This window comes from Bos taurus, chromosome 6, assembly GCF_002263795.3.
Source record: "Bos taurus isolate L1 Dominette 01449 registration number 42190680 breed Hereford chromosome 6, ARS-UCD2.0, whole genome shotgun sequence".
In the NCBI taxonomy this organism is placed as follows: Eukaryota; Metazoa; Chordata; class Mammalia; order Artiodactyla; family Bovidae; genus Bos; species Bos taurus.
This window is the reverse complement of record NC_037333.1, coordinates 87,826,318-88,114,675: the sequence shown is the minus strand read 5'-3', so window position 1 is coordinate 88,114,675 and position 288,358 is coordinate 87,826,318. Positions and strand designations below refer to the sequence as shown.

General features: G+C 39.6%; 2 long non-coding RNA genes and 1 other non-coding gene across 3 annotated transcripts; all 3 read left to right on the top strand.

Moving 5' to 3' along the window:
- The first annotated feature begins 22,892 nt into the window (after positions 1-22,892).
- LOC112447164 (uncharacterized) lies at positions 22,893-25,573 on the top strand. Its single transcript, XR_003035274.2, has 2 exons — positions 22,893-23,405; positions 25,285-25,573. It is a non-coding gene; the product is annotated as an uncharacterized lncRNA (long non-coding RNA).
- Positions 25,574-65,835: 40,262 nt separating this feature from the next.
- LOC132345524 (uncharacterized) lies at positions 65,836-253,522 on the top strand. Its single transcript, XR_009494914.1, has 2 exons — positions 65,836-66,016; positions 253,376-253,522. It is a non-coding gene; the product is annotated as an uncharacterized lncRNA (long non-coding RNA).
- On the top strand, positions 186,816-186,883 carry LOC112447182 (small nucleolar RNA SNORD42). Its single transcript, XR_003035288.1, has one exon. It is a non-coding gene; the product is annotated as a small nucleolar RNA SNORD42 (small nucleolar RNA).
- Positions 253,523-288,358: the final 34,836 nt, after the last annotated feature.

Below are 288,358 nucleotides of genomic sequence, written 5' to 3'. Positions count from 1 at the left end.
TATGGAACAGACAAATAGATCAGTGGAAATCAATCAGAACAATCAGAAATCAAACTGTGCATATGGAGGACTTATACAACTGACACAGAGAAGGCAATGGCACCCCACTTCAGTACTCTTGCCTGGAAGATCCCATGGACAGAGAAGCCTGGTAGGCTGCTGTCTATGGGGTCGCACAGAGTCGGACACGACTGAAGCAACTTAGCAGCGGCAGCAGCAGCAGCATACAACTAACAGATAAAGTGGCAAGAGAATTAAAGAACAGATTATTTTAGTGGCATTGGAAAAATTTTCACTCATAAATTTTCACTGTATACAGAGGTAATTCAGCATAAATTAAAGACATCATTGTGAAAGTTAAATCTTGTAAATCTAATAGACAAAAGTATTCATAGAAAAACATCAGCATAAACAAAAAACAATAAGAAACTCAGGGAAGAAATGGGTTGGGACTATGTAAAGGCAATGTAGAGAGGGAAATCTGAATGGCTAACAAGTTCACAGAGTTCGCAAATGCTTTGATCAGAGAAATTAAAGCAACAGTGAGATGCCATGTTAGTGCTATCAAAACACAGACATTAGAAATATGCATGCAAAGTGCTGGTCAGGATATGTAGTGGTAAATACTGTTATGTTTTTCTATGGATCTGTGAAGTGGCATGTTCATTGTTGTTATGCCCTGTGGCCTAACTTATTCTTGGGTTTTTATCTCAGAGAATTTTTTGCATGTATCTATGAAGATACACAAAAGCAATGTTAAAACATGAAATAACGTGTGTCTCAGAACTGATGAAAGTATGAAATATTTGAAGAGAGGAGAAAGTAGGGTAGATTGGTCTGATGCCAGTAAAATTATCCTTTCTTTGGGGTTTGAGTCTTGTGGGAAGCCCATAAAGCCATCTGGATAGGTATGAGGGAATCCTGAAGTGTCTGGATTATTTGTGCAGGTCGTTACGCAAAGCCTTGCTTTTTGGCTTGAGCCACATCTAACATGAAGAGAGAAGGAAAGAAACACAAGTGGAGAACAGTGTCTGGAGAAATAAACCAGAGGTACGGTGCCTTGTTCCACAGTGCAGAAGGCAGTGAAAGGACTGGAGACTGGACTCAGGAAAAAGAGGCAGCCCTGTGTGGGGACTTTTTGAGGACAAACCAATGACTGTGTCCACTGGCTTCAGCAGTGGGTGCCCACGTGATGCTCCATGGGGTTGGAGTGACTGGCCACATTTCAGTAGACGACATCATAAAATGCCCAGGGCCAAACCATGTCCAGCTGCATCACAAACCCAGGTATACCAAGAAGAGGCATGTGTGAAGTGAATGTCAGTTGCTCAGTCGTGTCTGACTCTTGGTGACACCATGGACTGTAACCCACCAGGCTCCTAAGTCCTCGGAATGCTCCAGGCAAGAATACTGAAGTGGGTAGCTATTCCCTTCTCCAGGGGATCTTCCTGATCTGGGGATTGAACCCAGGTCTCCCACATTGTGGGCAGATTCTCTACTGTCTGAGCCACCAGGGAGGCCCCGATAAAAAGCCTAATTAATACAAGTGAGGAATGTAAGCCCTCTTGCTTTTGATGGTTAAAATCACATGAGTTCCCTTATACTTCCAGAAACTGGAGAGGAGAGAGGGGAAGAGGAGATGTTCTAAAAAGGCAGAAAACTTACCAAAAAGAGAGTTAACTTGAAAGAAATAGTTAAACAGGAAGAAAGGAGATACCTTTAATTGGCATGGAAGATTAGATCAGTTTTAAAATAAGACAAAGCTGTATTTCCCCCTATACACCTGACATAAAGTCTGTGGCATGTTCTTGCTATATTGCCATATGCATTTTCATTGTACAGCATTAAATATGTGATCCAGGCAATTCTTTTTCACATTCGATCTAGACAGATGGAAACCCCATGGAGTAAATTACAGGATGATTCAATGCAGGAAACACACTTTCACAAGGAAACAAGAATCATGAGGCCATGGTATTCATGTGTAATGGGTTCACCCACAACTTATTAAACAGAAGTCCTTCTGGAATAAAAGCAACTTCCATAAATCCTAATAGTTTTGACAAGCTGGGAAGCTTGAGTCAGCCTCACTCAGATGAGTTCAGGGTTCCATAAGCTTGTCCCCATTAAAAAAAAAATTGTCCTGACAGAGGCTGTCCTTTGCTTAACAATCCTAATTTAAAGTCTTTATTTTCCATTCAAATGCATGCAACTCAACTTAATGTTGATTTAAAGCAATTTTCTCCAACAGAGAGAATTTATTGTAAGATACCTGTTCTTAATTTTAATTAATCAAAGATATGGAACAGTTTGGGGCTTCCCAGGTAGCTTCCCACCACCAGGGGTCAAGAACCCACCTGCCAATGCAGGAGACATAAGAAATTCGTGTTGGATCACTGGGTGGAGAAGATCCTCTGCAGGAGGGCATGGCAACCCACTCCAGTATTCTAACCTAGAGAATCACATGGACAGAGGAGCCTGGTGGGCTACAGTCCATAGGGTCACAAAGAATTGGACACAAGTGAAGCAACTTAATATGCATGCATGAATGCATAAACAGTTTAAATTAGAAATTTTTGTCGGCATCTTGAGCTAGCTCTTATCACTTCACTTCCTTGGTATTCTCCAGGCTAAAATTACCTCCGCCATACACATTTACCGCTTCCAACGCCTCTAAAATGGAGGCAGAGTGAACTAAGAAGCTAGTATTGTGCAGTTAGAGGGAAAGGACGTGGTTAGTTATTGAATCAGGTCACATCCTAGCTTGGGACAGGGACGCCTGGCGTGCTGCAGTCCATGGGGTTGCAAAGAGTTGGACACGACTGGGTGACTGAACAACAAGATCTTAAACTGAGTCTCAGTTGTGTAAAGAGGATAATAGGACTTCCTGCACTGTCGTGGGGAAATTTTTTTGGTTCAATATGTGTAAATGTTCCTTATATTTCATATAGTTTGTCATAGTTATTCTAATTTCAGGAGTTGTTTATAAGAAAGTGGCCTAATATATGGAGACATTTATGTACACAGACCTATTTGGTAAGCATTATTTATGTATAAGTACAGTATTTCAGTTTTGCCCTATTTTTATTTAACTCTACTGCTGGAAACAAGTGTTAGTTGCTCAGTATGTCCAACTCTTTGGGACCCCATGGACTGTAGTCCTCCAGGCTCCTCTGTCCATGTGATTCTCCAGGCAAGAATAATGGAGTGAGTTGCCATTTTATCTTACAGGAGATCTTCCTGACCCAGGGATTGAGCCCACATCTTCTGCATTGCCGGCGGATTCTTTACCATTTGAGCCACCAGGGAAGCCCCGTTGTAAACAAGGAGGCTCTAAATAAGAATAAAAGCTAAAATTAGTAGTTATTTAAGAAGATTTGGTGAATTCTTTGTTGAAATTCCTCCCAGAAATTGAGACAGTGAAGGACTCTAAAGTGGGTAACAATGTTTTTCCCAGTGAACTACTTTCCAATTCTTTAACTAATCAGCTGACAGATCATTTAACAAATTTTAATTATAGAACACTATTAGTTTCCTGGGCCCACTGTGACAAAGTACTACAAACTGGGTAGCTGAGAACAGCAGGAAGTGATTGTCTTACAGTTCTAGAGGCTAGAAGCCTGATATCAAGGTGTGAGTAGGGCCGATCCTCTCTTAAATCTGTCACTGAGAATCCTCTTGGCCACTTCTAGCTTCCGTTGTTTGCCAGCAATTGCTGATATTCCTCGGTGTGGAGACGCATTGCTCTAATCTGTTGTCAGATGGCTATCCTCCTCTCATGTGCCTTTTCCTCATCTTCCCTCTGTGAGTGTCTCTGTCTCCATTTCGCCTTTTTGTAAGGGCACCAGTCATATTGGATTGGGCTTCCCTGGTGGCTCAGACAGTAAAGGATCTGCCTGCAATGTGGGAGACCTGGGTTCAATTCCTGGGTCAGGAAGATCGCCTGGAGGAGGGCATGGCAACCCAGTCCAGTATTCTTTCCTGGAGAATCCCCATGGACAGAGGAGCCTGGCAAGCTGCAGTCCATGGGATTGCAAAAAGTTGGATGTGACGGAGCGACTAAACACAGCACAGCATATTGGATTAGAGGCCCACCCTGCTCCAGCATGACCTCATCTTAACCTAACTGCTCCTGAAACAACCCTATTTCCAAATAAGGTCACATCTTAACATACTTGCAGTTAGAACTTCAACATATGAATTTGGGGGAGTAGAGAAGGCAAGGGGCACCATTCAACCCAGGGTTTCCCTGGTGGCTCAGATGGTAAAGAATCTGACTGCAATGAAAGACCTGAGTTCAATCCTTGGGTTGGGAAGATCCCCTGAAGAAGGAAATGGCAACCCACTCCAGTGTTCTTGCCTGGGAAATCCCGTGGACAGAGGAGCCTGGTGGGCTACAGTTCATGGGGGTGCAGAGTCAGATGCGACTGAGAGACTAACGCACTAACATACATTAACTATTCAACCCATAATAAGAAAGTTAGAATTTTAGAGGAAAGAAATTGCCAACTCATAGCCAGACGATTGACCAAGAACCTTGATAATTCTGTATGTTTTATGTTTTTTTTTCCCAGGCTTTGAGTCAATAAAATTTGGGAGTTAACTGAGTCCCTGGTTGGAGAGCTCTTTGAAGGCTGTAGGTCCATCAGAAGCATAATTCTATTCCAAGGCAGCTTGGTATGGACCCCTCATGGTTAAAGGCAGTGGTAACGTGTCAGCGAGTCAGCAGGAGAGGTGGATGAGTCCAGACACAAGTTGAAAACGATCTTTCTACTCCAGTTTCACTTCCCAGCACGTCACAGGAAGAAATTCCCACCAGACCCAGGGAAAGCAGCTATCCTTTCAATAGAATGGTGACCTTCTCCTTCCAGAGTCTCAGATTTATGAGTTTTTCTGTTGATTTCTTTATTTTCATTTCCCTAGTTGCCTTAGAGGAAAATTGGGATAATTTTGAAAGTAGAGCTTTCAACCTAAGGTCTTTTATTGCTCCTGAGTTTGTGGTTTTGTGTATTACTCATACATTTACATCCACAAAGTAAGCCTGAGTTGTTGAAATGTGGTCATTAATTAATCAATTAATCTAAGTAAAACCTTCCTTGTTAAGCATTTCTTATATCATCTTTCTAGTGAATTTGAAACCAGGTTTCCAATACTTTCTGATCATGAAGTATCCTCTGGCTTAGGACTCATGGTGGAGAAGTTCATGGAAAGCCTAGGGTGTTAGCTTCTTTCCCGGCTACATTCCAGCTGGTTTTAAATCCCTTTGCTTGCTTTGGCTTTCCCACATTACCTCTTTATGTGGGTGTTATTGGAACCTTCCTCTCAGTGTCCAATAAAACTCACCCCTTCCCTTTTGATCTTGCTACAAAAGGTTGGAAAAAACCCAGTGATGATCTTACCTTAAAATTAAGGCCAAAGGATAGGCAGAGGCAACTAAGAGGGTGAAGTTAGGAGTGGTTATAATTTTTCACACCGAACTGTTTGTGAGCAACAGTTAGGAAAGGGCCCCACAGAGAATATGGCCCTTTATGTAATGAGTTCTTTGGAGGAAATATGAGTCTCATGAGAATTAGAGGTTCGCCTAGAGGTTTAAGAAAGGATTAGCAATTTGTATGTGCTACCGGTCAAAGGCAAAAGGAAGTTGTTCTTGGGTAGTGGGTGGTCAAATGTCCTCAGAGCTGTGGGATTGTCCAACAGAGATAAACAGCAAAGGAGAAAAATAAGGAAGGGATTTCTTCTAAGAAGATAGCTGGACTATTAAGTCATCCAAGCACTGAGCACTGAGGGCAATGCTTAAATGTGGAGAGCACCACACATTCCCAGGAACCCCAAGGACTGGGCTTTTGTGTCTGTTCTGCCGTTAAGTAGGTGAAAGATTGAGTGCAATCCCTTCATGTCTTTGAATCTCACTTTCTGAACTTAACACTCTTGACCATTGGCTCTGGTTCAAGTAACTTTTTCATGGATCTGTCCTTTTGCTTAAAAGCTCTTTCGACCTAAATTTTGTTTCAGTTCAGTTGCTCAGTCGTGTCCGACTCTTTGAGACCCCATGAATCTCAGCATGCCAGGCCTCCCTGTCCATCACCAACTCCTGGAGTTCACTCAAACTCATGCCCATTGAATCAGTGATGCCATCCAGCCATCACATCCTCTGTCGTCCCCTTCTCCTCCTGCCACCAATCCCACCCAACATCAGGGTCTTTTCCAATGAGTGAACTCTTTTAAATACACATATATGCATTTGGGAGGAATACTATTAATATTAGTGCTTTTTAAAAAATGCTATTACTGGTATTGAGTCATGAGGGCAACTCTGTGACAAGCACCACAATTTGAGTGGTTGATATATGCCACTTTCTTTAATCCTAATGGTAATCCTAAGAAGAGGTTGTTGTTCAGTTGCTAAGCTGTGTCCAACTCATTGTGACTCCATGGACTGCAGCATACCAGGCTTCCCTGTCCTTCACTATCTCCCAGAGTTTGCTCAAACTCATGTCCATTGAGTTGGTAATACCATCCAATCATCTCATCCTCTGTTTCCCCCTTCTCCTCCTGCCCTCAGTCTTCCCCAGCATCAGGGTCTTTTCCAGTGAATTAGTTCTTCGCATCAAGTAGCCAAAGTATTGGAGTTTCAGCTTCAGCATCAGTCCTTCCAATGAAAACTCAGGACTGATTTCCTTTAGGGTGGACTGGTTTCCTTTAGAGTGGACTGGTTTGATCTCCTTGCAGTCCAAGGGACTCTCAAGAGTCTTGTCCAGCACCACAGTTTGAGAAGCATGATCATCCTTTACAGCTGGCTATTAATGCATTCAAGTGGAAATGTTAGTTAAAAAGCACCCAGCCAGTCAATAGGTCCAGTGGAAATGGGACTCAGGCTGATGAGACTGTAAAGGGGGGGGGAAGGCCTGTGATGAGGCTGGGGCAATAGGGGCTGCCTTGCTCAGGGAAGGGGCAAAGAGAAGTGTTTGGAGGACGTGACGGTGCTGAGCATCTCAAGAAAGAACCAAAAAACAGGGCAAAGTACAGGAAAGGAAGATGCTAAAAGACAAGATTTTCATTAAAAACCATTTCCCCCTTTTTATAATTATGAAAATAACATATGCACATTGAAGAATAATCAGATGATACAGAAAAAATTAAGGAACTGAAGAAAAACATACTATAGACCTTCTTCCACAATTATTTTCATTGTTGTATATTACCTTATCCTGTGGATGATACCACTCTAATTGCAGAAAGCAGAGGAGCTAAACAGCCTCTTGCTGAGGGTGGAAAAGGAGAGTTAATGAGTCGGCTTAAAACTAAATATTAAAAAAACTAAGATCATGACATTTGGCCTCATTGCTGCTGCTGCTAAGTCACTTCAGTCGTGTCCGACTCTGTGCGACCCCATAGATGGCAGCCCACCAGGCTCCCCCTTCCCTGGGATTTTCCAGGCAAGAACACTGGAGTGGGTTGCCATTTCCTCCTCCAATGCATGAAAGTGAAGAGTGAAAGTAAAGTCCCTCAGCCATGTCCGACCCTCAGTGACCCCATGGACTGCAGCCTTCCAGGCTCCTCCATCCATGGGATTTTCTAGGCAAGAGTACTGGAGTGGGGTGCCATTGGCCTCATTACTTCATGGCAAATAGAAGGGGAAAAGGTGAAAGTGACATATTTCCTGTTCTTGGGCTCTAAAATCACTGTGGATGGTGACTGCCGCCATGAAATCAGAAGACATTTGCCTCTTGGCAGGAAAGCTATGACAAACCTAGACAGTGTGTTGAAAAGCAGAGACATTACTCTGCCGACAATGGTTTGTATAGTCAAGGCTATGGTTTTCCCAGTTGTCACATACAGTTGTGAGATCAGGACTGTAAAGGCAGAGCACTAAAGAACTGAGGCTTTCAAACTGTGGTGCTGGACTTCTCCAGCACCTGAGAGTGCCTTGGACAGCAAGGAGATCAAAGCAGTCAATCTTTAGGGAAATCAACCCTGAATACTCGTTGAAAGGACTGATGCTGAAGCTGAAACTCCAGTATTCTGGACATCAGATGGGAATAGCTGACCCATTGGAAAAGTCCCTGATGCTGGAAAAGATTGAGGCCAGAGAAGAGGGCGTCAGAGGATGAGACGGCTGGATGGATGGCATCACCAATGCAATGGATGTGAACTTAGGCAAACTTTGGGAGATGGTGAGGGACAGAGAGACCTGGTGTGCTGCAGTCCATGGGGTTGAAAATAGTCAGACACGACTGCGTGACTGAACAACAACAACAACATATTACCTTCTAATTTTTGTCTAACATTCTAATTTTCCTCAGGTTGCAATCTGCTTAATATTAAATCATAAACATTTTCCTATGTTGTCATATAATCTTTATTATCAATATTATCATTGTACATGGCGACATACTAGTTCATATTATATATAAAAAACCGTTTCTCCATGGTTGGATAATGGTAGCGATGCAATTTTTTATGGGTAACTTGTGTGAAATGAAAATATCTCCTGCCATGTCAATAAACAAGAAATGTCACAGCCATCAGCGATTTCTGGCCTCCAAATGTGAATGAGGGCTCTCAAAACTGCGATCCAGCAGACGCCACCAGCGCCCAGAGATTGCTGAGGAGCTGGGGGAATGCAAGAACCAAGGTGAAAAAGGAAACAGGACGGCCCTGATAGCTGAGTTGCATATGAAAGGAATAATCTTCCCATACACAGGATGCTAAATTCTTCAGATATTTGATCTTTGAAGCTCAGACTTCCTGCTCCCTTTGTTGCAAACTTTTACATAGCCTGACTTCCCCTCCGTCTCCTTGGAGCAGTTTTCTCAGAGCTGCTGATATGCTGTCTCCTGGGCTGGGAGTCCTAAACATTCCCACCAAATAAAATAATGCCTTTCAGGTTGTGACTATATTTTTCAGTTGACACTTGAAATAAATTTTTTCATAGGTGGTACTTTGATTCATTACATTCGGAGGAATCTGGTTTCTAGGGACACTCTTGGGTTCAATGGACCTATGAATTTATTAAAAATGAGAGTTACCCAGTATCTATTCTACTGGCTGTTTGTAGAAAATAAATATTGGAAAGTTGCTAGCAGGGAATTAGTATTCTAAAAAAAGATTAAGAAAGAATAAAGGAGTGGAAAGTGCTCCTTGGGTGTCAAGGAGAGTCAAAGAGTAATTTAAGACATCAATAGAGAGATTAGTGACTGTAATAATGTATTTCTGTGTTCCGTATAAGAAGCATACAGCATAGTCTGTGCAAAATGAAGCCAGAATTCCAAGCAGAAATGGAATAACTTTAAGAAAACTTTTCTTGGCACTGTAAGCTCACACATGTACTTTTATATGCTACAAAGTTGAAAAAAAAAGTTAAAAAATTCTGAAGTATTGAGGCCATAGCTATAAAAAAATTAAGGTTTTAAACTAGATTTGTGAGAGTAAGAAAATATGTGTTCTGGTATGCTGCTATTCTGTACAGTACTTTTTCATGCTGGCAAATATTCTGTTTCTGCCGATGTGAACAATTATTTTTTCTGGCAAAAACAGTTTGAATAAAAATAGTAGCAAGCCACCATTTCTTAACATAGTAAAGTTGAAAATTTTAAACATTTAATGGAAATTATTTACACATTTATTTCATTGCTATTCAAAGGAAGTAGTAGGAATTCCATGAAAGTTTGTGTTATGAAAAAAGTAAATTGCTAGTGTAAAGGCATTTGGAAGCTAGAAGAATGATAAAAAGGAGATGATTTAGAAAGAAACAAGTGTATCTATTTTAAAACATTGTTATTATTAGCTTCAACCTTCTCTGACTTGACAAGACTCCCACAGACTGGAAAAGATAGGGCAAGTAGACTACCAAATATGTATTTCTTTCTTCTTTGTATTTAACAGAAACTGAATTTTGCTCAGTACATCCATGGTCCAGGTAAAGTACTTTCCCAGACTTGTTTGCAGTTACGGGTGACTATATGACATTTTCAGCTGATGAAATAATGGACAAAACTTGCTAGGTTCTGCCCCTTTGCTCTTTCTTTCTTCTTGTTCTTGCCTGGAAAGCAGGTAGTGAGGTTGAAGGTAACGCCCAATCTGAGACCATCTCACAGCAAGGATGAAGAATTAAGCTACGCAGTGAAGACATGTGCTTAGTTGCTCAAGCCTGTCCGACTCTTTGCAGCCCCATGGACTGTAGCACCTCAGGTTCCTCTGCCCATGGAATTTTCCAGGCAAGAATATTTGAGTGGGGTGCCTAGGGGATCTTCCCAACCCATGGGTAGAACCTGTGTCTCTTTCATCTCCTGAATGGGGAAGTGAAAAAGAAGTAGAATCGTGTGGCACTGATGAAACCATGGAACCACTGGGTCACTCTTCTCTGCACTTTGCTTATGAGGCCAATTATGTGAAGCTATTTAGTTAAGCCACTGTCATCAGATTTCCGTGACATCCAGTGCACACAAATCCTAAATAACACAAGAGCCCTTGATGTAGTCTCTGTTTGTAACCTGTACTTTTATTTATAAACTGCCCATTATGATGGGTTCAATGATTTATGTTCTCAAACCGTCTGAGCTATTAATTACATCAGCAAGTTAACATTTATTAAGTATTCCCTTTTCCTCATCCTTGTATTTAATACCAAAAAGTATCTGACAAGTTGTGTGCAGTTAATAAATATTTACTTACCAGCAATTTGGAAAGTTGTTTTGACTCCAAAGTGCGTGTGTATGTATATACATACATGCACATATCTTTACATAAACATGTAGATGAGTAAACACTATATATAGTTATAAATTATGTGTGTGAAAATACTTATATGGATTTTAAATACTCAGATATTAACGAATTACTCTATGAGAATCAGTTCAGTCGCTCAGTCGTGTCTGACTCTTTGCAACCATGGACTGAAGCACGCCAGGCTTCCCTGTCCATCACCAACTCCTGAAGCTTGCTCAAACTCATGTTCATTGAGTTGGTGATGCCATCCAACCATCTCATCCTCTTTCGTCCCCTTCTCCTCCTGCCCTCAATCTTTCCCAGCATCAGTGTATTTTCCAATGAGTCAGCTCTTTGCATCAGATGGCCAAAGTATTGGAGTTTCAGCTTTAGCATCAGTCCTTCCAATAACACCCAGGACTGATCTCCTTTAGGATGGACTAGTTGAATCTCCTTGCAGTCCAAGGGACTCTCAAGAGTCTTGTCCAACATCGAAGTCCAAGGGACTCTCAAGAGTCTTGTCCAACATCACAGTTCAAAAGCATCACTTCTTCGGCGCTCAGCTTTCTTTATAGTCCAACTCTCACATCCATACATGACTACTGGAAAAACCATAGCTTTGACTAGACAGACTTTTGTTGGCAAAGTAACGTCTCTGCTTTTAATATGCTATCTAAGTTGGCCATAACTTTTCTTCCAAGGAGTATTTAATTTCATGGCTGCAGTCACCATCTGCAGTGATTTTGGAGCTCCCAAAAATAAAGTCTCTCACTGTTTCCATTGTTTCCCCATCTATTTGCCATGAAGTGATGGGAACGGATGTCATGATCTTAGTTTCTGAACGTTGAGTTTCAAGCCAACTTTTTCACTCTCTTCTTTCACTTTCATCAAGAGGCTCTTTAGTTCTTCTTCGCTTTCTGCCATAAGGGTGGTGTCATCTGCATATCTGAGGTTACTGATATTTCTCCTGGCAATTGTGATTCCAGCTTGTGCTTCATCCAGCCTGGCATTTTGCATGATATACTCTGCATATAAGATATACTGTATGAGAATAATTGCCACTATTTCCTTTCCAGTTAAGATTTGTATAGGGCTGTAATAATCGACACTTTGTATTGCAGTGAACTCTAAGGTCTCAGAGAGAAACACAAGAGAACTGATGTGGTAGAAAGGGGGATAAAGAAACAATGACTTTAGATTCCCTCTAACAGCACTTGTCAGACCACCTGAATAAGCATTCTTTGTACAAACGATACAAAGGGGCTTCCTGGGTGGTGGTGCAGTGGAAAAGAATTCGCCCAGCAATGCAGGGGACATGGGTTTGATCCCTGGTCCGGGAAGATTCCATGGGGAAACCCCTGAGCCACAACTGAGCTCTGCACTCCAAAGCCCACAAACTGCAGCTAATTAGCTCTCTGTGCCGCAATTACTGAAGCCCGTGCGCCCTAAAGCCTGTGCTCCTCAACAAGAGAAACCACCACAGTGAGAAGCCTGGGCACTGCAACAATGAGTAGCTGCCGATCAGCACAACTAGAGAAAAACCTATGCACAGCAACAAAGGCCCAGCCAACCAGAAATAAATTAAAAAAGAAAGACGACATGAAGTTTGGAAAAGGGAGGAAAACTTAACACTTTCTACAGAAGACAGAAATTCTTATTTTACCATGAGGGTGAGACATTTATTTTGTTTCCATTTTATTTTTGGTGGCCAGAAAATCTATGTAACACGTAAGTGCGCATCCTTGGTGGAAAGGATGGCCTGACGAAGAGAGGAAATCTCTTGAGAAACTAGCACCCCAGAGAGAAACACCAGGGTAAAGCCATTCAAGAGCCATGACTTAATGAGCTTTCTAGAGATTTGAATATGCCGCACATACGGCTTTTTCTCCAAATTCTTGCTGTTTGGAGTTTTGATATTTTTAAATATCCAGTGATAGAAAATAAATACTGATGGCTATTAATTAAAATCCTTCTCAACATAGTACTCCAGGGAACTGCTAGCAATTGATTAGAGTAGACAAGAGACCTTATTTCTATCTGTAATATAAGACTTAATATTCTTTTTTCCAGGTCAAGTAACTTAAAATTGTTTTGTAATCACCAGGGGCTTCCCTGTTGACTCAGAGACTCGGGTTCAGTCCTTGGGTTGGGAAGATCACCTGCAGGAGGAAATGGCAACCCACTCCAGTTTTCTTGCCTGGAGGAGTCCATGGACAGAGAGACTGGTGGGCTACAGTCCACAGGGTTGCAGAGTGGACATGACTGAGCAAAGACACCATAAAATCAGCAGAATCACTTCCCTAGCATTATCCGAAGACAGGTGATTTTTTTTTTCTCCTCAAATACTATTGTGGTAGTTTTAAAATAGTTTCAAATTCTTTGATATTCCTCCCTTTGGTGGAGGGGAAGGAAATTCCCTTTCCATTGAGTATGAGCTGGAGTGGACTTAACGAATCTCCTTTTTAAGCTCTTTTTTTCTTTTTTTTTTGGTAAGGTGTTTTTTTTTTTTTTTTTAATCCTTTAAATAAAATGTTGTTTATTTATTTATTTGGCTCTACCAGGTCTCAGTTATGGCATTTGTTGCAACATGCAGGTTCTTTTTTATTTTCAGTTGCAGCATGTGGAATCTAGTTCTCTGACTAGAGATCGAACCTGGGCCCCCTGCATTGGGAATGTGGAGTATTAGACCCTGGACCACCAGGGAAGTCCCATGAATCTCATCTAATAAAAAGAATATAATGAAAGTGACAATGCATGGCTTTGAAGACTGGGTATTTCTGCTAATTCTCTTTCTCTCTCTCTGTTAGATGATTTGCTGTGGGAAAGCCATGTGGCAATACACCAAGGCCTCCTGCAAACAGACATGTGCATGAGTCATCCAACAGTGGCTCCTCCAGCCCCAGCCAGGCCTTCAGGTGGGACTGCAGCATCTGCCAGCATCATAATTACAACCTTATGAGAGATTGAGCCAGAGTCGCCCAGCTAATCCACTTCCAAAATCCTGACCCACAAATAGTAACTGAATATGTGTTTACTATTTAAACCATGAAATGTTGGAGTAATAGTTCATGCATAAATGGATAACAATGTTGTTGTTCAGTCACCAGTTTTGTCTGATTCTTTGTGAACCCATGGACTACAGCACACCAGCCCCCCTGTCCCTTACCATCTCCCAGTTTGCCCAAATTCATGTCCATTGCATCGGTGATGCCATCCAGCCATCTCATCCTCTGATGCCGTCTTCTCCTTCTGCTCTCAATCTTTCACAGCATCGGTGGCTTTTCCAGTGAGTTGGCTGTTCACATCAGAGACGAAAATACTGGAGCTTCAGCTTCAGCATCAGTCCTTCCGATGAGTATTCAAGTATTGATTTCCTTTAAGACTGACTGGTTTGATGTCCTTGCTATCCAAGGGACTCTCAGGCATCTTCTCCAGCAGCACAGTTCGAAGGCATCAATTCTTTGTTATTATCTGGATAATAATGGTTTGATCCCTGGGTTAGGAAGATACCTGGAGGAGGGCGTGGCAACCCACTCCAGTACTCTTACCTGGAGAATCCCATGGACAGAGAAACCTGGCAGGCTACAGTCCAAAGGATTGCAAAGAGTTGGACACAACTGAAGGGACGTAGCACATAGCCATATTAAATTTTTTTTTTAAAGAAATAAAACTCATTTACAGCCCCTTTTAATACTAACAGGGGCTGTTAGTCCCTGTTAAGACTATTCCCAATTTCACTACCTTGGTATTGTCAAGTTAGCTACTTACCTATCAATACTTGCTTTTTTCTTTCTTCTGCAGAAGGGTCAGAAAACCTTTTTTATACAGGGCCAGATAGTAAATAGTTTAGGTCTTATAGGCCATGTGGTCTCTGTCACAACTACTCAGCTCTGCTCTTGTGGCAGAGAGCAGCTGTAGACAATATTTAAATGAATGAATGTGGCTGTGTTCTAATAAAAGTTTATTTATGGATACTGAAATTTGAATTTCACATAATTTTCACATCATGGAATGTTATTATTCTTTTGATTTTTTTTCAGCTACTCAAAAATGTAAAAACCATTCTTAGCTTGTAGGTCACTTGAAACCAAGCCTTGGGCCAGATTTGGCCCACGGGTGTAGTGTGCTGATTCCTGTACTAAAGTAATGGAATTCTTGATATTTAGCTGGCACGTGGATGCCCAAATAAAGACTTTTTTTTTTCCACATTTTTTTTTTTTCAGACAGTAGCCATGTAACCACACTATGATTAATGAAAAGTAGTTGATAAGTGCAAATTCTGAGTCACGCTCTTAAAGAAAAGTAGTGTACTCTCCTCTTTTATTCCCCCATTTTCACTTTTCACTGGCCAGGATGAAGATCACCTTGGACCATGCAATGGCAGAAATATCCTTGGTATGGTAGAAAAAATAGAAAGAGCTCAAATTCCTGCCTCTGGACCGTGTGTGGTCATACTGCTAAAAGAATGAAAACTAAGACTACAATCATTTTGTAAAGGGACCACTGTTTTAGGGCCTTTTCACACTTTGCCAAATCTGTATTCTAACATCAGCTGGTTAGACTTTGGCTAACATCTCTAAATGTAATAACAGGCTAATGTGCTGTACTTTCAAGAAGCACTGCAGAAACTTTCAAGAAACAGCTAAGTGTGGAGTTAAAAAATTCGTTCTTGGCTCCTTATCAAGTCAAGACAGTCTGGATGTAGGACAGCTTTAACTTTTTATTTAAAATCAGAATTTCTAAATATTGCAGGTGTTTTGCTTTTTCTTCTGATTGTTGATTTCCTGCAGTTTGGAAGTGAACAGCGGTGTCTTTGTATCCTTTTGCTCCTATCTCCATCACACTTACAGCCAAAGAGAGAACATTATTAATTGGGAGAAATAAACAAATTTGCTTCTTATAATCTCTGATGAATAATTAATTCACATTGTCCTTTGTGGATTTTATTTATATAAATGAATGGATTTAAAATCTAGCCTCCACTCCTACTGCCCACAAGTATCACATGGTCCTATGGATTTTCTCATTTATATGATAGCTGAAAGAAACTATAGTTGTAAGAGACATACTTATCTTGTGAGCATATTTTATTTTCCACAGCAGAACTTGGGGGGTCCCAGGCTGTAAACAGCAGTGGAAAAATGATCCCACAAACTACTATAAGAATCGTCAACTACCACTCAGCCGCACCGGAGTATCAGGCATTGTCCAAACACGGTTGTTTGAGGTCTTGTGCTGACCCACAGTATTTCCCATTCACCTCTCTCCCCCTGTTCTCTCCTTGCCAAAAACCAAACTAGCTTTAAGTAGGCACAGTCTTTCAAGTCCTGGCTGCTGTTGTCCCAGGAGATTTCAGGGAGAAGCAGTCTTGGCTGATCCTTAGAGCCAGAGGTGGAACTGTGAGGGGAACAATGTCTGGCTTTTGAGAACAGCCGGAGCTTCGGCAGGAGAAAGCAGCTTGGCGAATGAGGAAAGAATGTGCTTGTCACTTCAAGAGGCCAGAAACTTCCATTCCCCCCTGCCTCGGCCAACTAGTGTTTATTGGAAAGGACAGAGTGGTGATGATGGCAGGTGACTTTGGTTTGGATTTTATGGAATTTTTCATGTTTATTTTACCTTCTCAAAGAGCAGATAAATGTAAAAATCCCACAGTTAACTATTCTGAATCCTGCTTGTGTTTTTATTGGAAAACTGAGTGTTGTTCCTCAGATATGTTGAAGAATGCCACTCCTGGCCCATTTTAAAATGCTTCCCTTGTATGTAAGTTAATATTTGTTATAGGGGTTTTGGAGAGAAGTAGCAGAGGGTATTTAAATGGAAAGTGAAGGCCCAAGGGAGACAAGATCCTGCTCTGAGAACACGAGAGAATTTATGGTTGAGAGGATCAGGTGGGTCCATGTAGACAAAATAGTTTTAGCTGAAACCAAAGGTGAGCTTATGAAAAATTTGACATGGTGGGGGGGAAAAATTTTTTAAGGTGTCATACTCTTTGGTCATGTTTTGATTTCTTGTTGATTTTCTTGGATTCTTATGGAAATGGATAGAACAACAGAGACTATTTTCCCATTCTGAATTCTGTTTGTTAGACTTGGAAAGTATGACCTGATTTTGAATATCACTTTAAAAATGAACAAAAAGACATTCCAATATTAATATTTGAAAAATAATGTTGCCATTTTAAAATCTCTTTCCTCTCTCTCTGAACTCTCAACATTTTTGCCTGCTTCCAGAATTCTCCCTTTAGTTGTACCTAACTTTTATTTATTTATTTAAGTTTGGCAGTAGGAATGTTAGTTGGATCTTGGGACATAAATACATCTAAAAGTTAAAATGGGGAATAAGGTGGGAGTATGGGGAAAAAATATTTCTTGGGTTCTGCCTGTGTGATAGACCTCTTTACTAGGTCCTTTCCTTGTTAGAATCTGTGAAGTAAGAATTATTATGACCATTTGGTGGCTGGGGGGGGGGGGCTGCACCTTGAGGCTTGCAGGATCTTAGTTCCCTCACCAGGGATCAAACCAGGGCCTTCAGCACTGAAAGTGCAGAGTCCTAACCACTGGACTTCCCTGCCAGGGAATTCCCTATTACAAGCATTTTAAAGAAGGGAGACCGAGGCTCTGTAAGGGTCTTTATAACTAATATTACCTGATATTCTGTTAATAGTAAAGTCAGGTTATCTGTGTTTAAACACTGTTTTGGTTCCATATTCTTTCTACTGCTCTTTGTCCACATAATAATATCTACATTGATTATGTTAAAATCGATTGTTGTTTAGTCACTAAGTTGTGTTTGACTCTGCAATTCTATGGACTGTAGCCCACCAGTCTCTTCTGTCCATGAAATTTCCCAGCAAGAATACTGGAGTGGGTTGCCATTTCCTTCTCTAGGAAGTCTTCCTGACCCAGGGATCAAGCCTGTGTCTCCTGCATTGGCAGGCAATCATTAAAAATTGATTGATCAGGTACTTCCCTGGTGGTCTAGTGGTTAAAATTCTGAACTCCCATTGCACGGGCCTCAGATTTGATCCCAGGTCAGGGAACTGGATTCCACATGTCTGAACTAAGACCCAGAGCAGCCATAATTTTAAAAATTGACTGATCAAAAGAAACCTGTGTATAATTATTTAGGACTCCTCTTTTGCTGGTGTACTATGATTTTAGGGAGTAAGACTTTGTTACAAGGATTCAAGGGACCGTAGAGTCAACTACATAGTTACTTTGCACCTCCAAATTTCCAGGACTAGAGTTAGTACTTCTCAAGACAAAAATAATCTGATGTGGTCTCTTGTCATTACCCGTGATGAAATTCCTGGCCTGGCAAGGTTCACCAAACCACTTCCGACATGGTGGCCTTCTACATGTCCTGTGTGGTAACTTTCCTTGACCTTGGGCACTCTTCATTGAAGACAGAATAGAAGTTTCACAAGGCATGTCTGGTGTGAATCATTACAACTTCTTTGTAGAAAGTATCTCTCAGAGATGCTGTTTGTAGAAGTAGATTGTGAGCAAAGCAGGAAGTTGAAATTTCATACTGTTTCTCAGAACACATATAAAGAAATGAACTGGATGTAAAGAAGTCAATTAAAGAAGTCAGTGAACCTCAGAGATTATAGCAAAAGAAAAATCTATTACAGTCTTCTTTATTCACCAGCATCAAGAGCATCTCCAATGGGATGACACATTTTTCTTTTTTTTTGAGTGTCTGATTTGTGCTAATTGTGCTGAAAATATTAAGAATACTTTCAGAAGTTAGAAAAATTCTTTACTCAGAGAAATCATTGCTTTGCTGTGTTTACAAATAAAATCAATTAATCACAAACATGGCTTAAGGAGTGTCTCAGTCACTCTGGAAATGTAGAAGTATTTCTTTTAATCCAGAATATTTAATGAATCAGAACTTCTAGTTCCCAAGCATTCCAAGTAATTAGTATTTTCCTTTGTGAGTGTCAGCTGAAGAATCATTTGCATGATGATGACACATCTAGGTTGTTTAATACACTTTCTTCTGAATCTTTCTTTAGCATGATGTGGGATATACATAGGAAATGTACATTTAAACAGTCACAGCAATGATTGTAATGATTTCCAAGTGGGACTGCATGCTCTAATGCCCATGAATTGAGGGGTAATAATTTTATGTTACTGTTTTCTATAATAAATCCTAAAACCAGCTGCATATATCTGGCAATTCAGAAGTTTCAATACTGATGTATTTCTCCTAAAGATTAAATAAGTGGAATTAGAAAAAAATATTTCTTTTATTGAAGGATAACTGCTTTACAGAGTTTTGTTGTTTTCTGTCAAACCTCAATATGAATCAGTCATAGGTATACACATATCCCCTCCCTTTTGAACCTCCCTCCCATCTCCCTCCCCATCCCATCCCTCTAGGTTGATACCAAGCTCTGTTTGAGTTTCCTGAGCCATACAACAAGTTCCCGTTGGCTATCTAAAGTGGAATTTTTATTCTACAACTATTAATGCTCTTTAAAATAGTGTGTAATCATGTAGAACCAATGCTATTGATGTAATGGAACTTTGCTATTAAGTTGATTGAACAAAACAGGTAAAAATATTTTCTCTTCGCCAGTGCTCTCTGTTACAGGGCAAAGTGGATCAGAATAGTTGTCCAGGATGATGTAACTTCACAGGTTTCACACTGCTACTGTCTTTTTTGTAAAATTGAAAAAATTTAAATATACATACTTCTATGGGGTTCCCTGATAGCTCAGCTCCTAAAGAATCCACCCACAATGCAGGAGACCCCAGTTCCTCTATCGGGAAGATCCCCTGGAGAAGGGATAGGCTACCCACTCCAGTATTCTTGGGCTTCCCTTGTGGCTCAGCTGTTAAAGAATCTGCCTGCAATGTGGGAGACCTGAATTCAATCCCATGATTGGGAAGTTCCCCTGGAGAAGGAAAAGGCTACCCACTCCAATATTCTGGCCTGGAGAATTCCATGAACTATATAGTCCATGGGGTCACAAAGAATCAGACAAAAATTTGACAATTTTTAAATATGTATACTTCTGTGTGTGAAAATTGAAGAACCTATTTCTAGATATTGTAATCTGATATTTTAATGATTCACTAAATAAATTAGTAAATTAAAATATTTATTAAGGGGTAATTTTTTATAATTTTTCTAGTTTAGGTACATTATGTTTAATGTTTTAAAAGCTCAGTTCAGTTCAGTTCAGTCACTCAGTCATGTCCGACTCTTTGCAACCCCATGAACTGAGGCACGCCAGGCCTCCCTGTCCATCACCAACTCCTGGAGTGCACTCAAACTCACATCTATCAAGTCGATGATGCAATCCAGCTATCTCATCCTCTATCGTTCCCTTCTCCTCCTGCCCCCAATCCCTCCCAGCATCAGGGTCTTTTCCAATGAGTCAACTCTTTGCATGAGGTGGACAAAGTATTGAAGTTTCAGCTTCAGCATCAGTCCTTCCAATGAACACCCAGGACTGATCTCCTTTAGGGTGGACTGGTTGGATCTTCTTGCAGTCCAAGGGACTCTCAAAAGTCTTCTCCAACACCACAGTTCAAAAGCATAAATTCTTCGGCGCTCAGTTTTCTTCACAGTCCAACTCTCACATCCATACATGACCACTGGAAAAATCATAGCCTTGACTACACGGACCTTTCTTGGCAAAATAATGTCTCTGCTTTTTAATATGCTGTCTAGGTTGGTCCTAACTTTCCTTCCAAGGAGTAAGCGTCTTTTAATTTCATGGCTGCAATCACCATCTGCAGTGATTTGGGAGCCCCAAAAAATAAAGTCTGACACTGTTTCTGCTGTTTCCCCATCTATTTCCCATGAAGTGATGGGACCAGATGCCAAAAGCTCATATGATTAAAATTAAAGAACAACTGGATAGAAAACCAGTCCCTCCTAAGGAGATCAGTCCTGGGTGTTCATTGGAAGGACTGATGTTGAAGCTGAAACTCCAATACTTTGACCACCTGATGAGAAGAGCTGACTTATTTGCAAAGACCGTGATGCTGGGAAAGATTGAGGGCAGGAGGAGAAGGGGATGACAAAGGATGAGATGGTTGGATGGCATCACTTACTCAATGGACATGGGTTTGGGTAGACTCTGGAAGTTGGTGATGGACAGGGAGGCCTGGCGTGCTGTGGTTCATGAGCAAAGAGTCGGACACGACTGAGCCACTGAACTGAACTGAACTGGATAGAAAACATTGTCTGGGTATATCAACTAGTCAATATGCCCAGTCTGGGATTTTCCTAGGATTGACTCTGGGCTAGTGTTACCACTGGACATGATCTGGCCTCATCTTTTGGCCTGGGTGCTCAGATTTTAAGGGCTTGAATTACCAGGCATCAGAGAAACTAAACAGAGCTTCAGTTCATTTCATTCAGTTGCTCAGTCGTGTCCGACTCTTTGCGACCCCATGAATTGCAGCACACCAGGCCTCCCTGTCCATCACCAACTCCCAGAGTTCACTCAAACTCATGTCCATCGAGTCGGTGATGCCATCCAGCCATCTCATCCTCTGTCGTCTCCTTCTCCTCCTGCCCTCAATCCCTCCCAGCATCAGAGTCTTTTCCAATGAGTCAACTCTTCGCATGAGGTGGCCAAAGCTTAGCACACCTCTATTTATGCATAGCAATTTAGCTCTATTTAAAATTTTAGCAATTTAGTAGAGAGGTTAATCACATAGGTTGCGAGAGACAGACTGCTTGATGAAACCCTGGCTTTGCTTTTTACTATATCTTCACTCTGACCTCTGTCAGTCTCAGTGTCATCATCTGAAAAATTAGGAAGAAAATAGTACCTCATCTGTTACTAAGAAGCATGAATGAAATGATGCTTGTCAAGCACTTAGCCCAACTCCTGGCAATACTAAAGACTTAATAAATGTTGGATGCTATCATTGTTGTTGATGATGATGTTACTATTGTGGTTCTTCATCTTCTTATTACTAGCATGAGGGTTTTTTTAAATTATATAAACCTGAAAGTTAATAAATGAATTTATAATGAAGCATGAGATAGTGCCTGGAATGCTTGTATAACCTTTCTTCATTTATAGATAATTTAGATATAGAATAAATAGTTAGAAAGCTGCCTGGTTAATGAGGAGAAAATATCAGTTTACAGACAAATTAAAGCATCGTTTTTTTTTTTCTTTTTTTTTGCTTGAATTCATCTTACAATAGAAATCCCTGCCTCTGTTGATAGAATGCAGGTTGTCAGTATATTTATTTTTGATTAATTCTTTTTATTGAGGTGAAATTCACATAACATAAAATTACCATTTTGAAATGTACAATTCATTGGCATTTACGACCTTCACAGTGTTGTGCAAATGCTCCCTGTGTATAGTTACAAAACATTTTCATCACCCTAAACAAAAGATCATACCCATTAACCAGTCACTTGTCATTTTCTGCCCCCTCCACTGCCCCCCCCAGCTCCTGGCAGCCACCAATCTGCTTTCTGTCTTTATGGATTTACTTATTTTGGGTACTTCATATAAATGGAATCATACAATATCTAACCTTTTATGTCTGGCTTCTTTCACTTAGCCTAATATTTTTGAGGTTCATCTACATTTTAGCATGGATCAGTATGTTATTCCTTTTTATGGCTGAATATTATTCCATTGTATGTATATATATATATATATATATATATATATATTTATCCACTCATCTGCTGATGGTCTTTGATTAATTTTTAAAATGGAAAATTACTTAATAAATAGAGCTCAATAAAAAACACTTTCAACATGGGATTCAAAAGGGAAAATATTAGGATTAGGAGATATAAACTCTACATTTACATAGCAACCACTGGATCTCCAATGACTAGTATAGTTTGTGGCACATAGTAGGTACTCAAAAGATATCTATCGCATGAGTGAATGAATAAACCACTGTAATATGATGTTAAAAACTGACATATATAGAATCAATGCTCTCTATCACACAAACCCAACTGAAAGGCAGAGGGCAAGGAAGTTCCATGATAGCATTCAACCAGGTCAATCATAAGGGTACAGAGCAGAATGGAGAAGGGTGGATCTGGAACTGCAAGCTGAGAAAGCCAGCATACACACCAAGAATCACTCAAGTCATGTGTGGGCAAGTGGCAGCATCTCCTCTCATTCAGGTCCGTGTAAGAATTAGTGTTAAATACCATGGACATGGGGCTTCCTTTGTAGTTCAGTTGGGAAAGAATCTGCCTGCAATGCAGGAGACCCAGGTTCAATCCCTGGGTTGGGAAGATGCCCTGAAGAAGGAAATGGCAAGCCATTCCAGTATCCTTACCCAGAAAATCCCATGAATAGAGAAGCTTGGTGGGTTGCAGTCCATGTGGTCACAAAGAGTCAGGCACCACTGAACAGCTAACACTTTCAATTACTTCCCATAGACATATGGGCTTCCCTGCTGGCTCAGTGCATAAAGAATCTGCCTGCAATGCAGGAGTCATAGGAGACTCAGGTTTGATCCCAGGGTTGGGAAGATCCTCTGGAGGAAGGCATGGCAACCTACTCCAGTATTCTTGCCTGGAGAATTCCATGGACAAAGGAGTCTGGTGGGCTACAGTCCATAGGGTCACAAAGAGTCAGACATGACAGAAGCGACTGAGCACACATGGACATCATAGACAAAACACCTCACTCTTGTGCTTTCCCTCATTAAACATCTTATGTTCTGGTTATTAAGGTAAGGAGTTTAAAAATAGCATAGAAAAACTAATGACTTTGATTGATATTCAGTTACATTTTTGGAAACTGGGGAATTTTAAGACCCACAGAGTGACAGTAATGTGAAACTTTAAGAAAAATGGAAACTTACTACAAGATGAACATCATATGTCCTAGATTGAATTTCAAAGAAGCAAAATGAAATCAATAGAAATTTTGCCAGTTTAAGAAGTCCGGGAAGAGATCTTGTGCTGAAAGAACTCACTACATAAATCAGCCTTTAAAAAATTATTTATTTATTTGGTTACGCTGGATCTTAGTTGTGGTACACAGACTCTCTAGTTGCCCCACAGCATGTGGGATCGTAGTTCCCCTACCAGAGGTTGAACCCTTGTCCCCTGCACTGGGGGCTTCCCTGGTGGCTCAGATGGTAAAGAGTCCACCTGCAATGAAGGAGATGTGGGTTTGATCCCTGGGTCAGGAAGATCCTCTTGAGGAGGGCATGGCAAACCACCCCTGTATTCTTGATTGGAGAATCCCATGGATAGAGGAGCCTTGCAATTGAATGACTAAGCACGGCCCTGCATTGAACAGTGGATTCTTAACCACTGGCCCACCAGTGAAGTCTCCATAAATCAGCTTTAAGACATAATTTTCCTTGAATGGCTAAAGAATAAATGTCCTTCTTAGCCTATTTTATGGGCACAATCAGGATACTTTCATCACCCAAAACACTCTTTGGTTATTCTGAAGATTGAAATAAATTTGCTCTGCCTTAGAATTGCCCAATGTCCCACATGGGCTTCCCTGGTGGCTCAGATGGTCACATCGACTAAGCACGCATGAATGTCCTACATTCTATAATTTTGTAAGCTTTTATTTAGCTAACTTAATTCAAGATTTAAACATAAATGCTTTTATATAATTTTTTAATACTAGTTTTGTGATTTATGAATTTTCCAGGAATTAGATATAGTCTATATACAGAGCAGATTGACGTGTTTCATTGAGAGATAAAAAGTTAAGAGGTTGGGGGAGAAAAATATACATGAGTAAAAGACAGGAAAATAATAAATGGGAAATGGCTAAAGAAATGGATATAATTTAACTTAAATAAGGGATGTTTGAAAAAGAATTAATATGGAAAATGCTGACTAGCTAGATCATTCTCTTTATTAAGGACACAGGGTAATGAACTTAAAAAATATAAATTAAGGATATGAATACTGGATTCAAAGAGACTTGGGTTAGAGTCCTATCTCCAAACACTTACTAGCAGATTATAACTTGGAATTAGTATAACTTATCCTTTATTGTTATAACTTATTCCTTAACTTATATGACCTTCAGTTTTCCCATAAGAAAATCACAAATAATAACAGTAATTACCTTATTGAGAGGATTAAATGAGCTCAAACCTGTACCCTGATGCACAGTAAATAATCCTGTAAATGTCAGCTACTTTTATTGTTCAAAGTCAAGGACAATTTAAATATTGGAGTAGATCATCAAAGGAGTAAATCCTTCCCTTGAGAACAGCTGAGAATATGAGAGGGTCATCTCTGTCTGAAAGTGGATTTCTTCCTCAGATGACCCATTTATGTATTTCTCTAGCCCACAATCCTAGAACTAAGCTATAAATAAGAAGCAACTGTTGTAAAAATCCTTTTTATACTCTTTCAGTATTGGCTTGCTATCTCTTGGAAGAAAAATTTTGCTGCTGAAATTTCATGTTCATCATTCTGAAACTGGGATAGAATCTGATGGGACTGTACCGCAGCTTCCAGCTGGTAGTCAGTGTCGGAGGCATAGGCTGCCATTTGTGGCATACTCTCATTTCTTGGGCAAGCCCTGCTATTTCAGTGAGACCAGCCATATCTTCCCAATGTTTCTTCCAGAGCTGAGGACATCTACTTTGCCGGGGCATGTGGCATGTGAATGGCCAGGGAAGTGACACTACAGAGCAGCCCTCACCAGTGCCTATTGGAGTTGGTAGATGAGCTCTTCTTTTCGAGTGAGAAAATACTCATTTACACTGTTTTCTCATGGGAGCCAATCCCAGACACTCACACAGGATTGCCTTGATAATTCATCTTTATTGGCTGCCTCATCTTCCTTGATTCTTTTCCCCTTCCTCTTCCTCTAGTGTTTGGGGTCATCTCTCAAGTAAATTGCTTGCATTCAAAATCCTTGTTTCAGAGTCTGCTTTTGGGGGAGCCAAACTGAGGTGGGGTGTCCGTGACTTTTGTAATTTTATTTATTAATTTTCTAGCTTGAGATATAATTGACACAATTGTGTAAGTTTAAGGTGTAAAATGTATTGATTTGACACACATACATATTGTATCTTTCATGTTTTCATTACAATACAGATTATAAGAGATTTGGTGGAATGGTAAAGGACAGGATTTATGGGGGGATTTGGAAAGATGAACGTCCATTTATTTTAATTACAAACATCTTATTTAATACAGGCATACCTTGTAGATATCTCAGGCTTGGTCCCAGCTCACCACAATACAGTGAGTCACACAAATTTTTTGTTTCTCAATGCATATAAAAGTTATGTTACATTATAGTCTATTAAATGTGCAATAGCATTATGTGTAAAAAGAACATACATACATTAAAAATTACTTTATAGCTAAAAATTGCCAGCCGTTATCTGAACCCTCAGTGAGTTCTCATCTTTTTGCTGGTAGAGGGTCTTGCCTTGATGTTGGTGGATGCTGACTGATTAGGGTGGTGGTTGTTGAAGGCTGGCCTAAGCTGTGGCAATTTCATCAAATAAGACAACAGTGAAATTTGCTGTCATGATTGACATTTCCTTTCACAAACAATTACTCTGTAGCATGTAATGCTGTTTGACAGAATTTTACCCATGGTAGGACTTCTTTCAACTTTGGAGCCAATCCTTTCAAAATGTCTGCTTTATCAACTAAGTTTATGTAATATTCTAAATACTTTGTTATCGTGTCAGTAATCTTCACAGCACCTTCACCAGGAGTGGATTTTATCTCAATAAACCACTTTACTTGCTCATGCTCCTCCATTAAAATTTTCTCATGAGATTGAAACAATTTAGCCACATATTCAGTCTCTTCCTTCAGTGGAGTCTTGAACCCCTTAAAGTCATCAATGAGGGTTGGAATCAACTTCTTCCAAACTCTTGTTAATATTGATATATCGACTGGTTCCCAAGAATCACAAATGTTCTTAATGGCACCCAAAATGATGAATCCTCATTGGAAGATTTTCAGTTGACTTTGCCCACAGCATCCAAGGAATCACTTTTTATGGCAGCTTAGCTTTAAGAAATTTATGACTTAATAATAAGACTTAAAAGTTGAGGTTATTTGTGGATCCATGAGATGCAGAGTGCATTTTTATTTGTTGATATTAATAGACAGGAAAACAACAATAATCCATCAGAGCTCTTGGGTGATCACAGAATTGAAAAGAATTAGGGCTTTGCTCTGGATAGGCTTTGGCTTAAAGAAATGTTCATGGCACCCCACAAACAATTCCAATATTTAAATCAGACTCAGTGATCACAGATGACCATGACAACAAATACAGTAATACTGGTCAACTACTTGTAAAAGAATGAAACTGGAACACTTTCTAACACCATACACAAAAATAAACTCAAAATGGATTAAGGATCTAAACGTAAGACCAGAAACTATAAAACTCCTAGAGGAGAACATAGGCAAAACATTCTCCAACATAAATCATAGCAGGATCCTCTATGACCCACCTCCCAGAATATTGGAAATAAAAGCAAAAATAAGCAAATGGGACCTAATTAAAATTAAAAGCTTCTGCACAACAAAAGAAACTATAAGCAAGGTGAAAAGACAGCCTTCAGAATGGGAGAAAATAATAGCAAATGAAGCAACTGACAAAGAATTAATCTCAAAAATATACAAGCAACTCCTGCAGCTCAATTCCAGAAAAATAAACGACCCACAAAAAAATGGGCCAAAGAACTAAACAGACATTTCTCCAAAGAAGACATACAGATGGCTAACAAACACATGAAAAGATGCTCAACATCACTCATTATCAGAGAAATGCAAATCAAAACCACAATGAGGTACCATTTCATGCCAGTCAGAATGGCTGCTATCCAAAAGTCTACAAGCAATAAATGCTGGAGAGGGTGTGGAGAAAAGAGAACCCTCTTACACTGTTGGTGGGAATGCAAACTAGTACAGCCACTATGGAGAACAGTGTGGAGATTCCTTAAAAAACTGGAAATAGAACTGCCTTATGATCCAGCAATCCCACTGCTGGGCATACACACTGAGGAAACCAGAATCAAAAGAGACACATGTACCCCAATGTTCATCGCAGCACTGTTTATAATAGCCAGGACATGGAAGCAACCTAGATGTCCATCAGCAGACGGATGGATAAGAAAACTGTGGTACATATACACAATGGAGTATTACTCAGCCATTGAAAAGAATACATTTGAATCAGTTCTAATGAGGTGGATGAAACTGGAGCCTTACAGAGTGAAGTAAGCCAGAAAGGAAAATACCAATACAGTATATTAATGCATATATATGGAATTTAGAAAGATGGTAATGATAACCCTGTATGTGAGACAGCAAAAGAGACAGAGATGTATAGAACAGTCTTTTGGACTCTGTGGGAGAGGGAGAGGGTGGGATGATTTGGGAGAATGGCATTGAAACATGTATAATATCATACGTGAAACAAATCGCCAGTCCAGGTTCGATGCATGATACAGGATGCTCAGGGCTGGTACACTGGGATGACCCAGAGGGATGGTGTGGGGAGGGAGGTGGGAGGGGGTGCAGGATGGGGAATACGTGTACACCCGTGGCAGATTCATGTTGATGTATGGCAAAACCAATACAATATTGTAAAGTAATTAGCCTCCAATTAAAATAAATAAATTTACATTATTAAAAAATACACAAAATGAAAAAATAAAAAAAATAAAATAAAAATACAGTAATAATGAAAAAAATTGAAATATTTTGAGAGTTGCCAAAATGTGAGAAAATGCTGTTAAAATAATGGCACTAATAGACTTGCTTGCCACATAGTTGCCATAAACCTTTGATTTGTTAAAACTGAAGTACAATAAAGTGTAATAAAATGAGTCATGCCTTTACCAAGTCCCAGACACTGGTCTAAACCCTGGTGGCATAAGAGATGGGTCCTGCCCTGGAGAGACACACATTCAACTGGGAAAGACTGACATAGCAATTTATTAAATCTTAAGCAAACTGAGGGCAAGGTACTATGGGAGTACAGATGGGAGAGAAGCTCAGAAGGCTGATGGAGGTGTACTTCAAAGTCAGTGATATTTGTACTAAAGGACTAGTAAGACTTTGGTAGATTAAGGTTGAGAAGAGCATTCTAAGCAGGAAAAACATCTTGCATAGAGTTTGAAGTTGCATGGAATGTTTGGGTGGAAAGTTGGAGAAAAATTCATCGTGGGGTGGAAAAGTTCATTGTGGGGTGGAAAAGTTCATTGTGGGGTGGAAAAGTTCGTTGTGGGGTAGAAAACCCAGGAGATAGAGTTGAGGAAGTGGAAAAGCCTGAATGTGAAAAGTCTTCTTAAATTGTAGAACAGATGATAGAATGGGGAAGTACTGGATGCAGCAGAAAAAGCAAGTGTGATTATGCTTTGTCTTAACACTTCCTTTTCTGTACCTCTCCAGGGCAAGGAGAAAGGGAAGAGAAGAAGAAACTCAGAGAGAGGGTGTGTATTTTCAGCTACCATTCATGACAAGTAAAATCGCTCAGTCGTGTGCAACTCTTTGCCACCCATGGACTGGAGCCTACGAAGCTCCTCTCTCCATGGGATTTTCCAGGCAAGAATACTGGAGTGGGTTGCTGTTTCCTTCTCTAGGGGATCTTCTCGACCCAGGGATTGAACCCAGGTTTCCTGCATTACAGGCAGACACTTTACTGTCTGAGCCACGAGGGAAGGCCATTCATGAATGATGATCATTGCCAGGTCCATCCCAAAACTTATCCCACTTCAATCTCATGATAAACCTGTGAGTGAAGTGAAGTGTTAGTTGTTCAGTCATGTCTGACTCTTGGCAACCACATGGACTGCAGCCCACCAGGCTCCTCTGTCCATGGGATATTCCAGGCAAGAGTACTGGAGTGGGTTGCCATTTCCTTCCTTTCACTTGTCATGTATGGTAGCTGAAAATATACACCCTCTCTCTGAGTTTATTCTCGTTTTCCTTTCCTTCTTGCCCTGCTACTGCTACTACTTCGGCTAAGTCGCCTCAGTCGTGTCCGACTCTGTGCGACCCCAGAGATGACAGCCCACCAGGCTCCCCTGTCCCTGGGATTCTCCAGGCAAGAATACTGGAGTGGGTTGCCATTTCCTTCTCCAATGTGTGAAAGTGAAAAGTGAAAGTGAAGTCGATTAGTCGAGTCCGACTCTTAGCGACCCCATGGACTGCAGCCTACCAGGCTCCTCTGTCCATGGGATTTTCCAGGCAAGAGTACTGGAGTGGGGTGCCATTGCCTTCTCCGCCCTGGAAACATACAGAAAAGGAAGTGTTAGGACATAGCATGATTGCACTTCTCCAGAGGATCTACCTGATCCAGGGATCAAACCCAGGTCTCCTGCACTGCAGGCAGATTCTTTACCAACTGAGCTATGAGGGAAGCCCAACCTGTGAGATAGGAATATTAATCAGTACAAATGTCACCTTTTACTGATGAGGACATTGAGGCTCAGAAAAGAGCTGTTTGTTTTTTTTAATTTTTTTTTCTTTTTTAAATTTTATTTTATTTAACTTTACAATATTGTATTGGTTTTGCCATATATCAAAATGAATCTGCCACAGGTATACATGTGTTCCCCATCCTGAACCCTCCTCCCTCATCCCTCCCCATACCATCCCTCTGGGTTGTCCCAGTGCACCAGCCCCAAGCATCCAGTATAGTGCATCGAACCTGGACTGGCGACTCGTTTCATTTATGATATTATACATATTTCAATGCCATTCTCCCAAATCATCCCACCCTCTCCCTTTCCCACAGAGTCCAAAAGACTGTTCTATACATCAGTGTCAGCCATTAAAAAGAATACAATTGAATCAGTTCTAATGAGGTGGATGAAACTGGAGCCTATTATACAGAGTGAAGTAAGCCAGAAAGAAAAACACCAATACAGTATACTAACACATATATATGGAATTTAGAAAGGTGGTAACAATAACCCTGTATACGAGACAGCAAAAGAGCTAAGTTTTTTGTTTTTAAAAAAACTCAGAGTTTATGATTGCCTGATTCCAAAGCATTATACTACTTCTCTTTTGGAAGAAGCAAGTGTGGGTGGACAGCAGTTACTGTGATTGTTATTATCTGGACTGGTACAACAGCTAAGAGGAGTCCACTGAAGGGAGAAGCCCAAGTGCTGAGTTCTGCTTACTTGGGGCATCTAAAATCAGAAGAAACCAGAAGGAGCAGTCATCATACTGAAAGTCATTTGTTTTTATTATTGACTTTGGTGAAGTCTCCAAAAAGTATTTTGGATTTGGAGTATTTTGTTCAGTAAATTCATTCTTAGCAGCTGTTAAGAGCATCCAACAGAGGAAGAAAGAATAAAAAATTAATTTAAATCACAACAATAGCAATGCCAGAGCTATAGAGTAAGTGTTTTGGCCTGTGGTTAATCATTTCCTCTAAGAGCCCCCACACAGCACCACCATGATTCTATAGTACTTCAAAGTTTATCTTTTTAAATAAAAGCCTTAAATAAATAAAATCATAGCTTTTCTGCTATGCTCCCAGCATTTTTGAACTGTTTAGTTTTTTTGAAGTTTAAATTTTTTGTCTTCATAACCTAGTTACTTGAATGAAAATGTCTGCCATTAAATTAACAGTTGGGGAGAAAGTTGGCCTAATTGGCATGACTTTTTAATTTTTTTTCTATTAACATCATTTTAAATCTAGATAGATGAAAAAATAGACCATATCTTTTTATAAATCAATAATAAAAAACTAGACATTTAAAAACCAGCATTTAAATACTTTTGGGAAAATGTTAAACACCATGCATTCTCATGTTTAAGCCAGAACAGAATAGGTAAGGAGTACACAGACAAGCTAGGAAATGGGATGTGTGTGTGTGTGTGTGTGTGTGTGTGTGTGTTTGTGTATGTGTGTGTGTATGTGTGTGTGCGTGTGTGTGTTCAGTTGTGTCTGACTCTTTGCTACCCAATTTTCTGTAGTCTGTCAGGCTCTGCTGTCCATGGAATTTTCCAGGCAAGAATACTGGAGTGGGTTGCCATTTCCTCCTCCAGGGGATCTTCCTGACCCATGGATCGAACCTGCATCACTTGCATCTCTTGCATTGTCAGGCAGATTCTTTACTGCTGTGCCTCCTGCCAGGAAATGGGATGGTCTGTTTTAAACATGTGAGCTCAGCATTAATGAAAAAGCTCTGCAAATCCCACTATAATCCATCCTTAATCTTCTTCTTATAGACTAATAGTCTTATTTATACTCAAAATCTACTATAATCAGTGCAATGTTAAACTTTTTTTTTAAATAAAACATCATTTGAAGCATTCCATTTTTATAATAGATTTAAAAATACCCACATTATCAGGGGCCCTAAAAATACCACTCCAGAGATAAAAGAAGATCATAGAATGCAGTGACTGGACGTTTTGAGCAGTGATTGTTTCAGATAACATTCTTATAATCAACTTTAAGACATTTTCCCATCAGCCACTTGAAACCCTGTTTCCCCTTTAGACCTGGAACAATGTTTACTCTATACCGCAGACTCCCAACGGTCTTTGAGAAACAACCTGGAAATGTTAACTTGCCGCTCTTGGTGATGGCTGATGGTAATTCCTCTTTAGGCTGAAGAGGAAAAAATCTGATGCATTCATCTAAAATCTTTATTTGCTATGGGAATTGCTTTGGCTAATGCAACTTTTAAGACCTGTTGGTTCACTCAAAGGTCAAGGAACATTTATAAAAGGAATCTTCAATAACATTCTTTCAGCTTGGCAAGCAGTGAATGACCTGATGCCAGTTTTTCCCTCTTCTGAGTATTAAATTTGTGTATGCCTTCATTTGAATTCCCACTAAATCGTTTTCAAAATATGCAGATAACTTCCTGTAAAGTTAGAGACAGCTGTTCTACCTTTGTTCTTTGAGGTTGTTGTTCAGTCACTAAACTGTGTCCGGCTCTTTGCAACCCCATGGACTACAGCACGCCAAGCTCCCCTGTCCTTCACTATCTCCCAGAGTTTGTTCAAATTCATGTCCACTGAGTCGGTGATGCCATCCAGTTATCTCATCCTCTGCCGCCCTCTTTTCCTCCTGCCTTCAGTCTAACCCTCCTGAATCAGTCGCTCGTAAGAGTCCCTCTCCCTGGTGTCAGCGTTGTTTGAGCTCATAGAATAAGACTGCGTTCTTTTTAGAAGCAAAGGCAATCTTTCTTCTTTAATCAGAGGATGGAGTGGTCTCAGCTTGCTCTCTGCAGCACAGCTCTGTCCCACTCTCCCTGCTCTACCTGGCAGGCCATGAGTGGGGCTGCTCTTGATGGATCTCGCGAGTAGAGTGGAGTTCTTGTGGGGCCAGCACAGCTGTGCTGCACCGGCTTCAGACAGCAGTGCCGGGTGCTGCCTCTCTGCACATAGCCTGCCGCAGCCATCTTGAATTACCACGTCATCTGCAGAGCTTTTGCACATGCCCACCAAGCCACAGTGTCGGGCATGACAGTTTTGCACTAGGAACTCTGGTTTGAACTACCCGGGGTAAGGTCTCTGCCCATGGCCTCCAAGAGCAAGTGAAACTAAGAAGCACAAAGGAAAAGGAAAAAAAAAAGAAGGTTAGGCTTTATTTTATTACTCAGGTTCTATTTTGATTTCCCGGAAATTGCTAATGGGCTTTGTTGGTGACAAATCCCCCCCACCCCCACCTGTCTTCTGTCTTGCTCTCATTCTTGAGATGCACAGTTCTTTCTGTAGCCACTTCCTGATGGTTTGGGGGTGACTGTCGTCATGACCCCAGGGAAAGAAACAGAGCTTCTCCCCAGCAGCCTTTAGATGTTTGTCCCCAGACCTCAGCCAGCCCTGATTGTTTGCATCCCTGAGAGACCACCTTTTGGAAACAGAGGACACACTGGTTGATTTAAAATATTATGGCTCCAATATTAGCGAGAGAATAATGATCACTTGATAAATTATTCTAAAAATGTAGGTATCTAGGTCTTCTGCCTGTAGGCACAAGGGTGCCCTGATGTGGAGGCTCACTGCCGTGGCTTGAAGTTCCGTGCTCACACTTCAGTTGTTTTTCAGAAGCAAAGAGAGGTTCACAGGAGTACTTCAGGTGGTCCATTGCCGCAGGTTGTTTCTCCACTGTTTGGGGCTTAGGGGCTTTCTTTCCTGGAGTGTGATGCACCCACAAAGTGAACTACTCCAACTTGAGGGCAGAATGAGCAGTTGGGATCAACAAGTAGGCTCAGTTCCCCATAGGAGAGAGCTGATCTTGGAGGCTTCCAGCTTTCCAGGTTTTTAGGTTCACTGTCTCCTTCTGGCCAGAAGTGGTGGGGAGGCAGGTCAGTGGGTGCAGGTGGCATGGTTACCAATATTCCGTGAAGGCTTTCATGGTTTCTCCTACCTGGACGGCACACTTGAGTGGTTCCATTTTGAGGAGTAAGGTGTCCCTTCTCTTGGGCTTGGGGAATGGGTCTACCATATATAAATTCAAATGCACCTCTTTTTAAAATATTTACTTTTGCTTATCTTGCTGCACTGGGTCTTAGTTATGGCCCATGAGATGTTTTAGTTGTGATATGCAAACTCTTAGTTGTGACATGCGGGACCTAGTTCCTTGACCAGGAATTGAACTTGGGCCACCTGCACTGGGAGTCGGAGTCTTAACCACTGGACCACCAGGGAAGTCCCTAAGCACACTTAACGTTAATTTATCCCTTGGGGCCAACAGTGCTCAGAGCAGGACAGTCAGCAACAATTTACACCAATTTTCTGGAGTCTTCTGGAACAGCTTGGTTAAGGCCTGTTTCAAGGTCTGATTCAATCTCTTCTTTCCTCAATTATTGGGGTCTCCAGGCTGAGTGCAAGGTTCACAGTGCTTTTAACAGCTTCAATAAACACCTGTTTATTCCCTGCGGTAAGAATACCTCTTTCTTTCCAAATAGCTCCATGTACATGTAGGATGCATATGCATACAGGAAATCTGTGAAAACATTTATAATTTTCCTTGTCCTGAGCTCTAAGGTTTGATCGGACACCATCAGCCCCACCTTTTGGGCAGAAGTCCCTGGGGGTAAGCTTCTTGCTTTTATGATTTAGTCTGGGAGGTTACTATTAATATGTATCCTGCCAGCCTTTCCCCCTCTTTCATAAAACTCCTATTGTCTCTGAAGCATTCCTCTTCAGCATCTGGGAGGGGTTCCCTTCCTAGGTTGGGGTGAGTGGAATAGATCATGTCTAAGCCTCCCAGGCTTCCCAGGTGGCACTAGTGTTCAACAATCTGCCTGCCAATGCAGGAGATGCAAGAGATGCGGGTTTGATCCCTTTGTCCAGAACATCCCCTGGAGAAGGAAATGGCAACCTACTCCAGTATTCTTGCCTGGGAAATCCCATAGACAGAGGAGCCTGGTGGGCTATAGTCCATAGGGTCACAAAGAGTTGGACATGACTTAGAGACTAAATAGCAACACTCTAGAGGATTGCCATTCTATTCCCTTAGAACTTATAGCCTGAAGCTGTGTGGAGTCTATATAATGATTGGCTGACCAAACGTTAATTTTCAGCCTCCTTTAGCAGGGTTCTAGAAGCAGCTAATGCCTGTAAGCAAGGAGGCCATTCCTTAGCAGTTCATCTAATTGTTTATGGAAATAAGCAAACACCTGAGTAAGAGGCTCCAGTTTTTGAGCTAATATAGCTAAGTTGGTAAAGAATCCTCCTGCAATGCAGGAGACCCTGGTTCAGTTCCTGGGTTGGGAAGATACCCTGCAGAAAGGATAGGTTTCCCACTCCAGTTTTCTTGGGCTTTACTTGTGTCTCAGCTAGTACAGAATCCACCCGCAATGCAGGAGACCTGGGTTTGATCCCTGGGTTGGGAAGATCCCCTGGAGAAGGGAAAGGCTACCCATTTCAGTATTCTGGCCTGGAGAATTCCATGGACTGTACAGTCCATGGGGTCACAAAGAGTCAGACATGACTGAGAGACTTTCACTTTCACCTAAAGGGCAATTGCCCTTCTCTCAATAACATAAAGGTTGAAGAATTTAGTTAAATCTGGGAGGGCTGTGATGGGGACTTGAAGTAATTGCTTTTTCAGTTCTTGAAAGGTCCTTTTGCATCCTGAATTCCATTCAAAAGGATCATGATTTTTCCTTCCAACTTTTTCATATAAAGACCTACCTATTTGACCATAGTTAGGGATCCAGATCTGGCAGACCCAGTCATCCTCAGGAAACCCCATAAACTGTCTTCTGGTTTCAGGAGAGTCAGGGCTGCGGATGGTTTCCTTCTCTTCCTGTGGTAGGCTTCTCTAACTTGCTATGTTAGAACTGGACATGGAACAACAGACTGGTTCCAAATAGGAAAAGGAGTACATCAAGGCTGTATATTGTCACCCTGCTTATTTAACTTCTATGCAGAGTACATCATGAGAAACGCTGGGCTGGAAGAAGCACAAGCTGGAATCAAGATTGCCGGGAAAAATATCAATAACCTCAGATATGCAGATGACACCACTCTTATGGCAGAAAGTGAAGAGGAACTAAAAAGCCTCTTGAAAGTGCAAGAGGAGAGTGAAAAAGTTGGCTTAAAGCTCAACATTCAGAAAACGAAGATCATGGCATCCGGTCCCACCACTTCATGGGAAATAGATGGGGAAACAGTGGAAACAGTGTCAGACTTTATTTTTCTGGGCTCCAAAATCAGTTCGGATGGTCACCATGCAGCCATGAAATTAAAAGACGCTTCTTCCTTGGAAGGAAAGTTATGACCAACCCAGACAGCATATTAAAAAACAGAGACGTTACTTTGCCAACAAAAGTCCATCTAGTCAAGGCTATGGTTTTTCCAGTAGTCATGTATGGATGTGAGAGTTGGACTATAAAGAAAGCTGAGTGCTGAAGAATTGATGCTTTTGAACTGTGGTGTTGGAGAAGACTCTTGAGAGTCCGTTGGACTGCAAGGAGATCCAATCAGTCCATCCTAGAGGAGATCAGTCCTGGGTGTTCTTTGGAAGGAATGATGCTGAAGCTGAAACTCCAATACTTTGGCCGCTTGATGCGAACAGCTGACTCATTTGAAAAGACTCTAATTCTGGGAAAGATTGAAGGCAGAAGGAGAAGGGGACGACAGAGGATGAGATGGTTGGATGGCATCACTGACTCAATGGACATGGGTTTAGGTGGACTCCGGGAGTTGGTGATGGACAGGGAGGCCTGGTGTGCTGCCATTCATGGGGTCACAAAGAGTCGGACACGAATGAGTGACTGAACTGAACTGAACTTGCTATGAGAATGAAGTCTAGGAAGGTCACCCTAGTTTGTGATATTTGAGCCTCTTTATTGGATACCTTATATCCTTTATCAGCTAGAAGGTTCAGGGTGGTTACAGTATTTTTGTCAGAGGCCTCTTTAGTATGAGAATGTCATCTGTGTACAGGAGGAGATCTGGCAGGTAGATCTTTTAGGTCTTTAGCTAAAGTTTCACCAAAGATGGTGGGGGAGGTAGAATTTTTGAACCATTGGGACAGGTCTTCTGCTGCATGCTTGGATCCTCCACTCAAAAGCAAAACATTTCTCATGACTCTGGAGCTAATGGAATGCAGAGTTATGGGTCTTTTAAATCTAACACAGATATCAGCTCCTGGTGGATAGTAGAGTGGCCAGTAGAATGTAGGGATTAGGGACTATTATATGTATGTCCTAGTGGCTTCATTAACTGCCCCTGAGGTCCTGTACCACCCAGTATTCCCTACTGGGTTTCTTTACCCTTTTGGGGTATTACTGGCTGACTGGTATGGTCTAAGAAGGCCCTGGTGAATTAGATCCTGTCTAACAGGATCCACTCCACTCCAGTACTCTTGCCTGGAAAATTCCATGGATGGAGGAGCCTGGTAGGCTGCAGTCCATGGGGTCGCTAAAGTCAGACACGACTGAGCGACTTCACTTTTACTTTTCACTTTCATGCATTGGAGAAGGAAATGGCAACCCACTCCAGTGTTCTTGCCTGGAGAATCCCAGGGACGGGGGAGCCTGGCGGGCTGCCGTCTATGGGGTCACACAGAGTCGGACATGACTGAAGCAACTTAGCAGCAGCAACAGGGGCAGTGCCCAATAGGGCCTCCTGATGGAGAGGGTACCATTTTCTATTGAGACACATATGGCTGAATTTTAGATGGACTATTATGGGACTGGCTCCATCAGCTTGTCACACCTGTTCCTGGGCCCAGGCCTTGGGATTTATTTTATATACTTATTTTTTAAACTAGTTTCAAATATTTAGTATATTAGGAAATGACTTTTTATTTGTTAGGCTGCATTGGGTCTCAGTTGTGGCATGCAGAATCTTCATTGTGTCAAGTGGTATCTTTCGTTGCGGTGCATAGACTCTCTCACTGTGATGCATGGACTCAGTAGTTGTGATGCAAGGGCTTAGTTGCTCTGTGGCATGTGGGATCTTAGTTCCCCATCCAGGGATCAGACTTTCATCCCCTGCACTGTAAGATGGATTTTTAATGGCTGAATCCCCAGGGAAGTCTCCAGACCTTGAGGTTTACTCCAGGTAGATTGACTTGCTCTATTTGTGGAGGTTTGTCCTCAGCCATTAACATTATCAGGCTTCCCAGGTAGTACAGTGGTAAAGAATCTGCCTGCCAATGCAGGAGATGTGGGTTTGATCCCTCGACTGGGAAGATACCTTGGAGAAGGAAATGGCAACCCACTCCAGTATTCTTGCCTGGAAAATCCCATGGGCACAGGAGCCTGTGTTATAGTCTGTGGGGTTGAAAACATTGGACACAACTGAACACAAGCACACACACATTAATATTATCACCTTGTGCACTTTGTCTAAGGAGATGTCCATCTCCAGTTTGTCTCCTATTAGGTGGATAGTAGTCCCCAGTTTATGTAAGCTGTCCCTTCCTAGCAACAGTAGAGAGCATTCAGGAATGTATAGGAAGGAATGGATGAGAATGTGTTCATCTGATTTGCATTCTAATGGCTCTGTGAATGCTCATTCTTGAAACTTTCCTGATACCCTCATAATTCTGTGACCGAGTTTGCCTGATCTGGTGTTCAGAACTAACTAAGCTCCACCAGTGTCAACTAAGAATTTGACAGGCTTTCCCCCAGTGTCCAGTGTCAGCTGGTTCTCCTCGAGGGTCATTTAGAGTGTCAGCTTAGGAGCCGACTGACCCATCATTCTTCATCTGTTTAGAACATCTGCCATCAAGGCTAGAGGTTGGGATTGTAGAGGTCTGCCATTTACATCCTTCTTTGGGGCCACTGAGGACATTCTCTTTTCCAGTGTCCCTCTTGTTTATATGGGGTCCACTGACTTGGTCCTTGGTTTGCTATCCCTTGGAGGGGACTGGGGGTCATTCACCAGAGTTGAGAGTCTTTGTGAGCAATTAGTCCACATTCCTGCACCAAGGAAGGCAATAGCCGGTAGGTGGGCTTGCTGCTGAGCCTTTTTATCTTCTACCTTTTTTCCCTCTACATCTTGGTTATTGAATACCTGGTAAGCAACCTCAATTAAGTAAGATGTAGGTTGTGTTATCTGGGTCTATTTCCAGTTTCTGAAGTTTATGCCTAATGTAGGGGGCACCTTGGGAAGTGAAATACAACCTCAGGATTGTATTCCCTTCCAGTGACTCAGGTCAATGGTAGACCAACTTGGTCTGTTAGGTAGTGGCACAGCTGTCTGAACAGGGTCTTCTCTTTCCTCCTTTTGGACAAAAAGGAGGAGTTTTCAGTCTTCCTGCCAGGTGAGGGCTAAAAGCACGAGGGATTCTCACCAGGTAACTCACCAGATTGCTGGGACAGCTGGTATTCCATGCTGATAGCAGGAGAGGAACCCATGGAATCTTGGTTGATAAAGAATCACCCAAGGTTCACCAGACAAGCATAAAGGGGAGGGGAAGTCGGGTGGTGGGTGTTTCCTGTTCTGTTCACCATCTCACAGGGCTTCCTGAAATGGGGTTCATAGTCTTGTGGGCGGTTCATAGGGCTTCTCAGCTCATTTCAGAGAAACTAGTGTTGACAGGAAGAGGTCAAGTTGCTACATTAAAACACTTCTGCACTTAGGTGTCCCAGATGCTTTTTCCTGAACTCAGATCCTGCAGCCTCATTCATTCATTTTGTCTTTACCTGGACCTTTTCACTGTTTGGCTTCTTGGCTCAGGGGTGGCCTTTTTTCCTTACCAAACAGAAAGTGACTGTGGAAAATGGTACTGTTGACCCCTAGAGGTCAGAAAGAAGAGCAAAAAGCCTTGTAAAAAGTGTGGCTGCTGCTGCCTTGTACAGGGATCAAGAGGATGGCCCGACTGGCAAGAGAGCAAGCAGCACCACCAGGGCTCCCTCTTTTCCATAGGTGCTACCATCCCTGAGCATCTGGCGCCATGAGAAGGCAGCAAGAGCAGCAGCAGACATGTACGATTTTTAGTTTTAGACTCCCAGTGATGCCCCAGTGTGATCTCCTTGGGGGGCATGGTCCAGACTGCTCTGGGAGCTATACTGTGGGTGTACCACACCCAGGTACTGCATGCTGGGTTGTATTTGGTTGAAGGGTGTTGCTGTTCTGCCTCATCAGAGCGTCCTCAGAGAACAGAGTCAATCCTCACCCGAACCTTCCAGAGCCTCTACTGTCCTCCTGCTAGAGCAGGGGCAAGTCCAGACTTTAGTGGATAGGTGCTAGTGAAAAAGGCCATCTGGCTTGCCAAAATTTGTTATTAACCTGCTTGAGTTGGGCACCCAAAAGGGTCCTCCTGCCTGGTGTTATTCCAGGCAATAAAACAAGACTGAGTTCAGTCCAGAAGCCAAGGAAATCTTTCTTCTTTGATCAAAGAATAGAGAGGTGTGAGTTCATGCTCTAGAGCATACATTCTCCCTGAAAGGCCATCAGCAGGGAAGCTTTATAGGGTTCTTGTCAGCAGGGAGGGGGAAGGGCAGAATTCTTGCAAGTCAGGTGCAGCTATTTTTCTCACAGCGCAGCACTCCAGATTGCAGAGATGAGTATACCATCTCTGTACAATCCTGCCAAGCTAAAGTATTAGGCACAGTCATTTCACACTAGAAACTCTGGTGTGAAGTGCCAAGTGCAAGGCCTCTGTACACGGCACCCAATGAGCAAGTAAAATTAGACTCAGCACAAAGGAAAAAAAAAAAAAGATTTTATTTTATTACCCAGATTCTATTTTTGTTTCCTTGGAATTGTTAATGGGCTTTGCCAGTGACACATTTCACTGATTTTCTTTCTTTATCAAAAACATTTGCTCTTGGACATTGATCACAAGAAAAGCCTGCTTTATATTTATTTCACCCAACAAATCACTTTGCATTAAAGATGCTCCTTAATGGAGTGCTTAGTTGCATATCCCAAAATATGTTCTGCAAATTTTAAATTCTGAACCCTGGTTTTTAGGATGGGAATAGTTTTTATTTAATGACTTCCCTAGTGGCTTAGATGGTAAAGTGTCTGCTTACAATGTGGGAGCCCTGGGTTCGATCCCTGGGTCGGGAAGGTCCTCTGAAGAAGGAAATGGCAACCCACTCCAGTACTCTTGCCTGGAAAATCCCATAGATGGAAGAGCTTGGTGGGCTACAGTCCATGGGGTCGCAAAGAGCTGGACAAGACTGAATGACTAAACTAAAAAAAAAAAAAAACACCTAAAAATGAAGACCTTTTATGATTAAGTAAGTTTGAGTGATTCTAGGAATGTAGAATGTCTTTCTCCTACTTCCAATTTAAAGTTACTTAGGTCTCTTGAGCCAGGTATCTGTTGGACGTGTGGGTCCTGGGGTGCGGGTGAGGCTTTAAGCACTGTTCGGTCCTTTGGTGAAAACTGGTTCAGGGTTTGCTTGGATTACAGAGTACTTTGTAAGTACTTTGTCTGAAAGTCAGGCACTCAACCCTGGAAAATTTGGGGGGAAGATATACCTTAATTTCAGGTGAGTGTGCTAAGTCTCCCCTCCCTAAGCGTCCACAGAACAAGAGAGAGCTAAAAGGCTAATCTGCACCAGACCTGCCATTCAGGGCAGGAGGTTGCAGAGAAATTCCACATGGCTAGTGCCCTGCCTTTTCTTTTCACTACAGGCCCCAGGTCTTAAGAACACTTTGCCTCTCACTGCCCATGAGTCTCACTGTCCTTTATGGTATCTCAACAATAAAATCTAAGTCCCAAAAAAAGCTACAAAGAAAGATAGCAGCCCAGTCAAGAGGGACCAGCTGCCCAAGAGGGAAGGAACAAGTTGAATCATCAGAGCACATGCCATGGAAATATAGAAATAGAAATACTAGGGAGGAGATTTCAGTTCAAGATGGTGATGTAGGAAGATCCCAGTCTCACTTTCTACTGGGAGGATACAGGAAATCTGTAACTATATATGGAAGGGCATTCTCTGAGCAACTGAGCAACTTCTACACATGTAGCGAATGAAGGAGGGCCCATATTAAAGCTGGTAGGAGAAGCTGGAACACAGTATTGCCATGAGCCCCATAGCCAGTACAGCAACCCACAACTGGGGAGGAACTCAGAACCTGGAGTTTTCCCCTGAGGAGTGAAGGCTTTGAACCCCACTTTCAGATCAGATCAGATCAGCCTCTCAGTCGTGTCCGACTCTTTGCAACCCCATGAATCACAGCACGCCAGGCCTCCCTGTCCATCACCAACTCCCGGAGTTCACTCAGACTCATGTCCATCGAGTCAGTGATGCCATCCAGCCATCTCATCCTCTGGTGTCCCCTTCTCCTCCTGCCCCCAATCCCTCCCAGCATCAGAGTCTTTTCCAATGAGTCAACTCTTCGCATGAGGTGGCCAAAGTACTGGAGTTTCAGCTTTAGCATCAGTCCTTCCAAAGAAATCCCAGGGCTGATCTCCTTCAGAATGGACTGGTTGGATCTCCTTGCAGTCCAAGGGACTCTCAAGAATCTTCTCCAACACCACAGTTCAAAAGCATCAATTCTTCGGCGCTCAGCCTTCTTCACAGTCCAACTCTCACATCCATACATGACCACAGGAAAAACCATAGCCTTGACTAGATGGACTTTTGTTGGCAAAGTAACGTCTCTGTTTTTTAATACTGTCTGGGTTGGTCATAACTTTCCTTCCAAGGAGTAAGTGTCTTTTAATTTCATGGCTGCAGTCACCATCCGAACTGATTTTGGAGCCCAGAAAAATAAAGTCTGACACTGTTCCCACTGTTTCCCCATCTATTTCCCATGAAGTGATGGGACCGGATGCCATGATCTTCGTTTTCGGAATGTTGAGCTTTAAGCCAACTTTTTCACTCTCCTCTTTCACTTTCATCAAGAGGCTTTTTAGTTCCTCTTCACTTTCTGCCATAAAGGTGGTGTCATCTGCCTATCTGAGGTTATTCATATTTCTCCCGGCAATCTTGATTCCAGCTTGTGTTTCTTCCAGTCCAGCGTTTCTCGTGATGTACTCTGCATATAAATTAAATAAACAGGGTGACAATATACAGCCTTGACATACTCCTTTTCCTATTTGAAACCAGTCTGTTGTTCCATGTCCAGTTCTAACTGTTGCTTCCTGACCTGCATACAGGTTTCTCAAGAGGCAGATCAGGTGGTCTGGTATTCCCATCTCTTTCAGAATTTTCCACAGTTTATTGTGATCCACACAGTCAAAGGCTTTGGCATAGTCAATAAAGCAGAAATAGATGTTTTTCTGGAACTCTTTCGCTTTTTTGATGATCCAGGGGATGTTGGCAATTTGATCTCTGGTTCCTCTGCCTTTTCTAAAACCAACTTGAACATCAGGAAGTTCACGGTTCACATATTACTGAAACCTGGCTTGGAGAATTTTGAGCATTACTTTACTAGCGTGTGAGATGAGTGCAATTGTGCAGTAGTTTGAGCATTCTTTGGCATTGCCTTTCTTTGGGATTGGAAGGAAAACGGACCTTTTCCAGTCCTGTGGTCACTGCTGAGTTTTCCAAATTTGCTGGCATATTGAGTGCAGCACTTTCACAGCATCATCTTTCAGGATTTGGAATAGCTCAACTGGAATTCCATCACCTCCACTAGCTTTGTTCATAGTGATGCTTTCTAAGGCCCACTGGACTTCACATTCCAGGATGTCTGGCTCTAGGTCAGTGAGCACACCATTGTGATTATCTGGGTTGTGAAGATCTTTTTTGTACAGTTCTTCTGTGTATTCTTGCCATCTCTTCTTAATATCTTCTGCTTCTGTTAGGTCCATACCATTTCTTTCCTTTATCAAGCCCATCTTTGCATGAAATGTTCCTTTGGTATCTCTGATTTTCTTGAAGAGATCCCTAGTCTTTCCCATTCTGTTGTTTTCCTCTATTTCTTTGCATTGATTGCTGAAGAAGGCTTTCTTATCTCTTCTTGCTATTCTTTGGAACTCTGCATTCAGATGTTTATATCTTTCCTTTTCTCCTTTGTTTTTTGCTTCTCTTCTTTTCACAGCTATTTGTAAGGCCTCCCCAGACAGCCATTTTGCTTTTTTGCATTTCTTTTCCATGGGGATGGTCTTGATCCCTGTCTCCTGTACAGTGTCACGAACCTCATTCCATAGTTCATCGGGAACTCTATCTATCAGATCTAGGCCCTTAAATCTATTTCTCACTTCCACTGTATAATCATAAGGGATTTGATTTAGGTCATACCTGAATGGCCTAGTGGTTTTCCCTTTCTTCAATTTAAGTCTGAATTTGGCAATAAGGAGTTCATGGTCTGAGCCACAGTCAGCTCCTGGTCTTGTTTTTGCTGACTGTATAGAGCTTCTCCATCTTTGGCTGCAAAGAATATAATCAATCTGATTTCGGTGTTGACAATCTGGTGATGTCCATGTATAGAGTTTTCTCTTGTGTTGTTGGAAGAGGGTGTTTGTTATGACCAGTGCATTTTCTTGGCAAAACTCTATTAGTGTTTGCCCTGCTTCATTCTGTATTCCAAGGCCAAATTTGCCTGTTACTCCAGGTGTTTCTTGACTTCCTACTTTTGCATTCCAGTCCCCTATAATGAAAAGAACCCCACTTTAGGCACCCCAAATTTAAGACCTACACCTAAGAGATGAGCCCCAAAGCATTTAGCTTTGAAAATCACCAGAGCTCATGTTCAGAAGACTCACAAAGCTACGATGATCTATGAAACAACCCTTAAAGGGCTGGCACACTTGGGCTCATCTGCACCAGGACTCAGTGCAGAGGCAGCCCTTTGAGGGGCCCTGACTGTGTGAATGAGGCTCATTTAGTAACTTTGAAGTGTCAACTTGAAGGGCAGACATCTAACTCAGTACACATCTAGGGGCCTGCTGGCTGGTGGGCACCATCTATATGCTCTCCCTCTGCTTCATTCCAGCTGATAGGCACCTCTTTACACTCTCCATCTGCAGCTCTCCCATGCTCCAAAATACCAGTATCTCTCAGAGGGGAGATTTATATGCTTCTGGTGCCTTGGTTTTGTGGCTGCCACTCAGGGAACAATTTTTGATTGCTTGTGTTTGGAGGCCAGGGGTATTATGGTCTTGGGTCCCACAGGACTGTAATAATTGGAGAGACAGTTCTTGACAGACTACCATACCATTCATGGCACTGCATAGATTGCAGACTGAAACACACTCCCAGTCTTTCTGTGAAAGAGACTTATTTGCTTGTCCAGAATCTTGGGTCTGAAGGGTAGGCTTCTGGTTTACCATACATCTAGAATTCTACAGAGGTGCCCTCAGGAAACAGAGGCTGGGGGACATAGTTTCTGAACCCTTCCTCTTCTTAAATACAGCTCTCTAGTCTTTCCAGAAAGGAGCTTACGTACTCACTTGTAGCCCATGTTTTTGCAACTGCTAAGCAGGTGATGTCACCAGATTGCCTGGGTCTGGTAGCCGACAGTTCCACAGGATTGTATGTAATATTTAAAGTTGCTGCCTAAAAGTTGGGTTTCCTTTCAGTCTTAACCTAGATGCTGACTGAGATCCTCTAGCTTTGGGACATTGATAGGTCTTGGCCTTCCTCAACTACTGGGAGCTATTAAAAAATAAATTAGGCTGCTTGGGAAATCACAAAGGTTTGAGAGACAGCCAAGACCAGGGCAGAGTTGAGTAATAAGGTTCATCTACTACAAAAGGCCAACCCTTTAAGACTGGGCAAGGTGACAGTGTTAGCTAATGCATAGAAACCAACACAGAGAGTTAAACAAAATGAAGATGTAGAGGAATATGTTCCAAAGGAAAGAACAAGATAAGACCTCAGGAGAAAAAACCTTAATGAAAGTTAGATAAGGAATTAACCTGACAAACAGTTCAAAGTAATGGTCATAAAGATGAACACAGTGTGAACTTCAACAAAGAGATAGAAAATATAAGAAAGTACCAAGTAGAAGTTACAGATATGAATAGTACAATAATTGAACTGAAAAAAATACACTGAGTGGTTCATTAGGAGACCTGCTGAAGCAGAAGAAAGAATCAGTGAACTCAAGAACAGGACAGTGGACCTCACTCAATCAGAACAGCAAAAAGGAAGGACAGATAAGTACTAGAAAGGAGATAAACACCTGAATTAAATTATTAGGGTATTTTAGGTGATCCATATGCTATATAGAAAATAATTTTATAGCTTAAAAATATGACTTAAAAACAAAAATATTCAGGACTTCCCTGGTGGTCCAATAGTTAGGAATCTGCCTGCCAATGCAGAGGAACAGGTTTGATTCCTGGTCTGGGAAGATTCCACATTCTGTTGGTCAGCTAAGCCCATGTGCCACAACTACAGAGCCTGCACTCTCGTGCCCACGAACCCACTACTGAACCTACGTGCTGCAACTACTGAAATTCACATGCCCTCACAATGGTGTGATCATTGACTTAGAGCCAGACATCCTGGAATGTGAAGTCCAGTGGGCCTTAGAAAGCATCACTACTAACAAAGCTAGTGGAGGTGATGGAATTCCAGTTGAGCTATTCCAAATCCTGAAAGATGATGCTGTGAAAGTGTGGCACTCAATATGCCAGCAAATTTGGAAAACTCAGCAGTGGCCACAGGACTGGAAAATGTCCGTTTTCATTCCAATCCCAAAGAAAGGCAGTACCAAAGAATGCTCAAACTACCGCACAATTGTACTCATCTCACACACTAGTAAAGTAATGCTCAAAATTCTCCAAGCCAGGCTTCAGCAATATGTGAATCGTGAACTTCCAGATGTTCAAGCTGGTTTTAGAAAAAGCAGGGGAACCAGAGATCAAATTGCCAACATCCGCTGGATCATGGAAAAAGCAAGAGAGTTCCAGAAAAACATCTATTTCTGCTTTATTGACTATGCCAAAGCCTTTGACTGTGTGGATCACAATAAACTGTGGAAAATTCTGAAAGAGATGGGAATACCAGACCACCTGATCTGCCTCTTGAGAAATCTGTATGCAGGTCAGGAAGCAACAGTTAGAACTGGACATGGAACAACAGTCTGGTTCCAAATAGGAAAAGGAGTACGTCAAGGCTGTATATTGACACCCTGCTTATTTAACTTATATGTAGAGTACATCACGAGAAACGCTGGACTGGAAGAAACACAAGCTGGAATCAAGATTGCCGGGAGAAATATGAATAACCTCAGATAGGCAGATGACACCACCCTTATGGCAGAAAGTGAAGAGGAACTAAAAAGCCTCTTGATGAAAGTGAAAGTGGAGAGTGAAAAAGTTGGCTTAAAGCTCAACATTCCGAAAACGAAGATCATGGCATCCGGTCCCATCACTTCATGGGAAATAGATGGGGAAACAGTGGGAACAGTGTCAGACTTTATTTTTCTGGGCTCCAAAATCACTACAGATAGTGATTGCAGCCATGAAATTAAAAGAGGCTTACTCCTTGGAAGGAAAGTTATGACCAATCTAGATAGCATATTAAAAAGCAGAGATGTATACCTGTGGCAGATTCATTTTGATATATGACAAAACCAATACAATATTGTAAAGTTAAATAAAATTTTAAAAAAAAGAAAAGAAAAAAAAAAAGCAGAGACATTACTTTGCCAAGAAAGGTCCATCTAGTCAAGGCTATGGTTTTTCCTGTGGTCATGTATGGATGTGAGAGTTGGACTGTGAAGAAGGCTGAGCGCCGAAGAATTGATGCTTTTGAACTGTGGTGTTGGAGAAGACTCTTGAGAATCTCCTGGACTGCAAGGAGATCCAACCAGTCCATTCTGAAGGAGATCAGCCCTGGGATTTCTTTGGAGCGAATGATGCTGAAGCTGAAACTCCAGTACTTTGTCCACATCATGCGAAGAGCTGACTCATTGGAAAAGACTCTGATGCTGGGAGGGATTGAGGGCAGGAGGAGAAGGGGACGGCAGAGGATGAGATGGCTGGATGGCATCACTGACTCAATGGACTTGAGTCTCAGTGAACTCCGGGAGTTTGTGATGGACAGGGAAGCCTGGTGTGCTGCGATTCATGGGGTCGCAAAGAGTCGGACACGACTGAGCGACTGAACTGAACTGAACTGAACTGAGAGGCCGTGCTCTGCCACAAAAGAAGCTGCCACGTTGAGAAGCCCATTCACTGCAACTAGAGAGTAGCCCCCAGTCACTGCAACTAGAAAAAGGCCGGAATGCTGCAACAAACACCCAGCACAAACAATAAATAAATGTTAACAAAAAACAAAAAAATATTCAGCACATGAATAATGGTCCCTGTTGAGACACAGGTTAGTGATCCAGAAAACCAAGTGCAAGAACTAATATCAATACATAGAGTAGAAAGCTAGATGAAAATTATGAAGAAAAAGATAAGAGATTGGAGGGTAAATCTTGAAAAATGAACATATGGATAATAAGCATTGAGAAGGGGAAAATCTCTTCTCCTTTCCCCTTCTCAATGCTTAAACAGATGGAGGAGAAGTAGGATCCTCCTATGTCTGAGATCCTCCCCTTTGGGATATTGATAGGTCTTAATTAAATTCTAGGGCTAAACTAAGTCTTTTAAGATTTAAAGCATGCAAGGTTCCAGGATGGACTTATAAGAAAAGATATTTATCCCATTTTTTTCTGATAAAACTCCTGATACTTTAATAGATAAAGAAAAACTTTTTATAATCTTCCAGGAAGAAAGATTAAATAATAATACGATCTGTAAACAGAGGAAACTAAAAGACAAATGAGTGACATCAGAGGAAAATGATAGAACCTCAAGAATGCTATATCCAGCAGAAGTATTTACCTGCATAAAAATATTCACAAATAGGCGACAAAGCAGAATCATTCAAGAAACTCCTCTGAGCAAAATACTTGAGCTAATCTGAATACAATATAGATGAGTTCAAATTAAGAACTCAAAGCAGAGAAAAGATGAAGAGGATGGAAATAAAAGATGAACAATGAGTTTTGCCATATGAACAGATTCATTCAGTGACTATTTATTGTGTTCCTAATATATGCCAGCATGATTCAGCCACTTGGTGGCTCAGTTGGTAAAGAATCTGCCTGCAATGCAGGAGGCCATCTGCAGTGCAAGAGACCTGGGTTCAATTCCTGGATTGGGAATATCTCCTGGAGAAGGAAATGGTAACCCACTCTAGTATTCTTGCTTGGAAAATCTCCTGGACAGAGGAACCTGGTTGGGCTGCAGTCTGTGATGTCACAACAGTTGGACACAACTTAGAGACTAAACCACCAATATATGCCAACATAGTTTCTGACAATTAGGATATTTTTGTGGATAAGATAGATAAGAAATAAATCTTAATGGATGAAAGTGATTTGTCTGGGAATAAAGTAATGTTAATTGAGGATGACTGAATCACAGGGAACACGCTATAATGAATATTTAAATAAATGCTAAGATATGCCTGTAAAGCATGAGAAAAGGGGTGGGGATGAGTGAATGCGTTCCAAAAGCTTTGTGGAGGAGAGGGAAATGACAGGTGCTGAGGACTGGAGAAGTGGAATTAAAAGTATTCTAAAGAACGTTTTCGACTGGGGAGAAGTGGAAGAGTAGTTGCTTTACTTGCAGACATCAGCTGTGGTAGGCTGAAATCCAAAGATGCCCCCTCACAATTTCTTGCCCTAATCCCCAGGACTTTGAATATGACAGGATATCATGCAGTTATCTTGCATGACCAAGGAGTTTTGCAGAGGTACCTAAAGTTACCAATCAGCTGACTTTGAGTACCTCAAAAAAGAAATCATGGGATAGACCTAATCTAACTCCTCGAGTACCACAAAAGCAGAGTTTTCTGTGCTGGTGGCAGAAGAGGAAGTCATTCAAAACACAAGAAGGATTTGATGCACTGATGGTTTTGAAGATGGAAAGGGCCACATACAAGAACTGGAGAGTGGCTTCTAGTTATTGAGAGCAACCTCTGAGGAATAGACAGAAAATAAATGAAGATCTCAGTCCTACACATGCAAGGAACTGGATTCTAAAAGTAATGTGAATGAGCCTGGAAGTGGATTCTTCTCAAATCCTTCAGGTGACTCCACTATGGCCAACCTCTTGATTTTGGTCTGTGAGTGATTCCAACTGCCCAGACATCTGACATACAGAACTGTGAGCCAATAAATGAATGTTGTATTATACTGCTGAGTGTGTGGTAATTTGTAGTACATCAATACAAGACTAATACACCAGTTTCTGAAAGGATTAACTGACATTTGATTTTTATTACACATTTGAATGATTTTAACTAATAATTTTCTAGTTAAAATTTAATAGCGTTTAAATAATTAGTTTGTAATAACTAATATCTAAACTGAAATAAATACTAAAGTATTTGGAAGCCCTTTGTAGATCAGGGAATGTAATGTATTCTGTAGAGTGTATAGAGAACTTTAAGGCATGAATGCAGAGCATTATTCTTCAGTTCGTTGACTCACTCCTCAGTATGTCTCTTGTTAACATTAAATGTGTTAACTCAAATAGAAAATGACCTTTGACTAAATTAATATGAGGTTTTTTTAATGCAAAACTTTAACACAGAAAGTTGCTATATGCCTTTTGCAGACATTTGTCTGGTTAATAGATTTTTATCATGTTTTATCACCGTAACCTTTTATATTTAGGTATATATTTTTTAATTTAAATTTTCATCATGTCATTCTCTTATCTTCAGCTTTGTTTTCACTTTTATTGTTTATATCCTCCTCAACTTTTACAGGGACTTCCCTGGTGGCTCAGATGGTAAAGAATCTGCTTACAATGCAGGAGACCTGGGTTTGATCCCTGGGTTGGGAAGATCCTCTGGAGAAGGAAATGGCAACTCACTCCAGTATTCTTGCCTGGAGAATTCCATGGACAGAGGAGCCTGGCAGGCTACAGTCCATACAGTCCATGGGGTCACAAAGAGTTGGACACAACTGAGTGACTAACACTTCCACTTTTCTTTCAACTGCAAATTAACTGTGTTATTCTTGTCTGTGGAATATAGAATATAGTATTTCTCAAATAACTAAGATACTATTTCTGGGTTTACTTAATCTCACAGTTTCTTACTTAGAAGATATTTCAAAGTTATACAAAGCTGGAGAGGCAGTGTGGAACAGTGGAAAGAATGTTATACAGTATTAGAAGATGGAGAACTGAGTTCAGTCTTCAGACTTCCATTAGCTAGTATTGAGTACTTTTGACAAATTTCTTCTCTTTCCTCTCAGGCTCTACCTTTTAAATCTGAAACTCAAGGGAATGGTTTTCATGCTGCAGAACCCTGATTTCCCCCAATTTTGCTCTAGAGATAAGAAATCAGGAACCAGCAGGGTGGCTTTGGGTTGGCTACTCCTATTTTAATTGATGTTCAGTTCAGTTGCTCAGTCATGTCCGACTCTTTGCAACCCCATGAACTGCAGCACACCAGGGCTCCCTGTCCATCACCAACTCCCGGAGTTCACCCAAACTCATGTCCATCGAGTTGGTGATGCCATCCAACCATCTCATTCTCTATTGTCCCCTTCTCCTCCTGCCCTCAATCTTTCCCAGCATCAGAGTCTTTTCCAATGAGTCAGCTCTTCGCATCAGGTGGCCAAAGTATTGGAGTTTCAGCTTCAACATCAGTCCTTCCAATGAACACCCAGGACTGATCTCCTTTAGGATGGACTTGTTTGATGTAATTTTTAAAAAGCTATTTCATATAGTGGCTTCTGTATCCTATTGGCTTCCCATAGCTCAGTTGGTAAAGAATCCACTTGCAATGCAGGAGACCCCAGTTTGATTCCTTTGTTAGGAAGGTCTGCTGGAGAAGGGACAGGCTAACTACTCCAGTATTCTTGGGCTTCTTTGTGGCTCAGCTGGTAAAATATCTGCTGCAATGCAGGAGACCTGGGTTCGATCCCTGGGTTGGGAAGATCCCCTGGAGAAGGGAAAGGCTACCCACTTCAGTATTCTGGTCTGGAGAATTCCATGGACTGTATAGTCCAAGGAGTCACAGAGTTGGACACGACTGAATGACTTTTATTTGACTTTGCTTTTCTGTATCATATTTCATTTCAAGAAATAGCTGTATGGCTTATTAAATATGAACACCTGGGGATTAAATGGTTTCTAAGATTTACCCTAGTTTAAATATAGATTTTCTTCTCTACTGAAATCTCTTTTTAGAATTCAGTAAGTTGAACAGATCAAATGTAAGGAAAAACAATATACTATGTATTAGTCATACTCCATAGGAATAGACCCAATGGGATATGTTTATTTTAAGGATTTGACTCATGTGATTGTGGAGGTCTTTAAGTCCAAATCTTCAGGGTAGGTAGGCTGGAAATTAAGGAAAGAGTTCCTTTTTTAGTCCAAAGGCAGTCTGCTAATAGATTCTCTTCATGGTTTTCATGGGCTGTTTTTGGTGGTGGTGTCTGCCTTTGTTCTATTAAGGCCTTCAAATGATTGGATGAGGCCCACTCATATTTTGGAGGGTATCACAAAGAAAGGCAATGCCAAAGAATGCTCAGACTACTGCACAACTGCACTCATCTCACACGCTAGTAAAGTAATGCTCAAAATTCTCCAAGCCAGGCTTCAGTAATACGTGAACCGTGAACTTCCGGATGTTCAAGCTGGTTATAGAAAAGGCAGAGGAACCAGAGATCAAATTGCCACCATCCACTGGATCATGGAAAAAGCAAGAGAGTTCCAGAAAAACATTTATTTCTGTTTTATTGAGTATGCCAAAGCCTTTGACTGTGTGGATCATCACAAACTGTGGAAAATTCTTCACGAGATGGGAATACCAGACCACCTGACCTGCCTCTTGAGGAACCTATATGCAGGTCAGGAAGCAACAGTTAGAACTGGACATGGAACAACAGACTGGTTCCAAATAGGAAAAGGAGTACATCAAGGCTGTACATTGTCACCCTGCTTATTTAAATTCTATGCAGAGTACATCATGAGAAACGCTGGGCTGGATGAAGCACAAGCTGGAATTGAGATTGTTGGGAGAAATATCAATAACCTCAGATATGCAGATAACACCACCCTTATGGCAGAAAGTGAAGAGGAACTAAAGAACCTCTTGAAGAAAGTGCAAGAGGAGAGTGAAAAAGTTGGCTTAAAGCTCAATATTCCGAAAACAAAGATCATGGCATCCGGTCCCATCACTTCATGGGAAATAGATGGGGAAACAGTGGAAACAGTGGCTGTTTTTATTTTTCTGGGCTCCAAAATCACTACAGATGGTGACTGCATCCATGAGATTAAAAGATGCTTTCTGCTTGGAAGGAAAGTTATGACCAAGCTAGACAGCATATTAAAAAGCAGAGACATTACTTTGTCAACAAAGGTCCATCTTGTCAAGGCTATGATTTTTCCAGTAGTCATGTATGGTTGTGAGAATTGGACTATAAAGAAAGCTGAGTGCTGAAGACTTGATGCTTTTGAACTGTGGTGTTGGAGAAGACTCTTGAGAGTCCCTTGGACTGCAAGGAGATCCAACCAGTCCATCCTAAAGGAGATCAATCCTGAATATTCATTGGAAGGACTGATGTTGATGCTGAAACTCCAATACTTTGGCCACCTGATGCGAAGAGCTGACTCATTTGAAAAGACCCTGATGCTGGGAAGGATTGAGGGCAGGAGGAGAAGGGGACAACAGAGAATGAGATGGTTGGATGGCATCACCAACTCAATGGACGTGAGTTTGAGTAAACGCCGGGAGTTGGTGATGGACAGGGAGGCCTGGTGAGCTGTGGTCCATGGGGTCGCGAAGAGTCCAGCATGACTGAGCGACTGAACTGAACTGAACTGAACTGAATCTGCTTTACCCCTAATCCACCAATTTAAATGTTAATTTTGTTCAAATCACACCTTCACAGAAACATCCAGAATAATATTCGATCAATTGTCTGAGCACTGTGGCCCAGTCAAGTTGACACACACAATTCATCTTCATATATTATAAACAGAAATAAAAATTGTAGCTCTACAGTTATTCTTATGCCATTAGACGAGAATATGTACTGATTAGATAAAATACTAAGTGGGTTTTATTTTATGGAAGATAACAGAATTAGAAAAAAAATCAAAGTTTTTTCCAGGAAGAAGTAAAGCACACTATTTTGTGAAGCTAAAACAGCTTCAGATTTTTTAGGTAAGTTGCTTTGAAAAAAATTTCTGTCCTTTGAGTAAACTGTGGACATAGTATTTTAGAGAAGCATCTGCTCCCAAGTGAGACCTACTTCTTCAACCAAAGAAATATCTCATGGTCCTTAGAGGTCCATGGATTCAATTGCCCAGTCTTAATCTCTGCTCCTTTCTGAATCTTTTCTTCTCAAATCTATTTACTGTTTCCCTTTGTTTTTGTTCATATGTTGCTATTATCCTCATAACATTTTACAAGAAATAATAAACATGATCTTGGTAGATTGTGCTATATAAATAGTATATCTTTAAAAATATGAATTTATTATTTATTTGGCTGCACCTGGTGTTAGTTGTGGCACTCAGGATCTTTGATATTCGTTTTGGCATATGGGGCGTTCAGTTGCAACATGTGAGACCTAGTTCTCTGACCAGGGATTGAACCCAGGCCTCCTGCATTGGGAGCTCAGAGTCTTAGCTACTGTACTACCAAGGAAGTCCCAGTTGGAAGTATCATTTTTTACATTTTTTTCATCTGGTAATTTTTCAACAGGAAAGGGCAAGGTAATTCATTTTATAGAACAGTAGAGAAATGAGGAAGTTGTTCAGATTTACTGATAAACATTATGAATAACGACGGTTCCCATTTCTCTGAGGTCCAAATGAAATTTACATAATTTAGTAACATGTATCATAAAATAAAAATAGCTTGTGTAGTGCTGGAGTTTCCCTTGAAATAGATATTTCAGTAGTACATTTTTATTGCTTATTTAATCATCTTGTTATCTGTGTCTTAAGAATTCTAGAGCTATCTAGATGTTAATATACATTTTTTAAAAAAGGAGCATTTCATTGTGAAATGACATGCATGATACATTTGCTTATAATCACACTATATTGCCAAATTCCCAAAGCAGCAACAGCAAAGTTTCTCAAGCCCTCCTAACAACTCATTTGTATTCTTTCAACATGAATTCTTGATTAAGCACTATTTCCTTGTGTTGGGCCAAGGTTTTAACTGATTTATAACAGATTTTGCAGCCTCAGGAAGAAAACTGTATTTTATCACTTGGAAAAAAAAGATGAATGAGAGTTTCAATATTTTTTAAGACTTAAAGATCTGACATAAAACTCTGGAATAGAGAGTAAAGATTTTTCATGCTCCCAAAGTAACTAAATTCAAGGAAAAAGGAATTGGTCAAAATGAGAAGTGAAGACAACAACCTGGTGAGCAAGAGTGCCCCCTCCATCTTTCAGGAAGTGGTCAAGCGGTGCTCCAAATATCACCAGATTTTTGGAAAAACATCACCTGCTAACCACCCTGGTTTGAGTCACTTTAGAAAAGAGAATAGTGGCTCTGAGTTGCCCTTGAAATTGTTCTAGAAAAAACATTCACTTACTGCCAGAGGTTAAAGGAGAAAGGAACAGATTTAAAAAACTTGAATATATAGTGTTTTACACTTGTACTTCTCTGGCAACAGGAATATTTCCTTCCCTTCTGCTTCCCAGATTTATTAAGACAAGGACTGTGTTTTACTTATTGTTGTGTATCTGGAACCTCACATTGGTGTTGGGATAGGATTGAATGCTAAAGAAACATTTATTATGAGCAGACCAAACTAATTTCTTACTATTTGTATGTTATATTTTTTCCAAATTTGCTTATTCTGCTCTACTGAGGGATCATAGAATCACTATGTCATTCTTTTAAAACTCAGAGAGAAGCAACTAAACAGCAGTGTCATCTAAAGTGACATCATCTGCTTTTATGAATCAACATAGAGAAGAATACTTAGAGGCAAACTTCAGGTTTAAATATAGAATGTTCATTTCCATTGAGTTCAGTCCATTACTTCCTCAGAATTTCTTTCCTAAACTTTCTCTTAAAGCCAACTAACGAATAGCTATGCTCCTCTGTACTTCAGTTCAGTTCAGTTCAGTCGCTCAGTCATGTCCGACTCTTTGCAACCCCATGAATCGAAGCACGCCAGGCCTCCCAGTCCATCACCAACTCCCGAAGTTCACTTAAACTCACGTCCATCAAGTCGGTGATGCCATCCAGCCATCTCATCCTCTGTCGTCCCCTTCTCCTCCTGCCCCCAATTCCTCCCAGCATCAGAGTCTTTTCCAATGAGTCAACTCTTCGCATGAGGTGGCCCAAATACTGGAGTTTCAGCTTTAGCATCATTCCTTCCAAAGAACACCCAGGACTGATCTCCTTTAGAAGGGACTGGTTGGATCTCCTTGCAGTCCAAGGGACTCTCAAGAATCTTATCCAACACCACAGTTCAAAAACATCAATTCTTCGGCGCTCAGCCTTCTTCACAGTCCAACTCTCACATCCATACATGACCACTGGAAAAACCATAGCCTTGACTAGACAGACCTTTGTTGGCAAAGTAATGTCTCTGCTTTTCAATATGCTATCTAGGTTGGTCATAACTTTCCTTCCAAGGAGTAAGCGTCTTTTAATTTCATGGCTGCAGTCATCACCTAAACTGATTTTGGAGCCCCTCAAAATAAAGTCTGACACTGTTTCCACTGTTTCCCCATATATTTCCCATGAAGTGATGGGACCAGATGCCATGATCTTTGTTTTCTGAATGTTGAGCTTGAAGCCAACTTTTTCACTCTCCTCTTTCACTTTCATCAAGAGGCTTTTTAGTTCTTCTTCACTTTCTGCCATAAGGGTGGTGTCATCTGCATATCTGAGGTTATTGATATTTCTCCTGGCAATCTTGATTCCAGCTTGTGCTTCTTCCAGCCCAGTGTTTCTCATGATGTACTCTGCGTATAAGTTAAGTAAGCAGGGTGACAATATACAGCCTTGAGGTACTCCTTTTCCTATTTGGAACCAGTCTGTTGTTCCATGTCCAGTTCTAACTGTTGCTTCCTGACCTGCATACAGGTTTCTCAAGAGGCAGATCAGGTGGTCTGGTATTCCCATCTCTTCCAGAATTTCCCACAGTTTATTGTGATCCACACAGTCAAAGGCTTTGGCATAGCCAATAAAGCAGAAATAGATGTTTCTCTGAAACTCTCTTGCTTTTTCCATGATCCAGCAGATGTTGGCAATTTGATCTCTGGTTCCTCTGCCTTTTCTAAAACCAGCTTGAACATCTGGAAGTTCAAGGTTCACGTATTGCTGAAGCCTGGCTTGGAGAATTTTGAGCATTACTTTACTAGCATGTGAGATGAGTGAAATTGTGCGGTAGTTTGGGCATTCTTTGGCATTGCCTTTCTTTGGGATTGAAATGAAAACTGACTTTTTCCAGTCCTGTGGCCACTGTGGAGTTTTCCAAATTTGCTGGCATATTGAGTGCCGCACTTTCACAGCATCATCTTTCAGGATTTGGAATAGCTCAACTGGAATTCCATCACCTCCACTAGCTTTGTTCGTAGTGATGCTTTCTAAGGCCCACTGGACTTCACATTCCAGGATGTCTGGCTCTAGGTGAGTGATCATACCATCGTTATTATCTTGGTCATGAAGCTCTTTTTTGTACAGTTCTTCTGTGTATTCTTGCCACCTCTTCTTAATATCTTCTGCTTTTCTTAGGTCCATACCATTTCTGTCCTTTATCGAGCCCATCTTTGCATGAAATGATCCCTTGGTATCTCTAATTTTCTTGAAGAGATCTCTAGTCCTCCCCATTCTATTGTTTTCCTCTATTTCTTTGCATTGATTGCTGAGGAAGGCTTTCTTATCTCTTCTTGCTATTCTTTGGAACTCGGCATTCAGATGTTTATACCTTTCCTTTTCTCCTTTGCTTTTTGCTTCTCTTCTTTACCCATATATTAATATCTTGCTTTATCACCTGCATTTGGTTATTTATAACATTGACCTTATGAGCAGATAGAACTAGAATCAGAAGTTGCAAACTGATGGTCTGCACCCAAATGTGGCTCTCATAGTTGGTTTGTTTTGTTTTTTTAAAAATTAGTATTTGTGTTTGGAGGGGTTCCTGAAACCACTCTCTGGTTCTATGAGTGATTTACTAGGATTTACAGAACAAAGAAAAACTGTTATACTAATGGTTACAGTTTACTACATCAAAAGGATTAAAGATTAAAATCAGCAATGAAAAAAAGTGTGTAGGGCAAAGTTCAGGAGACACCAGGCCCAAGTTTCTAGTTGTCCTATCCCAGTAGTCATGAGGACAGTGTTCAGTTCTTCCAGCAACAACTTATGACAGCCTGCTTGGTATATTGCTTTGTTGTTGTTGTTTAATTGCTCAGTCATGTCTGGCTGTGACCCCACAGACTGCAGCACACCTTGCTTGCATGTCCTTCACCATCTCCTAGAGCTTGCTCAAACTCATGTCCATTGAGTCAGTTATGCCACCCAACCATCTCATCCTCTGTTGTCCCCTTTCCCTCCTGCCTTCAATCTTTCCCAGCAACAGAGTCTTTTCCAGTGAGTCAGTTCTTTGCATCAGATGGCCAAAGTATTGGCGCTTCAGCTTCAGCATCAGTCCTTCTAAAGAATATCCTTTAGGAATGACTGATTTGATCTCCTTGCAGTCCAAGGGACTCTCAAGAGTCTTTTCCAACATCACAGTTTGAAAGCATCGATTCTTTGGTGCTCAGCTTTCTTTATGGTCCAACTCTCACATCCATACATGACTACTGGAAAAACTATAGCTTTGACTATGTGGACATTTGTCAGCAAAGTCATGTCTCTGCTTTTTAATATGCTTTCTAGGTTGGTCATAGATTTTCTTCCAAGGAGCAAGTGTCTTTTAATTTCATGACTGCAGTCACTGTTCACAGTGATTTTGGAGCCAAAGAAAAGTGTCACTGTTTTCCATTGTTTCCCCGTCTATATGTCATGAAGTGATGGAATCAGATGCCATGATCCTAGTTTTCTGAATGTTGAGTTTTAAGCCAGTTTTTTCACTCTCTTCTTTCACCATCATCAAGAGGCTCTTTAGGTCCTCTTCACTTTCTGCCATAAGGGTGGTGTCATCTGCATATCTGAGGTTATTGACATTTCTCCCGACAATTTTGATTTCAGCTTGTGCCTCACCCAGCCTGCATTTCGTATGCTATACTCTGCATATAAGTTAAATAAACAAGTTGACAATATTTAGCCTTGACACACTCTTTTCCCAATTTAGAAGCTGTCTGTTGTTCCATGTTCGATTCTAACTATTGCTTCTTGACCTGCATACAGGTTTCTCAGGCAGCAGGTAGGATGGTCTGATATTTCCATCTCTTGAAGAACTTTCCACAGTTTGTTGTGATCCCCATGGTCAAAGGTTTTAGTGTAGTCAATGAAGCAGCAATAGATTTTTTTTCTGGAATTCTCTTGCTTTTTCTATGATCCAATGTTTCTTGGCAATTTGATCTCTGGTTCCTCTGCCTTTTCTAAATACAGCTTAAACATCTGGAAGTTCTCAGTTCACTCTTGGTACTGTTGAAGCCTAGCTTGGAGGATTTTAAGCATGATCTTGCTATCATGTGAAATGAGTGCATTGTGTGGTAGTTTGAGCATTCTTTGGGCATTGCCTTTCTTTGGTATTGGAATGAAAACTGACCTTTTCCAGTGCTATGGCCACTTATGAGTTTTCTGGTATTTTCTGGTATTTGCTGGTATATTGAGTGCAGCACTTTCACACCATTATCTTTTAGGATTTGAAATAGCTCAGCTGAAATCCATCACCTCCACTAGCTTTATTTATGGTGATGCTTATCAGCATAGTTATCTGAACCTTGGTATCTAGTGCTTTTCTTGGGTGGTCATGTAGGTATGACTGACAACCTATGTGGCAGGCCTTATTCTCCATTCTCTCTAGAGGTCAAGCTGATATCACATGACCCTAAGTCCCTATCATAAATCATATTGTTAGCATAGACTCTCTGATGTGGTCCAAGGTCCTTAGATAAACAAAGTAGTCCTATCAGACACGGTATTCCAAGGCTTAGAGGTTACTTTCTAGGAGCCAAGGGAAGCCAAATTCTTTTTTGGAAGGTAAAGAGTATATAGTCAACTTAGATCTGTTGAGTCAATACTCTGCTGCACAGTATTAATTATAAACATAGGAGCTTCAAGAGATTTCACATTAAGTATGGATTTTTGTGCTCTCTTGAAAAACCAGATGATCTGGCCCATATGTTAATCTGGATGCCACTGACGGGAGCTGAGCCACATTCTTTGCTTTGGAAAAGGCATGTGCTTTCTAAAGATTACCAGAGTCCTTCAGTATTACACCCAGTTTGTTTCACAGAACAGTATTGTAACTGAAAGTGGGGGCTGACTGCTCACTACTCAAAAAGCAATAAAGAGGCAAGCTTGGTGGAAAAGAAAGTTTGCTTTATTTTGGAGGCCAGCAATCAGTGGGGAGGGAAGACTTGTATCCAAGGCTGTTCCCGTACCTGATAATCACTGGGCAAGAGCTTTCATAGATTGAGGGAGGGGGCCACATACAGAAACAACACAACCAGTTCTGACAGTCATCTTGAAATTGGTCATCGGTGGTCTGACCAGCATCACCTGATGGTTTTAAGTACAGTTAATATTCAGTTCCATGGTTGCTGTGTTCCCATTTCTTTGAGGCGAATTTTCATAATGGTGGCAGCTTATGTGATGGCTCCAGTCTGGTCATCATGTAGTTAACTTCTTCCACGTGGTAGGGATTTCAGTATCCATCCAGGATATGGATCAGAATGATATCTATTGACCTTGGGGAGGAACTAAAGGTCCTTGACTATGCTTAATGATTGCTGCTTCTAAGTCACTTCAGTCATGTCCGACTCTGTGTGACCCCATAGATGGCAGCCCGCCAGGCTCCTCCGTCCCTGGAATTCTCTAGGCAAGAACACTGGAGTGGGTTGCCATTTCCTTCTCCAATGCATGAAAGTGAAAAGTGAAAGGGAAGTTGCTCAGTTGTGTCTGACTCCTTGTGACCCCATGGACTGCAGCCCACCAGGCTCCTCCATCCATGGGATTTTCCAGGCAAGAGTACTGGAGTGGGGTGCCATCACCTTCTCCGATGCTTAATGACTACACTATTATAATTTAGTCTTGCTGAACTGTTTTCCTTTGTTTCTGCATTTTTTCACTTCTCTGATTAAATTTATTCTTTGGCTATAGTTTTTCCACAGACTAGGCAGGAAGAGGACTTGGGGGAAGGACCAGAGGGTCTTATTCCATTTCAAAATGACTTGCATGGCTCTTAAAAGCATTGGGTTATAGATGGTTTGCAAACTAAGAGATTTGTTGAAGACTGAGAATCATAAAAAAAAATATTATTCTTTTACCTCCTGGATTTGTCATGCATCTCTTCGGGGTGCTTTTCTATGTTACTCTGTTCATCATTTCTTTGCTTAACCCATGGGGTAAATTGTTATTCTGAGAAACATTGTCATTATCCAAATAAAAGAATCAGAAGATTAGAGTAATAGTTTAAATTTCTTGTTTTAATCTGCAGACTAAAAATAATTTCTTTGCAGTTGTCTATTTCTTATAAACTCATTCATTCCTTTCTCTTACTACTCTTACCAGAATTAAAGAAATCAATATTGTTGTTTATTTTAGTCAATATCACGTAAAAGTTTTAGCTTGGGAACCAGGACATCAATTTTAGATTGCATATGACTACTTGTAACACTTTTTGGGGAGAACTGTCATAAGTTCAGTTCAGTTCAGTCACTCAGTTGTGTCCAACTCTTTGCGACCCCATGCAGCATGCCAGGCCTCCCTGTCCATCACCAACTTCCGGAGTTCACCCAAACTCATGTCCATTGAGTCGGTGATGCCATCCAACCATCTCATCCTCTGTCGTCTCCTTCTCCTCCTGCTCCCAATCCTTCCCAGCATCAGGGTCTTTTCCAATGAGTCAACTCTTCGCATGAGGTGGACAAAGTATTGGAGTTTCAGCTTCAGCATCACTCCTTCCAATGAATACCTAGGACTGATCTCCTTCAGAATGGACTGGTTGGATCTCCTTGCAGTCCAAGGGATTCTCAAGAGTCTTTTCCAACACCACAGTTCAAAAGCATCAATTCTTTGGCACTCAGCTTTCTTCACAGTCCAACTCTCACATCCATTCATGACCACACATGACCACACCATAGCCTTGACTAGACGGACCTTTCTTGGCAAAGTAATGTCTCTGCTTTTTAATACGCTGCCTAGGTTGGTCCTAACTTTCCTTCCAAGGAGTAAGCGTCTTTTAATTTCATGGCTGCAATCACCATCTGCAGTGATTTTGGAGCCCCCCAAAATAAAGTCTGACACTGTTTCCACTGTTTCCTCATCTATTTCCCATGAAGTGATGGGACCAGATGCCATGATCTTAGTTTTCTGAATGTTGAGCTTTAAGCCAATTTTTTCACTCTCTTCTTTCACTTTCATCAAGAGGCTTTTTACTCTCCTGCAATCTGGCTGCTGCTGCTGCTGCTGCTGCTGCTGCGTCGCTTCAGTCGTGTCCAACTCTGTACGACCCCATAAACGGCAGCCCACCAGGCTCCGCCATCCCTGGGATTTTCCAGGCAAGAACACTGGAGTTGGTTGCCATTTCCTTCTCCAACGCATGAAAGTGAAAAGTGAAAGTGAAGTCGCTCAGTCCTGTCTGACTCCATGGACTTGCAGCCTACCAGGCTACCAGACTACCCCATGGACTTGCAGCCTACCAGGCTCCTCCATCCATGGGATTTTCCAGGCAATAGTACTGGAGTCAGTTGCCATTGCCTTTTGCAGAACAAAAATGCCACACATTCAAGTATTTGTTAAATAGGCATTCTTCAGAAAATAGGCACAAAACGATTGTTTGGTAAACTTGATGAGTCCCAATCCTGTGTTCTTTCAGATTCTTTTGTTGCCTTAATCATAAGAACATTTTGTTAAGGCACACACCCATCAGTACTGAGGCAGGAGTAAGGCAACTGAATTCCTTCTAATCCAAGGCATCCAAGCAGGACCTTTAGGGAGCAAGCCTGAGCCCTACTCATAAAGGTGCAGGCCAGAAGCTTCCAAGATTCTCAGTCTCTGTTCAAGTATGTTTGAGGGTCATGAAAATAATTCATTTAATACACGTCTTGAATACCTTGAGCTCATTTCTAACATTTGTCTTGCGAATTAACAAACCAATAATTTCTCCAATAAAAACCATTTCCGATGCTTACTTCACTAGTTAACAAAGCCTCAGCTGTTGATGGAGATGTGGCTAACCAAATTGCCTGTAGTGGAGTGTGGCTTTTCTGAAATAACACTGACTGACTCTCCTTATAGTTTGAATTTTACAGAGTGATTGTAGAATTGAAGCTTGAACTGACTGGCACATTCATAAGCGCACACTGTCTCTGCTGAATTATTGTAAAATAAATTACAAATATCTTAACACCTTTCCAGATTTCTAGTGGTAATGATTTCTATATTACTCCTTGAAAAAGAGATATGACCTGTCCCCTACTCTGAAGCAGGAGTTGCACTTAAAATATTCACATCTATAGATGTCTGTCATATTCTTAAACTCTGGGATCCTTGTGAAGAAAGGAGAGACTGTGTTAGTGAGTTGGTGGCTTTTACAGCTTAACTCTTTTGCTGATACTTATTTTAAGAAAAAAAATGCCAAATTTTAAACTTAAAAAGTAATGATTAATAAAGGAATATGACTTATATTACATAGAGCTTAAGGTTGTTAAGCAATAACTCATAATGAAAAATTAGCACCCAGAATGTAAGGTAAAAAAATCACAGGTTGCAGCAGCTTATTTGACTGGCTTTGAGATTTGCTCTTCATAACAATGGGCAAAACAATTATTAAAAAATCTAAGAAATATTGTGTTAATCTTAGTGCAGTAATGTAAAAGCAAGGTCTTTCCCTTGAGTTAGTAATTATCAAGAAGTGAAAGTTCCCTTTATAGCTATGTCCTTAGAGCCATTAAAAAGTCAGCTTTATTACTGAAAGTCCTGCAGGAAAGTTAAATTTGTTATTAAGGCTCTGGAATTCTCTCTCAATCTCTTTTTCCCTCCATTAAAACCATTATTTTTACAGCATGGTTTTGGGTAATTGTTTTTTAGGAACATAAGGATCACATTATAGTAGAAGAGATGGTATTTAATGCAACATTAACAGTATATATAGGACTAGAAAGAGGAGGAGGATTTCTGAATATTTGAGTCATTTCCTTTAAACCTTGTGATTTCATCTTTCAAGTAGACTTTTATCTTATTTATGGTTCATTCTTTCGATGTTTAAAAACAGAATGATTTTTCTTTCTTAAAACTTATATCACACAATGGGTACTTGAGCTTACTGTTTGTTATAAACACAATATTAAATATTACATTTTGTATATTTGTACAGTCAGTTGTGTATAATACACATATGGTTATACCCTTGCATATACCCAGTTGTGAATCTAGTTTTCTTCTCCAAAGAGTTCTTCCTTCACATGTTCAAATTAAATCCATTTTAGGATTTCTCCTCTTTGCCTGCTCATTCAACAGCATTCACATTGAAAGATAAAAGTGATTTGGAACATATATAAAATACAGTGGGTAAAGGAGCAGTGAAAAAAAAAAAATTGGAAAGAAATTCTGTCAGGAAAAGGGATGTTTTATGTGCAGGAACTCCAGAAGGCAGTAAGACGTTGGGTAGTATTTCTCCATCATTTGAAGGAAAGTCATAAAATGTGTTCATCATTAAGGGAACCAAACCCTTTTGGATACCTCATTCATGTGCTATCTTTAAATAAATCTGAAGCTGGTGCTTGTTCTGTTAGTGATTTCCTGTCTACAATGGGGAAAAGAGGTACTATTTTAAATTATGTTATAGTGAAACCCTTGTTGGTAGGGCACATTGCCTTCGAGAACCACTTTGCTATTTTGATTTCAGGGATGTTAACAGTGTATTTTATCAGTTTTGAAAGGTTTCCAGTTAAAGGTTTAATGAGGGTGAGGCTGAAGGGTGAAAGGGACAAAATGGAATAGGTCCCCAAATTCTCTTTCCAACACTAGCTAGAAAACGCTCTGTACTTTGAATTCTCCCTTTAGGAAAAAAAAAACAAAAACAGAGAAACTGTGATGTGTGGTTGTTTTTTTTTTTTTAATATTCATCAACTGAATAGGAAAAAACAGAATTCCAGGTTTTTTTTCTTTTTTTTAAATTTTATTTTATTTAACTTTACAATATTGTATTGGTTTTGCCATATATCAAAATGAATCTGCCACAGGTATACATGTGTTCCCCATCCTGAACCCTCCTCCCTCCTCCCTCCCCATACCATCCCTCTGGGTCGTCCCAGTGCACCAGCCCCAAGCATCCAGTATCGTGCATCGAACCTGGACTGGCGACTCGTTTCATATATGATATTATACATATTTCAATGCCATTCTCCCAAATCATCCCACCCTCTTCCTCTCCCACAGAGTCCAAAAGACTGTTCTATACATCAGTGTCTCTTTTGCTGTCTTGTAAGCTGGAACAAGGAACTAGCCAGTTTTTTTTCATATAAAACTGTAAAGTCCCAGTATTTAGAAAAAAAGCCTCCAAGTTCATATTTAGATTAAGCCCAATGAATATATATCCATTGTTTGTATATTAAATTTTATTACTCTCCCAAGTACATCCCTTTACATAACCAGATACATTTCCTGAAAACTTCTGGCACATACATATAACTGGTAGTCATCTGTAGGATGATGATGGTGATGATCTGAAATTTTATTTTTGTAGGTGATCCATTGTAGAGTCTGGTGGTTATTAAATAGGTGATCCACTGTAGAGTCTGGTGGTTATTAAGCTACTTATCAGTTTCACAAAGGTTGCGGAGAAGTGAACAAAACTGTGAGCTCTGAGATCTTCATCATCTTCATCTTTGTATGACGAAGGTACCCTGGTATGGTTCCTGGTATTTACATAGTAGGGATTCAATAAATGTTTTAGATTGAGTAACTGGAAAAGAGGAATTCATAAACGGTGATCGACACCAGCATGAGACAAAAGCTTTGTCTCATTGAATGCTCAAACCTTTGAGGCAGATAACATTTTTATCTCAGTTTTATTAATGAGGAAACCTTGACTGGTGAGTTTCTGTAGCTTGTGCAGCATCACATAACATAAGAAATGGTGGAGCTGAAATTTGAAGGTACATTCTCTAACTGCCTGTTACACTAAATTGCTTTTGCCATGGCATTCTGAATACTTAAAAATTTTTAGAAGGAAAAAGTGAAAGTGGAAGTTGCTCAGTCGTGTCCGACTTATACAGTCCATGGAATTCTCCAGGCCAGAATACTGAAGTGGGTAGCCTTTCCCTTCTCCATGGGATCTTCCCGACCCAAGGATCAAATGCAGGTCTCCCTCATTACGGGTGGGTTTTTTTTTTTACCAGCTGAGCCACAAGGGAAGCCCAAGAATACTGGAGCAGGTAGCCTATCCCTTCTCCAGTGAATCCTCCTGACAAAAGAATCAACCGGGGTCTCCTGCATTGCAGGTGGATTCTTTACCAACTGAACTATCAGGGAAGCCCTTAGAATGAAAGGGGAATTTCAAAGTTGGCCCTGAGAGTACTTTTGAGACCTAGTGGTTCTGCTATCCCAGCACAGTGATTGGTGCATAAAGATTTTAAATGATGTTTGAATGCTTTGAGTTCTTGCTTTGGGCAGGAGATTTTTTCTTTTTTTCCTTTTTTAATGCAAACATTTCCAAATGGGAAAGGCAGAAAAAAAGTCTAAGAAATCTTTATCCTGTCTTGAAGAGTCTTTTGGAAACATGGGAAGAAAATTTCCAGCCCTGTGAGGCAGGGGCTTGCATGTAGATACCAGCAATTGTTAGAGCCGATTACCACATTATGCTAATAACGACATCAACTTATTGTCTTTCAAATTTCTACGCAATTTTCAGTCTAAGTTTAGATTTTTGTTACATTAAACTGTTTCTGAAGCAGTTTCTAAGGAAACCGCCCAGGCAAGGCACTTTAGTTAATAATTAGAAAGTCATATTGTGTAAATTCAGTGAAACAGGCTGTGTGCCTAGAGGAAAATAGACAGAAGGGGCAGTTTCAAAGGTATCAGCTAGAGGGGCTACTATGTTTGATCCCTTTCCCAACAACCCTCCCGATAAACAAGTTTTCCAAGGTCCCCACGAACCTTTAAGGTCAAAACATAGGAACAGTTTTTCAGTTATCAAAATTTGCGTGCCAGCTCTGACCCCCAGCGATCTTGGAGCCTCGCTTCATCCCTGAACCCTCTCTCTTTCGGTCACCCCCTTCCTCCCCACCTCCCCACCCCCACACTGCACACAGGTGATTTCAGTGGTGGGATGGGGAACATGTGAGAGTGTCAGGGCTTGGATATTCTCCAAGTATGCCAGCTCTGGGATTATTTTATCTGTTAAATTTCACTGAAATGCATGCAATCCCCCATTCTTTAACCTCACATCTTATGTCTGGTGGGTATGCAAAACAGTTCCTAATATTTTGGGCAAAATAATTTTTTTTTTTGTTATCGGGCAACGGGATAGAGGTTGCAATATCCCTGACCACCCCTAGCTCTGAATTCCTGCCTCTACCCTTCTGAACTCTCTCTGCTCTATATTTTGCTGTTCTCCATTCTATTCTTTGCTGACTTTCCCCAGATCAAAAACTACATCCTATTCTGTGATTCACAGCAATTCAATTTTCTGCAGCCATGACTGTGAATGTAACTCTAGACCTATTTATGCATATTTAAAAAAAAAAATCAACAAATCTTGCTAAATGTAACTTCTGCGCTGTTAGCAGCATGAAGCACCCTCAGAAGCTTTGAAATCACAGTTTTTCCTTTATCTTGGGCCAGCCCAAGTTCTTGGGCAGGACTTTCTCCTCCCTAGGAAGGCAAAAGGCCACAGTCCGTATTGTTTATTTTGTTAATAAAGAATACTCATTTCCCACGTTTCTTGTTTCCAGGCATAGAAACATTCAGTACTGCAGGGGAGGAAATTTTTTTTCCTCTCCCCTTCTTTGGCTGGTGTAATAATCAAATTAACAGAACAGTTTGGACTGATTAACAGGACCAAACCAATTTAATTACATATGTACACGGCCTCATAAAAATATATGACCCTCAGGTAGTCAGACAGTTGAGGCTTATATGACATCCGGAGTTAAGGAAAAGTAAGTAGGGGTCTGGGACTTCAAAATGGAAGAAGACAATTCACAGGGAGATGGGAAAAGTAAATGTTTGGTCAACAAATATTTACCATGCATGCCATGCAGAGACAATGGAACACAGAGAGAAATTTGATCTTGAGACTTAGCCAGCTCCCCTCCAGCTTACCACATCTAGCCCATATTCTTAGTATTATAGCTATCTATGGTGATAGTGCTTTTCCTGGATGAGGCCTTCTATCTAAATTCTAGGCAGTTAAGGGAGAGGTAAAAGTTTTTCTCAAATCTGCTGGGTCTTGGTTATTTTCAGCTCAAAATAGTCTACATACCAAAGTGACACATTTTGGGGAGACTTGTTCGGATCCTCATAATTATGGTAATACATTTGACCTCTCTTTGTCCCTTCATTTTGTTCTTTGGTGAGTCTGGGACAAGCGACTGGGCTTGAGTGGCCCACATCCTTCCTCTGAGTCTTGGTGTTTGTGTTTGCCGGCCTAGAAGGACTGTACATCCCGCATTGGTCCCTCACCACCGCGGTCATGTTCCATTATTACCAATATCCTAAATCCCTAATGCCTGTTCCTCTCCCCTTGCAGTCTCAGAAGACAGTCTAATCTCTTTCTTTTCTTTTTTTTTTTTTAAATTTTATTTTATTTTTAAACTTTACAATATTGTATTAGTTTTGCCAAATATCGAAATGAATCCGCCACAGGTATACCCGCGTTCCCCATCCTGAACCCTCCTCCCTCCTCCCTCCCCTGCCCTCCCTCTGGGTCATCCCAGTGCACCGGCCCCAAGCATCCAATACCGTGCATCGAACCTGGACTGGCGACTCGTTTCATACATGATATTATACATGTTTCAATGCCATTCTCCCAAATCTCCCCACCCTCACCCTCTCCCACAGAGTCCATAAGACTGATCTATACATCAGTGTCTCTTTTGCTGTCTCGTACACAGGGTTATTGTTAGCATCTTTCTAAATTCCATATATATGCGTTAGTATACTGTATTGGTGTTTTTCTTTCTGGCTGACTTCACTCTGTATAATAGGTTCCAGTTTCATCCATCTCATTAGAACTGATTCAAATGTATTCTTTTTAATGGCTGAGTAATACTCCATTGTGTATATGTACCACAGCTTTCTTATCCATTCATCTGCTGATGGGCATCTAGATTGCTTCCATGTCCTGGCTATTATAAACAGTGCTGCGATGAACATTGGGGTACATGTATCTCTTTCCCTTCTGGTTTCCTCAGTGTGTATGCCCAGCAGTGGGATTGCTGGATCATAAGGCAGCTCTATTTCCAGTTTTTTAAGGAATCTCCACACTGTTCTCCATAGTGGCTGTACTAGTTTGCATTTCCACCAACAGTGTAAGAGAGTTCCCTTTTCTCCACACCCTCTCCAGCATTTATTATTTGTAGACTTATGGATTGCAGCCATTCTGAGTGGCGTGAAATGGTACCTCATAGTGGTTTTGATTTGCATTTCTCTGATAATGGGTGATGTTGAGCATCTTTTCATGTGTTTGTTAGCCATCTGTATGTCTTCTTTGGAGAAATGTCTATTTAGTTTTTTGGCCCATTTTATGATTGGGTCATTTATTTTTCTGGAGTTGAGCTGTAGGAGTTGCTTGTATATTTTTGAGATTAGTTGTTTGTCCGTTGCTTCATTTGCTATTATTTTCTCCCATTCTGAAGCCTGCCTTTTCACCTTGCTAATAGTTTCCTTAGTTGTACAGAAGCTTTTAAGGTTAATTAGGTCCCATTTGTTTATTTTTGCTTTTATTTCCAATATTCTGGGAGGTGGGTCATAGAGGATCCTGCTGTGATGTATGTCGGAGAGTGTTTTGCCTATGTTCTCCTCTAGGAGTTTTATAGTTTCTGGTCTTACATTGAGATCTTTAATCCATTTTGAGTTTATTTTTGTGTATGGTGTTAGAAAGTGTTCTAGTTTCATTCTTTTACAAGTGGTTGACCAGTTTTCCCAGCACCACTTGTTAAAGAGATTGTCTTTAATCCATTGTATATTCTTGCCTCCTTTGTCAAAGATAAGGTGTCCATATGTGTGTGGATTTATCTCTGGGCTTTCTATTTTGTTCCATTGATCAATATTTCTGTCTTTGTGCCAGTACCATACTGTCTTGATAACTGTGGCTTTGTAGTAGAGCCTGAAGTCAGGTAGGTTGATTCCTCCAGTTCCATTCTTATTTCTCAAGATCGCTTTGGCTATTCGAGGTTTTTTGTACTTCCATACAAATTGTGAAATTATTTGTTCTAGCTCTGTGAAGAATACCGTTGGTAGCTTGATAGGGATTGCATTGAATCTATAAATTGCTTTGGGTAGTATACTCATTTTCACTATATTGATTCTTCCAATCCATGAACATGGTATATTTCTCCATCTATTAGTGTCCTCTTTGATTTCTTTCATCAGTGTTTTATAGTTTTCTATATATAGGTCTTTAGTTTCTTTAGGTAGATATATTCCTAAGTATTTTATTCTTTCCGTTGCAATGGTGAATGGAATTGTTTCCTTAATTTCTCTTTCAGTTTTCTCATTATTAGTGTATAGGAATGCAAGGGATTTCTGTGTGTTGATTTTATATCCTGCAACTTTACTATAATCATTGATTAGTTCTAGTAATTTTCTGGTGGAGTCTTTAGGGTTTTCAATGTAAAGGATCATGTCATCTGCAAACAGTGAGAGTTTTACTTCTTCTTTTCCAATTTGGATTCCTTTTATTTCTTTTTCTGCTCTGATTTTGTGGCCAAAACTTCCAAAACTATGTTGAATAGTAATGGTGAAAGTGGGCACCCTTGTCTTGTTCCAGACTTTAGAGGGAATGCTTTCAATTTTTCACCATTGAGGATAATGTTTGCTGTGTGTTTGTCATATACAGCTTTTATTATGTTGAGGTATGTTCCTTCTATTCCTGCTTTCTGGAGAGTTCTTATCATAAATGGATGTTGAATTTTGTCAAAGGCTTTCTCTGCATCTATTGAGATAATCATATGGTTTTTGTTTTTCAATTTGTTAATGTGGTGTATAACATTGATTGATTTGCGGATATTGAAGAATCCTTACATCCCTGGGATAAAGCCCACTTGGTCATGGTATATGATCTTTTTAATGTATTGTTGGATTCTGATTGCTAGAATTTTGTTAAGGATTTTTGCATCTATGTTCATCAGTGATATTGGCCTGTAGTTTTCTTTTTTTGTGGCATCTTTGTCAGGTTTTGGTATTAGGGTGATGGTGGCCTCATAGAATGAGTTTGGAAGTTTACCTTCCTCTGCAATTTTCTGGAAGAGTTTGAGCAGGATAGGTGTTAGCTCTTCTCTAAATTTTTGGTAGAATTCAGCTGTGAAGCCGTCTGGACCTGGGCTTTTGTTTGCTGGAAGATTTTTGATTACAGTTTCAATTTCCATGCTTGTGATGGGTCTGTTAAGATTTTCTATTTCTTCCTGGTCCAGTTTTGGAAAGTTGTACTTTCTAAGAATTTGTCCATTTCTTCCACGTTGTCCATTTTATTGGCATATAATTGTTGATAGTAGTCTCTTATGATCCTTTGTATTTCTGTAGTCTAATCTCTTTCAAAGGGAAAATCAAGCCAGTTGTGTCTTCCTTTGCCTTAAGTCATAAAACTCCTTCCCTTCTTTCTGCTAGCCTTCAAAGAAGGAGCTGCTCCACTCTTGGTGTAACCACTTTACATTGTTTTTAAATGAGGTTATTGATTGCTTTAAATTAATATTATTTAGAGCAATAAGTTAAAGCTAAGGTTATTGATACTGCTTCTGGAAATCTTGATTCCAGCTTGTGCTTCATTCAGCCCAGCATTTCTCATGATGTACTCTGCATATAAGTTAAATAAGCAGGGTGACAATATACAGCCTTGATGTACTCCTTTCCCAGTTTAATATTTAGAAATTTAATATTTATTGCTTTAAATAACCTCATGCCCTCAAGCTTGCCCTCAATAAAAGGACATTACTCCATCAAGACAGTATATTAAAAAGCAGAGACATTACTTTGCCAACAAAGGTCCATCTAGTCAAGGCTATGGTTTTTCCAGTGGTCATGTATGGATGTGAGAGTTGGACTGTGAAGAAAGCTGAGCACTGAAGAATTGATGCTTTTGAACTGTGATGTTGGAGAAGACTCTTGAGAGTTCCTTGCACTGCAGAAGATCCAACCGGTCAATCCTAAAGGAAATCAGTCCTGAATATTCATTGGAAGGACTGATGCTGTGAAACTCCAATACTTTGGACACCTGATGTGAAGAACTGACTCATTGGAAAAGACCCTGATGCTGAGAAAGATTGAAGGAGGGAGAAGAAGGGGATGACAGAGGATGAGATGGTTGGATGGCATCACTGACTCGATGGACATGAGTTTGAGTGAGTTCCAGGAGTTTGTAATGGACGTGGAAGCCTGGCATGCTGCAGTCCAAAGAGTGGACTAGGGTTGCATGCTGGGGTTGTAAAAAGTTGGACACAACTGAGTGACTGAACTGAACTGAATGCATTTATTCTGATAAAAGTCTCCACTGAATTCTTAATTACGAAGTCCAGTGAATCTTTTCCATTAATCATTCAACTTTCCTCTTTGCATCAACTCATTTATCAACTCTTTCTTGAAATCCCTTCTTGGGTCTCATGGCACTACTCCACTGTGTATTTTCTGGAATCTATTAGACTGGGGTTTCCATTCTACCTCTACCACTTGTTGTGAGGCTTAAACTTGCAAAAACTCAGTTTCACCATTTGTAAAATAGTGGTAACAACAGTATCCTTCTAATAGAGTTGATGGGAGAATAAAATAGAAAACAGTGCATGCTAAGCTGTCACCTAGTCCATGGTACTAAAAATCTTCGGTCCTACTGCTCCACTGAAATGGTACAAGGTAGGGCTCTGTGTCATTGAATCCCACACATTTTTCATGGTTATCATTTTGAATTATCATAATATTCAATACTTTTGTAAACCTTTAAAACATTCTCTTCTCTTGGTTTCCTGGATACCATAAGCTCTTGGTTTTCCTCCTATCCCTCTGCCCCCACTCCCACCTTCCCCTTCCAGTCATCTTTTCTGACTCATTTATTTAATATTCAAGTGGTTAGAGTTTCTTTTTTTGAATACATTATTATTATCATTTTGGCTGTTCCGTGTATTTGTTGCAGCATGCAGGCTCTTCATTGCTGTATGTGGGATATTTCTAGTTGTGGAGAGGAGGGGTTACTCTCTAGTTGAGGTGCAAGGGCTTCTCTTGCTGCACAGGCAGTAGGGTGCGAGGGCTCAGTAGTTGCAGCACACAGGCTTAGTTGCCTCATGTCATGTGGGATCTTAATTTGTGGACCAAGGATCTACTATGTGTTTCCTACATTGTCAGGTGGATCCTTAACAACTGGACCACCAGGAAAGTCCTTGCTGCTACTGCTGTTTAGTCGTTAAGTTGTGTCTGGCTGTTTGCAACCCCAAGGACAGAGGAGCCTGACGGGCTACTCTAGCCCACCAGGTCCCTCTGTCCATGGGATTTCCCAGGCAAGAATACTTGGATGGCCATTTCCTTCTCCAGGAGATTTTCCTGCCCCTGGGATTGAACCCGGGTTTCCTGTGTCACCTGCTTGACAGGCAGATTCTTTACCACTGTACCACTTGGGAAGTCCCAGGGAAGTCCCTAGAGTTTCTTAAAACCCTCTTGTCTTCCCATGCTGTATTCTCTACCTAGGTGATTTCATCCATATTCATAAATTCAGTTCTCATCTATCCACTGATGACTCTTAAATTTATTTTTTCTAGCTAGCCCTGTCCTCTGAGCTGTAAAGCTATATATCAATCCATGTACTCCTGTATATCACAGGGTGTCCACAGACTCTCCACGTCTCAAACAAAACTGAAGTTGTTCTCTTCCCTCACCAAATCCTGACTTATCCAGAGTTTTCTAATATCACTGTTTTTCCCCAGAAATCTTTTCCACACTCATTAGTCTAGATCAAGCTCCCTGTTTCAGTGTTCATATCATCCTCTGTTTCTCTATCATAATATCATTACAGCCTTAATTGCATAAATAGTCATGCGGTATCTTCTTTCCCAGATAGTGCAAGCTGTATGACAGCTAATGTGTCTTCTTGTTAACAACTAAATAAACAGCTTGCAGCCTTTTACCTTATATAAACAGTTTTTTAAATTTTAAGGATAATTCAATTATCTGATAATTGCTTTACAGAATTTTGTTGTTTTCTGCCAAGTATCAACATGAATCAGCCATAGGTATACATATGTCCCCTCCTGCTTGAACCTCCCTCTTATCTCCCTCTCCATCCCACCTGTCTAGATTGTTACAAAGCCCCTGTTTGAGTTCCCTGACTCATACAGTGAATTCCCATTGGCTGTCTATTTTACATATGGTGTTATACGTTTCCACTTACATAAACGTTTAATAAAGAGGTGAAATAATAATATGTGAAAAGAAATTTAGTGTTTCCTGACATACAGCTATTACTCAAAAATGTTAGCTATTACAATTTTAGCCCCCATCCTTTTTTTAGCCCCCAATTTTTAACTTCTCTTTTCTTCTCTAGCCCTTTAAATATTGGCATTTTCCAAAGTTTTTTTTTTTTTTTTTTCTCTTATTTGATACTTTATATATCCTTTCTAAGCAGTATACTCTGTTCTGTGGTTTTTAATCTGTCCTCATTGTGCTGATGTTATGATAAGGCACTTAATTTATACTAAAAGACCAGGGAGAGATCTCTGAGGAGTGACAGTAAGTGTTGAGACCTACAAGCCAGAGGGTGTACAACCACTGTGGGAATTAGTAGCTCTGGAAAAGGCTGCTTTGATTTTAAGTCAGCCACAAAGTATGAGGATCTGAAACTCGGCATTCCAAATAAGTCCCCCACGTACTACTACCGCTGTTTCTCCTTGTATTAAATTCCCCTTCTCTCTAATTTGCTGAAGCAGTGCCACTCAGCTTGACTCTGGCTTCATCTTCTGTTGCCTTCCAGGCAGGTCATTCATTAAACTGCAGTGATTCTTCAAGATGCTGAGAGGAAGAATGCATCTCACCCAGGTTCAGTGTTGTAAACAGTTAAGATGAGACACACCTATATGGTTCTGGGCTCCCACTGTTAAATCTCTTTTACTGAAAGTCACTCATTCAACCCTTTTTAACAAAGCAAAAATTATTAATAATATTTCCTTTCACTCTCAAAAATGTCTAGATTTGAATGATGTGCTATATGACCACTGTCCTTAAAGTCCACCCAACCTAGAGTGATTGGGTGATTGAAGAAAGAGAAAGGGTTCTATTTCTAGCCACTTAATATGCCCAAACCTAACCTCCCTCATACAACTGAGGTCCTGGCATTGAGCCAAGTTCATCAATCTTTGACCATCTCTTTCATCAGTTTGAATGCCTTATTCAGAACCTTTAGTAAACTTTATAGACAGCTGGCCTCATCAGGGACCTCATTAGTGCTGTGGTTCTCTGTTTACATTGAATCCTAAAAGATGGGGAATAAATTTCAATCTCTTTCATACATGGGAGCTCTCAATCTCCTAAAGTGAATTCAAGCACTTTTTTTTTTTTTTTTCTGGGATCCTTTAATTCTGCATACCTGGAAGCCTAGAAGTTCTAATTTTACCTTTTACTTGTAAAACATGATTAAAGTAGTCCACTGATAAGATTCAGCTAAGAATGAAGATCTGTCCAAGGTTACAGATTATCATTACAGAGAGACTTAGAAGTGACTTACAACTTTTAAATAGCAAATTCTTGAGATTTTATTTATGCACATATATTTATATACCATACATGCACACACTCATGTATATAAGTATAGAAAGATGCTTCAGAGTTATTTATGAACTGGTAAACTGGAAAAGCTGTTTTCAAGTCAAACTGAAGAATAAAGGCACACATAGAGATCATCCTGCTTACATTTTCCTCAGCAAACATTTTCTGAATACCAGCTACATGATTGCTAGGCATTGTGTGAAGAACTGTCTTTTAAATAATATAAGCAATAAAATGCTGTAATTTGGAGAAAAGTTGATCTTTCTTGTAGTTTGTAGTTCCTTGACCAAATTCTGCTGCTGCTGCTAAATCACTTAAGTCCTGTCCAACTCTGTGCGACCCCATAGATGGCAGCCTGCCAGGCTCCCCTGTCCCTGGGATTCCCCAGGCAAGAACACTGGAGTGGGTTGCCATTTCCTTCTCCAATGCATGAAAGTGAAAAGTGAAAGTGAAGTCTCTCAGTCGTGTCTGACCCTCAGCAACCCCATGGACTGCAGCCTTCCAGGCTCCTCCGTCCATGGGGTTTTCCAGGCAAGAGTTCAGTTCAGTTCAGTCGCTCAGTCATGTCCGACTCTTTGCGACCCCATGGACTGCAGCCTACCAGGCTCCTCTGTCCATGGGATTTTCCAGGCAAGAGTACTGGAGTGGGTTGCCATTGCCTTCTCTGTCTGACTAAATGAATTGCACATTTATTTTTCTGCCATAGAACATCATACTCACTCCCAGGATAACACACATCACAGTGTATTACAGCTATTTGCTTCCATTTCTATCGCCTCTGACAGGCTGATCTTCTTGAGTAGAAACTATCTTTTCATCTTTATAATGCCAACTACTGGCTCAATTTCTGGACTATAATAAGTGCTATTTTTTCCTCTTGATGCTAGATTCTTAACTCTTCTTTATATAAATCAATTTACAGCTAAAATAACTGAGTGGAGTTGAAAACTGTGTGGAATAACTTTAGCAGCAAACTAAGAAAAAAGACACCAAAATAACTTATTAAGTTAACTGAATTGAAAATAAACATATAAACCTTGATTTAAAATTAGTTTGGAGGACAATGTGTAAGTTTCAAAATAATGATGAAAAGTGAAAGTGTTAATTGCTCAGTCACATCCAACTCTTTGTGAACTCTTGGTCTATAGCCTGCCAGGCTCCTCTGTTCATGGAATTCTCCTGGAAAGAATACTGGAATGGATTGCCCTTCTCTTCTCCAGGGGACCTCCCTGATCCAGGGATTGAATCCAGGTCTCCCGTAGATTCTTTACACCAGGGAAGCCCCAGAATGATGACAGGTTCCAACACATTTATTAGAATTGGCATATGATGAACTTTATTTTGAGTAAGAACCATGTTTTATCATATCTGTTGAGTCCATTTAGATAATACCTTAGGGTAGGTGCTAAATAAATGCTCATAGAATTGGCCTACATGTAAAGAATTTGCATTAAATGTTCTGCTACAAGTAGCATTTGTTTTGGTGTTAAATACTTATCTAATAATAAGGAGTGCTAATGTTGAACTCCGGGAGTTGATGATGGACAGGGAGGCCTGGCGTGCTGCGATTCATGGGGTTGCAAAGAGTAGGACATGACTGAGCAACTGAACTGAATTGAACTTAACTGAATGTTGATTATTAAAAGATGCTTACTCCTTGGAAGGAAAGTTATGACCAACATAGATGGCATATTAAAAAGCAGAGACATTACTTTGCCAACAAAGGTCCATCTAATCAAGGCTATGGTTTTTCCAGTGGTCATGTATGGATGTGAGAGTTGGACTGTGAAGAAAGCTGAGCATCGAAGAATTGATGCTTTTGAACTGTGGTGTTGGAGAAGACTCTTGACAGTCCCTTGGACTGCAAGGAGATCCAACCAGTCCATTCTAAAGGTGACCACTCCTGGGTTCACGACTGAGTGATTGAACTGAACTGAATGTTGATTATAAATAAAGCATATACTTAGAAGTTAATATTTCCTTATGAGCAGAGCAATTATTAAGCAATTATTTGGCAAAATAAAAATATCAATTGACCACAGTGCTCTTCTCTGTGACTGGTCTAGCGAAATTGGGTATTTTTCCTATTGTTGTTTCTTCATTTGTATCTGTTGTAGTTTTTATTTTTATGGCCAGGATTGCTTATACAGTAGTCCCCTCATTATTCATAGGGGATTATTCCAAGACTCCCAGTGAATGCTTGAAACCTTGGGTAGTACAAACTCTCCATATATTTTCGGTTTTTCCTATACATACATACTGAAAGTTTAATTTATAAATTAGGCACAGTAACAGATTAACAACTGATAAAATAGACCAATTATAACAACATACTGTGATAAAGGTTATGTGAATGTGGTCTTCCTCAAAATATCTTATTATACTGTACTCACCCTTCTTGTGATAATGTGAGGTGACAAAATGACTATGGGATGAGACGAAGTGATGTGAATGGCATAGGCATTTTGACTAGTTTTAGGCTACTACTGACCTTCGGAAAATGTGTCAGAAGGAGGATCATCTGCTTTGAGTGATCCTGGATCATCACACCATGACAGTGTAAATGGGATGTCAGGAGCTGACAACGTTAATGGTGGGGAACCCTGGACAAGACAGTGGGAGAGCAAGAGATTTCTGCACTCTACTTAGAATGGCATGTAGTTTAAAACATATAAATTGTTCATTTCTGGGATTTTCCACTTACTAGTTTTGAACTGCAGTTGACTACAAGTAACGGAAACCTTGGAAATTGAAGCCAGTGGATGGGGTGGGGAGGAATCTGCCATAGTTGGTTTTCTCACCTGTTGACCTTATTCACTGTGGGCCCTTCAAGGGGCCAGTGTGCAGCTGCCTGAGACTGTGGCCCAGCTTCATCCTGGCTCTACGTCCTTTGATTCATTATTCAACTTCTGAGAGTCTCAGTTTCCTTGTCTATAAAGTAAAGTAAATAATACCTTACCTCATAGGACAATTTTGGAGATTTATTGGGATTTTATGAATAAGCTGCTTCATGTCACCTAGATTTGAAGATATGTGAAGTCAGGTTTTCTATTAAAAAAGTACCGACTCCAGTCAGATAAAGTAGGAAAACCAATGCCTTCCTAATATTTCTGTGGATTCCCAAGCAATGTTTGAGGAGGAGCTTCCATTCTCCTCCTGACACTTGAAGTCTGTGCTCGAGGCTTTTCCCCTATCACAACTTCAGCTACTATTTCCTGTCTTTTTCCTCAAGTTGCTGACCTCTCTCCATCCCTATATGAACATCTTCCCTTTTCTCCAAAACACCATTCATATGTCAGTATTGCAAATACCAGATTTTCAGTGGTTTTCTTGCTGATTTGGAGATAATAGAACTGGGGTATTAATTTCCATGCAGAACAAGAACAGCAAATTCAGTATCAGTTTTCACTTCCTAGACTCTGATCACCTTTGTTCACCCCAGAAAATGTCTGATATACTATTCCTGCCTCTCTTTAGGTCCTGATCTTTCACCAAACCACAGAACCCACAGCTAGGAATTGTGTATATACGTGTGTGTGTGTGTCTGTGTGTGTTGGGTGTGAGGGAAGGAAAGGATGACTTGTTATCTTTTAATGATCTCAGACTTGGAATTTAACTCTGCCTTTATATAACCTTTAAGGAAAATTATTCTTCTTCAGTGTGTAGTCTCATATACTGTTGCTTTAATCTTCTTAGGTATTCTGTGAGTTCCAAATATTTTTTACAAAAACATTTTCAGTTCAGTTCAGTCGCTCAGTAGTGTCTGACTCCTTGTGACTCCATGAATCACAGCATGCCAGGCCTTCCTGTCCATCACCAACTCCCGGAGTCTGCCCAAACCCATGTCCATCGAGTCGGTGATGCCATCCAACCATCTCATCCTCTGTTGTCCCCTTCTCCTCCTGCCCCCAATCCTTCCCAGCATCAGGGTCTTTTCCAGTGAGTCAACTCTTCACATGAGGTGGACAAAGTACTGGAGTTTCAGCTTCAACATAAGTCCTTCAAATGAACACCCAGGACTGATCTTTAGGATTGACTGGTTGGATCTTCTTGCAGTCTAAGGGACTCTAAAGAGTCTTCTCCAACACCACAGTTCAAAAGCATCAATTCTTCTGCACTCAGCTTTCTTCACAGTCCAACTCTCACATCCATACATGACCACAGGAAAAACCATAGCCTTGACTAGACGGACCTTTGTTGGCAAAGTAATGTCTCTGCTTTTGAATATGCTGCCTAGGTTGGCCATAACGTTCCTTCCGAGGAGTAAGCCTCTTTTAATTTCATGGCTGCAATCACCATCTGCAGTGATTTTGGAGCCCAGAAAAATAAAGTCTGACACTGTTTCCACTGTTTCCCCATTTATTTCCCATGAAGTGATGGGACCAGATGCCATGATCTTTATTTTCTGAATGTTGAGCTTTTTCACTCTCCTCCTTCACTTTCATCAAGAGGCTTTTTAGTTCTTCACTTTCTGCCATAAGGGTGGTGTTATCTGCATATCTGAGGTTATTGATATTTCTCCTGGAAATCTTGATTCCAGCTTGTGCTTCTTCCAACCCAGCGTTTCTCATGATGTACTCTGCATATAAGTTTAGTAAGCAGCGTGACAATATACAGCCTTGATGTACTCCTTTTCCTATTTGGAACCAGTCTGTTGTTCCATCTCCAGTTCTAACTGTTGCTTCCTGACCTGCATACAGGTTTCTCATGAGGCAGGTCAGGTGGTCTGGTATTCCCATGTCTTTCAGAATTTTCTACAGTTTATTGTGATCCACACAGACAAAGGCTTTGGCATAGTCAATAAAGCAGAAACAGATGTTTTTCTGGAACTCTCTTGCTTTTTCCATGATCCAGCGGATGTTGGCAATTTGATCTCTGATTCCTCTGCCTTTTCTAAAACCAGCTTGACATTTTTATTGAGGTGTAATTTACATTCAGTACAATTTATGCATTGTAAGCTTACAGTTGTTGAATTTTAACTGTGTACCTGTTTGTAATCACCAACATGATCAAACTATAGATCTGTGATCCCCAAAATTCCCTTGTGCCCCTTTACAGACAGACCTCTTCCACCAACCCTCAACTCCAGGCAACCACTAATCTGCTTCCTGTCATTATAGACTAAATTTCCCTTTTTAGATATTTATATGAATGGATTTTTCTGGCTTTCTATCATTTTTGAAATTAATCCACAGGGTTGCATATATCAGGAGAGCATTCCTTTTTATTCCTGCATAGCATTACACTGTATGACTATACTAAATTTTATCTATGCATTCACTTTCTGATGGACATTTGAGTTGACAATTTTGGACTAATATGAACAAAACTTCTATGAACATAAACTAGTATAAGTCTTTACATAGCAAAATGTTTTTATTTCTCTTTGTCAAATATCTAGGCATAGAATTGCTGAGCTATATAGTAAGTATATATTACACTCTATCAGAAACTTTTTTTCCACAAAAGTGATACCATTTTAAATCCTCACTAGCCACATATGACAGTATGGTTTCTCTGTCTTCTCACCAATCTTTGATATGGTTAAGCTTTTAAATTATAGACATTCCAGTGGGCATAGAGTGATATCTAATTTAATGGTTTTAATTTGCATTTCCTGACAACCAAAGATGTTGAGCAGCTTTTCATATAGTTACTGGTGAGTCTACATATTCTGTTGTGAAGTGGCTACACAATCTCTGTAAAAACCAATTGGATGCTTTCATGTGTCTGTCTGCTAATTCCATTAACTCTGTTATTTCTCTATTTGTTTCTGTTGATTGTTGATTTTCCTGCTTATAGGCCATATTTTTCTGCTTCTTTCTATGTCTGGTCAATTTTTTTGTTGTTGTTAACGTAAGACATTGTGAATATTTTGTTGTTGGCTGCTGGATTTTGTTATATTCTTTTAAATATCAGTATTTGGGGGCTTTGTTCTGGAAGGTAGGTAAGTACTTGAAATCTATTTGACCCAGTTAAAACTCTGTTTGGGTGTGTCTAAATATAGTCTTTGGAAAAATAGCCTATGGACTGAAAGTGAAAGAAGTGGAAGTGTTAGTTGCCCAGTCATGTCTGACTTTTTGAGACCCCATGGACTATGTATAGCTCACCAGGCTCCTCTGTCCAAGGAATGCTCCAGGCAAGAATACTGGAGTGGGCAGCCATTCCTTTCTCCAGGGGATCTTTCCTACCTGAGGACTGAACCAGGGTCTGCTGCACTGCAGGCAGATTCTTCACCATCTGAGCCACTGGGGAAGCTCAGTCTATAGACTAATGCTATAAAAATACACTTATGAGGATTCTACCTGTGGACCCCTTTATTATGAAATCGTTTCAGTCTGTCTTGTGGGACAAAAATCCCCCTAGCACTGGGTGAGATCTGAGAATTGTTAGATTGTGTTAGAACCACTGCTTTTCGGTTGTCCTTTACCCTACTTATGGAGTGTGAGGGTTCCCTGGTGTCTCAGATGGTAAAGAATCTGCCTGCTATGCAGGAGATGCAGGTTCAATCTCTGGGTCAGGAAGATCCCCTTGAGAAAAGGAATGCAACCCACTCCATTATTCCAGCCTGGAGAATTCCGTGAACAGAGGAGCCTGGCAGACTATAGTTCGTGAGGTCGCAGAGTTGGACACGACTGAGCGAATGACTAACTATGGAGTGTGAATCCTAGTAGGCACAGACCAATAGTCAACAAAAGAGTTAAGGTGAACTCCCTCCTCTGCTGTACTCTGTCCCACAAATTTTAAATGCTTTCATCTTCTCATATTCTGATCTCTATTTCCTCAGCTTAGTATGGTGGCACTCTGTCTGTGCTTCCTCTCCCTGTGCTGAGGCATGGAGACTTTTCCAGGCAGGAAACTAGGGCTTATTTAATTCATTTCTGTTCCATCAGAGATCTCAATGGTGTACTCTCTGTTCCCCAGTGTCTGAAAGCATTTGTTGATATAGTCTGTCTAGTTTTCTAGTTGTTTCTTGAGGAAGGGTAAATTTAGTCACTGCAGTTTCTTCATCGCTAGATGCAGAGGTTTATGTATCAAGATCATTGACAAGCTTGAGGGCTATAATAGGATTAACAGATTAAGAATTTTAGCATATGCATTTTTAGATTGTGTCTTACGAATGTAAATTTTAATGTGGTGCTTTCTTTTGTAAAGATCATTGAATTATTAACTCCGTAACTGAAATTTAAAAATCATTTCCAAATATTTTATATTCACAATAAAAGTCTATTTAAAAAAAAGAATTTTTAATTTTCTAATTAAGCAGACAAAAAGAAAATTTATACTTATTATCACCATCATTTTATGAAAGAAAGTATATTTAATGGTAAAAAGATAAGAAACAGTTATTATCACTATGTGGGATAATCCTTTCTATTAATATTAAATAAATGAACTTCATGAAAAAATTACATTATTAATTTCCCTCATTTTGTCACATGGGGGTAGAGTTTACTTATTAACCAGCTATGATCTGTGTGATTTACGTTCAGAAACCACTGATCCAGGCCAGGCCATCCTTTTCTTATATTCACTTTATAGAAAAAGCACTGAGATTCAGATAAATTAATGAGAAAGTGATAAATGTTGAGCAATATAGCCAAGTCTAAGACTCAGATTTCCTAGGTCTTAGTTCAGTCCTTCTTTTCTTGCATCACAGTGAGGCCTTCCTGTATGTGTAAAGATAGTAAAATTGAACTGCTGGACACTCTAGATATTATCTTTCCATTGAAGTATAACATCTCATAAAATTATCTTGATCCTTTGTTACTATCCTTTAATCTGAGTTAAGTACAGTTACTATTATGATAAAAATGCTATCTATTATTGTGTAGTGCTTTATACTGCTTATACTGAGTACATGTTATTTTTGGCTTCTAGAAAGTATGCTCAAGGAAGCAATTAAAATAAGAACATTAATACTGCATAAAATGCTTAAACATATTCAGATAATATTTACTGAATTGAATTGCATTTGATAAACACCAAACTGAAGACTATTAAGCTTGAAGAAAATAATTCACTAAATTCTATTCTTTTTTTTTTTTTTGACTCTGCTGGATCTTTGATGATGCACATGCAGGCTTTCTGTAGCTGTGGTGGGAGGGGGTTACTCTCTAGTAGTGGTTCATGGGCTTCTCATTGCAGTGGTTTCTCTTCCTGCAGAGCACAGGCTCTAGGCATGCGGGCTTCAGTAGTTGCAGCTCGTGGAACACTGGCTGGAACTTGCAGCTCTGGAACACTGGCTCAATAGTTGTGGTACATGGGCTTAGGTACCACACGGCATGTGGGATCTTCCTGGAGCAGGGATCAAACCCATGTCCCCTGCATTGGTAGGCAATTCTTAACCACTGAACCACTAGGGAAGCCCTCTACCCCACATATTCTATTTAATAAATTACTGAGAAGTTACCTAAAGAAATGGCTTTATCTTACAAAGCACTTGATGTTTTTACTTGGATATGTCCAGGAAATTAGGATTTATTTTCTGAAACTAAATTCATTTTTCCCTTCAAAAATCTCTTTTTTTGCCACTGCTCAATTGCTCATTTCAAGATCTTAGAAAGTATACTTGATTCTTCCCTCTCCCTCAACTTCTACAATCAAGTCTCTAAATTTTGACAGCTTTACATTCAAAATGCATATCAAATCCTTGTATTTTTCGTCTTCATTACAAACCACTATCATTTCTCACTCTTAGATGGACCTCAACTATTGTTTGATTTCATCACATCTATGTTGGTTCTTATTCTTTACTCAGCAGACAAGGGGATCTTTAAAAGATTCAAAACTGTTCATGTAGCTGGAGTTCACAAAACCCTCCATCTGCTCTCTAATGATTATTAGCTTCCCAGATTTAGACCCTGATGCTTGAAAAGATTGAGGGCAGGAGGAGAAGGGAGACAGAAAATGAGATGGTTGGACAGCGTCAGTGACTCAATGGACATGAGTATGAGCAAACTCCGGGAAATAGTGAGGGATGGAGAGGCCTGGTGTGCTGCAGTCCATGGGGTTGCAAAGAGTCGGACGTGACTTAGTGACTGAACATCAAGAGTTAGGGAGGCCATGTGACTAGTTGTAGCCAACTGACTGTGGGTAGAAGTGATGTGTCAGTTTTAGGCAGAAGAATAGAAAAACTGGAGTCTGACTCATCAGCTGTCTTTCCTCTGCTGTGGGGACCGTGCTGTCAGCACATTCCTGATGGTGAAGTTACCAGTCAGTCAGATTTCCTTCAGCCTGGATTTTTGAATGACTCTGGGGAGAATAGTCCCTATCAACCTGCAATGGACATATAGTATGAATTAAAAATGAACATTTTTTCCTTAAGCCACTGGGATTTGGGGGTTACTACAGCATAATTCAGGGCTTCCCTGGTGGCTCAGATGGTAAAGAATCTGCCTGCAATGTGGGAGACTCAGGTTTGATCCCTGGGTTGGGAAGATCCCCTGAAGGAAGGCATGGAAACCCACTCCAGTATTCTTGCCTGGAAAATCCCATGGACAGAGGAGCCTGGTGGGCTACAGTCCATGGGGTCACAAAGAGTCGGACATGACTGAGCGACTAATACAACACACAGTATAATTCAGTCTATACTGCATTCTCATTGGTTATAGGATACAGTCCTGGATTACTAATGAAGCCTTGAATGATTCTGAACATACCTGCCACTCTCCATCATCATCACAGTTTGATCACATCAGTTTTTCTCTTTTTTGTTAAATATTCTTTTCTCCTTAAGCTATTGCACACCCTGGCAACTTTGAGGGTAACCAAGTGTTATCTTTTGTATACTGCCAGTCACTGTGATTGTGCTAATAGATTGGGTTAATTATAGCATGTCAGCATACATTGGGTGAAATTTTTACTAAATAGAGTATTTTTCTTAGCTGGTATAGAATTGGTCTCATCAGGCCATGAATTGACTTAGGGGTAAATGGGAAACACGGTATAATATTAATTTTTAATCAAAAAAGAGACTAATCTGAAGTAATTTTATAAGTCAACAACATCAAGTAATATTTATTGGAAAGATATTTGGGTATCTCAGGGAAGATATTTGGGTATCTCTTAAGAAAGCCATTTGGGTATCTCCTAATGTACTGGGATAGAATCTAAAAGTACATCTTAACTTAGGCAATACTTTTCCCCTTCAGTCTCTGGTCTCTGATCTACTTACTATACTGCTTTACTTTTTTCTGTCAAGTGCAATTATCTGCTGCTTTTTGTGCATGGGGTTGACGGCTACCCCTGGTTCTCAGGTTGGCATTATCTTGGTTCTGGTCATGTAGTGGAAGCTAATTAGCTTTCTCTGAGCCTTTTCTCCAAATTCCTAAGAAAAATATGTTTAGCCTAGTTAGGGTCAGTTGTGTGTGCTTGGGAGGGGTATGTGTGGTATGGGAAGTAGTTCTTAAAGAAATGGACTTATTGTGAAGTAAGAAGAGACCCTAAAGTTATTTCCATCCATTTGAAATCTGGGAAGCAGTGTCAAGAGCAGACCAAATTGTTGGAAGGTAAAATCCACCAAGTTTTATCTAGGAAAAATAAAAAATCTAAAACCAGAAAGTTTAGTTAAGAATCAAGAGAATTACTATTATTTTTTAGGCTGTTTATTTTGCATTGTAGTTGATTAATAATGTTGTGTTAGTTTCAGGTGTAAGGCAAAGTGATTCAGCTACCCATATACATGCATCTATTCTTTTTCAAATTTTTTTCCCATTTAGGTTGTTATATAATATTAAGCAGAGTTCCCTGTGCTATATAGTAGGTCAAGAATAAAGAGAATTATTGATTGAAGATATGAACAGAGGATGGGAAAAATGCTAGATTTTGCTTAATTTTTAAAGGCTTATTTTGATTAGCCAAATGCTTATTAATTTAATGAGCTATAATACACAACATGGACAGCACTCAGGAAGCACTGATTAATTCCAACTCCTCTCTCATAGGTCTCCAACTTAGGTTGCTTTAAAAGAAATGCATAAATGCTGGAAGGGTTATTGGTTATATGAAGAGGAAAAATCAAGGAGATAATAAAAAGACTAAAAGTTTTCAGAATTTCCAAAAAAGGAATTCAAGGTATCTCACAGGCAGCAAGAGTGTTGTCAGAGTGAAGGAGAGCTTGATATCTTATCCAGAGGGCTCCAAAAGGCGTGCACACTCCCAAGGATAAAATGCTGGAGTGCAGAAACAGAACATAATTTTTGCTTATACTTCTTCTTTACCTAAAAGTTAAGAAGGGAATGAAACTTTGTTAATATTTCATATGCAGATCAAAGGTAGTAGCCTAACTTGAACTGTATGTTAGACTAGAGCTGCCATGTGTTATACATGATAGAAAGGGAATAGGCAGTATGGCAAATATTTTGAACTTTGCCATCGTACTCCCTGGGTTAAGTCTCATCTCTTAGACAAACTACCTGTGTGACTTACATGAATTACTTAACCTCCTTCTGCCTCTTTTGCCTCATGAGCGAAATAGAAATGAAAATAGTATCTCATAGGATTGTTCTGAAAATAAATGAACCGATAAATGTAAAGTGCTTGGAAGCATTGTTGATACACAGAAGCATGATACGAGTGTTAGGAACAAATACGAACCTGAGAGAAGAATGGGGTTCTGTGCCACGAAGAGGCTGACACTGTCGCCTTCCCTCTTCTGTTCAGTTTCAGCACCATGTGATATATTGTGATTCGGATGCATTTTATCAAAGGGAATCATACAGATTACATCATTTACTTTTAGTGAGAATAGAAGGCCCCTTGGTATCTTTAACATATAGAAATTAGCAACAGATTATTATTTTTCATGTAAATGTAGAATAAGAACTCTTGATTTTGGCTCTCAGTGACTCTAAGTTATTTTCTTCTTTGAAGTGATAGTTTCTTGGCTATTCACATCCAATTTATTTGCGCCTTTTTAAGGCCTTTAACTTAATGCAAGAAACTGACCAGAAAAGTACTATTTGATTAATTGTGTTGGGCATTGGCACTATGATGGGATTTTCAATTGGGGTCAAATTAAAGAGCCAACATCATCTTTGACTTGAAAAATAAAAACAGACCCCAAAGGTAGAATGTGTGCTCATAATTGTTATAATTATTAGAAGGCCCTGAATAGGTTGGATTGTTCAGGTTGTTCGGTCTGGTTGGGAACAGGAGCAGGTGATTGAGAGAATCTTCTTAGAGGATGGGTTAGATTAGATCAAGGAACTAATCATGTAATGAAACTTGTACAAATAAAACCCTCTGGGCACCTATGCCATTGTCGCATAGAAGGGTAGCTGAGAAAGCATTTCATGTTTTGCAGAAAAGGCAAAAACACAACTGAACTGATATTGAGAATGTTTACAAACGGTGGAAAGTGTTTTCACATGATTTCCGAGGATTTAGAACCAGGAAGACCATCCTTAGTTGTGGTCCGTTTGGCCTCCTTCTGTTTCCCTTCACTATGTTTGGAGAGTCAGAATTTGGAGAAGAAAAACAACCGCATTGAAGGATACGCTCAAATTTTGTTATGGTTAGTTTCGTGTGTCAACTTGACTGGTCCACATGATACCCAGGTATTTGGTCAAACAGGTTTTGGATGTGTCTGTGAGGGTGTTTTTGATGAGATTTACACTTGCAAATGGCAACCCATTCCAGTATTCTTGCCTGGAAAGTTCCACAGACAGAGGAACCTGGCAGGCTACAATCCATGGGGTCTGAAAGAGCAAGCATGCATGCACACACAGTTGAAATTTGTAGACTGAAAAAAGCAGGTTGCCCTCCCTAAGTGGGTGGCTCTCATTCAATCTAGAGACTTGAATAGAACAAAAAGACTGATGATTCCCCAAAATAACAGAGAACGTTTCCTACCTGAGCTCTGAGCTGGGACAATGGTCTTTTCCCTGTCTTTGGACTTGAATTAAAACATAGATTTCTCTGGGTCTCAAGCTTACCAGCTTTCAGACCGGAACTCTCACCAGACTCTTAGGAGTCTGCAGCAGAGTGCAGATCTTGGGACTTCTTAACCTTATAACCATATGAGTCAATGCCTTTATATGATAAAAATACAAATATAAGTTGGAAAAAAACTCCTATTGGTTTTGTTTCTCTGGAAAACCCTAATACAAGTTTCAATAGAATTAGGAGTATCAGAATAAATAAAAATGGCCTACATACAGGCTTAGGCAATATACACTTAAAAATTGAATTCAGTGGAGGAAAGAAATGTAAGTCAAACTAAAACAAAGTTTGTATTCATATAAAAAGTGAATCATGTATGAAACGAGTTGCCAGTCCAGGTTCGATGCATGATAACTGGATGCTTGGGGCTGGTGCACTGGGACGACCCAGAGGGAGGGTATGGGGAGGGAGGAGGGTTCAGGATGGGGAACACATGTATACCTGTGGTGGATTCATTTCGATATTTGGCAAAACTAATACAATATTGTAATGTTTAAAAAAAAAAAAAGTGAATGCATCTTTTAATAAGACAGCCTACTCTTCAGAATCATTCCTTACATTTCTGGTGTATTTTATGGAGCTGAACATTAACAATAATATTTAAAATAGGATTTTAAATTTGTGTTTGTCTTCTAAACTGTCATTAACACAGACTCCACCATTTACTTAACAGTGTGGCACTGTGATCTGGCAGTGCAGGAAATAAACACTTGTTGCATGGCTTTTTATTATTCCCTAAGCAGCCATGAAGCCAAATAAAGGAAAGATGAAACCCAGTGTTTTGAATTTCACTTCTTTTCCTATGTGCAAAATAGTCTGAGTTTGCTGAGAAAAGAGTTCCTTAAAGCCTTAAAAAATGTTTACTTGGACTGAACCTCAAGAAAAATTAGAGTTGGAAAAATGAGAAAGATGCATTTAAATTTTCTGAATTAAAAAAAAAAGCATAGGTATGATAAGTTCTCAAGTGGGACACACTGCATATTTTTGATGAGTTCTGTTATCTTGGCCTTTGAAATAAACTGGGTAGGTGCCTTGATAAGCAGGGGGACAATGGCATTAGTGAAAGTCAAGCAGCACTGAGCCTAGCTCCAGCTTTACCAGTCTGTGTTTGCCCAGGCTTTCCGCCCGTCTCAGGTATGCTTAAAATAGTTGGAGATTCTGGGATTGATTTCCCTAGGTTTCAAATAGCCAAAAGTCAAATACTATTCATATTTCATTCCCAGTTTCACCACAAGTCCAAGCTTTTGCCAAATATCCCAGTACTTGAATCCAGAATATATTCCTTACACACTTCTTCTCATAAGGTGTTTTTTATGGGACTGTCTTGGGATCGTATAACATGACTTTTGATTTAACCAAAAGGTAATAACAATGCACTAGATGCTGTTTTGAGACAGTGTCTGTATGAGAACAGTGGTCTTTTGAGGAAGAATTAGATGTGCATGTATGGGAAAGCCTGCCAATTTCTAACAATAAAATCAGAATTCTTGGCAAAACAAGTTCTGGGTAGTATGTAGCTCTTACTTACAGGTTGGAGGGGTCCAGCTCTTGAGCACTAAGGAAAATAAATCCAGGAAGGTGGAGTGTGAAGGAGATTGTTACTATTTTCCCCAGACAAGCAATTTTCAGTGCCAGTGGGAGTGCACAGTTCTGAGAACTGCTTTGGTTTCTTGGTAGGGGCTAAGAAAGGAAGGTTAGATAATGTATTTTATGTCAACATATAAAATGAAGCTTTCAGACTGAAGTTTAACAGTTAGATTAAACCTTTTGGGGAAGGGGAATCGAGGGGTTTCAGTTTCATGTGTTAGAGAATTTCAGCCCTGTCTTTAAAAGCATGATATTTGTATGAAACCAGAAACAATAAAGTCACAGGTAAAATAGTGAACTGATCAAATAATTTTCCTACACTTCCTTCTTCTTCTTTTGCCAAGCTGCTCTCTCCTTTCCTGTTACCCAAAGTCTTTATCTTTCATCATAATTACTCTTCCTGTGTCATTTCCCCTGAGGCTTTTTCAGGGTCTAATGATAAAGCTAAAAATTCTACATGGGTGATAATTCCAATGACCAATTGTTGTTTGATATGCTATCCCTCCTAGGTAATATCTGTAGTTTAAATAATAGTTTTCTGCATCTCTATCCAAAGGAGCAACCCATGATAAACAGTTCAGACTCTTTCTTGTTATTCTAAATACTACTATTTGACTCAAAAAGGCAGGTAGGTTAAAAAATCACTCTAGGTCTTGGAATTAATTCAACACATATTTAATAAAAGTCTACTACTTGCAAGGAACTGTTCCAACTCCTGGAGAACTAGAATGGAGAACACAGGAGAACAAAGATGATTAAATACAATGCTTGTCCTCAGTAAGCCACTGTTAGTGGAAGGAAAGTGTTAGAGTCCCCAGGTGGGAGGAGATCGTGAGGGTGTGATGCACCTAAGTTAGAGGTAAGACTTGGGAGATTCCAAATGCCTTGGACTGCAAGGAGATCAAACCAGTCAATCCTAAAGGAAATCAACCCTGAATATTCATTGGAAGGACTGATGCTGAAGCTCCAATACTTTGGCCACCTGATGCAAAGAGCCAACTCTTTGGAAAAGACCCTGATGCTGGAGAAGCTTGAAGGCAGGAAGAGAAGGGGGTGACAGAGGATGAGATGGATGGCGTCACTGGCTTAATGGACACGAGTCTGAGCAAACTCTGGGAGCTGGTGATGGAGAGGGAAGCCTGGCGTGCTGCAGTCCATGGGGTCGCAAAGAGCTGAACATGACTGAACAACAAAAGTGACACGCGAACCCACTCCCCTGTTTCCTGCTGTACCACCCACACCTTGTCTTCCTGACTCCACTGTGAGGTCCTTGCTCAGGAAACAAGTCTATCAGTGCTTGGAGTCAGGAAGCCAATCAACAGTTCAGATTTTGCTACTACAACTTACCGTGACCTGGAGCACATTCATTTACCTCCTCAAGCCTCAATTTCCTCATCTGTTAAAATGAGGGAATAGTATTTCTTAAATTGCCTATCTAGGGAAGGCTTTAATTGGATAATTCATGCAAGGCACATAGTGAAGTTCCTAGCACATAGTAAGCGTTCAAAAAACATTGTCAAATGTAACATAAATAAAAACTGATGTACCACAATAGAAGAAGACATTGAGAAGAGGTGGCAAGAACACACGGAAGAACTGTACAAAAAAGATCTTCATGACCCAGATAGTCACGATCGTATGATCACTCACCTAAAGCCAGACATCCTGGAATGTGAAGTCAAGTGGGCCTTAGGAAGCATCACTACGTACAAAGTTAGTGGAGGTGATGGAATTCCAGTTGAGCTATTTCAAATCCTGAAAGATGATGCTGTGAAAATGCTGTACTCAATATGCCAGCAAATTTGGAAAACTCAGCAATGGCCACAGGACTGGAAAAAAGTCAGTTTGCATTCCAATCCCAAAGAAAGGTAATACTAAAGAATGCTCAAAGTACCCCTCAGTTGCACTCATCTAATGCTCAAAATTCTCTAAGCCAGGCAATACATGGCTTCTTCAGCAGTACATGAACCGTGAACTTCCAGATGTTCAAGCTGGTTTTAGAAAAGACAGAGGAACCAGAAATCAAATTGCCAACATCCGTTGATCCTCAAAAAAGTAAGAGAAATTTCAGAAAAGCATCTATTTCTGCTTTATTGACAATGCCAAAGCCTTTGATTGTGTGGATCACAATAAACTGTGGAAAATTCTAAAAGAGATGGGTATACCAGACCACCTGACCTGCCTCTTGAGAAACCTGTATGCAGGTCAGGAAGCAACAGTTAGAACTGGACATGGAACAACAACTGGTTCCAAATAGGAAAAGGAGTACGTCAAGGCTGTATATTGTCACCCTGCTTATTTAACTTATACGCAGAGTACATTCTGAGAAATGCTGGGCTAGATGAAGCCCAAGCTGGAATCAAGATTGCCGGGAGAAATATGAATAACCTCAGATATGCAGAAGATACCACCCTTATGGCAGAAAGTGAAGAAGAACTAAAGAGCCTCTTGATGAAGGTGAAAGAGGAGAGTGAAAAAGTTGGCTTAAATCTCAACATTCATAAAACTAATATCATGGCATTTGGTCCCATCACTTCATGGCAAATAGATGGGGAAACAGTGGCTGACTTTATTTTGGGGGGGGCTCCAAAATCACTGCAGATTGTGATTGCAGCCATGAAATTAAAAGATGCTTACTCCTTGGAAGGAAGATTATGACCAATATAGATAGCATATTAAAAAGCAGAGACATCACTTTGTCAACAAAGGTTTGTCTAGTCAAGGCTGTGGTTTTTCCAGTGGTCATGTATGGATGTGGTTGGACTATAAGGAAAGCTGAGTGCTGAAGAATTGATGCTTTTGAACTGTGACGTTGGAGAAGACTCTTGAGAGTCCCTTGGACTGCAAGGAGATTCAACCAGTCCATCCTAAAGGAGATCAGTCCTGGAAGGACTAGAAGTCCTAGAAGATCATTGGAAGGACTGATGTTGAAGCTGAAACTCCAATACTTTGGTCACCTGATGTGAAGAACTGACTCATTTGAAAAGACCCTGATGCTGGGAAAGATTGAGGGCAGGAGGAGAAAGGGACAATAGAGAATGAGATGGTTGGATGGCATCACGGACTCACTGGATATGGGTTTGGGTAGACTCTGGCAGTTGATGATGACAGGGAGGCCTGGTGTGCTGTGGTTCACGGGGTCGCAAATAGTCGGACACAACTGAGCGACTGAACTAAACTGAACCACATGGCTCCACCTTTACAATGAATGAAATCAAAGGGAATCAAAGGGAATCCAATCCCAGAAGCCATGATGAATAATGTAGAGCTCTGATGTCATTTCCTTAAAGAAGCTGGTTCAGAGATTTTACAGTCTAATAAATAAAAAAAACTTCCAAGAAATACACTAGAGTATGTCTAGTCATTTGTTCCATTGTTGCCCCACATTCCATAGCATTCATGACAATTGCTAAAACTTCTCTCACTTTCTTAGGTAAATTTATCTTCCCATTAACTTCCCCCTCCTCTCTTCCCTGAAGAGCCAACTCAACATTCATCCTCATGGCCACACTTGCCACTCACTTCCCCACCCAGAAGTATGACCAGCTCCACTATGCATGCATGTGCGTGCTCAGTTGCTTCAGTTGTGTCCAACTCTTTGTGACCCTATAGACTGTAGCCTTCCAGGCTCCTCTCGTCATGGGATTCTCCAGGCAAGAATACTGGAGTGGGTAGCCATCTGCTTCTGCAGGGAATCTTCTAGACCCAGAGATTAAACCTGCATCTCTTGTCTCCTGCATTTGCAGGCAAGAAACTAACCCCACTCAGGAGGTTTTCTCTTATATGTATTTGTTTTCTCATAAGCATTAGTCCTCCTAAAACTGTGGTGAATCAGTTGCTATATCTTGTTGCATAATACTAATAACTCTATTAGTGAATGAATAACCAACTTATGTCTACTGTTGTAGCATGAAAAGAGTCCTAGATAATATGGAAACAGATCAGGTGTGGCTGTGTCCCAAATAGAAAACACATTTTAAAAAAGTAAAATCAGGTGGTTTATAGTTTACTGGTATCTGATGTAGAAGTTTGTCAACCACTGTAAGGACTTTGGGTTTTATTCTGTGGACAAAGGATAATGTTAGAGGGTTCAGGGCAGAAGGCTGGCATAATCTTACCTTGAAAAGGATCCTCTGGGTCCGTGTTGAGAATTAGCTATAGGGAAATCCTCGTATAGGTAGGGGGACTATTGCAACAGAGAATGATGGCATGAAAGTGAGAAGTTATGGGATTCTGGGGATATTTTGAAGATAAATATTACAGGATTTGCTGATGGATTGCATGTGGGTTGGTGGTTTAGTTGCTTAGTTGTGTCCCACTCTTGCAACCCCATAGCCTGTAGCCCTCCAGGCTCCTCTATCCATGGGATTTCCCAGGCAAGAATACTAGAGTGGGTGGCCATTTCCTTCTCTAGGGGATCTTCCTGACCCAGGTATCAAACCTGGGTTCTCATGCATTGCAGGCAGATTCTTTACTGACTAAGCCATACTAAAAGTCTAGCAGTGGAATGGTTGTTTAGAAAGCAGTTCAGGAGTCAAGATGAGGCCTGATGTTGGCCTGAACTAAGGCAATGGCTTGTTGACTTTATGCAAAAAGCTGGCACGGTGTAGTTTTGAAGGGGTGTGGGTGGGGCAGATATTTACTCACTGATATTCTTTTCACATGGTAAAACTATTGATCTGCCTCATTTCATGTCAACACATTTCTTCTGGGCTGCTAAAGCAACTTAAACTCAAGAGAAAATATGAGAGGTTGCAAATAACCTCCCTCCTCGCTGTGTCTGAATGGTGAGTACCTTCTCAGCCTCTAGGGGGTGATGGTTGCATGCCTAATACAAAGGCAGCGAGCTAATATGTGACTTGGTTTCTGTCTTTATTCTACAATTTATTATGTGAGAATTTGAGCCTTAGTTATAGTCCTAAGAGGTTTTCCACATATATTACCAGGTTTATAATCACCTGATTATTTAATACATATTTATTTTTATATTTTATATAACACACCTTTGTTTTTATATTTTTATTTTGTCATATATCATAAAAGGAAAAAAAAATCACTGCCATTTGAAACACCATGCTTCCCTTCACCTCAGTGGTGAGATACATCCTGATTTTAGAGCTGTTAGTCAGTCAGTTCAGAGCTCAGTCATGTCCATCTCTTTGCGACCCAAGGACTGCAGCATGCCAGGCTTTCTGGTCCATCACCAACTCCTGGAGCTTGCTCAGACTCATGTCCACTGAGTCGGTGATGCCATCCAACCATTTCATGCTCTATTGACCCCTTCTCCTCCCACCTTCAATCTTTCCCAGCCTTAGCTTCTTTTCAGATGAGTCAGTTCTTCACATCAGGTGGCCAAAGTATTGGAGTTTCAGCTTCAGCATCAGTCCTTCCAATGAATATTCAGAACTGATTTCCTTTAGGATTGACTGATTTGATATTTCTCCTGGCAATCTTGATTCCAGCTTGGGCTTCATCCAGTTCAGCATTTCGCATGTTGTACTCTGCATGTAAGTTAAATGAACAGGGTGACAATATACAGCCTTGACGTACTCTGTTCCTGATTTGGAACCAGTCTGTTGTTCCATGTCCAGTTCTAACCGTTGCTTCCTGACCTGCATATAGGTTTCTCAAGAGGCAGGTCAGGTGGTCTGGTATTCCCATCTCTTCCAGAATTTTCCACAGTTTATTGTGATCCACACAGTCAAAGGCTTTGGCACAGTCAATAAAGCAGAAACAGATGTTTTCTGGAACTCTCTTGCTTTTTCGATGATCAACGGAGGTTGGTAATTTGATATCTGGTTCCTCTGCCTTTTCTAAATCCAGCTTGAACATCTCTAAGTTCAAGGTTCACGTACTGTTGAAGCATGGCTTGGAGAATTCTGAGTATTACATTACTAGCATGTGAGATGAGTGCAATTGTGTGGTAGTTTGAGCATTCTTTGGCATTGCCTTTCTTTGGGATTGGAATGAAAACTGACCTTTTCCAGTCCTGTGGCCACTGCTGAGTTTTCCAAATTTGCTTGCATATTAAATGCAGCACTTTCACAGCATCAAAACATAGAGCTGTCAGCATGTTAAAAATATATATCTTAAAAATCAATGGAAACCGCAAAACAACAATTTAAGCTGAAAACCAAATGAATTACTCTTTTGCATTTTTGCCCTGGGCACCCACAATGCATCAGAATGCTCTTTGGAAACTCTAGTATTAACATTATCTTAATTTCCAAAATAATTAGTGTAACTTGTAAAGTCTACTTAAATTATATTTTCAGTTCAGTTCAGTTGCTCAGTCATGTCCGACTCTTTGTGACCCTATGAACCACAGCACACCAGGTCTGCCTATCTATAACCAACTGCCAGAGTCTACACAAACCCATGTTCATTGAGTCGGTGATGCCATCCAACCATCTCATCCTCTGTCGTCCCCTTCTCCTGCTCTCAATCTTTCCCAGCATCATGGTCTTTTCCAATGAGTCAGATCTTTGCATCAGGTGACCAAAGTATTGGAGTTTCAGCTTCAACATCAGTCCTTCCAATGAACACCCAGGTCTGATCTCCTTTAGGATGGACTGGTTGAATCTCTTTGCAGTCCAAGGGACTCTCAAGAGTCTTCTCCAACATCACAGTTCAAAATCATCAATTCTTCAGCACTCAGCTTTCTTTATAGTCCAACTCTCACTTCCATACGTGACTATTGGAAAAACCATAGCCTTGACTAGATGGACCTTTGTTGACAAAGTAATGTCTCTGCTTTTTAATATGTTGTTGAAGTTGGTCATAATTTTTCTTCCAAGGAGTAAGCGTCTTTTAATTTCATGGCTGCAATCACCATCTGCAGTGATTTGGGAGCCCCCCCAAAATAAAGTCAGCCACTGTTTCCACTGTTTCCCCATCTATTTGCCATGAAGTGATGGGACTGGATACCATGATCTTAGTTTTCTGAATGTTTTAAGAAAAGCTTTAAGCCAACTTTTTCACTCTCCTCTTTCACTTTCATCAAGAGGCTCTTTAGTTCTTCTTCACTTTCTGCCATAAGGTGGTGTCATCTGCATATCTAAGGTTATTGATATTTCTCTCAGCAATATTGATTCCAGCTTATGGTTCTTCCAGCCAAGCGTTTCTCATGATGTACTCTGCATATAAGTTAAATAAGCAAGGTGACAATATACATCCTTGATGTACTCCTTTTCCTATTTGGAACCAGTCTGTTGTTCCATGTCCAGTTCTAACTGTTGTTTCCTGACCTGCATACAGATTTCTCAAGAGGCAGGTCAGATGGTCTGGTATTCCCATGTCTTTCAGAATTTTCCATAGTTTCTTGTGATCCACACAGTCAAAAGCTTTGGCATAGTCAATAAAGCAGAAATAGATGTTTTTCTGGAACTCTCTTGCTTTTTCCATGATCCAGTGTATGTTGGCAATTTGATCTCTGGTTCCTCTGCCTTTTCCAAAACCATCTTGAACATCTGGAAATTCATGGTTCACGTATTGCTGAAGCCTGGCTTGGAGAATTTTGAGCATTACTTTACTAGCGTGTGAGATGAGTGCAATTGTGCGGTAGTTTGAGCATTCTTTGGCATTGCCTTTCCTTGGGATTGGAATGAAAACTGACCTTTTCCAGTCCTGTGGCCACTGCTGAGTTTTCCAAATTTGCTAGCACATTGAGTGCAGCACTTTCATAGCATCACCTTTTAGGATTTGGAATAGCTCAACTGGAATTCCATCACCTCCACTAGCTTTGTTTGTAGTGATGCTTTCTAAGGCCCACTTGACTTCACATTCCAGGATGTCTGGTTGTAGTGGATATTAAAAAAGTTATACATTTTAAGAGACATCATTTGCCGACAAATGTGTGTATAGTAAAAGCTATGGTTTTTCCAATAGTCATATACAGATGTGAGAGTTAAGTGCCGAAGATGAGGGTTATAAAGTGTGGTACTTCAGAAGACTCTTGAGAGTCCCTTGGACAGCAAGGAGATCAAACCAGTAATCAAGGAGATTAACCCTAAATATTCATGGGAAGGACTAATGCTGAGGCCCAATATTTTGGCCACATGATACGAAGAGCTGACTCACGGGAAAAGACCATGATGCTGGGAAAGACTGAAGGCAGAAGGAGAAGGGGGAGGGGGAGGATGAGATGGTTGGATGGCCTCACTGACTCAATGGACACAAATTTTAGCAAGCTCTAGGTGATAGCGGAGAACAGAGGAATCTGGTGTGCTGCAGTCCATGGGGTCACAAAGAGCCGTACAGGATTCAGTAACTGAACAGCAGCAACAACAAAGTCATGATTATAATGGCCATTTGTGTTTCAGATACCATTCTTTATGTTTTATTCCTACACTAGTGGCTTCTCTGTCTCCTTTGCCAGTTTTTTTCTCATTTTCTTATATCCTAACTTTCAAGTGCCCTGGGGCTCAATCCTTGCATATCCAGTCTTCTCTTTCCATACTTGGTCCTCAGGTGAGCTCCCTAACTTCTTGGTTTTAAACATTTTAAATATCACCATTAGCACCTCTTTCTGGACTTCTTTCGTATAACCAAATTATACAGTTTTCTCTTCTACTTGGATGCCTATTGGGCATCTCAAACCTGACATCTCCAAATGAATCCTTCATTTTCCTCCTAAAAGTTCTTCCTCTGAACTTCTCTGGTGGTCCAGTGATTGGGAATCCACCTGCCAATGCAGGGGACATGGGTTCAATCCCTGGTCAGGAAAGATTCCACTTGTCATGGAGCAACTAAGCCCGTGTGCCGCAACTACTGGTCCCAAGCTCTAGGGCCCACATACTGCAACCACCGAAGCCCACACACCCCAGAGTCAGTACTCCACCACAGTGAGAAGCCTGTGCACCATACCTAGAGAGCAACCCTCACTCTTTGAAACTAGCAAAAGCCTGCATATGGCAAGGAAGACCCAACACAAAGATAAAAAACCATAAATAAAAGTTCTTCCTCCTGCAGTCATTTTTATTTCAGCAAATAATTCCATTTTTCTGTTCGCTTAGGTCAAAAACTTTGGTGTCCTAGTTTTTGTCCTTAGGTCAAAAACTTTGGTGTCCTAGACTTCTCTGTTTCTCTCATCTCACACACCCAAGCCCTCAGTGAGCTCTTCTTACTCCATCTGCAGAATATATTCAGAAACCCACGTGTCTCCATCTCCACCATGATGACCACTGCCCCTCACTTGGCACTCAGTAGCCTCTCCTTGCTTCCACTCCTGCCTCCCTAGCACCCATTCTCTAGCTGGTGATTATTGGTAATCAGGCCTTTAAAAATGGGATCAGCCTATGTCACTTCTCTGGTTAAACCTCTCTGATGGCTTTGAAACTCTTTCAGAGTAAAATTCAAAGTCCTCACCCTGATCTACAAGGTCCCACATGGCCTTGGCCTCTGCCTCCTCTCTGACTTCATCTTCCATCTCTCTTGCATTGTCCTACACTGTTTTGTCACAGGCTTCCCTGGTGTGTTCCTAATACACTCTCCAGGCTACTGGCATATGCTCTGCTGTGGCGGGGGAGGGGGGTTGCTCTGTACATTGTAGAGTGTTTGATAGCATCCCTAGGTTCTGCAGATGGTGACTGCAGCCATGAAATTAAAAGATGCTTACTCCTTGAAAGGAAAGTTATGACCAACCTAGATAGCATATTCAAAAGCAGAGACATTACTTTGCCAACAAAGATTCATCTAGTCAAGGCTATGGTTTTTCCTGTGGTCATGTATGGATGTGAGAGTTGGACTGTGAAGAAGGCTGAGCACCGAAGAATTGATGCTTTTGAACTGTGGTGTTAGAGAAGACTCTTGAGAGTCCCTTGGACTGCAAGGAGATCCAACCAGTCCATTCTGAAGGAGATCAGCCCTGGGATTTCTTTGGAAGGAATGATGCTAAAGCTGAAACTCCAGTACTTTGGCCACCTCATGCGAAGAGTTGACTCATTGGAAAAGACTCTGATGCTGGAGGGATTGGGGGCAGGAGGAGAAGGGGACGACAGAGGATGAGATGGCTGGATGGCATCACTGACTCAATGGACGTGAGTCTGGGTGAACTCCGGGAGTTGGTGATGGACAGGGAGGCCTGGCGTGCTGCGATTCATGGGGTCGCAAAGAGTCGGACACGACTGAGCGACTGAACTGAGGCTCTACTGAATAGATGACAGTAGCAGTCCTGCATTGTGATGATAAAAAAAAACATCCCCAGACTTTGCCAGATGTCCTCTGGGCGTGGTGGAGCGAAACAACCCTGGTCAAAACCCACTGCTTTGACATATCAGGAATGCCTCTTCCTCAGGACCTTTGTATCTGTTCTTTCTGCCTTCTCCCAGGTACCGCAGGACTAGCTCCCTCACTTGGGCATGTCTGTTTCAAGCACCATCTTAAATAAACTCACTGTTCCCACTCTCATTCCTTATTGACCTCACTCTGCTTTATTTTGCTCTGTTCCACTTACTGTTGCCTTATTTTAACCATGTGCTTTACCCAGGGGTTTCCCTCAATGTGCAAGAAGCACAATTAGTAAAGCTCTTGGCCTCTTTGTTCACTCCACCCCAGGAAAATGGATTGATTTATCTGATTGGCCTATTGGGTAAGAACAAAATGGGTGTTTTTGGCTCAGTGCTCTTTTTTTTTTTTTTTTTTTTGCCTCTTGGAGGTGTATCTCCCTCCATGGCAGGTGAGAGGACCTGCTTCACTTATGCTGTCGGTGACAGTGTGGGTAAGCTTTCCTCAATCTGAAGTTCAATGACGTTTAATGTTTTTAGCTAGACTCTCCTATTTAGCCTTTATCAGTAACAAAGGTGCTATTTTGTGCTCTTTATTCTATGTCATCTTACATTTCAATTTATTCAGAACTGAGAGATGCAGTTTTGATCTCTGGGTTGGAAAGATCCCCTGAAGAAGGAAATGGCAACCCACTCCAGTATTCTTGCCTGGGAAATCCCATGGACAGAGGGGCCTGGTGGGCTACAGTCCATGGGGTCACAAAGTATCAGGGACGACTTAGAGACTAAACAAACAAACGAGAGATCCCTGTGCCCTTGCTGAGGCCCAAGAAGCCCTGGCTCTCTGAGGCCCAGAATCCACAGTCTTGACCCTGTAGAAACAGAGTGGACTATGGAAACATCTGTCCACAATGAAGTCATCACCAAGGGTAAAATATTGCGTGGCCAAAGGCTTAAAGCCTCTTGCCCAGGCCGCAGTAATTAAAAACTGCCCAAGTATAATCCTCTACAAATGGCTAAATTCGGTATACCTACCCTCACAATAAAATCTCAAACCAGAAGCTGTATGCTCTCACCACACCAGAATCCTGCCTTGCTCACAAATTATTGCACTTCCCCAACTTCCAATCCTTTCTTTATTTCTCAGTGCATCAATCATTAGGGCCTCAAGGGATCTGGTAAATATCACTCCTTTTCCCTAGTGAAAGTGAAACTGTTAATTGCCCAGTTGAGTTTGACTTTTTGTCAAAGTGAGGTCTTTCTCACTATGTTGTCTTGAGTTGATTCTTGATTGGTTAATTTTGTATGAGAGAGAAAATGACAGGAAGCTAGGTTTTTAGGTCTAAACAATCTCTTGATGAGTAGGAGAAACAGCCATTGTAGCCGTGAACCAAGAAGTAGCTATTGTAGTCTCGAACCACATTCACATTCCAAGGGAGTGTGAGCCTGATGATCCTGAGTAGAGCCCACACTCATTTTACAAATGGAGTGCTGGAACAGAGAAATGGAAATTGGATAAGCACAGTGGAAATGTAAGGATCCTTGACAAAGAACTGGTGAGTGGTGCTCTTACCAATGTGAAATTTCAGTCTTGTAAGAAGAGAGCAACTTGTCAATGCTACGTACTGAAAGGAGACACAGGAGGGAGGTGGAGTCCTTCCTCCACTGCATGTTGAATGTTCAATTAAAGCTAACTTCTTACTGAAATGAGTGAGTGAAAGTCACCCAGTTGTGTCTGACTCTTGAAACCACATGAACTGTAGCCTGCCAGGCTCCTCTGTCCATGGAATTCTCCAGGCAAGAATACTGGAGTGTGTTGCCCTTTCCTTCTCCAGGGGATCTTCCCAACCCAGGAATCAAACCCAGATCTCCTGCATTGCAGGTGGATTCTTTACCAACTGAGCTATGAGGGAAGCCCTATTCTAATCTTAAGTCCGCAGGCTTCTCTGATGTCTCAGCAGATAAAGAATCTGTCTGCAGTGTAGAAGATGCAGGAGACTCTGGTTCGATCCCTGGGTTGGGAAGATCCCCTGGAGAAGAAAATGGCCGTCTCCACTCCAGTATTCTGGCCTGGAGAATCCCATGGACAGAGGAGCCTGGAGGGCTACAGTTCATGGGGTTGCAAAGAGGTGGACACAACTGAGCACAGCACAGCAGCAAGATGAGTCCCGAGGTACTGGGCTTTGGGCATCTGCTTTAGACTGACTGACATTCTGGCAAAGCTAACTATCCCCAGTTTTTAAAAAAGATAACATTGAGTCTCTGCAACACTAAATATTTGGTTTAAGATACATGGGTTTTCCTGAGATAATAGTTTTGGAGGGACTTGTTTATCTTCTAATTTAGTGGGTGCTGGCTGGTTCTGTGTCATACTTATGTGTCCAATTAACTTTTTGGACTCTGTAATAAGGGAACTGCATCAAAGACTTGGCAGTGGACTTACGTAGCCCCTCGGCAACCACTTCTTATAAGAGACAGCACACACTGCAGCTGATTAAAGGACCCCCAACTATACCCTGACCACTGAGAACCCCTTTCGAGCAGAGTAAGAGACTTTGGTGAAAAAATTTGGATCTGAATTTTATTGACCTTTAACTCTCATGGGCAAGAGTGTTTGATTCCATTGAATTTTAATCCTTTTGGACATTAAATTGCAGAGATTTAACCTTTGAGCTTTTAATTTTTCTCTGAAATTACATAACAGAAGAGAGTTTGTATCTAACCACAGATCATCTTTATTGGGCATGTTATTATAGACTGTCTTAAATTGTTTATTTTTACTACAGAATCTCTGGTATGCTCTTTAGGACAACATGGTTTATCACAGTTGGGCGGGAGAAATAGGTTACCAACCTTGGTATAGACTGACCTTGGAGTTAGTTTAAATAATTTAGGGTGCCAGTAGCTATCTCTTGGCGGTATTCTTAAACACCAATACAGTATACTAACGCATATATATGGAATTTAGAAAGATGGTAACAATAACCCTGTGAACGAGACAGCAAAAGAGACAGTGATGTATAGAACAGTCTTATGGACTCTGTGGGAGAGGGAGAGGGTGGGAAGATTTGGGAGAATGGCATTGAAACATGTAAAATATCATGTATGAAATGAGATGCCAGTCCAGGTTCGTTGCACGATACTGGACGCTTGGGGCTAGTGCACTGGGACGACCCAGAGGGATGGTATGGGGAGGGAGGAGGGAGGAGGGTTCAGGATGGGGAACACATGTATACCTGTGGTGGATTCATTTTGATATTTGGCAAAACTAATACAATTATGTAAAGTTTAAAAATTAAATAAAATTTAAAAAAAAAAGAAAAACCTTTTTATTTTATATTGGAGTATAGTTGATTAACAATTTAATGGAATATATTTATGGGCAAGATATCTTTACCCCAAATATATTTACCTATCCACCTTCCTGGGCACCCAAGGACTTTCTGAACTAATCTAAGGGAATCAATTTTAATGACAAAAGTATTTTAGGGTTTTTGGGGAGCAAACTCTAAACCTCCCAAGAATATACTCCCTAAAGAAGTCAGGGTAATAGAGCAGTTGCTTCAAGAAGACAACAGCAGGATTATTCTAATAAATTGCTTTCCTCTCCTCTGAGATGGATAGCAAAACCCATGTTTAGTCATAAGCTTAATGGTTAAGCCCAATGGATTAAAAAATCAAAAGGTTGGTGAATGTTGAAGAAGAGGGTAGAAGTATCTTCAAGGCTTCCAAGTGAGGGAGTTAAATAGGTGTAATACTAATGGTGTCTCCTTAATCCTTTTCTCAGTGTCCACCTAAGGATGAGAAACTGACTTATCTAATTTAAATGTTTGGGAAGAATACATTGTGCACACTGGTGTTCAGTTCTTCCATTTCTCTCCTGAGTGGTCGGTGTCCTCCTGGTTCTACATGCCAGAAGTCTTAGCCCAGGCTGTTCCTCATAAGAGGTCTTCCTTGTCTAGCATTGCCTGTGACTGGGTGGGAAAGTTTGTCCAAGTGGTGGGTTCAGAATTACGGGTTAACATACTTGTCAGGCACATCCCTCAACCAAACCTTTGTTAGTAATAAAGGTAATACTCGATCTATTCATCTCTCTTTCATTTTAATCTTATTTTTCAGTTTGCTTGGAATCAGAGCAGAGAGATGTTATTTATTGAACTCCCCTGTGAATTCCCTTAGTTAGCACTCCCTGTTAAACAAACTTTCTTTCTTTTAATGTCTCTCCCTGGTAGAATCCAAGTTCCATGGTAGGAATGTGTTTTAGTCTCTGGCATATACACAGTGCCTAGGACTGTGGATAGGTGTTCAATAAATATATATTTATGAGAATATCAACTCTTATTCCATAACAAACTAGGGTGCTAACCTCAGGGATGGCTGGGGTATTTCTGTATTAAATTTCTCATTTGTATTGTGGATTGTTAATCTTCTATCTCTGTTCTTTCTCATGAGTAGTGTGAAAGTACATTCTTGCTCCCTACCATCTTATTATTTTCTAAACTTTTGTGCACTTAGAATAAATAACTTTAAAATATGAGCCTAACAATCTTTCCTTAGTAAAGTACAAGGACCTAGTGTATTAACTGAGGCTATTTTGTAGTAATTCTCTTTCTGACATTTAGCTGAGTTTCAGTGACTTCAATTTGCTGGGTAAATGACATCTGGATAAGTGAGTTGCTACATTTCATTATTATGAAATTAATAATGGTGTATACATGATTTGAAGTCGACAATAAGGAGTTTCTGTTTTGCCTCCATCAAGGCCAACAAGCAGTCATATTATCATATTTACATATTTGGCTTTAGTTCACGTTGGGCTTTGTCTTTCAGATGTCCTATTCAAACTCTCTTTATTCATAGGACTCATTTCTTCCTTTGCTTTCTGGATTTAGGCATGTATACATTTGGGCACTCTCGTGTTCATTCTCAGGCACTTTCATTTCTCTGGTTTCCTTTCTTCCTATGTGGCCAGCCCTTAGCAATGTTAGAGTTTTGAATTAGGAGTGATTATGAGGCAAAACCACAGGCTTAAACTTAATTTCGTGTGTGCATGTATATGGGTTTCAATTCAAGCCCAGTTAAGAAAAAAAGGTTTGCATTGCCTTTTTGTTGTTGTTGTTGTCCCTCATGCATACAATTCCATTTGGAACCTCAGGAAAGGGGTAGCTCTGTTAGAATTCTGGTATCCCTGCATTTCAGTGGTCATAATGCTAACTTAATATCATCAAAACTTCACGGAAAACTCAATTAGAACTCTTTCTGTTAAAGGCAACAGAAACCAATCTGTGGTAGGCAACCGCTGAATGTTCCCACGGACCCCATCTCCTGGCCTTTGTACCTTTCTGTGGTCCCTTCCTTCCAAGATCAGGCTAGTTCTAGTGACTCACTTCTAATGAACAGGATGACAGAAATAGTGGGAATCACTTCTGAGATTAGATTATAAAAGACTGACTTCCACCTGCCACATTCCCACTCTCTCCCCTGCTCACTCTGGTGAAGGCAGTTGCCATGTTAACAGCTGTCCTGTGGAGAGGCTCACAAAACAAGGAACTGAAGCAGCCTCTGGCCGACAGCCAGTGAAGAACAGAGACCTTGAGTCCAAGAGCCTGTGAGTGATAACGTCTTGCCAATAACCACTAACTGAGCACAGAAGTGGATTCTACCCCAGCTGAATTTTGAAATGACATTAGCACTGCTGATACCTTCATTGCAGCTTCTTGACATAGCTTCACTTGGAGGATCTAACTAAGCTATGCTTGGACTCTGAACCATAGAAACCATGAAGGAAGAAATGTGTGCTGTCTTAAGCGACTAAGTTTTGATGAAATCCGTCACCCAGCAATAGATAGAATATACACTCTAAATCTACTGTGGAAATTGATATTTAATGATTTATTAATTTGCATCTTCTTCAATTTTAATTAAAAACAAAAAAAAGGAAATCATTTGACTTGTAAAAGGATTTGTTAATCATTAGAATAGTTTACTTTCTCACTTTCTGGGAATCATACCAAAATGGTTTTAGTAAGACTTAACAAATAATTATGGGTAATATGTGCTGCTTTTTAATTTAGAAGCTCCTTGTTTAATTCAATATACTAAAAAAAGGTGGGAAATTTGGAATGGTTATTTCTTAATCTTTGTCAGTTTAGCATTTTTATATATATTTTAATCTTTTAACATTGCCTTAAGTATATTTTTTCTCAAAATATTGAAGTTGCAAATTTAGTTCATTCAAGTTATAGAATATATCTGCCAAAAACCTAATTTCCAAAGTCATATTTTATGTTCAAATTAATGAAGCAAATTGGATTTATGATCTGTTGGAAAGAGCCTGAATTTATTTAAAAATTTTAAGCATGAAAACACACTTTTTAAGATTATATAAACCATTAAGAAGTAAATTGTGTTAAACATTATTTAAGATCCTCTTCAAGAACCAACTAAAGAGTGCTGGGTTTATTTTTGTCTCAAACAGCAGAAAGATAGTCTCTGATGGAAGAAAGAAGAAAATATGTTTTCGTCAGGTGTTTACCTGGAAAAATGGGCTCTGGGAAGAATTTCTCAATTGAGTAGTAGAGAAGATTAAGTTTCATTCCTTATGACAAGTGTCTCAATATATAACTTTCTTAGTGAAGCTCAAATCTCATTTCTGGGTTTAGGGAAGATGAAATTGTTGTGTAAAAATACTCTTATTCATAAAATTAAATTATTAGAGTTATTTCATGGAGAAAAATATCCTCCATAGAATAGAAAGACATCCTCCAGAAAACATATATATATATATTTACATTTTTTTCACATTAGGTCATAGGAATTTGATGGGATGCTCAATGTGAAGTTGTCTCATTAAGTCCTAACACTTTGTAGAACCAGTTTTGTTTCATTTTGTTTTTTAATTCATTGATTTAAGGCCTTTAGTTTGTGTTCTGCAAGTAAAGACAAATGGCAGAAAGTGATTAGGATATCTAGAAAACAAAGGTTTTGAACAAATCTTAGAAGTTGCTGATGATATTTCAACTTTCATAATACATATGTGTTTATGTTTATATATAAACATATAAGTATATGTGCAAACATATAAACATATTATCTATCTATCATGTCAGGAGCCTAGACTTTTCTTTACTAGAAAGAACATAATACTCGCTCTTAAGACAATATGGGAGGGAAAGCTGGGTGACCCAGGGGACTGCTTAACTTTGGAATGGACTACTAAATGAGATTGTGAAATCTCTTCCTCTGGCTGCCTACAGAAGTAGTGTTTTCTCAACTGTCTGGTATGTTAAGACAGAGATGGGATATGCTTGCAGGAAATGGAGATGACCTCTCAAGGTCCACTGAGTCCTAAAAGTGACTAATTTTGCAAAGGAATGCATGGTGTTGGGTAATGGGGAAATAAAAACATCTATCTAGAAAGCATGTTATGAATTAGAATTTGTAATTCTTGGGAATTTTCTTAGGAACTGATTAGTAAAATTTTTTGTAATCTTAATTTTAAAATGATCGTGAGACTTTCCTTGTGGTCCAGTGGTTAAGACTTCGCCTTCTAATTCAGTGGGTATGGGTTTGATACTCAGTTGGAGAGCTAAGATTTCATGCGCCTGTCTGCCAAAACAAACAAACAAACAACAGAACATAAACAGCAGAAGCAATATTGTAACAAATTCAATAAAGACTTAAAAAAAGGTTTCTTTAAAAAATAAAATGATGGTGCCTACCTTTACACTTTGTACATTTTATATTTACATATGATTTGTATATAAATATAAAATTTCTTCTCAGTTGGTGCTAGTGTTAAAGAATTCACCTGCCCAATGCAGCAGACATACGAGACACGGGTTCAACCCTGAGTTCGGAAGGTTCCCTAGAGGAGGGCACGACAAACCACTCCAGTATTCTTGCCTGGGGAGTCCCAAGGACATAGGAGCCTAGCAGGCTACAGTCCATGAGTCGCAAAGAGTCAGACACGACTGAAGTGACTTAGCATGCATATATATGATTTGTATAATGCATCCTTTTGTAAGCAGTATATACACAGATCCCTTTTGTCTATTAGCTTGTGTGCCCTTCTAGGCAGACATCGTGTGAACTTTATCTTCATGTGCCTAGAACCTGGCATGGTGCTGGAACTTAGTAGGGCCTAAATGAACTTTTGATGGACCAGCTGACCCGGACAGACCTCTCCTGCGCCTACCCCTTTAACACTCTGTACCTTTCCTCGTAGCATTTATTTTACTCATATTGGGGCACTGTCCTTTCTATTTACTTTACCTTCGGCATTAAGTTTGCTCTTCTTTTGTCTAAGAGAAACAGTGTCTTTTAGTGGCAGAGGCACATACTCTACCAGACTAAAAAATCTTCTCAGGTAATCTGCTGTGTAACCAGTGGCAAATTCCTTAATCTCTCTGTGCTTCAATGTCTTCATCTGTAAAACGAGGGTGTTGACAATAGCCATTTCAGGGTTTCTTTTTCTTCTTCCAGCTTTATTAGGCTATAGCATACATACAGCACTGTGTAAGTTTAAGGTGTGCATTGTAAGAATCTGACTTACACACATCATGAAATGATTCCCAAAAGGAGTTTTTAGTAAACATCAATCATCTAATATACATATAACAATAAAGAAATAGGAAAAAAATTTCCTTGTAATGAGAACTCAGGATTTACTCTTAACTATTTTGTTGTATGTATATAACATACAACAGTGTTAATTATATTAATCATGTTGTTCATTATATCCCCAGTATTTGCTTATCTTCTAATTGAAAGTTTGTACCCTTTGACTACTTTCATACTATCCCCTCACTTGGCTGCACCTCAGGTAACCACAAAACCTGCCTTCTTTTTCTATGATTTCTTGTTTGTTTTATAGTATGACTGACCAGTAACACTGTGAGTTTCTAGTATACAATGTATTGATTTGGTATTTCTGTATATTTCAAAATGATCATCATGTTACTTCTAGTTGTCATCAATCACCTAAAATGATATGACGTTATTATTGACTATATTACCACATGGTATGCTTCATAACTGTGACATTTATTTTGTAACTGAACCATAGAGTTTTGTGGAAGACTAACTGAGATGCTTCCCAGGTGGCACTGGTGGTAAAGAATCCACCTTCTGATGCAAGAGATGCAAGAGACAGAGGTTGAATCCTTGGATCGGAAAGATCCCCTGGAGTAGGAAATGGCACTCCACTAAGTATTCTTTCTTGCCTGGAGAATTCCATGGACAGAGGAGCCTGGCAGGCTACAGTCCATGGTGCCGCAGAGAGTCAGACACAACATGACTGAGCACCTGATGCTGATGCAGTATGTAATGCATTTAGCGTAATACCTGCAGGTGGTAGTTCAGTTCAGTCGCTCAGTCGTGTCCAACTCTTTGTGACCCCATGAATCACAGCAGCCAGGCCTCCCTGTCCATCACCAACTCCCGGAGTTCACTCCAACTCATGTCCGTCGAGACAGTGATGCCATCCAGCCATCTCATCCTCTGTTGTCCCCTTCTCCTCCTGCCCCCAATCCCTCCCAGCACCAGGGTCTTTTCCAATGAGTAAACTCTTCGCATGAGGTGGACAAAGTATTGGAGTTTCAGCTTCAGCATCAGTCCTTCCAATGAACACCCAGAACTGATCTCCTTTAGGATGGACTGGTTGGATCTCCTTGTAGTCCAAGGAACTCTCAAGAGTCTTCTCCAGCACCACAGTTCAAAAGCATCAATTCTTTGGCGCTCAGCTTTCTTCACAGTCCAACCCTCACATCCATACATGACCGCTGGAAAAACCATAGCCATGATTAGACGGACCTTTGTTGGCAAAGAAATATCCCTGTTTTTTAATAAGCTATCTAGGTTGGTCATAACTTTCCTTCCAAGAAGTAAGCATCTTTTAATTTCATGGCTGCAATCACCATCTGCAGTGATTTTGGAGCCCCCCAAAGTAAAGTCTGACACTGTTTCCACTGTTTCCCCATCTATTTCCCATGAAGTGATGGGACCAGATGCCATGATTTTTGTTTTCTGAATGTTGAGCTTTAAGCCAACTTTTTTAGCATGTGAGATGAGTGCAATTGTGTGGTAGTTTGAGCATTCTTTGAGCATTTTTGAGCATTCTCCACTTTCACTTTCATCAAGAGGCTTTTGAGTTCCTCTTCACTTTCTGCCATAAGGGTGGTGTCATCTGCATATCTGAGGTTATTGATATTTCTCCCGGCAATCTTGATTCCAGCTTGTGTTTCTTCCAGCCCAGCATTTCTCATGATGTACTCTGCATATAAGTTAAATAAGCAGAGTGACAATATACAGCCTTGAAGTACAGCTTTTCCTATTTGGAACCAGTCTGTTGTTCCATGTCTAGTCCTAACTTGCCTCCTGACCTGCATACAGGTTTCTCAAGAGGCAGGTCAGATGGTCTGGTATTCCCATGTCTTTCAGAATTTTCCACAGTTTCTTGTGATCCGCACAGTCAAAAGCTTTGGCATAGTCAATAAAGCAGAAATAGATGTTTTTCTGGAACTCTCTTGCTTTTTTCATGATCCAGTGTATGTTGGCAATTTGATCTCTGGTTCCTCTGCCTTTTCTAAAACCATCTTGAACATCTGGAAATTCATGGTTCACGTATTGCTGAAGCCTGGCTTGGAGAATTTTGAGCATTACTTTACTAGTGTGTGAGATGAGTGCAATTGTGTGGTAGTTTGAGCATTCTTTGGCATTGCCTTTTGTTGAGATTGGAATGAAAACTGACCTTTTCCAGTCCTGTGGCCACTGCTGAGTTTTCCTAATTTGCTGGCATATTGAATGCAGCACTTTCACAGCATCATCTTTTAGGATTTCAAATAGCTCAACTGGAATTCCATCACTTCCACTAGCTTTGTTTGTAGTGATGCTTTCTAAGGCCCACTTGACTTCACATTCCAGGATGTTCAGCTCTAGGTGAGTGATCACACCATCGTGATTATCTGAGTCGTGAAGCTCTTTTTTATACAGTTCTTCTGTGTATTCTTGCCACCTCTTCTTCATATCTTCTGCTTCTGTTAGGTCCATACCATTTATGTCCTTTATCGAGCCCACCTTTGCATGAAATGTTCCCTTGGTATCTCTAATTTTCTTGAAGAGATCCCTAGTCTTTCCCATTCTGTTATTTTCCTCTATTTCTTTGCATTGATCTCTGAGGAAGGCTTTCTTATCTCTACCTGCTATTCTTTGGAACTCTGCATTCAGATGTTTATATCTTCCCTTTACTCCTTTGCTTTTCTCTTCTCTTCTTTTCACAGCTATTTGTAAGGCCTCCCCAGACAGCCATTTTGCTTTTTTGCATTTCTTTTCCATGGGGATGGTCTTGATCCCTGTCTCCTGTACAATGTCACGAACCTCCATCCATAGTTCATCAGTCAGTCTATCTGTCAGATCTAGTCCCTTAAATCTATTTCTCACTTCCACTGTATAATCATAAGGGATTTGATTTAGGTCATACCTGAATGGTCTAGTGGTTTTCTCCACTTTCTTCAATTTAAGTCTGAATTTGGCAATAAGGAGTTCATGATCTGAGCCACAGTCAGCTCCCGGTCTTATTTTTGCTGACTGTATAGAGCTTCTCCATCTTTGGCTGCAAAGAATATAATCCATCTGATTTTGGTGTTGACCATCTGGTGATGTCCATGTGTAGAGTCTTCTCTTGTGTTGTTGGAAGAGAGTGTTTGCTATGACCAGTGCGTTCTCTTGGCAAAACTCTGTTAATCTTTGCCCTGCTTCATTCTGTATTCCAAGGCCAAATTTGCCTGTTACTCCAGGTGTTTCTTGACTTCCTACTTTTGCATTCCAGTTCCCTATAATGAAAAGGACAATTTTGGGGGGTGTTAGTTCTAAAAGGTCTTATAGTTCTGCATAGAACTGTTCAGCTTCTTCAGTATTCCTGGTTGGGGCATAGGCTTGGATTACCGTGATATTGAATGGTTTGCCTTGGAAATGAACAGAGATCATTCTGGTAAGTACTCAAGAAATGATACCTAATTTTACCTTACTGTGTAGCCTCACAAGCATCTAATTCTCTGGGTGAGAGACATGCAGTGCAAGCTGCATTGAAGTAAGTCAGGATTTGGAGGAGGAATACCCAATGGCAGGAGAGGGTAGATATTTGTAAGAGATGATTACTAAGTTAATGTTTGACTTAGTATTCAACATATTTTAAATAGATATATTTTCATTATTATCATAATTGTTATTTTTTTTTAAAAAGTTGACCTTATGTAAATCCTTATCAGTCTTCTACATTTTGCGGGTTATGTACAACCTCATTTAATGTCAGTGTTTCCACATGAGTTTTATGAAGTTAGTACCTTATGAATTAGGGAACCCATTCTCAGAGGCTATCATGGGATGCAAGGATTTCATTTCAGAAAAGCATAATTGCTATAACATATGGGATACACTTTTGATGGTATATTAATAAAAAGTGCTAGTGTACATGTTCTCATGGCTGCACTCTGGGAGCAGCTTTAAAACAGTTTTTGTTTCTAAATTAGGAATAATTCATTTAGAAGGACTGCTACTATTCATCCATTAATCTTCAAATGTTAACACAGCTCTGTATGTCTCATTGCATTTTATTGTCCCCAAAAGCATTAAAAACAAAAACTGTGATAGTAAGGTGAGATTTATACCATGAGAATATTATCAATAATGAGCTACTCAGAGTGGCTTATTTGCTCTCAGATCCATTTCCCAACTCCTCTCCCACTCTATTTTTTTGGACTGTCTTGAAAATGCTTTCTGGCTAGGTTTGGCCAGTGGAAGATCTTGGTGGGAGACCAGGAGACAAGATGCCTTTCACTTGCTTGAATTCGAAAGTCTTATCTGACAGTGGCTGTGTCTCATCATGGCCCTCCATCATTGTTCAGCTGGCATTTCAGTTCTTGCCTCACAGTTTGGCTTTTGAGGTTGGTCCCCTCATCTCCTCCTCTTTTAGTCAATCTAGACCTAGAAGTTATTAAAGATTCTGTTACTCATTACTAGATTGCTCCAAGCACCCACATTTGGTTATTCAGCTCTTTCAAACACCTTTCAAATCTTTCTGTTAAATTATCTGACATGAACCTTGATGTTCACAGTAGGCTATTCAGGGACTTTAGCAATTTGGATAGTTAAACAGAGACCTTTGAGTGTTTATCTATGTGTAGCAGATACATAGTCAATGTCTTGGTCCATTTGGGCTGCTTTAACAAAATGCCACAGATTGGGTGGCTTATAAAAAAACAGAAATTTATTTTTTACAGTTTTGGAATCCGCAAAGTCTGAGATGGTCCTGCATAGTCATGTTTTGATGAGAGCCTTCTTCTAGATGGTTCATAAACTAATACCTTTGCATCATGTCCTCATGTGGTGGAAGGAGCTAGGGAGCTCGTGGAGTCTCTTTTATGCTCAGACACTCAGTTGTATTTGATTGTTTGCGACCCTATGGACTGTAACCTGCCAGGCTCCTCAGTCCATGAGATTTTCTAGGCAAGAATACTAGAGTGGGTTGTCATTTCCTTCTCCAAGGGATCTTCCCAACCCAGGTATCGAACCTGGGTCTCCCACATTTCAGGTAGATTCTTTATCAACTGAGCCACCAGAGGGTCTCTTTTATATCAGTACTAGTCCCACTCATGAGGGTTCCACCCTCATGACTGCAGCACCTTCCAAAGGATCCATCTCCTGATAGCATCACATTAGGCATTAGGATTTCAACATATGAATTCTGGGGGTACACAAACATTGACCCTACAGTTACCCTACAGTTGGCATTGCAAAAGTTTCTGGAATCTTGTTCCTTAGAGTGCAGGGGATAAAATTTTGTTTCTTAGATCCTTTTCAAAGGACTTGAATGCTTTAGACAAAGATTTATTAGTCTGTAGTTCTTCCCTTATTGAAATTCCTGTACTACTTCTTTGTAGCTAAAATTTGCATAACCATTTTTTTTTTAAGTTGAAAAGCAGAAGGACAGAGGAAAGAGAATGTGGAGGCTCTATACATCCCTCCTGTCAGCTCAGAAAAATTTATTTCAACCTCAGGCTCTTCTGTGCTGATCTTTAACTTCCAGTGAATAAAGAATAATTCTTTTCAAAAAGGGAAAGGAGGGATTTCCCTGGCAGTCCAGTGGTTAAGATTCTGTGCTTGCATTGCTGGGGGCATGAGTTAAATCCCTGGTTGGGGAACTAAGACCCCACATTGCTGTTCTGCATGGCCAAAAGATTAAATAATAATAATAAGAGTAGTGCTGATGGATTGGTTGGTGCTGGTGGGTGTAATACCTAGGGAACAGGCTCATCATAGATATGAGATATTTCTCTTCCTGCTCTGTTATTCCCTTTCACAGGGAGGAATATTAAAAGTATTGACTTATACCACATGAATGTTATCAATAATGAACTGCTCAGATTATTCTGGATATCTGTATTAGTCTTAAGCTAAAGAAAGTGCCAGAAGCAGTGTTCAAGAATACTATTAATAGGTTACTACTTAGTCAAATAATTTCCTTATTTATTGTTATTTGATTGATGTCGTACCTAGGATTGAGTTGAAAACATCTGCTTTTTTCAGACTCTATTAAAATTTTTTTTGTTAAAATTTTTTTATTTTAATAAAAATAAAATTAAAAAAATTTTTGCTGCTATTGAAATTTGTTCAAGTGTTTTTTTCTCCCCGTTTTATTGAGATATAATTTACATACAACACTGTTTAAGGTATACAGAATAATAATTTGACTAATGTACATCATGAAAAGATTACCACATAAGTTTAGTGACATTCAGTATAAATATAAAAGAAAATAAAAAGAAAAAAATATTTTTCCTTGTGATGAAAACTCTTAGGATTTACTCTCTTAACAACTTTTATGTATCGCATACTACAGTGCTAATTAATCATGTTATGCTTTACATCCCTAGTATTAATACTTATTTGTCTTATAACTGGAAGCTTGTGACTTTTGACTGCCTTCACTGGATCACCTCCCTACTCACCACTGCCTCTGGGAATCCTAAGTCTATCTCTTTTCTAGGAGTTTGTTTATTTTTTGAAGTTTAATTGTCCTACAGTGCTATGTAGTTCCTGGTGCACAGCATAATGATTCTATATTTCTGTGCATTTCAAAATGATCACCATGCCAAGTCCAGTTACCTCTGCCCCCATATAGACATCAGGCAGTCAGTTAGTCAGTGTTAGTCGGCTTAGTTGTGTCCAACTCTTTGCTACCCCGTGGGCTGTATCCTACCAGGCTCCTCTGTCCATGGAATTCCCCAGGCAAGAATATTGGAATGGTATCCATGCTATTCTCCAGGGGATTTTCCTGATGCAGGGATAGAACCCAGGTCTCCCGCATTACAGGCTTATTATTTACTATCTGAGCCACAAGGGAAGCCCCGATATAAAGACAGCACGTTCTTACTGACTGTGTTCCCCTCACAGTACATTTCATCTCTACAATTCATTTGTTTTGTAACTGGAAGTTGTACCTCTTAATCTCCCTCACCTATTCCCCTATCCCTACCCCCCCAGCCTTTGGCAATCACATGTTTGTTCTCTGTATCTGTGACTGTTTCTGTTTTGCTTTGTTGGTTCATTCCAGGTTCTAGTTTTGATTGCTTCTAATTCCTTTGAAAGAACACAAAGTCAAATATCCAAACAATGATTATTTCAACCAGAAGAGAATTACTTTATTTCATTTAATAGTATTATTTCCTAATAGAAGAAGATGCTATTTGGAGATAAAAGTCCAGAGACAGCATTTATTAATTCCCAAGATGCCTGAGATTCATAGCCCAGCACATAATTTCTTGTGGTAAAGAGAAACTCAAAACAACAACTACAACAACAAAAATCTATGTTTCAATGAGAGACTATCCCTGCCAACAACTTCATGACCTTCACATAGCTTACATTTATGGTTAGACATAATGTTTTTGAAGGGAAAAATAAATTGGCACTAAATTATGGCATTGGCTCCATGTTTTTTGGACATACTCTGTAAACATTCTTATAAAGCTTATTTGGAAAAGTTCTTCACAATTTTACATATGTATATTCTTTTTACTAGTTTCATTGCCAAAATAAATATGTTCAGGGTCAATAACTGTCTTTCAGTCTGTCTTTTTCTTTTTAAAACATTTGAGAATTTTCTCTGGGGAAGTCATCCAGAAGACTAGTGATGTTTATACTGAATTAAAGGCTTAGAATCTGAAGTTTGGCTCAGTGAAGATTTTTATTATCTACTTTGTGATATGAGTAAGGCAAGTCCTGAGGACAGTAGGTTCTCACATAATATCAGAATCACCTACAGATCTTGCTTAACCTCTCCCCTCCTCACACAGAGTTTCTGATTCAGCAGCTCTAAGTCGAGAACCCCAAATTTAAACAGTTTCCAAGTGATACCAATACTGTTGGATTGTGGATCACAAAAAGAACATAAAAACATATGATTAGAGTATGATTTACATGCTGAAGAATCACAAGGATACACAAAGTGGTATTAATTAGAAAATAATTAAATTCACTGTAGGAAGGAGGTTGAAAGTGACTTAGTCTGTCACTAAGTCACGTCTGATTCTTTGAGACCCTATGGACCATAGCTCGCCAGGCTCCTCTGTCCATGGAATTCTCCAGGCAAGAATACTAGTGTGGGTTGCTATTTCCTTCTCCAGGGGATCTTCCTGACCCAGGGATCAAACTTGAGTCTCCTGCATTGCAGCCAGGTTCTTTACCAGCTGAGCCTCCAGGAAAGCCCTAGTGATGAGGAAGAGCTTCAGCAAATGTTGGCAGTTGAACAGGATTTGATAGCATGAATGAGAATTCAGAAAGAAACAATGGGGGCTATGGGAAATCCTATTAAGTATCAACACACTGAAATGCACTGAGGCACGTCAGAATATATGTTATTCTTTCCCCCTTGATAAGCCCACCACCAATCACCCTCTTCTATTAGCATGGTGATTGTTTAAAGCCTAAGGAATAGCTTTTTATCAAATGTTCTGTATACAGTGATGCGAAGAGCTGACTCATTTGAAAAGACCCTGATGCTGGGAAAGATTAAAGGTGAGAGGAGAAGGGGATGGCAGAGGATGAGATGGTTGGAAGGCATCACCGACTCAATGGACATGGGTTTGGGTGGAGTCTGGGAGTTGGTGATGGACAGGGAGGCCTGGTGCGCTGCAGTTCATGGGGTCACAAAGAGTTGGACACGACTGAGCGACTGAACTGAACTGACTATACACATGGGCTCACTCAGTATGCAGAAAAGTTTATTCTTGTGTAACTTCTTAAACAAGTAACAGGGAGTAATTCAGACAATTGGGAAAATGCAATTTGGTATTTATTGAATATCTTAAAAATCATCTTTAAACAAGTTATTTCCTGTTACATACTTGTCTCTAAGTTTAGTTGGTGGCTCTATTGCTGTTCCAAATTTAAAACTTAGATGTTATGGAATAGCTTAGAGTATTGGTAAAATTCTATGTGGAGTACAGAATACAGAGCTTGTTTTTCCTTCTGCTAACTTCAATGAATATTCAATGAAGATGATGGGACTCATATAGGAGACCTTCCTCAAATCCACATTCTTCTAGGGCAATGCATGTTTTTCATTATATATTCAGTTCTTGCCATGCTAAAATGACCCACTTGATGAGGACATAACTTAAATATTTGTGCTAAGCAGAATTTCTAAATGGCCTGGCAAAGATGCCCCCAACTCATCTCTGGAACCTGTGAGTAGAGTTGTCACTCTCATAGTTATGTTATATTATATGGCACAGGTGACCTAAAGATAGGGAGGTTTTCTTTCTGGACATAATATAATCACATGAGCCCTTAAAAGGCGGAGCATTTTCTCCAGCTGATAGTAAAAAGGAAAGTCAGGGAGACTCGAAGTATAAATACTCAAGGACCCGAGGCTGTCTTGAGGACTAAGGGAATCAGGTGAAAAGGAGCAAGGGTAACTTCTAGAATCATGAGTGGTCTCCTGTTGACAGCCATTAAAAAAAATTGGGTCTTCAGACCTACAACTGCAAAGAACTGAATTCTATCAGCAACCAGACTGAGCTTTGTTATAGGCTAATTACTGTCCCATAAAATTATATGCTGAAGTCCTAACCCTCAGTGCCTCAGAATGTGACATATTTAGAGACAGGGTCTTTAAAGATGTGGCTTAATTGGAATGAGGTCCTTAAGGTGGGCCCTAATCTGTTACAGTGTTCTTGTAAAAGAGGAAATTAGTACACAAACATGCACGGAAGGAAGACCAAATGAAGACAGAGAAAAGACAGCCAACTGGAAGTGAAACAGAGAAGCCTCCAAAGAAACCACCCTCCTGATAGCAAATCTTGGACTACTGGCTCCCAGAACTGTGAGAAAATTAATTTCTGCTGTTTAAAGACACTTAGTCTGTGGATCTTTGTTACTGCAGCCTAATAAACTTGGGAAAAGATTTTTTCCCTAGCTAAACTGACATCATGATTTTGGTTTTGGGATACCATAAGCGGAGATCCTATTTGAGTCTGTCTGGACTTCTGACCTATGGAATTGTGAGATAATACTTGGATATTTTATTTATTTATTTATTTTTTTCTTTTTTTCTTTTTTATAATTTTATTTTATTTTTAGACTCCACATAATCGTATCAGTTCTGCCAAACATCAAAACGAATCCACCACAGGTATACATGCGTTCCCCATCCTGAACCCTCCTCCCTCCTCCCTCCCCATACCATCCCTCTGGGTCGTCCCAGTGCATTAGCCCCAAGCATCCAGTATCGTGCATCGAACCTGGACTGGCAACTCGTTTCTTACATGATATTTTACATGTTACAATGTCATTCTCCCAAATCTTCCCACCCTCTCCCTCTCCCACAGAGTCCATAAGACTGTTCTATACATCAGTGTCTCTTTTGCTGTCTCGTACACAGGGTTATTGTTACCATCTTTCTAAATTCCATATATATGCGTTAGAATACTGTATTTATGTTTTTCCTTCTGGCTTACTTCACTCTGTATAATAGGCTCCAGTTTCATCCACCTCATTAGAACTGATTCAAATGTATTCTTTTTAATGGCTGAGTAATACTCCATTGTGTATATGTACCACAGCTTTCTTATCCATTCATCTGCTGATGGACATCTAGGTTGCTTCCATGTCTTGGCTATTATAAACAGTGCTGCGATGAACATTGGGGTACACGTGTCTCTTTCCCTTCTGGTTTCCTCAGTGTGTATGCCCAGCAGTGGGGTTGCTGGATCATAAGGCAGTTCTATTTCCAGTTTTTTAAGGAATCTCCACACTGTTCTCCATAGTGGCTGTATTAGTTTGCATTCCCACCAACAGTGTAAGAGGGTTCCCTTTTCTCCACACCCTCTCCAGCATTTATTATTTGTAGACTTTTGGATCGCAGCCATTCTGACTGGTGTGAAATGGTACCTCATAGTGGTTTTGATTTGCATTTCTCTGATAATGAGTGATGTTGAGCATCTTTTCATGTGTTTGTTAGCCATCTGTATGTCTTTTTTGGAGAAATGTCTATTTAGTTCTTTGGCCCATTTTTTGATTGGGTCGTTTATTTTTCTGGAGTTGAGCTGTAGGAGTTGCTTGTATATTTTTGAGATTAGTTGTTTGTCGGTTGCTTCATTTGCTATTATTTTCTCCCATTCTGAAGGCTGTCTTTTCACCTTGCTAATAGTTTCCTTTGATGTGCAGAAGCTTTTAAGGTTAATTAGGTCCCATTTGTTTATTTTTGTTTTTATTTCCAATATTCTGGGAGGTGGGTCATAGAGGATCCTGCTGTGATGTATGTCAGAGAGTGTTTTGCCTATGTTCTCCTCTAGGAGTTTTATAGTTTCTGGTCTTACGTTGAGATCTTTAATCCATTTTGAGTTTATTTTTGTGTATGGTGTTAGAAAGTGGTCCAGTTTCATTCTTTTACAAGTGGTTGACCAGATTTCCCAGCACCACTTGTTAAAGAGATTGTCTTTAATCCATTGTATATTCTTGCCTCCTTTGTCGAAGATAAGGTGTCCATATGTGCGTGGATTTATCTCTGGGCTTTCTATTTTATTCCATTGATCAATATTTCTGTCTTTGTGCCAGTACCATACTGTCTTGATAACTGTGGCTTTGTAGTAGAGCCTGAAGTCAGGTAGGTTGATTCCTCCAGTTCCATTCTTCTTTCTCAAGATCGCTTTGGCTATTCGAGGTTTTTTGTATTTCCATACAAATTGTGAAATTATTTGTTCTAGCTCTGTGAAGAATACTGTTGGTAGCTTGATAGGGATTGCGTTGAATCTATAAATTGCTTTGGGTAGTATACTCATTTTCACTATATTGATTCTTCCAATCCATGAACATGGTATATTTCTCCATCTATTAGTGTCCTCTTTGATTTCTTTCACCAGTGTTTTATAGTTTTCTATATATAGGTCTTTAGTTTCTTTAGGTAGATATATTCCTAAGTATTTTATTCTTTCTGTTGCAATGGTGAATGGAATTGTTTCCTTAATTTCTCTTTCTGTTTTCTCATTATTAGTGTATAGGAATGCAAGGGATTTCTGTGTGTTGATTTTATATCCTGCAACTTTACTGTAGTCATTGATTATTTCTAGTAATTTTCTGGTGGAGTCTTTAGGGTTTTCTATGTAGAGGATCATGTCATCTGCAAATAGTGAGAGTTTTACTTCTTCTTTTCCAATTTGGATTCCTTTGATTTCTTTTTCTGCTCTGATTGCTGTGGCCAAAACTTCCAAAACTATGTTGAATAGTAATGGTGAAAGTGGGCACCCTTGTCTTGTTCCTGACTTTAGAGGAAATGCTTTCAATTTTTCACCATTGAGGATAATGTTTGCAGTGGGTTTGTCATATATAGCTTTTATTATGTTGAGGTATGTTCCTTCTATTCCTGCTTTCTGGAGAGTTTTTATCATAAATGGATGTTGAATTTTGTCAAAGGCTTTCTCTGCATCTATTGAGATAATCATATGGTTTTTATTTTTCAATTTGTTAATGTGGTGTATTACATTGATTGATTTGCGGATATTGAAGAATCCTTGCATCCCTGGGATAAAGCCCACTTGGTCATGGTATATGATCTTTTTAATGTGTTGTTGGATTCTGATTGCTAGAATTTTGTTAAGGATTTTTGCATCTATGTTCATCAGTGATATTGGCCTGTAGTTTTCTTTTTTTGTGGCATCTTTGTCAGGTTTTGGTATTAGGGTGATGGTGGCCTCATAGAATGAGTTTGGAAGTTTACCTTCCTCTGCAATTTTCTGGAAGAGTTTGAGCAGGATAGGTGTTAGCTCTTCTCTAAATTTTTGGTAGAATTCAGCTGTGAAGCCGTCTGGACCTGGGCTTTTGTTTGCTGGAAGATTTTTGATTACAGTTTCAATTTCCATGCTTGTGATGGGTCTGTTAAGATTTTCTATTTCTTCCTGGTCCAGTTTTGGAAAGTTGTACTTTTCTAAGAATTTGTCCATTTCTTCCACATTGTCCATTTTATTGGCATATAATTGTTGATAGTACTCTCTTATGATCCTTTGTATTTCTGTGTTGTCTGTTGTGATCTCTCCATTTTCGTTTCTAATTTTGTTGATTTGATTTTTCTCCCTTTGTTTCTTGATGAGTCTGGCTAATGGTTTGTCAATTTTATTTATCCTTTCAAAGAACCAGCTTTTGGTTTTGTTGATTTTTGCTATGGTCTCTTTTGTTTCTTTTGCATTTATTTCTGCTCTAATTTTTAAGATTTCTTTCCTTCTACTAACCCTGGGGTTCTTCATTTCTTCCTTTTCTAGTTGCTTTAGGTGTAGAGTTAGGTTATTTATTTGACTTTTTTCTTGTTTCTTGAGGTGTGCCTGTATTGCTATGAACTTTCCCCTTAGGACTGCTTTTACCGTGTCCCACAGGTTTTGGGTTGTTGTGTTTTCATTTTCATTCGTTTCTATGCAAATTTTGATTTCTTTTTTGATTTCTTCTGTGATTTGTTGGTTATTCAGCAGCGTGTTGTTCAGCCTCCATATGTTGGAATTTTTAATAGTTTTTCTCCTGTAATTGAGATCTAATCTTACTGCATTGTGGTCAGAAAAAATGCTTGGAATGATTTCTATTTTTTTGAATTTACCAAGGCTAGCTTTATGGCCCAGGATGTGATCTATCCTGGAGAAGGTTCCATGTGCGCTTGAGAAAAAGGTGAAATTCATTGTTTTGGGATGAAATGACCTATAGATATCAATTAGGTCTAACTGGTCTATTGTATCATTTAAAGTTTGTGTTTCCTTGTTAATTTTCTGTTTAGTTGATCTATCCATAGGTGTAAGTGGGGTATTAAAGTCTCCCACTATTATTGTGTTATTGTTAATTTCTCCTTTCATACTTGTTAGCATTTGTCTTACGTACTGTGGTGCTCCCGTGTTGGGTGCATATGTATTTATAATTGTTATATCTTCTTCTTGGATTGATCCTTTGATCATTATGTAGTGACCTTCTTTGTCTCTTTTCACAGCCTTTGTTTTAAAGTCTATTTTATCTGATATGAGTATTGCTACTCCTGCTTTCTTTTGGTCCCTATTTGCATGGAAAATCTTTTTCCAGCCCTTCACTTTCAGTCTGTATGTGTCCCCTGTTTTGAGGTGGGTCTCTTGTAGACAACATATGTAGGGGTCTTGTTTTTGTATCCATTCAGCCAGTCTTTGTCTTTTGGTTGGGGCATTCAACCCATTTACGTTTAAGGTAATTACTGATAAGTATGTTCCCGTTGCCATTTACTTTATTGTTTTGGGTTCGAGTTTATACACGGTTTTTGTGTTTCCTGTCTAGAGAATATCCTTTAGTATTTGTTGGAGAGCTGGTTTGGTGGTGCAGAATTCTCTCAGCTTTTGCTTGTCTGAAAAGCTTTTGATTTCTCCTTCATACTTGAATGAGATCCTTGCTGGGTACAATAATCTGGGCTGTAGGTTATTTTCTTTCATCATTTTAAGTATGTCTTGCCATTCCCTCCTGGCTTGAAGAGTTTCTATTGAAAGATCAGCTGTTATCCTTATGGGAATTCCCTTGTGTGTTATTTGTTGTTTTTCCCTTGCTGCTTTTAATATTTGTTCTTTGTGTTTGATCTTTGTTAATTTGATTAATATGTGTCTTGGGGTGTTTCTCCTTGGGTTTATCCTGTTTGGTACTCTCTGGGTTTCTTGGACTTGGGTGATTATTTCCTTCCCCATTTTAGGGAAGTTTTCCACTATTATCTCCTCAAGTATTTTCTCATGGTCTTTCTTTTTGTCTTCTTCTTCTGGAACCCCTATGATTCGAATGTTGTAGCGTTTAATATTGTCCTGGAGGTCTCTGAGATTGTCCTCATTTCTTTTAATTCATTTTTCTTTTATCCTCTCTGATTCATTTATTTTTACCATTCTATCTTCTAATTCACTAATCCTGTCTTCTGCCTCTGTTATTCTACTATTTGTTGCCTCCAGAGTGTTTTTAATTTCACTTATTGCATTATTCATTATATATTGACTCTTTTTTATTTCTTCTAGGTCCTTGTTAAACCTTTCTTGCATCTTCTCAATCCTTGTCTCCAGGCTATTTATCTGTGATTCCATTTTAGTTTCAAGATTTTGGATCAATTTCACTATCATTATTCGGAATTCTTTATCGGGTAGATTCCCTATCTCTTCCTCTTTTGTTTGGTTTGGTGGGCATTTATCCTGTTCCTTTATCTGCTGAGTATTCTTCTGTCTCTTCATCTTGTTTAAATTGCTGAGTTTGGGGTGTCCTTTCTGTATTCTGGCAGTTTGTGGAGTTCTCTTTATTGTGGTGTTTCCTCGCTGTGTGTGGGTTTGTACAGGTGGCTTGTCAAGGTTTCCTGGTTAGGGAAGCTTGTGTCGGTGTTCTGGTGGGTGGAGCTGTATTTCTTCTCTCTGGAGTGCAATGAAATGTCCAGTAATGAGTTATGAGATGTCTATAGTTTTGGGGTGACTTTGGGCAGCCTGTATCTTGAAGCTCAGGGCTGTGTTCCTTTGTTGCTGGAGAATTTGCTTGGTATGTCTTGCCCTGGAACTTATTGGCCCTTGTGTGGTGCTTGGTTTCAGTGTCGGTATGGAGGCATTTGATGAGCTCCTGTGAATGAATGTTCCTTGGAGTCAGGAGTTCCCTGGAGTCAGGGTTTGGACTTAAGTCTCCTGCTTCCGATTATCGGTCTTATTTTTACAGTAGTTTCAAAACTTCTCCTTCTATACAGCACCATTGATAAAACATCTACATTAAAGATGATAAGTTTCTCTACAGTGGGGGTCACTCAGAGAGGTTCACAGGGTTACATGGAGAAGAGAAGAGGGAGGAGGGAGTTAGAGGTGACCCAAATGAGATGAGGTGAATCAATAGTGGAGAGAGTGGGCTAGCCAGTAGTCACTTCCTTATGTGCACTCCACAACTGGACCACTCAGAGATGTTCACGGGGTTATACAGAGAAGAGAAGAAGGAGGAAAGTAACAGAGGTGGCCAGAAGGATAAAAGGGGGGAATGAAAAGGAGGGAGACAGATCCAGCCAGTAATCAGTTCCCTAAGTGTTCTCCACCGTCTGGAACACACAGAAATTCACAGAGTTGGGTAGAGTAGAGAGGGGTTAGGGAGGAGACACAGGCGACCTGGTGGAGAAAAAGGAGGGTCCAAAGGGATAGAGAGCAGTCAAGCCAGTAATCTCACTCCCTAGTGAAAAATGGGTCCTGAAGATTGGGTCCTTAAAGGTACAAAATTGGTAACAAATACATAAAAGCAAAAATTAAAAATCTAGAGTAGAGTTTGGAATTTCAAAAATACGATGTTAAAGAAAAGAAGAAGGAAAAGAAAGAGAGAAAGAACGAACAAACGAAAACAAACAAGGTCGCAAAAATTATAAAGTACAGGTACAAAATTGATAACTAATACCAGAAAGCGAAAATTAAAAATCTAGAGTAGAGTTTGGAATTTCAAAAATACGATGTTAAAGAAAAGAAGAAGGAAAAGAAAGAGAGAAAAAACGAACAAACAAAAACAAACAAGGTCGCGAAAATTGTAAAGAAAGTACAGGTACAAAATTGATAACTAATACCAGAAAGCAAAAATTAAAAATCTAGAGAAGAGTTTGGAATTTCAAAAATATAATGTTAAAAAAAAAAAAAAGAAGAAGAAAAATAAAGAGAGAAAACAAACAAACAAATATGAACAATGTCACAAAAATTATAAAGAAAATACAGGTACAAAATTGATATCAAATACCAAAAAGCATAAATTAAAAATCTAGAGTAAAGTTTGGAATTTCAGATATACAATGTTATATAAAAGAAGAAGAGAAAGAAACAGAGAAGAAGAAAAAAAAAAAAAGTCACAGAAATTATATATAAAAAAAAAAAAAACTATAGGTACAAAATTGATAACATATACCAAAAAGCGAAAATTAAAAATCTAGAGTAGAGTTTGGAATTTCAAAAATACAATGTTAAAGAAAAGAAGAAAAAAACAAAAACAAACAAACAAAAAAAACAAGGTCAAAAAATTATAAAATATATATATATGAAGTTTGCTGAAGAAGAAAAAAAATAGGGTCTTTTTTTTTTTTTTTTTGCAAAGTAATAGGTTATAAAAGTGAAAATTAAAGGAACAATAGAGGACTTAAAATTTTTTTTTTTTAATTAAAAAAAAAAAGAAAGAATGATCGTAAAAATAATAAAAATATATCTAGGACTTTTTTTTTTTTTTTTGGGGTGTTGTGGGTTCATTTCATTTTTGGCTAGTTCCTTGGTCAGATTTATATTTCTCAAGATCTATAGGCCCCTTCCTATGTAGTCCGTAGTAACCACAGGGTTTTGATCTATTGCCTGTAGCTTCCAAGGCGTTTCCCTCTGTTATATCTTCTTCTGTTTGCTAGTCTCTTCAGTATCTGGTTTCCGCCCTGACTCAAAGGGCACGGTGGAGGACGCTTTTTTTTTTTTTTTTTTTAGGCTTACTTGTTCAGTTGCGCTGTGGGGAGGGAGGGAGGGATGCTGCAAACAAATAACACTGGCGTGGGCTCGCAATGCCTCAGCCACCCTGGGTCTGCCCCTGCTCACGGCGCGTGTAGCCTCCCTGTCCACACTGCTCGGACTCTAGGTTGTTCCGCCGGGAACAATCCGAGGCTGGCCCTGGGCTGCATGCACCTCCCAGGTCCAAGCCGCTCAGGTTCAGGCACTCGGGTAGTCCTCAGAGGCGCAGACTCAGTTGGGCCTGCGTTTTGTGCTCTTCCCAGGTCCGAGCGCCAATTTGCTCTTCCCAGGCGAGCGCCAATGCTGCGACTTATCGCCTCCCCGCCACTCGGTTATCTGGATGTAAAACCGGCGCACCTTCTCAGGCAGATGTTGACCGTCCAGACCCCCAAGAAGTTTTAGTTAGCAAAGAAGCCTGCTTACAATTTTATAGATAATGTCTCTCTGGGGCTGCGATTGCCCCCTTCCGGCTCTGGCTGCCTGTCACCGGAGGGGGAAGGTCTGCAGCCGGCTATCTCTGTTCAGTCCTTTGTTCCGTGCGCGGGCCTGGCGGTCTTAGGTTAGGGCTGGCTTTTCGCGTGGTAGGTATCCCACAGTCTGGTTTGCTAGCCCAACTTATTTCGCTCAGATAGCGCTCAGGGTATTCAGGCCAGATTCTTACTCTCAGTGATGCAGCCCACGCCGCGCCTCCCTGCCCAGCCCCGGTTTGCTAATGGCGGATGCAGGCGTCTGCGCTGCTTCTCTGCTGGGGGAATTACCGTAGGGCTCACAATCTGCGAGTTTTAAATTGTTTATTTATTTTTCCCCCTGTTATGTTGCCCTCTGTGCTTCCAAAGCTCGGCACAGATTCGGCAGTGAGAAGGTTTCCTGATGTTTGGAAACTTCTCTCTTTTTAAGATTCCCTTCCCGGGACGGAACTCCGTCCCTCCCTCTTTTGTCTCTTTTTTTTTGTTTTTAATATTTTTTCCTACCTCCTTTCGAAGAGTTGGGTTGCTTTTCTGGGTGCCTGATGTCCTCTGCCGGCATTCAGAAGTTGTTTTGTGGAATTTACTCGACGTTTAAATGCTCTTTTGATGAATTTGTGGGGGAGAAAGTGTTCTCCCCGTCCTACTCCTCCACCATCTTGGCTCCTCCCTCAATACTTGGATATTTTAAACCACCAAATCTGTGGTAACCTTTTACCCAGCAATAGAAAACTAATATCATATCCTCAATCACTAGTTTCTGAATGTGTCATTTACATATTTTTAAGTCTTAAAATGTTCATAAAAGTATTATTCATTTCTAGTGGAAATTTGGCTGGTTTTAGATTAATGGACTTTATCAAATTCAAAAATATGTTGACATTTTTCTCTTTGATGAGACCAAAGGGAATACACCATGCAACCTTTGTTGCTATGTACCAACTTTGCTTAGGCTTCTTACTGAAGGTGGTGATGATAACCAAGAATCCAGGTTGAACTGATATAAGTCAGGATCGAGGGAGAAACAATGGTTACAATTGGTAGAGTTTTATACTACATGATTGCTTAACTAATATTTAACACTCTGTAATTCAACATATTTTAATTACTCTCACCATCTAACTATTACTTTTAAAAGATGAAACTCAGAAGAACCACAAACGACTGGATAAATTAAAAGCATGTAATTGATACTCATTTGACAAGACTCTGATGCTGGGAGGGATTGGGGGCAGGAGGAGAAGGGTACGGCAGAGGATGAGATGGCTGGATGGCATCACTGACTCGATGGATGTGAGTTTGAGTGAACTCTGGGAGTTGGTGATGGACAGGGAGGCCTGGCATGCTGCGATTCATGGGATCACAAAGAGTCAGACATGACTGAGCGACTGAACTGAACTGAACTGATACTCTGGAGTGAACATCTTTCCCATGGCCCATGAACCTCAGGAATGGCTGAGTAAAGTCATACAATGAAATGTATCACCAACAACCTATAGCTTTCTGAGTATTTCCTTCAATAATGTATCACAACCATGGGAGTTAAATTGGCTCTTCCTACGTAGTTGACTGACCACACCAAGCTAAACATAAATTTACAGTTTTAGAAATGAAAACCAACAGTCAAGGCATACTTTTATTTCCAGCATAAATCACCACTGCAGAGAAGATAAATGGGGGTCAAGTGCAGAGTTTGTAGGACTGTGGGGAATACTTGAGCGTTCGTCACACACCGCAATTTCCTCTGAATAATTTTGGAGTCTGAGTAAGCAAGACATAAATTAAAATAGCATGTCTGTCTCATTTTTTTCCCCTAGAAAATGACTTATATTTGGGAGTAACTGATTTTTTCACTTCCTGACTATTGTTCACCTACTTATTAGGTTGCTACATTTCACATAATTATTCCCATATGCTTATCTGCTTTGTAGATTATTATGCATAATTGCTCATTTCTAATTCTCTGCATTTTGAGTACCTTCTTGATCATGCAATTTTCTTACCAGATTTCAGGCAAGAGAAAAATAGTGAGAGTGAAAAATACACCTGGCTGTTGTGAGGATTAATGACAACCCTAGAGAAAGTTTGAGATGATAGCAGAACAATATCAATGACTTATCTTTGGTCACTAATGTGTTATCATCACCTAAAAAAGCACACAGAAGGCACACGGTATTTATTGCACAAATGAATAGGAATTCTGGATTACTTGTGGGCTTTTTTTCATTATTGAGTGAGCTTAAATAGTTTCTCATACATATATGTCTCTTATTTTTTCTTTTGTGAGTCTTCTATTGATATCCTTTATCATTTTTTGATTGATGTTTCTATTATTAACCTGTAAAAACATTTTATATATGTAAAATAGTACAATTGTGCTATATATTTTGCAAATATTTCCTTTAGCTTATTGTTTATATATGTATTGTTTAAATTATAAAGCTCTTTTATTCATGCAAAACTATTTTACTTAAAATGCCAAAGAATTTTTCTAATCAAAGACAGATATTAACCTATACTTTCTTCATTTTAGATATATTGTTTCTTAGGACTTAATCCACTCATCCATTTGGCACTTCTTTTGGTATATACTTCAATATTAAGATCTTAATTAAATCTCTTTTGGTAAATTAGCTAATGATTTTCAGTTCAGTTCAGTTGAGTCGCTCAGTTGTGTCCGACTCTTTGTGACCCCACTGACTGCAGCATGTCAAGCCTTCCTGTCCATTGCCAACTCCTGGAGTTTACTCAAACTCATGTCCATTGAGTCAGTGATGCCATCCAACCATCTCATCCTGTTGTCCCCTTTTCCTCCTGCTTTCGATCTTTCCCAGCATCGAGTCTTTTCAAATGAGTCAGCTCTTCACATCAGGTGGCCAAAGTATTGGAGTTTCAGTTTCAGTATCAGTCCTTCTAACAATGCAGTCCAAGGAAGTCTCAAGAGTCTTCTCCAAAACCACAGTTCGAAAGCATCAATTCTTTGGTGCTCAGCTTTTTTTTTATAGACCAACTCTCACATCCGTACATGACTACTGGAAAAACCATAGCCTTGACTAGATGGACCTTTGTTGACAAAGTAATGTCTCTGCTTTTTAATATGCTGTTGAGATTGGTCATAACTTTTCTTCCAAGGAGTAAGCGTCTTTCAATTTCATGGCTACAGTCACCATCTGAACTGATTTTGGACTGACGCTGTTTCCATTGTTTTCCCATCTATTTGCCATGAAGTGGTGGGACCAGATGCCATGATCTTAGTTTTCTGAATGTTGAGCTTTAAGCCAACTTCTTCACTCTCCTTTTTTACTTTCATCAAGAGGCTCTTTAGTTCTTCTTCACTTTCTGCCATAAGGGTGATGTCATCTGCATATTTGAAGTTATTGATATTTCTCCTGGCAGTCTTGATTCCAGCTTGTGCTTTATCCATTCCAGTATTTCTCATGATGTATTCTGCATATAAATTAAATAAGCAGGGTGACAATATACAGCCTTGATGTAGTCCTTCTCCTATTTGGAACCAGTCTGTTGTTCCATGTCCAGTTCTAACTGTTGCTTCTTGACCTGCATACACATTTCTCGAGAGGCAGGTCAGGTGGTCTGGTATTCCCATCTCTTTCAGAATTTTCCAGAGTTTGTTGTGGTCCACACAGTCAAAGGCTTTGGCATAGTCAATAAAGAAGAAGTAGATGTTTTCTGGAACTCTCTTGCTTTTTCGATGATTCAACGAATGTTGGCAATTTGATCTCTGGTTCCTCTGCCTTTTCTAAAACCAGCTTGAACATCTGGAAGTTCACGATTCATGTACTGTTGAAGCCTGGCTTGGAGAATTTTGAGCATTACTTTACTAGCATGTGATATGAGTGAAATTGTGCAGTAGGTTGAGCATTCTTTGGCATTGCTTTTCTTTGGGATTGGAATGAAAACTGACATTTTCCAGTTCTGTGGCCACTGCTGAGTTTTCCAAATTTGCTGGCATATTGAACATAGCACTTTCATAGCATTATCTTTTAGGATTCGAAATAGCTCAACTGGAATTCCATCACCTCCACTAGCTAATGTTTTTAGTTAGCAAGAAATTCACTCTAGCTTTAGGCAGAAAAGGAACTTATTAAATAGGTATAGGTAAATCAAAACAATAGAATGGGAAAGACTAGAGATCTCTTTGAGAAAACTGGAAATATCAAAGGAACATTTCCTGCAAGGATAGGCATGATAAAGGACAGAAACAGAAAAGACCTAACAGAGGCAGAAGAGATTAAGAAGAGGTGGCAAGAATAAACAGAAGAACTCTACAAAAAAGGTCTTGATGACCTAGAAAGCCATGCTGGTATGATCACTCACCTAGAGCCAGACGTCCTGGACTGTGGAGTCAAGTGGGCCTTAGGAAGTAATACCACCAATAAAGCTAGTGAAATTGATGAAATTCCAGTTGAACTATTTAAAATACTAAAAGATGATGATGTTAAAGTGCTGCCCTCAATATGTCAGCAAATTTTAAAAACCAATAGTGGCCATAGGACTGGAAAAGGTCAGTTTTCATCCTAACTTCAAAGAAGGGCATTGTTAAAGACTGTTCAAACTACTGGACAATTGCACTCAGTTCCCATGCTAGTAAGATTATACTCAAAATCCTTCAAGCTAGGCTTCAGTAGTACTTGAATTGAGAACTTCCAGATGTACAAGCTGGGTTTAGAAAAGGCAGAGGAGCCAGAGATCAAATTGACAACATTCATTGGATTGTAGAGAAAGCAAGGGAATTCCAGAAAAACATCTACTTTTGCTTTATTGACTATGCTAAAGCCCTTAACTGTGTGGATCACAACAAACTGTGAAAATTCTTAAAGAGATGGGAATACCAAACCATATTACCTGTCTCCTGAGAAACTTGTATGCTGGTCAAGAAACAATAGTTAGAAGCTTACATGGAACAACTGACTGGTTCAAAATTGGGAAAGGAGTACGACAAGGCTGTATATTGTCATCCTGTTTATTTAACTCACATGCAGAGTACATCATGTGAAATGCCAGGCTGGATGAATCACAACCTGGAATCAAGATTGCTGAGACAAATATCAATAACCTCAAATATGCAGATGATACCACTCTAATGGCAGAAAGCAAAGAAGAACTAAAGAGCCTCTTGATGAAGGTAAAGGAGAAGAGTGAAAAAAAGTCACTTAAAACTCAATATTCAAAAATCTAAGATCATGGCATTGGGTCCCATCACTTCATGCCAAACAGAAGGGGGAAAAGTGAAAGTAGTGACAGATTTTCTTTTCTTGAGCTCCAAAATCACTGTGGATAGTGACTGCAGCCATGAAATCACATGTTTGCTTCTTGGAAGGGAGGCTATGACAAACCTGGACAGTGTATTAAAAAGCACAGACATCACTTCATTGACAAAGGTCCATATAGCCAAAGCTATGGTTTTTCCAGTAGTCATATATGGATGAGAATTGGACCATTAAGAAAGCTGAACACCAAGATAATTTCACAATTTGTATGGAAATACAAAAAACCTCGAATAGTCAAAGCGATCTTGAGAAAGAAGAATGGAACTGGAGGAATCAACCTACCTGACTTCAGGCTCTACTACAAAGCCACAGTTATCAAGACAGTATGGTACTGGCACAAAGACAGAAATATAGATCAATGGAACAAAATAGAAAGCCCAGAGATAAATCCACACACATATGGACACCTTATCTTTGACAAAGGAGGCAAGAATATACAATGGATTAAAGACAATCTCTTTAACAAGTGGTGCTGGGAAAACTGGTCAACCACTTGTAAAAGAATGAAACTAGAACACTTTCTAACACCATACACAAAAATAAACTCAAAATGGATTAAAGATCTAAACGTAAGACCAGAAACTATAAAACTCCTAGAGGAGAACATAGACAAAACACTCTCTGACATACATCACAGCAGGATCCTCTATGACCCACCTCCCAGAATAGCGGAAATAAAAGCAAAAATAAACAAATGGGACCTAATTAACCTTAAAAGCTTCTGCACATCAAAGGAAACTATCAGCAAGGTGAAAAGACAGCCTTCAGAATGGGAGAAAATAATAGCAAATGAAGCAACTGACAAACAACTAATCTCAAAAATATACAAGCAACTCCTACAGCTCAACTCCAGAAAAATAAATGACCCAATCAAAAAATGGGCCAAAGAACTAAGTAGACATTCCTCCAAAGAAGACATACAGATGGCTAACAAACACATGAAAAGATGCTCAACATCACTCATTATCAGAGAAATGCAAATCAAGACCACTATGAGGTACCATTTCACACCAGTCAGAATGGCTGTGATCCAAAAGTCTACAAATAATAAATGCTGGAGAGGATGTGGAGAAAAGGGAACCCTCTTACACTGTTGGTGGGAATGCAAACTAGTACAGCCACTATGGAGAACAGTGTGGAGATTCCTTAAAAAACTGGAAATAGAACTGCCTTATGATCCAGCAATCCCACTGCTGGGCATACACATTGAGGAAACCAGAAGGGAAAGAGACACGTGTACCCCAATGTTCATTGCAGCACTGTTTATAATAGCCAGGACATGGAAGCAACCTAGATGTCCATCAGCAGATGAATGGATAAGAAAGCTGTGGTACATATACACAATGGAGTATTAGCCATTAAAAAGAATTCATTTGAATCAGTTCTAATGAGGTGGATGAAACTGGAGCCTATTATACAGAGTGAAGTAAGCCAGAAGGAAAAACACCAATACAGTATACTAATGCATATATATGGAATTTAGAAAGATGATAACAATAACCCTGTGTATGAGACAGCAAAAGAGACACTGATGTATGGAACAATCTTATGGACTCTGTGGGAGAGGGAGAGGGTGGGAAGATTTGGGAGAATGGCATTGAAACATGTAAAATATCATGTATGAAACGAGAAACCAGTCCAGGTTCAATGCACGATACTGGATGCTTGGGGCTAGTGCATGGGGACGACCCAGAGGGATGGTATGGGGAGGAGGAGGGAGGAGGGTTCAGGATGGGGAGCACATGTATACCTGTGATGGATTCATTTTGATATTTGGCAAAACTAATACAATTATGTAAAGTTTAAAAATAAAATAAAATTATAAAATGGCAAAAAAAATAAAATAAAATACCAAAAAAAAAAAAAAAGCTGAACACCAAAAAAACTAATGCCTTTGAAATGTGGGGCTAGTGAAGACTCTTGAGAGTCCCTTGGACAGCAAGGAGACCAAAACAGCTACTCCTAAGGTAAACCAACCTTGAATACTCATTAGAAGAACTGAAGCTGAAGCTCCAATACTTTAGCTACCTGATGGGAACAACCAATACATTGTAAACAGCCCTGATGCTGGGAAAGATTGAAGGCAAAAGGAGAAGCAGGCAACAGAGGATGAGATGGTTGGATGGCAGCATTGACTCAATGTACATGAATTTGAGTAAACTCTGGGAGATAGTGAAGATCAGGGAAGTCCGATGTGCTGCAATCCATTGCATTGCAGAGTCAGACACAACTTAGTGACTGAACAACAAACTCACAGAATCACCAAGAAATTTGGGAAAACAGTGAGAAGACTGTGCAGACAGCAGGTCAATTTCGGGCTTCATATTTGTTCTTAAGAACCCACTGTTGCTCTGGCTGAATACTGAAACCTGTCCTTTACACAACTGAAAACAATGGCTTTGGACATTGGACATTCCAAGCATGTGCAGCTCACGACACTCAATCTTTCTGCCACAACCACTGCCCCCAGGAAAAATTTTCCATGTTCCCTGCTTCTTTGATCTGCAAAGTGTAAATGAAATTTTAAGTGGCTCAGTCATATCTGACTCTTTTTCATCCCATGGACTGTAACTCACCAGGCTCCTCTGTTCACGGAATTCTCCAGACAAGAATATTGGAGTGGGTAGATATTTCCTTCTCCAGGGAATCTTCCCAACCCAGGGATCAAACCTAGGTCTCCTGCACTGCAGGCAGATTCTTTACCATCTGAGCCACCAGGGAAGCCTGGTCCTCAATTTAGAGTCTAGAGCAAGTGTGTTATCTGCTTGAATATAGAGTACAGCTCATGACCTAGCTCAAGGGAAACTGAGGTAATAAAAACTTCATTTTTAATCACAATAGTAAAAGGTAGGTTTTTTATCTTTTCCTGCCTCCAACACTCTTGAGTAGAGAGATTTAGATCCTGGGTTATATAGTTTTTTTTCTTGCTGTATATCACACAGGGAACTCTGCTCAATATTCTGTTACAACCTAATTGGGAAAAAATTTGGAAAAGAATAGATACATGTATGTGGACAACTGAATCACTATGCAGCACAGCTGAAACTAACACAACACTATTGACCAACTATACTCCAATATAAAATAAGAAGTTAAAAAGAAACTCTAGAGGAGTACATCACTATATAGCTTAAGCATGCTTGCAATTAACTCTTGTTGGTGGAAAGTATTGGGTTGTGGGGAATGGGGTCATGGATATGAGTACATACTGATCCTGGTGTAGAATTTAAAATATGATCTTTGTGATGTAACTGTTGGATTTGAATTCTGTGTTCTAGCTTTGTGATCTTAATCAGAATAATTAACACCTCTCTTAGCCTTGTGCTCAGTCATGTCTGACTCTGTGACCCTATGGACTGTAACCCACCAGGTTCCTCTCTCCATGGAATTTTCCAGGCAAGAACACTAGAATGGGTTGCCATTTCCTACTCCAGGGGATCTTCCTGACTCAGAGATTGAACTCAAGTCTCCTGTGTCTCTTGCATTGGGAGGTAGATTCTTTACCACTGCACCACCATTCACTATGTTGTGATGATTATAATTGAAATGGAGGTGAAATGCATAGCACAGTGCCTAGCACAAAAAATTCACTTAAAAAATGTTCCCTGTAACAGTTATCTGATAACAGTTGTTGTTGGTTTAATTTATTTCTACTGTAGCTGGGTTATTGTCTCTGATCATCTACTTTGGCCTATTAAATTTCAGAGAAAGATGTATTTCTTACTGTAAGAAGCTGGGATCAACTCCAGTAAATATCATAGTAAAACATCAACCCTCTCATAATGTTTTAGGGTCTGCATAGCCTCTTTTTACCCACTAAGGGGCCATATTTTGGGGGTTTACAATATATAGGAATATAAGATAACATCCCGATTCTGTATGATGGCTGATTTCAATTATAAAATTTTCAAATATACACAAGATTAGAAAAAATAGATCATTTACTCCCTCTGCACTTTGTAGCCAGATTCGATAACTCATAATTTTACTACATTTGTTCATGCCACTTAAGTTAATGTATTACATTTAATTGGAAGTTAGCTCTGGAAGTTTTAATAGATTGTTTAATTTTTTTGGTAAAAGTATGTTTTAAAGGTAGAGCTGAATGCTTCATATTATATCACAGCAGGAAGCATACAACATCTGGTTGTCCCACTTTTACGATGCTAAGATTCATCATAAAGTTCTGGTGGTGACAGGCTGATGCCCCCACCCCAAAATTCCTCATGAACTCTTTCATCTAATGCTTTCATCCACTGATGATGTTTTCCTGACTCAAATATTACATTCAGTTCAGTTCAGTTACTCAGTCGTGTCTGACTCTTTGTGACCCCATGGACTGCAGCATGCCAGGCTTCCCTGTCCATCACCAACTCCCTCAATTTGCTCAAACTCATGTCCATCAAGTCAGTGATGCCATCCAACCATCTCATCCTCCGTTGTCCCCTTTTCCTCCTGATTTCAATCTTTCTCAGCATCAGGGTCTTTTCAAATGAGGCAGTTCTTCACATCATTTGCCAAAGTATTGGAGCTTCAGCTTCAGCATCAGTCCTTCCAATGAAAACTCAGGACTGATTTCCTTTAGGATGGACTGGTTTGATCTCTTTGTGGTCCAAGGGACTCTCAAGAGTCTTCTCCAACACTGCAGTTCAAAAGCATCAATTCTTAGGTGCTCAGCTTTCTTTATGGTCCAAATCTCACATCCATACATGACTACTGGAAAAACCATAGCTTTGACTACATGGACCTTTGTTGGCAAAGTAATATCTCTGCTTTTTAATATGCTGTCTAAGTTGATCATAGTTTTTCTTTCAAGGAGCAAGCGTCTTTTAATTTCATGGCTGCAGTCACCATCTGCAGTGATTTTGGAGCCCAAGAAAATAAAGTCTGTCACTGTATCCATTGTTTCCCCATCCATTTGCCCTGAAGTGATGGGACCAAATGCCTTGATCTTAGTTTTTTGAATGTTGAGTTTTAAGCAAGCTTTTTCACTCTCCTCTTTCACTTTCATTAAGAGGCTCTTCAGTTCTTCACTTTCTGCCATAAGGGTGGTGTCATCTGCATATCTGAGGAGTTACAAAATGATACTTTTTCTAATGTTATGATTTATTGCACATTTAATACTCAGAATTTTCTTATCAGTTAGGGCAATTTGGTTACTCTGAGATACAAGAAAGCCAGGAATAAGGCAAAATAAATGTTCAGTATTTTATTTTATTAGCTAATTTCAGAATAAGGAGCTGGCATCCTGGTCAGTTTCAATGGCTTCTGGTATGGTTTTCTTTTTTTAAATTTTAGTAGGATATATTAATAATGGAATCTATTGGCAAGTCAGATTAAAACACAGCAAATTTTTATATTTTTCTTTTTCCTGGTTTTTGTTTTGCTTCCCAATCTTGTATTTATTCATATACATGTTGTTGTGTTTTATTTGCTAAATGGTGTCCAACACTTTTGCAATCCAATGGATTGTAGCCTGCCAGGCTCCTTTGTCCATGATATTTCCCAGGCTAGAAGACTGGACTGGGTTGCCATTTTCTTCTCCAAATGATCTTCCTGATCCAGGGATCAAACTCATGTGTCCTCCTTGGCAGGCAGATTCTTTACCACTGAGCCACCTGGGAAGCCCCATTCATATGCATATATACCACATAATCCAGTAGTCATGTAAAGATGTGAGGGTTGGCTCATAAAGAAGGCTGAATGCTGAAGCCTTGGTGCTTTCAAATTGTGGTGCTGGAGAAGAATTTTGAGAGTCCCTTGGACAGCAAGGAGATCAAATCAGTCAATTCTAAAGGAAATCAACCCTGGATATTCACTGGAATGACAGATGCTGAAGCTCCAATATTTTGGACACCTGATGCACAGAGCCAACTCATTAGAAAAGACCTTGATGCTGAGAAGGATTGAAAGACAGAGAAGGAGACAGTAGAGGATGAAATGATTAGATAGCATCATTGACTCAATGGACATGAATTTAAGCAAAATTCTGGAAGATGATGGAGGACAGAGGAGCCTGGTTTGCTGCAGTACATGGGGTTGCAAAGAGTTGGACACAACTTAGCAACTGAACAACAACATTCATATACATACTATAAATCTTTTTTTTAATTGAGATATAATTAGCATATTAGTTTCAGGTGCACAACACAAGGATTCAATATATGTATATGTTGTGAAATGATCACTATAAAAATCTAGTTAACATCCATCATCACACATAATTGCAAATTTTTTTCCCTTATTAAGAGAACTTTAAAAATCTACTCCTTTAGCACCTAGCAAACATAAAATGCAATATCATTAACCATAGCTAACATGGTATATATTACATTCTCAGGGCTTATTTATTTTATAAATCAAAGTTTGTACATTTTGACCACCTTCCCCGATTTTGCACAACTCCACACACACAATTTCCCCCTCCCCTTTCTCTGGCAACCACCTTTGTGTTCTCTATATCTATGAGGGTTTGGGTTTTGCTTATTTTCTTTATAAATTCTACATATAAATGAGATCGTACTGTATTTGTTTTTGACTTATTTCACTAAACATAATATCCTCAAGGTCCTTCCATGTTGCTGAAACTGCCAGGATTTCTTTTTTTTATGGCTGAATAATATTCAATATTCATAAACAGTATGAAAAGGCAAAAAGATAGGACACTGAAAGATGACTCCCCAGGTCAGTAGGTGCCCAATATGCTACTAGAGATCAGTGGAGAAATAACTCCAGAAAGAATGAAGAGACGGGGTGAAAGCAAAAACAATACCCAGTTGTGGATGTGACTGGTGATAAAGCAAGGTCCGATGCTGTAAAGAGCAATATTGCATAGGAACCGGGAATATTAGGTCCATGAATCAAGACAAATTGGAAGTGGTCAAACAGGAGATGGCAAGAGTGAAGGTCGACATTTTAGGAATCAGCAAATGAAAATGGACTGGAACGGGTTAATTTAACTCAGATGACCATTATATCTACTACTGTGGACAAGAATCCCTTAGAAGAAATGGAGTAGCCATCATAGTCAACAAAGGAGTCTGAAATGCAGTACTAGGATGCAGTCTCAAAAATGACAGAATGATCTCTATTCATTTCCAAGGCAAACTATTCAATATCACGGTAATCCAAGTCTATGCCCCAACCAGTAATGCTGAAAAAACTGAAGTTGAATGGTTCTATGAAAACCTACAAGACCTTTTAGAACTAACACCCAAAAAAGATGTCCTTTTCATTATAGGGAACTGGAATGTCAAGAAGCACCTGGAGTAACAGGCAAATTTAGCCTTGGAATACAGAATGAAGCAGGGCAGAGGCTAATAGAATTCTGCCAAGAGAACACACTGGTCATAGCAAACACCCTCTTCCAATAACACAAGAGAAGACTCTACACATGGACATCACCAGATGGTTGACACCATATTCAGATTGAAAATATTCTTTGCAGTCAAAGATGGAGAAGCTCTATACAGTCAGCAAAAACAAGACCGGGAGCTGACTGTGGCCCAGATCATGAACTCCTTATTGCCAAATTCAGACTGAAATTGAAGAAAGTAGGGAAAACCACTAGACCATTCACGTTTGACCTAAATAAAATCCCTAATGATTATACAGTGGAAGTGAGAAATAGATTTAAGGGACTAGATCTGATAGACAGAGTACCTGATGAACTATGGATGGAGGTTTGTGGAGGAGACAGGGAGCAAAACCATCCCCAAGAAAAAGAAATGCAAAAAAGCAAAATGGCTGTCTGAGGAGGCCTTATGAATATCTGGGAAAAGAAGAGAAGTGAAAAGCAAAGGAGAAAAGTAAAGATATACCCATTTGAATGCGAGTTCCAAAGAATAACAAGGAGAGATAAGAAAGCCTTCTTCAGCGATCAGTGCAAAGAAATAGAGGAAAACAGTAGAATGAGAGAGACTAGAGATCTTTTCAAGAAAATTAGAGATACCAAGGGAACATGTCATGCAAAGATGGGCTCAGTAAAGGACAGAAGTGTTATGGACCTAACAGAAGCATAAGTTATTAAGAAGAGGTGGCAAGAATACACAGAACTATACAAAAGAGATCTTCCTGACCCAGACAATCACGATGGTGTGATCACTCACCTAGAGCTAGACATCCTGGAATGTGAAGTCAAGTGGGCCTTAGAAAGCATCACTATGAACAAAGCTAGTGGAGGTGATGGAATTCCAGTTGAGCTATTTCAAATCCTGAACGATGATGCTGTGAGAGTGTTGCACTCAATATGCCAGCAAATTTGGAAAACTCAGCAGTGGCCACAGGACTGGAAAAGGTCAGTTTTCATTCCAATCCCAAAGAAAGGAAATGCCAAAGAATGTTCAAACTACTGCACAATTGCACTTATCTCAAATGCTAGTAAAGTAATGCTCAAAATTTTCCAAGCCAGGCTTCAACAATACATGAACCGTGAACTTTCAGATGTTCAAGCTGGTTTTAGTAAAGGGGATGAACCAGAGATCAAATTACCAACATCTGCTGGATCATCGAAAAAGCAAAAGAGAACCAGAAAAATATCTATTTCTGATTTTTTGACCATGCCAAAGCCTTTGACTGTGTGGATCACCACAAACTGTAGAAAATTCTTCAAAAGATGGGAATACCAAACCATCTGACCTGCCTCTTGAAATATCTGTATGCAGGTCAGGAAGCAACAGTTAGAACTGGACATGGAACAACAGACTGGTTCCAAATTGGGAAAGGAGTATGTCAAGGCTCTATGTTGTCACCCTGCTTATTTAACTTATATGCAGAGTACATTGTGAGAAAATGCCAGACTGGAGGAAGCACAAGCTGGAATCAAGATTGCTGGGAGAAATATCAGTAACCTCAGATATGCAGATGACACCACCCTCATGGCAGAAAGTGAAGAAGAACTAAAGAGCCTTTTGATGAAAGTGAAAGAGGAGACTAAAAACGTTGGCTTAAATCTCAACATTCAGAAAACTAAGATCATGGCATCTGGTCCCACCACTTCATTGCAAATAGATGGGGAAACAGTGGCAGACTTTATTTTGGGGGGCTCCAAAATCACTGTAGATGGTGACTGCAGCCATGAAATTTAAAGATGCTTACTCTTTGAAAGAAAAGTTATGACAAAGCTAGACAGCATATTAAAAAGCAGACATTACTTTGCCAACAAAGGTCTGTCTAGTCAAGGCTATGATTTTCCAGCAGTCATATATGGATGTGAGAGTTGGACTATAAAGAAAGCTGAGCACCGAAGAATTAATGCCTTTGAACTGTGGTTTTGGAGAAGACTCTTTGAGAGTCCCTTGGACTGCAAGAAGATCCAACCAGTCCATCGTAAAGGAAATCAGTCCTGAGTGTTCATTGGGAGAAGTGATGTTGAAGGTGAAACTGCAATACTTTGGCCGCCTGATGTGAAGAGCTGACTCATTTGAAAAGACCCTGATGGTGGGAAAGATTAAAGGTGAGAGGAGAAGGGGACGACAGATGATGAAGTGGTTGGATGGCATCACCAACTCAATGGACACGGGTTTGGGTGGACTCCGGGAGTTGGTGATGGACAGGGAGGCCTGGCGTGCTACAGTCCATGGGGTTGCAAAGTGTCAGACAGGACTGCGCGAGTGAACTGAACTGAACTGAACTGACCAATCCATTGCAGATATATATACCACATTTTTTTATCCATTCATCCACCTCTAGTCACTTAGATTGTTTCCATGTCTTGGCTGTTGTAAATGATGTCACAATGAACATAGAGGAGCAGATCCTTTTTCAAATTAGTGTTTTCATTTCCTTTGAATGTGTGTGCATACCTGTTCCGTCACTCAGTCATGTCCTCTTTGCAATCCCATGGACTGTAGTCTGCCAGGCTCTTCTGACCATGGAATTTCCCTGGCAAGAATACTGGAGTGGGTTGCTATTTCCTTCTCCACTGAATCTTTCCAACCCAGGGATCAAACCGGTGTCTCTTGCATTGGCAGGCGGATTCTCTACCATTGAGCCAACTGGGAAACCTACCCAGAAACAAAATTGCTAGATCATATGGTATTCTATTTTTAACTTTGTGAGGAATACTCTTTTCCATCGTGGTTACATCAGTTTACATTTCTACCAACAGTGCATGATGTTTCCTTTTTCTCCACATCCTTGGCAACACTTGTTATTTGTGTTCCTTTTGGTAATAGCCATTCTAACAGTGATTTGCATTTCCTTGATGATTAGTGATGTTGAATACCCTTTAATATACCTATTGAACATCTGTATGTCCTCTTTGGAAAAACAACTATTTAGATCTTCTGCAAGTTTTTAAAATCAGATTGTGGATTTTTTTCCTGTTGAGTTATATGAGTTCTTTATATATTTTGGATGATAACCCTTTATCATTTATGTGATTTGAAAATATTTTCTTCCATTCTATCAGATCAGATCAGATCAGTCACTCAGTCGTGTCCGACTCTTTGTGACCCCATGAATCGCAGCACGCCAGGCCTCCCTCCATCACCAACTCCCGGAGTTCACTCAGACTCATGTCCATCGAGTCAGTGATGCCATCCAGCCATCTCATCCTCTGTCGTCCCCTTCTCCTCCTGCCCCCAATCCCTCCCAGCATCAGAGTCTTTTCCAATGAGTCAACTCTTTGTATGAGGTGGCCAAAGTACTGGAGTTTCAGCTTCAGCATCATTCCTTCCAAAGAAATCCCAGGGCTGATCTCCTTCAGAATGGACTGGTTGGATCTCCTTGCAGTCCAAGGGACTCTCAAGAGTCTTCTCCAACACCACAGTTCAAAAGCATCAATTCTTTGGCACTCAGCCTTCTTCACAGTCCAACTCTCACATCCATACATGACCACAGGAAAAACCATAGACTTGACTAGATGGACCTTTGTTGGCAAAGTAATGTCTCTGCTTTTGAATATGCTACCAAGTTGGTCATAACTTTCCTTCCAAGGAGTAAGCGCCTTTTAATTTCATGGCTGAAGTCACCATCTACAGTGATTTTGGAGCCCAGAAAAATAAAGTCTGACACTGTTTCCACTGTTTCCCCATCTATTTCCCATGAAGTGATGGGACCAGATGCCATGATCTTCGTTTTCTGAATGTTGAGCTTTAAGCCAACTTTTTCACTCTCCACTTTCATCTTCACTTCCATTCTATAGGTTGCATTTTTATTTAATTGATAGTTTCCTTTGCTATCCAGAAACTTTTTGTTTGATATAATCCCACTTGTTTATTTTTGCCTTTGCTTTTGGTGTGAAATATGAAAAGTCATCATCAAAACCAATATCAAGGAACTTACCTCCTATGTTTTCTTCTAAATAGTAGTTTTATGGTTTCATATCTTCTTCTGTTCAAGTCTTTGATCCATTTTGAGTTGATTTTTTGTATGGTATAAGATAGTGGCCCACTTTCATTCTTTTCCTGTGTCCAATTTTCCCAGCACAATTTTGAAGAGATTGTACTTCCCCCATTATATGTTTTTGGCTCTTTTGTTGTAAATTAGTTGATCATATATGTTTAAGCTATATATGTTGGGGTTATTTCTGAACTTCCTATTCTATTCCATTGGTGTATGTGTCTGTTTTTATGCCAATGCCTATGCCATCCTCTTCTGCTTACTATAGCTTTGTAATATATTTTGAAGTTAGGACCTGTGATGCTTCCAGCTGTATCCTTTTTACTCAAGAACTGCTTTGCCAAATTGGGGTCTTCTGTGGTTCTATACAAGTTTTGGGACTGTTTTTTCTGTTTTTGGTGGAGAGGGAGTAACTTTCTCTCCTTTGCTGCTGCTGCTGCTAAGTCGCTTCAGTCGTGTCCGATTCTGTGCGACCCCATAGGTGGCAGCCCACCAGGCTCCCCCAGCCCTGGGATTCTCCAGGCAAGAACACTGGGGTGGGTTGCCATTTCCTTCTCTCCTTTACATGAGTTTTTATATAGTTGGTGTGTTTAGTCATTAGCATTCAAAATTTTTATTATGCTCAGATTGGTCTATCTTTAGTTAATGGGAACCTCTTCATATTGGTTTCTGTGGTTTTTTTTATGTCCTTTTGGTCATAAATCACACTGTGCAGTATACTAGAACTCATCAGTTCAGTACTGAACTGAACTAGAACTCGTAGGAAGTTGTAAATTCTGAGTATACAGTAATTTTCAATAAATTATACTAAAGTATAAAAAACATACAACTAAAAAGAAATATAGTGACAGGTTCAGTTCAGTTTAGTCATTCAGTTGTGTCCAACTCTTTGCAACCCCATGGACTGCAGCACACCAGGCTTCCCTGTCCATCACCAACTCCTGGAGCTTGCTCAAACTCATGTCCATTGAATCGGTGATGCCATCCAACCATCTCATACTCTGTCATCCCCTTCTCTTCCTGCCTTCAATCTTCTTAACAGTCAATAAAATATCATAAATGTATTGGTAAATTGAGTTCCATACCACACATAAGACACATGCTGGCATTGTATTTCAATAAACCCTGGGGACTAAAAATCAATCCACAAATAAACTAAATGTAGCAAAACTGATGTAGATAATTCAGGGGAGAAAATATCTCAGTAAACATTGGTACAAGTTAAAATAGTAAATTAAATACATTTACATGAATTCCTGCACAAGTAACAAAAGTACAATATGTGAAAATAAATCATTTAATTAAGTAACTGGTACAAAATATAAAACAAAAATACTATTGAAGGAATTACAATACATTCTCAGACATACACTGAAGACAAATTTTCCAAGATATATCAGAATATTTCATTATTGGTATGCAGCCAAAAGAGAAAGAACATAGAATTCTATTGGAAATTTATGTTCAAGGAAGACCATACTATGTAACAAACACAAACAATAAAATTTTAACTATCTTTAAAACCTAGAACACAATCATCTTCAAAACTAGATATAATATCAATCATAAAGGCTGATAATCCATCATCTTTGTAGAAATTCTACATTTATTTTATTAGACTCAAAGTCATCACTATCTTTAACCTGTTGTTTTATAAGTACTGTTACTATGTTCATTTGAAGAATCTATACCTAATTTTATAGTAATATCATTACTTTTGAGAGATGGATTATAGAGATAATAAATATAAATATAAGAGAATAAACCAAAATTGAATTCTAGTGAGTGTTTGGTTTGTGGCTTGCTGTTTTTCATGAAAACAATAATACAAATCTCTGCTAAAGACTGCATCTCTTTCTTTGTTGGGATGCTTTCCATTGCTCTGCTCCACCTCTAGTGGTAACATTCCTATAGTTATTTTGGAATGAGTAGACTAATAGTCTTGAATGACCATTCTAGACTTGTCAGCTATGTTTGCCCTTCCAACCATAATATGGACTTTACGTATTCAGGTAAACTTGCAATTTTGTTGTTGTTGAAAAAACTCTGTATGCTGGAAGGTAAAATTTTCTTTGTAGTCAAGTGTAGTCATATATACCCTCAGTTCAGTTCAGCTCAGTTCAGTCGCTCAGTCGTGTCCGACTCTTTGCCACCCCATGAATCGCAGCACGCCAGGCCTCCCTGTCCATCACCAACTCCCGGAGTTCACTCAGACTCATGTCCATCGAGTCAGTGATGCCATCCAGCCATCTCATCCTCTGGCGTCCCCTTCTCCTCCTGTCCCCAATCCCTCCCAGCATCAGAATATTTTCCAATGAGTCAACTCTTCGCATGAGGTAGCCAAAGTAGTGGAGTTTCAGCTTTAGCATCATTCCTTCCAAAGAAATCCCAGAGCTGATCTCCTTCAGAATGGACTGGTTGCATCTCCTTGCAGTGCAAGGGACTCTCAAGAGTCTTCTCCAACACCACAGTTCAAAAGCATCAGTTCTTCGGTGCTCAGCCTTCTTCACAGTCCAACTCTCATATCCATACATGACCACAGGAAAAACCATAGCCTTGACTAGACGGACCTTTGTTGGCAAAGTGATGTCTCTGCTTTTGAATATGCTATATATACCCTGCTGCTAAGTTGCTTCAGTCATGTCCAACTCTGTGTGACCCCATAGATGGCAGCCCACCAGGCTCCCCCATCCCTGGGATTCTCCAGGCAAGAACACTGGCGTGGGTTGCCATTTCCTTCTCCAATGCATGAAAGTGAAAAGTGAAAGGGAAGTCACTCAGTCGTGTCCGACTCCTAGCGTCCCCATGGACTGCAGCCCACCAGGCTCCTCCGTGCATGTGATTTTCTAGGCAAGAGTACTGGAGTGGGGTGCCATTTAGCTCCTATGTAAATTTTGGTTTATTCTCCTATATTTAAGTTTGTTGTTTATTATCCCTAATCCATCTCTCAAAAGCAATGAGATATTACTATAAAATTAGGTTCAAGTTTATTGGTATAGATTCTTCAAATGAACACAGTATGAAGTAAGTTCAAAAGTCAATGTTCTCCAGAACAGTTTTAAAACAACTTCTTGAAACCTATGAATATTTAAAACATCATTATGCAATCAGGACACTGATGAGACTCAGCTTGAAACCATTTTTTGTACTTCAGTGACTGTCTATTCACTTTGATTTAGGATAGGCTATCCTGAGGATTTTTAAGCTTTTGGATATTTGCTAATAAATTCTGAAGCTGTAACATGTCCTAAGCATTCAGGACTTCTTTGCTCTCTGTATCTTTGCAAACATGGCATTCTAGGGACACCTAGTGATTTATCAACTTTTGATGCAACTTAAGTGTTCTCAAATTAACCATCTATATAGTGCTAATTTTTACATGTGTATCAAAAATAGTACATTAAGGGAATTCATGTATTTCATCTTCATGAAGCTTACATCACTTTGGTTCTCAACTTTCTTTTGCATTCCAGACACATAGAATCTAAAAAGACATTTTTTCCCTAGAGATTATTTTTGTAAGTATATAAAGTCAAGTTATAAAGCAGTTCAATAACTTTGTGGGAGTATATGCATTCTTCTGGGGATGGTGGAACATCATGCAAAAGTCAATGACTTCTCAATGGAAAAACATGGAATTAAATTCAAATTTTGTAAATGAAACCAAAATAAAAAAATAAATATTAGCAGTATGTTTCCAAAATAAGGCAGATGCTATTTGGTTTAGTGCAACAGACTCTGACATAGCAACTTATAAATCGTCTTTGGCCTTGAATTAATTATGAATATATGTGCTTTTTAAAGTGAACATTTCTGATTCTCAATTGTATATAAAAGCAAACTAAATCAAATTTGCTTCTAAATTTTGCTTTGCTCAGGTATAGTGAGTTGGTGTTGGAGCATGAAAACTGAATAAGACACTTCACATTGAATTTAGGTCACTTCATTTCCTGAGTTCTCAAGGTAATGGAGTCATCTTTGATAAAATTTGCACTAAGGCTGTATAAGCCAAGGATGGATTTCCAATGCTTATTTTATTATTAAAGTCCAAGAAGCTGAAGAAACCCTTGGAAAAGGTCTGCAGTATTTCCAACTCTGCCAGCTGAGAAATTGATGATTGTCAGTCTCAACCTTATCCTGTGAAGCTCTTCTTTTGGCATCTTGGTAAAAACTTACTTATGGTTTTTCAGCCGCAGGGCTTTAGATCAGATTTACCTTTTGCACGTGACCAAAAACACTGGCCAAGCAAGCCAAGCAATGAATGAATATCTCCCTTTCAGATTGTTCTGAGTGGGCTTTTTTCTCTTTTTTCTGAAGTTTAATCATGTACATTGACTTGTCCCATCGAATACCTACGAGTGTCCGTACAGTAGAAAAAAATTATAATCTTATTCCACTTTTGAACCAAATTTCTTTAAAAAATGGTCATTCAAGGGGCCAGCTCTGGTGAAGTTGACAACTTTCACAGCAGCAGAAAAAACTTCTTTCATTGGTATTGGCCAAGTCTCTAATACCAACACAAGCCAATCTGCACAGCAATGCATTCCAGTGTCAGGGGTTGCTTCTCCATCACCAGAGCTGCAAAACTAGGTGTATGTCCGTGCATCACAGCTGTTCTATTTTGCACAAAATATCAGAATTTTCTTTCAGTTGAAGTGTTTCTTGGCAAAGAAATGATGTTGACAGACCCTAGGATTTCTAAAAGGGGCTCACAAAGTTCTTAAAAGAGCTCATACAGATGTAGGTAGCTTTATCTGGCTGAGTGCTGAAGGAAAATGATTTTTTTCTACCGTGATCGGATTCAAAACCAATGACATTAGAGGAAATGTTGGTGATTTTGTACTGAATAATACAATTTTACAATATAGACTTTTGATTTTAATTCCACAGATCAGCTCAACAATTATGTGGTACAATTTGTCAACACAGCCTCTTTAATCACGTGGGAGGGTTTTCTCAGTTGCTCAGTCATGTCCAACTCTGCAACCCTATGGCCTGTAAACCGCTAGGCTTCTCTGTCCATGGGATTTTCCAAGCAAGAATACTGGAACGAGTTGCCATTTCCTCCTCTAGGGGATCTTATTGACCCAGGGATCAAACCCACGTCTTCTGTGTCTCCTGCATTAGCTGGTGGATTCTTTATCACTGGAGCCACCTGGGAAGCCCCTCTAATCATGTTTCTGTTTCTGGGTGTGTGCTCAATCATCCAACTCTGTGACTCCATGGACTGTAGCCCACAAGGCTCTTCTGTCCATGGGATTCTCCAGGACAGAATACTGGTGTGGGTTGCCATTTCCTCCTCCAGAGGATCTTCCCAATGCAGGGATGGATCCTGAGGCTTGAGTTCTTGAGGTTCCTGCAATGGGAGACAAGATTCTTTACCACTGCACCACCAGGGAAGGCCCTCTCTAATCATGTTGTGTGGTTATTATCTGTCAGTGTGATCAGTAATCTTTAGGTTGCTTCAATAAGAGCTTTCAGTGATGGAGGAAAATGGATATTTTGGTAAAACAACATCCTTTTAAAACTGAGCCTTCTTTTCATGATGAAAATCTCCTCTGTTCTGTAAGTTTTCAGGAAGGAGGTCATGGAGGATCATCTCAGTTGCTTTGACTAAGTACCACAATTGGCAAGAACCTTGGCATGTAAGGCCACCGAAGTTTTATGTTTCATTAAGTGCTAAGACTAAACCAAAGGATATATAAACATCACTTTCCTTCCTTCTCTCCCCCACCCCCTTCATCTTTCCATTCTTCTTTCCTTCCTTCCTATTTTTAATTAGGTCTAATCATTTTCATCATAATTATAATGGTAACTAGTATTTTTGTGTTCTTAGTTACCTTTGGTTAGGTATTATTATCATTACCATTTTACTGATGAGGAAAACAAAGTATAGAGATTAAATAGCTTGTTGAAATTATGCAGTTAGTGAGTAATCAAGCCAGTATTCCATCCAGGTTTTCTGGCTCCTAAACTGAGCTGCTAACATTTCTGCAAAATCATTATTATCTTGTCATGTATAGTAGAGTCCTCAGCTACTCTCTACATGTTTGGAATAAACATTATGATAGTAGTACAATTTACTTTAAAAGAGTTTTTCTAACAAAATAAGTTTTAAAGTAACAGGTGGGGGAAGGTATTTTTCTTTTTTTGTGTGGGAATCACTATGGATTGCAGATTAGAATTTTAATGCCATAGAATTTTTCTTTCAGAATATTGTCTCATATTAATTAGCCTATGCTAAGGTACTGAACCATGCAATGCTTTGAGATATGGCTGTGGACTTTCAAAAATCATGGTTAATTAGCAATTCATTTCCACTGTTTGCAATACATATTTTGTGATATTGCCTTTCTGACACTCTGTGATTGTCTTTCAAATGTTTTCATTTATTTTTTTTAAAAAAGGCAATCCTAGGGAATTCTAGTGGTTAGGATTCTGTGCTTTCATTGCCAAGAACAGGAGTTCAGTCCTTGGTTTGGTAAACTAAGATCCTGTGAGCTGCACAGCCAGTGGGGGGAAAAAAAAAAGGCAATCCTGGTATTCTAAAGAGAATTCAGATGTCTTCATCCTAGAGTGAAACAGTGTGTGAGCCTGTCTGATAAGCATTAGTGCATACAGCTTTCTCTGCTTCTATCTGTCCAGTAAGAAATGCCAGGGTATTCTCACAGCCTTATTACATTTTTGTCATAAATCCCACAACTGATTTGATACAATCTGGTATAGAACCCAGTAAATACGTACTGGTTCATGGAAATGTTTTTGTTTTATTATAACGATGACAACATGCATTTATTCTAGGGTCATTTTAATAAATGTCTTCATAAATAAATTATGTCTACATTTTTAAAGAGGTCTAAATATCTCCTTCCTCTTCTAACTTTCTTAGGTTAGGCAATCCCAAAGTTGATAATGTGTTTCATCCAGTTTGTCCTTCATGAGTTTCATCCAGAACTTTATTTTTAAACAATATTTTGTCATTCTCTTTATCAGGGTTCTTTCATTTAGCAACTACATTTTCTTAGACTTTGGCCATTAAACCAGAAGAAATAAAATGTCCAAAACTAAAGTGTTGATTTTTGTCAGACTCTTGCTGCCACTGTGGTCTTGCCCATCTCAGTTGATGGCGGTTGAATCTTATCTGTCACAATTTACATCTAATTCATTAGTTAATTCTGCTGCTTCCCTGCTTCAAGCTGTATCCAGAATTTGACCACTTCTGTCTTCCCCACAGCCACCTTGAACCACGTTACCAAAATATCTTGCTTGATTTAAGTTTAGTTAAACTCTTAAATCATTTTCTTACTTCTACTGTTATCACCTTAGTCTCTTCACCCACCAACAGGATTATACTTTTTTAACATAAATCATATCATATCATGTCATTCTTTTGCTCAAAAGCCCCATTGGCTTCAGGCACACTTTAGTATAAAATCCAACATTCTTAGCACGGAGTCATGTATGTTCTTGCCTCTGGTTACTTTTTTTAGTTAAGTTTCCACTGGAACATTACCGTATAGCAAACAAACTTCAAAATTTCCAAAATTGTAGCTCAACAGTTTCCGTGGGTTTTTCTCCTTTACAGATATGCAGGACTGCCGAGGCAGTTCTATTGCAGGCCATGGGGTAGATTTGGCTCTGATCTAAGCCAAATCAGAGACCAGTGCCTCCCCAGGGCCTGAACATTTTATGGCAGATGTAAGGAGAATTGGAAGCCAAAGCAAATCTTGAAAGCCTTTTAAATCCTCTGCTTAATTCTTGCTGGCTAATGTTCTTCACCTCATAACACTTCTTTTCTCCTTTTAGTTGTCTTAATTAATTGTTTTAATTAATGTACCTACACAGTAAGTTCTTAAAATCAAATAGTGATTCCTCCTACTTTATTCATTTTCAAAATGTTTGGCCTATTTTAGTTTTTTGTCTTTTTGTATATGTATTAATATAAATTTTTGATAAAAATTGCATTGAGTACATGGATAAGTAAGTAGAGAAATGACATCTTTATTTTGTATTATTGTGTTATATACTAAGGTATCCATTCTGTGACAAAGTTCTCTGATTTCTCTCATCAGCATTTTGTAATTTTCGGCATACAGATTCTATTTGCATTTGGTTAGATTTATATCTAAGTATTATTTCTTTGGAGTGACTGTAAATGGTATTGTTTCCAGGTTTCAATTACTTAGGAGCTTGTTGCTTAAAATTTTAGGATTTAAAAAAAAAAAAAAAAAATATATATATATATATATGCATGGGCTTCCCTGCTAGCTCAGCTGGTAAAGAATATGCCTCCAATGGAGGAAACCCCAGTTCTATTCCTGGGTTGGGAAGATCCACTGGAGAAGGGATAGGCTACCCACTCCAGTATTCTTGGACTTCCCTGGTGGCTCAGATGGTAAAGAATCCTCCTGCAATGTGGAAGAGTTGGGTTCGATCCCCAGGTTGGGAAGATCCCTGGAGAAGGACATGGCAACCCACTCCAGTATTCTTGCCTGGAGAATTCCTATGGACAGAGGAGCCTGGCTCATATATATGGTGATCATACAGTAAAGCCATATTTTTTTTCCTTTTAAATTTAGTCAGATAACTTTTCTGGTCAAGTACATATAGCTATATTTGTTCCTCAGATGTTTGCAAAGAAGGTATAATTCTGTTTATAGGATACAAAATTGAACCTGATCATTTTTGAATCTGACATGATCACTTATATTAGAAAATCTTTTGTAGTCTTAAAATGGTCTTATTTTTTCTAAACAGCTATAAAACATTAAGAGTGATAAGTTCAAATACCTAATTAAAATTAGTTTTATTTTTTATATCAAATTATTTTATATATCATTGATTTGCTTTCTACTTTACTTCTTTTTCACATGGTAATAACGCCTACGTTTCAACCAGTACCATTTGGTTTGTGCGTGCTTCTTTTATTCACATATATTTGGATTTTGTTCTTACCTTTCTCTGAAAGTCTCTGTCATTTACCTAGGAGTTTAAGTTCTTTATGTTATTATATTTATATTTATTATAAATATTTACACTTTAATTTTTTCTCTTGGTATTTAATTTTTTTTCTATTTTATAATGCCTTTCTGATTGCTAAGCTTCCTTTCCTTTTATGCAGAAACAATAGTTTGCTTCTTTATTTTCGAGTGATTTCAAAGATGTCTACTTATAGTTCTCTGTATAATCACCATTAATTTTCACACAAATATAATTAAATTTACATTCTTCTAAATCTACAAGTGAAGACATCCCTATAAGACAGATATTTATTCAGCCATCTCTCTCTCTTTTTACTTTCTTTTTCCCTCTGTTTCTTGGTCATTGTTAATTTAATCTGTAAATATATATCTAGACTATTATTAACAATGTAATATTTTACTTTATGCATATTATCTTTTAAAATAACTATTTTGTATTTTCATTTATTGTGTAACTAACCCTACTTCATGACTAAGACATTGTTGCTTACCCAAAACTGTTTGTAAAATGAATTCCTCATTTTCAAATCCTTTATTTTAATTCACCCCTTGATTGGTAGAAGTACATCTTTGAGTAATTTATTTTAAAAATGTACTTATCTGGTGTGTTTATAAAGGTAAAAAGATTATTTTTTTTTTCTATTTATCCCACACAATTGATTTCTTACTGAATGTATCTTCTTTATAGCTCCTTGGATAACAGCTTTTTATCTTCTAAAACTGGAGCCTATTATACAGAGTGAAGTAAGCCAGAAGGAAAAACACCAATACAGTATACTAACGCATATATATGGAATTGAGAAAGATGGTAACAATAACCCTGTATACGAGACAGCAAAAGAGACAGTGATGTATAGAACAGTCTTATGGACTCTGTGGGAGAGGGAGAGGGTGGGAAGATTTGAGAGAATGGCATTAAAAAAAAAAAAAAGGAAACAGTGTTACAAAGTCTGGCTGTCGTGTGTGTGTGTGTGTGTGTGTGTGTGTGTGTGTGTGTGTGTGTGTGTGTTTAAGATATGTGCTTGAAATAATCTTGCTTACTACTAAGGAACTAAAGCAAGAAAATTAAAAAAAACTTTCCTCTTTTTAATTTTTGTAAACTTTAATAAATTTCTAGAATTTGTCTAATAATATGTCACTTTCTGTCCTCGGTTTTGGCTGGTTAGTGGGAAGTGTTTCTAATATGGCCTCTTCTTAGCAAAGTTTTATTGTCATTGTTTACCTATAATAACTTCAATCATTGTATTTCGTTAACATCTGGGGACTTCTCTAGGACTCAGAAGTATCTCACAGGTTAGTACTTTGCTCTCCTTTTTTCATATCTCCCAACTTCTCTCCAAGAAATTTTCTCTTTTTGCTCTTGTCTCCTTTTTCCTAGGAGAACTTTATAAGCTTTACATCCACATTATTTTCACTTTTAATGTATATAGTTTCTAGTCTTTGGTTTCTCTCATAAAGATTTTAATTATTGAGTGTACTTTTATTTGCTTGTGGACATTCTTTATGACGTCTATCTTCTTTTTCATCTCTGTTTCCATCCTTTGTATCTGAGCCAGTGATCTCTTCTTCTAACTTTGACTTTTCTGTGTAAACATTTTCTCTTATTTTGGAAGGCATGCTTTCCTTTTCTTTAATTAAATATGAAGCTGTTAATTTCTAAAAACTATTTTCTGGGGTTTATAACAATTTTCAAAAGTAATCTTTTTGATCTGAACCCTTACCTTAATTTCAATCCATGGTAGATTGTTTTCTGCACACTCATTTTTCTTCTTCTTTTAAATAGATTCTCAATTTAAAGTTATTATAAAACAATGGCTACATTTGTTTATGCTGTACAACATATTTTTGTTGTTTACCTATATTATACACAGTAATTTTTACCTCTTAATCTCATACCCATATCTTTTTTTTCTACAGTATTTAAAGAAATAATTTACTTATATATTTGGTTAGGGTAGGTCTTTGTTGTTGCACATGGGCTTTCTCCAGTTGTGACCAGGTGCACAGACTTCTCATCATGGTGGCTGCTCTTGTGGAGCACAGGCTCTGGACACACAGGATTCAGTAGTCGCAGCACAGTTCAGTTCAGTCGCTCAGTCGTATCCAACTCTTTGTGACCCCATGAATCGCAGCACGCCAGACCTCCCTGTCCGTCACCAACTCCCAGAGTTCACTCAGACTCACGTCCATCGAGTCAGTGATGCCATCCAGCCATCTCATCCTCTGTCATCCCCTTCTCCTCCTGCCCCCAATCCCTCCCAGCATCAGAGTCTTTTCCAATGAGTCAACTCTTTGCATGAGGTGGCCAAAGTACTGGAGTTTCAGCTTCAGCATCATTCCCTCCAAAGAAATCCCAGGGCTGATCTCCTTCAGAATGGACTGGTTGGATCTCCTTGCAGTCCAAGGGACTCTCAAGAGTCTTCTCCAACACGACAGTTCAAAAGCATCAATTCTTTGGTGCTCAGCCTTCTTCACAGTCCAACTCTCACATCCATACATGACCACTGGAAAAACCATAGCCTTGACTAGACGAACCTTTGTTGGCAAAGTAATGTCTCTGCTTTTGAATATGCTATCCAGGTTGGTCATAACTTTCCTTCCAAGGAGTAAGCGTCTTTTAGTTTCATGGCTGGAATCACCATCTGCAGTGATTTTGGAGCCCCCCAAAAATAAAGTCTGACACTGTTTCCACTGTTTCCCCATCTATTTCCACTGTTTCCCCATCTATTTCCCATGAAATGATGGGACCGCATGCCATGATCTTCGTTTTCTGAATGAGCTTTAAGCCAACTTTTTCACTCTCCACTCTCACTTTCATCAAGAGGCTTTTTAGTTCCTCTTCACTTTCTGCCATAAGGGTGGTGTCATCTGCATATCTGAGGTTATTGATATTTCTCCCAGCAATCTTGATTCCAGCTTGTGCTTCTTCCAGCCCAGATTACATGTCTTATTTGTCTTTCTCTGTGTACACTCCCTCTTAATTGTCAGTGAATGAGGAAAGGTTTACACAGACTTGGTGTTTGTCAAAACATAGAATTTGCATCTATTTCGAGATGGCCTGCTGCCAAGGTTAATGTACATAACTTCTAGGTCAATTTCTTTTGCCTATCAAAGATTCAACATGTGCTGAGATATACAAACTTTCTAACTTCCACTGTATAATTCTTTGAATCTGTGAGAAGATGAGGTGTGTTAAGTACCTCAGCCTGCAGCATGCTGCTGCTAAGTCGCTTCAGTCATGTCCGACTCTGTGGGACTCCAGAGACAGCAGCCCACCAGGTTCCCCTGTCCCGGGCATTCTCCAGGCAAGAACACTGGAGTGAGTTGCCATTTCCTTCTCCAATGCATGAAAGTGAAAAGTGAAAGTGAAGTCGCTCAGTTGTGTCCAACTCCTAGCGACCCCATGGACTGCATCCTACCAGGCTCCTCTGTCCATGGGATTTTCTAAGCAAGAATACTGGAGTGGGGTGCCATTGCCTTCTCCAGCCTGCAGCATGCATTGCTCTAAATACTCTCCCAGCCTATTCCCTAAGCTACTGTGCTCGCCATGTGGGCATGAGAAGTTGCAGACTGGCACCACCTCTCCTGTTCTTCCACCACTGGCCCATAATGCCAGGAATGCAGTCTCTGAATGTGTGTAAAAGAGATACTGAAGGAACATGGAAGGGAAGAGAAATATAACATGGAATGTCCCACTGGTATAATTTTGATACAGTCAAGCAATGACTTTTCACTTTCCGGTTTGGAACAGATCCAACACTGGAGTCGTGATTAGATGGCAGATGGAGAGTGATGATAGGGTTTTGGGTAGATAATGTGAACTGGCCACAACTTCCCTCAGCCTAACTCCAGCGAGCCTGGTGGGCTGCCGTCTCTGGGGTCACACAGAGTCGGACACGACTGAAGTGACTTAGCAGCAGCAAAGCAGGCATAGGCTGTTTATTGCGTTTCTCAACCTTGATACACCAGCCTTGTAACAGAAATTTATCCCAATTTCTGAATTAATATCTTCTTTTCTTACACTTCATTGATGCAGTGAATATTCTTCATTATATTTTCTTAAGCATTTTACTGAAAATTTGATATGGGGCAGTTAAGGAAATGCAGTTTTTGTTCAGATGTCTTCAAAGGTTTAAAACATTTTTTCTATTTCTGAATTGAGACTTTTTTCCTAAGAGCTTCTAGGTTCGGTTTATCTGCATGGCAAAGATTAAGATCATTTTCTCTTAAAAAAAGTTCACGCTTGATTTATAGTGTGATTGAATTTAAATCTACTGGTCCTGGGCTTACATATCTGTCCAGCATTTAACTTCTACTTGCCCTTTCTCAAGAGCCAAGGGGCTGACTCCATAGTGACTGTCAGACTTGACCTTATTAGCTCCCCTTGGAAGCTTGGCACTAGCTAATTCAACCATGCCTCACATCCCTGCTTCACTTGCTTGTTGCCCAAAATGTAACCTCCTCTGTTATCTCTTTTTTCCTATTTGCTTCTCTTCATATTACCTGATACTCTGATGCTTTTTCTTTCCACATGGCTATTCTCCTAATTGCTACAAAACTGTAATTTCTAGAAACATTGCTTTTTAGTAGCAAATTCTCCTCTATGTGAACTGCTTCACTGAATGGTATGCATACTTAAAAAAATCAACAATATGAGGGTTGCCTGTTAAGTTTTATTTGGGGCAAAATGAGGACTAGAGCCTAGGAGACAGCATCCTAGACAGCTTTGAGAAACTGCTCCAAAAAAGCAGGGAGGAAAGTCAGTATATGTGAGATTTTGGTGAACAGGGAATACATGCAATCAAGCACATATTTTTCTGGAAGATTTCTCCTAGTCTCATAAAATTTTTGCTAGTCATGAGGAACATTCATCATCATGAAGGATTTTAGTCATTTTCTAGGTATGAGGAGATACAAAAATTGGGTTCATGTAATCAGCTCCTGAAAATATTTAACTATCTGAAGACATGTCCTGCCAGCTTTCCCTGGAGCACAGAGTGCCTCATTTCTGCTGTCCGCCCTGGACTCCTTTCAGGGGGTGTTGAAAATCAGTAGCTGCAGCAGCACATGATTTAATCCTTGTAAAGGTAGATGGCAAGTGATGATTTGCAGTTGACAGGTAGAAAGAGGAAAGATTTTTTTTTCTTTCCTTAGTTCTTTAGCAGCAAACAAGGATGTTTTAAACACATTATCTCACACACACACGTATTATTCATGTTAGCCATTTATGAACTTATAGAATGATCCATCCACCTTAGCAATTTCCATAATGAAATATGAGTTTTTATAACCCAAGAAATGGCTCTATTTCTCAGCATAAAGAGATGTTCAAGGAATACATAGCAAAAGTAAAACAGGCCATATGATTCCTTCATACGCCTCTGTTTTGAATGTATGCATGTGCATGCTCAGTCGTGTCCAACTCTTTGTGACCCCATGGACTGTAGCCCACCAGACTCCTCTGTCCATGGGATTTTCCAGGCAAGAATATTGCAGTGGGCTGCCATTTCCTCCTCCAGGGGATCTTCCCAATCCAAGGATCGAACCTACGTCTCTTGTGTCTCCTACACTGTCAGGTGAATTCTTTACCCCTGAGCCACTTGGGGAACACTCTGTATAGAAAGCTATGTTCTTATCTACTCTAGTCCCTTCTTGTTAAACTAGCGAGTGTGCCATGTGGCATTGGCAACAACCCTAACTTTCTCTGTCGTCTTAAGCAATGCTATGGCCTGAGTCCACCTTTATTTATGTTAGCCAGCAATTACAACTAAAGTTAACTGGACTGACTAAGGGCCTAGACTGACACCCCCACCCCCTCAACTATGATTATAATTAGGACTTCTTTTTTCTTTTTTTTAATTACAGTATAATTGATTTATTAATAATATATTAGTTTCAGTATATGACTAGTGATTCAATAGTTTTATAGGTTGTACTTCATTTAAATTTATTACAAAATAATTACCTTGTTTCTTTGTGCTTTACAATATATTCTTGTTGCTTAGTTACTTTAACCACAGTGGTTTGTGTTTCTTTTTTTTTAATTTAAATTTATTTATTTTAATTGGAGGCTAATTACTTTACAATATTGTATTGGTTTGTGTTTCTTAATGCCATACACCTGTCTCACCTCTCCCGCCTTACCTCTCTGCACTGGTAACCATTAGTGTCTTCTCTATACCTGTGAGTCTGTTTCTTTTTTATTACATACATTCATTTGATTTTACTCCTTAGTCATCTTACTTTAGAGCATTTGCATGACACTGTGATTCATAAGAAATACATATTAGGTTTTTTTTTTTTTTGTCATTTCTGGCATAAAGCCCCTAAAACCTTTGGAATTTTTTAAATGAAGACAGCAAAGTATCTTTTGTTATGTTAATGAGGTAACTTTCGGGGAAAACATCTGAAAATGAGGGCTGGTTGATAGTGGAGCCAACCAGGTCTTTAGAGGGTTGGAACTTTCAGTCCTATCCCACAGCCTCTGGGAGGGAGAGGAGGGGGTCTGGAGGTTGAATCAATCAGCAATGGACAATTATTTACTCAAATCTTACCTGTGTATTGAAGCCCTCATAAAACCCAAAGGAACGCATATCAGTGACCTTTGCAACTGGTGAAAACATGGAAGTGTGGGCAGAGTGGTGCCCTTGGAGCGGGTGTGGAAGTTTAGTGCTTCTTCTCTGTATGTTGCCCTGGGCTTCTCTTCAACCTACTTGTTCCTGAATTTTATCCTTTTATAGTAAACTGGTGGTCTAGTCAGTAACATGTTTCTCTGAGTTCTATGAGCCATTCCAGCAACTATTTCAACCCAAAGAGGGGATCATGGGAACCTCTGATGTATAGCTAGTTTGTCAGAAGTATAGGTAACAGCCTGGACATGTGACTGGTTTCTGAAATTCAAGGAGGAGGTTTATTGGAACCCACCATCTATAGTTTGTCAGTCAGATACAGTGATGACCTGGGCTTCTGATTGCTGTCTGAAGAGAGGAGGGTCGTGTAGGACTAAGATAAGATCTGGTAAGATCTGTAAGATCTGAAAGATAAGATCTGGTAAGATCTGTAAGATCTGGTGCTATCTCCAGGCAGATAAGATCAGAATTGAGTTAAATTATAGGACACCCAGATGTATCAGAGCATTGCTTGCTTTATGTTCTGGTGGGAAAAGTCCCACCTCCACACACTTGAATTGGTGGCCAGAACCTTTTTAACCTGCCTTTGCATTATCCTTCTTTGCTGGGGCCTGGTGGCTGAATACTGAATAACTGGCAACTTAATAAGGACCAACACCTCACATATGCATTTTCATCCTGGCTGAGAAGGACATCTCCATTAACTTGATGGTTAACCACTGCCTCCTTCTTGAAACTTGACTCTTCTTGTTTCCATGATGCTGAAGTCTCATGGTACGCCACTCACCAGTAGGACCATTTTTTTTTTTTTTACATGTTTCTTTCCTTAAACATTGGTGATTCTTGGGGTTTGGGGAGTGTTAATCATGTCTTTTTCCAACGTGGCTTCTGAACCAATGGATAAGTAGACACAGGATGCAGATAGAGATCAACATACTAGTTTTCCTACAGTAATGCTGAATTGAAGAGTGCAACCTGAACACAAATGGATGACTCAGTCTTTTGACAGAATTGGATGGGCTTTTTCATCCAGTTTCAGGCAGTGAAGCAGGAAACCCTTAGGCCTCCCCACTCAGGGCAGAGCCTGCTTCAGTAGCTTCCTGAAGTAGAAATAAGAAAATGAACCCACAAGGTAGATCAACTAGTCTGAAGTCGAAGGGCCACACTTGTGCAAACACATTTTTCTGTTTTACCCATCTAATAAGTCACTCTTCTTTCCTTAAAGGCCTGAGTGTTTGAAAAATATGTTTTTTACTGTGTATGCTGTCCAGCCTGATATGCAGATATCCTCCCAATATCTGATTATTTCTCCTCCTGTTGCACAAATAATAAGTCATCAGTTCTTCATATGTTATTAATGATGGTGACTGCCCTAGCCCTAACTCCTCATGTCTACACCTAAGCCTTGATTACTGTTCCCTTAGTTCTTGTATGCTTATTTAGTTCCCATTCCAGATTTTAGGGGAAAAAATAAAAAAAGATTACAAATACTCATTCTATAGGAATTCTTTTAGGCTTAGAAAAAAAGATACATTTTGCGAATATTTCTTAAGCTTAGAAGGCATTCTCTAAAGTTGTACGTAGAGGTGTCATCATGATGTTTTCTTATAAAATTGTGCTGTATTTTCCTTGTAACACTTGTGCTAGGATTTTGAATAGAAATAGAATCTCACCTGGCCTCAGAATACTGGTGTTTATGGGGCCTTATATTTTACATAAGTCTGAAGATTGATTCAAGAGTAATATTCTGAAATCTGGAAAGATCTGTGACTCAGAGAGTGATAAAACATCTAAGATATCTCTTAGTATTCCCAAATGAGTCTCAGCTGAGTTGGGGAAAGAATTATAAACGATCTGCTTCTCCAAGACTAAGAAACTGCATTACATTTTAACCTCTTTGATTATAAGGCTTTTTAAAAAAAAAATCCTCAAACCTGAGCACATCCATGTGTATATAGGACTTGAGTTATTTCTTCCATGAGGGCTTCCCTGATGGCTCAGATGGTAAGGAATCTGCCTGCAATATGGGAAACCTGGATTGGATCCCTGGGTCGGGAAGATCCCCTGAAGGAGGAAATGGCAACCCACTCCAGTATTCTTGCCTGAAAAATCCCATGGACAGAGGAGCCTGGTGGGCTACAGTTCATGAGGTCGAAAAAAGTTGGACATAACTGAGCAACTAACACTTAGTCTAACACTAGTGGCAATGCCCTTTCCAGTGTGAGATGATTCTCTAGACATTCATGAAAGCCATGAATTCTTTGACTTGGACAAAAAGGAAGAGACAGTGAACCCTTAACAGGGAGTTCAGACCTAGAAGGCAGGAAATTACTTACTGTATTAATTAACATTTGATAAGCACCTCCTGTGTGCCGTGACTGATTCAAGCACTGTGGAGAATAAAGGACATTTTATTAGTTCACATTATCATTTTGTTGTCATATGCCTATTTTCTGACTGAATCTTTAACATAACAGAGCAATTCTTGTGCTTCAGTCTATTAGTCTGTCTAGTAATATTTTCAGATTTGGGTTATATTTCTAACTCCTAGGACATGTATGTCATGTACCCAATCTACAACACCACTCAACTATTTATCCAATAGTATTTATTGCTGGAACACCAGGTTTACAAAGATGAATAATATAGGTTTCTTGACTTTGAGACACCAAATATCTATTGAGCAAAAGTAGAAATCAGCAGTGACAGGACAATTTAATGTGTGAACTAACAGTATTACCAAACTTAGGTTTGGCTGCTCACTGCTCAAAAGCCAATAATTGAGAGGCAAATATCAGTAGAAAGGAGAGATGAAGGAAAGATGCTTTAATAAGAAAAGTCAGCAATCTACGGAGGAGCGGAACTCATGTCCCAAGACCAGCTCTGAAGATTCTATTCAGCCATGATAGTTTTTAAAGGGTAAAAGAAGCAAGAATCTCAAAGAACTGAGACAGGAGGTTGGGTTCTGCATCATTCTCCATTGTCTGAAGACTGGCTGATATTATCTTGCTTGAGTGATCTGCCTACAGGATATATAAGGAGGGTGTTGAGGGTAGAGAGCAAGTCATTTTTAAACTGCTTAATTCTTCATTCTTTTTAATCTAGGAAGAGTCAACAGGTTATCTACAAGGAGAGCATAAGACAGGAGTTAGTTTAAATTGCCTACCAGTCAATTGTAAAGGAAATCAGTCCTAAATATTCATTGGAAAGACTGATGCTGAAGCTCCAATACTTTGACCACCTGATGTGAAGACTGACTCATTGGAAAAGACTCTGATGCTGGGAAAGATTGAAAGGCAGGAGGATAAGGAGATGACAGAGGATGAGATGGCATCGCCAACTCAATGGATATGAGTTTGAGCAAGCTCTGGAGTTGGTGATGGACAGGGAAGCCTGGCGTGTGGCAGTCCGTGGAGTCGCAAAGAGTCAGACATGACTGAGCAATTGAACTGAACAGAACTGAGTGATCTCATTCCTATAATTAAGTTCTTTTAAGGTTATAGGGGGACAGAAGTGGGCAAACAGGAAAGGGGCAAAAGAGCTACTTTCAATGTGAGTGGGTACAAAGCTGAAAGAGTCAGTTGCCTTGGGATGAGAAGAGGAAAGTGAAACATTTTAACTTTGTCTTAGATCACCTGTGGAGAGTTCTCCAGGTAGAAGGGGGAGCCTACAGAAAAGAATATATGCTCTGCTGCTGTTGCTGCTGCTAAGTCACCTCAGTCATGTCCAACTCTGTGCGACCCCATAGATGGCAGCACACAGGGCTCCCCCATCCCTGGGATTCTCCAGGCAAGAACACTGGAGTGGGTTGCCATTTCCTTCTCCAATGCATGAAAGTGAACAGTGAAATTGAAGTCGTTCAGTCGTGTCCGACTCTTAGCGACCCCATGGACTGCAGCCTACCAGGCTCCTCTGTCCATGGGATTTTCCAGGCAAGAGTACTGGAGTGGGGTGCCATTGCCTTCTCCGAATATATGCTCAGGAATTGTAATTAGCCTGTCAGAGTATTGTTTATTTGAGGGTAGATAAACAATAAGGTTTAATGTAGAAATTGATTAACACTGAAGGACTGGTTTTCTTCCGAATAGTGAGGTTCTTGGAGCAAAAGAGAGGAGAATCATTCTTATACAAAGAAACATTACAAAATCAAGTGGGTTAAAAAAAAACTTTATATTCATGCATTTGGATACTTGTTTTTCACATTGTTTGTTTTGTTGTTGTCGTTTAGTTGGTCAGTCATGTTCGACTCTTTGTGACCCCGTGGACTGCCACATGCCAGGCTTCCCTGTCCTTCACCATTTTTTTTTCTTTTTTTTAAATTTTAAATTAAGTTTTAAATTTTAATTGGAGGCTAATTACTCTACAATACTGTAGCGGATTTTGCCATACACTGACATGAATCAACCATGAGTGTACATGTGTTCCCCATCCTGAACCTCCCTCCCACCTCACTCCCCGTCCCATCCCTCAGGGTCATCCCAGTGCACCAGCCCTGAGCACCCTGTCTCATGCATCGAACCTGGACTGGTGATCTATTTCACATATGATAGTATACATGTTTCAATGCTATTCTCTCAAATCATCCCACCCTTGCCTTCTCCCACAGAGTCCAAAGGTCTGTTCTTTACATCTGTGTCTCTTTTGCTGTCTTACATACAGGGTCATCGTTACCATCTTTCTAAATTCCATATATATGCATTAATATATTGTATCAGTATTTTTCTTTCTGACTTACTTCACTCTGTATAATAGGCTCCAGTTTCATCCACCTCATTAGAAATGATTCAAATGCATTCTTTTTAATGGCTGAGTAATATTCCATTGTGTATATGTACCACAGCTTTCTTATCCATTCATCTGTGAATGGACATCTAGGTTGCTTCCATGGTCTGGCTATTGTAAACAGTGCTGCAATGAACACTGGGGTACATGCGTCTCTTTCAATTCTGGTTTCCTCAGTGTGTATGCCCTGCAGTGGGATTGCTGGGTCATATGGCAGTTCTATTTCCAGGTTTTTAAGGAATCTCCACATTGTTCTCCATAGTGGCTATACTAGTTTGCATTCCTACCAACAGTGTAAGAGGGTTCCCTTTTCTCCACACCCTCTCCAGCATTTATTGTTTGCAGACTTTTTTGATAGTAGCCATTCTGACTGGCATGAGATGGTACCTCATAGTGGTCTTGATTTGCATTTCTCTGATAATGAGTGATGTTGAGCATCTTTTCATGTGTTTGTTAGCCATCTGTATGTCTTCTTTGGAGAAATGTCCTTCACCATTTCCTGGAGCTTGCTCAAAGTCATGTCTATTGAATTGGTGATGCCATCCACCCATCTCATCCTTTGTCATGCCCTTCTCCTCCTGCCTTCAATCTTTCCCAGGATCAGGGTCTTTTCTAATGAGTTAGCTCTTCATACCAAGTGGCCAAAGTATTGGAGCTTCAGCAGCATCAGTCCTTCCAAAGAATATTCAGGGTTGATTTCCTTTAGGATTGACTGGTTTGATATTCTTGTAGTCCAGGGGACTCTCAAGAGTCTTTTCCAACACCACATTTTGAAAGCATCAATTCTTTGGGCTTCAGCCTTCTTTATGATCCAACTCTCACATCCATACATGACAACCAGAAAAACCATAGCTTTGACAAGATGGACCTTTGTTGGCAAAGTTATGTCTCTGCTTTTTAATATGCTGTCTAGGTTAGTTATAGCTTTTCTTCCAAGGAGTGAACATCTTTTAATTTCATGGCAATAGTCAGCATCTGCAGTGATTTTGGAGCCCAAGAAAATAAAGTATTGCATTGTTTACATTGTTTCTCCATCTATTTGCCATAAAGTGATGGGACCAGATGCCATGATCTTAGTTCTGTGAATGTTGAGTTTTAAGCCAGCTTTTTCACTCTCCTCTTTCACCTAAATCAAGAGGCTCTTTAGTTCCTTCTTGTTTTCTGCCATAAAGGTGGTTTCATTTGCATATCTGAGGTTACTGATATTTCTCCCAGTAGTCTTGATTCCAGCTTGTGATTCAACTAGCCAGAATTCCGCATGATGTACTCTGCATATAAGTTAAATAAGCAGGGTGGCAACATACAGCTTTGACATACTTCTTTCCCAATTTGGAAGCAGTCCTGTTATAGCCATGCGTTCCAGGAAACAAACTCACTCAGAAGGACAATGCAGATAGTGGAGGGCAGTTTATTACACAGGCAGGCCCAAGGCAGAGTCTCTCTTAGCCAAGGACCCAGACCAACTTTTGTGAAAATCTTATATACCTTAAGTGTACTGCTCAAGCCCACATCCCCAAATTCCTTAAACCTAGCTTGGGAAGTGTTAAGGGGAGACACAATCTGGTTACAGCCATGATTTATAATCAGAAGGGTTAGCTGGTTATACATTGTAGCCCATAACAACAGGTGCCATAAAGATTACAAAGGTGATTGACTACATAGGCAATTATTATATTCTTTTTGGCAATGGGAAATCTTGGTATGGAATCTGGTGTTTATCAGTCCAGGATGCCAGTTTGGCTGTACATATGTTATCCCCATGACTACCAGGCACATAGTCCAAAGCTCACTGAAAGTGCAAGCTGGAGTTTCCTTCTTTTTCAAGACAAAGTCAGCTCTGCCTGTTCCTTTCCTTCTTCAGTCCGTTGTTCCTTGTCTGGTTCTAACTGTTGCTTCTTGACCCGCATACGGGTTTTGCATATGTGTGTTGAAAAACCTGATGGGTAAGATGGTGTATTAAGTAAGGTGGTCTAGTATTCCCATCTCTTTAAGAATTTTCCACAGTTTGTTCTGATCCACACAGTCAAATGTTTTAGTATAGTCAATGTTGCAGAAGTAGATATTTTTCTGGAATTCCCTTGCTTTTTCTGTGATCCAATGGGTGTTGGCAGTTTCTCTCTGGTTCCTTGTTTGTTTATAAAGTTTTAATTTAAAATTATTTCAAGACCCAAATATTCCTTTGGTTGTGCATATATTATTGAACTGGGACAGCATGACTAGAATAATCTTGGTGTGACCATATCTTTATTTGATTTTTTTCCCCTGCTTCCAGGATTATATACTGATTGTGAGAAGCCAGACCAAAACCTCTGTGGCCAAGAACAAGGGCTAGGTGAGCCAAGAGTGAAGGGGCAACAGATGTTAGATGACTCTGTGGTCAAGGCAACAGCATGTTTGGCCTCATTGCCACGAATGATTACTGAATTTTTTAGAATAGGGGAACTCGGGTAAATGACTGCTCCTGTACTCAACTGACCGCACTGGAGATTTGTGTGCCCACTGGCCCCCAACTTGTTTTGGATAGACTAAGCAACCCAGGGGGCAGAGGAAGCTAGAGCTTAGTGCTGTTTTGTCTTTCTTTGTAGAGTGAATTTGTTGTTGCTTAAATTTGTTTTTAAATATCTTTCCATTCCTGAGATTCTTCTTCATTTTCCTATTTAAATGGAAATCCTCCACAGAAGTGCACAGTTCTTTGGATGCTGCTGAGGGAAAAAAGAATGGAGAGTTTACTTTTTTAATGCTTGTTATCATAAAATGTATTATAGTTAATATTTTGGGTGGTGAATGAAGTTGACTCACTAACACACATGTGAACTTCTTTGCTTTTAATGTGTTAGTTGAGATAGAAATATAATATATCAGAGTATATGTGAGTTGCTTTTACCCTGGAAAAGTTGTTTGTGCACTGACTGCTTTGGTAATATCAAAACCAAACATTTCATGTAAGGTATTCTCTAGTCCTTCCATCCCCTGTACCTCTAAGCACATTTTTGTTTACCTTGCATGATTGTAGTGGCACTCCATAATCCACCTTTGTTTCCATCAGCCGCAGATAAAAATCACCATCAATAATCCATGGTAGCTTTCATTTAATAAATCATATATTCTGGACTTTTTTACTCTTCTCTTTATTTGGGCAGCCATCATTTCTACCCACTAGGAAAAACTGATATAGAGAATGAGAAATAAGATTCAAAGTGCTTTGCAAGACCTGCAGTGTGAATATATACTTCTTAAGAAGCAGGATCAGATGCCATACTGTTAGAAGAATTCTACACTTATTAATTCAGTTTCTCTAACAACTGTAATTCCCAATTTATAACTCAGTTTTCAAATGAGCTAACTGAAGCCTAGAGGTTTTAAGTAACTTGCTCAAGACCTAATTGAGTCACTAGAGCCTGAATTCAGGTACTGTGTGCTGTTAACCATTTTGCGACAAATAACTTTTGAGTTAATGGGAAAAAAAAATCAGTTTTCTTGATTGAGTTTACTTGGTAAAAGATAATGACCTTATGAAATCTATTTTTATTTCAATTCTTCTGATTTTATAAAGAGGACTTATTTAAGTGGTACTGTACTTAGTTTCAAAGATATAAAATCAGGTGGCTGTACTCTGGCACACTAAGCAGCTGTATTGAGACTCATATGACTAACACTTGGCTGGACCCCTCATCTGGTACTGGGCCACAGTAAGCACACCCCCCCTGGCTGAACTCAGAGATTCAAAACATTCAGTCTTTGCACATTAGCAGACTTCTGCTTTGTTCATAATAGTGTGGATTTTGCTTAAAGTACAAGGCAAATATGCATGAGGCTTTTCAGAGGAAGATTGTATTTGGAGGGGTATTTCATCTTCAGGTTATTTAAATTGGACGTTGACTCTGAAGCTGGGAGGGATTGGGGGCAGGAGGAAAAGGGGATAACAGAGGATAAGATGGCTGGATGGCATCACCGACTTGATGGACATGAGTTTGAGTGAACTCCGGGAGTTGGTGATGCACAGGGAGGCCTGGCGTGCTGCAATTCATGGGGTTGCAAAGAGTCGGACATGACTGAGCGACTGAACTGAACTGAACTGAAGTAATTAGAACACATGAAAACCTCCATATGCTATGTAAATTAGAAATTATGCAAAAGAATATGCAATAATAGTGGCTATTGGTGGTGGTGGTTTAGTTGCTAAGTTGTGTCCAATGCTTGTGATCCCGTGGACTGTATGTAGCCTCCCAGGCTACTCTGTCCATGGGATTCTTCAGGCAAGAATACTGGAGTGGGTTGCCATTTCCTTCTCCAAGAGAGGCTATTGCAACTCCCATAAAAAGAGAGTATTGAGCAGTAAGTAGTAAAAGACGCTATGATTGGAAACTTAGGTTCAAAGATCATCTGATACTTACTATGTGATACTGATGTCATTTAACTGTCTCTGACTTAGTTTCCTCATATACAAAATGATGATGATAATGGCATCAATGTCATAGAGTTATCGTGAATATTAAATCAGGTAACAAATACAAAGCATATACAGAGTGCTCGTCACAGAGTAAACCCTCAATGTTAGGAATTATTGCATTCTTGAGAATGTGTATACGGATTGTTATTTGTCTTAATTGGACCATGACTGACTTCAACCAGTAAGAACTTGTTAATGAGCCATTTGTTTATACCAACTATCAATACCCAATCAATTAAATTGAGGTGATAGTTGATGTCATATATGTTTGTTTACAGAGTGAATTACCATGGTGGCTGGCATATGATACAATTAAAAGAATACAGAGGAAAAAAAATAAAAATAAAAAAATAAAAGAATACAGAGAATGAGAGAATGAGATAGAGATATAGATAAAGTTCTAAGAATGGGTGAGTCTAGGACAAGGCCAGAAAAAAATCAAATCAGTATATGTATAATCATACATACAGGGTGAGTCCCTGGTGGCTCAGAGGGTGAAGTTTCTGCCTGCAATGTGGGAGACCCAGGTTCGATCCCTGGGTCGGGAAGATTCCCTGGAGAAGGAAATGGCAACCCACTCTGGTACTCTTGCCTGGAAAATCCCATGGACAGAGAAGCCTGGTAGGCTACAGTCCATGGGGTCACAAAGAGTCGGACAGGACTAAGCAACTATCTATGTGTCTATCTATGTATAATCAACAATGTTTATCAATACTCTATGAGAAATATAATAGATTTATTTATCTATTTAAATCCCTTAATTAAAAATAAATTAGAGGTGACTGAACCAAAAAATAGACTATAGTGTTCTATATTTTGTGAACTGGTAATCAGCCCACTTTAAAACATCAGATTTATTTTTAAATTCTCCATGTATTATCTGCTATTCATTAGCATTTGTAAATGGTTACTAAATAAATTTTAAAATGTATGAAGAAACCAAAGACTTCATATGCCACAAGTGTATTCTGGAAAAGCTGGCCAATTTTCCCCAAAATTCAGACTACTAATAGAAAGTATTAAAAATAATAAACTTTTATAGAATTCTTGCTTTACTATACTTCTATGACTTTTTACTGGAATGCTTGCCACATGTAACTTCCTAGAATCTTTGGGTTTTAATCAGTATACTGATTTTTCTCTTGTATTAGGAAGCTACCCAAACACCCAGGTTGGTATAACTTCTGCTTATTTGAATGTCTCAGAATTAAGTGTATATAAGCTGTGAATTTATAGCTCTTCATCAGATTATAGGAAAACATCTGGAATACAAAAGCAAAGTGATTTCTGTGATAAAATTGAGGAGTCTATTGGGAGTGAGAGTGGGCTGGTCCTTTGTAGGACATCCCAGACTTGGAAAGTATACCATGTGCCTTTACAGGGTGGGCTTAAACACATCTTTTCCAGGCCTCAATATTGTTGTGTCTGTTGATGTTTTAACTGTTGTCCATCTTATGGGTGGGGGTGGGAATATGCTAATTTGGAGACTAGAGAAACTAAGAAACCATTCACACCATGTAAACTAAGGCTCCATAAACATTATTCTTGAAAGGAGAGATGAGGACTAAGTTGTACCAAATGGAATTTGCAATGGAGAAAACATCCTGCTGAGCCAATTGTCTCTGTGTTCTTTAGTAAACAGAACAGAAAAATGAAGACTTTCTTCAGTGCTAAACTATTTAATGGCATACATAAAACTTTCATGAAATATCGACAGCATTAGTTTGAATAGACTGATCTGTAAGAGGGATAGAAGGCCAAAGTATGTGATTGAATGATGGGAGAAACTCATTAAGGACTGTTGCTCACTCTTAGAAAGCAGCAGGAATATTATCTAGGTTTCTTTGGTAAATCTGTATTCACTTGAAGAGAAAGAGTGCCGTTTTACAGTCATACTTCTTATCATGTATAATTGTTTATTTTCACTTTGTATGAAAGTCGCTTAGACATGTCTGATTCTTTGCAACCCCATGGACTGTAGCCCACCAGGCTCCTCTGTCCATGGAATTCTCCAGGCAAGAATACTGGAGTAGGTAGCTGTTCTCTTCTCCAGGGGGTCTTCCCAACCCAGGGATTAAACCCAGATCGTGTGCACTGCAGGTGGATTCTTTGCCATCTGAGCCCCCAGGGAAGCCCTTCACTTTGTAAGCACACAACCAAAATGGGGTCACAAGGACTATCCTACACTGAAAAACTAAGAAAAAGGGGGAAAAAATCTACCAATTGTTTACTAATTTGTGTCAGGGACTGCGCTATTTCAGTATATCTTTTATTTCAATATGCTCCATTCAACCAGTCCATCCTAAAGGAAATCAGTCCTGAATATTCATTGGAAGGACTGATGCTGAAGCTGAAACTCCAATCCTTTGGCCACCTGATGTGAAGAACTGACTCATTTGAAAAGAGCCTGATGCTGGGAAAGATTGAAGGTGGGAGGAGAAGGGGACAGCTGAGGATAAGATGGTTGGATGGCATTACCGACTCGATGGACATGAGTTTGAGTAGATTCTGGGTGTTGGTGATGGACAGGGAAGCCTGGCTTGCTGCAGTCCATGGGGTCGCAAAGAGTCGGACATGACTGAGCGCCTGAACTGAACTGAATTGAACTGAACTGAACTGACTGAAGCCCTATCAAAGCCTATTTGGCCTCCCAGGTGGCACTAGTGGTAAAGAATCCACCTGCCAATACAGGAGACGCAGGAGATGTGAGTTCGATCTCTGGGTCAGGAAGACCCCCTGGAGGTGGAAATGGCAACCCACTCCAGTTTTCTTGCCTGGAGAATCCCATGGACAGAAGAGCCTGGTGGCCTACAGTCCACAGGGTTGTACAGAGTTGGACACGACTGAAGTAACTTAGCATGCATGCATCAAGGCCTATTAGAGTTCTCACAAATAGCTGATGCATATTTTTTTTTTAGTTCAGAAAATAATTGTATGGGCTGTATAGTGTTATCCTGTTCAGAGAAAGCAACTAATAATCAAATTTTACAAATGAAGTCACTGAGACTAAAAAATATTGAGTAAATTGATTCCATACCTAGTATTTGATTCTGAGAGACTGAATGTATCAATGGACAATGGCCAGACCATATATAAAAATTGATTTCTGATCTATTAATACTACCTGTAGCAACCAGCCCAGAAAGCCAAGCCACTCTCTGCAGTAATGTAGACTAACAGAGATTTGCTCTCATATTTTATTCTAAAAGTTTTATGCCTTTAGATTTACACTTATATCTATGATATATTTAGTTAATTTTGTGTGTGGTATTAGGAAGTGTTTCATCTTTTTTTTTTTTTTTTTTGCATGTGGATATCCAGCTTTCTCATTAGAATTTGTTGAAAAGAATATTTTCAACTTTCTGAAAATCAATTGCAAAATTGAGCTTTTAAGTCTTCTGATCCATGAACATGAAATCTCTTTTCACTTATTTATGTTTTTATTAATTTCTATCTGTAATATTTCATAGTTTTCAGAGCATAAATTTTACATGTAACTTGTTAAATTTATTGCAAAGAATTTCATTTTTTAATGCTGTTATAAATAGAATTATTTTCTGGATTTCACTTTAAGGTTGTTTATTGCTAGATATAGAAATTCAGTCAATATTTGTGTATGGATACTTTACCCTGTATGCTTGGTAAACTTGTTAATTCCAATTATGTTTTTATGGATCCCTTAAGATTTTTCAAATAAACAATCATGTCATCAGTAAATAGAGATATCTTTACCTCTTGATTTCAAATCTGGATGCTTTTTATTTCTTTTTCTTGTCTAATTTCCCTGGCTAGGACTTCTAGTAGAATGTTGATATAAGTAACAAGAGTAGGCATCCTTGTTTTGCTTCTGGAGGTAGTGTAAAACATTCAGTCTTTCAACATTAAGTGGGACATTAGCTCTGTATTTTTCACGGATTTTCTTTATCAGGTTCAGAAAATTTCCTTCTTTTCTGGTTGAATTATTTTTCTCTTTGCCCGTTTAATATCATGGAAGACTGTTCAGTTCAGTTCAGTCACTCAGTCATGTCCGACTCTTTGTGACCCCATGAACCACAGCACACCAGGTCTCCCTGTCCATCACCAACTCCCGGAGTCCACCCAAACTCATATCCATTGAGTTGGTGATGCCATCCAACCATCTCATCCTCTGTCGTCCCCTTTTCCTCTCACCTTCAATCTTTCCCAGCATCAGGCTCTTTTCAAATGAGTGAGCTCTTCATATCAGGTGGCCAAAATATGGGAGTTTCAGCTTCAACATCAGTCCTTCCAATGAACATCCAGGACTGATCTCCTTTAGGATGGACTGGTTGGATCTTGCAATCCAAAGGACTCTCAAGAGTCTTCTCCAACACCACAGTTCAAAAGCATCAATTCTTCGGTGCTCAGCTTTCTTTATAGTCCAACTCTCACGTCCATACATGACTACTGGAAAAACCATAGCCTTGACTAGACGGACCTTTGTTGACAAAGTAATGTCAAATATGCTGTCTGGTTGGTCATAACTTTCCTTCCAAGGAAGAAGACTATTAGATTTTGGCAAATGCTTTTTCTGCATCTATGGAGATAATCATACAATTTTTGTCCTTTGCTCATATGTATTATTACATAGACTAATTTCTGGCTATTAAATAAACCTTACACTTATTGGATAAATTTCACTTGGTCATAGTATATAATCATTTACTTATAGTAAGAATATATTAATGTATAAAATTAAACTATCTTGCATTATATGTTCATTCCCTTTTGAATAATCTGATGTTATTGAGGCTTATTTTAATTTAATTAATTTTTTTATTACAGACAGAGCTGAGTAAGAACAAACCAGATTATTCTGTGTCATGTGTTTTTTAAAGCATTCTTTAGAGAGTAGGAGAGATCTTAAACCTAAAATGAAATTGAAACTCCTCCTCTAAAGGAATACTTCTTACATTGTTAATGTACTGCTGTGGCTCATGAGCCTACAGATGATCAGGAGGAACATTCACATAGAAAGAAGAAATAACTGAAAAGAGTGCTGGAGGAAATACCAGGTGTTGCTGAGTAAGAAACTATGCCAAAACCTAGTGGTTTAAAACAATAGTTAGTTATTCTTTTTCATGACTTTGTAAGTCAACTCATCTATGCTAAGCTTAGGTGGACAGTTTTGCCAGTCTTGGATGAGTTCACTGCAGTTGGCTGGCTACGTGGCTCTGCTCAATGTGTCTCTCATTGTCCTCTTCCTGTGACCAACAGATAGAGTCAGTATGTTCTTCTGATGAGGGAAGAGATATAGGAGAGTAACTGGGACTGTGCAAGGCCTCTTGAGGCCTAGGGTTGGAACAGGGCACTGCAACTTCTACTTCTTTCTTCTGGCCGAAGCAAGTCACATTGGTTGTGGAAATAAACTTTGCTTCAGTGGGAGGAATTCGAAACTCACATAATAAAGTAAAGAATTAGGGTCAGTCATGCAATCAATCTACCACAAGGAATTAGGGAGGAAGTAAAGAGTTTTCCCAGTTTAGTTATTTCTGTCAAATGTAAATTGAGTTCTATTTTTGTTAGACTAGAAAAGAACAACCTTTTGAAAAATATGCTAATTCTGTCTTGTTGAGGGAGTGTGTACAGTATAAAAAAACTAGAGGAACCTAGGATGGAGTTCACCAGTCATTTAATTTAGCAGACTGGTCCTTACAACATGTGCCCTTTCGTGATATGTGTGTGTGTATGTGTGTTAATTGCACCGTCATGGCCAACTCTTTGTGACCCCATGGACTGTACCCACCAGGCTCCTCTGTCCATGGAATTCTCCAGGCAAGAACACTGGAGTAGCCATTCCCTTCTCCTAGGTATCTTCCTGACCCAAGGATCAAACCCAGGTCTCCCACAATGCAGGCAGATTCTTTACCATCTGAGCCACCAGGGAAGCGCCACCAGCCACCTCCCCCCACCCCCCAACTTTCATGATAACAGTGCTTATTCTGTCCTTTCTTATTTGCCTGTCTCTTTTATGGGTATAGAGAAAATTATTCTAGAAAGCAGGTAATTAGGCATTTCTAGTTCTTGGGAGGTTTAATCTTTACTTTTCTCAGGAATGTGAAGCATCAGCAGGTTTTGTTTGTCTTTAAAATGAGGAGGATTCTAGCGAAGCTGACTTGTTACTCCACAAATATCTTAAAAGTGTGGAACTTTCCCTCTGGAATTATTATATGTGAATGGATTCCTACATTTTACAATGGAAAAGCATGAAATCATAGCCGGCTTGGCTACTGCTATTATTCATTTAGCAGCTTTTATTCTTTTAACAGTTAAACTTCCATTATGTTTTACTATTTGTTACATACCATTTTTGTGTGTTTTATGCATTTTGCAGTTAACTATTTGAAAGAACGTTTAGTCCTTGAACGTAAGAGTGATTTACCATTCTCATGCTTTTGTCTTTTACCAAGGCCATGTGTATTTTTAAAGATAATAATAAATTCTGCTATTTAAAAAAGCCTAATAACACACTTTATTTTTCTTGCTACCTATAGCAAGTTCTAATGTTTCAAGTGTTGGGGCATGCGCTTGGGAATGTATTGATGTACAACATATATACCTACAAATATTAGATGTTGCGTCAAACACAGTGACAACCACAGGTGAAAAGGAATAGAAAGCTCTGGCAATCAGTACACAGATTTTTGGACACACGTACAAACAATAGGCTAAGTTGAAAATAGTATTCTAGAATGCTAAGTTTTGCAGGAAATATATGTAATTTTGAAAGAGTTCTTTTTTATTTATCAGAAGTTTTATTTATTATTCATAGTGAAAAACAGACAGTTTTAAAACCACATTAATTCTGGTATTAGGAGTTTATTTACTTGAAGAATATATGTTTCTATGCATTTGTAACAATGATTTGCAAAATTATAAGAAAGTGAAGTGATATTTTCTTCTATTAGATTTATTTCTATATGTTTATATATATATAAAGTATGACTTTAAGATAATGAGAATATTGTACATTGAAAGGAAACAGTTTAAAATGTATGGAATGTATATTTCAAAATACATGTTGTCCATCAGGTCATCAAAGGAAGTTGTCGTTGTTCAGTCACTCAGTTGTTTCCGACTCTTTGTGACCCCCTGGATTGCAGTATGCCAGGTTTCCCTGTCCTTACTTGTCTCCCAGAGTTTGCTTAAACTCATGTCCATTGAGTTGGTGATGCCATCCAACCATTTTGTCCTGTGTCATCCCCTTTTCCTCCTGCCTTCAAGCTTTCCCAGCATCAGGGTCTTTTCCAATGAGTCGGCTTTTTGCATCAGGTGGCCAAAGTATTGGAGCGTCAGCTTCAGTATCAGTCCTTCCAATGAATATTCAGAGTTGATTTCCTTTAGGATTGACTGGTTTGATCTCCTTGCAGTCCAAGGGACTCTCAACAGTCTTTTCCAACACCACGGTTCGAAAACATCCAATCAAAGGAAGAAGTCAAATCTTTTTTGAAAAAAATTTGTAATTGCTCCATGATGAATTAGCCCGGGTTTTATAAGAAAATCACTCTCATTTCCTTATTTTCACTCTTACCCGCAAATATTATTCAGCTTGTTTTTTTTTGTTTATTCTTCAGACTTGACTTGTAAAATAAATCTATTTTGTTAATAGTGAATATTATTCACTGATTCTCTGACTCAGAAGCTACCATAGTTTCCCTTTTGTGGATATCTTTCAGATATAGTTTAAGAAAATACAATTATATAAGTGTGTTTATTTCTCTTGTATTTGTCAACATAGCAAAATGCTCACAATTTCTCAGCTTACTTTTGTTTTATTAAGGAATCACTTGATCTCCTGATGCCTGTGATTTTTCCTCTGCAAAGCAGGAAATCAGCCCTGCACCCCAATTTGTGCAACATCATTATGACAGAGAAAGGAGATGACAGCAAGGGAATTCCATCTTGGCCTGCTAAAAATAAAGTCCATCCCTTCTTTGAGGCAGACTTTGGATAGGTATCCCAATTCAGAGACTTTTCCAAACTAGGAAGAATGGCGGAGCAGTTAAGTACATAGGCTCTACCACAGGGCAGTTATGCACGTTGCTTTCTATTACAGGCTTACCCAACTTAGCTTCTTATTGGATAGGTATCTTCAGACAAGTTATTTTAGTCATTCAGAACTTATTCCCCCTCCTTAAAATGAGGTTTTTAAAATCATCTTTATAATGATGCAAACATGGCAGAATTAAATGAACTAAAAAATAATATACTTAAAACAAGAGCTAGAACATAGTAAGTGCTATAAACATTATAGTTACATACTGACCTGTGGGACTTCTGCATTTGAACATCCAGCAACCTCTATTTATACATCTGCAGCAGTATTTATCTTTGTTTCAAAGTAGTGTTTTGATTTATATTAGAGCAACCCACTCCAGTACTCTTGCCTGGAAGATCCCATGGACGGAGGAGCCTGGTAGGCTGCAGTCCACAGGGTCGCTAAGAGTCGGGCATGACTGAGCGACTTCCCTTTCACTTTTCACTGTCATGCATTGGAGAAGGAAATGGCAACCCACTCCAGTATTCTTGCCTGGAGAATCCCAGGGACAGAGGAGCCTGGTGGGCTGCTGTCTATGGGGTCGCACAGAGTCTGACACGACTGAAGCGACTTAGCAGCAGCAGTAGCAGAGCTATTCTTGTCCTTGCCTTATTTTTTCCACCAGATTTAATGAAGTTCCTGAGGGCAGGAATTGTTTCATTCAGTTTTGATTCCCTAAACACTTAGGCCTGCTTCACAGTAGCTGCTTAAAAGTATTTATTGAATAGTGTTGAAAAGTCAAAAGTACATGTAAAGTGTATAACATATAATGAAATTAATTTCTGTATGTGTTGTGTGAAATTCATATCATTACATTCTTCTTTATAGAATGGTGTCATAGATAGAGACTTAGTTTTGGAATTAGATAGTCATGAATTCAGTTTTCATTCTTCTGCTGTCTTTGCAAAAGTGACTTTACTTTCCTTAACTTCAGTTATAAAACTCAGGAAATAATAAATACTTTACAGAGCTATTCTGAGGGTTGGAGATAATATATTTAAAGCTTCTAGCATGATAGTAGTAGTCACAATATATGGGTAGCTATTATTTTATTTTTTGGCTTCACAAACTTTGAAGTTTATTTTGTATTAGAATAGCCTATTTATACATAAAATAGAAAAAAATTCCACTGATGGAATCCAAATACATGACTTCAATGAAAAGTAAATCTCAAAAACTTTTAAGTCAGCCAAAGTGAATACTTCAAAAGAAATGAAGCAAAATGGCAGCCAGGAGATGGTTCCATCTGTTTATCTGAGAGAGCTTATATCCTGAAGCCAATCTGAAGGCTTTCTCTATTTAAAACACATGGCTTTAATAGACTGAACTCTATGGTTCAAAAGGAATCAAGATCTCCTCCAGGGATTAGGGTGGTGGGGACAACAAATGGAAGCTTTCAACTAGTATGAACTAGTATGAAGGAATAATCTCTCCGTTAAGTCACTGTTAAGTGACTGTTTTAGGCTAGAACAGCAACACAGCCTGCAGTGAAACACAGAATTATCAGTGACCAGAAATGGCACCCCACTCCAGTATTCTTGCCTGGAAAATCCCATGGACGGAGGAGCCTGGTAGTCTGCAGTCCATGGGGTCGCCAAGAGTCGGGCACGACTGAGCGACTTCACTTTGACTTTTCACTTTCATGCATTGGAGAGGGAAATGGCAACCCACTCCAGTGTTCTTGCCTGGAGAATCCCAGGGACGGGGGAGCCTGGTGGGCTGCCGTCTATGGGGTCGCACAGAGTCGAATACGACTGACGTGACTTAGTAGTAGCAGTAGTAGTAGAAGGAACCCACACTACCAAGGGTGCCTTACAGAAGGATGATGTAATAATTAGGAAGATCTCCAGCATCCAATGACAAGTGGAAGACCCAGGTTACTTATTACAAACTGAACATTAATAAAGAGCTTATTAATAAAAATTTGCCAATATATAGGTTTTCAAAATAGCTGATACCACATCCTTAAGTTTCCATATGGGCTATTGAAAGGGCATTCTTTTCAAGTCATGAATCAATGGGTATGAATAATGACTGATTAAACCATTATATATCCTAATAAAAGCGCCATTGCATATACGGTTATAAAATGACTGAACTAAGAGTTTTCTAAGAATTTATTTCACAAAATTGTAATGCATGCTTGATTTGCATGTAATACTTAATTCTCATCCAAGAAACCATGGCAGAAGCTTTATCCCATTGGTATTACTCAGTGATTTTTTTTCTTTTAGTTGAAAGGAAGAGGAGGAAGCCAGCTGCAGCTTTGACACTTATAATTGCACCCCATATAATAGCAATAGTTATGTATGAGCTGTTTAATTTGAAAGTACCATCAGCCATGCAAATTTCACATCAACTAAAAGTAAAGGGAGAAAAATGTCTGTCAAATGGAAAAGGGTTAAATTACTAGGATTAAAAGAAGGAAATTATTTCTAACATTCTGTGAAAGTATAGCTAGGAAGTAATGCATAAAAATTGAAACTCCTACATGTAAAGTTAAAATGTTACTTAAGTATTAAATTGGATTCATTTTCACTTAGCATTTCAGAAAGATCTGGTAACACTCTGGGTGGTGTGTGTAGCAACTCTCAATGAAAATTTTAAAAATTTGTTTGGAAAAATACCAGTTGCACTGATGTGACTCCTCAACCTCAAATGGCTGTGGACCCTAAGGTTCTGAGGTTGGCTCAGCCTACACTGATGTGAGAGTGATTACTGAGAACATTCCACTGTGCTCTGGGGGTTGGAAAGCGCTAAGTAGCATGCATCTGTGAGTCAAGTTTATACGTCTTGATATGCAATCTTTTGTTTCCTTGCTCAGAAAGATAACTCTATTCTTCCAATTTTATAAGTGCATTTAGTTGGGCTAAAATTATTACATGTATCTGTAATATTCTTACAGGAAGTCAGATCATAAAATAATAATAATAATAATGAAATCTGAGAGCTAATTTTGGAAAAACCAAGCCTAGTACAAGCACATGGCTCATTCAAGGTCACTGAGCTCCTTAGCATGAAAGCTGGGTCTTAAAGTGAGAGGATTTGGTTGCAGCCTCCCAAGCCTTTCTTTTCCTCTTTGCTACATGAACACTGAAATCCTTTCTAGCTCTCAAATACCACAGCTCCCAAAGTAAATGTCTCCGTTGTCTTATTTCTTCAAAATTTTATTTTGGAGGGAAATTGTTTTGAAACAAATTTTACTTAGACTGTATTTACTATAAAATAATACTTCAGTTTTTATAACTTAGAAATAGATTGAAAAGCTGGTTATTATGTTGGAACATAGAATGTGCAACAGTGTCCTGTATTTAGAATACCACAGCTAGTCACATAATTCAGCATAACCAAGGAAATCACTTTATTGGTGCTACCAATATCTAGGTGATACTAAACTGAAGAAAACTAAATAATTTTTCTTAGAAACATGATGGTTTAGGAATATTCATTCTGGTTCTACAAACAAAGACTTTGTTTCTTCTGAAAATCATTTCCTGATAGCTCAGTTGGTAAAGAATCCACCAGCAATGCAGGAGACCTGGGTTTGATCCCTGGGTTGGGAAGATCCCCTGGAGAAGTGAAAGGCTACCCACTCTGGTATTCTGGCCTGGAGAATTCCATGGCCTGTATAGTCCACGGGGTCACAAAGAGTCAGACATGACAGAGTGACTTTCACTTTCACTTTCTAAATTCTAAGGGATGTAGTTTCTTCATTTGTAAAAAGGAGTCTCAGATTACTTGACTTTAATGTCAAGGTAAAACAAAACACTCCCCCGCCCCCCACCCCACTCCCACATCCCCCACCCCCAAAAAACCAAAACAACAGATTTCACTTTATCAGGATTTATTAGCAGAGTTTTTGCTTTTGGGATGATGGAGACATACTTTCCCCTATTTCTCCTACTAAGAATAACTAAAACTCCTACATGTTATAAATAAAACAAGCTCTTGCACATTACAAATAAAACAAACCTAAGAAGATTCTGATTGATGGAAAGAAGAAGCCAGACAAACTTGGACATCAAGACCTAAGAAAGGACACATTAGTGAATTTCCTAAATTTTCTTTTTAGCCTTATCTCAGATTTGGAGCAGAAGCTGGCAATCCAATAATGCCAATCAATGGCTGCAGATAAACACAGCTCCAACCAACACCTTCTTTCCCTAGTCAAAGAACCAGGAAAGGGACTGCCAATCAAGAGTAAAACTTTTAAACAGTATGGCTCTCTTCTATCCACGCACCACAAAAAAACCTCTGGTCCTTCCCCCTATTTATGCCAGCAGAAGTTGCATGAATTAGACTTTCCGCCTAATGAGGCTATCATGAAGTGTGACCAAGAATCAGAAAAGGCCAAGTAAGGAACAGGGACTTTCATCCCTACTGGCTGATAATGGGTCCACCCATTGTGATGACGGTGGTGAATCTACTCCATCTCCACCCAGCAGTAAGGAGGCACCCTTCACCCTCTCCCTGGGGTGGTGTCACTGGAGGCCTAGTAGAGACTCAGAACTTTTATAGTCACTCATTCAGCACTAACAAGGCCACCCCCACCTAAGGGTCAGTGGAGGCCAAATCCTACCCCTGCCCAGCAGTAAGGAAGGGCACCACCATTGTTAAGTATCAACAGGGGCCATGTGGGGAATTTGAGCTTCTATGTCCTTCTGGCCTGTGATAAGGTGGAACCATCCTTCCATGCTAGAGCACTATCAAAAAAGATCATTTAAAACAGGTTTAAAATTTAAAAAAAAAATTTATACAGAATAAAAACCAAAGAGTAAAATTAAAAATATTAAAAAAATTTTAAAAAGTGGCTTTGTTTTTCATAATTTATAAACTTTCTTCTCGAAGACACTTTCAGGCTCAAGTGTTTTCACTATCAAATTCAACCAGTTATTTAAAGAAATAACATCAAAGCACAGATCTGGAAGGAACATTTATATTTATAATATCTCTTTTCAGAGGTAATGACTTTTAATATTTTGACTATTTTCATCATATCTACTTTTAAAATACAAAATTGGAATTATGCCACATGTATTCTTATTTCATTAGTGTTGATGTGCAAATAATTTCCTCCTCTAAATTTACTTGTAGAGTATAATTTAACTGATTGTATAGATTTTATTGAGTAGACATACCATAATTGATATAATTAATTTCTTATTGTTGGGTAAGTGGATTTTTTTCCCATTACATTGTAATTCACGGCAAATAGAAGGGGAAAAGTGGAAGCAGTGAGATTTGATCTGGGTGCTCCAAAATCACTACCAATGGTGACTAAAGCCATGAAATGAAAAAGATACTTGCTCCTTGGAGGGAAAGCTATGACAAACCTAGACAGCACATTAAAAAGCAGAGACATTGCTGACAAAGGTCCATATAGTCAAAGCTATGATTTTTCCAGTAGTCATGTATGGATGTGAGAACTGGACCATAAAGAAGGCTGAGCACTGAAGAACTGATGCTTTCAAACTGTGGTGCTGGAGAAGACTGTTGAGAATCCTTTGGTCAGCAAGGAGACCAAAACAGTCAATCCTAAAGGAAATCAATCCTAAATATTCATTTGAAGGACTGTTGCTGAAGCTGAAGCTCCAATACTTTGATCACCTGATGCAAAGAGCTGATTAGAAAAGACCCTGATGCTGGGAAAGATTGAAAGCCAAAGGAGAAGCAGGCAGCAGAGAATAAGATGGTTAGACAGTATCATGGACTCAATGGACATGAATTTGAGTAAACTCTGTGAGACACTGGAAGACAGAGGAACCTGGCTCCTCTGTAGTGCTATAATCCATGGGGTTGCAAAGAATCAGACATGACTTCGTGACTGAAAACCAACAATAAAATATGGTTATTCATATTCCAAAATCTAAGAGTTAATAAGAAGGAGACTTGATCTAAGCCTGATTTATGTATCTTAAAACTGAAATTCCATCTTTTCCGGTGTTCCAGTTCACTCTGATTATGGTACTTTTATTTTCATCAGAATGTGACCCTGAATACAAATGGAAAGAAATTAGTTTTAGCTCTGCTCTCCCTCACTTCTTTCTTTCCCCTTTATCTCCCTCTGTCCCTCATTTCAGATATGTTTAAGTGCAAATAATTGATTTTTGTTGTCAAAAATCTCAAACGAAGAAAGAGGAGGAGATAGAATTTTGGTTGTCACAGTAACTCATATTGGAATCAGGAAATAGTACTTGAATTTTTTGTCTTCATTTTCTTCAACTATAAAGTGAAAAAATTGAGTTACTAGTTGTCTAAGGTTATTCTCATCTGCTAAATTCTTATGTTTTCCTTTCTTCAGGCCATCATAATGTTACTGAAGTCATGCATTCATAATTTTTCCAGTTTTTCCTGTTCTTTCACATGATTTTTCAGGGGTTTATTGTTTGTCTTTGTTTTATTATTACTTTAAAATTTTCTGGCATTATTGTTTGGTGTGTAAAGAACATGTGTGTGTGTGTGTGTGTGTTAGTTGCTCAGTATATGATGATAGTTTATAAATGGTATTTATTTATTTATTTATATGCTTCCCAGGTGGCTCAGTGGTAAAGAATGTTGATGATGATGATGCTAAGTCAATTCAGTTGTGTCTGACTTGTTGCGACCCTATGGACTGTAGCCCCCCAGGCTCCTTTATCCATGGGATTCTCCAGGCAAGAATACTGGAGTGGGTTGCCATTTCCTTCTCCAAAAAAGAACATGCGGGGATACGTTTTTCCATTGCCAGCATCTGGTCCCATCACTTCATGGGAAATAGATGGGGAATCAGTGGAAACAGTGTCAGACTTTATTTTTGGGGGCTCCAAAATCGCTGCAGATGGTGACTGCAGCCATGAAATTAAAAGGCGCTTACTCCTTGGAAGAAAAGTTATGACCAACCTAGATAGCATTTTGAAAAGCAGAGACATTACTTTGCCAACAAAGGTCCGTCTAGTCAAGGCTATGGTTTTTCCAGTAGTCATGTGTGGATGTGAGAGTTGGACTGTGAAGAAAGCTGAGCCCCAAAGAATTGATGCTTTTGAACTGTCATGTTGGGAGAAGACTCTTGAGAGTCCCTTGGACTGCAAGGAGATACAACCAGTCCATTCTGAAGGAGATCAGCCCCAGGATTTCTCTGTAAAGAATGATGCTAAAGCTGAAACTCCAGTACTTTGGCCATCTCATGCGAAGAGTTGACTCACTGGAAAAGACTCTGATGTTGGGAGGGATTGGGGGCAGGAGGAGAAGGGGACAACAGAGGATGAGATGTCTGGATGGCATCACTGACTTGATGGACGTGAGTCTGAGTGAACTCCGGGAGTTGGTGATGGACAGGGAGGCCTGGCGTGCTGCGATTCATGTGGTTGCGAAGAGTCGGACACGACTTAGTGACTGAACTGAACTGAAGATTTCTCTGTTTTTCTTCATCTATGCTGGGTGGGTGGGAGAGTCAATCACTACTCTGAATTTCTCAAAGCGCTAAGTATAGGCTAGCTTACAAGGTATAGAACATGTACCAGCTCTTACTTTTTATAGCCATTTAGTCTATCTGACTCTTAGTTTCCTGATCTGTAAAACAGAAAATTATCTACCTCACAGTTTCCCTTGAGAAGGATTCAATAATGCGGTAATGAGCCAGAATGTCCTCTGTGGAATAGAAGTCAGTCCTGGAGCACCGTCTGAGTCACAGACTACAAAGGGCCTCTCACCACTAGATGGCAGAGTGAAGCATACTCTGTTCATCCTACACTGAAGTCAGTTGACCTTAGCTAGTCCAGCCTTTTATGACAAGCATCTATTTCTTTGCCATTTTCATTAATCTACCCTTGTGATTCCACTCCCTTAGCTCCCAAGACCTCCAGACTGATATTTTGAAGTTCTTCTTTTTAAATTGTCAAGAGAAGGATTTTTTTGCCACATGTTTTCAGTTGTCCATCCCCGGTCCCTAGCTACTTGTTGGCTCACTAGCCTTGACTACTCAGAAGGGAAGGAAAGCATCTTGACCTGGAGAGTTTGGTCATTATCTTATCAAGTTAGGAGCCGATAACATACAATTTTTTTTACATACGTCCATATGGCTTGTCACTGTTTGAAGGTCTGACATCAAGGACATCCTGAGGGACTGAGTGTCAAGATAAAGAACACTGTACCCAGCACCTGGGGAGTCAGTTCACATTCACCCTGACCTCCCTGGAGTGGGGTGATTTAATACTTTATAATGGACAACAAAATCCTGTATAGTGTATGTCTGATCAGAATAGTTACAAATACAGTTCTTCACTGTTTGCTTTTTCTTTAGATAAACAACATTGGAAATCCATACATAAAAAAGAAATGAAGTTGTTTTCTTTTCTACTATGGTTAGAAAACTTGTGGTAACTCCGAGTCATGGAACAAGATTGAACACTCACAAGATTACTCCAAACACAGGGTTTTCCTTACAAATAGGCGGAGTAGATGGTGCTTCAAAGATGTTGTCTACAAAACAAATGTTGAGAATTTCCTTTCTAAAAGTATCTTCCTCAGAGTCCAGCTGGGATGTTCAAATTTCCCTTGTTTGGGTTTAAGGCATTATTACTCTGTGTACCCCATAAAAGTGTGTGTCCCAGAGGGTTATAATTTGATATGAATTTGTTTTTAAATTTACTGTGTTAGCATGAGGAACTGGATTCCATGGATCCAGTAAGCTAAGTAAACTAAGCTAAGTTATAGCTGAGTTCAAGTTAAGATTCCTTAAACATAGTTAAAGTCTGTGTTTTGTTGGAGTTGGAGCATAGAATACCTCAGAGGAAGAAGAGAGATCAGAGCAGCAGGTGGTATCCAAAAATATTGAGTTTCCACAAGGAAGAAGAGTAGTATAGGCTTAAGGGTTAGCAGAAGGTTAAATCAGATAATGTATATGAATTTTTTAGCCCAGAGCTTGACTCAAAGTATATCCTCAACAGTAAATAGAAGAGGTACTTTTATTTTTTTTTAAAAAAAAGAACAATAAAATCAAGAGAAACTGAGAAAAAATTTTACAGTCACTACAATGTGCCTTGCAGATTGATGCTGGGCCACAAAAGAGAACAATACAGGCTTGGTTCTTGCCCTCAGGGAGCTAAACTTGGGTAGATGGGCAACTAACTACGAATTATGAGAGAGTGTATGGTAAATGCTGTGCTGGAGAAAGGTCAGAGCAGGGTGTTTGAGGAGTATTTAGAGTTTTCTAGAGAAGGTGATTTTCTCTTCTGTGACCTGAATGAGGAATGGGTGATGTGGGGAAAGAAGGAGAGCTTCAAACAGAGGAAACACATACATGAAAATCCAGAATGAAGACTGGGAAGGACATGCCTGAGAGCTGAAAAGAATGTTATTGTTGAAGGATAGAGTACTAGTGGGTCACTGTTTTGAAATGACGCTGAAGAGGTTGACAGAAGAAGGTAAAGTGGAAAGTGGTGGGCATAAAAGACATAGCTATAGCTGTTTGAAGCTGCAACTGCTGCTACTGCTAAGTCGCTTCAGTCGTGTCCGACTCTGTGCGACCCCATAGACGGCAGCCCACCAGGTTCCCCTGTCCCTGGGATTCTCCAGGCAAGAACACTGGAGTGGGTTGCCATCTCCTTCTCCAATGCATGAAAGTGAAAAGGGAAAGTGAAGTCGCTCAGTCGTGTCCGACTCTTTGCAATCCCATGGACTGCAGCCTACCAGGCTCCTCCATCCATGGGATTTTCCAGGCAAGAGTACTGAAGTTGGGTGCCATTGCCTTCTCTGGAAGCTGCTACTAGCTTCTCCAAAGTGAGAAAATCCTTAGTCAGCAGTGCAAATCTGCTAATTGCTTTTGGAACATTGATGCTACAACCAACTTTTGATGAGTTTGGGAGAAAACAACATTCTTATGACCACTTTCATTCTCTGAATCAAATACAATTGAAATGCTGTTGCTTCTCTCCTTACACTCTTCTCTTTCCTTCAGAAGGATCAGAGTGGTCAAAGGTCACTTGCATTTCCTGATGTCTACCACTGTGTGGTGCATATGATGGAAAAATTTGAATCTCCTGAGACTTTGTGATGTCTTCAAAGGAACCACCGATTCCCGTGTGGAAATTTGTTTTTGCACACGTGTAGAAATTTTTTTGGGGGGGCGGGGTGCTTCCCTGGTGGCTCAGATGGTAAAGCATCTCTCTGCAATGCAGGAGACCCAGGTTCGATCCCTGGGTTGGGAAGATCCCCTGGAGAAGGAAATGGCAGCCCACTCCAGTATTCTTGTCTGGAAAATCCCATGGATGGCGGAGCCTGATAGGCTACTGTCCATGGGGTAGAAAAGAATCGGACACTACTGAGCGACTTCACTTCACTTCACCACTGTGTGGCACCACAAAGAACAAGCAAGGGCCACTGGGCATAGAAGAGAAAAAAGCTGAATAAACAGGGAGTTCAAAATTTAAAAAAAAAAGAAGTATTCAGTACAAGTAAATAATACAATTCATGTCACATCCACTCCCACTCTCCTCCCAGATAACCAGTGTTAACAGATTGGTGTATGTCTTTTTCTACCTTTTGCTAAGACTGTTGCTACTGCTGCTGCTAAGTTGCTTCAGTCGTGTCCGACTCTGTGGGACCCCATAGACGGCAGCCCACCAGGCTCCCCCGTCCCTGGGATTCTCTAGGCAAGAACACTGGAGTGGGTTGCCATTTCCTTCTCCAATGCATGAAGGTGAAAAGTGAAAGTGAAGTTGCTCAGTCGTGTCCGACTCTTCACAACCCCATGGACTGCAGCCTACCAGGCTCCTCCATCCATGGGATTTTCCAGGCAAAAGTACTGGAGTAGGGTGCCATTGCCTTCTCCGACTAAGCACAAGTAAAGCTATATATACATACAAAGCTGTTTCCTTGTTTTTAAAAGGGGCTATACTTCACACATTACTTTAAAACTTGTATTCTTATTTAATAATATATTATGGACAGCATTCCAGTTTTAGAAACATAAATAATTAATCCAGTCTTTAATGCTGCATAGTCAGTTCAGTTCAGTTCAGTTGCTCAGTCGTGTCTGGCTCTTCGTGACCCCAGGTACCGCAGCACGCCAGGCCTCCCCGTCCATCACCTTCTGTAGTATATTGTGCTGTAATTTAACCAACTGCTCCACTCTTGAGGGGGCTTCGGATTGTTCTTAGGTCACACTGTAAACATGCTATAATAAATGTGCATATATATTTGCCAGTTCTTACAGATGTTTTCTATGGGTTGTCATAGTGGATTCCAAAAAGTGGGTTGAATGAATCAACGTGTAACTATGACTCTGTATTTTCTCTTTTGAAGATACCACATGCTTTCCTTTTTTTCCCCTGAATCCTTGAAAGCAACCAATTCTCAAATTTTGGGTAGAGAGAGTGGTGATTCTTAGCTTTAATGCTCTTCTTATCAAGGCCATCAGCATTCAAACTTGTTGGTCTCAGGAAACTTACACTACCATATATGATTGAGAACCTCAGAGAGCTTTTTCAGTAATAGAAGTAGTCTCTAGCAATAATTACCATACAAGCAATTAAAACCGAGAACTTTAAACGTTTATGACTTCCTTCAAAAACAGCAATAATAAATACATCATATATTAATATATAATATATTTTATGAAAAGCATTTATTATTTCCAAAACAAAAAATTATTGGAAAGAAAAGCATTGGTTTTCTTTTTTGCCCATTTCTTTAATATCCTGCTTAATAGAAGACAGCTGGATTCTGATATCTGCTTCTGCATTCTAGTAAGTTGTTTTGGTTGAATGATACAAAGAATACTGGGACTCACAAATATGTAGTTGGAAACAGGAGTATTTTAATAGAATTTTCATATAATTGTGGATATTCTTCTTTGATACTATATAAAACTTGACAAGAGGTAGTTTCATAAATGTTATATGCAATTTGGAATATAAAACCATATCAGTAAATGTATATTCTTAATACATTACAGTTCATTGCCCTATCTTGCTTCTTGAATGAATCTTTTTACTCATATATTGATCATTTAAAAAATATTGATTCTGTGAATTGTATAGGGTTTTCAAATGCAGTTGTTAACTTCACCAGCAATCCAATCTTTCGGTATTAGGAAAATATGAGGGCCTTAGTGGTAAATACTAGTTTTCTAAAATCCTAATTTCCACTTTAAATCTCAAAGGTTATCATTGGAAACATTGTTAATTATTTTCCTTGAAGTGACAGATTTACTTCATTCATTTTGAATAAAGCATTTCTGGCTCAGCTGGTAAAGAATCCACCTGCAATGTAGGAGACCTGGGTTTGATCCCTGGGTTGGGAAGATCCTCTGAAGAAGGGAAAGGCTACCCACTCCAGTATTCTGGCCTGGAGAATTCCATGGACTGTATAGTCTATGGGGTTGCAAAGAGTTGGACACGACTGAGAGACTTTCACTTCACTTCACATTTGCCACATACTCAGTTATGAATAACTATAATATGCCTATGGAAAAGAGCCTCTCATGAAAAAGAGGCTCATTTAGTTTATAACTCAGTCTCACAGGTGTTTTTCTTGAGTCAATGATTTATACCCAAAGGTACACCTAATTTATTTATTCCCAAAAGATACTAAAAAAAAAGTGCATTCAGTGGTCGGGATTTGAGAAATTCAGTATGTTTTCCTGTATCACCAAAAACAAAAACATTTTAAAATGTAACTGGACTTTTTTTTTTTTCCCTCGAAAGTGACAGTGTGACAGTGAAGAAATCAGTGATGACTTCTACATTTTGGTTCTGGTGACTTGATTCAAACTGCTGCTGCTTAGTCACTTCAGTTGTGTCGGACTCTATGTGACCCCATGGACTATAGACCACCAGTCTCCTCTGTTCATGGAATTCTCTAAGCAAGAATACTGGAGTGAGTAGCCATGCCCCTCCTACAGGGGATCTTTCAAACCCAGGTTTTGAACCTGGGTCTCCTGCACTGCAGGCTTCTCCATGGCTTTTGTACCATCAGTGCAAATGCCAATACAGAGAAAAATAGATTTTGATTTTATTTTGAAAGTATTTTGACCCCATTAGCACCGTGAAAACGTTTCAGGTAATTTTAGGGGTACAACCAATGTTGAGGATTACTCTTTTGGATTCATGCTTCTTAAATGTTGCTGCTGCTGCTGCTGCTGAGTCACTTCAGTCGTGTCCGACTCTGTGCGACCCCATAGACGGCAGCCCACCAGGATGCCCCATCCCTGGGATTCACCAGGCAAGAACACTGGAGTGGGTTGCCATTTCCTTCTCCAATGCATGAAAGTGAAAAGTGAAAGTGAAGTCGCTCAGTCATGTCCGACCCTCAGCGACCCCATGGACTGCAGCCTACCAGGCTCCTCCATCCATGGGATTTTCCAGGCAAGAGTACTGGAGTGGGGTGCCATTGCCTTCTCCATCTTAAATGTTAATGCACACATAAATTATCTGGGGATCTTATTAAGATACAGATTCAAATTCAGTAGTCTTGAGGTAGGACCTGAAAGTTGCATTTGTAAAAAGTTCCCAGGTGAAGATAATGCTTTCTGTAGGTGGCTACACTTTGAGTAACAAGTCTCTAGACCCGCATTATCCAAACAGTAGCCACTAGCTCCATGTGACTACTTTAATTTAAATTTAAAGTAATTAAAATTAAATAAATATTCTCTTAGTCAGTCATATTAGCCACATCTTGATCACTCAAAGCCACCTGAGGCTAGTGTGTATCATGCTGGACAGAGCAAACAGAGCTTTCCACCATCACAGAAATCCATCAGACAATGATGTTCTGGATTGTTTACATGGAGTTAATAATGACAAGCCCATGTAGCTGAGCTTATTTAAATATTCATCAGAAGCTACTCTTCAAAATAGGTAAGCGTAATTTATGAATAACTTCATTTTTCTGATCAGTGTTAAAAAGACAAATGATTTAGGATTTTAAATAATGTTTAGACTCTGTAGTTTCAAGTTGCCTGATTAATTTCTTATAAATTTCTTAATGACATGTCTTTATGAGTTATATCAATTGATATTGCCAAGGCCATTGCATGATATTCTATTTTTTTGTGAAAGAAAGCATTCTACTTAAAAGTTTAAAAGATTAAGAGTGACTGATACAGAGATAGAAAAATTCATACTCACTGTAAATGATTTTTATAATCAAAACATAGTCTTCCATGCAACTCACAAGGAACAATTTTGGTGAAAAAAGCTCCACTGGGGAGAATAAAAGGTTAGCCTCAAAGGTTAGCAGGACGGATAGTGTTTCTCCTGGGCACACGCCAGTGCAGACAGCGTGCTGAGAGGCATTCCTTGGAGTTCTTGGGCAGTTCTTGCTCCGATGAGAGCTGGCCAAACTCTGCATACTCCACCTGACTCAAGGAAACGTTCCAAGGTAGGCTTTCCAACAGCATTCCTAGTCTGCAAAGTTCACAAGCTGAGACGAGCCTGGTTGGAGTGAAGAGCAAAGTAAAAGCTAACAAAAATATGAGGAAAGTGGAGAAGGCATTCTAGACTGTACTGTGGGTTCTTCTTTAGGTTTTTTTCAGTCATCTCTCTATCCATAAGTACAGTCTGCTGTATACTGGTAAAGAATAGGTCGTAAATGAGATACACCTGAAACAGGCTTTTCTTTGTGGCTATGAGAATATGTCAGTGGCCAAGCACAAAGTCTTTTGTCGAGCATTCCAGTTTTAAAAGTGGATGTGGTGCTGGATTCTTTGGGAGAGATGAAAAATTCCTACCCTGTTAATGGTCTCTGTTTATGTACCTAACGTGCTTCCATAAAATTCTTCAGTCAGAAGAAAAAGAGTGTTCCATCACTCTTGGCCACTGGTTTGCCACTGCCCAGAAGCACAAGATTAGCAGCTCTTATAATTTCATCTCCCAGGGTAGGTGTAGATGCTGTTCTTGTCAGTTGAATTCGCATCTGAGTCGATGTACATGGCTTTGAAACTTTCCAGATATTAGTGAAATACCACGCAAGGGAGCAGAGTGATGAACTCCGCTGACATCTCCACCTGAGAAACATGTTTTCCTATTGCCACATTAGCTGTCCATCTGTGGTTTTCAGTCTGTAATTGACCATCTTCTCAGCCTGCCAGGTTCCATGTTCATGTCAGAGTCACGTCTTAACTCTGTGCTCTGTCTCGGACCCTAGAGTCGAACCCCAGGGGTCACCATTATTGTGAGGGATCAGGCGAAGGGCATTGTTTTTATTGGTTTGTTGAGATAAAATAGGGACATTTTAGGTAAAAAGCAGAATTTCCTTTTGCTCTTTGATGTGGAGGTGGGGCAAGAGGGGAGGCCGATGTGCTGCACTAGGCTGGCATTCTTACGGACAAAATTCTGTAGGAGCTCAGTGCATAGTGCCTGTCACTCTCAGTCAGACTTGGCCTCTTCCATTCACACTGGTCCCTACCCGGGCAACTTACCTCAGTCACTCCATCTGCCTAGGTCCTACATTTGCTTGTGCAACTCCTTGTTTAGGGCATAAATCTCTTGTCAGCCTCATAATCTAATATACCTCTGGACATCAGAGTGATAAGTGCTCAGCAGCACCACGGTAAGAAATGCCAGTTTGTAAAGGCAGGGACCTGGTAGCCAAGTTCCCCGCTACAACTTCTCAATGAACAACCATATTTATCAAGAAAACACTATGTGCCAAGCTATGACAAACCTAGACAGCATATTAAAAAGCAGAGACATCACTTTGCTGGCAAAGGTCCATTTTAGTCAAAACTATGGCTTTGATTGGTTTTTCCAATAGTCATGTACGAATGTGAGAGTTGGACCATAAAGAAGGCTGAGCACCGAAAAATTGATACTTTCAAACTGTGCTCCTGGAGAAGACTCTTGAGAGTCCCTTGGACTGCAAGGAGATCAAACCAGTCAATTCTATAGGAAATCAATCCTGAATATTCCTTGGAAGGACTGATGCTGAAGCTGAAGCTCCAATACTTTGGCCACCTGATGCGAAGAGCTGACTTATTGGAAAAGACCCTGATACTAGGAAAGATTGAAGGCAAAAGGAGAAGAGGGACAGCAGAGGATGAGATGGTTGGATGGCATCACCATTTCAATGGACATGAGTCTGAGCAAACTCCAGGAGATAGTAAAAGACAGAGAAGCCTGGTATGCTGCAGTTCATGGGATTGCAAAGAGTTGGACACGACTTGGTGACTGAACAATGAACAAGAACAACTGTGTTAGGCCATAGGTTAGGTGCCAGCAGACAGTGGACTTCCTAAAGTTATTTGTCAAGACAAGAAAATAAAAATAATACCTTATGGAATTTTCACAGCAACCAAATCTGTTAATGTGTATTAGGACTCAAGAGGCTTAATATTAAATAAAATGGCGTAAACCCTGAAGGGAAGCAGGAAAGATTTTTAGAATCTTCCATCTATCCTTCCTAAAAGGCAAAATGATTTGAGTTGTCTGCATTGAGAATTTTCTTTTGTTTCTTGTTGGTTTCAACACCATTATCTCAAACCTCAATACGCTTAAAATATTGTATAGAACTATATATAAAACCATAGTTTCTCAGATTTTATAGTTTACTTAAAATTTTATCCAAGGGTAATTTTCTCCGTAATCAAGTTTTGCCTTAGAAGCTAATTTGCATAACTACCTGTGGGAAAGATGATAGATTTAAGGATTAACATTACTTCAAAGCTGTATTTTGGAGAAATTGGACAAGAATCTTGTACTAGGTGAAATTTTAATCCTGAGTAGTTTGAAATGAGACTGCATTCCCACTTTCTTTTTTTCTAAAGTTGACATCTTTGGGGACAATTATTACATAAATGAAGTGCTTGTTTTCTAGAAAAAGGCCTAAAGGACACAGGTTGTTCTCTGTAGTTGCAACTTGGCTTTATTTTTTCCAGTTCAGAACAAATGTAAACTACCTGTTCTCAGAGCAGTTTATCATTAGCCATAGAAAAACAAAGATGAAAGATATCTACAAATGTTAAGTGGCTATTCTAATCTATTCCTGCCATAAAAGCAATGTATTCAACTATTTAAGAGTGTATTTTGTAGTTAGCTGTCTTCAAAGATGAACTTCTACCTAAATTTGGAAGTTCTCCAGGAGGTACTACTGAGGTCATTTTGGATAATGTACTTGATTAGTTGTAGAAACCCTTAAAATATTCCAGGTGAAAACCTGCCCCTTGCAGTAGATTGCAACCAAATACTCGTCTACCACTTATTCCACTCCAGAAGCTCATTTCTTAGAGATGGCCTTGTGTCATAGGTTGAGACTAATCTGATTTTACCTACAGGATCATGCCTGTAGCTAAGACAATAAAGAATCTGCCTGCAATGCAGGAGACCCAGGTTCGATCCCCGAGTCAGGAAGATCCCCTGGAGAAGAGAATGGCAACCCACTCCCATATTCTTGCCTGGAGAATCCCATGGACAGAGGAGCCTGGCAGGCTACAGTCCATGGGATCGCCAAGAGTCGGACATGAGTGAGGGACTAACACTACCACTACACTACTACTCTCTACAGGAGTGCTTGGGGAGCACCTTTATGTAGTTGTCTGTTAACAGTGGCCTAGCCAGGGGTGTACCAGGAGGACCTCCCTTTTAGACTTTCTCTGTCATCTTTAATGAAATGAATGAAGGTGCATCAGTTTGTACTTAACGTCCTTTGGGTGGATAATATTGTCTAAGATGATATTGACCTTCTCTCTTAAAACTTGGAATTGGCTTATAAAAAAGCAATTATTTTGCATTGCGTTTTTCTGCACTAAAGATGTTATTTTGTCTAGCATAAAGACTCAAATAACAACTTTCAAATCTTGTTTTGGTGCTTCTTCACTGAGAAGTAAAAACATATGCAAATACAGTTGACTCTTGAACAATGCAGATTTTGCCTGCCTTGGCCCACCTATACAGAGAATTTTTTTTTCAGTAATAAATGCTACAGTGCTACATGACCTGAGATTTGTTGAATCCAGGGATTCAGAACTATGGATGTGAAACTGAAGATAGTGTGTGAGGGCCAATTATAAGTTTCAAGCAGATTTCGGACTGCTGGGAGGGTTGATGGTATAAGAAACCTGAAAAACCAGAAGTGCCCTGAGCCCCTCTAGGCCTCTAGGAATTTCTGTTTGCAGTGTAAATCACATGAAGTTAGTTTTAACTGACAACTTAGAATATTACTTTATGTGGTACAATTAGATAATTTAGCCACAATTAATTGCAATGTAATTCTTACCAGAAACTCTTTTAGAGGCAGCCCAATTAACACATTAACTTTTTTCTCTAGCTTTGGCCCTATGTTAACCTAAGTAATGGTGCTAGTTCGCTAGGTTCTTAATCAGGCTGTTATTCAGGCTCCTGCTGTCACTGTGTTAAAATTTCCCCTTGGCTCTAAGCTTTTATAGAAGGCTAGAGACTCAGATTTACTTCAGGTGTCATTTACTCTGGTTCCTTCATTTTAGGAGCTTCCCTTGTGGCTCAGCTGGTAAATAATTCTCCTGCAATGTGGGAGACCTGGATTCAATCCCTGGGTTGGGAAAATCCCCTGGAGAAGGGAAAGGCTACCCACTCCAGTATGCTGGCCTGGAGAATTCCATGGACTGTATAGTCCATTGGGTTTAGAAATGAAGAAATTGAAGCCCAAAGAAGTTAAAACACTTGCTCAAAAACACAAGGATAGTAATTTGTAGAATCAGTACTAGAAAACAATGTCTCTTTTCCTTTATGTGGCAGCCCATTGGCCATGGCAGTCTCTCCAGCTCTCCTCCTCTGTGTGTCTTTTTTCCTACAGGCACCTTATCTATAGCTTCTGATTTTGACCACTTGGGTGAGCAGTGATGAGTAGAAAACATTCATCTGCTGAATATTTAGGAAATTCTTTTAGATGATGAACACACTCATGCTTGTTCATTGCCAACAGTAGTGCTTCCAAAACGAATCCACATTCTGTACACCGAGGGCAGAGCTTTGACTGGAAGAGTCCATGCTGGCCAAGTTCTAGGCAATATGTTTCTTTGCATACATTCTGAAATGAGGTAAAAGTAAACAAAGCATCAAATTTAATATCACCATTGTTTGTGTAATGAAATTATTCTAATATAAGCACCAGGACCAGACTATGTGGCTTCAAATATATTCTACCACATCAGTTTGGGGACCTTGAGTAAGTAACTATGACTCAGTTTCCTCATTCATAAAACTGGGCTATTAATAGTTCTTACAGAGTTTCTGTAAAAAATAAATGAAATCTTACATGTATAGCTTTTGGAATAGTGCCTAGAACCTAGCCATTATTGGTATTTTTATAGTTTAAACCGTTTTCTTACTAAAAGGTATGCATGATGGGAATTTGGGAGCATGCGTCTCAAATAGATGCATATTTCTTTATGTTATATTTATATCACCATACTATTACATATAGGCTTCCCTAGTGGTACCAGTGGTAAAGAGCTCGCCTGCCAATACAGGAGACATAAGAGATAAGGGTTCCATCCCTGGGTCAGGAAGATCCCTTGGAGGAGTGCAAGGCAATTCACTTCAGTATTCTTGCCTGGAGAATCCCATGGACAGAGGAGCCTGGTGTGTTACAGTCCACAGGGTTGCAAAGAGTCAGACAAGACTGAATCAACTTAGCACACTCTCACACTATTACATATCACATGTAAACTATAAAAATAGAAATTAAAATTGATGGGATAAAGCATTAAGACTTTTTGGATGCCAAGATACTGTTGCATATATATCTCCACTGAAAATTTTGGACACCACTGGTCTACTCTCATGCCCTAAATTTTCTGCTATTGCTTCCTTCAGTTTTATTTCACAGTCTACCATCAACCACAAAATGAGTGAAGGACAAGTTTCTTTCCTCTCCCAAAGCAATCATTCCTATGATAACACTGCTAACTTTAATTAAATTTAGTGCTTTAAAGTTCTGGTAAACTTACAACACATATCTTCAGTAATTAAGGATTTCCCCCCATCTGGCACCAGAGAAATTGTTCTGTGGTCTTTAGTCACAGGCTGTAACAAATTACATTGTATGCTCAGTAGTTACAATTTTCTTATTGCTTAAATCTGAAGGCCATAATAGCTTCTCAGTGTCTTTGTTTTTTTTTAATGTTTTGTTTATAGATGGAAATGCATCAAGAAGTTCTTTTTCTTTTCATACTTTTTAGTTTGTCAGTGGAGATTTTGCATGTGGTCCTAGTTACCATAGGGAACCAGAGACATTCCACTGAAGTCTTGGATGTACCATATGTCAGAGTCCCAGATGGGCTGCAGATGATGTTTAAAATGAAGGTTGTCTTTGGATGGCTTTACACTGAGACATAGCAAACACGATTTATAAGATGATTAATGCTACAGGGATCATTTTTCTCAATTTTTATGTGGTTACAGAAGTTGTTGAAGCACCTCCAAGATGATAAGCAATTATGAAAATTCAAATCAATTTTTTAATTTAAGGATTTAAGTTGGTTAACCCATTTTCATTTTAGTGCTGGTTCAGTTAACAATGACACAATAGGCATGAGTGTATGCTGGGATTGTTAGCAAGTTTATTTTGTAACTTGTCTCAGATATAATTTTATCATACAAAGCAATTATTTTGGAAACTAGTCCTTGTCAGTCTCTTTGTTTGCAAATACTTTCTCCCTTTCTGTGGGTTGTCTTTTTATTTTGTCTATGGTTTGTTTTGCTGTGCAAAAGTTTTTGAGTTTAATTAGGTCCCATTTGTTTATTTTTGTTATTTCCATTACTGTAGGAGATGGCTTGAAATGATCTTGCTGCAGTTTATGGCAGAGTGTACTGCCTATGTTTTTCTCCAAGAGTTTTATAATATCTGGTCTTACATTTAGGTCTTTAATCCATTTTGAGGGTTTTTTTTTTTTTTGTATTGTGTTAAAGAATGTTCTAATTTCATTTATTTACATGTAGCTGTCCAGTTTTCCTAGCATAATTTATTGAAGAGACTGTCTTTCCTCTATTGTATAGTTTTGCCTCCTTTGTTATAGAATAGCTTTGCTGTACACCTGAAGGTAGCACAGCATTGTTAATCGACTCTGCTCCAATATGCGATAAAAATGTAAAAGTAATTATTACCTTTATTATGTGAAAAAGTGACAGTGAAAGTCACTCAGTTGTGTCTGACTCTTTGCGACCCCATGGACTACACAGTCCATGGAATTCTCTAGGCCAGAATACTGGAGTGGGTAGCCTTTCCCTTCTGCAGGGGATCTTCCCAATCCAGGGATCAAGCCCAGGTCTTCCATATTGTAGGCAGATTCTTTACCAACTAAGCCACAAGGGAAGCCCAAGAATACTAGAGTGGATAGCCTATTCCTTCTCCAGCAGATCTTCCCAACCCAGGAATCAAACTGGGATCTCCGGCATTGCTGCTGCTGCTGCTGCTGCTGCTAAGTCGCTTCAGTCGTGTCCGATTCTGTGCAACCCCGTAGACGGCAGACCACTAGGCTCCCGGTCCCTGGGATTCTCCAGGCAAGAATACTGGAGTGTGTTACCATTTCCTTCTCCAATGCATGAAAGTGAAAAGTGTACTGCACTAGAATTATTCTATAGTTTACCTATATTATTTAATAAATAGTATTCTGCTACATATTACTTTAGATATAAAAATTTATATCTTTCGTTTCTAAGTGTTAGTCACTCAGTCATGTCTGACTCTTTTGTGACTTCATGGACTACCTGCCAGGCTCCATTATCTATGGGATTTTCCAGGCAAGCTCCTTCTCCAGGGGATCTTCCTGACCCAGAGTTCAAACCCGGGTCTCCTGGCTTGCAGGCAGATTCTTTACCATCTGAGTCACCAGGGAAGCCCTTAGTTAAGAAAGTCTCATTCAATTATTGTAATTTTAAATATCCAGGGGATATACCATGAGAATTTATAAAAAGGTAGAAGACATGGTACACAACTTATAAGTAAAAAAAACACAGAGATAAAATTCTCAGACAAACAACTAAATCTCGAAACATAAAAGTAAGTACACACAGCAATCAGATCAGATCAGATCAGATCAGTCGCTCAGTCGTGTCCGACTCTTTGCGACCCCATGAATCGCAGCACGCCAGGCCTCCCTGTCCATCACCAACTCCCGGAGTTCACTCAGACTCACGTCCATGGAGTCAGTGATGCCATCCGGCCATCTCATCCTCTGTTGTCCCCTTCTCCTCCTGCCCCCAATCCCTCCCAGCATCAGAGTCTTTTCCAATGAGTCAACTCTTCGCATGAGGTGGCCAAAGTACTGGAGTTTCAGCTTTAGCATCATTCCTTCCAAAGAAATCCCAGGGCTGATCTCCTTCAGAATGGACTGGTTGGATCTCCTTGCAGTCCAAGGGACTCTCAAGAGTCTTCTCCAACACCATAGTTCAAAAGCATCAATTCTTCAGCACTCAGGCTTCTTCATAGTCCAACTCTCACATCCATACATGACCACTGGAAAAACCATAGCCTTGACTAGACGGACCTTTGTTGGCCAAGTAATGTCTCTGCTTTTGAATATGCTATCTAGGTTGGTCATAACTTTCCTTCCAAGGAGTAAGCGTCTTTTAATTTCATGGCTGTAGTCACCATCTGTAGTGATTTTGGAGCCCAGAAAAATAAAGTCTGACACTGTTTCCCCATCTATTTCCCATGAGTGATGGGACTGGATGCCATGATCCTCGTTTTCTGAATGTTGAGCTTTAAGCCAACTTTTTCACTCTCCACTTTCACTTTCATCAAGAGGCTTTTTAGTTTCTCTTCACTTTCTGCCATAAGGGTGGTGTCATCTGCATATCTGAGGTTATTGATATTTCTCCCGGCAATCTTGATTCCAGCTTGTGTTTCTGCCAGTCCAGCGTTTCTCATGATGTACTCTGCATATAAATTAAATAAGCAGGGTGACAATATACAGCCTTGATGTACTCCTTTTCCTATTTGGAAACAGTCTGTTGTTCCATGTCCAGTTCTAACTGTTGCTTCCTGACCTGCATACAAATTTCTCAAGAGGCAGATCAGGTGGTCTGGTATTCCCATCTCTTTCAGAATTTTCCACAGTTTATTGTGATCCACACAGTCAAAGGCTTTGGCATATTTTCTGGAATTCTCTTGCTTTTTCCATGATCCAGCGGATGTTGGCAATTTGATCTCTGGTTCCTCTGCCTTTTCTAAAACCAGCTTGAACATCAGAAAGTTCAAGGTTCACATATTGCTGAAGCCTGGCTTGGAGAATTTTGAGCATTACTTTACCAGCCTGTGAGATGAGTGCAATTGTGCAGTAGTTTGAGCATTCTTTGGCATTGCCTTTCTTTGGGATTGGAATGAAAACTGACCTTTTCCAGTCCTGTGGCCACTGCTGAGTTTTCTAAATTTGCTTGCATATTGAGTGCAGCACTTTCACAGCATCATCTTCCAGGATTTGAAATAGCTCAACCAGAATTCTATCACCTCCACTAGCTTTGTTCATAGTGATGCTTTCTAAGGCCCACTGGACTTCACATTCCAGGATGTCTGGCTCTAGGTCAGTGAGCACACCATCGTGATTATCTGGGTTGTGAAGATCGTTTTTGTACAGTTCTTCTGTGTATTCTTGCCATCTCTTCTTAATATCTTCTGCTTCTGTTAGGTCCATACCATTTCTTTCCTTTATCGAGCCCATCTTTGCATGAAATGTTCCTTTGGTATCTCTGATTTTCTTGAAGAGATCCCTAGCCTTTCCCATTCTGTTGTTTTCCTCTATTTCTTTGCATTGACCACTGAAGAAGGCTTTCTTATCTCTTCTTGCTATTCTTTGGAACTCTGCATTCAGATGCTTATATCTTTCCTTTTCTCCTTTGCTTTTCACTTCTCTTCTTTTCACAGCTATTTGTAAGGCCTCCCCAGACAGCCATTTTGCTTTTTTGCATTTCTTTTCCACAGGGATGGTCTGGATCCCTGTCTCCTGTACAATGTCATGAACCTCATTCCATAGCTCATCAGGCACTCTATCTATCAGATCTAAGCTCTTAAATCTATTTCTCACTTCCACTGTATAATCATAAGGGATTTGATTTAGGTCATACCTGAATGGTCTAGTGGTTTTCCTGACTTTCTTCAATTTAAGTCTGAATTTGGCAATAAGGAGTTCACGGTCTGAGCCACAGTCAGCTCCTGGTCTTGTTTTTGCTGACTGTATAGAGCTTCTCCATCTTTGGCTGCAAAGAATATAATCAGTCTGATTTTGGTGTTGACCATCTGGTGATGTCCATGTATAGAGTCTTCTCTTGTGTTTTTGGAAGAGGGTGTTTGCTATGACCAGTGCATTTTCTTGGCAAAACTCTATTAGTCTTTGCCCTGCTTCATTCTGTATTCCAAGGCCAAATTTGCCTGTTACTCCAGGTGTTTCTTGACTTACTACTTTTGCATTCCAGTCCCCTATAATGAAAAGGACATCTTTTTTGGGTGTTAGTTCTAAAAGGTCTTGTAGGTCTTCATAGAACCATTCAACTTCAGCTTCTTCAGCATTACTGGTTGGCAATAATTAAGTGCAAAAATCAGAAGGGTGGTTGATTTAAAGAGAGTGAGTTGAGACTAGTCACTGAAATATCTGAATTCAGCTATGATTAAACTAAATGACTTTATGATTAAGAAGGATTTTTTATAAGTATTCTCAAGGTTTAAAGGAGAGGAAGAAACACATTTTCCAACCCTTAAGAGAGTTAACATGACCTACAAGAGACTAAAATCAGGAGATGTCAGGAGGGTTCTTGGTTCAAGTCTTAAATTTGAGGAGACATTCATGAGTTGGATATTATTGGGTGTCAACTTGTACAAGCAAGCAGAAGTAAGCTATCACAAATGTTGATATTAGCCTGGGATATTCTCCAGTTAGTTGTCTAGGCACCATATTGCAAACAACTTTTGGGGTTGCTGCTAAGCATAATAACTAACCATAAATGATAAGCCAATTTTGTTGGAGGAGATTAATGTAAGGCTAGGTCTGACCCAGATAACCACAATGGTGTGATCACTCTCCTAGAGCCAGACATCCTGGAATTCAAAGTCAAGTGGGCCTTAGGAAGCATAACTATGAACAAAGTTAGTGGAAGTGATGGAATTCCAGCTAAGCTTTTTCAAATCCTAAAAGATGATGCTGTGAAAGTGCTGCACTCAATATGCCAGCAAATTTGGAAAGCTCAGCAGTGTTCACAGGACTGGAAAAGGTCAGTTTTCATTCCAATCCCAAAGAAAGGCAATGCCAAAGAATGCTCAAACTACTGCACAATTGCACTCATCTCATACACTAGTAAAGTAATGCTCAAAATTCTCCAAGCCAGGCTTCAACAGTACGTGAACTGTGAACTTCCAGATATTCAAGCTGGCTTTAGAAAAGGCAGAGGAACCAGAGATCGAATTGCCAACATCCACTGGATCATGGAAAAAGCAATAGAGTTCCAGAAAAACATCTACTTCTGCTTTATTGACTATGCCAAAGCCTTTGACTGTGTGGATCACAATAAACTGTGGAAAATTCTGAAAGAGATGGGAATAGCAGACCACCTGACCTGCCTCTTGAGAAATGCACGTCAGGAAGCAACAGTCAGAACTGGACATGGAACAACAGACTGGTTCCAAACTGGGAAAGGAATACGTCAAGGCTGTGTATTGTCACCCTGCTTATTTAACTTATAAGCAGAGTACATCATGTGAAATGCTGGGCTGGATGAAGCACAAGCTGGAATCAAGATTGCCAGAAGCAGTATCAATAACCTCAGATATGCAGATGACACCACCCTTATGGCAGAAAGTGAAGAACTGAAGAGCCTCTTGATGAAAATGAAAGACGAGAGTGAAAAAGCTGACTTAAAACTCAACATTCATAAAACTAAGATCATGGCATCTGGTCTCATCACTTCGTGGCAAATAGATGAGGAAACAATGCAATGAGTGGCAGACTTTATTTTGGGGGGCTCCAAAATCACTGCAGATGGTGACTACAGCCATGAATTTAAAGACACTTATTGCTTGGAAGCAAAAGCAGAGACATTACTTTGCCAACAAAGGTCCGTCTAGTCAAGGCTATGGTTTTTCCAGTAGTCATGTATGGATGTGAGAGTTGGACTATAAGGAAAGCTGAGCACTGAAGAACTGATGCTTTTGAACTGTGGTGTTGGGGGAGACTCTTGAGAGTCCCTTGGACTGCAAGGAGATTCAACCAGTCAGTCCTAAAGGAAATCAATCCTGAATATTCATTGGAAGGACTGATGCTGAAGATGTAGCTCCAATACTTTGGCCACCTGATGTGAAGAACTGACTCATTACCCTGATGCTGCAAAAGACTGAAGACAGGAGGAGAAAGGGATGACAGAGGATGAGGTGGTTGGATGGCATCACCGACTCGATGGACATGAGTTTGAGCAAGCTTTGGGATTGCTGATGGTGATGGACAGGGAAGCCTGGCATGCTGCGGTCCATGAGGTCGCAAAGAGTTGGACACGACTGAGCGACTTAAGTGAACTGAACTGAGGTCCCACTTTAAGGATAGTTTGTGTGGTGATTTTTTTTTTTTAAATTGTGTCAACTAGGTACTTGGTTGTTTATCAAGCACCAGTTTAGGTATTGCTAGATATTTTTTTGATAACATTTAAATCAGCAGACATTGAATAAAACATATTATTCTCCATGAGGTGAATGGGTCTCAACCAATAAATTGAAGATCTTATGAAGAAAGATTGAGGTCTCATGAGGAGGAAGGAATTCTACCTCTGTACGGCCTTTGGACTCAAGACTGCAAAATCAGCTCTTTCCTGGCTCTCCAGCATGCTAGCCTGCCTCACAGATTTTGGGCTTGCCAGCCTCCACAATTGCAGGAGTTAATTTCTTCAACTGAATCAATCTCTCTCTTCCCTTCCTGCCTCCTTTCCTTCTTCTTCCTCTTCTTCTTTGACTCCTCTTTCTCCTCCTCCTTTCTCTTTCTCTACTCTCTTTCTTTCTCTCTGTAAATGCATTCTAATTGGTCTGAGTCTCTCAAGAACTTTGACTAATACTGTTGCAGGAAGAGGGACCCCTTCCATGGCCCAAAACTGGGCTCTTGTCTAACACTCGGAAATGAATTGTCCAAGGAAACACATATGCTGACAAAGCAAGAGATTTTATGGGAAAGGGCACCCAGGTGGAGAGAAGTAGTGTAAGGGAACCCAGGAGAACAGCTCTGCCACATGGATTGCAGTCTCGGGTTTTATGGTGATGGGATTAGTTTCCGGGTTGTCCTTAGCCAATCATTCTGACTCAGAGTCCTTCCTGGTGGTGCAAGCCTTGTTCAGCCAAGATGGATGCCAGAGAGAAGGATTCTGGGAGGTGGTTGGACATGTGGTGTCTTATTTTGACCTTTCCCGAACTCTTCAGGTTGGTGGTGGCTTATTAGTTCCATGTTCCTTATTAGGACCTCCTGTCATAAAACAACTCACGCAAATAGTTACTATGGTGCCTGGCTAGGGTAGGCGGTTTCAGTCAGTGTGCTTCCCCAACAATACAGGATGTCAACATTAGCTATTACTCCTAGTGATTAATATTTCTCAGAGGCACAGTAGGACTTTATCTTTCAGTAACCATTCATGCTACTACCTCTATCTATTTGAGAAACAATGTCAAAAATGCAATAACAAAGTTACCTCTAAAAAAAAAAATATGTGTGTATGTGTGTATTTTAACCAAATTTCTATATTTATTTGTAGCATGTTCCATAAAAATTAATTCCTGGGAATTTAAAAAAATATTTTTTTATTGTCTATCTATGTTTTTGTTACATTTAAACTTGTGTGACACAGAGTGGAAGCATGTTATATTAATATTCACATTTTATTTAACTGTATAAAACTGTTTTTTCTCCTCCTTTCCTTCCTCTACTTACCCTTCCCTCGTTCCTTCCTTCCATCTTTCCTTCCTTCCTTTCCTTTCATCAGCGCTCTAATAATATTTTGAGGCCTATTAATAATATTTTAATATAAGAATATTTTCACTTGCCATTAATAGAAAACAATTTATTTTAATCACACAATTTCCTGATTTTATCTCATATTTAGGAAATAGTTCAGGAAAAGTGTATAAGTACAGGTGATCAAGCTTCAAAATTTTTATTCTACTAATAATATACAAGGCTCTGATTTGCTGTATGTATGTTAGTCATTCAGTCATGTCCAACTCTTTGCAATACCATGGACTGTAACCTGCCAGACTCCTCTGTCCATGAAATTCTCCAGGCAAGAGTACTGGAATGGGTTGCCATTTCCTTCTCCAGGGTGCCGGGGACCAGCCCCGGCTGATCCAGGGTATTCAAAGGAGAGACGGCGTAGGCGAAGATCAGGAAACAATTGCTTAATTAAATGTTAATTAAGGATATAAAGAGTAATAGAATAAGGATAGCTCAGTGAGGAAATTCAGTGGAGAAAAGAGGCTGAATAATTCAGCCAGAAGGTAAGAGAAAGAACGACATGGTGAGACCAAGTTTCGGTGAACAAGGCCCGCACTTTATTTTCCAAAGTAGTTTTTATACCTTAAGTTATGCATAGAGGATAATGGGGGAAGGGGTAGAGGCATGCAGTAAGCCAGGCTTTCTTCCTGCAAACTTATCATATGCAAAAGTTTAGGTGATTTGCATCATCTTCTGGCCCGGAGGCCTTTTCCTCTAAAGGTGATTATTCTAAAGTCAGGCGCCAGCCTCCAAAAAGCATTAGATAAAGTTGCATTCCTACAGAGCAAAGGTGTGGTGGGCTATAACAAGAAAAAGAATTAACTCAAGGGTCCCAGGTTACAAACATTAAAGCTACTACTTACACCAATTATATTAATCAATACACTGCCAGGGACACAGCAGATAAGGGATATGGAAACTTAGCAGCAAACATTGGCCCAACAAGTGAAAATCCCTTCACCAATACAATTTCTAATCAATCTTTTAACTGCTCAAAGGAATCTGTATTTAGTTTAGAACATCTCATGCCTCTCACAGTTGGGAGGCTCTGAACAATCACGTGTGGCCGGAAAAACCTATTCAGGCAGGCTAGAGGATTTCCAAAGGAGTTTGTAGGTTGAAACACTGTCACACCCAGGAATTATTAACTGGAGCTGTAAGCTAACTCTTTTTTCAGAGAGAGGTAGTGGGGGACAGCCCCCGTAAAGTCAGAGGTGTAGGTGAAAGCACAAAGCAGAAAGTAGGCAGACTCTGGTTTTGGGGGTAGATTGCTCGAGAATTTCCAGGGTGAGTCCTGAGGCTTGATCCCGCCTTTGCATATGCCAAGCCTCCTTCCTCATGACCTTTGCCTGGGGCGGAGCTCGCTCCCCGCACCAGGGGATCTTCCCAACCTAGGGATCGAACCCAGGTTTCCTGGCATTGCAGGCAGATGCTTTATCATTTGAGCTACTAGGGAAGCCCAGTCTCTGATTTGCTACTTTATCCTTTATCTTCAAATTTATTATGTCTAACAATAGGAAATTGCTTATTTTCAGTGATTTCTGATCTACAAAATCATTTTTGATTACAAAAAGCCACTTGTGATCCACAAAGATGTTGATTTTATCATGGAGCCCATCCAAATCTAAAGAAACTTCATTGACATCTAGGATTATCGATGTCCTAGCATGGGAAGGGATAACAGCAAGTGGCCTTAAAACCCAAAGGCTGCCTGGGTTTCACTGAGCCAGTTAGGGAAGGCTTCTGCCTTGGGTGGCTCAAGTATAACAGAGATCACTCCTGCAAGCTGATCAAAGAGGATACTTTGAGCATGCTATAAAGAAGACAGCTCAATGAAAAGGAGATTTATTGATGAATGTTAATGTTATAATGATGGAATTTGTTCTTTAAGGATGATCTTTTTGGTGATAAGGATAACAAAATTACCATAATTCCATTCATAGCTAGGATAATTATTTCTATTTGGAAACTTAAAAAGGAGATGATGAAATAAAGGAAGAGAGATTCTTTTATAAACTACAATAAAAGGGCCAAGACTGGGTCATGGCTCTGAAATGCATGGGAAAAATTAGAATCAGGATCATGAAAAATTCAGCAGTCTATACAATATAAGTAAGAAATAGTAACAGATCAGTATAATATAATCATAAAGTACTTTGGTACTTTATGTGGCTTTCCCCACATAATAATTAATAATAACTAATGTGGGTTTCCCAGGTGGCACTAGCAGTAAAGAACCTGCCTGCCTATACTGGAGACATAAAAGATGAAGGTTCAATCCCTAGGTAGGGAAGATCCTCTGGAGAATGCTATGATAACCCACTGCAGTATTCTTGCCAGGAGAATCCCACGGACAGAGGATCCTGGCAGGCTACAGTCTCTGGGGTCTCAGAGGCAGACACGACTGAAGTGACTTAAGACGCACATGCACACCATGAATGTGTCATAAAAATGTTAAACAAAGATGACAAATAATGCTTTAGAAAAGTTATAAATTGTTGATTTTGAAAAGTATTTTCAAAACTTTTATAATTCCAAATATTCTGCTCTCGGTTAGTTTTTCTGTACTAATTGTTGTCTTCTGCAACCTGAACCACATTATTAGTTTGTACACAAAACGAATGCCTTAAAAACATAAATGAGGTAGGACTGAAATAAGAAAAAGAAAATAAGTGAAGTATACTGTTTTATTACTTACAATGGAGTATAGGGCTACTTCTCTGAATATAAGTAGGTGAGCTACAATCCTTGAGTTAAAACAGCACTCTGAATTTTGCTGCACTAGAACTTGTCATATAACATGTGGTTCACTGAAGGTCATTCCCTCAAAGTACATGATGTGCTGTGTGAAGTTTGAAACTAGTAATCTTGACGGTACATAAAATGGTAGGATTGAAATGTGGTCTGAACAAGATGCCACAAGATGAAATACCAGAGAAAGACATTAGCACAGTGCTGTTTGCCTTGGAATCACTCCTATATCTATTTACTTTAGTTTTTTTTATTTGTTTTCAAATCAACTATAACCCAAATACTTGAGTTAATTCAGTGGATTCTTCTTATTTGATTTTTGCAATATAAATAATTATAGCATAATTTTAAAATGTTTAAATTAGCCCAATAGGTGCAGATTAAGAAAATTTAAGGAAATTTCCTAAATATCTTTAAATTTTACACCGTCTAGTAGAAGATGGAGGCTTCTTCCATGACGCTTTAGAGATTGATCAACCGGCAGTCTTCAAGTATAACCATGTAAGATTTTTAAAATAGAAACATTCCATATAAAAATCTGTTTTTCAAGCTTCTCTTGAAAACTGAGGACACTTGGCAGCATCAGGCCTGCTTCCTCCCACGGCAACAATCAGTCGGGGAACAGTAAGTCGTGACTGCTTTTAGACTAGGCGAGTGTTCTTCCACTTGCCATAGTACCATCTTCCCCCACTCCTGGCCCACCTCATGTAACTCCATTTACCTTATTTTTATTGGTTTCTGAATTTGTGACTCAGTAAAGGGACATGTTTTAGTTCTGCATCACAAGTTTCTTGAGGTAGAGTTGATAAAATACCAGTTTCAGGTGTATAACATAATGATTCAATATTCGTGAATATTGCAAAGTGCTCACCACAGTTAGTCTGGTTAGCATCTGTCACCATACATAGTTTTTTCTTGTCATGAGAACTTTTAAAGTCTACTCTTTTAACAACTTTCAAACATAGTCCCTAAAGCATGACGACATTAGCCTTCTAACAGTGAGACTGGCTGCCTCATGAAGTGGTAGGCAGCCTCGCTCTGAAGTGTTAAAGATGGTCTTGAGGGAATCAAGGAAAGTAGTTGTGAGACTTGGCTAGATGGCCTCTTAAAACTCTTTTCTTCTCTGTACTCCTTAGATCTCCTTCATTAGCATAGCATCATTTTCTGAGAAGTGTTAGTTTTTACAAATTTCACATTTAAAAAAATTTTTTACAAGAAAAATAACAATTTTACATAATAAGAAATCAAGACACACAACTGGCATGTTGTAGATAATCAATGGAAGATGTCTATCCTTGGACCAAGTGCCTCTCTGTATAATGTATCTCTTCTTTCCGTGTTTGTTTATTGAGCTCCTTCTATGTGTTCAAGATTTTGGCAATGTAGGCTACAGTGAACAGACAAAATATATCCTTTTATGGGAGTTTGTATTTGGACTTTAGAAAATAAGTCTATAATTTCAGAGAATGGCAAGTGCTGTGAAGAAAATTGAAACAGAGTGAGGTTGTGTGTGCTCTTCAGAAAAGGTGACTGGAAATACTTCCAAGATAGAAATGTTTGGGCAGCAAATGAATGATTAGAGTGCGTTAGCTATGCAAGGACATAGGGCTAAGGAACAGGAATGAATCTGACTTCTTCAAGATACAACAAGAAAGCTACTGTAGATGTAGCCTAGAGAGCAAGAGAGAGGGGGCAAGAAATGAAGTCAAACTGTAGGGAAGGCTCTGAGTACAATGGGAAAACATTTGGCGATTTTAATCTGGGGAATGATGTGATCTGATTCAGGGTTTGAAGGGTTTCTGTGGCAGATTTGGGAAGAAGGGACTGCAGGGGCAGAAGAGGACACAGGAATGCAGCAACCAGGCAGCTGCCCCTGTAATGGAGTAAAAGTGAAAGTCCCACAGTCCTGTCCATTTGTGACCCCATATCCATGGAATTCTCTGGCCAGAATACTGAATGGGTAGTCATTTCCTTCTCCAGGGGATCTTCCCAACCCAGGGCTCAAACCCGGACCTCCTGCCTTGCAGGCGGATTCTTTACCAACTGAGCCACCAGGGAAGCCCCCTGTAGTCTAGCGGGGGTGGTAATGGTGAAATGGTGGGAAGTGATGATACAAGGTTTGTAGTGAAAAGAGAACTGACAGGATTTGATGATGGGCTGAATCAGGAAGAGGGAAAGAGAGAAGAATCAGGAGGGACTCCTACATTTTTGGATTGAGCAACCAGAGGAATGATTGCTGGTAACAGAAATAGTGTAGACTAGGAGAAGCAAGTTCTCCCAACAAAAACCAAGCAACATGTTAAATCTTTCCTGAAAAAAGTCAGGGCATAAATACACAAGAGAAGTATATTGAGTACTAAGCGTGAGTATACGTATTTTCACATGAGATAAATATACACGCTCCCTCATCTTGGAGGACTCATAGTCTGGAAGGGAAAGCACATGTGAAAAAAGTCATAAAAAATTATATCCAATGTGCTAGAGATGTGAATAAAGTGGGAGAGGAGGAGTTTTTAGCTTCTCATTTCCTTATGATCGAGGGGTAAATAGCTTTAACGTGGACTCACTTCTATGTCTGAGCAATGGCTAGCAGCATGACATGAACATAAAAAGAAATTGTTAATCACCATTCATCTATTCTTTTATGGGGAATAGACTGGATTTTATTTAACCTTTTCTCAGAGGTCTTATTTTCTCACATTTTAATCATTCCCATAATTCTCTGGGAAATCACCCCTTTACATCACATGATGGAAAGAATACGGAGCATGAAAGAAAGTTACTTCACTCTGTCTCTTTCTTCTACAAATTCTAATCTTGTTTCCACTCCCTTATCTCTCTTCTGTCTCAACAGCAACCAAAACCTACCAAGTGTTTCTTAAGAGTCCCTTCTGAGCCAAGTACTTGTTTCTTTCCACATTCTCTGTACTTTCCGCACTTGAAACTTTGAGTATGCTAAAATTTCCAGCTGTTATTTTAAAAGCATTCTTAGACTTCCTCTCTCCCTGACTCAAAGTTTCATTTTCTTCACCATCTCCTATCTGTCTCTTTCATCTTGTTCTCCATTTCCACCTTTTTGCTTAACTCACTAGTAACCTGACAGCCGGCCATGTTTTTACTTCCTATGATTTAGCTCCCTCCCACCTCTCTCCCCGTGCCTCTTTCCCATTTCTTCTTTAATTGGAACTTCCGTATCTTTCTTGGTGACCTTTTTTTTGTTTGTTTTTTTCCTAGGCTGTTTCCTGTCCATATCACTTAGTTCTGCTTTCTCTAACATGGTCTGCTGCCTACCATTTCTTCAGTAAGTCCATATTAAAACAAATTTAATGTTTGAACTTCTTATGTAGATTAAAATAGTTTGACAATGTTGATTAGATTAAAGATGTTCCAAACATTATTATGAATGGTTAATCCTGCCAAACAGCAATGCCTGCATTTTTTCCCTTTTTGCTCACTGGGGTTTCCATGGGTGTGTTTTCTTAAAAGAAAAAAAAAAAATAGTGAACAACTGATCTACTTGTCTACTTGCCTGGTTTTAATTGGACAGTGACTGAGTAAAGACTGTAATTAAGTATGTTCTAGAAGTCCCAATGGCAACCCACTCCAGTGTTCTTGCCTGGAGAATCCCAGGGACGAGGGAGCCTGGTGGGCTGCCGTCTATGGGGTCGCACAGAGTCGGACACGACTGAAGTGACTTAGCAGCATAAGTCACAAATAAAAATCCAATAAGTTAGATTTAGAGAAGATAATGAGACAAAAAAATGAAGATTCACATGAAGAGAAAAGCAAAGAATGTAACAGATTTCCAAGGTCCTTACATGTCAATAGATATTTAAGAGCCCCTTATTAGAAATTTCTGTCATTACAGATTCAGTAGGAATTATACATCTTTGAAATTGAACAAGTTCCCTTTTCCCTTATCCACTGTTAGAAAGACTGAAGTCAAATTTGTGGTCTAAAGTAACTTCTCTTTCTTTGTTTTATTTCCTTTCCTTATCTACTGCCTATTTTTAATTTGTTATCTTGTTGCTTAATATTTATCTTTGTAAGCCACCCCAGTTGTTTCTGATGAGAGACTGAGAGATGAGATAGAAACACCCTTCCTTATAAACACCCTTTCTAACCATTTGGTGTCACTGTTCACCCTGTTTCTACCTCAGTCTTAACTGACTAGAATATGAGCCATTTGGTTAGAAAGCTGTCACATTTGGAAAGGAGCAGCCAGTCAGAGAGAAATTAAATTGTTTTTCTTTGTCTGCCTGCTGTTCCAAGTTTCTGCTGGCGTTGCCAATCATTTGGAGAGAGAAGTGTGGGGCTTGTTCAGCTGTCAGTGAGTGTGAAGGAGGCTGGGTGGATGTACGCCAGCCTCTCCTTTTTGTGGTGGAGTCAATAACTGAAGGCTGGGTAGGCACTATGGGAGGCTCCACCAGGTCACCCTAGAGGAAACAGCCAATACTTCTGAGGAAAGAAAGCTTCGTCACTGTTGGGAAGCTGAGGGCATTGCTCTCAGAGGCAAAGCTCATATTTCCCACTTTGATATCTCTGACACTAGGAGTCTTTGTGGACAAAACAACTTTATTCTATTCACCAAAGCTGAATTTGTTATAAGGTTAGTTCAGGCATTCAACAGGGGTGAGAGGCTGAAATAGTAAGAATTTCTCTGTGTGAATCAGTCTCTTGAGATGGCCTGGTAGTGTTGGGTCAGATCCCTTTGTATTTGAGAGTGATGGCGGAGATATTGAGAGGTGTGGCTCTCAAGTGTGATGAGAATGAAGAAGGCGTAGATGGAGTGAATCTATGCTTGCCTGAGAAAAGTTGTTAAGGAAAAAGACTAATCCTAAGAATGGTGAAAGATATATAAACCATGGAGCTCTCTATAAAATACAGAAAGTTAATATGTGATGTTTAAATTCAGAAGCCAGCTTGCCAGACATTCAGTGTTAATAAGGATATATTTCCAGACTTATAGCAGAAATAAGTGACTCAACTGATGAGACATTTATTTAGTGGCTTTAGGACTATGACCCTTGGGAAAAGTACATGTTAGAGACAATAATAGGAAGAAATTTCTCTTCCCCCCCATTTTGCTGTTTATTTAGTGAATGTCCATGTTACTATCTGTACTAAGGGCTTTGAATGCATTGTATTATTTACTACTTACAACAAGTTTATGAGGGCAACTCTTTATCACCTCTGTTTTCTGAATGGATTTCTTCACTGAGACTGAGAAAATTAATGAAAAAACTTGTCCAAGGTTACATAGCTAGAAAATGGTATAGCGAGATTCAAACCTAGGCACTGCTCAAGTTATTTACTTATTACTGTACAGATTTCATTCAGGATGTGTATGTGTGTTCACTCAGTCTTGTACAGGACTTTGCAATGCCATGAACTGTAGCTTGCCAGGCTCCTCTGTCTATGGAATTTTCCAGGCAAGAATACTAGAGTGGGTTACCATTTCTTCCTCCAGGGGATCCTGCTGACCCAGGGATTGAATTTGAGTCTCCTGAGTCTCCTACATTGGCATGTGGATTCTTTACCGCTGTGCCTCTGGGAAGCCCTCATTTAGGATATAGGTGCAAAAAAGAAAGTGGAAAGTTATCTTATCTTCAAATCTGTTATCCATATACAGACTAACATTTGAAAAGAATTATTGAGCCATTGACACATTTCTAAAGAACAGAGAAGACAGAAATAAATGCCTCCATCATAGAACTTTGCAAGAGGAGGTCAAACGTGACGGCTACATAAAAACAGTTTTTGAGCAGATGCTGGAGATTAGTAAGGTAACATATGACGTTTAGTGAGACCTAGTCATGTACTGGGCTCCTTTTCATCATATGTCACTGGTTTAAAAATAAATTTTATTAATTATTAATTTAATTCATTTCTCTGGATTTAATTTTTCTCTTTAAAAAAATAAAGACAATAACTGTACCTACTTTGTAAGTTGTTGTGGTGATTAAATGAGTTCATACAGTAAAAAATGGTCTGGCATGCAGTGAGTCCTCAAGTGTTAGCCACCACCACTGTTAGCATCGTCATCTCACTGAAATCCTTTTATTTCTCACACCCAGCTCTTATTACATGACAGGCAGTGTCATAAGTACTTTATATTTATTAACTCCGTTCATGTTTGTAATGTACGTGTGGGCATTGTTATCATGCCCATCTTGAGGCAGGGCTTAGACTCAGGATGGTGGGCATTGTTATCATGCCCATCTTGAGGCAGGGCTTAGACTCAGGATGGTGGGCTCTGAAGTCGGCTTTCTTCATCATCACCCAAAGGCTTCTACATACTGTAAGCAACCAGCCCAACTTCAGACAGTTACCAAAGGCCAGAACTGGAATCAGGACTAGTACTTTCCCACCATACGTCTAGATTCTGCAGTTTCTGGGAGGTGTAACTTGGAGACTGATTAGAGCTGAAAAACTGAAAGCAAGATACTCTCTACAATCAGAGATGCACTAACATTGCATTTCAGCACATGAATACACTTTAAAGTGCCAAAATCAGACTTTCTGGAAAAGAAGAATTAAATATACAGAAAAAAGATTAATAAATAAAATACTCAAAATAAGTAAGAAGAGAAATAATTTTAATGAAACAATATAAAATAAAAAAATGGATCAAAAGAATCTAAAGAGACAGTTTCCCAAATCTAAACCATAAAAGCTCATGTTAACATGGCAAAACAAATTGAGAATAAAATACTGAATTATGTTTGTTTGCTATTATGTTTTGTGTTTCCAATGATACTGAAGGAGAAAACATTTCTAATTGTAACAATTTTACAGAGATACAAAATAATTTAGCATTTTAATTTTTTGATTTTTGACCTGATCAGTTTTTGTATCAGTTCAAATTTATTGGAAGTACCTTCTATCTACCTTTCTGAGGATTCAAATGGGAAATGTCAGCTCAATTATCATTCATTGAATGTTCAAAGACTCAGAATTTCATACCTTAAATAAAGTACCTATAAAAACCAATAATATGCGAATACGATCTTTTTACTCCAGGTTTCTGACTCTCTTTCTTTCTTTGCCTCTCAGTCAGCAAAACCAGGAAAGACTATTTATTAGGTCTTTTTCTTTGGATTGTTCTAAATGCTGAGGATACAGTGATACAAAAATAAAGGCAAACTAACTACCTGCTCTCCTAAAATGAAGGAGAAAAATAAAACAATTACAAATGCCTAAATGCAAGATACCAACATCAAAAATGGTTGTAGTCATCTTTTTAATGCTGTAACTACTACTGAAAATGAGCTTCCTAAGTGTCACTAGTGATAAGGAACCACGCTGCCAATGCAAAAGAAATAAGGTATGCAAGCTCTGTCCCTGAGTCTGGAAGATGCCCTGGAGGAGGGCATGGCAATCCACTCCAGTATTTTTGCCTGGATAATCCCATGGACCAAGGTGCCTGGCAACGTATAGTCCATAGGGTCACACAGAGTTGGACATGACTGAAGCAACTTACACATACACACACACACACACACACACACGCGCGCGCGCGCTACTGAAAATAAGAATAAATGTAATAGTAATGATAATAATAATACATGATAGGTAGTAGTAATTGAGGACTTATTCCTGTGAAATACTGCTAGGCATTTTATATGTATTGTATCTTTCAGTTCAGTTCAGTAGCTCAGTCGTGGTGATATCCAGAATAGAAGTGGAGTGATGGGGAAGGAGAGTTAATTTGGAAAAAAAGATGAAAATGTTAGTTTATAATAGGTTGAATTTGAGGTTACAACAGGTTATACAAATGGAAATGCCTATTTCAGTTCAGTTCAGTTGCTCAAAGTGTCCGACTCTTTGTGACCCCATGAACCGCAGCACGCCAGGCCTCCCTGTCCATCACCAACTCCCAGAGTATACCCAAACTCATGTCCATTGAGTTTGTGATGCCATCCAACCATCTCATCCTCTGTCGTCCCCTCCTCCTCCTGCCCTCAACCTTTTCCAGCATCAGGGTCTTTTCAAATGAGTCAGCTGTTTGCATCAGGTGGCCAAAGTATTGGAGCTTCAGCTTCAACATCAGTCCTTCCAATGAACAGTCAGGACTGATCTCCTTTAGGATGAACTGGTTGGATCTCCTTGCAGTCCAAGGGACTCTCAAGAGTCTTCTCCAACACCACAGTTCAAAAGCACCAATTCTTCGGCACTCAGCTTTCTCTATAGTCCAACTCTCACATCCATACATGACCACTGGAAAAACCATAGCCTTGACTAGATGGACCTTTGTTGACAAAGTAATGTCTCTGCTTTTTAATATATTATCTAGCTTTGTCATAACTTTCCTTCCAGGGAAAGTTCCAGGGAGTAAGTGTCTTTTAATTTCATGGCTGCAATCACCATCTGCAGTGACCTTGGAGCTCCAAAAAATAAAGTCTGACACTGTTTCCCCATCTATTTCCCAAGAAGTGATGGGACCAGATGCCATGATCTTCGTTTTCTGAATGTTGAGCTTTAAGCCAACTTTTTCACTCTCCTCTTTCACTTTCATCAAGGGGCTCTTTAGTTCTTCTTTGGTTTCTGCCATAAGGGTGGTGTCATCTGCATATCTGAGGTTATTGGAATTTCTCCCAGCAATCTTGATTCCAGCTTGTGCTTCTTCCAGCCCACAGTTTCCCATGATGTACTCTGCATATAAGTTAAATAACCAGGGTGACAATATACAGCCTTGACATACTCCTTTTCCTAATTCGAACCAGTCTGTTCTAAGTCCAGTTCTAACTGTTGATTCCTGACCTGCATGCAGATTTCTCAAGAGGCAGGTCAGGTGGTCTGGTATTCCCATCTCTTTCAGAATTTTCCACAGTTTATTGTGACCCACACAGTCAAAGGCTTTGGCATAGTCAATAAAGCAGAAATAGATGCTTTTCTGGAACTCTCTTGCTTTTTCCATGATCCAGCGGATGTTGGTAATTTGATCTCTGGTTCTTCTGCCTTTTCTAAAACCAGCTTGAACATCTGGAAGTTCATGGTTCACATATTGCTGAAGCCTGGCTTGGAGAATTTTGAGCATTACTTTACTAGCATGTGAGATGAGTGCAATTGTGCGGTAGTTTGAGCATTCTTTGGCATTTCCTTTCTTAGGGATTGGAATGAAAACTGACCTTTTCCAGTCCTGTGGCCACTGCTGAGTTTTCTAAATTTGCTGGGATATTAAGTGCAGGACTTACACAGCATCGTCTTTCAGGATTTGAAATAACTCAACTGGAACTCCATCACTTCCTCTAGCTTTGTTCATAGTGATGCTTCCTAAGGCCCACTTGACTTCACATTCCAGGATGTCTGGCTCTAGGTGAGTGATCACACCATTGTGATTATCTGGTTTGTGAAGATCTTTTTTGTACAGTTCTTCTGTGTATTCTTGCCACCTCTTCTTAATACCTTCTGTTTCTGTTAGGTCCCTACCATTTCTATCCTTTATTGAGCCCATCTTTGCATGAAATGTTCCCTTGGTATCTCTAATTTTCCTGAAGAGATCTCTAGTCTTTCCCATTCTATTGTTTTCCTCTATTTCTTTACATTGATCGCTGAGGAAGGCTTTCTTATCTCTCCATGCTATTCTTTGGAACTCTGCATTCAAATGGGTATATCTTTCCTTTTAGCTTCCTTTCTTTTAACAGCTATTTGTAAGGGCTCCTCAGACAGCCATTTTGTTTTTTTGCGTTTCTTTTTCTTGGGGATGGTCTTGATTCCTATCTCCTGTACAATGTCACAAACTTCCATCCTTAGTTCATCAGGCACTCTATCAGATCTAGTCCCTTAAATCTATTTCTCACTTCCACTGTTTAGTCATAAGGGATTTGATTTAGGTCATATCTGAATGGTCTAGTGGTTTTCTCCACTTTCTTCAATTTCAGTCTGAATTTGGCAATAAGGAGTTCATGATCTGAGCCACAGTCAGCTCCCAGTCTGCATGGTGGCTGCAATGGCCCAGAAGCACTGTGGAGAGGAGCTACCCCATGTCCAAGGTAAGGAGCAGTGGCTGCGCTTTGCTGGAGCAGCCATGAAGAGATACGCCAAGTCCAAGGTAAGAGAAACCCAAGTTAGATGGTAGGCACTAAGAGAGGGCATTAGAGGGCAGACAGACTGAAACCACAGTCACAGACAACTAGCCACTCTGATCACATGGACCACAACCTTGTCTAACTTTGTGAAACTAAGCCATGCCGTGTGGGGCCACCCAAGACGGATGGGTCATGGTGGAGAGGTCTGACAGAATGTCGCCCACTGGAAATGCCTAGGGCCATTTATAAATGGAGAAGGAGCTGATGGGAAATAAGAACTGGAGAAGGATATCTGGTGATTACCCTCTCAGGAGACAGTGGAAGCAGCAGCATTTATAAACTCACTGACTGAAAAGAGTATAAAAATATAATAAGCAGAGGACAGACCCTTGAGACACACAAAAGGGCAGGAATGATGAGTAACAGTTATCTACGAAGAGAGAAACAGGGCAGTCAGAGAACAAGAAGAGACCAAGAGAGTTCTAAATGCAGCAAGGAGCTCAAGGTAAAGACAGAAGCTACATTTTGGCAGGAAAATGGCTACTGGTATCAAAAGAGTGCTCTATGTAGAGCGGAAGCAAAGAGAGTGCAGAAACCAAACGCAAGGGATGGAGTGGGGTGGGCAGGCAGGAAGTGGCCACTGTCAGTACAAGGAAGCAGAGACAGGATAATAGCCAGAATGGCTAGATGGCAGTTCCAAGAACAAAGTGGCATCGCTCAGTTCACGTCTAGTCTCTGGGTTCCAAAGACTACTGAGAAAGAAACTGGTATTAGCTCAGTGAAAAATTTCTTATGAAACACTGGAAAAATAACCCATTTTTCTACACAGTAGTTGGCTTTCAGCATGCAGCCTAACACCCACAGGAGACCTTGGTATCGTTTCTTGAATATGAAGTGAGAAACTTGTGCCCTCCAATGTGAACATTTCATTTCCCATCTCCCTTCACACAGGGATTTATTCTTGCTGTCAGTCAGATAGGAACATTATCTGCTGGTAGGTAGTAGGGTTTGAAGCAAGGGAGAAGATGAGACACACTCTGTCAGCAGGTTTGCATCTGTATTAGGAAAATATCATTTTGGCAAGAGAGACACTGTAATTTGTCAAGCAGATTAATCTCTGGAGTGGAAATTCCTAATCAAATGGTGAAGATTTTAATGTATCTCTTGGATAGATAGGTTGGCTGCAGCCCTGTAATTGCTATGGGTGTGAAAAGAGACTCAGACCATCTGCAAGAATCTAATGGATGGAAGTCATGATAAATTTGGAGAATGTGTATAATTAGGTTTTCTTAGTGTTGGCATGTTCCCACTTTTAGCAATGCAGCAGAACAAGTAGAAAATGCTCATTTAGAGCATATTAGTCTATGTATATTACATTAAGATTCCTTTAATCTATCTATAGGTTGTGAATGGCTAGAAAACTAGAGAAACAATCAGAGTAATCTTCCTTTTTCACTCTAATTATATTTGTTATATTTTCAAAATAAGCAAAAAGGAATGGACAGGCAGAAAATTCATAATAATACATAAGAGCTAGAATTTTTCTTCAAATTGTAAATGGCATTCCAGTTGAAACCATATTTAATGGTGAGCTAATTCCAATTATACTCTGAAATTCTTGTCCCATTAGGGGGTCCTTCAGGAAATATATATTTTTTTAATTAATTTTTTTTCTTACTGAAGGATAATTGCTTTACAGAATTTTGTTGTTTTCTCTCAAACTTCAACATGAATCAGCCATAAGTATACATACGTCACCTCCCTTTTGAACCTCCCTCCCTTCTTCCCCATCCCACCCCTCTAGGTTGATACAGAGCCCCTGTTTGAGTTTCCTGAGCCATGCAGCAAATTCCCATTGGCTATCTATTTTGCATATGGTAATGTAAGTTTTCGTATTACTTTTTCCATACGTCTCACCCTGTCCTCCCTTCTCCCCATGTCCATAAGTCTCTTGTCTGTGTCCGTTTCTCCATTGCTGTCCTGTAAATCTTCAGTGTATTTTTTAACTGATAGATGTACAAAAGCTGTGCCTTACATACTAATACTTCTCCATATATTTAATTATAGGAAAGGTGGTAGAAGTAAGTGGTTCTAGAACACTGAGATATTTGGCTTTGGTAAAGCTTCATTTCATTACTGCAAGGTTAGTACCAACTTCTGTGTATCCTCATGGTAATTAGAAGAGTGCTCTAAGGGTAGTAAATAGTCATAAAACACAGTTCAGCATGTGAACACAAAGAATATTGTCATATTTTCAACTATAGTAAGAGTGGTTTAAAAATTCCATAAAGAGAATTGGACAGAATTTAAGATTTCAGTGTGTGCGTGCTTAGTTGCCCAGTGGTGTCTGACTGTGCGACCCCATGGAGGTCTCAATATATATTGCTAATTACAGAATGATTATTATCCAATTTCTAGCTATTGATGACTTGGGTATATCTTGAATTACAATTTCTAATGATGAAAGATTATATCCAGTGTTTCCAGCTCAGTATAGTCAGAAAGGGGTCTCCCAGGTGGACAATGCAGGAGAGTTGAGAGACATGCGTTCAATCCCTGGGTCTGGAAGGTCCCCTGGAGAAGCTCATGACAACCGACTCCAGTATTCTTGCCTGGAGAATTCCATGGACAGAGGAGCCTGGTGGGCTATAGTCCGTGGGGTTGCAAAGAGTTAGACATGACTGAAGCCACTTAGCACGCACATATGCGCAGTAAGAAAGATGACCCTATTTGAGAGAGTAACAGAGCTTCTGTTGGATAGGAAACAGCCTGTGGAAATACAATACATATGGCTGGATGCTGTTTACAGTGTATGTAAACTGCCACCACTTTATCAAGTTGTAGTATCTCTCCTTTCAAAATCTTAGACAGCTTGTGTGTACCATCTGCTCTTTGTCTGTATTCCTTCCGTGCTTTTCTTTATCTAGAAGAATGGTTCTTGAAATTCTTATAGTGCTCTTCATACCGTTTGCCACATATTTTGAGAAGCATCTGGTTGGAAGAAGTCCTGTATTTGTTCCCAGCTGCCTAGTGTGTGCCATGTTTCTTGTGAATCTAGTTTTGTTAACTTTGGGGGTAAATGCTTTTGCATTTCCTTAAGTACATATTTATGGTGAGACTAATAGCCCAAAGCAAGTTGCTAATGGTTGTATAAATGAAAGACTCAGCATCAGCAAAACTTGATTAATTTACCTGACATCTAATTTGCACAAGGCTACCTGAAAATTGGTGTTTGTTTCTTTTGCTTGATGGTTTCAAGATGGACCTTGTCTCTTTAAGGGATCCTGGATACCTTGAATACTTTCTCAAACATCTGCTCCAGTTTCATCAGGAAGACTTTGGGCTAGCTATAATTCACATAGCTTTCCCTTCAGCAAACAAGGCACCTACCTGTCAGTAAGACAAATTTTCCAAGGAGCTAAAGAAATGAAGAGTGTTTAAAGGAGCTTTGAATGTTAATAGGGACAGAACTTTCAGTTAAGTGAGCTGTAGGATTGTCTGTTGCTATCTACTTTTTACTTATTTTTATAGCTTTTTTTTTTTTTGAAATAACACTCACATTAAAATTTTTGAAATTTAAAACACACAAAGAAGAAAATTAAAATCATACATAATACCTAGAAATAATCTCAATAGCTACCACTTTTGTGGTGTCACTAGGAAATCAGTACTGTTTTAAGTGCTTTGCTTCTATTAATTCTTTTAACTCTCATGATGATATTATGATTGAAACTATCATACTCCTTGTTGTAGAGATGAGGAAACTGAAGCATAGGTTAAGTTACATGCCCAAGGTTACTTGACTAAGAGGTGGCAGAGAGATATTGGCAGTCTAATTCCAAGGTCTAACTTTAAACTGCGATGCTGCATCATCGACTCTTATTTATTCACACTTAAATGAAATTCCTTCCAGATTACTTCCAATCAAGTTTTTAAAACAAAATTGAAACAAGAGACCGTTTTTAATTATGTGCCTTAATTTTACTTAACCTTATAAAAAGTGTTACACTCCACTATCTACAGATGTTTGGTAGGTATCTTTGTAGTGAAGATGCTTTAAATTAGTAAAGGGCTTCCCTCATAGCTCAGTTGGTAAAGAATCCGCCTGCAATACAGGAGACCCCGGTTCGATCCCTAGGTTGGGAAGATCCACTGGAGAAGAGACTGGCTACCCACCCCAGTATTCTTGGGCTTCCCTTGTGGCTCAGCTGTTAAAGAATCCACCTGCATTGCGGGAGACCTGGGTTCGATCCCTGGGTTGGGGAGATCCCCTGGAGAAGGAAAGGCTACCCACTCCAGTATTCTAGCCTGGAGAATTCCATGAGCAACTTTCACTTTCATTTCAAAGTTGCTGAGACCCCTGACTTCATTTATCACCTATTTCCAAAAATTTGCTTTGCCTAGAGTAGTAACATAGTACAGAAGAAAAGTGCAGGAAGCCAAGATGGTGCAGGTCTGAGTAAACCACCTTTGGTTAGTCCCTTAGCCTCTTTAAGTCTCAGTTTCTTCCTCTATAAAATAAGGATAAATATATTGATATAGGGCTATAGGATTGCCATGATGACTAAATATTATGCATGTGAAGTGTGCTTACTAGGGTATATATAGCCACTTATAAATGTCAGTGGCTGCTTTTAATGGTAACAATAACAATGATCATGTCCAGCTACAATTGTCAATCCCTACAGGAAATTCTTTCTTAGTCGAGGGAGGAGATAAGAGAGGTTTATCAAGGAAATGAATACAGAACTCTGTCACTCTCAGGAACTATTGAAAAATCCTTTAATAACGGTGATGGAAACACTGAAAGATTACCAGCATAAATAAGATTTCCATGTTACTTCCTTCTAGACTTTTGTCTATTTTCTGTTTTATTTTTTTAATTTTGCCATTTGACTCCTTTCTATTCTAAGGTCAATGAATTGCTAAGTCAACTGCTTTCGTTTTCCTCCTCTTTCTTTTTTTTTTTTTTAAATTATATGTATATACACAATTAAATATTTATATATAAATTTATATTTAACACAAATTATATTGGTATATAGCCAATTAACAATGTTGTGATAGTTTCAAGTTCCTCCCATTTCAATTTGCTACTTATTCTTTCATTCCTCTCCCTTCTACTTGGTTACTTGCTTGCTTAATGTCTCCCTTTTCTCTTCTCTTTCCCATGTCCTTGTACTAAATGCTTCTGCTTGTAGACAGATCCGGTCCGGGGTGGGGGACCTTTGAGAGGTGCCTGTTTTCCCCTATTCTCTCCCTTTGCACAAAACCACATCTGCATGGTTTCAGGCACAGAAACCTGGACACTTGAGGTCAAGCCCTTCAGACAAGGAGATCCTGACTCCATATTCACAATACTGCAGCAATCTGCAACCTAAAACCATTAAGAACCAAGTTGCTAAATGAACTGCTTTGTAACTGACCTGGCTTAACCACTTAAGAAGGAGATAATATTCAAAATGTGAATAAAATGATAAAGAAGGTAGATTGTTTTTAAACTCCCAGGCTCTTCGAAAATGGACTGAAAATGTCTACATAAATTGCACTGATGATATTTTATATGAAACTCTCTAATTCTCCAGCTTTTGCCATCTTTGGAAATTGTTGGTAGTAGCTCAGCACACACTGACAAATTTTTGTATTTTCTTTTAATTTGGGGCTTGGCACTTACATTAGAAATCTTAGCAAGACTGAAAGGCAGATCCAGCTGAGGTGGAATACCTGCCTTATAAACTTGTTATGGAGATATTCTTGAGAATATGTGAAAAAAGTACCTATATTCTGAAAAGATATCATCAGCCCCTGCCCACTGTCTTAAATTCATGTTGCCCTGTCCAGAGAAAGTACCATAGAAAATTCTGCAGTGGATAAGTCTAGACAAAATATTTTTGGATAATTTGAGCATATCCCTCCAGATTAAAGAGTGTTGCAAAGGGGTTAATTGGACTCAAAAATCCCTCCCCATGAGGTTTGAGAGTCTGTGATATAAATTCCATCTGTTACTTGAAGCAGTTTATGGGTTTGGCAATATGATGTGTTGGCTTGACAATTGTTTAAAAAATCCCTCTTAGTCTGATACAGGTATAATTTTTTTTTTATAGTATCCAGATTTATTTTCCTCAACATCTAATTTTAAATTAGAAACCACTCCAGCTCCATGTCTGGGATACCAAATTTGTTCTAAATCTGAATACTACATAGCCATCTCTTGACCAAAGAGGTGTAACTTTCATACTGTAGTGGGAGTAGAACATTCTTCCCCAAGTCTGATACTATGAGAATTGGAATGTTATAAATAGTGAAAGTCAGACCTGAAATATTTCCTGACTATACTTTCTCTGATTCAAGGGATTGTCTACAAACTGCCTTCAGTTCGTAGAATCTGAGATGGTCTCTAGGCTTATATAGACTGTGTGCTCATTTTCCAGGATTAATTTTCATAGAGATAAAACCAGATTTAAGAAAGAAGAGAAGTAAATACAGTCTTAAATAATTAAATTGGGAAAAGTCAGCTTTCACCTCAAGAGGGTGAATGTTGTCCTAGAAATGGAAAGGCGGGATCTGCTTCCCCTCTGGCCCTTTCTTCACCCACGACCCTGGTTTTGAATTTTACACAAAGGGCTTGCTGTTGTTGTTCAGGTCCTAAGTCATGTCTGACTCCGGGCAACCCCATGGACCATAGCCCGCCAGGTTCCTTTGTCCATGGGGTTCTTCAGGCAAGTGTCCTAGTGGTGGTGGTGGTGGTAGTTTAGTTGCTAAGTTGTGTCCAACTCTTGTGACCCCATGGACTGTAGCCTGCCAGGCTCCTCTGTCCATGGGAATTCTCCAGGCAAGAATACTGGAGTGGGTTGCCATTTTCTTCTCCAAGGAATCTTCTGGGACCAGGGATCAAACCCACATCTCCTGTACTGGCAGGTGGATTCTTTACCACTGAGCCACCAGGGAAGCCCACAGAAAGGGCTACCTTGGATATATTCATTCATGGATAGGAAATGCCTACAGGTCTGTCTGCTTCAGCTTCCTGATGCTCTATGAAATAGTTGACTTTTTATCATGCTTCCTATCCTCCTCTATAGACCTGTTTGATTACATGATTAGGTTATAAGCTTTTATTCTGACCTGCTTCCCTTTAAATTCTACTTCTAATCTAATAATTTCCCCTGGCTCCACACTCCACCACTGCTGGCAAGGAAGGGGCTCTGTTCCTTCGGCCTGCACCAACTGCTCAGGAAGCTTTCTATCTGGGTGGATATTAGTGCTTCAGCTTCACTTGTGTGAAGAAAGAGATTTGACAACTTTCTCTAATTGTTGGTCAGCTCACAGAGAAGACAGAGTTCTTGGTCTATGAAGACATTGCACCTACTCTATACTTGCCCAGTCTACCAACAGGAGATAAGAAGCCTTAGGCCTTGCTCTGCATGGAAGGCGATGTCATTTCCCATTATTTAGAACTAAGATAGCAGATTTATGTCTCCAGAACAAGATGGTGATGACCTCAGTAGCCTTAGCTAGTTTGGTGGAACAAGTAAATAAACCTGAAATATCAATTTCTGGGAAAAAATATTTGACCCTAACCTTTACAGACACATAGGGAAACCCTATTTAGGACTAGTGCCCACGGCACTCTTGTCCCCTTCTAGTCATTTTGGCTGACCTTTTCTTCTTTAGATTGTAATTTAACACTAGAAATATTTCCTCGCTCTTTGTTCCAGGATTCCAGATTAATAGGTTTGGACTCCTTAAAAAAAGAAAACAGAGTGTCCTTAACTCTATGAAGACTGTGAGTTAGCATCTGGAACTGCTCCTTGCTTTTGTGGATGCCTGATCTCTTGGGCTAATGTTTATTCCACCAGCTGCCCTTTTTTAACATGCCCAGCCTCCCAAGAGCCAGATAAAAAAGCTCTCTGTGCACCTGCTTTTCCACTCAGAACTGTCTCCTGGCTCCATTTCTCATCATCTCCTCCAAACTGCTTTCTTATTAGCTATCAGTCTCCATGTTCTTTAAATGTCACTAGGCTCCCATCATTGCTAGTTCTCCTTTGAAATGGCATCTTGATTTCATGCTGGATCTCATTAAATATGCCTTTGAGGGAGTGTTTTGGTAAATACCTCCATCAAAAGGCTTCAGATCCATGACATTATAGCTATGTCTTTGACTTTCCTGTGACTTTAGACACTAACTGAATGCTGTGTTCTTTACTGGTTAACTAAAAAATTCTAGTGCTGAAAAATCATGTGGCATTTCCTGCCTCTAGATCTAAGTGACTACCCAATCCAGGGCATTGATTCCATGTGATGAGTTGCATCTAGTGTGAGCAGACATTAAGCTTCCATGGGGCAGGGACTTTCTTCCTTCCTTTCACTTTTAACTAACTTAATTCCTCTGTTTTTAAAAATTGAATATAGTTGATTTACAATATTATATTAGTTTCAGGTGTATTACATAGTGGTTTCACATTTGCATACATTACACAATTAGCATCAACCTAGTTATCATTTATCCCCATATAAAATGATTACATTATTAACTGTATTCCTTATGCTGTATATTACATCCCATGGCTTATTTATTTTCTAACTAGTAGTCTGCACCTCTTAATCCTTTTCATCTATTTCACTCAACTCTCACCCCGCTTCTCTCTGGTAATCATCCACTTGTTCTCCGTATCTATGTGTCTGGTTTTGTTTTTGTGTTTTGTTTTCTAGATTCTACATCTAAGTGGTTATATTGTATTTGTATTTTTTTGTTTGTTTGTTTTTTGGTCTGGTTTATTTCACTTAGCATAATGCTGTCTAGAGTTATTTATGTTGTTGCAAATAGCAAGATTTCAAGTTTTGTGGTTGAATAATATTCCATTGGGCTTCCCTTGTAGCTCACTCGGTAAAAAATCTGCCTGCAGTGCAGGTGACCTGGGTTCGATCCCTGGGTTGGGAAGATCCCCTGGAGAAGGAAATGGCAACCCACTCCAGTATCCTTGCCTGGAATATCTCATGAAGAGAGGAGCCTGGTGGGCTGCAGTCCATGAGGTTGCAAAGAGTCGGACACGACTGAGTGACTAACATGGCTAAGATGGTGAAGCGTCTGTCTACAATGCTGGAGACCCAGTTTTGATCCCTGGGTTGGGAAGATCCCGTGGAGAAGGAAATGACAATCCACTCCAGTACTATTGCCTGGAAAATCCCATGGACAGAGGAGCCTGGCAGGCTACAGTCCATGGGGTCGCAAAGAGTTGGACACGACTGAGTGACTTCACTTCACTTCAATATTCCATTATATATATATATATATATATATATATATATATACCACATCTTCTTTATCCATTCATCTAGCGATGAGCATTCAGGTTGCTTCCATATTTTAGCTATTATAAATATGCTGCACTAAACATTGGGGTGCACATATCTTTTCAAATTAGTGTTTTTACTTTCTTCAATAATCAGAAGTGAAATTGCTGAATCATATAGTAGTTCTATTTTTACTTTTCTGTGGATCTTCCATACTGTTTTATACAGTGGATACACCAATTTACAGTCCCCTTAACAGTGAATGAGGGTACACTTTAGTCCACATTCTCACCCTTGCCTATTATTTGTTGTCTTTTTGGTGATTGCCATTCTAAAATGTATGAGGCAGTGTCTTATTGGGTGTTGATGAGCATTCCCCAGGTGAGTAGTGATGCTGAACAACTTTTCATGTGTGTGTTGGCTGTGTATATGTCTTCTCTAAAAATTTCTGTATTCAGATCCTGTGCTCATTTTTCAGTTGGATTATTTGGAGTTTTTGATGTTGATTTATGTGCATTCTTTGTATATTCTGGATATTAATACCTTATCTGATATATTGTTTGCAAATATCTTCTTTCATTCAGTCGGCTATCTTTTCATTATTTTGATGGTTTCTTTCCCTATGAAAAGATTTTTAATTTGATGTAAATTTGGTGTCTCATTTATTTATGCTTTTGTTGCCCTTGCCTGAGGAGATATATCCAAAAAAATATTGCTAAGACCAATCAATGCCATTGATTTCCTCTAGACATTTCATGGTTTCAGGTTTTACATGTAAGTCTTTAATGTTTTGAGTTTATTTTTGTCTGTGTTAGGAGTATTCCAAGTTGATTCCTTGTCATGTAACATTCCAGTGGCATCCCAATACCACTTATTAAAGAAGTTCTCTTTTCTCTTTTGTATATTATTGCCACCTTTGTCATAGGTTTAATCGACCACATAACTGTGGGCTTATTTCTATTCTTTTCCATTGATCTATGTGTCCTTTTTTTTTTTTTTTTTGGGTTCTAGTACCATAATGTTTTGATCACAATCAGTTCAGTTCAGTTGCTCAGTCGTGTCCAACTCTTTGAAACCCCATGAATCACAGCACGCCAGGCCTCCCTGTCCATCACCAACTCCTGGAGTTCACCCAAACTCATGTCCACTGAGTCGGTAATGCCATCCAGCCATCTCATCCTCTGTCGTCCCCTTCTCCTCCTGCCCCCAATCCCTCCCAGCATCAGGGTCTTTTCCAATGAGTCAACTCTTAGCATGAGGTGGCCAAAGTACTGGAGTTTCAGCCTCAGCATCAGTCCTTCCAATGAACGCCCAGGACTGGTCTCCTTTAGGATGGACTGGTTGGATTTCCTTGCAGTCCAAGGGAATCTCAAGATCCTTTAGGATGGACTGCTTGGATATCCTTGCAGTCCAAGGGACTCTCAAGAGCCTTCTTCAACACCACAGTTCAAAAGCATCAATTCTTTGGCACTCAGCTTTCTTCAGTCCAACTCTCACATCCATACATGACCACTGGAAAAACCATAGCCTTGACTAGATGGACCTTTGTTGGCAAAGTAATATCTCTGCTTTTTAATATGCTATCCAGGTTGGTCATAACTTTCATTCCAAGGAGAAAGCATCTTTTAATTTCATGGCTGCAATCACCATCTGCAGTGATTTTGGAGCCCCCACAAATAAAGTCTGACACTCTTTCCACATCTATTTGCCATGAAGTGATGAGACCAGATGCCATGATCTTCATTGTTTTGAATGTTGAGTTTTAAGTCAACTTTTTCACTTTCCTCTTTCACTTTCCCCCAGAGGCTCTTTAGTTCCTCTTCACTTTCTGCCATAAGGGTGGTGTCATCTGCCTATCTGAGGTTATTGATGTTTCTCCCAGCAATCTTGATTTCAGCTTGTGCTTCATCTAGCCCAGCATTTCAGACGGAGGCTCGTGACATTGTACAGGAGACAGGGATCAAGACCATCCCCAAGGAAAAGAAATGCAAAAAGGCCAAAATGGTTGTCTGAGGAGGCCTTACAAATAGCTGTGAAGAGTAGAGAAGCGAAAGGCAAAGGAGGAATGGAAAGATACACCCATTTGAATGCAGGGTTCCAGAGAATAGCAAGGAGAGATAAGAAAGCCTTCCTCAGTGATCAGTGCAAAGAAATAGAGGAAAATAGAATGGGAAAGACTAGAGATGTCTTCAAGAAAATTAGAGATACCAAGGGAACATTTCATGCAAAGATGGGCACAATAAAGGACAGAAATGGTATGGACCTGACAGAAGCAGAAGATATTAAAAAGAGATGGAAAGAATACACAGAATTATACAAAAAAGATCATGAACCAGATAACCACGATGGTCTGATCACCAACCTAGAGCCAGACATCCTGGAATGTGAAGTCAAGTGGGCCTTAGAAAGCATCACTACAAACAAAGCTAATGGAGGTGATGGAATTCCAGTTGAGCTATTTCAAATCCTAAAAGATGATGCTGTGAAAGTGCTGCACTCAATATGCCAGCAAATTTGGAAAACTCCACAGTGGCCACAGGACTGGAAAAGGTCAGTTTTCATTCCAATCCCAAAGAAAGGCAATGCCAAAGAATGTTCAAACTACCACACAATTGCACTCATCTCACATGCTAGTAAAGTATGCTCAAAATTCTCCAAGCCAGGCTTCAGCAATACGTGAACCGTGAACTTCCACATGTTCAAGCTGGATTTAGAAAAGGCAGAGGAATCAGAGATTAAGTTGCCAACATCTGTCGGATCATCGAAAAAGCAAGAGAGTTCCAGAAAAACATCTACTTCTGCTTTATTGACTATGCCAAAGCTTTTGACTGTGTGGACCACAACAAACTCTGGAAAATTCTTCAAGAGATGGGAATGCCAGACCACCTGACCTGCCTCTTGAGAAATCTGTATGCAGGTCAGGAAGCAACCAGTTAGAAGTGGACATGGAATAACAGACTAGTTTCAAATAGGGAAAGGAGTACATCAAGGCTGTATATTGTCACCCTGCTTATTTAACTTATATGCAGAGCACATCATGAGAAATGCTGGGCTGGAGGAAGCACAAGCTGGAATCAAGATTGCTGGGAGAAATACCAATAACCTCAGATATGCAGATGACACCATCCTTTGTCAGAAAATGAAGAAGAACTAAAGAGCCTCCTGATGAAAGTGAAAGAGAGAGTGAAAAAGTTGTCTCAGACACGACTGAACAACTGAACTGATACTGATACTGACTGCTGTTAAGAATGTAGTGAAATAGGTATCATACTTATGGAAGTATCAAATGATATATGAAAATATTGATCACAAAAGTTTGGAAATGCAGACAAGTAATTATCTAAAGGAGACAGACATTAATTTTATATTCAGAAAAAAATTAAGGAATTAGAAAATTTTTAAATGAAGTAGAACTTAAACAATATTTTAATGTGTAATATAATTATTAAAATGTAAAAGACTTGCTTCTTATAACAGCTTAGTTTCTGAGGCTTTTCATTAGTGGAAAAACCTGTGCTATCCCCACAAAAATCTGAGAGCAAACTATGGATACATTTGACATAATAAACTAACAAATAGTGTAGAACTGTTGAGTCTGTCTATAATCTTCAAATTCCTTGATGTAAACTTAGAGAAAGCAGGATAGGGCAGTGAATGGTGGCTGGTCTCTAAGGCAGGAGATAAGAGTTCTATTCTAGTCTGCCACTTATGGTATTACCTTGTACATACCAGTTTCTCACTCTGAACTTTAATATACAGCCTAGAAAATCATCAATAAATGCTTCTTGCTCAAGGCCACACAGGCATTGAATGTTGGAACATGTGAGGTTTGGTGGATTTAGGCTGGCTGGAATATAATCAAATTTAGGAAGGGAGAAAATTCCAATTAGAGAGAACAGCATGAAGAAAAATGATCACATTCAGACCACATGTGAAGCTGGTTTATGCAGCCAGATATACATAATATCTCAGCATATTAGTAACATTTTATAATAATATTATATTTATTATAATATATAATATCTCAGCTTTTTATGTATTATAATATATGATATCTAAGCTTTCTTTTTTTATTTTTATTTTATTTTTTAACTTTACAATATTGTATTGGTTTTGCCATATATTGAAATGAATCCACCACAGGTATACATATGTTCCCCATCCTGAACCCTCCTCCCTCCTCCCTCCCAATACCATCCCTTTGGGTCGTCTCAGTGCACCAGCCCCGAGCATCCAGTATCGTGCATCGAACCTGGATTGGCAACTCATTTCATATATGATATTATACATATTTCAATGCCATTCTCCCAAATTATCCCACCCTCTCCCTCTCCCACAGAGTCCAAAAGACTGTTCCATACATCAGTGTCTCTTTTGCTGTCTGTATACAGGGTTATTGTTATCATCTTTCTAAATTCCATATATATGCGTTAGTATACTGTATTGGTGTTTTTCTTTCTGGCTTACTTCTAAGCTTTCTGTCTGTTATTGTTTTATAATCTAATTGCTTATACATTTTCTTATTTGGTCTTCTTGGAAGATCTTTGGAGTTTGAATCAACAGTTACTATCATCCTCGCACATTCTTGAATTAAAATTTAAAAACTTAAGATACCCTTTCCTAAGGAAGTATTAGGTCAGGAAATTCAGATAGGCATCTCATAGTAATTTGATGGAAAATATTGAAACCGATGGAAAGCAGCTTAAAACTCAGCACATGAAGGTAATGGAGACGCAATGGCATACCCCAGAGAAGTGGTTGACAGAGGAGGAGACTGTTAGTGCAAGTTTGTATTTTTGTTTTTGTTTTGGCTACATTGTGTGGCTTGCAGGATCTTAGTTCCCCAGCTAGAGACTGAATCTGGGCACTTTGCAGTGAAAGCCCCAAGGACTAACCACTGGACCACCAAGAAATGCACTCAGTGCAGATTTATATAAAAGATATTTGCATACAGAGGGCTCAAGGTGAGAATCTAGGACAGTGGATAGTAGTGAAGGAAAAAGATAATTTCCAAGCAGCATCTAGAAACTGGGTGGTAAATTTATCTACCACAGTTCAAAAGGAAGCAATGAAACACGTAGAACATTGAAAGAGAGGATTGACTTGGCACTGTTGTAAACCTCAAACTGATGATTTTGCAAGATTTCGTTTCTACCTTAAGGCAAGACCACACCTCAACCACCTCATACAGACAAAAATCTTCCCTTAAAAGACATCAAGAAGAGGTTTCTCAATTGTATACACCTCAAACAAGTCTTTGTTGGGCCAAGATGGGGTTGGAATGATCTGAGCTCTGTCTGCCTTTTCTGCCTGTTCAGCCAAGTAAGATTTTGGAAACTGACTCATGTATGGTTGCCGCTGGACATCAGAGCCTTGTCAAACCAAGAGAGCTCTGTTGGAGGCTCCAGGGTAGAGCAGAGTGGGCCTTGTCTCTGGTTCCTGGAGGCACAGCTGATACTTCTGTATATATATAAAAGCAACCTCAGGTATCTGAGATCCTCCGACTCCCCAGTCTAAGGCTTATCCACCCCCTTGGAAGGTACTTTAGCAAAAAGTTGTTGTTTAGTTGCTAAGTTGTGTCCAACTTTTTTTGTGACCCCATAGATTGTAGCCCACCAAGCTTCTCTGTCTCTAGGACTTCCCAGGCAAGAATACTGGAGTGGGTTACCATGTCCTTCTCCAGAGGATCTTCCTGACTCAGGGATTGAACCAGTGTCTGCTGCATTAACAGGTAGATTTTTTACCACTGAGCCACCAGGAAAGCCCCCAAAATATGGTCACTTAATTCTACAACTGGGCAGAGAATGCCAGGTGGTATAGACATGTTTTGAAAATGCGGTTTTTTAAAAAATTTAAACATGTATATATATTTGCATAGAGGGAAAAAATTAGTAGGGATGAAACAAACTTTTAAAGTGAGCTTTAATAATTTATTTATGACTATTTATATATACAAAGTACACACACACACAGATTTATTAGAAAGAGGGCCCACCTGTGTGCTAATTGGTCATGTGCTCAGTGATCTATGAGGTCATCTCCCATTTTTGTATTAACTTGGGGGCAGATAGGGTGAGATTAGTGGTGTTATGCCACCCATGAAATCCTTGACGAATTGTAGAGGAATTTTCTCAGTCTCTTTCCCTAAGCTAGTAGAAACTCACCAAGCAGGTGATTTGACAACCAAATTTCTCTTTTCCTTTAGGATCACTCTTATCCTTTACTCAAAAATCTCTGGAAACATTCCTATTCACTTGAAACAACAGTCTTTTCATTAGTTGGCTCCTGGATGAAGAAATACTCTTCCTGGAGTAGAAGTAGATTAGTTATGTTTTTATTCAACACCAGAACAAAAGTCATGTTAGGATTAAATAGCCAAGCAATAGTTCTTACTGATGACCAGATTCTTTTGAGATTTCACAAGTAATTACATATTGCTTCATATTTCCTCAAAAAAACCATTCATCCCACACTTTATCATGGGCCCATAGACAGCAGCCCACCAGGCTCCCCCGTCCCTGGGATTCTCCAGGCAAGAACACTGGAGTGGGTTGCCATTTCCTTCTCCATATCATGGGCCAGAGGTTGAGAATTCTTTGGAAATTTAGTAGCTACATGTAAGTTTTAATTAATTCCTCATGATGATGTATAAGGGATCTGGAAAGTTTTCATGTGGAAGTTCTATTATTTCTGATGATTAAACATTTTACCATGCAAGAGACACCAGTCATATAGAAGAAATGTAGGTGGTTTTGTCTGCTTATTTCTGGATAATTTTTTTAGAGCTGGAAGCAACAGAGTACATACAAACTTAATAATTCTCTCAATGTTTTCAGAAAGTTTTTATAGTTTCTATGAGTTTTCTCAAACTCTCTATTTCCCCCAAACACAAATAAAGCCCAAATTACTAACGAGTTAGAAATAGCTGTTGATTTTTTCCTTCATATGAGAGGCTCTTTCATTCTCCATTTAGATCCTTCCAAAGGACTTATAAATATCTGTGCTGTGGCTAGCTACCAGTATAATGTTCTGTATGGCAGCATAAGTAAGGAGGTAGAGAGAGAAAGTATATACAAGTTACTCTGATGTGGTAAGAATGGCTCAGGCAACTGCATTAAGTGAAGTTCCCGTTCATCAGGTGATGAAATAGCATTTACCCTTTAACTTTCTCTATAAATAGGTTCACTATGGGTCAGTTCAGGTCAAAGCCCTACTGGGTCTAGACTGACATCCTTTCTAACTAAGGTTTACTATAAAAGTGGTGGCTCTATAAAAGTCCTTAAATATTGATTTATTTGAGTAGTGGACATTGGTGCCTAATTTCCTAGAAAATAGTTTTCCTTTTGCGGTGATGACTGCTCAGAGTTGTTTGGCCATTAATTTTATTTTGACTATTTTTCTCAAGTTTACTCACTTCCTATCTGAGGTCATGTGGTGCCATTGTCTTTGATTTCTTGGCAGTAACATAGGATAGTAAAGAAAATATTGGATCAGAAACAGGGAGACTTGAGTGTCCCTTCAAGTTTTGCCATTACCAGCTAGGTGAACTTCGAGGTAACCACTCAATTCTCCCGTGTCTCTATTCTTTCCTCTGTAAAATGAGGATGTTGAACTAGATGGCTTTCCCAGTAATCAAGTTCTATGAGCAGGCACTGCTTTACACCACTCTTTGTTCCCATGTTTTGTGCTGTGGCAAATTTTCTCTTATTATTTTTAAAAAGTAAGATGATAAAAGTAATGCATACATTTAGTGTAACAGGTGGCATGGTGGTAAAGAATCTGCCTGCCAATGCAGAAGACACAAGTGATGCAAGTTCAATCTCTGGGTTGGGAAGTCTTCTGGAGAAAGAAATGGCAAGCCATTCCACTATTCTTGACTGGGAAATCCCATGGACAGAGGAGCCTCGAGGGCTGTAGTCCAGGGGATCGCAAAGAGTTGGACATGACAGAGCACACACACACACACACACACACACACACACACACGGAAAAATTAAAGAAGGCAATTACCAAAATAATTCTCACCCCATGCAAAGATGATTACTGTTAAAATTTGTTGTATTGGGTGTCAGTGTTTTTCTTTTACATATGTTTGTATTTGACTTCCATTTTATAATATATGTGTAATTATATTTTGTAGGTGAATAAAAATATATTTACAAAGTGTGTGATAATACTAAATATATAGTTTTATATGCTACTTATTTCACTTAACAGTACATTATGGCTGTTATTTAATATTCTTCAAGAATATTATTTTTTTCAAAATATCAATTTTAATGTCTACAAAGTATACAGTGTCTGAATAGAAAAAAATCTAGTAAGTTTTTACTTTATTTTTTTTTAATTTTATTTTATTTTTAAACTTTACATAATTGCATTAGTTTTGCCAAATATGATATTGCTATATAAAAAATTCATTAAAAATCATTTCTATTTAGGTTAGACACTTTATTTCAATTTTTTTCTATTATGAATAACACTGTACTTAACCTACTCACAATGAATGTTATAACCTTCCTGATGATTGCTTTAGGAGAATGTATTAATTATCTTTTGCTGCATAACATATTATCCCCAAATTTGATGTATTAAAATAGTTAAAAATATTTACAGTCTCATAGTTAGTGTGGTTAGGAGTTTGGGAGCACCTTAGCTGGCTGGTTTTCTCTCAAGTCCTCTAAATGATTATAGTTAAGTTGTCAGCTGGAGCGGCAGTAATCTGAAGGCTTGACTAGGGCTGGTGGATTTGCTTCCAAGGTGACTCAGTCTCATCACTGGCATGTTGTTGTTGACTTGGCTGTTGATGTCAGCAGCCATCACTTGGCTGTTGACAAAAGGCCTTAGCTCTTCATTAGTGGGACTTTTCATGGGCCGCTTGAGTGCCTTCACAATGTGACAGCTGGCTTGGTCAGGACAAGTGACCTAAGAGGAAGTAAGGCAGAAGACACAATGTTTCTTAAGACCTAACCTCAGAAGTCATGCTCCATAATTTCTTCAATATCTCATTTATTACACAAATCAGTCCATTAAATGTGGGAAGACATCAACATTAGAAGATGAGACTCACTGGAAGCCATTTTAGAGGCAGGTTACCATAGATATTAATTGATTCCCTGAAGTGCAATTATGGGATCATACCTTAGTAGAAAAAAATAACTTTTTAATTAATCATATTATTTAATATGTATTTATGCCAATGTAACAAAAGTATGTGCCGTCTTACATTCCCAAGTTCTCTAACCTTCCTGGGTCAACTTGTCCTTTAATACTTAAAAGGAGTGATTGAATCTCCTGTAGTCACAAGGATGTTTTGAGAAACTCAGAATTCTTCCCTTCCCACCAACCCAAGGATTTTGCAAGTTTTATATAGCTCTGGTTACCTTTTTCTGTAATTTGCAAATCCACTGAATTTTCAGTCTCTTCTCTGCATTTCTCTTCCTAATGTTGCTGTCTTCTCAGACCTCTATGTCCCATGTATATGACTTTCATTTCTATTTCAATCAAAGTGTTTTAAATGAAAGTGTTATAAATATGTAGCAGATTTTTATTAAATATTTGGGGATGGTGAGGAAAATCAGAGTGCAGCATGGTATAATAATAAAATTTAGTATTAGGCATTGCTTTCCAACAATTTCATCAGCTACTTCCCTCTCTAGAAATTTCCTGATGGCTATCCCAATTTAAAACTTCTTGTGTTTTTCCTTCTATTGCCGATTTCTCTTTATTCTTGAGTCCTACCCCCAGTTTGTCTGAAGTTAGTAAGATTTCTTTTGCTTCATTATGCACAATAATCTGTCTCTCTACTATACCATTTTCTTCCAAAGTCTCCCATAAGAAATACAAATTTGACACCAAGAGGCATATAAATAATTTTCCTGAGCAAAGAACTTTCTTTCTTGATGTGAATCATACCATTCCTAAGAAATGGTATGATTTCCTTTCCTAAGAAAGGAAAATGTTAATTTTCCTTTCTTAGAAATATTACTTAAATTTTCTCCTTGCTTTCTTCTTTTAACATTTTTATTTTGATATAATTTCAGACCCTACAGAAAAGCTGCAATAATAGTAGAAAGAGTCCCTATATATACTTCGCTGAGTTTCCCCACATAATAACATTTTACCACATTTGCTTTATATGTCTTTTTCTGTGTGTGTGTAAATTTTCTTCTAAACCATTTGAGGGTAAGATGGAGACACGATTCCTCCTTACCCGTAAATTCTTCAGTGTGTCTATTCTAAAAACATTTGCTTACATAACTCAAGTGCAATTATCAAAATTAGACAAATGACAAATAACATTGATATATCATAATTGTTTAATATACAGCCTTTATTCAGATTTTGCCAGTTGGTCTAAGAGTATCATTTTAGCAAAACAAAACCCAAGATCTTGTGTTTCATTTGGGTGTCTTGTCTTTTTAGTCTCTTTCTATCTGGAATGGTACTTCAGTCTGTGACACTTGTGAAGTGCACAGGTCGGTTATGTTGCTGAGTATCTTTCAGTGTGGGTTTGTCTCTATTTCCTCATGATTAGATTCAAGTTGTGGTTTAAGAGATGTGTTATTCTTCATGAACCATATCAGGAATACATGGTAACAATTTGCCCCATTGCTAGTGACTGGGGATTTGGGTTTAATATTTTTAATTGATACTCATAAAGTGAAAGTGAAGTCGCTCAGTCGTGTCTGACTCTTTGCGACCCCGTGACTGTAGCCCACCAGGCTCCTAAGTCCATGGGATTCTCCAGGCAAGAATACTGGAGTGGGTTGCCATTTCCTTCTCCAGGGGATCTTCCTGACCCAGGGATTGAACCCAGGTCTCCCACATTGCAGGCAGAGGCTTTAACCTCTAAGCCACCAGGGAAGCCGGTTAGCATGATTCTAAATATTTATAATGTAATGGCATGGAGCTTTTGGAATTTCTTCACAAAGTAACTTTATTATAGTTCTGTTTTCTAAAAATCAAAGAAAATTAAGCTTCCTTCCTAGACCATTCTTTCTTTTTTCCTATCTAGGTTAAGCCTTTCTAGGTTTAATTCAAATTCTTCCTCCTCTGTGAAGTCTTCTCTGTCAGCCTATGCAGAAGTAATTTTCCCTGAACTTAAATCTATTAAACATAATGAACCTAGTATGAAGTCTGACATTTTGTAAACACTCATTAAACATTGTCTCCTTTCTGCTTTTCTGCTTCTTATCTGATATCTCACATTTATTGTATTTTAAATATTTTATTTAATCACGAAATTTTAGATATGAAAGCAAAATCAATAATAAGTTAATATCATTTCCATTTATGTATGAAGAAAGGTTATATTACTCTGGAACTGATATCGGGAGTTCATAGAATCTCAGAATTTTAAAACCCCTAACAAGTTTCGTTTCGTGGAGATGGTACAGGGACAAAGTGGATGGTTTAGCAGTTGCAGATCTAGGTTCCTGCCAGCCAATTCAACAAAGTTTCTCTGATTTTGTCTGTTTTATATGTTGCATTTTGTAAAACCAATAACTTTTACAAAACAAAAAGGATTCAGCTACTAAAAAGAAAGCAAAAAGTAAAAATATGAAAACAGTTGCTCTATCCCATATCAACCCAATGTACAACCTCTGCTAGGGGTCGTATAAGGTATACTTTTGATCCTAGAGACAAGGAACTTACTGACTCCTCAGTCACTGAGCACTTTTCACATACCAGGCATCTTGTAGGCACTGATCATACAAAGATGAACGACACATACATGGATACTGCTCTCATGTAGCTGATAGATTTAAAACTTAGAAAACACCTTTTTATATCAAGTTGAAGTCTACTTACCTGTGAGGTGAACGTGATGACACTACATTATGGAAACAAGCCTACTGACTCGTCATTTCTCTCTTCAGGGTCTATAAAGAAAAGACTAGCTGCCTAATCTACATAAAGCTCTTACTTTTACAAAGATAGATTAATATTTTTTTCTTCTCCAGGGTAAAACTTCCAAAGCCTTTCAACTAATTTTTTCATGTGTCTATTTTTTTTTCTTTTTTTTGTAAGACTTCATTTTTCAGAGCAGTTGTAGGTTTACAATAAAGGAGAGTGCTAAGATTTCCCACGTACCCCTACCCCCTGCTGCCACACAACTTAGCTTTCCCCATTATTAACATCACTCACCAAATGGAACGTTTACATTTTTTTTATTGTTTAAAACTTTTTTGTTTTCAGTTATACATATGCATGTATCTATTGGTACCTTTTTTTTTTTAATTTTTTTACTTTATTTTTTTTTTTACTTTACAATAGGTTGATGTATGGTACCTTTTTTCAAAAACCAAGGATGAACTTATGTCAACATATCACAATCACCCGAAGTCCATAAGGGCTCACTCTTGGTATTGTACATTCACTGGGCTTGGAAAAATTATAACATATTTTCATCATTATAATATCATTTACAGTATTTTCACTGCCCTAAAAATCCCCTGTGTTCTGCTTATTCATCTCTCCCTCCAACTATCTTCTTCTCATCCCTGGAAATCACTGATCTTTATCTTGTCCATGGTTTTGCTTTTTCCAGAATGCTATGTAACTGGAATCCTACAGTATAGTAACCTTCTTAGATTGCCTTTTTTCACTTAGTAATATGCATTTAAGGTTTCTCCTTGTCAAGCCTTTTCCTGGCTTGACAACTCAGTTATTTTTAGCACTGAATAATATTCTATGGCCTGGATGAGCCTCAGATTTTTATCCATTCACCTAATGAAGGATATCTTGGTAGCTTCAAGTTTTGGAAATTATAGAGAAAGCTACTATTGACATTCATGTGCAAGTTTTTGTGTAGAGAGAAGTTTTCAGCTCCTTTGGTTTTTTATCAAAGAGGGAAATTATAGGATCATATGATAAGAGTATGTTTAGCTTTGATGAGAAACCACCAAACTTGTCTTCCAAAGTGGATGTACCATTTTGCATTCCCATCAGCAATATGTTTACACCCTTTAATTACATTGAGTTTTACACACAGTAAGTGCTCAAACATAATTTAACAACAAATATTTAAAAGAGTACACATTGATATTCAATCATAAGGTGTGGAATTTTGGTTGTTTCAGCTGAGATTGTTGTAGAGGCATTTGTTAGTTGAGGAAAATGCTATGTGCAGATATACACAACTCAGCTTTCCCCATTGTTAACATCACTCACCAAATGGAACTGTTATATTTTTTTTTCTTGTTTAAAACTTATTTATTTTCAATTATACATATACATGTATCTATTGGTACCTTTTTTAAAAAAAAAACAAGGATGAACTTATGTCAACATATCACAATCACCCAAAGTCCGTAAGGGTGATAGTAGAGTTTGTCTCATTCATTTTTCCTTGTTTGTCTCAACAATTACATCATAAATCTAAGGTATATATGGAAGTCAAAGTGTTGAGAGAAGTTAAAGGAGAAAAATATGTGGTTAAGCGTTTATTAGAATGTCTAATTTCTTATTATATAATTATAATTTCTTTTTTTTTTTTTCCTATCACCTTGCTCTCACTCTTCTTTTGGTCTCTTAATCTCATTTACTTTTTCTGTTCTTTATTTTTCATATATTTTTTTTCTTTTTTTATTTTCATTTTTAAACTTTACATAATTGTATTAGTTTTGCCAAATATCAAAATGAATCCACCACAGGTATACATGTGTTCCCCATCCTGAACCCTCCTCCCTCCTCCCTCCCCATACCATCCCTCTGGGTCGTCCCAGTGCACTACCCCCAAGCATCCAGTATCGTGCATTGAACCTGGACTGGCATCTCGTTTCATACATGATATTTTACATGTTTCAATGCCATTCTCCCAAATCTTCCCACCCTCTCCCTCTCCCACTCTCCACTGACGTATAGAACAGTCTTATGGACTAATTATAATTTCTTTGAATAATTGTAATAGTATTTTTCCCACTTCTATTGGAATGAGCAAAAGTACTTTTCTAGCTGAGTTTCACAGAAGAGCAGTTTATCATCTTTCCCAGAAATGGTTCTTTATATGACTCATAAATTACCATACAAATTGAAAGTGACTATTGTTCAGTCTGAAATATAGCTTTCTGTATACTAAATGGAAATAAAGAGATGAAATATATGCTTTGTTTTACAATGCTTATATGATATAGTAAAGGGAAAATAAATTTTTCTTAATGTTTCTAAAACTGTTTGTTTCTTGTGGATGATGTTAAAATACGAACTTTTTTTTTTTAAATACTGAAGGGAAAAAGGATGACAGGAGCCTTCTCTCTTTGTTATTTTGCTTTTTAAAGGAAAATCAGTTATAAATGAAAAAGATTAATAACAAAATTATTTAACTCCATTTTCACTGACTTGTTTCACCCACTCCTTCATACAATTGCCTCACCCTCCTTCCAGAAAACATATATTACTTCTTTTAATTTGAGCTTTCTCATCTCAAAATATTAAGTTATTGCTTTATGCTTTGGTTAGTATATAAGGCAGTGGAAGCCAAAGAGGGAAATATGTATTTGAGTAAGACTTTGTCCAACAAAAAATGGTATGTTGGAGTCCTAACCCCCAAGTGTCTCAGAATGTGAATTTATTTGGGGATAGAGTCTTTACATAGGTGATCAAGTTAAAATGAAGTCTTTAGTGTGGGCCCTAATCTGATATGATTGATGTTCCTGCAAAAGACGGGAGTGGAATATGGAGACAGTGATAGAAACACTTAGAGGGAAGATCACATGAAGAGACAGGGAGAAGGCAGCCAGCTACAAGCCAAAGAGAGAGGCCTGGAAAGATCTTTCCCTCAAAAATGCCTGATGGAGCCAACAGTACTGACACCTTTGATTTCAGACTTTTAACCTCCCAAACCATGAGACAATACATTTCTGTTATTTAATCCTTCCAGTTTGTGGTGCTTTGTTACAGAAGAAATATGGAATTGTTCACAAGCATAAGAATATTTCTTGTAAAGTCAGACAAAGACAAATACTGTATGATATCACTTATATGCGAGATCTATACAGCAAACTAGTGAATATAATGAAAAGAGAAACAGACTCAAGATATAGAGATCTTCTACGTGCCCAGTTATTATAGTTCTAAGTACCATGTAACTGCTATGTAAATAGTTGCCAGCATGTGGCAAATTCAAGGTTTGCTTTTTAGGTACTTTTTGGAATTTTTTTTAAAATCAGCATTTGGTGGAATTCATGGATGCAAAACCTAAAGATGAAGAGGGCTAACCTCATTCTTAACACTACATTGGATACTACACATTACCTAGAGAAAGTTGGTCACAATACTATCTAGAATTTGACAAATTAGGGTAATTTCTTTACCTTTTCAGAACTTAGGAAGATTCCTTTTTAACTGGTGAGATTTTTCAGTATTAGTGCTTGTGTTAGTTTTCTGTGGCGGCCATAACAAATGACCACAAACTGGTTATTTAAGATGGCAGAAGTTTATTTGCTCACTGTTTTGAAGGCCCAAAGTCTGAACTCAAGGGCCACAGTCCCCTCAGGGACCCTAGTGGCAATTCCATCTCTGCCATTTTCAGCTTCTGGTGGCTATAGCCCCTCTTTGGTGCCTCTTGGTCGCATTACTCCAGTCTCTGTCTCCATGGTCACACCGCCTGCTGCCCTTCCTGCTGTGTTCGTTTCCTCTGTGTGTCTCTTATAGAGACTCTTCTCATTGGATTAGGGGCCAGATAATCCAAGATGATCTCATTTCAAAATCCTTAACTTAATTACGTCTGTAATAACTCATTTTCTGAGTGAGGTGACATTTAAAAGTTTCAGAGATTTGATTTAAAATACAAATATCTTTTAGAGGGACCACCATTCAACCCACTACAATGCTGTCTCATGTTTTAAATTCAGTGTGCTTTTCTTGTGGTCATAGTGAACCAAAATATTTTCGGGAAATTAATAACAAAGACAAGAAGGAGAGGAAGATGGGGGAGAGAAAAAGCTTACTTCTATGGAGAATAACCATTACAAACCTTTATATGTTTCAACATTTGCTACTAAAGTTTAATCCTCATTATTTGAGAGTAGTTTAAAAGAAGTGAAAAAAATTGGAGGTTTCTTGGGGAAAATGCAGTTAAGTACTTGAATAAAAATATGGGGAGAAAGAATTTTTAAGGCGGTTGAGATGAACTATTTTAAATTATAAGCCATTCAAAAAGCATTGTCATAAACGAATTTAAGTCATGATCTTAATCATCATAACCTTTAATAGATCTATCTTCTTGTGTCTGTTTCTATAGTAAACAAATAACATTTAGGCATAGTTTTGTATGATTACCACAAGACTAAGAAACAATTTGTCATTGGCAAGTCTGGTGAATGCAAGACGTTAGTGAGTCCTTGACATGTGACTGTTCATAATAACTTGCCAAAGCCTCAATTAAACCCAGAATTTTAAGAAACTGAAATGTTATTCCTAATGAAAATGCTGTAACTTAAAAAAAAAACTTTTCACAGCCTAATAATAATAAAACAATAAACATGAGCAGACAATTCACAAAATAAACCTTATAAATACTAAAAATAAAGTTCAAAGTCAGTAATACTCAAAGAAATTCAAGTTGCATATTTTTACCCAATGGAGTGGCAGTGATTAAAAAGAATAACTATATCCAGTATTGTAAACTATATGAATAAAAGGGCATTTTTGTAATTACTGGTGAGATGTAAGCTAGGACCAATTTTCCCAAGGGCAAGTCTTCAAAATGTGCAGATAGTTTGATGCAACATTTCAGTTCTAGGCAACATACTCTAAAGAAATAAAAATACATGCACTCAAAGATGTATGCACAAAGAGGTTTATTCTAATGTGTTTTCATTAGAGACAATATGTTAGATATTAGAGACAATATATATGTCTCTAATGTGTTTTCATTAGAGACAATATATCTCTAATATAAATTAGAGACAATATATGTTTCCCATGTTAAGATATTGGCTAAGTAACAATGTGTCCACATGATAGAATCTATCCATTGCTGGGAATGATGATGAAGATCCATGTCTACTGGCATGAAAATGAACTGTGTTAATGATACTTTTGCATGTGAAAAAAAGGTTACAAAAGAAGATAATACCATTTTTTGTGAAAAATGCATTTTAATCTATTTTATTCAGATATATATTTCACATATTTATTACATAGAAATAGCTGGTAGCAAAAAAAAGTTAAGAATATTGTCTATTTGATAATAAGATTAAAGCTTTTAAAATATGTATCAGTTTTATAAATTTTTAGTAATGAATTTAAACCACATGTAAAATAGACAAGGAAGTATTTTAGAGGTATTTATTTTATTTTTTTAATTTATTTATTTTTAATTGAAGGATAATTGCTTTATAATATTGTGTTGGTTTCTGCCATACATCAGCATGAATCAGCCACATGAATACGTCCCTTCCCTTGCACCTCCCACCCTGTCCCACTCCTCTAGGTTGTCACAGAGCCCTGGTTTGAGTTCCCTGAATAATACAGCAAATTCCCATTGGCTATTTTACTTATGATAGTGTATATGTTGCTGCTGCTGCTGCTAAGTCGCTTCAGTCTCTGTGTGACCCCACAGACGGCAGCCCACCAGGCTCCCCTGTCCCTGAGATTCTCCAGGCAAGAACACTGGAGTGGGTTGCCATTTCCTTCTCCAATGCATGAAAGTGAAAAGTGAAAGTGAAGTCGCTCAGCCGTGTCCGACTCTTAGTGACCCCATGGACTGCAGCCTACCAGGCTCCTCTGTCCATGCAATTTTCCAGGCAAGAGTACTGGAGTGGGGTGCCATTTCCTTCTCCTATATGTTAGAGGTATTTAAATATGTTGGGCAATGTTTCATAAGCACATTTTGGAGATTTGTCTCATTAAAGTTTGCATTGTGGATATACATACTTAATAGAAAACACACAGGGTTTTGTTTTGTTTTAGGATAAAAATTAGAAATTTGTTGCCATAGAGAAAAATAAATTTACAAAGCTAAAAAAAAAATAGTATGTTTCTGTTTGCTTTAAAAGGACAGACATTCAAAATTTATGATAGATAGTTAATTGGCAAGTTAAGAATGCTCAGGGCTCAAAGAAACAACCCTAAATGAGGAGAAATTGGCAAGTATTAAAACTTAGGTAGAGGTTTTCTACTATTCTTGCTATGCTTCCTTTATAGTCTAGAATAAAGTATTGCGAGGACATTTCTTCACATTCAGTTCAATCCAGTAAATATTTCTTGAGCTCATAGAACTCACTGTGTTCAAGAATGAACAGATTAAGAAGACACAGTTGCTATACTTCAGGAGATCAAGTCTGGAACCTCTCATATTCCAGTAATTTCCTGATTCACACAAAGGAGAAACTTCGTTTGTAGCACTCAGAAACACTACCTGGCAATATGACTCTGTGAAATTCAAAATTTTCAGTTGCTAGCTTTCTTTCATCCATGCTGTACTGAATACCCATATAGGCAGAAGACTGAGGCTAAAAACGATTACTTCTTCAAAGCAAAGTATTTGCTAATACTCTCTGTCTTTGTTTGGGTTGCTATAACCAAATAACACAGACGGGGTAGCTTATAAACAGCAAAATTTATTTCTCTTAGTTCTCGGGGCTGAGAAATCCAAGATTGGGGTGCAAGATCATGGTCATGTTCTGGTGAGGGTGTTTTCTTGCTTCATAGCTGGTGTGTTCTTGCTGTGTTCTCACTTGGTGGAAGGGGCTAGGGAGCTCTCTTGAGCCTCTTTCATAAAGAATTAATCCCATTATCATAACATGACTCTTATGATATAAGCATTTCTCGAAAGTTTCCACCTCCTCAAACCATTATCTTTGGCGATTAGGCTTTCTTTCTTTTTTAGGATTTCAACATAGGAACTCTGGAGGGACACATTTGGGCCATAGCATGTTTCAACAAAAACTATAAATAAGATAGATTTCTTTAAATATATTTAAAACATTTATTAAAGATACACACACATATTAACAAGTGAAGTAGAACCCAAAAAGACTTTTAAAACGAGAGGAAAACACTCACTCTATTTCTTACTCTTTCCCACCCCCAGTGCAGTTTCTGTAGAGGCAACTATTTTAAATTATTTTCTTACAAATTCCTTCATATTGCTAAATAATGCATATATACTGATTGTATTCTGGGGGCTTCCCTGGAGGCTCAGATGGTAAAGAATCTACCTGCAATGCAGGAGAACCAGGCTTGATCCCTTGGTGGGGGAAATCCCTTGGAGAAGGAAATGGCTATCTTCTCTAGTTATTGTATTCTCTGCTTCCTCTTAGGATATAGAGATTTACTCTCTCACACCACCTTTTGGCTTTACACTCATCCTTACAAAATCATCATAAATCTTAATTTTAGGTAAATCAACTAATAATATTTGCATTAATAAGAAATAAGTGATTTTTGCAGTGTCAAGAATTGACCTTGGATTGCATTTTATTTCTGTTAAAATTTTGTTTGCTGTAGTTGAGAATTGTTTTACGTCTTTTTAAAGGAATTTCTTATAGAAATGCTTATTTTTCCAAACCGTATCATCAGAGCCATTTTTCTATACATTAAAAAAAAAAAAAATGGAGCTCAATACCCTAGGCATGTCATGTCATGACCACAGTCCTAGGAGTTCCTTTGTGTATGACCCTGAATAGAATCCACTATGTCCGAGGTCATAAGACTTCCTTCTTGGTGTTGTCCTTGGTATGGTAAGAATTATCATAACCTTAAGTGTTTCTAGAAAGAGTGCACAGAAGGTAAGTATATGTATCAATGCATGTCTGAAAATGTCTTTATTTAACCCACATTATGACTGGTCATTTTTTAGGACATAGAAACAAGCAAAGAGCTCTAAAATATAAGAAAAAAGTAAGAGGCAAACTGAGGTATCTAACATTTGACTAGTAAGTGTTCCAGGAAAGAGACAAAGAAAACTTGGAACAAGATACGGTTAAAAAAAAAATTAAAGGGACTTCCCTGGTGGTTCAGTGAGTAAGACTTTGTCATCCAATTCAGGTGGTGTGGATACAATTCCTGGTTGTGAACCTGATTACCCCATGACTTGCAGCCAAAACACCAAAACATGAAAAATAGAAGGAATATTGTAATAAATTCAATAAAGACTTTAAAATGGTCCATGTCAAAAATAAAGTTAAAAAAAAGAAACACAGTAAAGAAAGATAAAGCTCCAGGTTGAAAGAGAAAGCTACAATTTTTCCACAGACTTTGAAGAAACCGTCTAATGCCATAGTACATCCAGTGTTGTAAACGACAAGTCTGAAGTGATTCAGGTTTTCATTTTTGTAGGTCCTCCTACTCTGTGGAAGTTTTCAGGATTTTGAAAAAGACTTCTAGAATTCTAAAATTTCATAATGATATGCTTTTCTGTCGATATCTTTAAAAATCACTTTTCCTGGTATTTAGTTTGCTCCTTCAATGTGGGACTTTTGGTTCTTTAGCTTCAGCAAGTTTTTATTTTGTTTTGGCTTAATTTGGCTTTTTTCCCCTCCTTTTTCTTTTCTGAAACTCTTTCAGTCAATTATTTGATTGTCTAGATTTGTCTTTTATGTCTCTTGCATTAAATTTTTTTTCAATTATTTTCTGTTTTTTTCTATTTTTCTAAGAAATGTCCTTTACTTTCTAAACTTTATGCTGATTTTAAATTTACGTAGTCAAATATTTAATTTCCAAGAGCTCTTTGTTTTCTTTAATTGCTTATTTTTGAAATGGCATCATTAATGAAAGTTAGTTTGAATTACAAACAAGAGAACATTATTGTTACAATTATTCTCCTATCTCCTCAGTTTTCTCTTTTTCTTCGAGATAGTTTTCCTCATTTATTTTATTTGTCTTTTACATTGTGGTGTTATTTTTTTAAGTGATGATTTTCAATCGCCAATTACACAGTTGACTTCAACCTCTGCATCCGATTTACGTTTCAGTTGGAAATTCTGCCTGCTTGGGATCAGACAGAAAGCCAGGGGTTCACAAAATGTCAAAACATCAAACATCTGTTCTTTGGGTTTCTTCATTTTCCCCAGAGAAAAAGCCTTCACTCTCCTAAGAATAAGATTTCTGACTACTGCCTTTCTGTCTATTCTGCCTAAGGTGGGATATGGCAGAGTGGACACGGAATTGGAATGACCAATATGCAGATCATAAGTCAGCCCGTCATTTCATTACCACTACCAACATTAGCTTTCTGTCTGGGGTTCTCCAGGACATGTTGCTTCTTTTATTCTGTGCTTTCTACAAGCATTCTAAGGTAAGGTCTTCTCTAACATGCTACATCAGTTGCCATTATTCTACTTGCTTCCCATTTTCTAGAGTTATATGAAATATGTCATCCTTTGGTAGCTCCTTTTGTATCTTTTGGTCATTCTTGGTTTAATTGTATGTGTCTTCATTCATCAAATACCTGCTTTGTGCTTATTGCTGTGAGAGGTATAAGACACCTGTAAGAGGCAAAGACTCTGGCTTGAAATTTCTTCAGGAGGAGAAATTAAATATACAATTTAATAGGCAGATAAAAGGCTCATACAAATGACAGTGAATAACTGAGTAATATTATATAGCACTGAATTACACACCCCAGTTTTATGACACTGTAAGGGTTCAGGGCACTTGGAATAAGCTCTGAATGCAGGAATATTTTGAACTTGTGGAAAAATGAAAATTTGCTGCAAGTATGTGCCAGGAGAAATATCAATAACCTCAGATATGCAGATGACACCACCCTTATGGCAGAAAGTGAAGAGGAACTAAAAAGCCTCTTGATGAAAGTGAAAGAGGAGAGTGAAAAGGAGGCTTAAAGCTCAACATTCAGAAAACTAAGATCATGGCATCTGGTCCCATCACTTCATGGGAAATAGATGGGGAAACAGTGGAAACAGTGTCAGACGTTATTTTGGGGGGCTCCAAATCACTGCAGATGGTGATTGCAGCCATGAAATTAAAAGACGCTTACTCCTTGGAAGGAAAGTTATGACCAACCTAGATAGCATATTCAAAAGCAGAGACATTACTTTGCCAACAAAGGTCCGTCTAGTCAAGGCTATGGTTTTTCCAGTAGTCATGTATGGATGTGAGAGTTGGACTGTGAAGAAAGCTGAGCACCGAAGAATTGATGCTTTTGAACTGTGGAGTTGGAGAAGACTCTTGAGAGTCCCTTGGACTGCAAGGAGATCCAACCAGTCCACTCTAAAGGAGATCAGTCCTGGGTGTTCTTTGGAAGGAATGATGCTACAGCTGAAACTCCAGTACTTTGGCCACCTCATGCGAAGAGTTGACTCATTGGAAAAGATTCTGATGCTGGGAGGGATTGGGGGCAGAGGAGAAGGGGATGATAGAGGATGAGATGGCTGGATGGCATCTCTGACTCGATGGAAATGAGTGTGAGTGAACTCCGGAAATTGGTGATGGACAGGGAGGCCTGGCGTGCTGCAATTCATGGGGTCGCAAAGAGTCGGACACAACTGAGCGACTGAACTGACTGAACTGACTGATGTGTCATTGGTCTTTCTGGGTCTTTACTTAGATATGTGGCAGTTCTATAGACTATTAAGAAGGCTGACTGGCTAGTGCAAAGGTTAAGTATTGAAAAGTAGCAGGAGTGGATATGTGACAGTAATGATGATAATAAAATAAATAAGAATGTATACATGGCATGGCAGTTAATGTCCTCTAACTCTATTCTATAGATATAAGAAGCAAAGGTTTGATGATTTAATTTGGTTTTGAGTAACAAAGGAAAAGATCTTTGGATCTAGGGCAAAGATATAGAACCCAAGCTCTCTAATGTATAGCCGTGGTGTAAACCTAATTTTTTGTAATAACTCATGAGTTTTGTTTCTTTCGTGTAAGAAAATCCCACACATATCCTGAGATGTTACCAGCTGACCATATAATGCATAATTATAAAGCAGAATACATGCTTTATACAACAGTATTTGAATAATGTCTCTTGTCTTCATTCACTGATGCATTCATGTGTTCATTAATTCATTCAATATTTTATTCATTCTTTCCATGAAGGTCCTGAATGCCAGGAATTCAAGTCCAAGTGAGCCATTTCTTTCAAATGGCTCATTTTGTGGATGTAAAGGGACAAATTTATGTTGCTTTGTTTTCTTGTGATTCAGACAACTAATTTAACTCCTTGGATTTATTAGGATTATTTCTCACTGATGCTAGTGTTTGTGTGTGTGTGTGTGTGTGTGTGTGTGTGTGTGTGTGTGTTTCCTTTCATTGTAAGCCACCCACAATCTGAAAAACAGAGTTTACTTTTTCCTCTTCCTGATAACCCTCAGCAATAAGGACACTATTGTCAGGTATTGGATTTAGCAAACACATCTCCAAAGTACTTTTTCCAAAATAACTGAAAAAATATTTTGGAGTTTGTAGAACCTGAAACGCAACATATTAGAAAACTTAGACTCTTGACTTCTAAATTCTGACTCACTTACATGTAACTCAGCTCAACATTATTTTGTGAGAGGGGTTTAAAGCTCAGGAATTTTCCTAGGCTTTACTTTTTTTTTTGTCCTAACCCCAACTTAGCCTCGCATCCAAACAAAGACATCCTGCTATATCTACACAGCCCTAAATATTCAAGTTCTGCTTAAAATTAAAAAAAAAATCAGAAAGTCTTCAAATTTATATGCCCATGACCCTATGGCATATCTATCTCTCCACTGGGTGAATAATTTTCGGAAGAAAAAATATGGGAGATAGGGGAGCAAGGAAAGGGCAATTTCTTTCCGCCAATGCTTTGGCGTGTTCAGTTCTGCTGGATCTTACCCACATGTAAGTGTAATCATGAAGACAGATGGGACATTCTTTTTCCTTGAAGAATATGCTGGCATGAGCATTTTTTGTTGGAACGTGGACTTTTGTGAGAACCATGCTGAATCAGAAGAAGAAAGGAGCAGTGATGGAAAGTTTCAGCATCATTCTGCCTTCCCCTCCTTTTCATCCACAAGAAAAAAAAAAATCCCACAGAGAATATGCAGCACATTCCAAGAGAGTTGATTATTGTTTTGTTTCAGCAACCTTTGGACTTTATAAACAAATATCCAGATTAATCTGGTGGAGCCTGTAGTTTCACATCGTTTTGCCTTCCAGTTACTCCCATTATTACTATGGCCATTACCATTATGATTAATGCAGGCATCTTACTGTGTTTTCAAACAAAAGGCTGGCTACCCTTTCTGAAAATTTCATAAAGACTAAGCTCCCTATAAAATTTTAAGGAAACATTTTAAAGCTAAAACCGCACAGGTTCAATCTGAACTTCATTAGTGGCCTCCTTGAAGCCAAAACAGTCTTGCGAGGCCTATTAGTGTGAGCTGGAGACATTGAAGGCCCACATAGTTTCTTAAAGTCCAAAAATGCCTCACTCAAGCTGGCATCCTTCCCTGAACTGTGCTGTTTGAGGCATTCACTGGATCCAGGTAAATTCACATCTTGTTTCTTTCTCTTGATTCTGTCAGCTAAGAAGAAATCTAAGATAGTGCTAGCCTGCCTGGAGAATTAGCAGCTAGGTGAAGGGCTGTCTTTCTTGGCAGAGCTGAGAGAGCTTTTCTGCTTGCTGCATCCATTTAGCAGAATAGACTGGTGTTGCTCTGTGGCATATGCATTTATGGGTCCTTAATTAAAAATGCACATTTTCTCATTCTATGATCAAATATGTAACATGGCATCCATGGGAAATAGCATTCTTCATAGGGTCTGGAATGTATCTGCACCTTCCTGGAAAAAAGAATCTATGAAGGAACTTCTGATCCCTAGTCTTGAAGATTAGATTTAGTGATGAATAGGCTCACTTTTGAATGCTTTACTTTCAATTCTAATAAGAATGATTTTAATTTACCCATTCAACTAATACTTGTAGACAATTCCTTATGTACCAAACACAATCCTAGGTACTAGAAAAATAATGATGAACGTGATAGACAAAAGGGATCCCTTAAAGAACTGGCAATAGAATGATGGAGACAGACACACTTTTTTTTTAACATAATACTTTGGATAACTCCTTTTAAAACAAGTAAAGCAAGATAACAGAATGGAAAATAATGGGACATATGCATATGTTGTAGCTATTTTAGATATGATAATCAAGGAAAGACTTCCAAAGGAGATGGCATTTAAGAGGTACCTAGACACAATGGTTCCCTCACCCTACTGCTCTCCACCTGGGTGCCCTTTCCCAATAAAATCTCTTGCTTTGTCAGCAAGAGCCCAGTTTCGGGCCCTGGAAGGGGTCCCCCTTCTTGCAATAAATGGCGACTCTGGCTGTGACTCTTCTTCGCTGAGACTGACATCCTGACCACTCGGGGTACTCAGGGGCCAGCTTGCCTGCCAATGGACCAGACCCAGCGGCCGCAACTGGGACCCTTTTGTCCCTGGTCTCCTCCTGACGTGGACAGCTGGCCAGAGTGCCCCAACTGGGTAAGGAACAGGAGACTTTATTGACCTCTCTCCCCTTCCCTCTCTCTTTCCTCTCCTTAACCCTTCCTATCCTTCCCCGTTTTTCTAGTCTCCCAGTCCTGGATGCAGGAATCTGGTCGAAGGGCCTCAGTCTGAGCTGAGGATTGGAGACTGATCATCTCCTCTTGGCAGAGAACTCGAATTCTGGTTCTGGTCTGGTCTGATTTCTGGTAGGGTCGAGTTCCAGTCCTCCCTTCTCTGGAGGCCCAGGGCAAAGTCCCATAATGCCTGGGTATCTGCAGGTGGCAGGAGACGTCTGTAAGGCCACCCCTTTTGCCCCCTTCTCCCGCTTCCTCCCATTTCTTCTTTCAACCTGGCTTCCTTTCCTCCCTTTGAAATCTTTGAAGTTGTTAGTACTTGGATCTGAAGTTCTGTGTCTCTATAGGAGGTTTTCTGAGAGACTGTATTCTTGTATTTAAGGGAGTGTCTGCTGAGGACTGCCAAGTTAATATGTGTGTGTTTTAACTCTGTATGCTGTGTTGTGATTTTTGATGGCCATTTTGCTAGGTCCCCTGGTGGCTCAGATGATAAAGCATCTGTCTATCAATGTGGGAGACCTGGGTTCGATCCCTGGGTCAGGAAGATTCCCTGGAGAAGGAAATGGCAACCCACTCCAGTACTCTTGCCTAGAAAATCCCATGGACAGAGGAGCCTGGTGCAGGCTAATGTCCATGGGGTCACAAAGAGTTGGACACGACTGAGCGATTTCACTTAGACACAATGAGAGAATGACTCCATTCTTTCATGGGGTGTCTGGGAGAAACCTATTCTGGGGAGAGAGAGAGAGAACTGTAAAGGCAGTGTCCTGAGGTTGGGATGAGCCTGTACACTTGGGGAGCATCAAAAATCCCAGTCTGGAAAGAAATAGTTAAAGTAGGATAAGTATTAGAAGATGAAGTTAAAGTATGTGGTGTATCAAATGACTGGTCCTGATTCTTTAGCTTTTACTGTCTCATCAAGGTTCAAATGTATCTCTTGCTCTTTGACCTTGAGGTCATCCACATGATGTTCTGTGGCTAAAGGCTAGTGGGCAGAGTTGACAGGATGATAGTTCTGACCAGAGGATTTGAGACGCCTGCCACATTTCTGTTTCTACCACAGGTAGTTTGTTGGACCCAGGAGATGAATGACAGAGGCATGCAGAACCTTCTAAACTATTGCAGCCTGAAGATATTCTGCTCCAGGAATGACTGTGAGGTCGACTCAGCCAACTGAAGATCTATGAGAATAAATGATTGAAATCCTTGAGTTTTGTGGTTGTTTTTAAAGCATTATTATGGCAGTGGCTAATCAGTGCAGGGACCTGATCATTTAGGATCTCAAGGGTCTTAATAAAAAGTTGGACACTCTTTTTAAAGTAATGGAAACTGGCACACCTTCTCAGGTGGATGTTGACTGTCCAGAACCCCAAGAAGTCTTAGTTAGCAAAGAAGCCTGTTTACAGTTTTGTAGATAATGTCTCTCTGGGGCTGCGATTGCCCCCTTCTGGCTCTGGCTGCCTGTCACTGGAGGGGGATGGTGTGCAGCTGGCTATACCTCCAATTAAAATAAATGTATATTAAAAAAAATAAAAATTTTAAAAAGTTAAATTAAAAAAATAAAAGTAATGGAAAACCACCAGTTGGTTTTAAGTTGAGAAATGACACAAATTGAATTAAAATTTTAAAAGATCACAAAGGTTTAAAAGATCATCACTGTCTGAAGAATAGACTGTAGGAGGAAAATGATATGAGGAAGTTTGGGAGTAGTGAGTCAAAGATGTTGGTGGTTGAGATACTCCCTTGTTTATTTAAAAAACAGTAAAAATGATAAGTTCTGGTTTCCATTAGAAATTAGATAATTATTTTATTTTAAAAATATTTATTTATCTAAAGTCTACAGACAATAAATGCTGGAGAGGGTATGGAGAAATGGGAACACTCTTGCATTGCTCTTGGGAATGTAAAGTGATACAGCCACTATGGAAGACAGTATGGAGACTCCTTAAAAAGCTGGGAATAAAACCACCATATGACCCAGCAATTCCACTCCTAGGCATATACCCTGAGGAAGTCAAAACTGAAAAACACACATGTACCCCAATGTTCACTGCACCACCATTTACAATAGCTAGAACATGGAAGCAACCTAGATGTCCATCAACAGATGAACATATAAAGAAGCTGTGGTACATATATACAATGAACTACTACTCAGCCATAAAAAGGAACACATTTGAATCTGTTCTAATGAGGTGGATGAAACTAGAACACATGATACAGAGTGAATGGAAATATAAATATCATATACTGACACATATACATGGGATATGAGAGATGGCACCGATGCATTTATTTTCAGGGCAGCAATGGAGAAACAGAGATAGAGAACAGACCTACGGACAAGGTGGGAGAAGAGGAGGGATAAGGGGAGATGTATGGAGAGGGTAACATAGAAATTTACAATAGCATGTGTAAACCAGATAGCCAATGGGAATTTGCTGTATGACTCAGGGAACTCAAACAGGAGCTCTGCGACAGGCTGAAGGGTGGCGTGAGGAAGGAGATGGGAGGGGGACATGGGTGTACCTATGGCTGTTTCTCATTGATGTATGACAGAAAACCACAAAATTCTGTAAAGCAATTATCCTTCAATTAAAAAAAAATTAAGTTATTTATTTATTGCTGTGCTGGGTCTTGAACACTGTGTGTAGGGTTTCTCTAGTTGTGGCACATGGATTTCTCATTGCGATGGCTTCTCTTGTTGTGAAACATGGGCTCTAGGGCACCAGGGCTTTAGTAGTTGCGAAGTGCAGGCTCAGTACTTGTGGTGCATGGGCTTAGCTGCTCTGTGGCAAGAGGGATCTTCAGGACCAGGGAGAGAACCCGTGTACCCTGCATTGCAAGGTGGACTCTAAACAACTGGACTACCAGGCAAGTCTGGTAATTATTTTATACTTGGCGAAATCCAAAGTGCTTATTTGTTTTGTGTTAACTAAAGATCTGTACTTTAACTAGAATGAGCCTTGCTATAACATAGTCAGATCTAGTAGAATTATGTTTTGTTTTGTTTTTTTACATTTGAGGCAAGGAACACAGAGCTTGAAATTTGGAAGAATCCCTTCTGATGACAGTTTTTAAGGATAAAAGGGAGAATCCAGAGAGTGGAAAGAAGAAATCATATGTCTCTTTAGCCCCATATTTAAAGATCTCAAGAATTATTCAGATATAATGTAGTAAAAAGGAAAAAGTTTTAAAGAGAGAGAGAGAGAGTATGTGGATAGTAAGCCAGGATAGTGAACATATTGCTATTGTTTCTAAATAATCTTGAGCAAGCGGAAGTCAAGGTTTCCATTCAGCCACAGAAAAATGGGAAAATAACCACCTAATCTATGTATAAGTTTATCCCGGGGCTGTTGTGTGTGCTAAGGCACTTTAAAAGAAAGCATAAAATGCTATTGCTATGGAAAGTGCAATTATACAACTTGAAAACCAGTCAAGGTCTTTTCTAATGGAAGATCATTTATATTATACATAGAAAAATTCCTACTAATTTACTGTAAATGTTGTAATTACTAACATATATAGGGGATTTCCATTTTTATTGAATATAGGTTAGAGTAAATCTGAGCAAATGTGACCCACCATGTCTGCTCTTACATTTAAATACTGAGCTAATATATCTTGACACTGTAGTTAAAAAAAAAAAAAACAAACAACACTAAACTTAAAAGTGCTTTAATATTGCAGAGGAATAGGGAATGATGTAAACTTTTCTGTTTTTTTTTTTTTTTTCTGTATTAAAAGAAGAATTCATTGAAAAAGCAATTAATTTTTTTCTTTTCTCTCAGGGAGGGAAAAAAAAAACCCACCAAAATTACTGATACTTCCCCACGTCTAGAAGTAACTTCACCCACGGCACATGAGTTGAGTGTTGCAATGTTTGTCCTGAAAGAGAAAACCAGAAATCATGACCGCTCCTGTGTATGCTTTTTCAATCTCCCCCAGCCACCTCTCTGTAATCCCTGTGTCATCTGAGGAAAATTCTCCTTTACTTACAAAGACAACTGTAAAATCTTCATGTGGACTGACATTTTAAAACCAGACTGTCCACTTGTATTTTATAATTTGGTCAGAAATATTCTTCATCTTGTGTTCCAGGTGAAACCAAAATGAGGCCACAAGTGGGACAGTCGGGTGAGGTGGTGAGCACACCATCCAGAGGAGATGACCTGGCCAACAGGCTTTCCTTCTCAGGTAACAGGGAATTGTGGACTTGCCAGCCGAGGTGACCAAAAGGCAGAAGTTTTTCTTCCTTTCCTTCACCCCTTCATGTCCTATGGAACCTACGCTCCAGTTTGGGATTGAGCCCTGCTCTTTGGCACTGTATGTATGACTGTCATTGAGGTTCCTCACTAAGGACTCAGTTGCTGTGTGCTAGCTGACAGTAGACTCCATGTTAGTTTTAACTGTGAAATAGCAACAAATCCTTCCTTTCATTAGTTTTCTGGTCTTCCTTTCATCAGATGTGGGAAACTGGTGTGTGTGTGTGTGTGTGTGTGTGTGTGTGTGTCTGTGGTGTGTGTTGTGTGTGTGCACGTGTGCCCAATTGTGTCTGACTCTTTGCCTGTATCCCACTAGGATACATGGACTGTATCCCACTAGGCTCCTCTTTCCATGGGATTTCCAAGGCAAGAATACTGGAATGGGTTGCCATTTCCTACTCCAGGGGATCTTCCAGACTCAGAGACTGAACCAGCCTCTCTTGTGCCTCCTGCGTTGGCAGAAGGATTCTTTACCACTGCGCCACCTGTTATATGTAAATCAGACCCTTTTCCTGAGAGCTGAGAGACACTGCAAGTGTTGCCATGACTATATTCCTCACCAGCAGCTGGGAGGGAAAAAAAAATAGGGTACAGCTCCAATTGCTTTTTCTTTCTGATTAATGGTTTAACTATTACTAGTTTAACTCCTGTTTCAACTTAGTTGTTTCTTAGTTTCATGGAGTTGTTTTTCTTTTTTGTGTTAATATTGTTTGTAGCACTTCATTAGCTATGATTTTTGAGCTTTAAGGAGAATGTATGCAAAATTTTGTGTGTAAATGGATATGTATATTACGGTAGATTAAGTATCAGAATCTTTCATGATATTTTCAAACAAGTCTGTGATGCAAAAAATGGGTTAGGTACTGTTAAACTTGCTAGTAGGTCTTTCCTGGTGGCTCAGCAGTAAAGAATCTGCCTGTCAATGCAGGAGACACGGGTTCACTCTCTGAGTTGGGAAGATCCCCTGGTGAAGGAAATGGTAACCTGCTCCAGTATTCTTGCCTGAGAAACCCCATGGTCAGAGGAGCCTGGCACACTATTGTCCATGGGGTTGCAAAAAGTCCAACACTACACAACTAAACAACAACAACAAACTTTGCTAATAAAGGTATCATTCATGTAGTCAACGTAAGGATGTTAGCCTTAAACCATTAGGGTGCCATCTGACCCACTGTCTAGTGGGATATGATAAAGCTGGGCAGCTACCCAGTTTGCTCAGTGAATTGCTCCAGATTCTATCACCCACTCACTCTACTTCCTCCTTTCTTTCATAGCTTAGAATCCTTTGGTTTAGAACCTGGATACTTTTTTTTTAAAGCATATTACCTTGTTATTTTTAGGTTGTTTGAACAATCTGTCATTTTGATTTGTACCTTACTTACACCAAAATCAAAAGAAGTAACAGGAATTGAGAAGGGATAGTAGAGAGTTGATGGGAAGAATGAGAAACTGTAAACCTTTTCTTTGTTCTTAGTTAAGCTTTCTTGATGTCAATTCTAAATTCTGAATCCAGAACCATTGATTTTAGGGTCCCAGGCCTTTGTACTGCCTGGGAAAGAAATTTTGACATGTAGTAAAAGTTTTGGTGGTTCTAAGAATAAAAAGATTTTCCAGAACTGTTTTCCTTCATCTAATTCAAGGATTTCATTCCAACCACTCCTGCCCTGTGGGGAACGTTTCTCTCAATGTCTAGCACACAAATGGGTTACCTCCTTCTCTTTACTTGGATTGACTGGATTGGCTCCAGAAGCCATCTGCAGCTGGTTTGGAGTTGCCTGTTGTCTGGTTTCCTGTAAGGAAAATGGAATTGCCTGTTGTCTGGCTTCCTGTAAGGATCATGAAGATGATCCTTCCTTTACAGGGCTACTTGGACTATAGGACAGGTGTATCTTGGCTCATTTTAATCTTACTTCTAGCTTCCTCTTGAAGTGCTTCATCAGACAGGATCTGAAATAGATCTCTTTCTGATTTCCTGAAATATGTCTATTTAGCAGGTTATAACTTTTCTTGAACCTATATGCAGGTCAGGAAGCAGCAGTTAGAACTGGACATGGAACAACAGACTTGTTCCAAATAGGAAAAGGAATACGTCAAGGCTGTATATTGTCACCCTGCTTATTTAACTTCTATGCATAGTACATCATGAGAAATTCTGGGCTGGAAGAAGCACAGGCTGGAATCAAGATTGCCAGGAGAAATATTAATAACCTCAGATGTGCGGATGACACCACCCTTATGGCAGAAAGTGAAGAGGAACTAAAAAGCCTCTTGATGAAAGTGAAAGAGGAGAGTGAAAAAGTTGGCTTAAAGCTCAACATTCAGAAAACTAAGATCATGGCATTTGGTCCCATCACTTCATAGCAAATAGATGGGGAAACAGTGGAAACAGCGTCAGACTTTATTTTTTTTGGGCTCCAAAATCACTGCAGATGGTGACTGCAGCCATGAAATTAAAAGATGCTTACTCCTTGGAAGGAAAGTTATGTCCAACCTAGATAGCATATTCAAAAGCAGAGACATTACTTTGCCAACAAAGGTCCATCTAGTCAAGTCTATGGTTTTTCCAGTGGTCATGTATGGATGTGAGAGTTGGACTGCGAAGAAAACTGAGAGCCGAAGAATTGATGCTTTTGAACTGTGGTGTTGGAGAAGACTCTTGAGAGTCCGTTGGACTGCAAGGAGATCCAACCAGTCCATTATGAAGGAGATCAGTCCTGGGTGTTCATTGGAAGGACTGATGTTGAAGCTGAAACTCTAATACTTTGGCCACCTCACGTGAAGAGTTGACTCATGGGAAAATACCCTGATACTGGGAGGGATTGTGGGCAGGAGGAGAAGGGGACGACAGAGGATGAGATGGCTGGATGGCATCGCCGACTTGATGCACATGAGTTTGGGTAAACTCCGGGAGTTAGTGATGGACAGGGAGGGCTGGCATGCTGTGATTCATGGGGTCTCAAAGAGTCAGATACGACTGAGTGACTGAACTGAACTGAACTGAACTTTTCTTGATCTTCTCTTTGAATGTAATCCTGGATGAAAGAACTTCAAAATATTTAGGTATTTCTTGACTTCAGACATTCTAAGAGTAAGCTGCTGATCATTAATTTAGGGCTTCTCAATCTTGTTCAAAAAATTGCAAATACCAAAACATGCAAAATTGGAATAATAATAAATAAAGATTGTGGTGCCTAGGAGTAAAATGAAAGTAACACTAGAAAATCCAGGGTGAAATTTGGCCATATAACTTACTCTTCAAAGAAAAGCAGGTTATACATCCTATGTAATGACTCCAATACTTTGGCCACCTGATGTGAATAGCCAACTCACTGGAAAAGACCCTGATGCTAGGAAAGGCTGAACGCTATTAGAGAAGCAGAGGATGAGGCAGAGGATGAGATGATTAGATATCATCACTGACTCAATGTATATGAATTGAGCAAACTTCAGGAGATAGTGAAGGATAGGGAAGTCTGGTGTGCTTGTAGACCATGGGGTTGCAAAGAGTCGGACACAACTTAGCAACTCAACAACAAGATGACTCCCTGATCTCTGAGGCTAACCTAGAAGTAATTTATATTCTGATTCTAGTCCTTAACTCAGCAATATTGACTTTGTGGTCACATTAGGGCTTAATTTTTAATGATTTTGGGGGTCTTATGATGGCTTACCTATAGTAACCAGCTACTATAATGTTTGCACCTTTTAAATATTTGTTGATACAGAAACACACTCTTAAACACATAGAAAACTTCATATAGCCAGTAAAAATCATACAGAAGGTACATTTTAACATCATCTGTAGATCTAAACTACTTTATAGGAGTGAGTAGTTTTCTGAAGTTACATTAGTGTTTCCAAGTTCCTAGGTTGATATTAGGACACTGAACCAAGAGTCAAAAAACCTGGAGGCAGAAGGAAATAGAAGAGTGCATATGTCAGTGGTAACACAAATTATCCTGATGACATGTTTTAACAAAACGTTTACTTCAGAGCACTCTGTTCAGCTGAACTGAGTTGAAGGTTGCCAACCAAAATGGTTCCTGCTAAGTCGCTTCAGTCGTGTCCGACTCTGTGTGACCCCATAGACCGCAGCCCACCAGGCTCCCCCGTTCCTGGGATTCTCCAGGCAAGAACACTGGAGTGGGTTGCCATTGCCTTCTCCAATGCATGAAAGTGAAAAGTGAAAGTGAAGTCGTTCAGTCATGTCCGACTCTTTGCGACCCCATGGACTGCAGCCTACCACGCTCCTCCACCCATGGGATTTTCCAGGCAAGAATGTGGTTAATTAGTGTTTAATCAAGACAGCAAAAATGAATAGTTGGTTCCCATGTGGCTCAGCTGGTAAAGAATCCATCTGCAATTTGGGAGACCTGGATTCATCCCTGGGTTAGGAAGATTCCCTGGGGAAGGGAAAGGCTACCCACTCCAGTATTCTGGCCTGGAGAATTCCATGGACTCTGTAGTCCATGGGGTCATAATGAGTCGGACATGACTGAGAGACTTTTACTTCACCACTATCTTTGAGAATGTATCATGTCTAAAGAGTGTATTGAATAAGTTTGACTCACCTGACAGATGTCAGCTGTGACTGGGTCACTTTAAGACCACAATAAGTAAAGGGACAGCAGGCTGTCTAGAACCTCAGACTGAACTCATCAACGGAACCAGATGTTTCCAGAACTCAGATGTGCTCCTCTGCACGAGGATCTGGTATTCTGGCACTAAGGTCAGAGGTTCCACTTACAAAATCTGAGCTTACTTCAGGGTTTTGGAATAGTTAGTACTTCTTGATATTCTTTTAAGGTACTCTTCTTATAGTAGAATTTTCTTTTTCCTTCTTTCCTCCATCCCTCTTTGTTTCTTTCTTTTTTATTGACACCTTTTCTTGAAATTAAAAGACACTTACTCCTTGGAAGGAAAGTTATGACCAACCTAGATAGCATATTCAAAAGCAGAGACATTACTTTGCCCACAAAGGTCTGTCTGGTCAAGGCTATGGTTTTTACAGTGGTCATGTAAGGATGTGAGAGTTGGACTGTGAAGAAAGCTGAGCGCCGAAGAATTGATGCTTTTGAACTGTGGTGTTGGAGAAGACTCTTGAGAGTCCCTTGGACTGCAAGGAGATCCAACCAGTCCATTCTGAAGGAGATCAGCCCTGGGATTTCTTTGGAGGAAATGATGCTGAAGCTGAAACTCCAGTACTTTGGCCACCTGATGTGGAGAGCTGACTCATTTGAAAAGACTCTGATGCTGGGAAAGATTGAGGGCAGGAGGAGAAGGGGACGACAGAGGATGAGATGGCTGGAAGGCATCACTGACTCGATGGACGTGAGTCTCAGTGAATTCCTGGAGTTGGTGATGGACAGGGAGGCCTGGCGTGCTGTGATTCATGGGGTCACAGAGTCGGACACGACTGAGCAACTGAACTGAACTGAACTGATTCTTAACATTTATGTTTTTCTGTAGCTAGATTTGGTTTTTTCTTTTATGTTCAGGATAAAGCATAAGAACCTGTTTTAGAGGTACTGTATTATATTTGTTCAATAGGAAGGTCTCCAAGATACAGAAAACAGACTGAAAAGGCAAACTGGGGGGAGGTTTTACTATATTTTCAGGCTGCTAATAAATAAAATGTTTCTACTCACAACATTTATTTTGCCTTTATATTGCTCAAAATCCAGCATCTGTTGGAGTTCTGTGTTAAATTAGCTATCTATTACAGTGGCCATGAATCTTTGCTTTATGTTTCCCTTTTCAAATATCCTTGCTGATCTGTTGTATTTTTCTTTAGACCACTCTCCTTTCTAATACCTCAAAAGTAGAAATTAATTTCACATTTGTAGTAATCTGTATTAACTATAAAATATTTTTTCTCAAATTTGTTTACCTAAAATCTAGTTTATCCACGGATTCCTCACTAGCCAAGCTGCACATCCCTGCGTTTGTCATGGTTTTTCATGTCTTTCTCATGTCTTCTTGGCTCATGTTACTTTTTACTTTATGTTCTTCTCCAATAGGTATAACTACAATTACTCCAGAGTGTCTTGCAGCTTGTTTTCTCCAGGAAATTCCCATCAACACTCTTTATACACAAGGACTATGCCAATTTTCAATATGTGGCAGAGTTTCTTATGTATCTGTGACTCACATGATATAGTGACTTTGTTAATAGCTAATATTAGAGGTGATTCTCTTCAACTCCAATGCTTATAACAGGGTGGCTTTCCAAAATATATACTGATTGAATACACCAACATTAAGTGTCTTTTCTTTCTTCACATATTTCTTTACGTGATAAACACAGTGGTGTCCTGCAGCTGACTCATATTGGATTGTGACAGCTGAGGAATAACTTTTCAAGAATTTTACAAACTTATTATTAAAAATTAAGTCATACAGATGTGTCATTAAATAAATTAAATTAAAAGTAATATGGAAAACTCATCACTACCTAATTATTTCATTGTCATTTAATCACTAAGTCATGTCTGACTTTTTTGTAACCCCATGGATTGTAGTTGGCCTGGCTCCTCTGTTCATGGAATTTCCTGGGCAAGATTCCTGAAGTGGATTGCCATTTCCTTCTCTAGGGGGTCTTCCCAATTCAAGGATCAAACCCCCATTTCCTGCATTGGCAGGCAGGTTCTTTACCACTGAGCCACCAGGGAAGCCCAATTATTTCACTACCTTTTACTATTATCTATTTACTATTTATACTATTTACTATTATCTCTATTCTTGAGGTTATTTACACATATTGCATCTGTATGGTAGAAATACTGTGTACAGTCAGGTTCTCTCATTTGTGGAATCCATAGCCACTGGTTCCATGTCTGTGTATTCAACTAAATATAGATGAAAGATTTTTTTAAAATACTTCCAGAAAGTTCCAAAAAAGCAAAACTTGAATTTGCTACATGCCAGCAACTATCAATATTTATATAGCATTTACATTTATTAAGGTATTTTAAGTTATTTAGTGAAATCTCTCAGTCGTGTCTGACTCTTTGCAATCCCATGGACTGTAGCCTAACAGCCTCCTCCGTCATGATCTAAAACATATAGGGCTTCCCTCGTGGCTCAGCTGGTAAAGAATCTACCTGCCATGTGGGAGACCTGGGTTCAAGCCCTGGGTTAGGAAGATCTCCTGGAGAAGGGAACAGCTGCCCACTCCAGTATTCTGGCCTGGAGAATTCCATGGATTGTACAGTTCATGGGGTTGCAAAGAGGTGGATGCAACTGAGAGATGTTCACTTAACTAAAATATATGGGAGGGTGTGTATAGGTTATCAGATCAGATCAGTCGCTCAGTCGTGTCCAACTCTTTGTGACCCCATGAATTGCAGCACGCCAGGCCTCCCTGTCCATTACCAACTCCTGGAGTTCACTCAGACTCACGTCCATCGAGTCAGTGATGCCATCCAGCCATCTCATCCTCTGTCGTCCCCTTCTCCTCCTGGCCCCAATCCCTCCTAGCATCAGAGTCTTTTCCAATGAGTCAACTCTTCGCATGAGGAGGCCAGAGTACTGGAGTTTCAGCTTTAGCATCATTCCTTCCAAAGAAATCCCAGGGCTGATCTCCTTCAGAATGGACTGGTTGGATCTCCTTGCAGTCCAAGGGACTCTCAAGAGTCTTCTCCAACACCACAGTTCAAAAGCATCAATTCTTCGGCACTCAGCCTTCTTCACAGTCCAACTCTCACATCCATACCTGACCACAGGAAAAACCATAGCCTTGACTAGATGGACCTTTGTTGGCCAAGTAATATCTCCGCTTTTGAATATGCTATCTAGGTTGGTCATAACTTTCCTTCCAAGGAGTAAGTGTCTTTTAATTTCATGGCTGCAGTCACCATCTGCAATGATCTTGGAGCCAAAAAAATAGTCTGACATTATTTCTACTGTTTCCCCATCTATTTGCCATGAACTGATGGGACAGGATGCCATGACCTTAGTTTTCTGAATGTTGAGCTTTAAGCCAAATTTTTCACTGTCCTCTTTCACTTTCCTGACTTCCCTGGTGGCTCAGACCGTAAAGCGTCTGTCTACAATGTGGGAGACCCAGGTTTGATCCCAGGGTCGGGAAGATCCCCTGGAGAAGGAAATGGTAATCCACTCCAGTACTATTGCCTAGAAAATCCCATGGACAGAGGAGCCTAGTAGGCTACAGCCCATGGAGTCGAAAAGAGTCAGACAGGACTGAGTGACTTCACTTTTCACTTTCACTTTCTTTCACTTTCATCAAGAGGCTTTTTAGTTCCTCTTCACTTTCTGCCATAAGGGTGGTGTCATCTGCATATCTGAGGTTATTGAGATTTCTCCCAGCAATCTTGATTCCAGCTTGTGCTTCTTCCAGCCCAGCATTTTTCATGATGTACTCTGCATGGAAGTTAAATAAGCAGGGTGACAATATACAGCCTTGATGTACTCCTTTTCCTATTTGGAACCAGTCTGTTGTTCCATGTCCAGTTCTGACTGTTGCTTCCTGACCTGCATACAAATTTCTCAAGAGGCAGATCAGGTGGTCTGGTATTCCCATCTCTTTCAGAATTTTCCACAGTTTATTGTGATCCACACAGTCAAAGGCTTTGGCATAGTCAATAAAGCAGAAATAGATGCTTTTCTGGAACTCTCTTGCTTTTTCCATGATCCAGCAGATGTTGGCAGTTTGATCTCTGGTTCCTCTGCCTTTTCTAAAACCAGCTTGAACATCTGGAAGTTCAAGGTTCACATATTGCTGAAGCCTGGCTTGGAGAATTTTGAGCATTACTTTACTAGCATGTGAGATGAGTGCAATTGTGCAGTAGTTTGAGCATTCTTTGGCATTGCCTTTCTTTGGGATTGGAATGAAAACTGACCTTTTCCAGTCCTGTGGCCACTGCTGAGTTTTCCAAATTTGCTGGCATATTGAGTGCAGCACATTCACAGTATCATCTTCCAGGATTTGAAATAGCTCAACTGGAATCCATCACCTCCACCAACTTTGTTCATAGTGATGCTTTCTAAGGCCCACTTGACTTCACATTCCAGGATGTCCAGCTCTAGGTGAGTGAACATACCATCGTGATTATCTGGTCGTGAAGCTCTTTTTTGTACAGTTCTTCTGTGTATTCTTGCTGCCTCTTCTTAATATCTTCTGCTTCTGTTAGGTCCATACCATTTCTGTCCTTTATCGAGCCCATCTTTGCATGACATATTCCTTTGGTGTCTCTAATTTTCTTGAAGAGATCTGTAGTCTTTCCCATGCTATTGTTTTCCTCTATTTCTTTGCATTGATCACTGAGGAAGGCTTTTTTATCTCTCCTTGCTATTCTTTGGAACTCTGCATTCAAATGGGAATCTTTCCTTTTCTCCTTTGCTTTTTGCTTCTCTTCTTTTCACAGCTATTTGTAAGGCCTCCTCAGACAGCCATTTTGTTTTTTTGCATTTCTTTTCCATTGGGATGGTCTTGATCCCTGTTTCCTGTATAATGTCACTAACCTCTGTCCATAGTTCATCAGGTACTCTGTCTATCAGATCTAGTCCCTTAAATCTATTTCTCACTTCCACTGTATAATCATAAGGGATTTGATTTAAGTCAATTGTTACTATTTAACAATTTATATCAATTATTATAGATATATTGATATCCTTTTTATCAATAATTAAATTTATATAAAGGGTAATAAATTGATATAAAGGATATCAATACATCTATAATAATTGTATATAAGTACATATATTTTTATATATGCATACTTTTTCTGGGCTTCCCTGGTGGCTCTAAAGGATCTGCCTGCCAAGCAGGAGATGCAGGTTAAATACTTTGGTTGGGAAGATCTGCTGGAAAAGGAAATGACAACCCATTCAAGTACTCTTGTTTGGAGAACTCCATGGACAGAGAAGCTTGGCAGACTACAGTCAGTGGGGTACAAAGAGTCGGACATGACTTAACAACTAAACAACAGCGACAATAATACTTTCTAGAGATTTCCTCCATATATATGACATTTAACTACTGATTTTTTCTTCCAATTATTATCTGATCTTATTATCTTTATGTTTTTTTCAGTAAGATTTTTCTATTTTCCTTGTGATTTTAACTATTTATATACAATCATGCAAAGAATCAATCAGTTGTATAAGGAAGGTAGTAAGAATGGCAATATATTTTTCAATGGCAATGTATTTTCCACCCTTTGGACTGTAGACAGTGAGGCTCCACTGTCCATGGGATTTTCCAGGCAAGAATACTGGAGTGGATTGCCATTTCTTCCTCCAGGGGATTTTCCCAACCCAAGGATTAAACCTGTGTCTTCTGAGTCTCCTGCACTGCAGGTGGAATCTTTCCACTGAGCCATTGGGGAAGTTCATTTTATATATAGTAGTGTATGTATTTTAATCCCAAGTTCCTAATTTATTCACCCCTGCTTTCTCCTTCAGTAACCAAAAATTTGTGTTCTATGTCTGTGGGTCTACCTCTGTTTTGTAAATAAGTTCTTTTATATCTTTTTTTTTTTAGATTTCACATATAAGCAATATATGATGTTTGTCTCTCTCTGTTTCATTTACTTCACTTAGTATGACTATCTCCAGGACTATCTCCAGCATGTATATATACTTTATCCATTCATCTAATGATGAGCACTTAGGTTGCTTCCATGTCTTGGCCATTATAAATAGTGCTGCTATGAACATTAGGGTGTGTGTTTTCAAATTATGGTTTTCTCTGGATATGTGCACAGAAATAGGATTGCAGGATTATATGGTAACTATATTTTTAGTTTTTTTTTTTAAATGTATTTAACACACTTTTTAAAATATTTACTGACATTTATTTGAAACTATAGGTTAGTGTGTAGGGGTGTGTATGTGTGTGTGTGTTACACTGACTGTGCTCAGTCGGTCAGTTCAGTCACTCAGTGATGTCCAACTCTTTTCGACCCCATTAACTGTAGCACATCAGGCTTCCCTGTCCATTGCCAAGTTACCAACTCCCGGAGCTCGCTCATACTCATGTCCATCGAGTTGGTGATGCCATCCAACCATCTCATTCTCTGTTGTCCCCATCTCTTTCTGTCTTCAATCTTTCCCAGCACCAAGGTCTTATGTAATGAGTCAGTTTTTTTTCATCAGGTGGGCAAAGTATTGGAGCTTCAGCTTCAACATCAGTCCTTCCAATGAATATTCAGGACTGATTACCTTTAGGATTGACTGGCTTGATCTCCTTGCAGTCCAAGGAACTCTCAAGAGTTCACCAACACCACAGTTTAAAAGTATCAGTTCTTTGGTGCTCAACTTTCTTTATGGTCCAACTCTCACATCCATATGTGACAATCAGAAAAACCATAGCTTTGACTAGATGGACCTTTGTCAGCAAAGTCAAGTCTCTGTTTTTAATATGCTGTCTAGGTTGGTCGTAGCTTTTCTTCCAAGGAGCAAGTGTCTTTTAATTTCATGTCTGCAGTCACGATCTACAGTGATTTTGGAGCCCCCCCAAAATAGTCTCTCACTGTTTCCATTGTTTCCCCATCTACTTGGCATGAAGTGATGGGACTGGATGCCATGATCTTAGTTTTTTGAATGTTGAGTGTTAAGCCAGCTTTTTCGCTCTCCTCTTTCACTTTCATTAAGAGGCTCTTATTTCCTCTTCGCTGTCTACCATAAGGGTGGTGTCATCTGCTTTTCTGAAGTTACTGATATTTCTCCCTGCAATCTTGATTCCAGCTTGTGCTCAGTTACATCCAACTCTTTTTGACCCCATGGACTGTAGCTTGCCATGGTCCTCTGTCCATGGAAGTTTGCAGGCAAAAATACTGAAGTGGGTTGCCATTTCCTACTCCATAGTTTTAGTTTTTGAAGGATCCTCCATACTGTTCTCCATAGTGGCTTCAACAATTTATATTCCTACCAACGGTGTTGTACAATTCCCTTTTCTCTATACCCTTTCCAGCATTTATTATTTGTAGATTTTTTGATGATAGTCATACTGACTGGTATAAGGTAATACCTCATTGTAGTTTTGGTTCTCCTAGAATGATTGTTTAAAATTTGTTTTAATTAATAACAAAGTTTTCATTCAGCTTTAAAACTTATTTGAAATGTCATTTAATTTTTTAGGATTGTTGCCAAATTTGTAAAAATCTTTTTCATATTTCTTTTACGTGTGAAGTGTAAGATTTTAAGGTGTTTTTTTTGGTGTGTATGATGATTAATGATAATTACATTTTTAATTCATACTCATTAACTGATGTGTCATTGATGTTCTCATTGTTGCTGCTGCTGCTGCTGCTAAGTCGCTTCAGTCATGTCCAACTCTGTGTGACCCCATAGACGGCAGCCCACCAGGTTTCCCCATCCCTGGGATTCTCCAGGCAAGAACACTGGAGTGTGTTGCCATTTCCTTCTCCACTGGAGGAAAGTGAAAAGTGAAAGTGAAGTCACTCAGTCGTGCCCGACTCTTAGCGACCCCATGGACTGCAGCCCACCAGGCTCCTCCGTCCATGGGATTTTCCAGGCAAGAGTGCTGGAGTGGGTTACCATTGCCTTCTCCATTGTAGTGACATGCAAACTTTCTATTAACTTAGTCAAGTCACTGTTTTATGTTAAGTCAACAAGAACCAGTAAAATAAAATAATTAGCTAAGGGAAGAGAATGAGCAAACTTCTTTCACAGCAAGCATAAGCAATCCAGTTTGGATAAAGTATGCTATGCTGGTAAGATAGAAGGGGGCAAAAAGACAAAAAAAAAAAAAAAATTCTCGGAGTCAGACAACAGTAGGAACGTACTATCACTTCCTGACAGGAGCTTAAAGATATATAGTCTTAAGAAGCTCTGCTGCTGGATCACTAAGCACATGAAGGGCAGTCTAATGGAAGTGTTAAGTGCATTATGTAGTCAGACTAAGACAGGTCTGAGTCCTAGCTCTGCCATCTATGAGCATATAATACCTTGCTACCAATTACTTGACTATATTTTCTTGAGCTTCAAAATCATGGTGGATCTTAACTGCAGCCATGAAATTAAAAGATACTTGATCCTTGGAAGGAAAGCTATGACAAACCTAGATAGCATATTAAAAAGCAGAGACATCACTTTGCTGACAAAGGTCCATATAGTCAAAGCTATGGTTTTTCCAGTAGTCATGTACAGATGTGAGAGTTAGACCATAAGGAAGGGTGAGCACTGAAGAACTGATGCTTTCAAGTTGTGGTGCTGGAGAACACTCTTGAGAGTCCGTTGGACTGCAAAGAGATAAAACCAGTCAATCCTAACTCTGAATATTCATTGGAAGGACGGATGCTGAAGCTCCAATACTTTTGTCACCTGCTGCAAAGAGCCAGCTCACTGGAAAAGACCCTGATGTTGGGGAAGATTGAAGGCAAAGGAGGGGAGGATGGCAGAAGACGAGATGCTTAGATAGCATCACTGATTCAATGGACATAAATTTGAGCAAACTCTGGGAGAACAGAGGAGCCTGGCATTCTGTGGTCCGTGGAGTGGCAAAGAGTCAGACATGACTTAGCTACTGAACAATGATAATCCATGGAAATGACTATGCATCATATACCTGTATCCCACTTAACACCAAACTAACACTACCCTCAAATCTCCCTTAGCCAGGTCCTCCAAATGCTGTGGCTCTTCCAACATCACTTAGTATAAGGGGAAGTATGGCAGAGAAGTAGCAGTGAAAAGAATTAGTGGTATTAGCCAGTTGCAGTAAAAATACCTTATATTTTGCACTTTTTAAGAAATCACAATTCTGGGGTCCCTCAAGGTACCTTAGAATGACCTATGGAAGTGAGAGGCCCAAAAGGTTATGCTGTATCAGCTTCACAGTAAAGGAGCCTCTGCTGGAAATGTTGTGATGGGAACGACATTTTGGATGTTTTCCACACAACCAGGATAACCACAAGTCAAGGGGAAACTGAAGTTAGTTTGAAGAGGCTGTCACCTTTGCATTGTTCTTTTCATGCATTTATGATAAGATCACCTTTCTCTGTTTGGTAGTGATCTGTCTTTTAGCTGCTGCAGAAAATGAGAAGTGGGCAAATGAGAAGTTATTGGGCAACTGGGAAGAATTTTCAGAAATCATTATATTCATTTGCTGCTTCTGGCAAATTTCAATTTCTTGGAAAAAAACAAGAAACACTGAAAGACAAAGGACTACACTAACATATTGTCTAATATACTGCTCCCCTTAAAAGTTCAACCCATTTTAGGCTTGAGATAGAGGCTGTTTCAAAAAACAAAATTTTTGATTTTCCAAAAATTAGGCAAAGAACCAAGTTTTTATAAATGAGAAACATTGTGTTTGCAGTTCATAGTTCATGTTATTGTATTAAATGCGTAAATTCACAAATGCTTGTTATAAAATACTTTTATTTTATGATATTACTGCTTCTTTATAGTCTTACCTCTGAATGTGTCTTCTCTACCAGGTCAGTGGTTATTAATCTTGGTTATAAAATAGAATCCCTGGAGTACGAAATATCCATTTCGTGGCACATCCCGAAGTAATTGCAATTTTAAAAAACATAAATAATTCTGATGCACAATGAAAGCTGAGAACCAATGTACCAAACAAATATCAGAGCAAGACAACTCTAGTTTAAGCTTCAACAGCTCCATGACTGTTGTCCCATTCTAAAAGCACTATAGCACCACCTATTGGGAGATCTGGCCGTTAAAAATGAGTACAGTTGACCCTTGAGCAAGGTGGGTTTGAACTGCCCAGGTCTTCTTATACTTCTTATACTATATTTCTATAGTAAATACTACAGTACCATGTGACACTTAGTTGACTCAATCAAAAGAATATGGAAGTATGTAGCATATTGAAGGTGACTGTAAGTTATAGGCAGATTTTTTGACTGGATAGAGGGTTGGCACTCCTAAACCCAGCATTGTTTGAGAGTCAACTGTACTCTGGTTCCTACAAATATCATTGATTTCATTTTGGTCATTGGCAAAATAAATTTAATCTTGATTAACAACAACAAAAGTTAGTTTCCAAATACTATATTTTAGAAATCAAGTAAAATTCCTAATTTCTTGGTCATGGTGTAAGGTAAGGCAGATGTGGATAAACATATCAACATATTTGTTCAAATATTGAGGATTATTTGAAAGAAAGACATTGCATTCTATCTTTACTTCACAACTCAACTTAATATTTATTCTGGAGAATTTCAACCAAAACTTCCTGATGCATGGAACAACTATCACCTCTTCTCTTTCATTCAGTGTTTGGGCACCATGCAACTTGAACTAATCATAATTGCCTTTTTGTTGTTGTTTTTCCTTCTTTCCACTTCTATGGCTGTCATGTTCCTTGAATCTGAAGTTGTGGATGAGCAGGGAGGTGTTTTCACCTCCCTTCATTCATCAAGTAGATATGAAGTGCCTTCCATGTGCCAGACACTATGCAGGTGTGGTAGGTTTGTTGGGGAGCAGAGATGTGGGAGGTTATTTGAGTTCCTTTCTTCACAGTTTAGGCCCAGAGGGATGATGACTAAGAAGTTTAATGAGATATTGGAAACAACTCAGAAAAATCCATTTCTATGATGATCTGATCATTTGGTGAGGGAATGAAGATGAAAGAGTAGTATGAATGTAATGTCTACAGTACAGTACATTAAAGCTCTCCCAGGGCAATATAAGGGGGAGGGGTGATTTCCATCCCACTTTGAGCCCAAGTTGCATCTACCACTGAGACTCATGCAAACACAGGAAAATGTAATGAGCTAATATCTTGGGTGGTCTGAAGATATGTTTGCATAAATTGATTAGCATGGAACAGGTTGACAGCCAAATAAGAGGAAAGTGGAATAAAATGGAGATGCAGAAGGCAGCAAGGTATCTGTTGAAACATTAGTCTCTTAACATGGGGTCATAGGCTCATTTCTAAGACTTATGGAAAGATAGACTTCAAGCAAAATCTTAACCTTGAGATGAGGAGCACTTTGCTGGCAGCACCCAGGCATCTGAGTATGAAACAGGAGTAGGAAGAATATTCTGCTCCCCACGCCTGCTCAAGTATAGCACTCCAAGGTCAAATAATATCAAGAGAATCAAGTGCTAATAGTCTTGGCAGAATCACCAGAATTCTTTCTATGCTGTCTATAGTTTCAAAGTTAAGGCAGCCTCAAATAACTTCACAGGCAGTGACATCAGTGAGTGAGTCGGAGTAGGAAGAGTGGGTAGATTCCAGGTAGTTAACGTGGCTGACAAAATGGTTGTGATACATATGAAATACCTGAGCATTAGTAGATGAATAGATGAAACTTCCCAGGGGGATGGATCTTTTAAAATATGAGTCATTATTGTTATCATGATCGTGTGCTCAGTCATGCCCGACACTTTGCAACCCCATGGACTGCAATCCACCAGGCTCCTCTGTCCATGGGATTCTCCAGGCAAGATTGCCAGAGTGGGGTTGCCATTTCCTACTCCAGGGGATCTTCCCGACCCAGGGATTGAACCCGTGTCTCCTTCATCTCCTGTATTGGCAGGTGGATTCTTTGCCACTGTGCCTTGTGAGAAGCCCCATTAGCATGATTACACATACCTCTATACATCCTACTTGTATAGCAGGATAGAATTGGTTATCCTTTTTGTTTTTCTTACTCTTTTTGGTGCATTAGCATTCAAAGAGCCTCAATTTTCTTCCCAATTCTATTACTCCCATCACAACACCGCAGTGCTATCTTCTCTTTCGAGAACATTTGAAAATTAAGCCTCTCTCTTTGCTTTCAAGGAAAGACAAACCACCTTTTTGGTAATCACTTGTGTCTGGTTATGATGTGCTGTCAAGATCTATTAAGAAAGCAAGGAGGAAAATTAATTGATGAGGAGATAGGAATAGAAGGATTAAGAAGTAGTGAAAAAATAAAAAAACTAGACAGAAGACTGTTGATGAGAAAAATAAGTGAAGAAGATGTCAGCCTGGAGGTTTGTAAAACTATCCTGGAACACTTGTCCAAGAAGCAGAGGTGGAGGTTGGGAGAGAGACCATTGCCTAGCAACTGCATATTGGTGAACCTATCAATAAGAAGACAACTTTGAGAGCATGTTGGTTAGAAATTATAAACAACAACAGTAACCATTTAATTTTTCTCACTAGGTTGGAAGTAGGCAGATGGGCTCTGATGATCTGGGCTGGGCTTGTCTGATGCCTGGTAGGCAAGCCTACCTATTTCAGACTCATAGGTCTGAAATTAGATACTAGGTTGGCTGGAGCTGGTTGATCTGGGAGAGACTTGGCTGGGATGACTCCTCGTGTGTCTCTTGCATTCCTCCGTCAGGCATGTTTTCAGGGCAGAAACAGAGTTCTGAGAAAGGAAAAGGAAATATGCACGTACTTTTTTCAAGTAACTGTTTGAGTCAAGCGTTGTATTTCCCATTGGCCGAAGCATGTCACACGGTCAAGCCCAGCATCACTGTGGAAGGGTGTTATCAAAGGTGTGGGTATAGGCTGCCGTTGCTGTCTAGTCACTAAGTCATGTCTGATTGTTTGGGACCCCACGGACTGTTGCCTGCAAGACTCCTCTGTCCATGGGATTTTCCAGGCAAGCATACTGGAGTGGGTTGCCATTTCTTCCTCCAGAGGATCTTCCCAACCCAGGGATTGAACCCATTCTCCTGCTTGGCAGGCGGACTCTTTACCTCTGAGCCACCTGGGGAGCATGATATAGGAAAGTGACATTATTCAAACTCCCAGGTGCCATTTGAAAAGCTGACCACATACTGTTTACATAACAGAGATCCTCTCACCACCCACACTGAGGACTTGCACCAGGGGTTCATACCAACCTAGAACAGACACAGCAAGACGCTTAGCTTGGTTGGCATTTACATCTCACTTTTGCCCTCAATTCATGAAGGCAAAAGTTTTGGTGATGTTTAAAAGTTCCATGATGTTTAAAAGTTTTGGTTACGGTTTTAATCGAAAGTTTAAGAGAAAGCTAAAATACACTGTTGCTGATATAATCCTTCAGGTACATTTTAAAAAAAACTTAATCTCCTATTTTCAAATACTTGTAAAACCCTAGGTTCATTAATTTCTAGTTTTGAAGCAAAACTGCTTTCTTAAAGACTCATGTCTTATTCTTTCCACTCAGAGTGGAAGTATAATATTAACTGTCTTTTTGGACTGGCCTCATTTGAATTTAATATTAACAGTGTCAATCCTATGTAAATGTGTGCAGCTGATGTATACTATCTGTTTATTTTATCCAGAAAATTATAAGAAAATAAAGTAAAAAATAAAAGTTTTAAAAAGTTATGAAGTATAAAGTGCAAGGTTGCATCTACAACCAATAACATGGGTGGATGTTTGTATAGTATACAATATAATATTTAGTACAAAAGAAAGTTCTAGAACATTGTACACAATGTAATATATTTGTAAAATTAAAGAACAACAAAATGAGTAATAAATATAGATTTAGGAATATTTATAAAATATAAATTTATTTTCAGAAAAGCAAGGGAATGATACACACAGGATTCAGGATGATAGTTACTTTGAGTGAAAGTTGAAGCAGACAGGATGAAGGAGAATCAGAGGAAGATGTAAGTTTATGTTAAAATTCTAGTTCTCGTGATGGACGTTGGGATACAAAGACCTATTATTATTAGAAATGCATTCATACATGTGTACCAAGGGGTGCCACACAGAGACCACTGGTGATAATAAAGGTTATGATTAATTCAACTCTGTACATCTGAGTATATTTTTAAAATTTTTATTTTTTATTGGACTATAGTTGATTTACGATGGTATGTTAGTTTCAGTTATACAGCAAAGTGATTCAGTTATACATATACATATATCTATTCTTTTTAAAATTCTTTTCCCATTTAGGTTATTACAGAATACTGAGCAGAGTTCTGCGTGCTGTACCGTAGGTCCTTATTATTATCTATTTTAAATATGTGTGTGCTTAGTTGCTCAGCAGTCATGTCCGACTCTTTGAGACCCTATGGACTGTGGCCTGCCAGGCTCCTCTGTCTATGGGGATTCTCCAGGCAAGAATATTGGAGTGGGTTGCCATGCCCTCTTCCAGGGGATCTTCCCAACCCAATGCTCAAACCCAGGTCTCCCGTATTGCCTGTGGGTTCTTTACCATCTGAGCCACCACGGAAGCCCATTTCTCTCAGATTTTAAATATAGACTGTATATATCAATTCCAAATTCCCAGTTTATCCCTACCCCTACCTTTCCCCTTTGGTAACCATAAGCTTGTTTTCTAAGTCTGTGAGTTCATTTCTGTTTTATAAATAGGTTCATTTGTATCATTTTCTTCATAATGATATAAGTGATGTCACATGATATTTGTTTTTCTCTAACTTACTTCACTTAGCATGGTAATCTCCAGGCCTATCCTTTTTGCTACAAATGGCATTATTTCATTCTTCTTTAGGGCCAAGTAATATTCCATTATATATGTGTGTGTGTGTGTGTGTGTGTGTGTGTATACAACATCTTCTTTATCCATTCATCTGAAGATGTACACTTAGGTTGCTTTCATGTCTTGGCTATTTTAAGTAGTGCTGCTGTGAATACTGGGGTGCATGTATATTTTCAAATTATGGTTTTCTCTAGTTATATGCCCAGGAGTAGGATTGCTGGATCTTTTGGTAGCTCTATTTTAGTTTTTAAGGTAGGAAATCATCCACACACAAATATGAGGTGGTGTTGTTGTTGTTGTTAAGCAGCATTGCTTAAAAGAAGGTTTAAATGGTCAAGACAAATGACTTAATTTTGAAGATTAAGTCATATGTCTCTTTTAAAATGCTTTTTGTTTTTTGAGAACAGTGTGGAGATTCCTTAAAAAACTGGAAATAGAACTGCCTTATGATCCAGCAATCCCACTGCTGGGCATACACACTGAGGAAACCAGAAGGGAAAGAGACACGTACACCCCAATGTTCATCGCAGCACTGTTTGTAATAGCCAGGACATGGAAGCAACCTAGATGTCCATCAGCAGATGAATGGATAAGAAAGCTGTGGTACATATACACAATGGAGTATTACTCAGCCATTAAAAAGAATACATTTGAATGAGTTCTAATGAGGTGGATGAAACTGGAGCCGATTATACAGAATGAAGTAAGCCAGAAAGAAAAACACCAATACAGTATACTAACGCATATATATGGAATTTAGAAAGATGGTAACAATAACCCTGTATACGAGACAGCAAAAGAGACACTGATGTATAGAACAGTCTTTTGGACTCTGTGGGAGAGGGAGAGGGTGGGATGATTTGGGAGAATGGCATTGAAATACGTATAATATCATATATGAAATGAGTCGCCAGTCCAGGTTCGATACTCGATACTGGATGCTTGGGGCTGGTGCACTCGGACGACCCAGAGGGATGGTATGGGGAGGGAGGCGGGAGGAGAGTTCAGGATGGGGAACACATGTATACCTGTGGCAGATTCATTTTGATATATGGCAAAACCAATACAATATTGTAAAGTTAAAAAATAAAATAAAATAAAAAATAAAATTAGCATAAATTTAAAAAAAAATGCTTTTTGTTTTTTTTTCCCTTAATGCCTTTCAAGAAATGGGTTTGGTATACATAAAATATGCTATTTGAATTAGCTTTAAAATTCATTGGTCTCTAATGAGCTTAAACTATCAATATCAGTGATTATAAATCTTACCCCCTTTTAATTTGGTTTGGTTAACTACCGGTAAAATGTGAATTAGAGAACTCTGGTTTATTTCCATATTAACTATTCTATAACAATTACACACAAAGTTAATTTTCAATATCCCACCATTTGGCTGCTATGGCTAACAAAGTTACACAGATGTAGCAAGTTTATTTTTCTCAGATTTTAGAATAACAAGGGGACAGACTATGACTTGGTTGCTATTCACTCGAAATTTTTTAAAATAATGAAAAAAATCAATGTAAGCAAAATGCTTACAAATGATTACAACCAACACCAGCAAGACAAATAGAAATCTAGGAAGTGAACCAACACTGACAGTTACTGATTAAATTATATGAGTTTTACCCCAGGCAGGGGAAAAGGTATCATGAAACCACCACAATACTAAATAAATAGGAGGGAAATGAGTGCTGTGAGAGACCAGAGAAAACCAAACCAAGCACTCACCCTGAGGGTAAGGGCAGATGTTTCCTTCAAAGATGATTACAAGTGGGAAGCAATTAGTGACAGTAAGGCCCTACAGAGAATCCCTTCATTTAAGAAGATGCTTTAAAAGAACTTATTTATAGGGCACAGCTGTCTTTGTGTGATGTTAGAATTAAGCAAAATTAACTCCTCAAGGAATTAACCATAAGGAAGACTCCTGTGTAAAGGCACCCTGGGAACTCGAAGGTTATGAATTAGACAACAGAGGAAGTCTTTTTAGAAGACAGTTAGCCAGTGGTTCATAAAGTTCTCTGGGATAGAGCAATTATGGAAGCAGTGAGACAAGACATTTAAGCACTCTGCTTGTAAAGGTTGCTTTCACTTTTTTGAGACATTCACTCTTTGTTAGGACAGAATACAAGTGTATTATATTCTGCTTCACTCCAAGAGTCTTTTCTGGGATTCCAGGCTACCCTTTTTATCATCCTTTTCTTCTGCTCTCAAATATGTTCATAAATGCTAATATTCACATAGGAAGTTAGTCTACTCTCAAAAAGACTATGATTAGACTTAGAGCTTAATGCCTGTCTAGGTTTAAATATATTTATATATCTCTTTGGGCTTCCCAGGAGGTGCTAGTAGTAAAGAACCCACCTACCAATGCAGGTGACAAGGGATGCGAGTTCTATCCCTGGCTTGGGAAGATTTCCTGGAGGAGGGCATGGAAACCCACTCCAGTATTCTTACCTGGAGAATCCCATGGACAGAGGAGTCCGGCAGGCAGTCCATAGGGTCAAAAAGAGTTGGATATGACTGAAGTGACTCAGAATACATGCATATTTCACTTTCCTTCCTTAATCTGTGCAAACTTTCTCAGTGAAGGTGAAATTAAATGTGAGCTTTCGGGGGCTTGTCTCATCATTGACTTCAAACAAGGTGAAAATTAGAGCAATTGTCAGCATTTGCACAAAATGCCTTTATTCTTTTGTGGTGCATGTGTGTGTGGGTGCATGTGTGTGTGTGTGCATATATGTGGTGTGTGTGAAAGTGTTGTGACCCTGGAGATCAGGGAAATAAGCATGGTTGATGAGGCACCAGGGTATGGTTTCTCCAAAGCAGTGGCAGATAGACCCCTCAGTGGATGGTAGTAATTTTGAAATCAGCTCTTTCTTGGCTCTGGCAGCAATTCCCCATGCCCACAGGGGTCCTGTCAAATCAGTGTAGAACAGTGTACATTGACCAAGTACATATATGCCCTGGAACCAACTGATGACTATCGTGAACACTAAATCAGGATAAACTAGGACTGAGGTTTTCCAAAGGAATCAGGCTTCTATAGGAGTATGGAGGAAAAGTAAACATGGAGCACTCTTGGATCCTATTGTTGCAGAAACTGAAAGTCACTCAGTTGTGCCTGACTCTTTGTGACCTCTTGGACTGTAGCCCACCAGGCTCCTCTGTCCATGGAATTCTCCAGGCAAGAATGCTGGAGTGGGTAGCCATTCCCTTCTACAGGAGATCCTGACCCAGGGACCAAACCCAGGTCTCTGGCATTGCAGGCAAATTCTTTATTGTCTGAGCCACTAGGGAAGCCGTGGAGTGGGTTATCATTTCCTCCTCCAGGGGATCGTCCTGACCCAGGAATTGAACCAGCATCTCCTACATTGCAGGTGGATTCTTTACCACCGAACCACTTGAGAGGGCAGGGAAAAGCCAATTCTGACTCTATATTTAAACTGTTTCTTTGACTTGTTTTTGTTATTATAATCATACATAATGGCCTGCCTCTGAGAATCCTGCCCCTTTGCTTGACTGTTAAACTAAAGTTCCTTTGTTCAGAACCCTTACGCACCTGTAGGTGGCAGGAAGAAAGAAATTAACACATCCCACCTGCCTGAGGCTCACCATTCTAGGAGATATTTGCAAGATTAATGGCCTTTTTTATTCTGTTTCTTCACCTCTCCCCATCTCTGATCTATAAATGAATCTGGCATCCAGACCCCGATAAAATGGTTATTTATAGGCATATAACCTTGCTTCTCAGTCAGCTGACTCTCTGAATAAAGTCGTATTCCTTGTCCCATTACCTCTGATTCATTGACCTTTGTGAGGTGAGCAGAGCAAGCTTGGACTTGGTAACACTATGAGTGACCCAAAATAAGTACCTAATAGTCAAGAGAATGGGTAGAACAGAACTCCCTTAGGTAACAAACTTAGGAAGTAAGATTTGATAAAAAATGTTCTGCATGTGAATTCCTAGAAGAGTAGCTTTGACAGGGACCAGGATGGTTCAAGGCAATGTCTACCAAATGGGACTGTGGATCCTGCAGACCCATTATGAGTTGAACCTGGGCCACAGGTTATTTAGCACACAAGTCATGATCAGGGTATGGTAGCACTTGGGATATCTGGATATCAATATCAATTGAGACCCCAAATCTAACAGAACTTGAAATGACTGAGTATTATCCTTTCCCCAATTCATAGTTACACAAATAAATGTCCTAGGCACTTCTTCTCTCAGGATCTGTTCTCGTAGGGATCTGGTTTCTCTTGATGCCAGAGAGTTTTGACTCTGGAAACTAGCTCAAATCTGGATAACAGCCCAGGGATTGTGGCTTTTTTTTTTTTAATTGAACAGCTTCTGTCAACTTCCTAACCCTTCTTCCTCAGTTTCGTGTCATTAAGCAATGTGCGTCGGCTGCCTATCCATCATGCTTCTAGGAAGACTGTATATTTTTATCTGCATAGTTCTCCATGGGCTTCCCAGATAGCATTTGTGGTAAAGAACCTGCCTGCCAATGCAGGAGATGTAAAAGATGCAGGTTGGATCCCTGGGTTGGGAAGGTCCCCTGGAGGAGGGCATGGAAACCAACTCCAGTATTCTTGCTTGGGGATGCCCATGGAGAGAGGAGCCTGGTGGGCTACAGTCCACAGGATCACAAAGAGTCAGACATGACTGAAGCTATTTAACACATAGTTCTCCCTAATTGGGGTCACTCCTGGCTACTACTTTAACCTTGCTTCTCATTGTAATAATTACACCCACTTTGCTTCTCATGGTGAAGGTACCACCATCTGAACTCTATTATTATTGGAGTTTAGTTCTACAACATCATCTCCTATCCTTGCTCCTATCCTGCAGAGGGTACCACCAATGAACTTATCAACAATGCTTTGTGCCCTTCTCACCACTGCTTTCCTTACCCCTTTGGTAAGTGAAGTTTTCTCTGCTCCTGCAACAAAACATATCAAATATTTGGCCAGTGGATTTTCTAGCATTTTTTAGTATATCTTGGGGGGGTGGGGGTGGGAGTTTGTAATTTCCTTGGTTGTCTCACCACAGCAAAAATTTGAAGCGATGGATGGATCGGTGTTACAGCTCAGTTTTATTTGGAAAGCAAAGGAAAATACATCCCTTGGGCGTAAGGGCGGGCCAACCCAAAAGACATGAAAAGAAGAGAAGCCAGCAGCTCAATTTTGACTCATTTTTTATATGATATTTTTACTCCCCCTGAGCCTGCCCTCTAAATTAGGCTAGCCAGGAGGGCTGTTTGTTTTACCTGAGGTTCTCATTCCGATCCTTGGACCTTCCTTTGTTCTATTTTCCTGGGCTTTTTCCTTTCTTTATCTTTTAGCCACTGCCATTATGGACTCCTATTTCCTATTCTAACTACCTAACATTCCCCCCTCAAGAGATGGGAGGCCCAGTTCTTTAAGAATAGGGGCATCAAGGTCTCTCTGGCTACTTCCTGCTGAACTGGGATGACGAGGGGCATTGGACCTCCCCCTCTTGCTAGTCTCAAGCCTTGCTAGTCTCAAGCCTCAAGGGCAGAGACAAAATGGGTTAGACAATTGATAATACATGGAGCAATCATAAATAGCATCCCTATGGTGATAACAGGGATTAGTAGGGGCATTAGCCAACTCCAAATTCCTACTGGCCAGGAGAAAGATCTCCCAAAGAGATATTGCAGCTACCCTGACAACTCTCCAGCTCATTTTTTGAGATCCTGTAGGATGTGAATGTTTTTCTTGGGATTGTGAGACTTTCTTTAACTTAGCTGGAGGTATTTACCCAGAAATAACACATCTCATTTAAGATGGCTCAAGTCCCTCCTTATTCAGGGATCAGGAGATCTATCTACTATTTTGGAGTACAACCCCTGCCAAGCTGTGTTGGCTCTTTAGAGCTGTCCTGAGAAATCTTATCCCCGGAAACTTAATTTTGGGGGTGTTCATTAGAATGACACTCATTTGTAGTCCTGAATAGGTATCTAAGAGTTCCCAGGGGCTCACAGGTGTATTGAGTGTCCTCTTCTGTTTTCTTCCATGGCTTGACTCATGAGTAGTGAATCCAGGAGTTGTGTCCTGGTACCTTGAATGCTGTGGGGGTAGAAAGTATTACAGGGTAGGGGCCCTTCCAGGTGGGCTGGAGTTGAGCCTTTGGGGACTCATCTTTTCAGACATTAATTAGGACTTGAGTTCCCAGAGCATTTAGTAGTGGCTCTGTAGAATCTTTTGGGTACTGGTTGACACCTCACACACATATATCTTGTTGGAATTGCCCAATGGCCATGGTGTAAGACTGGTATAAGACTCGTGTAAGACATGGTGTAAGACTGGAGGGTCTGAGCCTCTGGATGTAGGAAGAGGTCATTGACATAAACAAAAGGTCTCCCATATAACATCTCATAAGGACTAAGACCAACCTGTTCCTTAGGTGCAATATGGGTGCAGAGGAGAGCTATTGGTAAAGCCTCATTCCATCCCAGGGAGGTCTCCTGGGTTCTTTTTTATTGCTGATTTTAAGAATTCTTTTTGAAGACTGAGGCACAATGGAGATAATAAGTAATACCCAATGCTTTAGAGACCCCTTGGGTGACCTTAGAAGTAAATTATGTCCCATTGTCACTTTGTAATGACCTGGGCAGACCAAATCTTGGAATGATTTCATGAAGCAGTTTTTTTTAACCACCTCCTCAGCCTTCTCAGTTTGGAGAAAGCCCTCAGTCCATTCTGTGAATGTATCTATTATGACTAATAGGTATTCATACCCTTGATAAACTGGCATCTAGGTGGAGTCCATCTGCCAGTCCTCTCCTGGGTAGGTCCCACATTGTTGGATAGGCTGGGTGAACTGGGATCTTCAAGCTCCTTGGGAGTTGTTTAATAGGCAAGTGGGACAAGAGGAGACCTTATAATTGTTTGGAGGCCTGTTTCTCTGAAGGACCTTTCTAGTAATCTTTGGAGGGCCTTCTCCCCTAAATGAGTGGTGGCATGTAAGGGGTTAACCAATTTCCATTGGAGGTTCCCAGGCAGAAAAAGGAGTCCCTCCTTTTGGAACCACCCCAGATGATCCTCTTGAAAGCCCTCACTCTTGGCTTTAAGAGTCTCACCTTCAGTATATTAAGGAGTTTCTGGCAAATTAGTCTGTGAAACAGGTAGCAACCCCTATTAGGTCATTGTTCTGTAATGCTGCTTTCTTAGCTACCTGACTGGCTGCTTGATTCCCTCGTGCCACTTCCATGCTACCTTTTTGGTGTCCTTTACAATGAGAGACTGAAACCTCAGTAGGGAGATGAACTGCCTCCAAGAGCCTAAGGATTTGATCACTATATTTGATTGGAGATCCTCAGGTGGTCAAGTGGCCTTTTTGCTTCCAAACAGCAGTATGTGCATGTGGCACCAGAAAGGCATACTTGGAGTCAGTGTAAATGGCTATTCTTTTTCCTTTTCCCAGCTCTAAAGCTCAAGTCAGGGCTATGAGGTCAGCTAATAAGGCTGAAGTACCTGGCTGTAAAGGTTTCACCTCTATGGTCTCAAAATTGGAGACTACTGCATAGCCAGCTCTTCTTTTTCCATCCAAGACAAAGCTGCTTCCATCAGTGTATCAGATTTCCTCAGGATTGGTCAGAGGATCTTCTGACAATCCCTCTCAGGATTTTATCTGGTGGTCCAAAGTTTCTAGGCAAGAGTGAAAGGGGAGAGCCCTCGGGGGTAGGCAGGAGGGTAGCTGGGTTAAAAAACTCACAAGGGGATATAGTCAGGCTTGGATTTTCCATCAGCACTACTTGATATCTGAGGATCCTTTGAGCAGACATCTATAAATGACCTCTACCATTTAGGAGTTGTTTCACTTCATGGCTGGTAAAAATAGCTAGTTTTCCCCCAGATAGAGTTTTAAAGCATCTTCTATCAGGATTGCAATAGCTGCAAGATTTTGAAAGCAGAGAGGACAGCCTCGGATGGTTGGGTCAAGCCTCTTGGATAAGTAAGCTACAGGCAGAGGCTCAGGTCCTAACCTTTGAGTTAACAGTCCCAAGGCTGTTCCTTCCTTTTTTTGGACATAAAGTTGGAATGTTTCTGGCAACCTCACGGCAGGTGCTTGAGTTAAGGCTTGTTTTAGTGTAGCCTCTGCCTTCTTTTGAGGAGTTCCCCACATCAGCGGAATTGAATCCCTTCAAGCTTTCATATAAGGGCTGGGCAATTAGACCATAGTTGGGTATCCAGATTCTACAATACCCAGTTAGCACCAGGAAAGCTTGCAGTTGTTTTTGAGTTGTGGGGGAGGGTAACTGGAGGATTACTTGTACCCAATCAGAGGACAACCTCCTGGACCTGTGTGTAATCTGAACTCCCAGGTAAGTGACCTTTGTCTCAACCATCTGTGCTTTAGCACAGGAGACTTTATGTCCCCTCTCTGCCAAAAAATTTAGAACCTGAATTGGATGTTGTTGGGAATTTTCCTAATCTGCAGAGATTAGTAGGTCATCTATGTATTGTAGGATTTTCCCATTAGGTCCAGATCTAGGAGATCCTGGCTAAGAAGAGCCTGCCCAAACAGGTGGAGGCTATCTCTGAACCCCTGAGGTAATACTGTCCAAGTCATCTGTTGGTGTTTTTCTCCTGGAGCCTCCCACTTGAAGGCAAAAAGATACTGGGATTCTTTAGCCAGTGGTATGCAAAAGAATGCATCTTTGAGATCCAGGACTGTAAACCACTTGGCACTGGGCAGGATTTCTCCCAAGATTACATATGGATTGGGTACTGAGGGATGGATGGGGACTACAGCTTCATTTATGAACTGGAGCTCTTGAACCATTCACCAGGTCCCATCCTTTTCCTTTAGAGGGAGGATTGGGGTATTACACAGCAAACTGGTGGGGACCAATAACCCACAGTCAAGGAATTTATTTATTAGAGGCTGAAATCCTTCCTGAGCTTCTCTTCTGAGGGGGTATTGTTTCCCATTTGGAAATGGGATCTCGAAGAACAATGATGACCAGTTCAGCTTGGTGGGCTCATCAAGGAGTCCCCTGGTCCCACACGTGGGGGCTAATTTTGTCCTCCCATAGTTTTTGGTCTCTCCATATTTGAGAGGATGAGATGGCTGGATGGCATCACTGACTCAATGGACGTGAGTCTGAGTGAACTCCGGGAGTTGGTGATGGACAGGGAGGCCTGGTGAGCTGTGATTCATGGGGTCACAAAGAGTCAGATACAACTGAACTAACTAACTAACTAATGGGTTCCTCAGTGGTAATCAGAAGCTGTAGGGCTCTAGGGGCTGAAAAGCTTCCCATCACAAGGGTGGTCCCCAATTTAGTGAGTAGATTTCTTCCCAATAAGGGAGTAGGACACTCAGAGACCACCAAAAACTGGTGGGAAAATATTCGTCCATCCCAGCAACAAAGAAGTGCTTGGGTGAATCTTTTTGTAACTGTTTTTCCTGTAGCACCCCAAATTGTACAGGTTTGGGAGGAGAAGTCTCTGGAATAGGAGGTCAGGACAGAGTGGGTAGCCCCTGTGTCAACCAAGAAATTATCAGACCTACCTGTCACATCCAGTTGCACACTTGGCCCCAGCCCTGTGATGGTTATCTGTGACAGGCAGCTTGGCTGGAGCAGGATACTTTAGTCCTGTTGAACCATCCTGAGGGAAGGGTTGTCCCTTGACCTTGAGGCCCTTGGGTCCCAAGGGCAGAGTGTCACCCAATATCTCAACTGATAGTGTTTGTAGCAAGCCATTTTAGGAGACTTGTCACAGCTTGGATACTCTTTGGCCTAATGTCCCACCTGTCTATAGATTAGGCATTTGCCTCATTCCTTGTCCTTTAAGGACTTGGAGTTTGCCATAGGGCTTCCCTGAAGGGTGGCCATCATCTGGGCATGTCTTATCTCTTTCCTTTTCTCTCTTTCCTGGGCCTTGGCCTCCCTCTCCTGTTCTTGGTTATAAAAGGTATTGGTGGCAGTCTGGGCCATCTCATCTAAAGAGGTAGCAAGGTCCCGCTGCTGTAGCTATTGTAACTTTATCCTGATGTCTGATGCATGTTGGGACAGGAATTTGTCCTTTAAAATCACCTGTCCCTGGTAAGAGTCTAAGTCCAGATTGATAAACTTTTGTAGAGCCTCTTTTAGCCTTTCCAGAAAGGCAATGGGGTTCTCATTGGACTCCTGAGTTATTGCTGAGACCAGGCACAGTCTCATAACTAGTAGGCTTACTTTTATTTCCATGGGTGGACTTCCTTGGGGATGAGTCTTTTTGAAGCTTATCCACCCAGTACTGTTGCAACCTGAGAGCCAGGCATCCCCGAGTCAGGGTGCAGGTCCCCAGGCAGGCTGAGATGTGACAGCTTCCTGGAGATCGAATCCTCAGGCAGGTTGAGGCACGTCAGCCTCCCAAGAATTGGATTCCTGGGCAGGCTGAGGCATGTTGACCTCCTGGGACCCCTGGACTGGTGGATCACCAAGCAGGTTGAGTCATGACAACCTTTCAAAGACCAGATCCCTAGGCAGGTGGAGGCAGGTAGACCTCCTGGGACCCTCAGCCTGGAGTTGGGCATCCCCAAGGTCTCCAGCATGACCAATGCTGGGTAGGATTAAGGGGTTGTAATCCAAACTCTTTGCTGGTTTGTCTACTGCGGATGGGAATAGAAACCATGATGTAAAGCAATCTAAGCCTGTGCCCTGAGACTGGTAACCTGCTGAAACAGCCATAAAGCCTTATCTTCTTATTGCTCTCAAGGAATGTAAGTCACTTATTTCCTCCCCTAGTCCTCCATAAGAGCATTTTAGGGTGTTTCCAACATTTCATTGTCATAGACTCACTTTAGGTAATAACAGAAGTAATGACAAAGAAGTGGGTTATCTGGTTCTGTTATAATAAGTGGGGTGGAGCAATGTTGCCTACAAGGGGGCAGGGTCCTGGTTGTAGGAGTTAATAAGTGGCTTAAGAACAAATTGATAAGAGGCAACAAACAAGATGTTCCATAAAAGTTGAGTGGAGATTTGATCCAGGGGAATGTTTGTAACTTTAGGAGAATGGTGGTAAGGGTTTGAGCCTGAACAGCCTGCAGGGCTAACTCCCAAAGTGACAAACATTATCCCTTTAGGCCCAACTGCCCTTGAAGGGATGCCACCAACAGATGGACTTCTAGCCTGTGTGCCTGTCACCCACCCTAGCAGGTTCACTGAGAGATGATGTTGTTTCACCTGTTGTAGGAAACATAGAAGATAAAGGCCTGAATATCTAGAGGGATTGGGTATTATACAGTATTTCCATCCCAAAGGCCAGCTATCTTATGGTTGTCCCTCCAGAAAATTGTAGAGGCAACATTGTGGGCCCGGACAGGGCTCAGGATAAGAGCATGAAACAGGAGGGAAGGGGGCAGGGCCCAACTTTTGAAAGAATGACACAGCCCAAAGGGCATAAAATAAACCAATTAAAATCAAATGGGTCCAAGATGAAAAGGCACATTCAACTAAAACTTGATCCTCAATCTGTCAGCTAAATGACACACCCAGAGGTGCCAGGATATTTCTAGTTTGGTTAAGATCAGTCACTCAGTCGTGTCCGACTCTTTGCAACCCCATGAACCACAGAACGCCAGGCCTCCCTGTCCATCACCAACTCCCGGAGTTAACCCAAACCCAGGTCCATTGAGTCGGTGATGCCATCCAACCATCTCATCCTGTCATCCCCTTCTCCTCCTACCTTCAATCTATCCCAACATCAGGGTTTTTTCAATGAGTCAGCTCTTCACATCAAGTGGCCAAAGTATTGGAGTTTCATTCAACATCAGTCTTACCAATGAACACCCAGGACTGATCTCCTTTAGGATGGACTGGTTGGATCGCCTTGCAGTCCAAGGGACTCTCAAGAGTCTTCTCCAACACCACAGTTCAAAAGCATCAATTCTTCAGTGCTCAGCTTTCTTCACAGTCCAACTCTCACATCCATACATGACCACTGGAAAAACCACAGCCTTGACTAGACAGACCTTGTTGGCAAAGTAATGTCTCTGCCTTTCAATATGCTATCTAGGTTGGTCATAACTTTCCTTCCAAGGATTAAGCATCTTTTAATTTCATGGCTGCAATCACCATCTGCAGTGATTTTGGAACCCCCCAAAAATAAAGTCAGCCACTGTTTCCACTGTTTCCCCATCTATTTGCCATGAAGTGATGCGACTGGATGCCACAATCTTAGTTTTTTGAATGCTGATCTTTAAGCCAACTTTTTCATTCTCCTCTTTCACTTTCATCAAGAGGCTCTTTAGTTCTTCTTCACTTCTGCCATAAGGGTGGTGTCATCTGCATATCTAAGGTTATTGATATTTCTCCCAGCAATCTTGATTCCAGCTTGTGCTTCATCCAGCCCAGGGTTTTT